The 275,332-nt window shown below is 43.8% G+C and overlaps 3 protein-coding genes, 1 long non-coding RNA gene and 3 pseudogenes across 11 annotated transcripts; 2 read left to right on the top strand and 5 right to left on the bottom strand.

Moving 5' to 3' along the window:
* The first annotated feature begins 21,815 nt into the window (after positions 1–21,815).
* On the top strand, positions 21,816–23,983 carry DDIT4 (DNA damage inducible transcript 4). The gene is made up of 3 exons (XM_079794057.1): positions 21,816–21,966; positions 22,098–22,360; positions 22,638–23,983. Exons 2-3 carry the CDS (start codon positions 22,159–22,161, stop codon positions 23,129–23,131), a joined length of 696 nt encoding a protein of 231 aa, XP_079650183.1. The 5' UTR covers positions 21,816–21,966; positions 22,098–22,158; the 3' UTR covers positions 23,132–23,983.
* Positions 23,984–27,073: 3,090 nt separating this feature from the next.
* LOC307112755 (large ribosomal subunit protein uL13-like) lies at positions 27,074–29,342 on the top strand (annotated as a pseudogene). Its single transcript has one exon. The product of its transcript is annotated as a large ribosomal subunit protein uL13-like (transcript).
* A 4,147-nt stretch (positions 29,343–33,489) lies between these two features.
* LOC307112674 lies at positions 33,490–39,774 on the bottom strand. The gene is made up of 3 exons (XR_013814738.1): positions 39,119–39,774; positions 37,593–37,695; positions 33,490–34,173 (listed from the first exon to the last, which is right to left on the bottom strand). It is a non-coding gene; the product is annotated as an uncharacterized lncRNA (long non-coding RNA).
* A 26,749-nt stretch (positions 39,775–66,523) lies between these two features.
* DNAJB12 (DnaJ heat shock protein family (Hsp40) member B12) lies at positions 66,524–82,334 on the bottom strand. Of its 3 annotated transcripts, none has more exons than XM_079793524.1 (9): positions 82,100–82,334; positions 74,979–75,162; positions 73,705–73,850; positions 72,374–72,559; positions 72,145–72,224; positions 71,123–71,232; positions 69,561–69,733; positions 68,898–69,049; positions 66,524–67,761 (listed from the first exon to the last, which is right to left on the bottom strand). In XM_079793524.1, exons 1-8 carry the CDS (start codon positions 82,230–82,232, stop codon positions 68,928–68,930), a joined length of 1,134 nt encoding a protein of 377 aa, XP_079649650.1. In that variant the 5' UTR covers positions 82,233–82,334; the 3' UTR covers positions 66,524–67,761; positions 68,898–68,927. The 3 variants fall into 3 exon arrangements, with proteins under 3 accessions (XP_079649650.1, XP_079649651.1, XP_079649649.1); XM_079793525.1 differs by having other exon boundaries at positions 68,904–69,049; XM_079793523.1 differs by having other exon boundaries at positions 68,952–69,049; positions 82,100–82,263.
* An 11,522-nt stretch (positions 82,335–93,856) lies between these two features.
* On the bottom strand, positions 93,857–273,014 carry MICU1 (mitochondrial calcium uptake 1). Of its 3 annotated transcripts, XM_079793297.1 has the most exons (13): positions 272,861–273,014; positions 229,814–229,975; positions 217,094–217,268; positions 211,742–211,904; positions 209,437–209,480; positions 208,698–208,859; positions 187,919–188,033; positions 170,857–170,939; positions 167,110–167,307; positions 142,317–142,454; positions 130,576–130,684; positions 103,271–103,360; positions 93,857–100,066 (listed from the first exon to the last, which is right to left on the bottom strand). In XM_079793297.1, the coding sequence occupies exons 2-13, from the start codon at positions 229,972–229,974 to the stop codon at positions 99,906–99,908; spliced, it is 1,599 nt and encodes a 532-aa protein (XP_079649423.1). In that variant the 5' UTR covers position 229,975; positions 272,861–273,014; the 3' UTR covers positions 93,857–99,905. The 3 variants fall into 3 exon arrangements, with proteins under 3 accessions (XP_079649423.1, XP_079649422.1, XP_079649421.1); XM_079793296.1 differs by lacking the exons at positions 208,698–208,859; positions 272,861–273,014 and adding an exon at positions 272,505–272,797 and having other exon boundaries at positions 93,858–100,066; XM_079793295.1 differs by lacking the exon at positions 208,698–208,859 and having other exon boundaries at positions 93,859–100,066.
* LOC307112481 (SPRY domain-containing protein 4-like) lies at positions 159,928–166,922 on the bottom strand (annotated as a pseudogene). Its single transcript has 2 exons — positions 166,908–166,922; positions 159,928–166,365 (listed from the first exon to the last, which is right to left on the bottom strand). The product of its transcript is annotated as an SPRY domain-containing protein 4-like (transcript).
* Positions 247,289–250,484, bottom strand: LOC307112523 (PC4 and SFRS1-interacting protein-like; annotated as a pseudogene). Its single transcript has 4 exons — positions 250,471–250,484; positions 249,239–249,410; positions 248,493–248,542; positions 247,289–248,283 (listed from the first exon to the last, which is right to left on the bottom strand). The product of its transcript is annotated as a PC4 and SFRS1-interacting protein-like (transcript).
* Positions 273,015–275,332: the final 2,318 nt, after the last annotated feature.

Here is a 275,332-nt window from a genome sequence, read left to right as displayed (position 1 = left end):
AGAAGGGTCAGACATTGACTGAGGGTCTAGTCATCTGTAGGGAAACAGAAATACAAGGCTTCCCAAACCTGGCTGTGCCTCCGAATCATAAACATACAGACTCCCTGGCCTCCTTCCTAGGGTTCAATAGGTCTCAGGTTGGGGGGCTCATAAGGAAAAAGGAGACAAGTAAACAGACAAGAGGACTATATACAGTGTCACAACCCCATGACTCTGGCCTATACAAGCTGCTGTGGCAGCCAAGAGGGCTTGGAGGTGGGAATATAGAGGGGGTGAAGGAAATGTTCCTAGACAAGGGGAACCTGTCCCCGAGTGACTGGTGAATCAGTTAGCTGAGCAAAGAGGGGAAGAAGCCAAATAAGCACTCCAAGTACAGGGAACAGCATGTGAAAGGCAGGGCTGCATTTGTGGAACTCCAAGTCATTTGGTGTGGCTGGAGCAAAGCGTGTAAACAGGGGAGTGGCGATCTCTCTCAGGAGAAGGAAGCAAGAACCAGATTGTTCTGAGCCTCATTCACCGTGCTCCACTTTCCATCAAAAGAGCATTTGTGTGACACAGCCAAGGGGCACCTAAGAGAGAGGCCAAGAATCCTGACTCTCACAGTAAATAACTTTGAAAGCAGGCTCCTCGGGCCTGGAAGGTTAGACCCGGAGGCTGGGACAATGCAGCAGATGTGATCTTTGCAGGCCACTAGATGGTGAACGGTATTTTTGTTCTGACTAGAAACTTAAGTGTTTACAGATTCGGATTTATTTACTTACTTTGAGGGAAAGGCAGATGTCCTAAGTTCAGACAGAACTATTGAAGGAGCCTCCCTTCTGGGCTCTGAGCCAAGAACCAGAATAAGAGGCAGCCTAGAATGATCCAATGTAAAGTATATGGGCATTGTGGGAAGATGTTTTCCCCTAAACGGTTTCTCCTCCTTTCCCTGGCCCTGAAAGCCTGAAGTAGACTCTCACGCTCTCTCTCCCCTCCTTATTCTCAGAAATCTTTAGGCATATATTTCAGGATAAACCACACAAGCACGGGCACTTCATTTGTTTAGCAAACCCAAAGGTCATGTTTTGGGGCTGTTCAAATCAGACTCTGCCCACTTAACCTTCTTCACAGTCTCTATAATATAGTCAATGTGGTGTATCCTGTGACGTCAGGGCAATTCAGCTCTCAAACAAACACACCCTGCCTGGAGGACAACCTAGCACTTTGCTGTCCTGGACCAGTGTCATCGCCCAGAGAAGACTCAAGGTTCATTCTGTGATCCCGCTTCAACAAACTCAAGGCCAGGGTGTTTTCTGAAAGCACTCCTGATAATGCAAAGGAAATTCGGACTCTCCTGGCCAGCCCGAGACTGCAGCTGGAGTACCAGGCGCTCTGACCTTCAGAGACCTATGGACTCAGGGAGTCAGGAAGAAAGCAGGACATGTTGTTCCCCATGCCATCTCTCAGTACAGAGGAGTATCGTTCAAAAGAAGCAGAGGGGGGTGGAGGACCAAGGAGGAAGGCAGCATTTTGCTGTCCAGAAGCACAAGCCCTGACCCCACCTGTAGTTAAGCTTTATCCAGAACGCTGCCAGTCAAGGGGTGTCCTCATTAGGCAAACAGGAAAGCAGAGGTTTAGCCTTAGAGTTCTGCAGCTCTGCATGACCCTGGGGATCATCGAGTCCAAGGACAGAGAACTAATCTTCCATTCTGAGCCTTTGCAGCCTCCTTTGAGTCCTACTGGCTCTGTGGCAAATAAGCTTTCCATTAAAAAGAATTAGGCTCCTGGAAGGTGCCACGTTAATACTCTTAGATTTAAAAGCTGCGAGGGGGGTGGGAAAGGCTTCAATAATGAAGGCCTGACTGATCACGAGGGCCTGGGCTTAGAACCCACACCTCTCATTTTGGCACAGAGGGTCTCAGGGTAGGTACAGGTTGGGTCTAGACAATGAGAACCCTAATAGTAATGTTTGTAATGGTTAATGGATAGTGAGAAGTTACCATATGTGGGGCATTGTGCTAAGCACTTTTCACACATGATGTCCTTTACTCAATGGGAGAGGGTAAGAGAAAGACCATGTGGGACTGAGGAAGCCACTAAGATGGCAGGAAAGAATCCTGTAGCCCAAGAGCTGAGGGGCCTTAGCAACTGTGCCAGTTTGGGCTAAGGCTGCTGTAACAGCCTACGGGAGCTGCCATAACAAAGTACCACAGCCTAAGTGGCTTAAACAACAGAAACATAATTGTCTTGCCGTCTAGAAGCTAGAAGTTCAAAATCAAGTTGTTGAGATGGTTGGTTCCTTCTGGAAGCCAAGGAAAGGGATCTGTTCCAGGCCTGTCTCCCTGGCCTGTAGATGACTATCTTCTCCCAATGTCTCTTGACATCATTTCTTCTCTATGTAGGTCTCTGTGTCCAAATTTCCCCTTTTTATAAGGACACCACCATATTGGATTAGGGCTCACTCTACTGAGCTCATTATAATGTGATTACCTCTGTCAAGATCTATCTCCAAATAAGGTCACATTCTAAGGTAGCAGGCATAGTTAGTACTTCAACATATGAACTTTGGGAAGGCACACAACTCCACTTACAACAGTGATGTCTACCAAACTTCCTCCTTTGAATAATGAGGATATCAGAGCCTCGAGTGAGAAAGTGACTTGCACAGGGTCATACAGCAAGTTGAAAAAACTAAGACTAGAATCCAAGTCCTTTGGGACCCCGAGCCTTGAGCAGACTTCCCCAGGCGTAGCAGCATTGCTTGCTTTTATAGGCCCTTCTCCAAAAAGGGAATCCCTAAACCTGGACCAGTCTGGGAGGCACCCATAGAATCTTTTTACTGGCCTGGGTGAGGACACCATAAAACTCTTACAAAACAATATTTGGAAAAAGACTCTAAAATGTCAGAGTGGACGGAGCCCTATTAATGGAGCTTAATAGAAGCACTGAGGTTCCTTTTCCATGGTCAGGCCCCTCATTAAGGAGGCAGATACGTAGTGTGTCACCCAGAACTTGGCTCCTTCCTTGCAGCCCTCCAACAGAGCAGTTAGCCAGAATATGGCTGGGTGGTGCTGGCTTCTTGCATGCTCTCTCCCACTGCTCACTCTCTTCTGCCCGCCTCTGCCTAGAGGCTGGCATCTGGCCTCCATACCTGCCCAGAAGGCTGGTGGGTCTCCATTTTGCAATCTGTTTTGAGAACTCACTAAAAGGTTGTTTTGAAAGCCTCATGCAACTTGCAGAGCAACACGGGTTTAAGAGCCTGGCTCTTGCTGCTTCAAAAACAAGGAGGCAAAAATTGAGATTGAATATAGCACAGAAGTGTGGGTGACACCAAACCACAGATGAATTGATAGGCTGAGGGGAAGGAAGTGAAAAGTTCACCTTGTCCTTCCCTGTAACAGAGGGCTGTTGGTTTTGCAGAGGTTTGCTTTTTTTTAAAAAAAAAATTTTTCATTCAATAAAAATAGCTTGGTGGGACAACGTATTCTAGCATTCGTGGAAATAAAAACTCGGAACCACATCATAGGATGTTCTGCTCCAAACTTGGCCCTGGTTCCCCAGGCAGCTCCCAGTTCCTTCTGATTTATGCAGCAGCAGTGCAGGCCCTCGCCCGGTCCCAGGTGGGGTCTGGCCTTCAGAGAGGAAGGGAGGAGATGGTTCAGCGGCATCAGCTGTTTCCCTTCTCTGAGCCAAGACCCTGGCCTCAGCCAGCAACTCAGCTTTGTCCCCTGAGTCTGCCTTCTGTACTGTGAAAAGTTTCCATCACAAAGGGTCGATTCAGGAAGCCAAGGTTAGAGGCAAATGGTCTTATTTGAAAATGGTTAAGGTCAGTGAGGCCTTGGGCTTCCTGCATTGATTGCTCTCCCAGGGCCTGGGACCAGCCCAGCGGGGTGGGACAGGCAGCCCTGCAGGTTACAGGATGTGAAAGTGGGGACTGAGGTTAGAAAAGAGAATAAAAGGCTGGGACCAGAACACACCCAGCAGAGGGCCATGTGCAGTTCTCCTCTTTAGGGTTTCCTGTGGGTACACTGAGAACATTGTGTTCTGGCTGGGAACTTACCCAGCTGAGCCGGCTCCAGACGCCGCCCCTGGGTCCTAGTGCTGCCTCTCTCACACGCTCAGCCTTAGCTGCCTGCACCTGCATGAAGGCCACTGTAGGACCCCGGGGGGCCATTTCCATTGTGTCCTCCCTACTGAGTGAGGCCCCCAGTGACCGGACTGTGAGCACTTACCTTCTGATTCAGCCTCCTTTCTGAAGCATCCTCATTGTGCTTGGCACTGTCACACAGTAGCATCTCATGTCCCCCCTGACAAAACATCCTGCAGATGACAAAACAGAAGCTCTGTATATTGGGAGGAACAACCAAGGTCAGTATCAAAGTTTTGGGACCCAGGTCTCCTGACGCTCTAGGGATAGCTGATTTTGAGAAGAGCCTTTGCCTTCAAAGTTTCTCTGCAGATCAATTTGAGAATTCTTAATGAATTCTCCATAACAGCTCGAAGCTCAGGCATGTGGTGCAGAACTGTGCAGAGGAGCCATGGCCCGAACTCCGCCCTGTCTAGAATCTGGAAAGTCCTCGCAATCATGTCTGTCCTGTGCATAAGCTCCCTGGAACTGCCCCCAGGAGCCTTTGTGCAGCACACTAGGCCCCAGGTTGTTCTGTGCCTGTAGAGGGTCCCGGGACTCAGGTATATGCTAGGCCCCAGTTCAAGTAGCCAAGAATCAATGAGCTACCAGTGAGGGAGGGGGGACTAGTAGGGAATGGAGGCTCTCTGATTAGAAGAGATTTTTGCAGTTTGTAAAGTTTTTAAATTTCCTCTACTAGATTGTAAACCTCTGTTTCTAAGTTATCTTTATATCCTGTTTGTGTGCTGGTCCTTGATAGACAGTTGTTGGATGACCTGAATCAAAGTCACTCACTTGAAGGCCTTGCCTTTAGCTATGGATCACAGGTTATTCAACAACTGCACATTGAACACCTTCTGTATACTAAGCATTGCCTGAGATAATGGCAACACAATTGCTAAAAACAAGTACACAAAGGAAAGGCAGTCTTGGTGACTGCCCCTCCTAGAGATCACGGTCCAGGAGAAACGCATTCAATAAGCAAGAGCACCCTAGCCAGTTTGGCTCAGTGGATAGAGCGTCGGCCTGCGGACTGAAAGGTCCCAGGTTCAATTCCAGCCAAGGGCACATGCCTGGGTTGCGGGCTCGATCCCCATTAGGGGGCGTGCAGGAGGCAGCTGATCAATGATTCATCATTGATGTTTCTATCTCTCTCTCCCTCCCCTTCCCTCTCTGAAATAAATAAAAATATATTTTAAAAAAAATAAGCAAAAGCAATCCCAAGGTCAACGGTCATCCTATGGAAAGTCCAAGGTGCTACGAAGGAGCATGGAGTGCTATGGGTGAGCAAAGTTATTGAGGAAGAGCCCTTTAAGCCGTGGCCCAATGGGAATTAGCCAGGTGAAGGAGGTTGGGAAACAGAGGTACATGCAGATTGAATGGTGCTCGTGAAGACCTGGAATTCAGCAAGCAGGTGGCTCATTGAAAGAATGAGAAAAGTCTTCTAAGTCTTCCTGAACGCCCCCTACAGGAAATCCAGTTCTCACTCCAGGGGAGAGCCCAGCCATTGTTACTATCAGTGAGAAAGGAATCCTACTATTTCTCTGTGGCCTCCCCCCAGCCCCAGACTCCATTCCTGGGGAAAACAGAGGAATCCTAAAAGATAACTGGGACCCATCTTGAGCAGGAAGGAGGAAGGCCATCTGTATGGCCAGAAAGAGCAAGTACTGGTCCAGTCACTGGGACCCTGGATTAAGAAACTGGGCAAATCACTTTTCTCCTCTCTCTAGACTTCATGTTTCATACTTACATAGTCTCAGTGTTAGCCTCACACTCAGACCTTCCTGAATTGATGAATGACAGCAGTTTCCATCTGTTCCTTCCAATGCTAAGATTCTGGGTCTAAGACCCACAGTCAGTCCTGCCCAGGATTCTTCTGGCAAAAGAAGTGTCAATAAGGAAGGAGCATGGTGCCCAGCACACCCACAAGTATCTGTTGAATAAATGAGTGAATGAACGAATGAATGCTCTCCCTGAAGTCACTCTGAAAGCTTTACAGATCTTTGCTTTGAGCTCCTATAGTCACTCCTATTCCTGTGCAGTGATCATCACCAGCCACTTCATACACAGACATCATAGTTAGTGGGGAAAGTGAACCTAGATCTTGCCTGGAGTGCTCCATCCTAGAGGAAGAAGTATAAGAGCTGAGGAGCAGAGTAAGGACAAAAAAGAAAGGACTAAAATGTGCAGAGTCTGGAAATTAGTGCACATTCTCATGCGGCGCTCCCTGCCTTATAAACCCCAAACCTGCCGATGCTCTTCCTCGCTCCTGTGAACATCTAGGCCTCTCCAGGGCTGGGAAAGGACAAGTGCTCCCTGAGCCACCATATTCCCTGCTTGCCCTGAATCAGGGACTGCAGTAAGGGCAACAGTTCCCAGCTTGGACACACCCTCAAATGCATTTTCCCTCTCCTGTGGGTTTCTAGGCTAGCCCGCAAAAGCCTGATTCATCCACAACCACACTGAAACATAGAATTAATTCTGGCTATACCCTGGGTGAGCGAGGCCATTATGGCAACCCAACCACCACTTACAGCATTATTTTGATGGGAAAATGTGTTCTGAGCTCCAAGCAACCAAATTATAAGTGGGACACGGGCACACCCAGGTTCAAATCCCAGCTTTAACACTTCCTAACCATGTGGTCATGGGCAAGGCACCATCCTCCCCAGCCTCAGTTTCCTGCCTTGTAAAAGAATACCGCCTTTGAGAAGGTTGCAGTGCAGACTAAACAGACACCTGTGAAAGTGCCCATGGCACATGGCAGGTGTTCACCTCCTTCCTTTCATCGGGGCTTTTGTGAAGAGACAAGACGTCAGGCACAATCCCTTCAAAGTGGGTTCTTTATCCAGCTTGCATGGGGGCAGTATTACCACTGGACTCCGGCTCAGAGCAAGTATTTATGAGATAAATGAGCTGCTGTCTAGAAATCACAGAACATTCCTCATCTTTGACCTTCTCCAGTCGTTTACTGGCTTATCTGAGCCAAGAAACTTCTGCCCCTACTCGGCTCCCTCTCCCCCAATCTCTCCATGCACAGCATTGTTCTGACTTCCTTTGCTCCTGGTCCTGCGAAGGGGCTTCGCCTCCAGAAGGGGCCAAAAGCCCTGGTCTTTCACCCCAGGCCTGGCTGAGAGCCCAGAAGAGCAAGCAGGAGGAGCACAGAGACCCAGGCTGGCACACCCAGCCAGGGGAAGGCAGACCTCCTCTGTTGGCTTAGGCTTTGGCCCCTCCTTGCTTCATTTGTTTCCCAGCTGCAGCCAGAACGGTCTGTACCCGAAGGATGGTGAACCGGCCAAGGCATCCGTGGGGTCCTAAAGGCCCACCTTATTCCTTTCTTTGCCCTTGTTCCTGTGAGTCAGGGTCCCTGGCCTTGGGTTTCTAGTCTCTTGCCCAGGGTCACCTGCACTGTGGTCAGTCACCTTGAATGAGTCGTTCTACACTGCACTGTGCTCCCACATCCCATCTCCACTCGATGCCCCTGTCTCCTTTTCCACATTTGGAACCACAGGGCCTTCTAAGACCCTTCCTCCATCTTTCCAGGCCCTGTCAGTGCCCCTCACCCTGCAGCATTTCTCATTGGGTCTCCACCTCTCTGGCCCCACCCACCTCTTTACCCATCCCCCAATCCTGCAATAACAAAAACACAAACTCTTGTGAAAGCAGTATGAGCTCATGGTGAAAACCCAACAGTGCAGAAGGTGAAAATGAAAAAGTGAAAGCTCCCCTCCCTCGATCCCTCAGAGATAACCTCTGTAAACAGTTGCCAGTATCCTCCTGGATGTTTTCTCTGCACACTTAAGTATGTGTCTGCAGGGCCGTGTTCTCTGCTTTTTCTTCAGAATGAGATTATAGCATACACATTATTCTGCAACTTGTTGTTTTCGCCTGACAATGTATCTTGGACATCTTTCCAAAATCTCCCTCACTCTTTTTAACACCCACATAATATTCCAGGATTTGGAATTTATTTCACTGTTCTCCTGGCATAGACACCCAGGTGGTTTTCAGTTTTTGCAATCGCTATTTACTTGGTTCTCAGCCTCAGGTCTCACACCTCCAGTCTGCCCTCCACACCACTGCTCAATGCTAGCACCCAGCTCAGCCACCTTCCTTGTGTTAGGGTTGTTCACTAGGTGTGTTATCTCCCCTCCTACATCTTAAGCTCCTCAAGACAGGGTGTTTGCCTAGGAGCTACTGGCAAGGAGCACGCTAGTCCTGTCAACTCTGCAACTTGTCAGCCAACCTCAGTGCCGCCCAAGGGAAACATAAGGAGGTTCTCAGGCCACATGAATACTCATTCTTGGTTTTCACATATATTTATTGGGATCTGTGAGCCTGACTTTGTGCAGGGTACTGGAGCTCCAGGATGAAACAGATACAGACCGTGGCCTCCTGGATCTTACAGTCAGTGGGAAAGGCAGACATTGGACACACACACAGATAAGCACAAGTATAATTACATATGGGATAAGTGCTTTGAAAGGAAATGACAGAGGAGGGATGGGGCCAGGGCAGGCCTCTATGAAGACGTGATGAGGTGCAATGGAGAAGGCCAGTGCAAGTCAACAGACCAGAGGATCTGTTCCCATTCCAGTCCACTCTGGACACTTCCCCCTGTCATTTTCTCATCTGACAAAAAGGGAAATCCCCTTCCCAGTTTTAACTTACTGTGACAATAATACATGCTATTAGAGTTCCCCATGGCCTGGGAGGGTCCGGAAGACTTCTTGCTGATTTACACTAACCTTGATTCACATGTGGGCTCTAATTCCATTCAATTCTGGGCCAAATATTTGTTGAGCATACACCATATGTATGAACATATAGCAGGTGTGTGTGAGAGTATGTGTAGATGTCGGGGGGAGTTGTGATGATGGTAGTGGTGGGTACTTAAAAGATTTAAAACATGTGATTCCTGGAGGAGTTTACAGTCTGAGGAGGCATCAGACCCAGAATAGGATCATTTCAATATACCATGTCAAGTGGGAAGAGAGCAACTCGTCATGGTTATGTGAACGAAGCACTGGCTTCAAAGCCAAGCAGGTCTGGGCTGGACTCCCTGCCCTGCACTACCTGGCAGGGGAACATGGAGTTTCCCAGGTGTGTTGGAAGAGGGCTCCGGGAGGGCTCTGAGCTTCAGACGAGCATGGAGTGTGAGTCAGAGCGAGAAGGGCATCTGAGGAAAGGAATCACTGTGAGGATGGGAGCGAGGGGAAAGAGAAGATCCTTAAGGCCATAGAGGAAAGGCACCCCACAGGTCGCGGGGACCCTGGGTAAAGTCAGTCATACCAGTGTTGAAAAAACATCCAAGCAAAAAAGAGCAGTTTAAGTAGTGCAAGCGTCCCCGATTCTCTTTCCCTGGGCCAAGTATTTCATGCCCCAGAGAGGGCACCAGATGGGAGAAGACAGAAATCTGCTCTTACCTGTACAGTCTCACTTCTGGGTCTATGTGTCTGTTTCTCTTTTATGTGATTAAAAATACTATAAATTATATGCTTATACTTTGTTGATGTCCTCTTTATGATCCCCTGTACATGGCTGTATATATTTTGCACATCTACATACATATTACTCTGCAAAGCCGTATACACAAAGCTATGTACACTGTACTTTATGGAAAATTTAAGAGCGTTTCAGAGGTAATTAGAACCATATGTGATTTCCCCCCTCCTGTGCTGTGGAAGGGAAATGACTCTAGGGATAGGCAAGGGTCTGCCCTGGAGGCGTGGTGGGCCAAAATAAGGAGCCAGATATGTATTAAAGACAACAGGGAGCTATTAAAAGGTTCACAGAAGTCCTAGAGAGGCTACACAGAAAGTTCCAGACTCTCCTTGTTTCTACTTAATCAGAGGAGTAAATCCCAAACCAGTTCTGTCCATAACTCCTCTCTGCCTCACTTTCTCCATGTGTAAAAGAAAGCCTGCCAGTGTGGGGCTGCAGGACCCAAGGTCAACTTTTGCAAGCAAGAAGCCCAGAGGCCCTGGGGGCTTCAGGTCGGCCCCAGCAAAACCCAGTGACCGTGTTATCAAGTCTGAATGGCAGTCCTTGCCTCCAGGGCTGGCCAGCTCTGGAGCTGGTGCATCAGGGCTAGGATCCTATTCTTTGGGAAAAGAGCTTGGTGAAGCTTCTGCTGGCCTATTGATGTCCTGCTTTCCAGGGCCAGACTCTTAAAACGTCCTGGGAGAGTGAGGCAACACGCCTCATTGTGCAGCCCTCAGCAAATGCAGCAGCTGCACCAAGTGCTCAAGAAAAGCTCCCATAATAACCATGTGTGATATTAAAAAGATAAAGAGGCAAATAGGTATGTAGGCCAACTCAAAAATAGCCACCCACCCATTCGGCCTGAGTAACCATTTGTGCCAGGTGGGTACAAAGGGTTTTCTTCCATCTCCTCTCAAGCTGATCTTCCCTGCATCTTTTTACGGTTGCCTTACATAAAAGTCCCTGCCTGCACTGGCTGGAGGTGGCCTGGGCAGTTCTGGCAGGCAGCCATACAGGGGTGGGCACTACTCCCTGCACTCCCTCCACCAAACAAATCCTGGGGTCAGAGGGCACAACGGCTTGGCCTCTCTGACGTGAGGTCTTGGGGCTAAATCGGGGCTTTAGAGTGGTGACTCATAGGCACTCCCCAGCCCACCCCTAAAAGGTTTTCCGTGCACCCAAGAGGCCTCCCCCACCCCTACAGAGACCGCTTTTGTTAGGAGACTAGGTCCCCGGACAGTTACAGCCTCAGGGCTGTGAGCCTCCTCAGCCTCTCCCCCCCTCCCCCGCGCCCCCTTCTTCGGTGCTCACCCGAAAGGCGCAGCCCCTCCGCCCTGCCCCCACCCAGCAGCCCCGGGTCCAAAGCGCTGAGCTCAGCATCTCTGCGCCGGCGCCTCCTTCCCCGACAGTGGGAGGAGTCTCCTTCCTCCCGTGTGGGCGGGGCCGGTAAGTCCCGCCCTTCTCCCCAGTTCCACTGTCCCTCCATCCTCCTCCCATCCCCCCAGATGTACGTTTTCCAAGTCACGTCCCAGCTCCCCACCCCCGCCAAACCCCGTAGGGGGTCCGCGGAGACCCCCCCCCCCAAGTCAGCTGCTCAGCATCTGTCACCTCCGAGGCCGGGCTCCCCACGGGCGCACCTCACAGCGGGTGGGGAAGGGCAGGGGGAGCGAGCAGGGGGCCTTCCCTTCCCCCACCCGGCTGGCCCGACTGCAGACCGCGGGGAAGTCGGGGAAGCTCTCTGTGCCCCTCTTCCCAGAGCAGACTCTAGAAACTTAGAATTGTTGTTCCTCTCTGCGTTTGTTTTTTAAGTCTGTACAAAGAAATTCAGCAGTAGCTCCTAGATTCCTATGCCGAAGTCTGCCTTTGTGGACACGGGGACAAGGAGAGGTCCCCCTTATGGAGCTCCCCAAATTAGCCTTCCTAGAGGAGACGAGAGCTCTCAGGAAGGGTACCTGGAGGGATGTGGTGACAGAACCACTGTCGCTTTTGGCCCGTGGGTGTCTAGCTAAAGGAAAACCTCTTGAGAGGAGGGGGAGGGGAGAGAGCAGTGGGCTGCTTAATTCGGCAGGGGGAGGAAGAGCCTGATCAGATAAAACAGGGGCCAGACCAGGAGAGAAAGTTTTTTGTCAACAACTCCAGATGTTCACTCTACCTCTCCCACACCACCACTCCCCGACATGTACTGGCCCCCTTCAGCCCCCACTCAGGCTCACAACTAAGAGTGTTAGTAACTTGGGATTAAGAAATGAGCCTATATCCAGAGACATGGCTCCAGCCTGCTGACTGGCAAGCCCCTGCTCCTAGCTGAGCCTCAGTTTTCTTTGCTTTTTTAACCCTCACCCCAGGATATGTTTTTTAAATTGATTTTGAGAGAGAAAGAAAGAAACATCGATGGGTTGCCTCTGGTACTTGCCCCACCCAAGATCCAACCTGAAACCTTTTGGTGTACCCGATGACACTCCAACCCACTGAGCCACCCAGCCAGGGCTGAGCCTCAGTTTTCTTACTTGCAAAATGACACTGATGGAGCCTGACCAGTCTACACTACACAAATGTTAGTAGTTATTTTTATAGACAGCGTTATGAAAATACTAAAGGATATGGACGTGTTTTTAAAACCATAAAGAGCTCCAGAAAGATTAAAGATCTTTGTGAGAGGTGGCACAGTTGCCAGGTGAAACTGGCAGCTTCCATCACCTGCCAGCAAGGAATTCCAGAAGAAGGCCTAGCTTGGAGACCCTGGGTGGCTGTTTTTTTTGCATAAACCTGAGTTTCCCAAGCCTTTGGCTTACTACGGGCACTGAAGATTTTTTTTAAACACAACAACAAAAAACACTTCTGAGTGAGGCTAGAGACTTGGCAGAGGGGCAAGGAAACAAACAGTTGGACGTCTGGGAAAAGAAAGTTCCTGGGGATTGAGTGAGACCTAACTGCCAGGAGAGTGAGAGATCACGGGCAGCTCACCTCCTGAGGCTCCTGGCCCTCCAGCAAGTTTCCTGTCCGAAAAGTAGAGGGGGAAGAGGGGGGGAGTGCTCTCCCAGGGCCCACAGGCTCTAACTTTCAAAGATTGTAAGGTTTATTCCACTGAATGAACAATTCTGACAAGTGAGAGGGCTGATTCCTCTCTCTGCCGAGCACTCTAATCCAGCCTCACTCACCTCGGCTCCTTGGGGCATCCAGAGGCTGGACAAAGCCCTCCGGTCTTCCTGCTCTGGAAGGACAAACAAAAAAATAGGCCTCACTTTGCTGTGCAGACAGGCAGTGAGCCTGGATTCAGGCTGTCCCCACTGTAGCAGTTCCTGATCCTCCTTGTCTCTCCCTCTTCCACTCCCCCCAGCTTGGTGAGCAAAGCCACCCTGACCCCACCTTCCCCTTTGATACATGGCAGTTGGAAACCCTCAAAGGTCAAGACCACTGAAAGGCTGGAACTGGAATGTCTGCTTCTACCTTCTCTGGCAGGCCTCCTCCAGATGGTCCACACCCTTACGGGCCTGGCCTGGGATTTTTAGCAAAGTAGCTCCGTGAAACTCATTTTTCTTTCCTTCGGTATGATCCCTATGGAAGTCGAAGAGGCCTTTGAGATTCTCTAGGTCTGCGTTTTCAAAACTGGAGCATGAAAATCCCAACACAGGATAATTGCAGTATATTTTTTCTCTATTAATTTTTTTTTAATCTTCACCTGAGGATATACATTTTTAGTGATTTTTTTTTTTTTTTTTTTTGAGAAAGAGAAACATCAATGTGCAAGAGAAACATCAATTGGCTGCCTCTCCTACACATCCTGACTGGGGATCAAACCCACAACCTTTTTTTTGGTGTACAGGATGACACTTAATCAACTGAGCCACCCAGCCTGCAGGGCTGAAAAAGTTTTTTTTTTAAATATTTTTATTGATTTCAGAGAGGATGGGAGAGGTAGAGAGAGACAGAAACATCAATGATAAGAGAAAATCATTGATCAGCTGCCTCCTGCACACTCCACACTAGAGATTGAGCCTGCAACCCAGGCATGTGTCCTGAGTGGGAATCAAAGTGTGTGTGACCTCCTAGTTCATAGGTCAACACTCCACCACTGAGCCATACCAGCTAGGCAGGGCTAAAATTTTTAAAGTAAGAAATGTTTACTTTAAAGTTAAGTAAAACTTAACTTTTACTAAGTTAAACTAAGTAATTTAACTAGTAAATAATTTTAAAAGTTGCCACTAAAATTTAACACAGACAGGATGTAAAGCTAGAATGTAAAGTTGCATTATTTGTAATAAAAGTATGGAACTTCAAAGATGTATTATATTTCCTACAGGCTGTTTCAGGCCACAGCCTAGAACCCTATTCATCCTTAGTGGCCAAATAGCTTGACCTCAGATCAGCTGACTCCTGGCCCTCACAGGCAGCTCAGCCATTGTGCTTAGGCTTCTGGTACGAACTGAAGCAGGATGTTGCCTCAGCCTCCCTCTACTTCTGCTTTCCTTTCTCAAAAGGGCTCAGAAGCCAAGGAAGACAGGGGCATCCTGGCTGAAAGCTGGCCCCGGCGCAGATGGGATTCCTTTCTGAGAGAAGTGGGGTGTGTTCGTGAGAAAAGAGATGGTGCCCGGGAGGGTGGCTGAGTCCCTCTGACAGCTAGCTCACTGGACCACGCTGGGTGTGCGGGAAACAAGGTGGAAAGCAGTGGAAGTCTGGTAGGCCTCGTGCCTCTCACCACAGTGCCTCGTGTTCATGGTGTTCTGTCAGTATCCTAAGACTATCCTGCTGGTTCTCAAAACCCCCATCCCTTTTCATGGTGGCTTATCAAGCCAACCCTCTGTGGGGTTCCCACTGCCCTTACACTGTCCCCAGGGGAAATAATTTCTTGTTGTCACCAGAGAGGGACCAGGATCATGTTAGGTCTGTCCCAGCACAATCTGGAATGTGTGGGTTCTTGACTTTGTGTAGGAAAAATTTCACGACACAAGTCTAGGTGATTCTTTAAGAGTACGTTATTAAAGCTGGGGACAGTGAAACAAAGGAAGAGGTTAAGATAGAAGGGGCAAGATCACAGCAACAGGAGTGAGCCCAGACTGGGCCGCCTGGATTCAGGGAAGGAAGTCACAGGAACAGAAGTGAGCCAAGCCGGGCTTTGTGGATTCAAAAAAGGAAGTTACAGAGGCACACGAGTCCTTAAAGTCAAGTTCAGAGGGTTAGCCCAGGACAAGCTGCTGCTGCCTGCAGCTCCCCTGGTTGAGAGTCTCGTGGGGACCTTTAGAGTTTAGGAGAAAGAAAGCAAAAGTGCACTCCTGAGGAAAAGTGAGCGGGGGGGGGGGGGGGGGGGGCACACAAGGGTGCTCAAGAGAGCGAGTGTGCACTGGGTCAGAGGGTTTTTTAAGTTATTTGTTTAGCCGAAACCGGTTTGGCTCAGTGGATAGAGCGTCAGCCTGCGGACTGAAAGGTCTCAGGTTCGATTCTGGTCAAGGGCATGTACCTTGGTTGTGGGCACATCCCCAGTGGGGGGGGTGCAGGAGGCAGCTGATCGATGTTTCTCTCTCATTGATGTTTCTAACTCTCTCTTTCCCTTCCTCTCTGTAAAACATCAATAAAATATATTAAAAAACAAAACAAAACAAAACAAAAACAGGAAAATGTTCCCATTTAAAAAAATAAAAAACACCCTGTGTCGAGGGCTGACTTTCAGTAGATCTCAGCGAGGGAGCTGCTCTGCTACATATGAAACCCGGACCCAGAAGCGGGTTATCTACAGGATAGTTAAACAAGGCCGACCTGCTTCTGGGTTGGGGTTTCATATGAAGCAGCCTCACAGCAATCTATTGAAAGTCAGCCTTCAACACAAGGGTTGGTAAATTAAAAAAACGTTGAAAGTTAGTTCAACGATGATTTAGCATCAGGTTCCCCGAAAACGTGCATTGCATGACAGTCAAGGGGTCAGCCCCCTTTCAGGGATGAGGGCTCTCCATACCAGGCCTTGGACCTCTGTCCAGACATGCAGAGGGGCACGCCACACCACCTGTCTTGAGGGTCTTTATCTGTTTTCTAAAGGTGGAAGTTTCAGGAGAGATCTCAAGGGAGGGTCTCAACAGAATATTCAACAGTTTTCCAGGTCTGTTCTTGAATATGCTGATACATCAAATGAGCCTGTAGGAGAGTTTGGGGTCATTCCCTAGTTAGCTTTCCTGCTTTCCTTTTATCTTGGATTTGTCTGGCTCTAATTGGGCTTTTTTGTTATTTATTCCCCTGACTTCATTCTCTGGAGTTTGGCTGGCACTTATGGCACCAACTGGGTCTCTGTTATCTCTCTCCCTGACCAGGGTGATTTAAGCTACTTACTTCCTGGTTGGGAAGGAGAGGTGTAAACCCTCCGCTCCTACGTGTCCTTGGTTAGGGAAGATAAGATCTTGTGATTTATTAGCAGGCTGTTAATTGCTCCGCCTTGTTTAACTATCTTGTCTTGGTTTCCCTCGGTCCACTTGCTGGGGAATTTTCCTAACTTCTTACTATCCTGCCTCATGTGAAACCTAGGAGCCCAGCAGAACTGTCTGGCTGTGAGCTCATCACTATCACCTGTGGGCCTAGTCTCCACAGGTGCATGCCATCTCACTAGCCCCTAACCCCATGGTTGGCAAACTGCGGTTCACGAGCCACATGCGGCTCTTTGGCCCCTTGAGTTTTTAGCAAAGGCCAGCTTAGGAGTACCCTAATTAAGTTAATAACAATGTACCTACCTATATGGTTTAAGTTTTAAAAATTTGGCTCTCAAAAGAAATTTCAATCGTTGTACTGTTGATATTTGGCTCTGTTGACTAGTGAGTTTGCCGACCACTGCCCTAACCCATCCCCAACCCACAGAGAGGCCCTCTGATAGACTGGGGAGCCAACCCAGTGTTCCTCCCAGGACCTATCTCTCTGGGAGGTCAGCAGACAACCCAACTAAAGTAGAGCATCAGGACGGCCTGGAGAGCTTGTGTACAAATCAGAATGGGGTTAGGGAGACGGAAATCTATGGTTTACAAGCTCCTCAGATGTTTCTGATTGTGCCAGTCAGGCTTGAAAGGCACTGGTTAATGAAGGATCACTCTGGGCCTCAGTTTCCTCGTCTGTAGAATGGCACTACATTCATTTCTCAGGGTGTAAACACATAATACATTTAGAAAAATATGGAATGCTTCACAAATTTGCGTGTCATCCTTGCACAGGGGCCATGTTAATCTTCTCTGTATCGTTCCAATTTTAGTATATGTGCTGCCAAAGCGAGCACCATAATACATTTTTAAAAAATATATTTTTATTGATTTCAGAGAGGAAGGGAGAGGGAGAGAGACAGAAACATCAATGATGAGAGAGAATCATTGATGGCTGCCTCCTGCACACCCCCTACTGGGGGTCAAGGCAGAATCAAACCTTTGACCCTTCAGTCCACAGGCTGATACTCTATTCACTGAGCCAAACCAGGTAGGGCAATACATAACACATTTTAAAAGCTTCTTTGAAGGGCTGCACAATACAATGTATTGTTACTATTTCCATTTCAAAAAGTAGCTTTGTTTGCAAAGGACTCCCCACTAAGTTTTTAATTCTCCCTCTAATAGCACTGTGAAAATCCAACCATGAAGCCCTGGGCTGTCAAAAGCTTAACAGCCCTCCAAGTAAGCCAGGTGCACTTATAATCTTGCTATTTTGACTAACCTGTTTGTTGTTTTTCAAGTAAAAAACTCACAGAAGTCCTGGGAACACTTTTGCTGGCTTCACTGTCCCACTTCCTACCACCATACTACCCTCCCCCGCCCACTGACCCCTGACCCACTGGCTCCTCCTACCACCTACACTCCCTTACTAAGAAGTTTCCAAAGGGCTGTAGGCCAGAGAGGTGCAGGCAAGCTGGCTGGCCTTCAGGGGTTCCCATCCTGAATTCTGGGGTTCCCAGGATCACACTCCCACCCCAAGATCTGGTTTAACTCCCCAAACCCGACTGGGGCAACTTGCCAGACGGAGGCCCTGGGAACCATGCGCAGGACAGAAACCGCCTGAACAGGGAGGGGCAGGTGGCCAGGCATGAGTGCTCATTGACTTTAAATTGCAGGCTGCAGTGGGTCTCACGGGAATGGAGCAGAGCCCAGGAAGAGACAATGTCTGTATGGTCAGGGCTCTGGCCACAGAGACTGGGATATGGGGCCTGGTTAACTCCATGGGCCTGAGTTACCGGGGACATTACACTAACCCATGACCAGTCTCCCCATCAGGGTTGTCTTGATGCAGATTCTCACTGCATGTTGTGTCTATGAGACCAGTGCTCTCAAGAAGACATATGTAAATGCAGAGACTAATGGGAATGGTGCCCTCTGGGAGTTATGCAAATGGCAGCCTTACTCTCTACAACAAGGGAATATAAACTTCAAAAGTATCTTGAGGAGAGTAACTGCTTGATGGGTTTGGTCTCCTTTGAAATGATAAAGATGTTTTATAATGAAATAGAGGTGGTGATTGCACAACATTGTGAATACACTAAATGCCAATGAATTGTTAGTTTTACTATATGTAAATTTCATCTCAATTTTTAAAAGTATTTTGAGGCATTTGAAGGTAAAGTACTAATTGCTTTTAAAGATTTTCCACAACAAGTCAGCCATCTGTACAATGTCACCTCTCTCCCCAGCTTCCGGGGGTTGCTGACAATATTCCAACCTGAAGAACTGGGTTACCTTAAAAGCCCCACTCCCAGACCTGAGCTGAAGAGGAAGGGAAATGTCCAGATACATCCAAGGCTCTTGGCAGCACTTGCCAGAAAGGGGATAGAAAGGTAGTAGCGCCCTAGCTGGTTTGGCTCAGTGGATAGAGCGTCTGGTTGGCGACGGCTGTTCCAAAGGTTTCCTTAAACCAGCAGTTGCCAACCTTTTGGACCTCATGGACCACCGGTTGGCGACCACTGGGCTTAAGGGTCCCAGGTTCGATTCCAGTCAAGGGCACATGCCCGGGTTGCGGGCTCGATCCCCAGTAGGGGGCGTGCAGGAGGCAGCCAATCAATGATTCTCTCTCATCATTGATGTTTCTACCTCTCTCTCTCCCTCTCCCTTCCTCTCTGAAATCAATAGAAATATATTAAAAAAAGAAAGAAAGAAAGGTAGTAGCATCAAAGACTGCTGAAGGGCCCACCTAGATGCTGAGAATCCAGATGGTCTGCAATTCTGGGAAAATCCACCACCTTGCTTAATCTAGCCATCCATCCATCCATTCATTCATTCATTCATTTTTTTTCACCCAAGGAACATTCACTGAGCCTCTTCAAGTGCTAGCCACTGGAAGTTAAGAAAAGTAGACTACCACCCTCAACAAGCTCATAGTCCAGTGGGAAGATGAAAGGGGAAACAATTATTAACAGAGATAAGCACAAAGTGTAAGGGTGCCCTAAGGGGAGGGGGGGCACCTAAGGGATGGAGGTTTGGAGTGGAGGCACTGGGGAAGGCTTCCTGGAGGAAAGGATGCCAGAACTGGGTCTCCAAGGCAACCTTGACCTGCAGCCAGCCTAGGCCCCAGGGGAATGTGGGGTGGGGAGAGAAGCACACCAAATGCAGGCTTTATAGGATCTTTGAGGGCCAACTAAAAGGCCAGAGGATGGAGATGCCTCCTCCCAGGAGTGACACATTTTTGGGTTTCCCCCCATCCCATCTGCTTCAATGCAGGGAAAGGTGTACAAAGCAGTAACAAAGTTTTTTCATCTCCAGGCAGGTGGAAGGGATCCTACCCTTCATTTCACAGGGATGAACCAAGACCCTTGACCCTGGCTCCTCAGAGGGACTAACAGGAAATTCCCCTTCCAGCTCCAAAGGTTCTCCTGGCAGACAAAGGTATGGGGATTTGCCCCCTCCGTCACAAGAGTGAGGAGTATCAGAGGGGAAGCCATGTAGAGTTCTTCTCCCTCCCTCCTTCCAGGTGGTTTTTCACTCTGTACCCTAGTTTCTTATACTCTGGGAAAATGCTCCAGGGATAAAGGACTGCCTGTCCTTTTTTTCATCACTTTGTGGAAACACAATGAGACAGCAACAAATGTATTTCTTTGGAAAAGAAACAAAATTACTTAGTGTCCATTAACATAGTCCTTCCCATTTGAGAAAGGGTGTTTAGTAACAGAATGAGACAGTGAATGAAAAAGGTGCTTAGCACACTGCTTCCATGAGGGTATTTACTGAGTGAATGAATGATTCCTAGTAAACTGACCTTACCAAACTGGCTCTGGATGGTTAGTTTGCTTATGAAGATCCACTTTTTAAACATTTCCATTTTTCTTAGTGTTCCACAGTTTTCTGAAATACACTCCCCCCCCCCACACACACACATTTATTTCCTGAGAGAGAGACAGAGAGAGACAGAGAGAGAGAGAGAGAGAGAGAGAGAGAGAGAGAAAGGAAGAAGAAGAAGAAGAAGAAGAACAACAACAACAACAACAACACCCTAAGTCTATCTCCTGCTCTCAGTCTGTCTGGTGAAAGGAGTGAATGGTCCTCTGATGAATTAATTTCCTGACCTTCTCTCCTGGGCAACAGAAAGACACAACCATACAGGTAACCCCCAACTCTCTTCTTCTCACTTCAAGAGGATGTTATCTACCCCCAGCCCTCCAAGCACTTCACATAACTACCCTGACCTGATATCTTTAATGTTCCCAGCAAGTGACAGGAGGACAGGAGACAAAGGGCAGAGTTCAGGCCTTGCAAGCCCCAGAGGCTAAGGAACTAACTACTCTGTTCTGCTGCAGTCTTGAAGATATCTCCTAATCTGAGTACCCTCATTTATTTTTTATCCATAAATTTGCTTCCAAGGGTGGCTTCCCATCTGGAAAATGGGGGTGGGGTGCAGGGATTGAATTCTGGTCCCTTCCAGTTCTAAGTCTTGATTTGTGCGGATGGACCACGGATCAGCCTTTTATTATTATTATTATTTTTTAATGGGGATGGCAGTGGCCTTACCTCTCCAGCAGGAGACGTCAGTCACGTGCAACCCTGCTTGGAGGCAAGGCCTACCTGTCAGGTTAGGCTCCGGTCTGCCCCGGGGCTGAAGCATCTGATGTAAGTTTGTTCCCCTCTTTAATCAGGATCCTCTTGTTTCAGACCGATAAACCTTTAAAGAAATTAAGGTCCAGGAAGTCCTAATCTACCCCCACCCTCAGCAATCACTTTGTCTCCCAGCACCGCTGCCTGGCCAGATTTCCTGTGGCCCCACCTGAATGATGAAACATGGGATGGCCATTGCACTCCCGGGCCTTCGGAGATAGAGATCCTTGGTCCTGATGCAACTCTTCGTGTCTTTTACACAAAGCTCTTTGGAAGCAGGGGCGCTAGGACCCGACGGACGCCCGAGGGCTCTGGGCCGCTGTGGGCCCGAGAGTCACTTTTGCACCGCGGACAACAGTAGGGACAAGGGTGGCTCAGTGCATCCATCTGATTTGGGTCCCAGTTCTCAGCCCCAGGACCAGGCGCTAGGAACCCCAGCCCATCAACACTCCTTTAACCACCCTCCCCCAACCCCTTCCTTGGGAGCAGTTGGGAGATGGATGCGGACACGGTATGGGGACTAGGCGCATATGGGAGGGGGGAGACGGACACCCCTCATTAAGCCATCCCCTGGGACTGTAGAGTAACTGGCGGGTGGGCAGGTGGGCAAGTGGGCTGCGGGGAAGGGGGAGCTCGGAGCCCGGAACGGCCCAGTTTGGGGACCCCATCCCCATATCATTCGCAGGGCAGGGTTAGCATGGGGTACGTGAGGGAGGGCCGGCCACGTTAAAGTCGGCTCCCCGCTCCGCCGTCCCCCGGGCATCCATCCGTGCGCCCAGTGGTACGCTTAGCTCCAAGTTCCCAGACTCGGGCAACCGTTTTCCCGGCCCACCGCCCCTTCAAGTTCCCCTGCCTCTCCCCCCGCGCGGTGACGGCTACCCCATCCCCCAGCAACACGACCCTATAATAAACAAGTCTTTCCTTGATCCACCCCTGCCGCGAGCGCCCTCGGGGACCTTGGCAGCTGCAGCCGCGGAGGAGCCTTTCTAGAAAGGGGGCGTGGCCACGGCTCGGGGTTCGGCCGCCGAAGTGCTGGGGCTCAGCAGGGGCGGGGCCAGGCCGCTGTCACCGGGCAGGAGAGAACGTTGCGAACGTGCGCCCGGAACCCATTGGCGGAGGCCGGCCACACTCCCGGGTCTGGATTGGGCTGCTGCTCCAACGGGGCGTGGCTTCTCCGGGCCAGTCCTTATAGCCTCTCGGCGCTGGTGCTAGGGACCGCGGCAGGCCGAGAGGGAGCTGAGCGTGGTCCGAGGGGACAAGTCCGGGCAGCGCTCGGGCATTGGCACCAGTTCGCGCACTCATTCAAGCGGCACTCGTCCCAGCCCTTCTCGCTGACCGCGCCAGCTGGTAAGTGTCCCGTCTGGATGTGCCGATCCCTGCGCGGGGAGGCCTCAGTCGTGCGGGTCCTAGCGTTCTCCGTCCCCCGGCGGGTGCAGCCCCCAGACTGACGCCAGGTCCGTGCCCCTCTTGCCTTACAGCGTCTTCGGCCGCTGCCGTATCCTGAGCTCATCTGCAAACGTCCTGGTGTCGGTCCTCACCATGCCTAGCCTTTGGGATCGCTTCTCGTCGTCCTCCTCCTCTTCGCCTTCGTCCTTGTCCCGGACGCCCACCCCAGGACAGCCGCCGCGCTCAGCCTGGGGGTCGGCGGCCCGAGAAGAGGGGCTCGGCCGCTGCGCGAGCCTGGAGAGCTCGGACTGCGAGTCTCTGGACAGCAGCAACAGCGGCTTTGGGCCGGAGGACGGTAAGCCACGGGCGGAGGCGGAGGCGGGGGCGGCCGCGACTCGGGGGCCGGGGAGGCGAGCGGAGCGCCGCGCCGGAAGGAGTCAGACCCACCTTGGCTTCCTATCCCACCAGAACCCAGATTGCGGAGGGATGGAGGAGCGGGGGAGGGGGGTTGGAGTGTAGGGCACGAGTGTGGGGTGGAAACTGAGGCACAGAGTGCTGGTTTCTTGGGGAAACATCATCGCCGCCGCGAGCGAGTTGCTCTGACACCCTCCCCTGTGTGCTCTCCCTTGCAGACTCGGCATACCTGGATGGGGTGTCCCTGCCTGACTTTGAGCTGCTCAGCGACCCCGAGGACGAGCACCTGTGTGCCAACCTGATGCAGCTGTTGCAGGAGAGCCTGGCCCAGGCACGACTGGGCTCGCGGCGCCCCGCGCGCCTGCTGATGCCCGGCCAGCTGGTGAGCCAGGTGGGCAAAGAACTGCTGCGTCTGGCCTACAGTGAGCCGTGCGGCCTGCGGGGGGCGCTGCTGGACGTCTGCGTCGAACAGGGCAAGAGCTGCCACAGCATAGGCCAGCTGGCCCTCGACCCCAGCCTGGTGCCCACCTTCCAGTTGACCCTAGTGCTGCGCCTGGACTCACGCCTCTGGCCCAAGATCCAGGGGCTGTTTAGCTCCGCCAACTCCCCCTTCGTCCCTGGCTTCAGCCAGTCCCTGACGCTGAGCACCGGCTTCCGGGTTATCAAGAAGAAGCTGTACAGCTCCGAACAGCTGCTCATTGAGGAATGTTGAACTTGGGGCCTGGGGGCCGACGCCGACCCCACAGCAGACAACTGAACTTTTGGGGTGGACATTGGCAGGCAGGAGCTGAGGAGCTGCTGCCTGTTAGTTAGAGAACTGACAACAGCCCCTTGAGGGGAGGAAGGGGAGGTGGGGGAGGAAGTGTCTCCCGGGAAGCTCACTGAGGTGTAGAGGTGGCTTCTCCTGGTGGGCACAGGCTTGCCCTCAGTACTGTAGCATGAAACAAAGGTTTAGGGGCCAACCAGGCTTCTGGCTGGATGTGTATGTAGCATGTACCTTCTTTTTATTGTTACCGACAGTGAAGACAACAGTGGTGTGACGGCCAGGAGAGCAGCTGGGCTGCACTGGCCTCTGCAATTGCAATCCGTGTGTGCTCAAGGGAGCTGGCCCTGGGGGGAGGGGAGGTCCTCGAGGTGTTTTGTGTATCTCATGGTCTGAAGGGGCCAAATGTGTGTGTGCTTTGTTTTTGCATCTTTTGTTTTTTTGACCGGAGCTTCACTACTGACCTGTTCTAGGCAGCTATCTTACAGACGCATGAATGTAAGAGTAGAAAAAGGTGGGTGTTGGGATCACTCGGGGGATCTTTGACACTTGAGAAAAAAATACACCTGGGAGCTGCGCTTGTAACCACCCCCGAAGTGTACTGAAGAGTTTATCTGTGCGTGGTGGGGCTGATGGGGGTGGGGGCTGGCACCCCTGCCCCAGAGGAGTGCCATCTGGGTCTTCCATCTAGAACTGTTTACATGAAGATACTCCCTGTTCATGAATACACTTGATGTTCAAGTATTAAGACCTATGCAATATTTTGTACTTTTCTAATAAAAAAAGTGTTTGTTAAAAGTTGGTTGAGCCTCTTATTAGTGCTAAGAAATGAAGGGAGTGGGATGGGAACTGTTAAAAGGTGGGTTCAATCAAAGTCAGGCCACCTGTGCGTTTCTCTGTCCCTTTCCGGGGCTGCCTGCCAGCCTGGTAATGGAGGTATGTGGGTTGTGTGCCATCTGTGCCAAGAACCTGGATCCCTGGCTCTGCTGACTGAGGCTGCCAGGGGGAATCACTGGAAGGTGAGGAGTGAGTCAGACCTCCCACAGAGCCAGTCAGTAGGCAGAGCTCACCTGGCTGCCCCCTGGGTTAGGCCCAGTTATAAGGGCCCCCTAAGCCCAAGTTCCTTACAGGCAATAAAAGGACTGCAAGAAACTGCTTCTGTTTAAAAAGCTCTATTTGTGCTGCAATCATGAAAATTACAAATTTTATCTTTGGATAGAAAAAGGCTATAGGGCAGGGATATCAATCCATGGATTTTGAAAAAGACTATTTCCTTCAAGGCTCTCACTAGACAAGGAAAACAGGGCTCAGAAAGGGACATGACCTCATGGGAGGTGTGGCCCAGGCAGGTGCAGAACACAAACACACACACATCCCCGTGCACATGAAGGTGAAGGAAGGACAAGTGAGGGCTTAGAGAGCAAGGGGATTGCAGACCTGTTTTCATGGATGACCTGGACTCCTTGTACTCTCTGGGCCCCAATTTCCTTATCAGTGAAATTGAGGTTGGGCCAGATGAAGGCCAAGGCCTTCTCCACTTCTCACTCCCTGGGACTGGCAGGCAGTCCTCCCACACTGGCCTTTGGAGACTTGTTATCTCCCTTGTTTCTCTTCCTGGTCCCAGATATGCCTTGTTTGCCCAACTGTAAGACGGTAGTTCTTCCACTCGAGTGTGTGGTCAAATCCCTTGGGCCCCCAGTTAACACACAGACCCCTGGGCACCGGGGGAGGCGCTGGCCAAGTGCCGCTGGAGAGGAGCCCCAGGAATTTTCACCAGGGATCTGACGCAGGGTCCTGCACTTTGGGATGGTTTCGAAAACTCGCATCTCCGTGGCAGAACTGAGTGACTTATTCCCCACAATGGATGAATTTGTGTTAGAACTAGATTTGAAAATGGTGTTAGCAAATGAGAGGGTACCCAGAGCAGTTTTAGGAGAGCCCTCACACTCATTTTCTGAGCACATCCTCCTAATAGCCACCCTGTGAAGTGTGGGTCTGGTGGGGGTTTGCAATGTTACAGATTAGTAATCAGAGGCCCAAGCCCTTGAACGGCCATCTTCTTCTGACCATGGCTGACCTGTCCACTGGGCCCCTCAGGGTAGGAACTGGGAGTGAAGCAGGCTCACCATCTGTGTGGTGTCACTTCCCCACGAATTCAGATCTGTGCCAACACTCACGGCTGTGCTTCCCTGGCCCCAAGAGAGGAGCGAGGAAAACAACTGTGGATAGCTCCGGAGCAGTCTTGTTGGTACATGGAGGCTGGAGGCAAGTAACCATTAACCCCTTTCCAGGACTAGGAGGCAGCAAGCACACCCAGCTTTTCTTAAATGGTTCGACTGAGGCCAGAGGAAAGCTTGGGTTCCCAAAAAAGCTCAGCTGAGACACCCTCTCCTGAAGCTAGACGGGCTTTTTTCACCGTCACAGGCTTGCAAATCTCCACAGGCAGGACAGAAGGGCTCCCCGGTGGGAGCTCTTGGGCCTCCTAAGATGCAACAGGAAGCCCTGCCCCAGACATTGGGCTTTTGAAGGGAAGATGGGGCTAAGACTTTGTGGTTTTATTACTCCTGTTGCCTAGTGTAGAGGAATGTTAAAGGCTGAGATCCTGGAAGAGAGGTAGTGTCCTTGTGGCTAAGACCGCCATGCAGTAAAGATAGTGAAGTGTGGGTTTGAATCCTGGCTCAGACATTTCTAAGCTGATGACCTTGAGCAAGTCTCTTTCTGTTTCCTCTGTAAAATGGGGGTAATAGTGAGGAAGCTAGTGGCTGGGCAAGAAATGAGAGGCCTGTGCTGGCTGAAGAGCAAGCACCCTGCACAATAGGGACCACCTTTGACTTCCTTCCCCTCTGGTCCTGCTTTTCTCTAACATCTTTTCAAAAGCCATTATTTTAACAACAGTCATGTCAACATATGACCTTAATACATTCTTGTGAAAAACATCATTTTGGAGTAATGTGCTCAGATAGCTGTTCTTCTAAGCCTGGCATATATTAAGCACCCTGTAAAAGATTCCTTTCGTAAGCCCTGGCCAGGTAACAAAGTTAGTTGGAGTGTTGTCCCAATACGCCAAGGTTGCTTGCTCCCTGGTCAGGGTACAAGGGGTGTGTATGTATGTATGTATGTGTGTGTGTGTGGGGGGGGGGTTCCTTTAATATTACCCCATGGTTCAGAAGAAAATGCAAAGGCCAAGAATGGCTCAGTGAGCAGGGCTGCAGGCCTAAGATGGGAAGTGTGGCTTCCTAATTCCTGGTCCTTCCATTCAGCTCCCCGAGCCCTCCTGCTTCCCCAGCTCAGGGTGTCTGGGTCAGCCACATCCTACTTTTGCTGGTAGAGATGACCAAGTGCTGGTGAGGCAGCCCAACTGAGGAAACATGAGGCACAGAAACCAGGCTCAATTAATAGATTATTACAGGACTCTGTCATTATCCTGAAAGGGGACGCTTTATGAAAGAATCACAAATTAGAATACAGCCCATTAAACCCAGACATATCCATGCAGGAGCCCAGTGAGGAGTCTTCATCCCCATTCCAACTGTGGCAATGACTGTGGTCATGTAGTACTAGTTGCTGAAAGCAGACACTGATGGACTGTCACTTGATTACTGCATTCATTCATTCAACCCATATATAATTAAATGGATCCCTGGGGCTGCAAGGGAAAGCCAAAGTAAGTGGGAACCCCTAAGAAAATGATTCTCTCTTTCTCTTTCTATCTCTCCCCCCACTAGGTAGTGACACACACACTAACTTCCCAGGAAAAAAAATCTGACAATATAGAATGACTAAAAGTATGTAAGATAAAACTAATTTAACTGTATACTTAAAATTGATCAATTTTATTGAATGTAAATTACACTTCACTATATGAATTTTTTACTTATTTTTAGAGAGGAAGAGAGAGAGTGAGGAGAAACAATGATGTGAGAGCAATACATCGATTGGCTGCTTTCCACACACCCACTACCGGGATAGAGCCCCAAACCTGGGCATGTGCCCTGACCTGAATCCTGACCTGGAATCCAACAGCAACCCTTTGGTGCACAGGGACAATGCCTAACCAACTGAGCCACATTGGCCAGGGCTTCAATGAATTGTTGAAAAAGGTATATGTACACAAAAATTAACTCAAAGTGGATCACAGACCTAAATGGAAGAGCTAAACTATAAAACTCTTAGAAGAAAATACAGGAATAAACCTTCATGATCTTGGATTAGATATGACACCAAAAGTACAAGCGATAAAACAGATGATCAACAAGTTGGACTTTATAAAATTTAAAAACATTTGTATTTCACAGGACACAATCAAGAGAGTTAAAAAAAAAAAAATCCCATAGACGGGGAGAAGATATGCTGCAAATCATATATTGATAAGTGATTTACATCTAGAATGTATAAAGAACTCTTATAACAATTAAAAATGAGCAAAGAATCTGAATAGGCATTTCTCCAAAGAAGATGTACAAATGACCTATAAGCCATTTATGAAAATATGTTTAACATTATTGGTCATTAAGAAAATGTAAATCAACTTTCAAGGACATGCCATTTCATACCACCAGAATGGCTATAATCAAGGAGACAGATAATGTCAAGTATTGACAAGGATATGGAGAAACTAGAACCCTCATACATTGTTGGAGGAATTGTAAAATGGTGTAGCTATTTTACAATTTCTCATAATGTTAAATATAGAGTTACCATCTGACCCAGCAATTTCACTTCTAGGTATATACCCAAGATAAATGAAAACATATACCCACATAAAACCTTATATATGAATGTTCATAGCAGCATTATTCAAAATAAAAAATAAAAAGAGAGAGAGAAAAAAAACTTATTGACACAGACAACAGAGTGGTGATTGCAGGGCAAGGGGGGCTGGAGGGAGGTGGAGGAGGGTATAGGAGGGATAAAGGTGATGAATGGAGACTTGACTTGGGGTGGTGAACATATAATACAGTGTACAGATGATGTGTTGTAAAATTGTGCACCTGAAACCTGTATAATTTTATTAACCACTGTCATTCAAATAAATTCCATAAAAAGTAAATCATTTAAAATGTTTTAATACACAAAATATATAAAATGAGCTCCAGTAGTTGTGTTTTTTTTTCTCTTAAAAAATTTTTTTTAAATTGATTTCAGAGTGGAAGGGAGAGGGTAAGAGAGATAGAAACACCAATGATGAGAGAGAATCATTGGTCTGCTGCCTCTTGCACACTCCCTACTGGGGATCCAGCCGTGACCTACTGTGACCTACTGGTCCATAGGTCTATGTTCAATCACTGAGCCATGATGGCCGGGGAGCTCCATAAGTTTTAAAAATAAATTATAGCTCCACAATTAAATATGGTAACTTATGAACCACATGTAAATAAATATGGTAAATTTTTCACTAAGAAAAGGAAAACGAAAGAAAAGCCATGAGTATTTTGGATCAAATTTATGTATCGTCTGTCTCTGCCAATAGAATGTCAGCCCACATTTTTTATGTCTAGAACAGAGCCTGGCCTATCGAAAAAACTAATGAGCCCAGGCAGATGCTGAAGGCGGCGGAGGGCCAGGTCCTGGTACTGAATGGCGAAGGCATCTCCTGGGCCGCCTGGCGGCCATTGGGGCCAAGCAGGTGCTGCTGGGTCGGAAGGTGGTGGACGTGCACTGTGAGGGTATAACATTTCTGGCAAATTCTACAGAAACAAAATGAAGTACCTGGCCTTCCTCTGCAAGCGGGTGAACACCAACCCCTCCGTCGGCTCTCACCACTTCCTAGCCCCACCCCCCACTGCATCTTTTGCAGACAGCGTGAGGCCAAGCAGGCCGGACCCCTTGGACCACCTCAAGGTGCTTGATGGGATCCCGCTGGCCTATGACATGAAAGAGCAATGGTTCCCGCGGCCCCCAAGGTTGTGCGCTGGAACCCTACACTGAGGTTGGCCGCCTACACGGAGGTTGGCCTACCTGGGACGCCTGGCTCATGAGGTTGGCTGGAAGTCCCAGGCAGTCACAGCCACTCGGGAGGGGAAGGGGAAGGAGAGGGCCAAGATCCATTACTGGAAGAAAAGGCAGCTCGTGAAGATGCAGAAACAGGCCAAAAAGAAGGTGGAGAAGAAAACAGACAGATACACAGAGGTCCTCAAGACTTAATGGTCTTCTGGTCTGAGCCCAACAAAACTGACTGTTAATTCCTAAAACAACAACAACAAAACACCAAGCTAATGAACATGTGTAGAAGAAAGGAGGGATCGAAGGACCATGACATCCCAAATCTTCCATCGCCTGGCCCCCCAAGGGGCCACTTCCAAACACTTTTTTAAAAAATGTGGTAAAGTGTACAACATAAAATCTACCATACTAACCATTTTAAGAGTACAGTCACTAGTGTTGAATATATTCTCATTGTTGTGCAACCTTTCTCTAAAACTTTTCATCTTGTAAAACTGAAACTTTGTACTCATTAAACAACAATTCCCCATTCCCCCTCCCCTCGGCCCCTGGCAACTGCCATCTTCCTTTGTGTCTCTATGGATTTCACGACTCTAGGTACCTGATGGAAGTGGAATCATATAGTATCTGCCTTATTGTGCCTGGCTTACCTGACTTAGCACAATGTGTTCAAGGTTCATCCATGTTGTAGCAACTGTTAGAATTTCCTTTCTTTTTAAGGCCGAATAATAGTCCATTGCATGTCTACACCACATTTTGCTTATCCAATAGATACGTGAGTTGCTTCCTTCTTTTGGCTATTGTGAACAATTCTGTTATAAATATGGGTGTACAAATACCTCTTCGAGACTTGCTTTTACTTCTTTTGGGTATATGCCCAGAAGTTGAATTGCTGGATCATGTAATAATCCTACTTTTAATTTTTTGGGGAACTACCAAACTGTTTTCCACAGCAGCTGCACCATTTTACATTCCCACCAACAATGCACAAATTCCAAGCACTTTTATGCCACTCCACATCCCATCCACGTTCAAATTAGCCCAGCAATCAAGTCCCACTGCACCCATCCCTACAAGGGGGTGAAGGGCTGGATGAGGGCTATGGATCTGCGGTACTCTACGTGCTCTAGGAAGTTGGAGGAGAGAGGGTGACAGAGTGAGGACAGGTTCCAAGAGGAGGAAGGATGAAACTTCAGCCCCAAAGATGTGAGGGCAGCTCTCCTCATTCTCTCACATGGACCTCCCCCAAGGCATTCCGATTCCCTGTCAGAGACCCTCTGGGGGAAGGCTGAGGCTGGGGAGAGTAGCAGAGCTGATCTGAGCCAGCACATCTTGGAGGACAGGAGAGGAGCCCAGGCCTCCCAGGGGAGAAGGGCTAAGGATTGAGGCACCTGTCCCAGTGGCCCCCAACCCATTCTGAACCTCCATTAGCTATCATTGATTGACTTAATATATGACAAACCTGTGCTCCAGTAACCATGTTAAGTGAATTTGTATTTTATTCACTGTAATTGTATCTGCATACATTTATAAAAGCAGCAGGACTAACATGGGCCAGACATGCTATGGGTACAATCTCCAGACAAGACAAGGCCTCATTGGAACCTGCCTGCCTCTGGTGATGACTCAAGCCCTCACTCAAGCCCTCCCCCTCTGCCCGCCCAAGAGATCAGCAGAATGCTAACAGCACACTCCAGCATGGGGCAAGCTCAGGACTCGAGAGGATATAGAGCTCATATCTATAAAATACTTTACATCGTTAACTCACTTAACATACCACCAATTCAATGAAGTGGGTACTATGATTATTATTCCCATTTTACAATGAGGAAACAGGTACATGGAGCAATGTAAGGAGGCTGGAGTGGGAGTGGAAAGACCTTCAGTCTAGTATGATTTTGCCACTGACCCGTGTTTCTTCATCTTTAAACTGAAGGGGTGGGACTAAAGGACATCGGGAGTGAGTCTCTGAGGCAGAGCAGAGCAGTCATCTGCTGCCTCTATGGCTTTGCCCCAGCCCCGCCCACTCATCACTGCTCCCTGGGTTCCAGCCTCGGGTGGGGGTGGAGGAGGAAGAACAGAGCTGCCTTGCAGGTCACTGGGCAAATGCTTGACTGCTCTCTGGGGTGAGTCCAAGTCTGGAAAGGGAACGTTAAGAAGAAATTTCCATGGCCCTTCCTTCAGCCAGGGATTTTCCATTCTGTCTGGGCAGACATGTCTCTCAGAGAAGGGATCTGGCAATCCATAGGAGTTATTGAACGGCTCAGCTCTGTGCTGGGGTGAGTGTAAGACCTGGTTCTGGTTCTGGTTCTGGTTCCTGCCCTAGAAAAGGGGGCAAGTGTGTTGGGAAGGCACAACTGCCCAGGAAGATGAAGGAGGGGGGTGGGGTGGGAACCAGGATGGTATAGAACAAAGTATTCAGCCTAGATTAAGAACCCAAGAGAGAGCCCAGCAGGGACAGGAACCATCAGGGGAAACTTCCTACAACAGGAGACCTGAGCTGGAGGGGCAATGGAGAAGGAGGCCTGCGAAGGGGACAGGAGCATGCAGAACAGAGGACAAGGGAGATAACGTGGACCCGCTTTGCAAAGGTTGCCATGAGCACGGGACAGTGTAGTGGCCAGGAGAGAGCTGGATGCAAGAAGTGGAAAATTTGGTGAAGCAATACAGCCAAGGCAGGGGCTTGCGCTCCGGCCTCTGCACTAGCTGTTCCCTCTGCTGGGAACATGCCTCCCTCACAGCCTCACCTGTTGGTCAGGTTTAGCTCAAAAGTCCCCTGCTCCACAGGGGAGCCTTCCCTGGCCACTCCTGCTAAAGCAGCCTTGAGCCACTCTCTAGCAATTACCCACGTTCATTTTCTCCCCAACACTTGCCACCACCTGCACTTACCCTGTTTCTTTTAGTGGCTGCCTCCCTCCCAGTGATAGGAGTTCCATGAGAGCAGAATGGCTTGTCTCCATCCAATCCCCAGAGCCCAGCACATAGCAGGCCCTCAATAAATATTGAGTTTAACTGAACTGCACTTGGAGTGTTACGATGAAAGGAAGCCCATAATGATGTTGTTTTTTCCCTGCGCACTATTATATGCCAGGTACTGTGGTAAGTGCTTTACAAACATTATCTCATTTATTCCCCTATGAGGGAGATGCTACTATTATCCCTAACAGGTGAGAAAACGGAGGTCCAGAGGGATTGGTTAGGTTGCTCAAGGACACACACAACTAGGATTTGAACTCACACTTTTAACCTCTAGGCTACCGCTGTCTGATAGAAATACAATATGAACCACATAAGTAACTGAAGATTTTTCTAGTAGCTACCTTAAAAAAAAATCAGGTGAGGTGCACTCCTCCTCTCCGGAGCAGGCCCGGCTCCCCTCTTCTTCCCCCAGGTGTGTCACCTTTGTCTTTCCCTCTCTTAAGCTCCAACGACCCGTCTTTTGCTTCTGTAACTTGTTTGCTGAGCCCGGGCAGCCCAGCTGGCTCACTTCTACTACCTCTGTAATTTTCTTTCTTTTGTTGTTAATCCTCACCCGAGGATATTTTTTCTGCTGATTTTTTTTTAGAGAGTAGAGGGGAGGGAGAGAGGGAGGGAGAGGGGGGAGATGGGTGGAGAGAGAGAGAAGTGGAAGAGAGAGAGAGAGAGAGAGAGAGAGAGAGAGAGAGAGAGAGAGGTGAAAGAAATACATTGATTGGTTGCCCCGAAGGAGCATGGCCCGGGGCTGGGACTGAACCTCCAGGTACGTGCCCTTGACCAGGAATCAAACCCGTGACTTGTCAGTGCGTGGGCTGATGCTTTAACCACTGAGCAACACCAGCCAGGGCTACCTCTGTAACTTGCTAAATAAACTTTCCCTTAAAAAGCAGATGGGCCCTAGCCAGTTTAGCTTAGTGGATAGAGTGTTGGCCTGCGGACTGAAGGGTCCCGGGTTCGATTCTGGTCAAAGGCACATGCCTGGGTTGCGGGCTCAATCCCCAGTGTGGAGCGTGCAGGAGGCAGCCAATCAGTGACTTTCTCTCATCGTTGATGTTTCTATCTCCCTCTCCCTTCCTCTCTGAAATCAATAAAAATACATTTTTAAAAAGCAGGTGAAATTAATTTTAACAATATATTTTGTTTAAAATGATATATTAAAAATATGATCATTTCAACATGAAATCAAAATATAAAAATATTAGGATACTTTTACATTTTATTTTACTAAGTGTTCAAAATCTGGTGCCTAGTTTTTACACTTACAGCACTTGCTAAGTTTTCATTAAAAAATTATCTATATTTAGATTTCATAAAATTTGCAGTTGAAAAAATGATTCACATACCCAAGTTGTTCCACACATATTTAAATGTTTTGCAATAACATTATCAATTTTAAAACTTAAATGAAAATTGATTAAAGTTAAATAAGATTTAAAATTCAGTTCCTCCGCTGCATTTGTTACATTTCAAGTGCTCAACAGCCACATATGGTTAGTGGCCACTGTATTGGGCAGCACAGCTCTAGGCTGCACAGGTTCATCTGCTGAGAAGGTAGTGTGGGTGGGAGAGGTCCAGCAGGAGGGAACCAGAGCAGACTGGAGACCAGGTGTGGGAGGGAAAACTGAGGTGGTAGGACTGGGCCCACATACTAGTAAAATGAGGTGGGATGACCAGCCAGGACTCCCACCAGCCAGCATAGGCTGGACCCACTCACAAGCGAGTGCCTCCTATGGGTGTTCTGTAGGTCTGGGCTTCCTTTCACCAAGGAAGTGGTGGCGGCCCTCAGAGCCCTGGGTGACTCCTCTCACAGTTGCTATTCCCTCTAACACCACCACAAGGGAACCTGGGGGTGCATGAGGCTGGTTCTAAGCAGGCTCAGGCTTGGTGGGTGGAATGATCTCCCTCTTCCCTTCCCTACCTGTGGGCAGCTGGCGGGGTCAGGTGTGTGGTTCTGGTTAAACAACTCTGGAGTCAAGTATGCCTGGGTTCCAATCCCAGCTCCACCAATTCCTTGCCGTGTGATTTTAGACCTTAGACAAGTCAAGTCCCCCTTTGAGCTTCGGTTTCCTCATCTTGAAAATGAAAACCAATAACGAAATGTTGTGAGACTCTGATAATGTCTATAGAGTGCTCATAGTAAACAATCAATTAACACAAGCTATTCTTCCTAGATAATATCCTTTTCTGTTAAGAACAAAAACGTAGGCTGAAAAACAAACAAACCAACAAACAAAAAACGTAGACTGGAGAATGTTCATGATCACTGGAAAGATTTCCAAAGTGAACTGTAGAGGTGGATGATGGTTCCTTCCTCAGCCACGCGTCACCCCTCATCCCCCCCACCCCACATCCCCTGCATAACACAGACCTGGTTTACTATCAGGAGTCTGGAGGGGGATGTGCCAAAGGCCCTGGGTGCCTGAACATGGGATTAAAATGGCCAAGAGACACCTTCTAGAAATGTGGAGAGTGAGTCAAACTGAATCAGGAGCAGGTGAGGTCACCCTGGGTCCCTAGAGTTCCTCAGAGTGACACTGGTATATGACTGGCAGGAATGACGGGTGAACTGGGCTCCAGGAAAGCAGGTGGGGCTGGAAACCACCCAAGACAAGGAAACTGTCGGCGTGGAAAACCCAGGCAGGCAGAGCACAGACTGAGAGGCAGCAGGCAGAGGCCAATGTTAGCTTGGACCGGGTATTTTTGAGGGCAGGGCAGCTCCAACTCCCTCTCCCGGTTAGCACCCCACACGAGCCTTCCCCCAATCTTCCCAACTTCAACTCCCCAGCCCCCAAACCTTTGCTCTGCTGGGTCCCCAGAAGTGCCAGGGCTGAGACAGCCCGGAGCAGACCTTTGTCCTCTGCCCTGCCAAATTAGCTCCTGTCACCTCATTCTGCCCACATTTCCAACATTTCCTGTCTTGTCTGTCAACCTCTACTGGAATTAGCGCTCCTAAAGGTAGGAGGGCTCTCTCTTGCTCACTTACATCGCCTGGGCACAGCTCAGACGCTGACATAGAGCCGAATGTCTCGTAGATACCTGTTGAGACAGTAGACTCAAGACCTACGTGGGTTCTCATTGCATTTCTCACCATCGTTATGTGGGTCAGCCTCTGAGCCTTGTTCCCACATCTACAGAGAGGGAAACATAATCTCTGAAGGTCCTGGAAAAGGACCAGGTCAGAAAGCAGGGAGGATGAAGCACCCAGCTGGTTCTACCAAGTGTCTGATGGATAATGTTTCAGACGCAGCTCATGCGCAGATGAACTTAGAGAAGAGGTAACTGAGGCACAAGGAAATCATGCTGAAAGACCACCTGGGTCACAGTGGTCGGCAAACTCATTAGTCAACAGAGCCAAATATCAACATTACAACAACTGAAATTTCTTTTGAGAGCCAAATTTTTTAAACTTAAACTTCTTCTAACGCCACTTCTTCAAAATAGACTCGCCCAGGCCGTGGTATTTTGTGGAAGAGCCACACTCAAGGGGCCAAAGAGCCGCATGTGGCTCACGAGCCGCAGTTTGCCGACCACGGACCCGGGAGAACAGAACAGCGCCTCTGCTTAGGTCACTCTGATTCAATTTCGCTGGGAGTTTCCATCCAGAGGTCTTCAAGTGTGCCAGCCTGTTCCTGCCTTGGAAGATAGCCTTCCCCCACTCAGCTTCCTTTGTGGGATGGGGCCTGGCTTCTGGTGGCAGGGAGGGTCTTGGAGACACTGAGATGGCTGCCTCTGGTGCTGGGTGAGCCAACACTCTGTGTGTGTGTGTGTGTGTGTGTGTGTGTGTGTTTGTGTGCATGTGTGTAGGGGGGTAGTCTTTACTCCATAAGCATCCACTGGTTCCCCACTACACCTCAACAGGGAGGCAGTCCAGCCCTGTGGTGAGATGCTTGGACTCTGGAGTCAGACTGGAATCACATTAAAGGAGTTAATGCACATAGCCCTTCCCAAGGCCCAGTCCCCTACCTGAAAGAGAGGCTATGAGGATGGTGCATGTTCAGCACTCAGCACAGCGCTCAGCTCACCATAAACACTTAAGAAATTTTTGTTATTAGTTAGTTTGTTAGACTATCAGCCCTGTGAGGACACAAGAGACACTTGTTTTGGCCATTGCTTACCCACAGCCAACATTCTTAGTGGGTGCTCAGGTGGCTGAATGAACAAGTGGAGGAAGGGAGGAAGGGGGGAATGGAGGAAGAAGGGAGAGGAAGGAGCAGATTGTTCTGGGAGCTCCTAGCTTCCATGCCCACCACACTTTCCCTCTGTCCCCAAGACACCAGAGTGAGCTGACTCAAGGCTTCTCTCACTGCAGGCTGTGCTCGGTCCAGGAGCACTGATCTCAGATGGGAGTAATGAGTCTAAATCCTGGAGCCACGCACCAGTTGACTAAACTTAGCCTCCTCAACATTCTCCTCTATGAAATGTGGATGATCATACCAATAACCTTGCTGAATTGTAGGGAGGTCCAAAGATGTATATAAATACACTGAGTACATTTGTAAACTGAGGAGTATTAGAGGTTATTTCGGTGGAGTGATAGGCAGTGTAGGCTCTGGAACCAGCCTTCACGCCATCAAATCCCACAGCTTGCAGACCCTGAGCCTCAGTTTCCTCATTTGTAAAAGAGGGGTAATTATAGTTCCCACCTGACAGAGTTGTGAGGATTAAATGAGATAATGCACGAAAAGCTTTTGAATCAGTGGCCACAGTAATCCTCAGTCAGGATTCTGTGAACTACTTCTCACTAAAGTGTGAATGAGTGATAAGACCTACTATGTCCCCTCTCCCAGGGGCATTTAAATATTAATGCAAGTTAATGAGTGAAATCCTATCTCATGATGGAATCTTAAAAGAAGGTATAAAGGGAGTAGAGAAGGCCTCCCTAGCGCCCTCAAAACCACAGTTGCTGCCCTAGCTTGTTTGGCTCAGTGGATAGAGCATCGGCCTTCAAACTGAAAGGTCCCAGGTTTGATTCCGGTCAAGAACACATGCCCAGGTTGTGGGCTTGATCCCCAGTGAAGGGCTTGTAGGAGGCAGCCAATCAATGATTCTCTCTCAGCATTGATGTTTCTCTCTCTCTCTCCCTCTTCCTTCCTCTCTGAAATCAATAAAAATATATTTTAAAAAAACACACCCATAGATGTTGCCTAATGAAATCCTGCCTGGTCCAGAGAGGGACCACCCACAGGGAAAGGGAGAACATAGTCCTAGTGTCTAATGAACCGCTCTTCTGCTTGGAGAAACAGGAAGCTACTAGGCCCAGGACAGCAGCACACCTCAGCCAAATGTGGAGCGCCTTCTGTGGCATGGCAGGCAACAGCCCGGACCCGGCGGTCAGAGAGGCTCCAGGACCCTCCGGGAACAGCAGCCTGGGCAGGAGGTGGGGATGGGCACCAGATGTGATGAGGACTGACCTGAGACCAGGAGGAAGGGGTGGGTTCTCTCCCACTGCAGGGGCTCACCTTCTCCATCTAGGTTTTCTCTAAGTGCTTACCAGGCTGCACCTGGAGTAAAAGTGCGGAGAATTTCAGAACGTGGGTTCTGGAGTCAGGCGACCAGGGCTCAATCCAGGCCTCATCTCTTCTCCGTTGTGTGACCTGTGATAACAAGGTGGAGTTAGCAACTGGCACCCACTCCCCATCTCTTCCGTTTCTCCTTTGAGAAAACATTCCTCCCTCCTTCCCTATCGGCCCATTGGTGAGGCCGCAGCTGTGGGGCCTGTGACCAGACCTGCCAATCAGCACTGAATCTTCCTGGGCAGATTTTATCCAGGTAGTCATTTGAGTAGTCATTTGACGCCCCCCCATGCCCCCGCCAACTGTACAATTAGAGTGAATCCTGGAACCAATTACTAAGAAGAGACTCGCTTTTCTACTGAACTAGAACTTGGAATGATATGAATGAACCCCTCACAGAGTTCAAATATGACACCAAGTTGGTGAAGGCCGAGCAGAGAGATTCACTCTTTATGACGCTTTTGAATCTCCAGATCAAGTCATGCCTGGATTTCTGTTTCCAAAGCCAGTAAACTCCCTGCTTAGCATAACCCAGTTTGAGTCAGGTTTTTGTCATTTGTATCAGAAAGAGTCTGCAATCCACATGGTGAACTTTCTTAACCTCTCTGTAAACTTCAGCTTCCTCATCTGCAAAATAAGGGATATTTCTCAGGAGAAAGGAAGGGTTGTTCTGGGATAATTAAAAGGGTTGATCAGGGTCCAACACTAACACAGAGCCTGACACACGTTAGACACTCAAAAAACATCAACTTGTAGGTGTTCCATAAGTGTCTGTCCATGACTCTGGCCCCTGGAGGTGAACTGCAAGGGCCACCTGTGGGGTCCCAGGAAACGCTGATGTGTGTGTGGGGTGGGGGTGAGGCCTGCCTGACCCATCCAGATGACAGGTGGCACCAAGAAATACTCTGGGGGGGGGGGGGGGTCATGATTATTGTTCCTCATTCTCAGTCTAATCAAGCCCATTTCACTGATGAGGGATGTGAGACCCAGAGCGGAGACCCAGGGTAATGCCAAATCCAGCGCCCACGCTGCTGGCTCGGCCCCTACCGTGCCCCGCTCCTTGCCAGGTCTCAGTCCCAGCCAGGCTACATTAAATGGTCTGTTACTGTCAAGTGAGGGCTTCCGTGAATAATGAAAGGGCAAAAAGATGTTACAAACCCCCCTCCCGCCTTCCGGAGCGGGCGGGCTCTGTCCTCTTTAACCCGCCGTCTCCTTCAAAGGGCCCTTTCCGGGGAAGTCTGGGTTCCCGTTCTGACCTCCTGCAGGCCGGGCGCTGTCACCGGTTGGCAGCGGTTTCCCCCCAGAGCGCGCCTGACGCAGTTCTGCTGGAGGAAACCACGCACGGCCCACCGCTGGGCACGACCCTTCCTTCCGCGCGGGGCGGGGCGCAGGGCGCGGGGGGCGGGGCGCCGGGGCGGGGGCGGGGTGGGAACGGCACCGCCCACTTCCCTTCCGACAACCAGCGACCGGCCAGGCGCTTCTCACGTCCAGGAACGGAGCTCACCTGGGGCTTTTCCCGGGCCGCCTCCTGGAGCCTCAGTTTCCTCATCTGTAAAGCGGCTCCCAGAGCCCCGGCCCGTGTGTCTCCGTTGGTTAGGGCGTGTCCCCTACCGAAGGATCGCGGGTTCCATTCCCGGCCAGGGCACCTAGCAAGGCTGCGGGTTCGATCCCCGTTTGGGGACGCAACCGATTGATGTTTCTCTCACACACCAATCTTTCTCTCCCTCTCCCTTTCTCTCTCTTTCGAATCAAGGAAAAATATATCCTCTGGTGAGAATTAAAAAAATAATAGTAATAAAGTGGCTCGTTTTGAGGGCATTATGGAGAGAATGACTCCTACGGTGTTCAGCACAGGGATGGACACAAAGGAACGGGGGTTAGACCCCCGCCAGCAAACAGAGAGGAAGGCACGCCGGATGCGGGCAGAGTGTGGATTCGAACCGGGGCCTTATTTTCCTGCAAGGCCACTCTACTTCCACCTCCAGGAGCTCCAGTCTTTTGTCAGCGGGATCCTTCCCACGCCCTTTCCTAACACTTTTACTCCTCAGCTTCCTCCTCCGCCCCGCAGAGCCTCCAAGGCCGCCTCCGCCGGGCGGCCCTCGGGGACCTGGCCGCAGCCCCACGGAGCCGGCCCTCGCGGCCTAAACGGCTTCCTCCCCGGACCATCCACCCAGCTCCGCTGAGAAAACGTCCTGGGATTATCTCCCCCGCCGCCCCCGCCGCCCCCGCCGCCCCCGCCGCCCCCGCCGCCCCCGCCGTCCGCTGACTCCTGGACACAGCACCGTGGCCTTGAGAGATGGGATCACGTGCCCGTGGGGCTCCCTGCTGGACGGGAATCGAGACGCAACACCCGCACGGACCCCGCAACCGGCTCTCAGCCAGTTGGCCTGTAATTGGTCTCGTCTGATGGCGGAGGCGGGATCTCGATCTCAGTGGCCAATGAAGAAGTTATTGGTTACCATGGCAACAGGGCGCTGCAGCACGCTTTCCCCACTGGGCGGAGCCCGCAATTCTGAGGATCACACTCCATTGCCCCAGTTCTACCTCTGGATAGAGTGGGGATCGGAAGTTGGGGGACCACCAGGACCCAAACCCTTCACAAATGCCAACAGTGTGGATGAGGCCCGGCTAGCCCAAGGTTGTTTAGAGTAGGCTGCCTAGAGGAGGGACATTCTGAATAGAGACAAAGAAACCCAACTTACTGCAATGGAGTAGACATAGCACTTGCAGGGCAAGGCACAGGGCTGGGCAAATTTAGGTAGGAATGAGTAGGGTAAGTGCTTAGCGTGCTTAGTAAGCAGATTAGAGCTTCCAAGACAAGATCCACCCAGAGCAGGGTGGGGGACCCAGATGAGCAGCCACAGCTGAATTGTGGGTCTCACATTGTCCTTCAGTCCCGCAGGAAGAGACAGCCAGTGGTAACCAAGGCCATTCCCTTGCCTCAAGGCAGCTTGCATGCAGTCTTAGGTATAGTTATATCCTGTCTTGGACACTCATTAACCTTGAACTCTTGTCAGGAAAGAGGAAGGTGACCAAGTTCATTGTCCCCATTTCACAGATTAGGAAATGGATGCCTGCCTGGTAAAGTATCCCACCCTTGGGCCCTGGGGCTCTCTTTTAATTCCCTGGTGTGGTGGCTTGTCTAAAAAAGCACTGTGCCACAGTTCTGATGCTGTCCACACTTGCTGATTGTGCAAGGGTGCTGGGGCCAACTGAACCCCATGTTTAACAAGGTAAGTGAGCCAGGACAGAGAACCCTGCCCCTTCCTCTGATGGCCCTGGGTGGGGGTGCAGCAAGACTCCCTCTTCAGTCACTCCCACCGTCTAATGGGGAGACAGACCTACAGAGACCACACAGTGTGATAAGTGGGAGCACAAGAGAAGAGCTGCCTGAGTCCACCCAGGGAAACCAGGGGAGACTTCACAGAGGTGGCAGCCTTTGAGAGAACACAAGACACGTAGGCCTTTGCTAGGCAGATAAGCAAGGGGAGTCCGGGCACCCAGGGAAGGGACATCTGCGAAGACCTAGAGGCCTGGCTGAGCATGGCACATTGGGGAAATGGCAAGTCTGGAGTGGGACTGTGGCAGGACCTACGCTGTGGTGTGAGCACCAGGACAGCACTGTGTGCCCTGCAGCCAGCTGCTTTCAACCCCCTTCTGAGCCGGCAGGCACCCACACCCCCTTCTGAGCCGGCAGGCACCCACACCCCCTTCTGAGCCGGCAGGCACCCACACCCCCTTCTGAGCCGGCAGGCACCCACATGCACTTTTCTCCAACTAGTAGATTCATGGAGCCCCAAGAACCATATCTGAGGATCAACTTCAGCTACTCGCCAACAACATGGATAAGCCTCATGGGCATAATGTTGAGCTAAAGGGGACAGGGACAGGGGATGTGACCCAGTTATATCAAGTTCAAAAACAGGCAAAACTGGTCTATGGTGGGAAGTCAGGATAGTGGTTACCTGTGGGGATATGGAAGGTCTTGAGGAGGGTCTCTGGGGTGAGGGGGACACTAATAATATTTGTTTCTTGATCTGCATGTTGGTTTCACAGATGTGTTCTCTTTGTGAAAATTTATCCGTCTATATATGTAAGGTTTGGGTGTTTTTCTGTATGTAGCTTCTACTTTAGTAAATTAAAACAAGTTAACTGCCTTTAAAAAAAATCCTTACCCAAGGATATGTTTTTATTATTTGAGAGAGAGAGAGAGAGAGAGAGAGAGAGAGAGAGAGAGAGAGAGAGAAACATCGATGCGTTGCCTCCTGCCTTGCCCCAACCCACATCAAACCTGCAACCTGGCTATGTGCCCTGACCGGGAATCGACCCCGAGATCCTTCCATGCACGGGTCGTGGCTCCAACCAACTGTGTCACACCAGCCACACCAGCCTCGGCCAAGTTAGCTGCTTTTCATAAACATCAGTGCAAAGATAGACACTAAAATTTTGGGATCACATAATAGGCTGTAAGCCAAGCATCCAGATGATGTAGAATATGTTTATGTTGATTTTTTCAGATTATTCCAAAACGACAACACAAACATTTTAAAGTCTTGTCGAGATCTCTCAGGCTCCAGAGAGCCCCTGCACAGACCCAGAGTTTGGGGAACCCTGACCCAAGAGGAAGCGTTACAGTGCTCAGTGCTGGGGCTCGGCATGGAGGTCAATGAGGGGCCTGGAGCCTCTGCCCGGGGCACAGGGAGGTGGAGTCCTCTTCCAGTAGAATGCCTGGTCCTGGGAGGCTTAGGCCCAGCTCCGCCATAGCTGAGAGGGGGTCTCCCTGGCTCCGCTGTGGGCTCCTGGAGGGCAGAGGTTGCTCACTCCCTCTGTGTCCCTGGGTCTGGCACACAGAGGGTCTCAGAGGACCTTTATGCCCCAGGGCCTCTTTGCCCAATCCCACGTTGGGAGTGGGCGGGCGGGGGGCTGTTTGGGCAGTTGTAAGTTCCCTGTCACTGACTGCCACTGCACAAGTTCACGAACCGCAAATGGGCAACGTTGCAGGAGGGGTTCAAGGTGGGGTTAGAGTTGTCCAGTTCCCCCTGGTAGGGGAGAGCTGGCTGCAGAGGGGGCTCTGAGCCCTGAGGACCACGAATATGGACAGGGAGTCCCAGCCCTGTCTGCCCACCGGGCTTGCTGGAGCTGCTAATAGCCCAGCTCTGGGGGAGACAGACTGTTCCAGTACCCAGAGAGGGCATCTGTGGGCAGGACCGGCAACAGCTGCTCAACAGCTGTCTCCTCCCGTCCTTTGGGACCTCAGTTCTCACCCGTCCTGACTCGGCCACTCTTGCCCTCTCTTAAGAGCCCTCCTCCTCTGTCCTTTGCCGTCTCCACTCAGCCAGCATTTCTAAACCACCTCGACGACTTCTACCCTGGCCTTGTGCTACCCGGAATATTATTTACTCACTATTTTTTCCTTCAAGCTATGTTAAGTTTCTGTTGTTGTTTTTAACATGCCTTTGTTCTAAGCAATAATACTTGTGAAACCCTGGATTTGTTGTGCTAGGTTTATTTTTTATGACGCACATTAAATTTTAATTTAGAATATTTATTCCTGTGTCGCCTAAAATTATCCCGTGTACCACCTCATTGGAAACGATCTTACACAATGGTTCCGCCAGAATGAGTGGATATTACTTATTAAAAATAACGATAGCCTCGTGTCAGCAGTGCGTTTTGCGTCTCCTCCTCACATTCACAGTCACAGTCTCCTTCGACAGTCTCAGTTCCTGCACTGCGGACATCACTGGACTCATTTTACGGGTGAAGCTGCAGGTCAACGGAAGCTCAGAGAGTAGTGATAATTTGTCTGGGGTCTGACAGCGAGTTAGGTCTTTGGTCCCGATTTAAGGCTCGGGTGGCTCCTGACCTAGGATGAAGGCAGGGAGGAAGGAGGCATTTCTGTCTCCAGCCAGACCCACAAGAGCCACAGCGTGGAAACTCAAAGCGCAGGGAACTGAATTAGACATAAGGAAGGACTTCCTGGCTAGAAATGTTTAGACACGAGAATGACTGACCACGGAAGGGTGTGGCGGGCCCGGCTCCCGCAGTCCTCACAACAAGATAAAGGCTCGCCCGCCGGGACAATTCCAGTGTGGCCTGGCGGCCTGGACCCGATGACCTCTCCCGTCTGTCCAGCCCTGAAGGCTGGGTGCACCCTGCCATCAAGGTGGCCATCCTTGCCATCCCCCCAAAGCATCTATCACACAGGGAGAGGCATGGGAAGGCCCACTTTGTAGGAACTGGGGAAACCTTGTCTTGGCCCCTGCCCCTGGGAGGGAGCACTCAGGGGCAGGCACTCTCCTTACCCCGTCCCCGTCCCACCGCTCTGGTATGCCAAGGCCTGGCTGCCCTCAGAAACACTGGGCTGCTCGGCCTCCGGGGCTGGGCCCCTGCCTGTCTTCAATCCTCTCCAGGGGATTCTTCTCCAAACTCCCTCAGCTAAGAAGTTCGATGCACACTGACTTGAGGTGTTGCCTCTCCAGGGGATGAGTTGTATTTTTTCTTTGGAAAGGGTATATTTATCAAAGCAGAAAGAGCATTACCTTCCTTTCTGATTATGTAAATAATAGATGCCCAGTTGTGTGTGTTTTTAAATCAAATAATATAGAGAAGTATAAGAATGAAAGTAAAATGGGGTGGGGGGGAGGGCGCAGGCAGAGGTTAACCAAAGAATTTATATGCTTATATGAATAATCCATGGACACAGACAATAGTGTGGTGAAGGCCTGGGGTGGGGTGGGAACCAGGTGGAGGGGGGCAGTGTGACATCTGTAAAATTTTCAACAATAAAAATTAAAAAAAAAAAGTAAAATTACCCAAATTTTTATATCTAGAAAAACAGTGCTATTGAAATCTTGGAGCACGTCCTTCCCCCGTTTTTTTTTTTTTTTTTTTTTTTTTCACGGTAAAATACACATAACCTAAAATGTATTGTTTAATCATTTTTAAGTGCACAGGAATTGTATTTTATAAGGCCTCCTGAAGACAGGGCTAACGTGCGAGTACAGACATGCCAATGGGCCAGGGGGGAAGGTGTTTTGGGGTAAGGTCCTGTGATGTTCAAACAGAAACACAGAGCAGCCAGCTCTGTGTCAGGTTGGTCCTGCTAAAATATTAAACTAAGAAGAACTCCGTTTGGGCGCGGAGGGCAGGTCTGTCCCCTGACAGGGCCTCGGGAGGGGAAGCATAGGGCGGGCATCCGTGTGCTGACCGTCTCAGCCAAGCAAGGCGCCAGGCCGGCCCTCCCCGGGGAAGGCATCTGTGCTTGTCCCAGTGGGAGGCTCCGCCCGAGGTGTTCCTCTCCGGCCCTGGCCTTTGGGCTGAGCAGGAGCTGAGAACTCTGGTGAGGACACAGAGGCAAGTTGGGAAAGTGGTGACCCTCCCTGGGGACTCCCGGGCCCCTGGCAGGAAGGCGACAGCAGCCGAACAGGGAGGAGCCGCGCCAGCCACTCCACCAGGCCAGCCAGGCCAGTGCTGCCTTCTAACCCCAGGCAGGGCAGGAGGGAAGGGGGAGCTTCCAGATGTCAGCCAAGGATTTCAGAGGGCGGTTGGAAATTTTCGGACACCCTGTGTGGCTTCAAAAGATCTCTGAACTTGAGGAGCTGAAACTGACTGAGCAGGGGCACCCCCTTGCCCCTCTGTGTTAACTGTCCCCTCCTTTCCAAACCCAGGTGCTCACTCTCCTCCCTGGTGTCCCACCACGTTTATTATGAATCCCCTCTCAGCCTTCATCACCCCCTCATTTGTGTGTTTGCCCTCTGTGCACCCCAACATAAGATCCTTGAGGGCGGCTACTGGTCTTCCGGGGTTTCTATAGCTCCCCATTTTGCTTAATTTACTGCCCTGCACAGACAGATGTTCATGGTGAGGCCCGTGTGAGGGCTCTGGCAACAAGAGGAGCTGACGTTCTGAAGGAGGCAGTGCTAAAGTCCTCCCAGGGCGGTTGGAAGGCTCCCAGGGGGTGGCGAGAGACACACAGGGTCTTAGCATGCAGTTCAGCTAATGGAGAGGGAGTGGGTAGAGGCGGCATTCTGGTGGGCAGACCCGCTGGGGGAGGAATGGGGCGGGGACTGAGCCCCAAGAAGTCTCCCGCAGGGTGACTCCCAGGTTGAGATATCCTTGCAGGCTTGCACCTGTGTCTGCCAAGAGGCGAGGGTGAGATGGAAGGGCTCTGATTACAGTCAGGAGCCGGGCAGGTCTCAGGGGTGCAGCTCTTCCAAGAAGCTGGCTTTTGAGGAATCTGCCTGGCCGTGGGAATCACGATTGTTTGCACTGGCTTCAGCTGTTGATTAAACTTCCATCCGTGCAGCTAGCACCCCAGGAAGAACACTGTCTTCCTCACAGTGTGTCCCGGCTCCTGTTTTTCATGTTCAGAGGCATCAGGTGGTTTGGAGAGTGATCCACGCCCAGGCATGCGCACCCAGTGAGGTCAGCTAAGGAAACAACAGCTGCCACCCTGCTGCCCCTCACTGTGGGAGCTGCAGCCCGTGGCCACCATCCACCCTGGGCATGCCCCTCCTTCCTGCCTGCCCCCGGCCCCCAGGGCTTCGCCTCTGTCCCTGCCCAGCCTCGCGCCTGCCCAAACTGTTGTTTATCAACACAGACCAGAACATTCTGCCGCCAGCAGAAACACACATGGCGATGGCGCTGCCACCCCACACCCTGCCGTCAACACACTCCCACGTGCTGTTTGCCACTGTCAAAGCTGGGCTCAATCACACTCCCCCGGGCTCCTGCCAACACAGCTGTTCCCCGCTGCTTGGAATCGGGCCCTCCTTCTCCCACGTGTTCCCTATAGGTTTTCCTACGTGTACATGTGTACTCATGGCAGAGGCTCACATTTGGGGACCAGGCCAGCACATGCTCTGTTCTCAGACCTGGGTTGTCAATCTCATACCTTGCAATTGTGTGACCTGGGGCAATCGACTTAACCCCTTTGGTCATTAGACGCCTTATCTATAGAATGGGAATGATAATGACCTTCTAGGGCCTCTCCCATAGGCTCAGGGGGTTAGGCAAGAGAACAAACAAACATCCAGTAAGGGCTCCTCGGGAGGAACTCTGATGGTATCATGATGAGGCTGTCGGATCCTCTCTGGAGTCTGGCCTTTGGTTTTCCTTCCCCAGGGCCTGGTGTTGTCCGAAGCTCGCATGCACACCTTCCTGGCTGTGTGACCTTAACCAAGGCAGTCCCCTGTTCGCGCCTCCTGTCCTCCCTGGTGACTGAGCCCACAGGCCTGTCCTCCCTGGTGGCTGAGCCTACAGGCCTGTCCTCCCTGGTGGCTGAGCCCACAGGCCTGTCCTCCCTGGTGACTGAGCCCACAGGCCTGTCCTCCCTGGTGGCTGAGCCCACAGGCCTGTCCTCACTGGTGGCTGAGCCTACAGGCCTGTCCTCCCTGGTGGCTGAGCCTACAGGCCTGTCCTCCCTGGTGGCTGAGCCCACAGGCCTGTCCTCCCTGGTGGCTGAGCCCACAGGCCTGTCCTCCCTGGTGACTGAGCCCACAGGCCTGTCCTCCCTGGTGGCTGAGCCTACAGGCCTGTCCTCCCTGGTGGCTGAGCCCACAGGCCTGCTGTGAAGGTCAAGGGGAGAGCTTACCGCGGTGCTTTCTTTGGAGGCCTATTGAAGGTGTTCAGAACAAGTCTTCCTGAAATGCGCCACTTTAGCATAAAGATTATTTTGAGCTAAAAGCAACCCAAACCCAGCAGATTCAGGAAAAGGTCTCCCCTTCAACTGTCTACATCTGCATTGGAAAGTGGCCTGTAGCAGGAACGGAACTGTTAGGTGGGACGTTAGACTGGAGTGGCTGGGGTGGGGCCTGCCCTGGTGTCCTGAACAGGGGTCGGACCAACATTATCTTCCAACTTACCACCCCTCTCTAGGCGGCCCAGCAGCTAGCAGACCTCCAACGGGCAGGTTCCAGGTTCGGAGCCAGCAGGTTCTTGGTGCAAACTCAGAGGAAAATGCAAATTTTATTATAATTAGTCCAGGACTCTTGTTTGCACCTGACGGCAATGCTACTTTACAAGAGTCCTGGACTAATTATAATAAAATTTGCATTTTAGTTTTGACCCCGCCCCCAATGGCTTTTTTTCTGTATGCATTATGGGTAAGGGCATGCCCAGAAGGAATACAGTTCCTGTCAATCATCCCTGAATGCAAATGAAAATCTCCACTCAGAAAATCCCTCTTTTAATCCTCACCCGAGGATTTTTTCCCATTGATTTTTAAAGAGAGTGGGAGGGAGAGGGAGAGACAGAGAGAAACACCAATGTGAGAGAGACACATCATTGGTTGCCTCTGGTGTGTCCTTGACGAGGGCCAGGAGCCTGCCACAGAGGTACATACGTGCCCTTGACCAGAATCGAACCCGGGACCCTTCAGTTCGCAGGCCGAGGCTCTATTCACTGAGCCAAACCAGCTAGGGCAGAAAATCCCTCTTTTAAACCCAGGAGTTCCAGGCCACCATTCTCTCTCCCTCTCTTCCTCTCTCTCCCCATATGAATGTGAAATTAAATTTGATTTTCTGTTTCAAGTCAATTTAATACTTAGCAGCCAGAAGAACCTAGAAGGGTAAGGGGGGATTTTCATCCTCCCCCCACCCCCGTCTGGGCCCCAACCGCAGGGCCTTATGAACAATGGGATGTGAATGACACCTGGGCATATTTAGCCACTTTCCACCTTCCCTCATGTCCTCAGTCAATCTTCAGCCATTGTCAGCGTTTCTGGTTCGTCCCTGTGGGGGGCTGCAGTCCCCCCCCTCCCCAGGCTGCACTGCCCTTCTCAGCTGCATCTGGGGGCCTTGCCCAGCCAGCCACCCCTTCCATCAGACACTGCAGCTCTTCCCACAGGACACCCTGCGGGTGCCCAGCTCTCTGGCTTCCGCACAGGCTCCTGCTCCCTCTCCTCCCTCCAGAGGCTGAGTCCCTACCCTTCTCCCGTGCTGCCCTCCACGGGGCCCCTTCACCAGGACCCTGCCCAGCCATCCCCCGTTCTGTCTTATCTCTTCAACCCTGTCTTCCCTTCTCCTTGGGCAGCCAACCTGCTGTAGCCTTTTCTATGCTGAGAGACAGGTGTACGCGGAAGAGAAAGAAAACAAGCGTAATTGGAGGACAGGACAATCTGGGCTGAGCGGTGGGTTAGGGTTACAGAGAAGCAGGTTCTGCAGCTGGTGGACCGTCAAGTCAGACCACCTGGGGGAGGGGACTTCTCCCCCCACTGTCACAGCGCACTTCCTGCCCCTTGATGGCAACATGTGAAAGTGCCGGAGGGCAGAGCTGGCCTGGTCCTTGCTGACAGATTGAGGCTGCTCCTTTCACTCCCGGCTTTCAGCTCTTTTTTTTTTTTTTTTTTTTTTTTCCCTGCTTTCAGCTCTTGCCACACTGGGAGGCCACTGGGAATCTGTTGGCTCAGGGAAACCAGGAATGGCCTGCCTCTAACCTTTGGGGCACTGGGCAGGAGCAGAAAGGAAACCCATATACCCCATGTTTGAATATTCAAAATGTATACATCAAGCTAATAAGCTGTCAAATAAGATGTTTTATTTTCCTACTTCCATAAATGTACCTTCAAAAATGACCCGGAAGCCAAGTTTGAATTTAGAATTTTTGAACTCTTCAGGGTCCCACCCCAGGACATGGGGACATGGGAGAGTGGGGCTGGTGGTATGATTCTGTGTGCAATGGGGTCTCCAGGGCAGTTGGCTGATTTGGCAAAAACATCTTTCAATCTGATCAATATCTTATGTTTTTTACTTTCTCCCAGGCCAGTGTGCCCAAAAGATATTGAAGGCGAGTATTACACGGTGGTTAAGACCTCCACCCCTGCATCTTCCAAGGCTGCCAAGACTGAGCCATCTCATTAATCTCGTTGAGGCTCCATTTCCACATCTGTCAAATGGGACTAATGATACCTCCCTGATAAAGTTACTTATTAAAAGAGATAATCCCTGTAAAGCTATTTGCATGGACCTGGAACATAATAATTGCTCAGTAAACTGTGAGCTATTACGTTGTTATAATTTCTCCACACATGGGCAGCGATAGCATCAGGGCAGGAAGTTGTGTGCCCGTCTCTTCCCTGCACCCATGATGACACGGGCCGCTCAGCTGAGCAGAGCAGATATGGAGCTAGGTCTTCCAGCCTTCCCATCGTCTCCCTGGGTTTGCCCCAGCTAAAGACAAAGCACAGCTGCACCATGTGAATGCACGTAACGTCAACGAACTATACACTTTAAAAATGATTAAAACAGTACATTTTACGGTATGTGTATTTCACTGCTGTGTTAATTTGCTTAGGGCTGCCATAACGACAGAAATGTATTGTCTCGGTTCTGGAGGTTAGGAGTCCAGAATCCAGGTGTCAGTAGGCTTGGTTCCTTCTGAGGGCTGTGAGGGAGAGTCTAGTTTGGCCTCTCTCCCCGCTTGCTGGTCTGCTGGCCATCTTTGGCATTCCTGCTTATAGAAGCAACTTTGGGTCTCTGCCTTTATCTTCACCTGGTGTTCTTCCGACATGTGAGTTTCTCTGTGTGCCGGAATTTCCCCTTTTTAGAAGTAACAACAGTCAGAGTGAATTAGGGTCCACCCTACTGACCCCATCTTAATTAGTTACATTGGCAACGACCCTATTCCCAATTCAGGTCACATTCTGAGGTGCTGGAGGTTAGGGCTTCAACATATGAGTCGGTGTGTGTGTGTGGGGGGAGGGGAGGAGGGTTACAATTCAACATAAAACAACCACAATAAAAGTAACTTGTGGCTGCCTTGCACTCAGTATCAGATTATAGGCAGGGGGAAGACACCTTCTGTGAAGTCTCAGGGCACTGCTCATAGTGGGTCTTAACAATGTGTTTCTTGACTTGTGTGAAATCTGGTTCCAAGCAGCTAAGAGGGCTGGCATCTCCCAGTGTCCACAATGAGTCCTCTCCTGGCCATGAACTAGAAAGATTAATGATTAGTATTGTTTCCAGACATGTATTTAATAAACTCTTTAAAAATGGTTCTTTGGTTGGCTGAACTCAGCAGCCCCGAGGCCACCTCGTTTCCATTATTCTGTCCTCAGAGAAGAGGGAGCTGGAGCTAGAGCAAGCTGCAGTCTGCACCGACTTGTTTTGCATGTGAACAGCTTGTTTTATTTAAATGTTTTCCCCTTACTGTTTCACTGAGAAAGTCTTCCAACATACCCAAAAGTTGCAAGAATGTCACAATGCACACTTAGATACCCTCTTCACCTGGCGTGTGTGTGTGTGTGTGTGTGTGTGTGTGTGTGTGTGTGAGAGAGAGAGAGAGAGAGAGAGAGAGAGAGAGAGAGAGAGAGAGAGAGAGAGAACCATTTGGAAAGAAGTTGCTGGCATTATGATGTTTCACCCCCGAATACTTCAACATGAATGTCCTAGGAACAGGCTGTTCTGCTACATAATCACATTGTGATTCTCACATCTGAGAAAGCCAACAACAGTTCCATAGTATTATTTCACACCCACTCAAAGTTGACCAGGCTGACTTTTCAAAAATTCTTAATCTAAGGACTCCCAAATCTGTGAGGCTTAGGGTCTTGACAATCTTACCTGTGCAAAGGGAGATTTTGGAGTTCTTAAACATGTAACCTAATGACTAAAGCTTTCTGGGCCACCACACATTGTTTCTTTTCCTTGTTTCCTTTCACCAGCTCTTCTGAATGCTCAAATGAGTGCTTGGGGTGGGGTGCTCCTGGAATGCCTTTTATTCTAAACAATGGCCTTTTGAGGGTACCTGTTTGGCCTGGGACCTGCTAGGTCCAGGACCTCCCTGTGGGAGTCACCAAAGGGAGCAGGGCAGGCTGGGAGACTCACCTGGATTGGGGCAGAGACTCCCAGACTGAGCAATGCTCCCTCCAAAGCTGGCCAGATCCCAATCTGGCCTGGCTGCCTGCTGCCATTGTCACGGGCATTTTCTGGGGAGTTCCAGACGGCGTCACCACACAGAGGATTGTCTTGGCCTTTAAAAAGGCTGCCACAGATCAACACCGATGGAAAAGAAAGAAAAGCTATGCAGTAAACTTGACTGAGTTTTGGGGGCATAGTCCTCTTTCTCTTCCTCCTCTGCAAATCCAGGGCTCAAGATTATGCTCAAGATTTTAAAAACCACTTCATAACTAGAAACAGCATTAATGGGTAGAATTGTACAAACAGAAAGGGCAGGGGGGCAAAAGGATGGAGGGTGTAGGGTGGGGAGACTATCTGGGCTGTGATGCAAGGCTGCCTTCCTCCTCCATCCCCCAGGCTTGTTCGAGCTTGGCTGCAAGTTCCAGCCGATGTATTTCTGGTTGGGACAGGAGCCAGGGGTCAGATAAAGTTCTAATGTATTTTGCAGCCGTCCTGACACTTTGCCCAGTGCTTTGGGCCCCTGGCAGCTGCCAGGGTGGTGTTGAGAAAGCCAGGCCAGACAGAGCTGGTTTAAATGGGTTTGGGGGAGCAGGCAGTTGACTAACCAGACAGCTCAGCAACATGCAGCACAGGAACACCTTCATGGTCCTGGGAGGCCCTGCGCTCCATTCCTCGGGAGCCACCAGCGGCCGCCATGCTAATCTCCCCCCATCTCAGGGACCAGGGGCCGCGCTCCCATACTATTATCGTTACCACGACAAGTAAACAGTCCACACAGCCGAGCACTGGGCATGCATTATCTAATTTAACCCTCACAACAGCCCGGTGAGGTAGGAACTGTTATTATCTCTCCCGGCCATGAACTAGATCATAGCTAACACATACAGCTAACAAATACACGCACGCACATCAGGCCTGCTCCTAATCACTCGCCCTGCATTAACTAACTTACTAGGGAAACCGAGGCACAGAGGGACAAAGGCAGTGGCCAGGGCCAGGGGCACGGCGGGTAGGTGTGGACCTGAGACCCCTGGAAACTGGGTGACTCTGGAAGGGAAGTCCACCCCTGCACCACCCCAGGATTTTCCAGATGGGGAACCTGTTCTGAGACACCGGGGAAGAGGGACCAGGGTGAGACTAAGGCGAGGGCGAAGGTTTGCATTCTTTCCTCTTCCCGACAAGCATAAGGAGAGGCACCCGTGGGAATGGAGGCTCAGACATCTGACCCTGAGCCCGCGGCCGCTCTTCCTTCCTCTCCCCTGGCCCAGTTGGTCTGAATTGTGTTGTTGCGGGTCTCGTGGGAGCTGTGGGACAGACAGCAAGTGGGCCGGCGGGCAGGAGGCCTTTTGCTTACTCCACGTTGCATCTGACCCTTCTCAACTCCAAGGCACCCCGAGGGCACAGAGGCGGCCTTGTGTGCCTCCCAGACGGGCCGAGGGTGAGTGTCCCGAGCCTGGCAGTGAGCCAGCCGGCCCGGCTTTGCACCAAGGCCAGGCTTCCTGCCGCCTTTTGGCTCTGCTGACAGCCCGAGGCCACCTGCAGGAATGTCACCTGGGGAGGGGGGGGCGGGCTGCCTGGGGTCAGTGCCTCGCTCATCATTGCTCCTCACTGTCCTCACCAGCTGTTTTCACCGGCCCGAGGGGGCAAACACACACCCAGAAGAGCTGCTGTCCTCCTCCGGGCTGCCCTCAGCTCCCACACTCAGCCTTTGGACTGGACTCTTGAGGGCACCGGGCTGCGTGCTCAGAGGCGGCGCCTCCAACACAGGGGCGGGGCAGAGGGGACTTCCGGAGGAGATGCTGTCTAATCCAGGTGCAGTTATGTAATGAGCATGGCACCGGCTGCATCCTCCTCCTCGGGGTGCTCAGGTTGGTGCACACCCTCCTGAGCTTTGCTCATGTTTACACACATATCGATGCCTTTATCTACATACATGCCCACCCCAGCTTCCCTGCTTCTTTAATTAGAAAGGGGCCAGCTTTCTCCCTTCACTTCTCGAGGCATCAAGAACACTTTTTTTTTTTTTTTAATCAAGGCCTAAAAGGAACTTGATCTAAGAACTTTATTACCATCATTGTTGAGAAAGAACACTTTTCCCTGTGCATGTTCTTGCGCTGGGTATATGGAGATGAAGAAAATGCACATGGCCTCTCCCTCGGGCCTTCCAATCTTCCTGGGAGAGACAAACTTCCCCCAAGGTGCAGGAAGAGCTGAAGAGGCAAGGAACAAGGAGCTCTGAGAAGGACTAATAGGGCTCCTGACTGGGTACCCCGAAAAGACCTCTCCTGACTGGGTACCCCGAAAAGACCTCTCCGATGAGAAGGAGCCATCCTTCGAGGGGTGTAGGGAAAAGCATTCTGGGAAGAGGGAACAGCCATGAGCAAGGACATGGAAGTATGAATATCGTGGGGTGTGTTTTGGAGAAGACTCCTCCTAAGGCTACAGTGTGAGGGTATGTTTCGGGGTAAGGCTGAAGAGGGAGGGTAGAATCAATGTTAGAAAGCCTCGAAGGCCAAGCCAAGGAATTTGGACTTGATTCTATAGGCAACAGTGAACCACTCATTACACTCAGCCTCTAATGGACACAGAACATGGTGGCTCCGGCCTGGAAAGACGCAGGAGAAAATGAATGTTCCGGAGGAAACTCTCTTTCAAAAAATGGAAGGTGTTTTCTTCTGCTTGCTAGCAGTTCTGAGCTTTAGGGTTAGTCCCAAAGCGGAGTTCCTTGTTACTGATTCCCCTGCAGAAATGCAGCCCCAGACGTCAGGGGATCAGCTCGAGGGAAACAGCAAGCTCATGCCAAAGGCAGAAGCTAAGGCCCCAAATGTCAGCCTTCAGCTCCAGCCCTGAACCCCCCAGACCCGGGAGACAGAGGCCAGTAAGAGCTAGAGGAGTGAATTAGTCGCCAGTCTCCTTAACTCCAGAAACCCCGCCCCCAGGGGTCCCCTCCCCAAGTCCCCTTAGCCCCCCTCCTGTCTCTCCCCTCCTCCCCAACCCCCCACAAGTTGCTGAAAAATCGTAAGGCAGTGGCCAGGAGTTTCCTGCCTTGCGAAGCTGGCTTACTCAATTTCCCTCATTTGTCTGCTCTGAGCGGAGGGAGCAAAGGGCAACCATCAAAGGTGTCTGGGCCGAGGCTCCGGCCCCCACCGGGTTAATGGGCCGTTGGGGACTCAGTCTGACCCGGGGCGGGAGAGAGGGCCGGGCTGGGGGCCAAGGCAGGGGGTAGCCTGGGCGGCCCCGCCCGCCGAGTGCGGTGTGTGCAACGTGCGGGGCTGCATGAGGCAATCGTGGGCGACGCGCTGCGGGCGGGGCAGTCTGCGGGCGCCGGGCGGGTGAGGGTGGGGGTGGGGAGCCCCGGCGGGACCGGCTCACAGCGGTGACCCCTCCCCCGGCTCTCCCGGCCCCTCGTGCTTGCACAGGCCGGCCCGTGGCTGTGCTCACAGCATACCAGAAGCTCCCCGTGCCCGAAAACCTCGGACGACCCAGGCTCCCTGGTTCACGTCCCCGGGCGATCGGTGTTCTGTTCTGCCCGCCCTCCGCCCCCGCGCCGCGCTCACAGACACGCGAGCGCCCGGTGCCAGCCCGCAGACACACCTGGCAGCCCACGTGGGGCCGCACGCGCCCGGGCCCATCGGCCCCGCTGGATCTGCAGCGCGATTCCAAGCAGGTCCCGGGGTTGGTCGCCCAGGTCTGTTGGGACAAGGGCTGAGCTGTGTGTCCCTGCAGGAAGTCCCTTAAACTCTCTGGGCCTCGGATAAGCCAGTCACGTGTCAAGCGGGGATGCTGGTCGCATATTCTGTCTTTGGTTTAAACCCGGGAGTGGCTGCCAAGTGTTAAGCCCCAGGGGTCACTAGGACTGACCCAGTAAGTGATAGCGTGGGGAGGACAGCGCTGCTCGCCCCAGCTGGGCCCGGGGAGTCTGTGACTGGGGCAAGATTGGGCTTCTGGTATTTTTTTCCTTCCCTCTATCATCCTCATCTTTTCTGCACCATCATCCCTTCTCTCTTCACTCAGAGCCTGCGACACGCATTCATTCCACACTAATCTTGATACCAGTGGCTGCTGTGTGGCATTAAAAACTCACCGAGTATGCGGCACCCCAGGAACATTGCCCAGGTGGTGCCAGCCCTACCTATACCCTGCCAGCCTGGGCCCCTGCCGGCTCTGGCCGCTGACTCATTGGAGTAAGTCGCTTCCTGCCTCAGTCTCCCCGTCTGTAGATGGGGATGAGAGGCCTCCTCTCCATCGCCTGGGACTGGCAGAGGCATGAGTCAGATAACGGTGGGGAAAGCCCGGAGAAGCAGAAAGAGGCTCTTACCAGAGCCAGGGCCTGCCTGGCTGATGCAAGGTTTGGGTTTTTCGTGTAACCCAGCCAGTGGGAGCGGGACGGCTCAGGGAGCGCGTGCTGAGCAGGGAGAGCACTGCCTATGCCCCACGCCTCCCCTCCACGGACACACCGGACAGCGGGGGGTGGGGACACAGTCTCAGCCGGGGAGTCTGCGAGGCCAGGGCTGGTCCGGGGTCTGCCGCCCCCAGCTCTGGGGCCACCAGCAGGCTTCCATCCCTTTGATCTGTCTGCCTTTTCTGTCAAGTGGGGGTCATGCCATTTCCCTCACTGGGCTGTTGTAACGTACCCCCGCCCCACTCCAAATCAGAGGGGCCATGACGGCTGGTAGGGGCTCAGGGCGAGAGGAGGCAGAAGGAAGGCAGCCCTCAGTCAAAGTCTTGGCATCTCCTCGGCACCCAGGCGAGTCTCCAAAGGCCCCTCCCGAGAGAGTCAGAGCTCAGTGTGCCCTCATCCAACTTCAGACGTAACAGCCACCACCGACACCCCACAGTTCACAGCGTTCCCTCAGACCTGGGTCCAAATCGGTCTCTACCACATGCTGGCTCTATGATGTTGAGCAAGTTACTTACTGTCTTTGGCCCCCATTTTTCCGCGTGTAAAAGGGGGATAGGGATGCCTCTGTGTAAGGCGGTTGTGAAGAGAAGAGAAGACGAGGTGAACATGAAGTGCTCCTAACAGTGGTCATTGTTGTAAAATGCAGCTCCTGCCCCCTCTGCCCTCACCTTTACCTGTCTCGGCGGGGAGGGGGGGGCGCAAGTAGAACATTATTGTCTTGGGTCTTTGGGACAGAAATGTACCGAAAGAAGAAAGAGATGCGTGCTGACATCTTCAGGGTCCTTTTGTTTGTTAAATGCTGACAGCCTAGCCTGGCCGGTGTGGCTCAGTGGTTGAGCGTCGACCTATGAACCAGGCGGTCACAGCTCGATTCCCAGTCAGGGCACATGCCCGGGATGTGGGCTTGATCCCCAGTAGGGGGCATGCAGGAGGCAGCCCATCAATGATTCTCTCTCATCATTGATGTTTCTATCTCTCTCTCCCTCTCCCTTCCTCTCAGAAATCAATGAAAAACACATTAAAAAATATTTTTTAAATTTTTTTAAATTCATTTTTTACAGAGAGGAAGGGAGAGGGATAGAGAGCTAGAAACATCGATGAGAGAGAATCATCGACCAGCTGCCTCCTGCACACCCCCTACCAGGGATGTGCCCGCAGCCAATGTACATGCCCTTGACTGGAATCGAACCTGGGACCTTTCAGTCCGCAGACCGACGCTCTATCCATTGAACCAAACCGGTTTCGGCTAAAAAATATTTTTTAAAAAGTTGATAGCCTCACACCATGAGCATTCAGGTAAAGAGCTCTGTTTGCTTTGGGAGATTATTGTCTTTGACATGTGATGAAAGACTTACATGATATCCATTCTATAGATGGGGAAACTGAGGCAGGGAGAGGCCAAATAACTTGTCTCAGGTCACATGGCAGGAAGTGGCCGTGCGGGTACTTAAACCTACGTCTGCCTGATTCCACACTGTCCCGCCGCACAGGGCCTTCCTGCCGCTAGAGTTTCTGGGTGTTGTCTTGTCCTTTCCTGAATGGGCCTCCGAAGACGTCCCCAAGGCCAGGGGCAGTCATGAGCATTGCTTCCTTGGCTTCCAGGGTGTGGCTCCAGCACACAGTAGGCCCTCAGTCTATGTTGCTGAGTAGGGAAATTGAGTCCCTCTGAGGAGGGAGATGAGTCCTATTAGGAGGAAGTGATTCACACAGGCAGGCTGAGTGTGAGGGCTGGGTCTGTGTGTCCCCAAGTGTGTCTGTATGGGGCTGGGGTGGGGAGTCAACAGGGTTCTGTGGAGATTATGTGGGAGGGGTCTAGCCCCTGTCCCTCTGCTAACCTCAATGAGGGTCAAGCCTTCAAACTACATACCCTCCTGCCCTGCCCAGGCCCTGCCTGCTGGAGGCCTCTCTTCTCTTCAAACTCCCACCCGACCCCAGCACTGCTCCTGTGTCTCAGCCTTCAAGATGCTTCGTCCAGATCTCAGCACCCGATGCTGAGCCCGGGAAGGGGAGGGGCAGGGGTCTCAGGTCATGCTCCTCCTGGGCTAGGGCAGGCGAGTGTCTGGGGGCTAGAGCTGGTATCAGCTTGGATGAGAAGCTGGCTCCTCCCTTGCCCAAGGAGAAGCTCTTTGGGTATCACTAAGTCTGGGCCCTGCTATTTTTAGATGTCACCCCCTCCCTTCCCCTCCCAGCTTCATACCAGCAGAGGAAGGAAATGACTCACCTCAAACTCAGACAGGTAGAGGCAGCCTCAGTGAGCCCCAGGCAGGCCCTGCCTGGCTTCAGCCTGAGGATTACCCCACCTGGGGTCACTCCAAAGAGGGGGAACAAGTTGGGTTGGGAGCAAGGCCCCGGATCTCACTAGGCCTCTCGCTTGGACTCTCTTGTATCTGCTATTTATCTCACAGGCCTAGGGTACAACCACAGCGCCTAGGGTACAACCACAGCGCCTAGGTACAACCACAGCGCCTAGGGTACAACCACAGCGCCTAGGTACAACCACAGCGCCTAGGTACAACCACAGCGCCTAGGGTACAACCACAGCGCCTAGGTACAACCACAGCGCCTAGGGTACAACCACAGCACTTAGGGTACAACCACAGCGCCTAGGGTACAACCACAGCACCTAGGTACAACCACAGCACCTAGGGTACAACCACAGCGCCTAGGTACAACCACAGCACCTAGGCACAACCACAGCGCCTAGGGTACAACCACAGCGCCTAGGTACAACCACAGCGCCTAGGGTACAACCACAGCGCCTAGGGTACAACCACAGCACCTAGGGTACAACCACAGCGCCTAGGTACAACCACAGCGCCTAGATACAACCACAGCGCCTAGGTACAACCACAGCACCTAGATACAACCACAGCGCCTAGGGTACAACCACAGCGCCTAGGGTACAACCACAGCGCCTAGGTACAACCACAGCGCCTAGATACAACCACAGCGCCTAGGTACAACCACAGCACCTAGATACAACCACAGCGCCTAGGTACAACCACAGCGCCTAGGGTACAACCACAGCGCCTAGATACAACCACAGCGCCTAGATACAACCACAGCGCCTAGGGTACAACCACAGCGCCTAGGTACAACCACAGCGCCTAGGTACAACCACAGCACCTAGATACAACCACAGCGCCTAGGTACAACCACAGCACCTAGATACAACCACAGCGCCTAGGTACAACCACAGCGCCTAGGTACAACCACAGCACCTAGATACAACCACAGCGCCTAGATACAACCACAGCGCCTAGGGTACAACCACAGCGCCTAGAGTACAACCACAGCGCCTAGGGTACAACCACAGCACCTAGGTACAACCACAGCGCCTAGGGTACAACCACAGCACCTAGGTACAACCACAGCGCCTAGGGTACAACCACAGCGCCTAGGGTACAACCACAGCACCTAGGTACAACCACAGCGCCTAGGGTACAACCACAGCGCCTAGGTACAACCACAGCACCTAGGGTACAACCACAGTGCCTAGGTACAACCACAGCGCCTAGGTACAACCTCAGTGCCTAGGTACAACCAGACCTCCAACAGGCTGTAGGCCCTTTGCTCACCTCTGAGCTGACTCAGGCCTCTGACTGCTATGGGCCTGTGGTAGGCCCCAATCCAGTCTGAGGGGGCCAGACAGGTCAAGAGGACTGAGTGTGGTCCTACTCATTAGTGGAGACCAGGGTTACAGAGAGAATGACCCTGTTCGGTGGGGGAAGGGAAGGGGTGATGACCCTGGGTATATGTGTCTTGGGACCTGGGACGTCCAGTGCTAACCAAGAGGGTCTGGGGCAAGCGACAACAGCTGGTCACCCTGGTGTTGAGTTGTAGGCTGTGTCCTAGTGCAAGGCCTAGTCCTGCTGCTCTGTGGTCAGGGGATAGTTGTGTTCACCTCCACAGGAGGGGGACCGGGCCCAGGCTATGCAAAAGGCCCGGAGCTCTGGGCTGGTTGAACGACCAGAGAAACACCTTGGCTGGGGCAGCGCTCTTTAGCATAGTGTTGGGTGCAAGGGCTGAGCTGGTGCTGGGGAGAGAGGGCAGCCACCCACCTTGGCGGGAGCTGGGGACAAACACTGGAATAGCAGGAAATAATGACGAGAGCACGGGGTTTGCACAGGGAAGCGTGGTTCAGGCTCACTAACTGCCAGTGCCTCAGTGTCTCCGGCTGTGAAATGGGAAGAGGGCCACCTGCCTGCCCGCTCAGACACTTGCAGTGAGAGATCTGAGAGAAGGCCTGGGCCAGTGGGTGGCAACTGGCCCGCTGGGGCTGGGTAGTTAGTTGGGGAGGCCTTGCTGGGGCTGCGCTCTTGGCTGGTCAGGGCAGTGGGAGGGGAGGCTTTGCCTTCCTGTCCACCCAGATCACCATCTGAGGCTGCCTTCCTTGGGACAATATAGCTCCTGGCCCTCAGGCCTCACCTCTGGGGTCCTGTGAGGGGAGCTGTGGCTGAGGCCCAGACCTAGATGGAGGCACCCCTTTCTTTTCCATTGTCCGACTCACCCTTAGGGTGTTGGCTCTTTTCCCACGGACCAGGGGTTAGTGGCCAGGCAGCAGCTCGGACACAACCGAATGGGGTGGCTTAGGCAAGCCATTGTCTTTCCTGGGCCTCAGTTTCCTCATTGGTAAAACTGTGGGGTTAGATTAGGTCTCTGGTTTTAAAATTATTATTTTAGTAGTGGCACCTCTTTTTCAGTCAAAGTTCTAATTACACTAAATGAAAGAGATAACTCTCACACCCCTGGGTACCCAAGGGCTGGAGGGAACACAGTTTGAGAACCCCTCTTCAGGGTGCCTGCCATCTCTAACGCTATTATTTGTGGCTCAAGGGCAAAGATGTCCTTGTTGCCTTTCCCAGGCAGCCCAGTAATTAGACCCCAAGCCCAGCACCTTCTACCAGGTATAGAAATCTTCAGATTCTTCACCTCCTGATTCCTGAGGACACTGACGTCTGCCTCAGCCCTTGTCACAGAGTTCAGTGGGGCCAGACTCTTGTCCCTCCTCAGGGAAGTTCCAGGACCAAAACACTCTGTGCGCCGGCTAACCTTGTGGGGCACTTCTGGGCTTGGCAAGGGCTCCACATACCTCACCTCGTGCCCCACCCACCCCGACCTCCCCACAGCCTGCTGGACAGGTCTGAGAACCCCAGTCCACAGATGAGGAAAAGGGGCTCCTGGACCTTAGGAGTCTGGCTCAAGATCCTCCCCCCCCCCCCCCCCCCCGCCTGTGGGTACAGAGCTGGGCACCTTGCCAGGAACCCTGGCCACGGCCCAGATTTTCCCTAGCTTGTCCCTGGGTGCTGTCATCCGCAGGCGCCAAGACAACAAGAAGAGGCGGGAGTCTCTGAGGAAGGCAGGGCAGAGGGAAACTTCCTTCCTCATCCTGGGGATCTGGCAGTCTTCTTCCCAGCTAACCAGAGAGGATTCTTCCCAACTAACCGCCCCACCCCCTCGCTTTCCTGGCTTCAGTTGGAGAGGGGCAGGGATGGGCGGGGAGGGCAGGCCGTCAGCAGCTGGGACCCCAGGAACAGGTAGGGGAGGATGCCACAGCCAGGCAGCTGACCCGGGTCATCCAAAGGCCCCGGAGTCTGCATTGACATCATCAGTGCCCGGCAGGGACGTGCTGTCTTCACACAGCCTTCCCGGGCTCTCACCACAACAGGCGAGGGGGTGGGAGGGGCCAGAGGCCTTGGCTCCCCATTCTCTGCGTCCCTCCCGGTCACTGGGCTGGAAACACGAGCTGAGCAGCGTCAACAGTTCCTCGAATTGTGTTACAGCCGTGCCTGCCAGCTCCGGAGCTAATAATATGAACAGATGTGGGTCACGCAACTCCATCCCCTGGCCTGAATCCTGCCTGACCCCATGACCCCAGGCCTGCAGAGGGGTGGGCTCCATCCAGTGCTGGGGTCCCGGGGTGAGGCTGGGTCCAGGAGGGACCTGTTTGTTCAAAGCCCACCGCAGTCAGGCTAAGAGCCCATCGACTCCACGGTTGACAGGGGCGACATTAAGGACTAAATTGAGTTCTGTAAGGATGATGGCAATTATAATAAAAAACGGTCAATGATACACATGAAAATTGCTTCTTTATGTATAATTTTAAAATCATAACAAAAAAAGGAAACAATGTCCTTTGCAGCTGAGGCTTGCAGCCTGATCTCAGGGTTTTGTGGCCGGTGCTTCGGTGCTGAAGGGACAGGGAGGCGGAGGCCTGGAGAGAATGGCCCTGAGCACTGCCTGTGACCTCTCCCAGCCGGCTCAGCCCGTGTGGCACCTGCAGTCAGGCTAGTGGTGGTTGTGGAAGGCTGGCTGACCTTCGGGGCCAGATGCCATCCTCGGCTTCCAGGGCCACAGGTAGCAAAGCCTGCCAGCGGTGACCCTGAGGCCCGAGGCCAGGGCAGCGCGGGGCAGCCAAGGGACAGAGCTGGCTGCGTCCAGGAGTGGGTGGTGCCACCTGGCAGAGGCCTGCGTGCTGGAGAGCATCCTCTTCTACTCATCAGGGCGGCGGCGGCTTCGGACCGGGATCAGAGGTCGCCTCGCGGGTGAGCACCGTTTATGGTTCTCACGCGGGGAGAGGGGACGGGCATTTTCAGCAGGACTCTGCCTCCCCCACGAGGTAGGGACAGGCCCCGCTCAGTGCTCACTTATCCCACAAGAGACTGTACCTCCTCCCACTGTCCAGCCGGATGCCCCTGATGGGCACACCTCACGTGAGCCCTCTCAGGTCTGGGAGGAGTGTCCCTGCCCCTTGTGCGAGTTTATGGCTGCAAAACCCTCTCCAGGGCTGCCGCGGGCAGGGTGGGTGAGGTGGAGAAAGCCGCGGAGGGACAGCCACGAGGGGCCATCACAAATGGGTGGGCACCTTCTTCCTTCAGCCGTGCTCATGGAGCGCCCCCCCCCCCCTTCCCTGCCCCCGTGTCCAGGCCCCGGGCTGCAGCACTGAACAAAGACAGGCGGCCCGACAGGCCTGCTTTCCAGGGCGTGCAGCCTTCCTCTAAGAGCTGCAGGGACATCTCCAGCAGGACACTGAGGGCGGGGCCATGGGAACTGGGCAGGCTCCCCGCGGAGGTGGGGGGGAGGAGCAGCAGGGAGGCTGCTGGCTGAAGGAACTGGGGCCACTGGGTGGAGGCGCTCCCGCAGGCAGCGGGGTCAGAGCAGGAGGCCCTGCCAGCCACCGGAACCAGGAAAAGGTCCTCGCCGTGTCCCTCTGGCCCCACGTTCCCCATCGGTGAAGAGAGGTCGCCAGCATCCTTCTGTGCTGCTCAGACCCTGTCTCTTGGGCCCCTCACTGTGTGCATGGGGGGGGGGGGGCGGGGGGATGGCAACAATCAGTTAAGGAAGTGGGGCTGCTGAGCACGTGCCCTGACCCGCACCAGCTCCACAGGGACCTCGCCCTGCCCTCCGCGGGCAGCCCTGAGCCCCGGGGCTCTGTTTAGACCATGTTGCCCAAGGGGAAGGGGAGGAAGGCGGACAAGGTGTGGCAGTCAGACCTCACACTCTCCTCCCAAGCAAACCCCAACTCCCGGGCTCTGGGAGGGCGGCTTGGCCACGGGGGTCCCAGAGAATGCGTCTCCCGTACCCCTTGTCTTGTCTGGTTCTGGACCTTTATTTCCTACTCAGATGGCTGTGGGGCTATGGAAGCAACAGGAGGCCCGGGCCCTGTTCCTGGAGCAACATCCCCCCGAGAACCCGGGGGAGGGTGACTGTGACTCTGCACCCAGGGCCCCAGCTTTGCCAGTCCCCTCGGCTCCACCCCCACGTGCCCACGCCCAGCCTCACAGGATTGCTCGTCCTGCCAGCCTCTCTGAGCACAGGGTTCCTTGTCCACTCCTTCCCGGTGAAGTTCTTGCTCTGCTCATGCCACTGGGTGTGACTGGCAAGGTGACAGCTATAGACTGGGGACCTGGCCTAGATCTTGTTCCTTCAATGCGGTCACTTCCATACTTCCCCAGCTCCAGGACGTGGCTCACATTGTCCCCTCCGGCCAGAGTACCCACCCACCCCCAGCCCTGTCCTCACTCCCACCTCCTTCCCAGATGCCAGTTCCTCTATCAAGAGTCCCCAGCCAGCCTGCCGGTGTGGCTCAGTGCTTGAGAGTAGACCCATGTGGTTGCGGACTAGATGCCCAGCAGGGGGCATGCAGGAGGCAGCCAATCAATGTTTCTCTCTCATCGATGTTTCTAGCTCTCTCCCTTCCTCTCTAAAATCAATACAAAGAAAAGAGTCCCCAGCCAGAGCTGCTGGCACCTGGCACCTGCTACCGGCCACACCCGGGTTGTTTATGTCAGTCCTCTGTGCCCTGGGGTCCGTTGAACTCTGGCTTCTTTCCCTCCTCATAACCCCTCCGGGGCCGGCCGGGTCGCAGAAACCTCTGGTTTCAGTGCTGGAATGGGACTTGACACCTAGCTGGTGGATCAGCTCATCTTTGTTGACTGAAGACAGTGAGCTTCCTCTGTACCAGACACCGAGTGGTAACCCTTCTTGTCCTCACAACCCGGGAAGGCACAGGTTTCATTCCTCCCATTTTGAAGACGAGGACACTGAGGCAGAGGGAGGTTGAGTGACAGGCCCAAGGCCAGCCAGGAGCGGGACCCGGCCCAGGCAGGGCGGCTGTGGGAGCCACAGGGACACCGGCCCACCTCCTGGGCTGCCTGTTGGAAGTTATGCCAACTCAGGGACGCTGTCCTGCACACCTGGGTGGGCACCTTTGCCATCACCGGGAGGGAGGGCGCCTGCTTCCGCTCACCCCCAGCCCACGCCCCCGGTTAAGTCCCATTTTCCTCAGCGTGCCCTTTCCCCCCTTTTGAACTCAGGGCTCCCACCACTCTACTTGGCACACATGGGGTTGAGCTGCTGGAGAACAGTGGGTTGTTCGGCGAATGTTTGCAGAATGATTGCTTTGCTAACACACCCCCAAAGACAAGCAGCGCAGCGTCATGGAGAGCCGCGGTCGTGGCCTCCCCCTCACCCCACACCTGCTTCCTGCTGTGGAGCAGCCTCGCCCAGGTCGCGTGGTGTGACATCTGTAAGCGGTCCGAGTTGCTCCAGAACTGACACCGTGTCCCAGTCTATTTGCCGAGCCTTGGCACTGCTGTTGGCGTGTCTGCCCTGGAAAGCCGGGTGACTTCGCCCAGGCACCTGGGTGGGAATGAGGTTACAGTGAGGCCGGGATGCCTGCTCCTGCAGACCCGGGGGCAGCCTGGGATGAGGAGATAAGCTGGCAGATCCCAGGAGCTTGGAGGGACGGGAGGCTTTGCCACCTGACAGTGGGTGGGGACACTTGTCAAAGGCTCTTTTTTGCAGCGAACAGTTGGAGTCTGTCCCGCCCTTCTGGCTGGCGGAGCTGCAGGCTGAGGGCAGGGGGATGGGCTGGGGAAATGGGGGCGGCAGGGCCCGCCCCTGCCAACTGCCGTTAACAAGTGGCAGCTCGCAGGCCGGGCAGGGCAGGCTGCGGTGACCCCGGGCGGGGCAGCCAATGAGCGCCCAGGCTGCGGTGGCACCACCGGGCGGCCGGCCTGTCTTTGGCTGAAGCAGCAGCGGGAGGGGCCTCGGGCCGCCAGTCAGGGTGCGGGGCCCTGTTTCTGGGAGGCCCGGGCAGATCTGCCGTTCGGTTCCATTCACGGGAAGCCCCACTGGAGCGGCCTCATTTTTAACTTTTCCAGCCTTCTGGGGGAGGAGGGCAGGTGTGGGGGCGGTGTGGGAAGGATGAGGACTGCGGCCAGAGAGGGAAAGGAACTGGGAGAGCCTTCCCTGGCCCTGCACCGGAGCGGGCTGGAGCTCCGGGCTGAGAAGGGAGATTCGGAACCGGTTTGCTCACAGGAGGCTGCTGGATTCGAAGGGCGGGAGGAAGCAAGGCCAGGGAGAAGCAGAGGCCGTGATCGTGTCCCAGTTGCCAGCCCAGGGACGTGGGAGACCCCAGGGTCCTGGCTTGAGTCCCTTACCCTTTGCCTGGATGGAGTCAGCCCTGGAACACTGATGACCCAAGTGGCTGTCAGCTGGGGCCAGGGGTGAGGGAGACCTTCAGGCTTGTCACCCAAACCTCCTTGTAGGATGTCAGTAGCAACAGGTGCTTGTGGAAACCCCCCCCCCAACATTAGCCCCCTTGCTCAATGAAGACCCACCACAGCCAATCACATAATAAACATATTTATAGATGTACAATTTCAGAATTCTAATTCAAGAAATACAGCTTCTCGGGGGATCCTTTAGGATCTATGTTCTTATTGCACATGGCTCAGCCCCGCTAGGGACGGCTACCAGGACCAGCCGCCGGGACGGTGGGCAGAGCACCAGGGCTGCGTCCGGCTCTTAACATCTCTCCGGGCCGGTGGCCGCTTCGTCACGGGCAGGATCTTGTTCAAAAATCAGACCTGACATTTCTTTACCAGCTTCCTTTCCCAGAAAGAATCCTGCTTGTTGGGGGACTTTATAAAAGGAGCCAGGAGGAACTCTGGGAGGGCGGTCATCGCCTCCTCGCTGGCAGCGTGGGGGAGTAAGGCTTTGGAAGATGGCAGGCTCAACGGTACACCCGGCGCCAGGACAATCCGGGAGGAAAACGGCAATTCCAAAAGACCCAGCTGAAACTGAGGGAATAAACAAACCCTCCCTCTCCCTGGCGGCAACTGCTGTTTGGAGAGAAAAATCCTCATTTGAAGGTGAGGACCAGGAACCCTTCTGTCTGGATGCGTCCTTTGTCCCAGGTGCAGAGGCTGGGTGGCATCCTGTCCGCGGAGGCGGAGCAGAGGTGCCACCGGCTCTGGCTTTCTTCAGGAGCCAGCTGCGGCCTGGGGGTCCTGGACCGGCTGGCTGACTCTTGGAGGAAGAGCCTTCCGGAGTCCTTGGTGTGCGACTCAGGAAAAACCAGTGGCAACATGGAGCTGTGCCGTGTGGCACCGATAAGGCAAGACTCACTCAGGGACGGGGGTGAGGGGGTGGCTAGGCAGAACCTGGTCCCTCTCCCAGCCCTGCTCTCTCTGAGGCCGGAGGTCAGGGGCTCCTGGGCACCAGGACAGAGCCCATCCGAGCCGGCCAAAGCCTGAGGTGGACGGTCTCACCCGAGGGCCACCTGGGGCCTCTCCCAGACTCCACACTGACCTGGCCCCGGCCCTCAGGGCACCTTCTCCCCTCCAGCTTAACCACAAGCCTGGCCTCTTCAAAAGCGTCCTAGGATTCACACGATCATGATCGCTGCTGCCATCCAAGCCAGGCTGGGGTGAGGGGAATGTTAGAAGCTCTGGCCGACTTTCCTTCCGCGTCAGCTGGGGCTAATGTCTAGCCTGCGAAGGACCAGGCTGCCTTCCCCAAACAGTCCGTTTTCTAAATCAGGGAAGAAATCAGCTAAATAATTCACCAAATCCCTGCAGTTTAAAAAGTAGACTATATATCTATATATATCTTTATATGTGCTATTTACATATAAATAGATATATATACATATACACGCATCTATAAGTTACATTTCTGGAAAGTTCTCTTTCCTCCTCCTCCTCTCTATCCTTGGCCTACGCCTCTGACTGGATTCCACTGAGGTGACTGGTGGTGGCTCCTGGGAGGGGGAGAAAGGCAGTGGGGTCCCCTCCCCCAGCCCTTCCCGGAGACAGTTGCTAAGTTTTACATTCTGCTTCTGTTGCCATGGTTTCTGTATCCTAGGAGAGAGCGACGTGGAGCCTCGGCCGGCTGGGAGGGAGGGAGCAGCCCTGGCTGGTTCCTGGCGGTCCTAGAGCTTTCTGCATTGACTGGGTGGGAGAGGACAGTTGTGTGGCGTTCGGCCTCCAATCCATTTTAATGTGTTTTTTTTCTCCTTTTTTATGTCTTTCCTGAAATATACAGTTCATCACCTTGGCTCAGTGCATGTCACCAAAAATTCTCCAGGGATTTCATGGTCTGGGGAGGAGAGTGGGACAGTTAGCGCGCAGTCACGTGTCCAGGGTCTCTAGCTTAGCCACACGGACAGGCAGCCTCCTTGCCACTGTCTTTCCCTCCTGAGCTGCCCCGATTGCCCTCCTGCAGTCTGTTCCCTCTCCTGGAGGCACAAGCCAACGGCCTCAGAGCAGAGAGTCTGTCCCTGGGTCTCTGCTGAGGGGACGCAGACCAAGGGATGCACAAGGCACCAACACGAAAAGGAGCTTCCCGGCCGGCCCACACTCCTCTGGGCCTGGCCCAAGCGTCCCCTCTGGCAAATGCTGGAAGCAGAGCCCACTGCCCACACACAGGGGCAAAGGAGGCAGGCAGTCTGACACCAGCAACGTTCATCCCCACCCCTGCTGTGTTGGGGGCTCTGCATTCGGCCCTGACCGCATGGCCTCCTGCTCCCCCTTTCAGACCACAGGTGAGCAGCCTGGGCGGCCGGACACCTGTGGCTTCCAGGCGGCAGGTGCAGTCGCATGAGAGACAGTGACAGACAAGAGAAAGACAGTGAGAGACCGACAGACGAGAGACAGACAGAGAGCCAGCCTCTGATCCTGCCGAGGGAGCGGTCGGGTGCATAGGCCTCTCCTGTCCCAGCCTGATGGCTCCTCCCCGCCCTTGGTTGGGCTCCCATCTTGTTCCACGTCCTACTGCCCGGAAGAGCAGAGGAAGAGGAAGGGCTCCCACATGGTTCTCCCTGTGTGGGGGCTCCCGTGGCCCAGAGGTATTTGGTGGCTCAAACACCAGGGTGCAGACAATGGTCTGCGCTCTTGGGGAAGGGCGTGGTGGCCAGATGGCTGGAGCAGACCAAGGAGGCACAAGTGGCTCTCAGCAGCAGCCTTGGGCTCCCCGTCTGCTTGGGTACCCCCCAGCTCCAGCTCCAGCCCCAGAGCCAGGGAGCAGGGGGAGGGGGTGAAGAGTACAGGCTGAAGCAGACCTCAGTTTCCAAGCACACCCCAGAGCTGCCCCAACTCTGCAGCTGGAGGTCAGGCTGGGGACAAGGAGTCTGTGCCATCACACGAGGCTCCCCACTCCCCCTCCCCCCTCCTCTGCCTCATGGCCAGGGCCAGAGCAGCTGGAAGTTGCAGGGCAGAGAAGGCCCTGGCTCATACTTGGACCTCGGTCGTGTGGCTGGCCCAGGACTATCCATGCAGGGAGGCCTGCACCTCTGACAGTCGGTTACAGCTTGGGGTGCTCATCCTCTGTGCTTTGTGGTACATGTCTGTGTCGCCGAAGTAGCGGGCCCGGTATAACAAGCCTTCCTCTGCAAAGCAATGGGCAGGGTTAGGGCGCAGCCAGCACCTCCTGGAGCCTGCTAGGGCACCTGTCTGGTCTGGGGACAGAGGGAAGGCTGTTACAGGCCCAGGATCTGGGACAGAGGACCTTTAGGGAGGACCCTGAAGGAGCAAAGACTGGTCCCAACTTGGCGCAGCGACAGTGGCCCCTTTCTATAGAGTGGGGGTGAGGCCAGCCAAGGTCAGAGCCTGTCCTCCTGGTCAGGCCTCCCCCAGGTCCACAGATAGAGCCGCCGTCCAATCAGTGGGTGCCCCGAGATCTGCTCCAATCTCTCGACACAGGCGCCTCTGGCAGCCCAACGACAGGCGGACCGCAGCGCCTCACAGGACCTGGAGGAAATCTCCAGGGAAACGGGGTGGAGCTAGCTCTGGGCTGGGTGGCTGGCACAGGGCAGTGCCAGGTGCTGGGCCCACACATCCCTGGGCGAGGAGGGCTGTCTCCTCTGTTCTCAAGCCCCGTGGCCCGACACGCGCACTCACTCTGCTGCTTCTCCTTCCAGCAGTTGTTCCGGAGGTTGGCGATGTAGTCATCTTCCACGTTCCGCTCCACCGTCTTCAGGCTGGAGCCCGTGTACTCCGCAGAGAAGGTGTCAGCCACGTAGTAGACGACGTTCAGGTGGTCAGTGACGCGCCTGTGAACGTGGCCCACCGACCTGGCAGAAATACACCGGGCACCATGTCGGCAGGGGTCCCAGGCCCAGGGCAGCTCTGGGGACGGCGAGGCCCCTGATGGGGGCACCCGGGCCACGGGAGTAGTTACCTCCCTCCCAAACTAGCGCAGGAACTTGCACACAAAGTGGGGTGTCCTTCTGCACGAATTGCCCAGCCCACGGCCAGCCCTCCCCAGGCCCCCTGTTTACCCCCTGTGGACTTGGGGGACACTGGGGAGAAGTCCCTTTCTGAGGGGCCCCCGTCAGGGAAGCAGGGAAGCTGGAGTGAGTCTGGGCTCCCTCTCTGACGAGCTGTGTGACTTGAGCAACTTGTGCCTCCAATTCTTGCTGAGGGCCTGCCTGCCTATCCAGGAGCTCCTAGCCTAGAGTTAAGAGGCTTAGAAGCAAAATGACAGGGAGGATTCCAAAGACTTGTATCTTTCCAGCTCTTGGGTTCTATATTCCAACTCCAAGTGCAGGCTCACAGGCTGTGGGAAGAGCCTCAATACAGACAGGAGTCGGTGCTCCGGGGAGGACGCCCCTGCCTGCCCACTGCGGCCTGGCATGGCTCCAGCTGCAGAGGAAAGCCTGCCATCGGCCAGAGGACTGTGCGGCTGGTGTGGGCCCAGTGGCCCGACGCTGCCCCCTGCTGGCCGAGAGGATGCTGCCAGGGCCAAGCCGCTAGATGGGAGCAGAGGGCTTCCACCAATCAAACCTAAGTACCCACTCGGTATCAGTACTGTCAGGTACCAGAAATACGTGAGGGGTGCTGACACCTTAAATGGTCAAATAAGTTGCCCAAGTTCACTACTGGCAGTTGGGACCATAAGTTTATTCAACAAATACTGTTGAGCATTTCCAACGAGCCCGGCATTTTATGTGTATTACTCATTTAATTTTCACAAGCAGGCAGATGTTGTTCCCATTTTACAGATGAGGAAACCAAGGCTGAGAGAAATTACTTAACTTGCCCATGGTCACACAACTGCTCAGTAGAGGAGCTGGAATTCAAAGCCACCCTTGCTCTGTCTGACTCTAAAGCCCCATCCTGAACATAAGAGCAGATTCTTATCTCAGGGTCAGCAGATAAGAGGGTGTGGGTGTGGGGGTGGGGAGTCATGAAGCCTGTGGAACGATATGCAAAACTGTGTATGTGAAGGTCCTAGGGGTAAGATCTGCAGTTTTCACTGCATTTTCTTAGGGGACCCTGATCCTAAAAAGATCAAGAACTTCTGCTCAACAGGGGAATGTATTTTCTTGATGTAAGCCAGCTTCCTGCTTTGTGATCAAGAGCCTGCAGGATGGGAAGGAAGGCCCCTGATGGTGACTGAAACTCCACAAAGTCCCCATCCGCCCACCACCCGGGCCTCCCCCGCAGTGACTGGTACTCACGGCCTTGGGCTCAGACTGTAGGGTGGACTGGAGACCATGAGCTGGCTGAGAGCCGACACGAGGATCAGGATGAGGATGGGCATCAGTTGGACAAATACCCCCAGTCCGCCCTGGAGGGAAGAGCCAATGGTCACCCCAGCCAGCCCTGGGTGGGGGTCCGGTGTCCGCCACCATCACCCCAGCTCCCCCAGCTCAGTGGAGCCCAGGTGGCGGGAGGCAGTTACTACCAAACAGGCCATGACACCACTCTCTCCCTCCCCTATAGTCCCCCCAATACAGAGGCCCCTCCACCTGCCGCCTTCCCCAGATAAAAACCAAACAGCCACTGGTGTCAAATACATTGGGGAAAGAATGCCAAAAAATGAGCAAAGTGGCTGCCTCCAGAAATGGGGGCAGAGCTGGAGGGAGACCTTCACGACACAGACCCTTCTGAATTTTAAACCAAACGGATATATTACCCATTTACAAACTTCCAGTTAAAAAACTATAAATAAAAATAAAGTTGTTCACTGTGTGATAATTTGTAATTTAAAAGCCCTTCTGTATGTTAAATATACACGAAATTAAAGTTTAAAGATAAATAAACAAAAACATAAGGCCACATTGTCATAATCTTAACTGCCCCGCAGCTGTCCAGTTTTAATTTTAGTTAGCTAGCTGTGCTGTGGCACCAAATCGTGCTGGAAGCACGGTCTTGCTATCGCTTTTCCATACATTTTTCAGTGCTGAAAAGACAAGGGTCAGCACCAACATGAACTGCACAAAGGCTGTTCACACTGGAACCTGCCTGTAGGTGGAAAACGTTCTGCATTACATTCTCTAAGAGGCCACGGCGTCCCCACTCCTCTGGGCGATGTGGACTGTGGCTCCCTCTGGTGTCGCTCAGAGGAATGGCAGGGGAGGCCCAAGATGGCTCCTCCGCTGCGGGCTGTGGGACCGCTGCCACCCAGAACAGACAGCTGAGCAGGCCATGGCCCCCCCAGGCCCCGCCTCCCCTGGGCTCCCAGCACCTCCCCACTCACGTCGCCCTGGTTCTCCCGGCGGTCCTGCCGCTGCTGGTAGTTGTAGCGCATCCGGCCATTGCTGTAGACGTGCACGTTACCTGCGGTCAGAGGGCTGAGTCAGGGGGGCTGAGTCAGGGGGTCAGAGGGCTGAGTCAGGGGGGCTGCGGGGAGAGGGAGGGGCTGGCATCCAGTCTCCCTCCAGCACCCTGGGGAGACCTGGCTGTGGGGAGGGCGGCGGGGGACTTACTAGACGGGAAGCCACCGCCGAAGAACATGTTGAAGAGGTCTTCCGGGGAGATGTCGGCCTCAAAGCCACGGTGGAAGTCCCCGTGCGCATGGCCATGCCGGGCCGCCTGGCTCTTGTCATCACCAAACTGGTCATACTGCTTCCTTTTCTCCGGGTTGCTGAGCACTGCATAAGCTGTGCCAATGGCTAGGAAGGAGGGCGGAGGGTCAGGTCTGGGGTGCTGGGGGGTGGGTGACACGGTACTAGAGCTGCAGAGGAAGCGGGGTCCTGGGCCCGAGTGGGGATTCACTCTGGGCAGCCTGGGGATTCACACTCAGGCTCGCCGCTCGCCACCTCCCGAGGGGAGTCCAACTTTGTCCGCACACCAGGCCCTTGGCGGGCCTTATCCCAGTGACTCCCAGCAGCAGCCCACCTCCTTTCCCAGCGGGCGAGCAGACCAGAGGCCGAGGGGCAGTCACCGACTCCAGTGCCGCAGAGCCGGGAGGCAAACCAGGGGTCTGGCTTCAAGTCCGCTCTGACTTTATGAAAACCGCCCCCCCCGTCCCCGCCCCCACTCCTCTCCCGAGGGGCCCGTGGGTGGGGCCTTTCTCTGGAGGTCCCAGTGCGACCTCAGGGCCGAGCAGATACAGGATGCCTGCTTGCAAACTGGGAGCCGCGGGAGCCGCAGGGAAAGGCTCAGGGCGGAGGAGTGTGGCGGGGCGAGGAGCCCTCTCTTCCCGGGGGTCCCGGTCCCAGCTGCCGCTCCTCTGCCTGGCACCGGGCCTCCCAGTGAGCTCCCCAGGCGGGAAGCCTGGGCTCCAAAGGGCCCAGCTCGGGCCCTCCTGAGTCTCTTGCTCGCGCTCAAGCGGCCACTCTCTCACAGGAGCAGGTCAGAGCTGCACCTGCTTCAGAACCTGAGCCCTGAGCATAAGGAGAATGCCGCCTCCTCCCAAGGCCGGGTGGGGTAGGCGGCAGGCAGAGGTGGGGCTGGAGAAACATGAACCACAGCCACCCCGCTCCCCTACTCCCCTTCGCCCTCTTCCTCTGGGCTGACTGACCGGCAGCAGGGGGTGCAGCCTGCAGACTGTTCCATGCAGGACTGACCCCAAGGAGCCGCTGGTCCTTTCACCTCGGCCCCCTCCGCTAACCCCAGGGAATGAGGAGGTGGGGAGGCAGGAGGGTGCCCTGAGCTCGGACAGGCTGTGGCTGGAGGTGGCTACTAGGACCTGCTTCCAGGAAGCAGCCCCTGAGCCGTGGGACTTGGGTCCAAGGCTGCCTCCTGGAAAGTCCCTTATTCTCTTCCAAGGATGAGACAAAAACACCGAAACGCCAGGACGCCGGGGCTGGCTTACCTTTGAAAGCCTCGGTGGCGCCAGGCGCGTGGTTCTTGTCTGGGTGGAACCTGAGGGCCAGTTTGCGGTAGGCCTTCTTCAGGTCCTCCTCAGAGGCCCCTCTGCTCACGCCCAGGATCTCATAGTAGTCTTTACACTGCTTGACCCTGGGGGAGGGACCAGGGCGTGGTGGGAGCCATGAGGGGAGGTGGGCTGAGCAGGCTCGGGGGCACACGCTGTCAGACTGTGGGGTTAAGGGAGTGCAGAAAGCACCGCCTGGGATGGGTGGGTTCTGGGCAGGGCCCAGAGAAACACCAAGAATACAGTTAGGGTTTAAGAGGGGCAGCTGCTGTGTTTGCCAGACCAGGAACCACTTCTCTTTGCTAACGCACCCTCCCTGCAGGCGACCTCATAAGGACTGTCCATCACGGGCCTCTGCCCAAGGGCAGGTGCGCCCCAAGCTTGGCCAGCTATCTCCGCTCCTTGCAGTCTGAGTCTTGAATGGGCAACACAAAGGCCATGGCAGGTCAGCTCACCCCATCTCAGGCCCCGAAGAGACCCCGATTCTTGCACTTTTCCAGGCGCTCGTAACTCCCCAATCAGTTTCTATTGCTACAACCAAGAGGCTTGTCTGGTCAAAACCCTGTTTGGTCAGAATAATGTAAATCTGGCATGTTTTTATGACAAACTACAATCGTGCTCCGGCACCGCAGGCTGAACCCAGTGCCGAGGTTGGCTGATGTCTTCACTGCAGCCAGGAGGTCCCCAGGCCAGCGGGTGGGGAGGCCGGAGGAAAGAGCCTGAGAAGCGTGGCTGGGCCAGCTCGGCCTGGAAGCGAGCTGTCCGAGGCCTGCCCCAGCCTTGGAGGGATCCCTGTCTCCTGTCTCGTCTCCCCCACCCCGGCTCTGGTCTGAAAGGGTCTTTGTTGGGGGTGGGGCTGTGGGTTGGGGGAGACCATGCGTCTCTGTCTGACAAACAGAGCTGTGTGAGGAGGCAGGCCCGCCCGGCCAGCAGCACAGGAAGCCCGCGGGTCAGCATTCCAGCCCCTGCTGTGGGCTGTCCGGCGGGAGGGGACAGCGGAGCTCGGATTCCCACGCTGGACTCCAGGGCCTTGTGGGCAATGAGGAGTGGGCCCGGTGAGCCTGACCACCTGGACCCGCTCCATCTTCAAGGCCGTCCCAGGGCCCACCCGGACCAGGCAGATGTGAGGTGCAGGACGCACATGCTGCAAGGCCGCTCTAGACCTGAAAACTCCCCCCTCCAGCCCGCCCTGCCCGCCAGGCCCCGCCTTCTACCTCTTCACGGCTGCCACCTGGTCCGCAGTGTAGCCTTTGGTGGGCTCTCCTCCTCCTCCAGCCTCGCCATTGGCCGAGGGGGCGTCGGACACACTTGCTTTCCTTCGGGTCGCGTGGGTCGTGTCTGTGGGTTGGGGCTGGTCACCGGCAGACGGTGGCTTCTGGTTGAGGGACTCGATCAGGCCTGTGCAAGGCAAGGCCACCAATCAGGGCTCCTGCTCCAGCAAGGCCACATGTCATGGCTGAGGGGCCACCTGACCCCGGGGGAGGCCAGGGTCCCGCACCCGCCGCCCGCTTATTCTCCCAGCAGAGCCGCTGGCTTCTTGCCTGACTTCGGCCTGTGGGGGGCCACTGCTCTCTCAGGGTCCAGTCCTCAGGAGCCAGCAGGGTATATATAGGTCACTTTAAACTCAGCATAAAAACAAACTATTTTTTCTTTTTTCCTGTTCCCAAAATAAACTATTAATACTTCAGATCTCTTAAATCCCAAAGCAGCGTGTTCTACAGCCATCCTCTGTTAAGGGCTGAGATGGTGACGTCCTTGGCCGTGGACCCTCCTGGAGGCCTGTGCTTACCCCTGAGGAGGAAGGAGTGGGGCAATGAGCGTGCCCGGGGGTCAGGATAAACATCTGCTGTTTTTCCATTTTCAAATGGCCGGCCATGTCAAATGTCCTATCAGTGTTCAGAGTCTATAGAGGGCACAACTGTCTCCCTCAACAGGGTCAAGGTTATTCACACTCAAGTCGGAAGTCCCCTGTGCCCATTTATTTCAGGCACAAAAACACTTCTGAACCCCCTGTGAAGCCGGGGGAGTGTCCTGGGAAACCAGGCATCGGCCACCGCAGGGGCCCAGGGCAGCTCTGTGCTGAGGAGGGACCCTCGCTGGGCTCAGGGCACCGTGCTGGCTGTCAGCACCTGGGTCTCACCCAGGGGCCGGAGCAGGACACCAGGACTCAGTGTGCCAGTGAGCCCTGAGCCACCGCTGCCTTAGTTGCGCAAATTCACAATCTCACCGAGTCAGCAGCTGCGAAATGCACACACAGGAGCTGACAGCCGAGCTTGCCCACAGGAGGGAGGCGCAGGGTTCCCGTGGCAAACCCTGAGTGCGCACTCCGAGAGGAGCGACGGGAACGAGTGCTCACTGGGTCAGGCAGGACCGGACGCGGTGCTCGGCATGTATTAGCTCACCTAGTCTTCACAACGGCCTTAACGGGAGGTCTGATTACCACCCCCCCGCCCGCCCCACTATAAGGAGGGGTGTGTATTTGATCAGCCTGCCGCTGGCTGCACAAGCTGGTAGGCAGCACTTGAAGCCCAGGATGTCCAGCTCATGGGACCTTGCTGTTCACATGCTGTTATCCCGGACCACACAGACCTGGCAGGGGCGCCCCTTCCAGAAGAGACGTCAAATTCGGAAAGACCCAGGTTTTGCCCTGGCTGGTAGCTCAGTTGGTTCGAGCATTGTCTCCATATGCCAACATTGTGGGTTCAATTCCCCGTCAGGGCACATACAAGAATCAACCAATGAGGGCAAATAAGTGGAACAACAACAGGCAGCTTTTAAAGAAGTTTCTCTCTCTAAAATCAATAAATTAAAACAACCAAAAAAGAAAGACCCAGGCTTCAAACCTCAGCTCAGCTAAATCCTAACAGTGTGACCGGTCCACCTGCGAGACCTTTCTGACTGTTTCCTCACAGTGGGGTGTGAGATGAGATGAGATCATGTGTGTAAGCACCGGCAGGGAGACTGACACAGAGTAACCGTTCAAAATGAGTAGCTGCTAATAGGACCTGGGCTGATGGGCTGGTTGGCCAGGAAGATGAGGGGCCCGAGGTGGTGGGGACTGGGGGTCCCAAGGCGTAGGAAGGCAGCTCAGCACTCAGCAGGCTTTGGACCAGACGTAACCAGGACATTTCAGGTTGTCCCAGATGCCAGGTCCACGCCAGGCATCAGGGGAATGGCCACGCAGAAAACCAACAGAGGAAGAGATGCTGATCAAGATGGATGGAGGGAGGAAGCTTGGTTCGCTAGGGATATTTTTTTTAGGGCTTTTAAAGAAGTTGCTTATTTCAATTTCTCTGGAAGCCCCAGTGGTCCAGGCTAATCAACTAGGAGATGGAACTCTCTCTAGTACTTCTCAGGGAAGATTCTGGAAGCTTTTCAGGGCAGTTACATGGAGTCAGCCACTCTAATTTCTCTATGCTGCGGAAAGAGAGCCCACAGGGAAGTAGATGTGCTCTGGGTCAGACAGAAGGTTCCTGCCTGAGTTGGCAAATGAAAGATTTCTGGTGGCTGACAAGCAGGCCTCTCGGTGGCCCGGACACCCCCTCAGGCCCGGGGGCTGTGACTGGCTCCTCCTGACTCGCTGTTACATCCCTCACTGGCACAGTGCTGACAGGAGAAGGTCACAAAAGAGTAGAGAGAGAACAAGCTTGATGTGAATCTGTAGTTAGACAGACATGGCTGGGTCCACATCCCGATTCTGCCCCTTCCCAGTAAAGCCAGCAGACATTTAAGAAGAAGGGAATTGGTAGAAGAAACCAATTGGGAGAGGGGGCAGCTGAGGCAGAGGTGAAAGCATTTCCATAGCCAAAGCCACCAGCAGTGGCCCCACCTCAACCCCAGACTGGAGAGTCAGGCTGCCTGGGTTCAAACCTGGCTCTGCCACTTGCTGGCAAGGTCATTGTGGACAAGTTAACTCAGCTTCCCCTTGTAAAACTGCATCTCCCTCGAGAGAGTTAATAGGGTAAATGAGTGAATGCATTTAAAGAGCTTTGCACAACTTCCAGCCAATAGTAAGTGTCACCTGTTACTTTTCTTTCCAGGCTCTATGCGCCTGTAGTGTTCAAAGTGCACTGGGAAAGGGCGGCCAGAGCAGGGAGAGTCTGGGGATGGAGCTAGGCAGTCTGGTTCTTTTGCTGATTACCATGTAGCCTTGCCAGGTTCTCTAATTCCTCAGTGAAGATAGGATCTCCACCTTCTCAGGGCTGCTCCGAGGGGTAAAAAGACTCAGTGAAATCAGGGGAATGGAAGCGCTGAGCACACAGTGAGGTTCATGATGGCTGACCGACTTGAATGGACAACGCCACCCTCGACCTCACCAGCATTAGGACATCTCTGTCCTAGGCCGAGTGCCAGTATCTCTCGACAACGAGTCCTCCCCTGTCCCCGCGTGGGCCTTCCCACCTGGCCCTCCTGACTTAGCCTGGACCCAGAGCCAGCCATCTCACAGAAGTCCAGGCAGCCTGAGCTGCAAGGTCATTCAGGCCCACCCTTGCTTTGCATGCTGGGGAAACTGAGGCCTACGGATGTTCTCATCAGCTTCCTGGAAAACCTGGTACCTTCTACCATGGTTGCTAAGCCTCAGGCAAAGCCAATGTCTCCGAGGGTGCCAGGCACTGAATAGAGAGCCCCAGAAAGGGACTGACTAGCCCTGCCCTGTGGCATCCCAGCTTAGGGCCTGGCTACTGCTCCTCAGTACGTGTCCAGCCCTTGGTGCCTCACCGTCCCACTTCCTGCAGCACGAGTTTCAAGTCCCCTCATATCTTTCTTTTCTTCTAAATCATTACCTGAGGATATGTTTTTACTGATTTTAGAGAGACAGGAAGGGAGAGGGAGAGAGAGAAACACTGATGGGTTGCGTTCTGCATATGCCCCAACTGAGAATCAAACCCCAAACCTGGGTACATGCCCTGACCGGGAATCAAACCCGAGACCTTTCGATGCATGGGGCGATGCTCCAACTAACTGAGCCTCACCGGCCAGGGCCCCTCATGGCTTTTCGCCGTGATGTTCTTTGACCCTTCAAGGTTGCTCTGAGCCTCCTCCCCCTAACCCTTCCCTCCTGTCCTTCCACTGCCCTTCCATGCTCCCGATCCTTCCCTTTCATTTCTCAACTTGTCCTTTTCCCACGTGGCCTCTGCAGCAACTGGCCGTGTTGCTCACCCCCTCCTCGCACACCGCTCCATGGCTACCTGGCAGTGCTCTCTCCTGGGACCGCCCCTCCTGTTGTTGCTCCATCTCACTCTGTGGCTCAGGGTGTGCCAGCAGCAACCTCCTCTACACGTCCCACACTTTCTCACAGACTTCAGCCAGCACAACCCCAACAAGCTCGGTCACACTGAGACCCGCCTTTCAGCTAGAACCTCAAGCTCTCTCTCCTGAGCTCCAAGCTCTAAGCTCCTTTGGAACGGCCCACCAGCAACAATCCACCAGCACCTCAGACTCTGCCCATCTCTTCCCACCCATGTTCCTTGGCCTTACTGTCTGTCCAGGTACAGAGGCATTCTGAGCGCCCATTTCTCCTTGGCATCCCTCTCTCACACAGGCTTGGTGGCTCCGCCCAATGACCTCCTCCTCCTCCAGACGGCGTTTATCTCAGGCCCTCGGAGCGCCTCACCTACTCAGTGCAACTCTCTTCCAACGAGTTTCTGCCGGAGTCTCTCCTTCCTCTTACCGACACTTCACCCTGTTCTCCCTTAAGAAAAATACCTGTATCGTCTTCCTGCCATCTAAAACGTCAATGGTTTCTTCACTAACTACAGAGTGAATACCCCAGGCAGCGCAGGACAGGATTCCCACAATCTGGCCCCATTCTATGTCCCAAACTTAATTCTCTCTATAATCAAATCACTACCCCCACAGCCTCCAAATCTTGCTACACGCAATCCCTTCCGCCAGCCCTTCCAACTTCTAGCCCCATGTCTTCCAGTGTGCTCTTCTCCAAGCCTCCTCCCCTCCTCCAAAGTACAGTTCAAACACTTAGGCCCTCAGCATCTGACACTGTGCTTAATTTTTGTTTAGTCACAATTATTGTTTTATGGCCTACAATATTATCTTTTCTATAATCTGTCTCCCTCACTAGATCGTAAGCTCCTTGAGGCAAAGGATCACTTCTTACCAATCCTGCTAAACCACTTAGTACGAAGCAGAAGACTTTGAAAACAAAACAAAAATGTCAGCTGCACTGAATGAGCATCTGGAATAAGTTCAAACCTCACATAGCGAGTGTGGACAATACTACCTAGTATTTTTCTAACCAAGATTTCCCCATCCCAGGCCAAAATTAACCCCAGGTTCTTGTCAGCTCAGTGTGCAGGGCCATAGAGGGCACAAGATGATGTTTACAGAGAAGCAGGAGGCATATACTCTTTCCAGAATATCACAAATATTACAAATATGCAGCTGGTGACTCTTCTGCCTGAGCAAATTCCAGTGCCAGAGCCTCAGGAAGGACATTCATCAAAGCCCCGACCTAGCCCAGGAGGCCTGCTGACAGGAAGATCTCCACAAGCTGTATTGTTACCCTCCATTCTTGGCTGCCTGCTCCTGAGCCCCCAGAGGCATCCGAGTCCGACAGAGTTCTGAGAGCTGGGGGGCCCTACCCCACCCCGCTCTCCTCTTATACAGCGTGATTTCCTAGAGAAGCTCCTGGAGCGGGTTATCTCAGGAGTCCTGGCAAATAGGGCAAAAGATCAACATGCAGTCAGGAGGCAGGAAAATGCAGGCATTCCAGGCCGCCTCGCTGCTAGCGTCCCCTTTCTCAATTTCATAAGGTGGGCAAGAAGGATTAGGAGGCTGACTGCTGCTCGCCAGTTTCACTTTGTTTCTTTAGTAAATATTTATAGGGTCACAGAACTTCCCAGTTTCTAGCTGTGTAATACTGGAGAAGTCCCTTACTTCTAAGATATGCCTTCATTTATAGAACAAAGATAATCTTTGCTCTGCCTCCCTGATAGGTCAAGCTCAAGTGAGAAAATGCATTCGAAAGAGCTTTCTAAACTGAAAAGCTCCATGGGTATCACTGTTATTCTTTTTTTTTTTTTTTAAATACATTTTATTGATTTTTTACAGAGAGGAAGGGAGAGGGATAGAGAGCTAGAAACATCTATTAGCCGCCTCCTACACACCCCCTACCGGGGATGTGCCTGCAACCAAGGTACATGCCCCTGACCGGAACCGAACCGGGACCCTTCAGTCTGTAGGCCGACGCTCTATCCACTGAGCCAAACCGGTCAGGGCACTGTTATTCTTACTATCTGTGCCAACCCTTTAATTTTCTAGGTAAGTAAACCCAAGCTCAGAAAAGTCACATGGTAGCAGTCGGGGTGAGACTCGGGTCTTCTGATTCTGAGTACCCGTTATATGCCAGGCGGTTTACTAAGTGGTAACTGCAGGCACTAATCTTTAACAGACTACCTCTTCTCTCTTCCACCTTGTACAGAGAAAAACTTCTTTGAAGACTTAGGGTAAAGAAGAAAGAGGGTTCCCGGCACAGCGACAGGCTGAGCAGTTGAGACAATTACTTTCCCCTCCCTGGTTTGGAAGACTTCCTTCAGCCCAGGGCCGTACAGCAGGACAGCCTGGTGCTGTGCAGCCGTCCCTGCGGCCAGCCACTGCGGGGCTCTTGGAGGCGAGGGTGGTGAGGGTGGGTGGGGGTGGCTGGGGCCAGCGTCTCCAACCAGACAGTCCGCTCCGGATGTCACCAACGAGTGAAGAGGTTCCACGAGCGAGTGAGAAGCCAGGTCTCAGGACAGACCGTCAAGGTGCCCGGGTGGGGCGTAGGGGCAGGGACGGAGGGGGCAGGCTCTAGTTTTGGGAAGGGAGTCCCTGGCATTCAACCGGAAACGTGCGAGAGAGCGAAGAGATGAAGACGCCTTTGCAGGCCTACGAAGATCGGAAGTCTTCTTCCCCTCTCTAGAACCCAGTCTCTCTGTCAGAGTAGTTATGTTTATTAAACTATAATGTTTCCCAGGCCGGCACCTGGCCCGGGGCCACCGAATGGCCCCTTGGGAAAAGTAGTTCGATTTCGACTTCAGGTAAGTTCCCTTCGCCCCGTCTGCCAGCGCCTCTCATTCTTGGGAACTCTACATTTCAGAGGGTTCGGCAAGCACCCGGAAAGCTGAGGTCGCCCGTAGCCCCTGTCAGCAGGTGTGCAGCATCCCGGGGAGGCGTGGGATCGAAAGACTACACCTCCCAGCAGCCACCGCGCGCCTCAGTGCGCAGGCGTAGCCGCGCCTCGCCACCCCTCCCCCTCCTCCAACTGCTCCCGTCTGTCCGTTCCCGTATTCCCCCCATTAGTCCTAATGTCCCCTCCGTCTCGCCGGCACCACACACTCACCGCGAACGCGCGGCGTCGGGTACAGCCGCTGTGCCTTCTCCAGGAAGCGGAGTGCCCGGTCGGGCTGGTTGCTCTGGATGGCCTTGAGGGCGATGCTAATACAGCGCTCGGCTTCATCCTTGTTGGATTCCATGGCGGAACCAGAGCGCGGAACCAGAGCGCGGAACCGGGGAGGGGGAGGCCGGGCGAGCGAAGGGCTGCGCCAGCCGCCGGCGCGTCGCTGGGCAGGCGGGCGCAGGGTGATGACATAAACCCGCCGCCCCTCCTTTTCCGAGAGTTGAGCGAGGGCGGAAGCGCTGCCGTACGTCTGGGAAGAGGGCGGCATTTGAGATAGGGTTGAGGGTGCAGGCCCACATTTCTGGAGGCCGAAGGGTCATAGTCAGTGGTCTTACTGTTGAGTATGCTTGTACCTTCTTGAAGTGGCTGTGCGTTTGAGACGAAGGTAACTTATTTATTCAACAGGTGTTCATTGAGAACCCACTGTTGGCCATGGCGGGTGTACAGAGGTGAACAAAGCAAAGCCCCTGCCCTCGTGGAGCTTACGTTCCAGTGTGTGTAGGGGAGTGGGGAGACGTCCCATAAATACATACATCCAGGAAGTGACAAATGCTGTGAAGAAAAATAAAGGGATAGAGAGTAGGAGGTACTATTTTAAATGGGCTGATAAGAGGCATTGTTTCTCCCAGAAGCTTTGATTTCTTTGTTTGTTTAGTGGCAGCTTACACTTCCTGGTGGCATAACCTCTGGGGGTACCACTCACATCAACTTGAGGCTAATGGCTCCCCCAGGGGGTGTATAGTATGGTGGAGCAATGGAAGTACATATGGGATGGTCAGAAAAGCTGAGGATGCTTTTGGAGGAATTGAGACTAGCCAGGTACAGCAATTGTTCAGATTCACAAATTCAAGCTAAAGCCTCCATTTCCTGGGCCACCAAGGTAAGATGGGTGTCAGTAAGAGATTGCCACCAAGCCAACTTGTCACTAGCCTTAGAGATGTTAGAACTAAAATGAAAATAAACAAAATTAAAAAACAATCAGTGGTCACATGGAAGAAGTAATGTGTGAAGTTAGTCACTGACAGCTAGTGATTATGTGGCAGAATATTGGAAACAGATCAGCAGCCCATCAACAGGAGACAGGGTCAGTAAATGATAGTACCCATTTATGGAGTACTATGCTTTATAGAGATGAAGAACTTGCTCTATGCACTGTAAGAAAAACATCTTCAAGTGACATTCAATTAAAAACCAAAAGCAAGCTGCAATAGTATACCTTCAGTGTAAGTATGGAGAAGAAGAATATTCATATTCATACTATGTTTATAAAAACCAACTCTGGAAGAATACACAAGAAACTAAAAATAGTTAATAAGGATAGGTAAGGAATCAGGTGGAAAGAATAAGGAGTAAGACTTTTTTCTGTAAACATGTTTATGTTACTCTGATTTTATTTCAACCGTATTACTTATTTGTGGTAGGCAGAAGGCTCCCTAAAGATGTCCACATCCTAATCCTTGGATCATGTGACTGTGCTGTATTATATAACAAAGGGAAATCGCCCTGGCCAGTTTGGATAAGTGGATAGAGCATTGTCGTTGGCCCGCCGAATGAAGGGTCACAGTTTGTGTGTAAGTGTGTGTGTGTGTGTGTGTGTGTGTGTGTGTGTGTGTGTGTGTGTTTAAACCAGAAGCTTTGTTTTAAATAGAAAGTTGAATTATGGAGAGAAAGGAAGTATTCCAGATGCGACTCTCTGGAGGAAGGAATGAAGGGTCACAGTTTGTGTGTAAGTGTGTGTGTGTGTGTGTGTGTGTGTGTGTGTGTGTGTGTGTTTAAACCAGAAGCTTTGTTTTAAATAGAAAGTTGAATTATGGAGAGAAAGGAAGTATTCCAGATGCGACTCTCTGGAGGAAGGGTGGTCCAGGCAAAAGGAAGAGCAAATGCAAAGGCTCTGAATCAGGAACTTTACTTGGTGAGTTATAGGAGCAACAAGGAGAATACCCTCGAGGGGACATGCAGGGTTTCACCATAGAGTGGAATTCAGGTCTATCTGGCTTTCATGCCTACCATTCCAGTGAAAGCAAGTTACCAATGACCCACATTGCCAAATCCATTGGTTGTTTCTCAGTCCTTATATTGTTTGGCCTCTCAAGCAGGATTTGGTAAGAGGCCACTAGAGGTGAGAGTTAGGAGGCTACTACTATAATCTAGGTGAAAATTAATGGTAACTTGGGTAGAGCGATGGTGGAGGTGGTAAGAAGTAGTCAAATTATAGACACAAAATAATTTTGCTGATAGATTGGAGGTGGGATATGAGGGAAATAAAGGAGTCAGGATGATTTCAAGATTTTTGGTCTGAATAAGTGGAAGAAAGAGTTTCCATTTACCAAAACTGAGGGAATGCTGAGTGAGAGCAGCACCTTTGTAGGGAGACTATTAAATGTTTGATTTAGTTTGTGGTGTCTTTTAGAATCAAGTGAAGATAAGAGTAGAGCTGCCCATAGGGGCGAAGGTGGGGCTGGAAGTATAATTTTGGAAATTATCAGTGTATATAAAATGGTATTTAAAGCGATGGGACTAAATGCACCAAGGAAGCGAGTGTAGATAGAGAAGAGGAGAAGTCTGGCTACTGAACCCTGCCACACCCACTGTTTAGAGGTCTAGAAGAAGAAGAGAATCCAGGAAAGGAGAATGAAGCAGCTCTGCCAGGTAAGAAAATTAGTTATTTCAGAAGCCAAGTGAAATAAATGTTTCCAGAGGGAGGGAGGGGTTGAAGTTTTGCAAACCATGCAGAGAGGCCAAGCAATATGAGGACTCAGAAATGACCATGGATTTGACAATGTGGAGGTCAGTGGTGAGCTGATCAATATTGCTGTTGTGCTTTCACATCTTTGTCTCTCTCTCTCTGTCTTTCCCTCTTCCTTCCTCTCTAAAAATCAATAAACAATATCCCTGGCTGGTATGGCTCGGTTGGATGTCATCCCGTGCACTGCAAGGTTGCTGGTTCAATCCCCGGTGGGGGCATGTGGGAGACAGCCAATCAATGTTTTGCTGTCACATCATTGTTTCTCCCTCTCTCTCTAAAATCAATAAAAACTCCTCCCCCCCAAAAAAAAACACACACAAAAAACCACTATTAAAAAACCCTATGGGAATGGATTCAAGAGAGTGAGGGAGAAATGGATTGGTAGTGGAGAGGAATGTGGGAAAGTTTTTTTTTTTAAGTGAGATATATTATAGTACTCTGTAATAGGAATTATTTGAGTGGGAAAGAAATTTTGGTAATGCAGAAAAGAAAGGAGACCATTACAGGAGTAGACAGAGAGGTGGGATCCAGGGGATAAGTGAGGGGTTGATCTTAGATAGCTTCATAAATAACTCATTGATTTTTCAGGAGGGTAGAGTGTGTGGGTTAGGTACGTACAGGCCAGCTGGTAAGTTTGGAAGTGGGAACATGAGGAAATTCTTTTCAGGTAATTTTTATTTTCTCAGTGTAATAAGAAGCAAGGCCATGGCCTCCTTGGCTACACATGCTATTCCTTAGACATTTCTTTACATCCAGCCTTCCTTTCTATTCCCTTCCCAATGCAAACTCACGACTCCAAGCTGGCCCAATACAGTATCCTGGTGGTGAAGAAATCTGCCCCCTTTACCAAGAGAGCCTTACACTTAGAGAAAGTTAAACTTTGCAAAACTTGATAGGTCCTTAATGAATAATCACTGGGGTTCATTTCAGCCTCTCTGAAGTTTGTTGACTTAGGATTGCAACGTTCATTTTTCTTTTTCTTGCTGTTGATGTAAGAAATGTCCAAAACTGTAGAGAATTTTTAAAAATATTTTTTAATTGATTTCAGAGTTAAAGGGAGAGGGAGAGAGAGAGAGAGAGAAACATCAATGATGAGAATCACTGATCAGCTGCTTCCTGCACGCCCTCTACTGGGGATCCAGTCTGCAACCTAGGCATGTGCCCTTGACCAGAATCGAACCCAGGACCCATCAGTCCCCAGGCGGACACTCTGTCCACTGAGCCAAACCTGCTAGGGCTATAGAGGGTTTTTATAAGAGGTTATTTGAGATAAACTGGTAACATTGCCAAGAAACAAAATCTCAAATGCTCTGGAGAATGATAGCTTTGCAGTTTCTTTTATGCATTTGAACGTAAGGAATATTATATGACAGTGGGAGAAAGCAAGCAGGAATTGGATTACAGTATAGTTAAGATTCTATGCTTTCTTGAGGGTGGTTAACTTCCTAGAGGTCTGAAAAAGGCATTTTATTTCTTTTTATTTTAGAGAGGGAAGAAGAGAGAGAAACATTGATGGGTTGCTGAAAAAGAGGTATTTTTATTTTTATTTATTTATTTATTTTATATACTAGAGGCCCAGTGCACGAAATTCGTGCACTGGGGGGTGGGTGGGTGCCCTCAGCCCAGCCTGTGCCCTCTCCAGTCTGGGACCCCTTGGGAGATGTCTGACTGCTGGGGATCGGGCCTAAACCAGCAGTTGGATATTCCTCTCACAATCCTGGACCGCTGGCTCCTAATTGCTCGCCTGCCTGCCTGCCTCGTTTCCCCTAACTGCCACCCCCTGCCGGCCTGATCACCTAACTGCCCCCACTGCCAGCCTGGTCGCTCCTAACTACCCCCCCCCCCCACCGGCCTGGTCACCCTTTACTGCCCCCCGGCTGGCCTCGTTGCCCCCAAGTGCCCCCCTGCTGTCCTGGTCGCCCCTCATGACCCTCCCCTGCTGGCCTGGTCACCCCTCACGGACCCCCTGCTGGCCGTGTCACCCCATGCAGTCTGCTTGTTTAGTTGTTTGGCCATTCCTTACTAACTCCCCTGCCGGCCTGGTCACCCCATGCAGCCTGCTTGTTCAGTCGTTTGGTCGTCCCTCACTAACCCCCTTGCCGACCTGGTCATAAGCAGCCATCTTGTGAGGGTGTGAGGGTCAATTTGCATATTACCGCTTTATTATATAGGATATTTATTGATTTCAGAGAGGAAGGGGGAGGGAGAGATAGAAACATCAATAATGAGAGAGCATCATTGATTGGTTGCCTCCTACATGCCCCACACTGGGGATCAAGCCCACAACCTGGGCATGTGCCCTGACTGGGAATCAAACCATGACCTCCTGGTTCCCTGGCCAATGCTCAACCACTGAGCCATGCCGGCTGGGCAAAAAGAGGTATTTTAAAAGTGTGTAAACCTAGGTACACAAAACAATGGACAGGGCTTTCTTAAAGCAAATAACATTTTTTATTATGGAAGTTTGAGGCCTGAGGTGTGACTACCCATCATGACCTGCTTCGTTAGGAATTTATGATCAGATCCCTCTGAGAGGTTTCTTCAGATAGATTTATTACAGTGACCCCTTTTTGTCCACACTGCTAAGTATCATGAGGTCACCTCTTCCATTTTCTGACTATTATGAGGTCCCTCTTCCCTGGCTGACTACAGGTACTTTGCTTTGTGAAGAAGGCACTCATGTAAAGAAGGCCTGTAATTTCGTTGTGTTAAGGAATTGGACTGTGATTGCCCAGCTACTGGCTGGAGAGCCTCCTTTCATTTCCCTCAATGCATGTAAATGACAAAGTCTTAATTAAATCTTGAGTGAGTGTGTGTGTGGTAGGACTTCTTTATGCCTATTTTTTCCTTCCATCCCCTCGGCTGCTGAGCTGGGTCTCAGAACTATTTCAATTCAGAAGGCTTTGTTGTTTTGGAAGGGATTATAAAGCTGGTCTGACCAACCTCAATTTATCATTCCCTACTTTTTTTTTTTTTATCCTCATGCAAGGTGTATTAATTTTAGAGAGAGAAGAAGTGGGAGAGAAAAAAGAGAGAGACAGACAGACATCCCATACATGCCCTGACCTGACCAGGCATTGAACCTGCAACCTAGGTATGTGCCCTGGCCAGAATAAAATCCACAACCTTTTGGTGTACAGGACAACACTCCAACCAACTGAGCCACCTGGCCAGGCGAGATGTCATGATTTTAATCTAAGGAAAAAGTTGGAAACTTCTAATTTGACTAGCTGGAGTCATGGTGGGAGGATGAGGCTCAAAAAGAGACAAAATCCTTAATTGCCCCCACAGGTACCCAGGAGAAGTCACTGGGAAAATGAATCTTCAAATGAAACAGCATCTCCTCATTTTGCTCCTACAGCTGCAACCACTCTTGTATTAGGTGACCACTAGCCTCCAGGTTTCTCTCTTCTGGAGACACCGAGAATTCAGTCTGACCTCGACATGCTTTAATCTGCTGGAGTTCCTTCCCCATCTCTACTAAGACATTTCACCCACCCCTGTCTGTCTGCCTGCCCTCCTTAATGATCTTTTCCATCTGTCCAAGTCGAACTTGTTCTTCAGGGCTCAGCTTTTTAAAAAAAAATATTTCTTTATTGATTTCAGAGAGAAAGGGAGAAAGAGAGAGAAATATCAGTGATGAGAAAGAATCATTGATTGGCTGGCTGCCTCCTGAATGTCCCCAGTGCCCCCTACTGGGGATCGAGCCCGCAACCCAGGCATGTGCCCTAGGTCGGAATCAAACCTGGGACCCTTCAGTCCGAAGACTGCTGCTCTATCCACTGAGCCTAGCCAGCTAGGACTCAGCTTGAACTCTTATTTTCCCTGTGATGAGGTAGAATCCATTCAATAGTCTGTCCTGAAAGCCAGGCCCTGTGCAGAGCTTTAGGGATTCAGCGATGCACCACAAAGGACAGATCCTGACATCAGGGAGCTCACAGTCTAGTAAGGGAGAGACATTGAGAGGATTAGAGGACAGTGTGGTGAGTACTACAGTGGGATTGTGTGTAACCAGAGGAGGCTCAGAAGAGGGGTGCTGGTTGTGCCAGTAGGACTATAAAAGCTCCGGGGATTTGACATCTGGGTCAGGGCCTGAGTCTGAGAAAGGGCCTCATCCTCCATGAGCTCTCCCAGCTTTGATTTCCCCCTAGCACTTAAGCCTGGCTCCCCACGGACACCCATCTTCGCTGCCCTGCACAGTGAAGGCAAGTGGAGATCTTGCCTTCATGTTCCCTGTGGCCTGAGCACAGGCCCTGATACCTAATATGGGCTCAGTACATATTTGTTAAATGAATCCCAGAGACAGGTTTCTCCCCAAACACTATCAGGAGTTTCCCTGGGCTAGCCCAAGGGGTAAATTCCTTTCTAAAGCTTGGAAGAATCTCCAAGACAAGGGCGTCTCCCCCACCACTTGTCTTTTGCTCCCTGGCTCCCCAGGGTCCCTTGTTGCCTCCAAATGTGACCCACCAATGTAGTGAACCCCTTTCACGTCCCACGTGGTTCAGGGTTCAGGTTCAGGGTTCGGGCTCTGGAGGAGGCCGCACGCAAATGAAAGAGACTAGAAAATATTAATTTGGAAATATTGGGGGCCAGGCCGGAGCCCAACTCAGGGGAAGGACTCCACCCCGCTCTGGCCTTGCTATCCCTTTTATTAAGACTATGGGATACACCCATAGCCTTTAGGCAGGCAATTCCAATAATAGCCAATCAGCAAGAATTTACATAAAACTAGAAGGTGGAAGTTGCTTTAGCTGCCATTGTCTCAACTAAACAGTGGGTGGTTGGCTCTGACCTTTCAGAGCTTCAAGGTTGACCAGCCTTCCAGGTTCCTTGCCCACACCTCTCTGCTAGTGAAGGCAATGGGAGGCTTCCAACACACCAAGGCCTTCCTTTTAAAGAGCTCCAGCCTCCAAAATCTCCCTGAAGAAACTACCCTTATTGATGAAACTATGTTCAACAACGGAATACTATGCAGCCTTGGGAATGGTTGGGAGGCTTTCCGATGTATGCCTTTTTATGTAAGCTTGATTTTGGAACCAATGTGAATGTTTACCTATTAAAAAACACACCCAAATCTCACAATGAAGATGAAAATTCACCCAAGAGTGTGAATGAATGATAGGTAATTCAGTTTTCAATTTGAGCTTCAATAAATGATTTATTGAATGAACACATGAATATTTCCCCATAGCATCTCTGAGTCTTCATTTTAGTCCTTTGCTCTCTTGTTCTCCCTAGAGAAGGGCCTCTCGACACCTAGGGAGGCCAGAGGCGAGAGACTGGAGAGATAAGGGCACAGGTTCTTGCAGCTCTTCCTACCAAATTTGTCTGTCTCACAGAGATCCCACCACGTACAGGTTCTTTGATTCAAAGTCCTTTCACTTTGATGGTCTCTGTTCTCGGCTTCCCTTGGGGAAGAGATGGAGCTGGTATTTTACAGTTGGGAAACTGACTCAGACTTTATGTGTCATGGTTAGTTGGCCTTGAAATTGGAGAACCCAGGTTTTCAGGAAATTTCCAAACTATATCTTCACCCTAAACCCGCTTCCTGGGTCCAGATTCTTATATCTACCTACTAGATGGTTCCACCAGGAGGTCTCTCAGGCAACTCAACATGTTAAAAAATGGCCTCCTCCTCCTCCACCCAAACATGGTTCACTCAGCTTGCCAATCCACTAAGAGTACTACCACGCACCCAGATACCTACACAGAAATCAGGGTTTCATCCTTCATTATTCCCAGTCCCTTATCACCCTTCCATTTATATGCCCCCATCCCTACCCCTAAGCCTGACCTAAACATTTCCCAAATCTGTTACTGACTCTCCAACTCTGCAGCCATTCCTGACCCAGGCTTCTAGCATCTCTTAACTAATTATTATAGCAGTCTCCAACCTTGATCCCACTTCACTGCAGGCCAAGTCTTCATTCCAAAATGCAATTATGTCACCTTCCTGCTTAAAACCTTTTAGTGGCTTCTAATTACCATTAAGATAAAAATCCAAACTCTTTATTGGGGCTTACAGGAACTTTTTTTTTTCCTTCAGATCAAGCCATCTAGGTTTGGTATACTTTTCGTGTAAGTAGATTTTAAACACTGATTCAATTTATTATAGTTATAGTCTATTCAGATTTTTTATTTTTTCCTGTGTCTGTTTGGCAAATTATATTTTCTAGGAAACTATTTCAAATTTATTGGTATAAGTTGTTGCCAATATTATTTTAAAACTGCTTTTGTATCTAGTTATGTGCATTTAAAATTTTATATTACTTATTTTTGCTCTTTTTTTTTTTTTTTTTGGTTTTAATCTGTTGTTCTTTTTCCAACTTCTTGAGGCAGATGCTTAGCTTATTAATTGTCAGCCCATCTTCTGTAAATAAGTATGGAACTTGTTAATAAATTTATAGGTTTCCCTTTATTTGTGTCCCACAAGTTTTAATATCTAGTATTTTCATTACTATATTCAGCTCTAAACATTTTAAAATTTCCATCATGATTTTTTTCTAACCTGTGAGTTTTAAGTATGTTTAAAATGTTCATATGTATTTTTTATCTTTTTTCTTGTGAATGACTACCATCTTAATTCTTTTTATGTTTATTGAGATAATATTTTAATATAGTAATAGTTGAGTATATCTTGATTTTTTGGGGTTTGTTTTATTAATCCTCACCCGAGGATATTTTTTCCATTGATTTTTAGAGTGGAAGGGAGGTAGGGAGGGAATGGGAGGAGAAGGAGAGAGAGAGAGAAACATTAATGTGAAATATTGGCCCTGACTGGGGTGGGATTAAACTGCAACCCAGGTATGGGCTCTTGACCAGGAATCAAATCCATGACCCTTTGGTGCTCAGGCAACGTTCTAACCACTGAGCATACCATCCAGGGCTGAGTATATCTTGATTTTTAAAGTATGTAATTATTAAGGTAGCACATGATGTAGCCAATGCTGGTTTTATTAATAAAACACATTCCTTGCATAGATGCATGGATCATACATATAGTCTCTTCTTTATATTTAATCTATTTCGATTCAACATTAAATTTTACATTCTAAAAACAAAAAGACAATAAATAAATGAATAAGTTTATTTACATAAATATACAGCTTTTGAAACTACAGTTTTCCAGTGAGGGTACTTTTGGATCCTAAGGACAGGTGTAGCCTTCAGAAAGGCACTGAAGACCAAAGAGAAAAGAATTTAAACACCAGAAATTTATCTTTTTCTCACATCTGCTCTTCTCTCCCTGTAAGGCTCCCTCTACTCTTGAAATCACAATGCAAATGGAATTTGGGTACTCTTTTTTTTTTTTTTTTTTTTTTTAGTATTCTAGTTTATTACTTTATTATATACTTGTGAATGCCATTAAGTTAACACAATAATGTGTTATACAAATGGTGTTTTATAAAATAAAAATGATTAAATAGTAAAAAAAAATGTATATAGTACTTGTAAAAGGTTTTTTTGCTTTTTTTTATTGTCTAAAGTTTTACACATGTCTCCTTTTCCCCAATTGACCCCTCCCCCCCAGCCATTCCCACCCCAGGCAAGCCCCTACTGTCCCAGTGTCTTTGTCCATTGGTTATGTTAATATGCATGCATACAAGTCCTTTGGTTGCTCTCTAACCACCGCCCCCCACCATTTGTCTCTAGATTGATCTATTCTTTTTTTTAAATTTAATAAATCTTTATTGTTCAGATTATTACAGTTGTTCCTCTTTTTCCCCCCATAGCTCCCGTCCACCTGGTTCCCATCCCACCCTCTTCCCTTACCTCCCCGCGACTGTCCTCATCCATAGGTGTACGATTTTTGTCGAGTCTCTTCCCGCACCCCCCACCCCCCTTTACCCCTGAGAGTTGTCAGTCCACTCCCTTTCTATGCCCCTGATTCTATTATATTCACCAGTTTATTCTGTTCATCAGATTTTTTATTCACTTGATTTTTAGATTCACTTGTTGATAGATATGTATTTGTTGTTCATAATTTTTATCTTTACCTTTTTCTTCTTCTTCCTCTTCTTAGAGAATATCTTTCAGCACTTCATATAATATTGGTTTGGTGGTGATGAACTCCTTTAGCTTTTTCTTATCTGTGTAGCTCTTTATCTGCCCTTCAATTCTGAATGATAGCTTTGCTGGGTAGAGTAATCTTGGTTGTAGGTTCTTGCTATTATTCATCACTTTGAATATTTCTTGCCACTCCCATCTGGCCTGCATAGTTTCTGTTGAGAAATCTGCTGACAGTTGTATGGGTGCTCCGTTGTAGGTAACTACCTATTTTTCTCTTGCTGCTTTTAATATTTTCTCTTTGTCTTTTGCCCTTGGCATTTTAATTATGATGTGTCTTGGTGTGGTCCTCTTTGGATTCCTTTTGTTTGGGGTTCTGTGTGCTTCCTGGACTTGTAAGTCTATTTCTTTCACCAGGTGGAGGAAGTTTTCGGTCATTATTTCTTCAAATAGGTTTTCAGTATCTTGCTCTCTCTCTTCTTCTGGCACCCCCATAATTCTGATGTTGGTACGCTTGAAGTTGTCCCAGAGGCTCCTTACACTATCTTTATATTTTTGGATTCTTTTTGCTTTCCCAGTTGAGTGTTATTTGCTTCTTTGTATTTCATATCTTTGACTTGATTCTTGTGATCCTCTAGTCTGCTGTTACATCTCTGTATAATATTTTTTATTTCAGTCAGTGTATGCTTAATTTCTAGTTGGTCCTTTTCCATATCCTCGAGGGTCTCTCTCATATCCTCGAGGGTCTCGCTAAATTTATCAGCCTTTTCTAGGAAATTCTTGAAAAACCTTATAACCGTGGTTTTGAACTCTATCTCCAGTCATTTGTTTCCCTCCATTTCTTATCTGTTTTTTATCTGTTTCTTTGTCTCTGCATTTTCGCTGCTTCCCTGAGTTGGTAGAGTAGCTTTGTGTGCTAGTTGTCCTATATGGGCCAGTGGCTCGGCCTCCCCAGTTACCTGAGGTGGACACTCTTGGTGCACCCCTTTGTGAACTGTGTGTACAGCCTTGTTGTAGTTAAGTCTTTATTGTTGTTGGTATCAGTGGGAGGAGTTGACTTCCAGGCCAATTGGCTGTGAGGATCAGCTGTGTCTACGCAGGGAGACAGCCTTATTCGACTAGACTTGCAAAATTGTAAAAGCCTCTGTGCTCAGCTTGGATGGGGCGGAGTTTCAGGGTGGAGCCAACAGCCTTGGCTTCCCGTCAGCCCCACCCTATGAGGTTCCTGGGTCTCAGTGTCCCTCAGTACTCACTGCAAGCACCTCTGAGAGAAAGGCGCCCTGGAGTTTCGCCCGCTGCCAAGCAGTCTAGTTTCTCCCCCAATGAATCTGGATTCCCAGATTCTCACCCGGAACTGGGGTTCAGCGCAGTCCGGAGCTTTTGTCTCCTTCCTGCTAGGGCAATTCAGCGGCACAGTCAATAGTCCGTCCTCTGCGCACATTCACGTGTGCGCCTCCGGAGCGCTGCCTTTCGCCGCTCCCCTGAGTTTCCGCCTTACAGCCCAGATTCCCCCAGTATGAGCCTGGGTCCCCAGGGTCTCGCCTGGAACTGGGGTTCAGTGCAGTCGGAGCTGGGGTTCAATGCAGTCTGAAGCTTTTATCTCCTTCCCGCTAGAGAACAGCAGCCAGGCACTCAGCCGCCCCGTCCTCTCTGGCTTCGTCCTCTCCGCAAGCACACGCACCCTTGTCTCCGTACCTCAGGCTTTTACAGCTCCTCTGATTTTCCTTGTGGTTTTCTCTTATTTTTGAAATTGTTGTGCGAGGCTGCAGTTTAGGTGTTTAACTATGCCGCCATCTTGGTTTCTCTCCTAGATTGATCTATTCTTGTTCATCAAATTATGTTGATCATTATATCCCACATGTGATATTTATCTTTTTCTGACTGGCTTATTTCGCTTAGCATAATGTTCTCCAGTTCCATCCATGTTGTTGCAATTGTTAAAAGTTCCTTCTTTTTTACAGCGGCATAATATTCCATTGTGTAGATGTACCACAGTTTTTTAATCCACTCACCTGCTGATGAGCACTTAGGCTGTTTCCAAATCATAGCTATTGTAAATTGCGCTGCTATGAACATAGGGGTGCATATGTCCTTTCTGATTGGTATTTCTGGTGTCTTGGGATATAGTCCTAGGAATGGGATTACTGGGTCAAATGGGAGTTCCATTTTTAACTTTTTGAGGAAACTCCATACTGTTCTCCACAGTGGCTGCACCAGTCTGCATTCCCACCAGCAGTGCAGGAGGGTTCCTTTTTCTCCACATCCTCGCCAGCACTTGTTGTTTGTTGATTTTGGGTACTCTTTTGCAATAATTGACTTGCATGTTCAAGAGACCAGCCAAAACGATCTAGAACCTATAAGTTTATATTTTCACTGATAGTTTGTTAGTCCTACCTGTGAAAATGTCTACTTTCTCCTTGTCCATTAGTGACCAAAGGAAAAGGCTGACCTATGCATGATCAGAACATCACTCTGGAAACATAGCTTAACAGAGATTTATTACCACCAGACGTTGTAATACTCTTGTTCAATACATAACAGAAACCCTATGTAAATAAGTAACTATAGGAAAACCCCACTTATAAAGCTTAAAAAGGTGTGAAAAATGATATAAACAGAACCACATAAAAATAAAATTGGAGCAATCACCAGAGGAACTGCCTTGCATGTCTTACTCCTCAAACCTTTGGAATGTTAGAACTGGGCAGAATAACCTCTGGACTGAGTCAAACCAACACTGTATTCCAGACAAGTTTGTTAAATAACAGAAATGCCAACTTAGTTCTTGGGTTCCAAAATCACCCCAATTAAACTGAACACTCCCTAGAATTTTCATTCCCAGAAACATGCTTTTTGGCCTTTGTTCTTTGTACAGTCATTACCCTCTGCCTGGACACTCCTTCTCCCGAGTGGTTAACTCCTGCTCAACGCTCAGGTCTCTCTTTTGTTTTTATATTAAAAGAAGTAATTTCCTCTGCAAGCCCGACAAATCTGATTGAATTCCTAAATTTGGATTACGTGGCCCTTCTGCTTCTCCATGTGATCTCATAGCAGCCTGTACTTAACCTTATTGCTTCTTTTCTCAGTTTCCCTCACTAGAATGCAAATTCCCTGAAGACCTTGCTGAGTGCCTAGTAAAGATGTAGAATTGAGTAACTCCTTTTCTAGAGTCACCAAGAACAATATGAGGCATCCCTCCTTTCTTCACCTCAGTATTAATGATACCTATAGAGTCTCTCTTCACAATTATGGTTCATCATGCCACCAGGCCCCTGGGAGGCCATTCTCAGGTGCAGAGCTGGGGCTAGGCTGCACTAAGCTGTGAGTCCCTGCACTAAGCCTTCTTGCCAGTAGGTGGCAACTGAAGCCTGAAAGCTGAACACTGTCTCTGCTCCCTCCCTTTTCTGAGCCGCTTGGAGAGGATGCTCTGGTGGGGATCTGGTTCTTGGCTTCCGGGCTGCTGTTCCTTCTTGCCTGTCTGGAAGCAGCCATTGCCTAGACTTCTCCTTTGTCTTAGATTCTAATTTGGTTCAAGTGCATATGTTCCAACTAGAGCCAAAAACTAGGTGGGCAATGAAACCTATTAAAATTATTTTTTTAAGAGCATGCATGTTTTTAGTAACTCTCCATAGTCTTCCCGTGTGTCCTTGTGGATGATGCTGAGTTCCAGGTCAAGGAGGTAGCCTGGGTCCCCTCTGAGTTCCCTCCCGAAGCCTAAAGGCTAGAACTGGAGAAAGTTATTTTTGTTTTTAAAGAAGTAGAGAACAACAACAGTAGAGAATGGCTGTGGGTGTGTGGGAGGAACTTATTGAGGCACTGCTAATATCACGTTAACATCGTCCGAGAGCTATTTTTAAATTAGCTTTGAGGCTGTTTGTTTGATCATGTTACCGCTCTGGGTCTGAACTTTGTGGTGCCAGTCTCACAAGAATGACATTGAATTGCAGCAGTGTTGCTGTGGGTGGGCAAGTGATCCTTGGGAGGCAAAGGAGAGGCTACCAGTCTTGTCTGGAAGAGGATGAAGGACGGTTTCTTAAGGAGGGGGCAGTTTGAGCTGTCTTGGAGGAGGGGAGAGTTATTCTGTCTAGGTGGAAGAAACAATTTGAATAAAAAGAGAAGCACAAATCAGCCTTTTGTATTTCCAAATGCATCTAGCCTACCCCCAAACTCTGCCTAAAATCCTCTCAGCCTGTTCATGCCACCTTGCCCAAGGACTTCCTGGGAACCCTGGCCCCTTCTGGGTGACTCACCTGCACATTTACCCTCTTGTGCCCAAGTGTGGCCGCTGTCTCCTTGAGCACCTGGACCTCCTCTGCTTCCTCAGGCACTGCTAGCAGCTAATGGAGTTCAGCTGGAATTCCATGTACCTGAGGTAGGTGCCTTCGACCGGGGTTTCAAGATGTTACAGGTGAGCTCCTTATCCTCACCTGCTATGCTCTGGCTTTCAGCTTCAGTGAACCAGGCCAATCAGCAGATCTCTTCTTGTAGGGGAATGAATGTCCCAGGAAGTGTGTGCATTGAACTTTTCTTCCAGGCTGGAACAACAAGAACCTGGGAAAAGAGTGATTTGGGATTCTGGGACAGTTTTAAGAAAAGCTCACATTTTGCTGATGCCTCAGCCCTGGGCAATGAGCAAGGCAAAGGCTACATGTGGGTATCAGGAATACGTACCCCAGGAAAGAAAAGAGTGGAAGATAGATGAAGTAGATGAGTGGCAAACTCCTTGGAGAGAGAAATTAATCTGCTCCCAGAAAGGATTAGACTGAGGTTGTTAAATTACTCTGGAGAAAATGCTTGGGTTGGGACTACCCTTGTGGAGCCACTGGCGAAGACCCAGGCTCTTTTCGGCCTGGTAAGCACTCCCTAGCAACTTCCAGGCCTTGGTGTGGTGGTTCTGTGACATTGGACTTGAAACACTGTCATGCCAGGAGGCACTAGCTGGAGGTTCTGAAAACGGCAGGAATTCTGGAGGAGAACTGAAGGAGAGGCTTTTAGACCTGGAAGAAACCTCAGAGCCCATCGAGTTCACCCCTATCTGTCTTTTCACAGTGGAGGAAACAGATGGAAAATTACTTGCTTCCTCAAGGCCACACTGAGTCAGTGGCAGAGTTGAGTCCATATAAAACACTGGTTGCTATGGTTCTTACAACTTTGGTCGTACCAGAGGATTTCTCATATACTCCACCACCCCATGTTAGTTCCTTATTGTGGGGTATGAGTAATCAAAGACTCTGTACATTTGCCCAGGATGAAAAGCTGTCCACACTATGCTGGAACAATGCCACTGTGGTAGGCAGTTAGACAAACAGAGCAAGGACGATAGGCCAGGTACAGAAGGTCACCAGGGTGGAATGGGCAAAACTGGGAAAATAAGGACTTCACCCCCACAGTAACCTTTCCTCCCCTAGCATATTGCTGGTCATATGAGTTAGACCTCCTTAGAGGGGGGATGAACAAGGGGGCTGGAGAATAGCCCTTAAGCATGAAGCCCTCAAGACAATGAGGTTCTGACCCGCATCAAGTATATCCAGGCCTCAGTTGTGTTTCAGTTCCAGGCCCAGAAAAGCAGCAAAACCAGACAAACCATGGCTGACGTCAGGACCAGCTGTATTGATTAACCCCTGCCCTGATGCTGACCAATCAGTGAAGACCATGACCCTGAAAGGACACACTGGAAAGCTGATGAATAGTCTATTGAGATCTTCCCCTCGAACTCCCCTAAAACCCCCACCCTGACAACCTGTAGGACAGCAGACACTGTCTGTGGAGCACGCCTGAGCCTGAGCCTTTCCCCACCCCTCACTCCATGTATGTCTTCCTTGCCTCTCTCTAAGTTCCTAGGGCCCTTCTTTTGCTTCTGTAACTTGTTTCCTGAGCCCATTCTTCTACGGCTCACTCCTACCTCTGTGACTTTCTAAATAAATGTTCTCTTAAAAGTTTGAGTCTTGGTTCTGCATTTTTTCTCAGCTAGAACTCAAGTACCGAGGTTGCTGAACCGAGATCTAATACCTGGTGCCGTTTTCACCACTGACACCACCACTGACCTCCAAATGCCCTCACCTCTTGTTTGTGCCTAAAGTTGCCTTTAACAGGAAGAACCAGACTCTGGTAGGAAGAACACAGGTCTGGCAGGATCTCAAACCCAGTGGGGAAATGAAATGAAAGGGCCCCAGAGGGTCCTAAAATAAAGGAGACAACAGCCTTTGAGGGTTTGTTGCAAACTGTTATAATTAAAGTGCGGAGGGCAGAGGGTTCTGAGCAGGCCTCAGCTTCAGAGGCACAGTCCTGGAGGGGGAATGGCACCTGCAGGGAACAGGAACTCCATCACTGCTGCTCGCTACACGGAGTTGCGGTGGAGTCTTCTTACGGAGCCTGAGAGCAAAAGAAGGGAGAGCCAGCAAGCAGCTGCTTTAGATTCCACATCTTGCTGCCTTCCCACTGTGACATCCCCTCCCTGGAGCAGGCCTCAGAGCCAAGCTGGGGATGGGCACAGACTCTTCCTCTGGCCCCGGCTGCCTGCCAGCTCAGGGCGGCCCAGGCATCCTCACTATCATTCATCATAGACTTCCTTTTCTGCCAGAGGTTTTCCCCAATTGTAGCTTAAAAGCACCAGCAGGAGAAAAAGCAAGGAATGTTCTTGTTAATATAATTCCACAGCAAAAATGAGTCAGGAACTGGGTGTTTCCCAGGGTTGGTGGATATCTGTGAATGTCCCCGCATTCTTTATGCTTGGATGGGTAGCGCTGTTGAAGGTGCCAAACGTCTGAGTGTTTAGGACTACTTCATGTTTTTGAGAAGCAATGGGGAGAGTCACTGGGCAGAATCGGAGCCTAGAGTCAGGGAAGGATGGAGAGGGGAAACGGGTTGAATCCCGAGGTCATTCCCAAAGGAAGGCAGCACTACTTCCAGGAGCAGCAGCAGGAAGGCCTGTGCCAAGGCTCTGCTTGAGCGGCCGGGTAGTGGGGTAAGGAGGTGGCCCCCTCTTGCTGCTTTGGGTTACTGTTTGGGCAAAGCGAAGTCCCAGGCAGTATCCTGTGCACATTTCCACATGGCCTGCACCAGGCGGGTGAAGCCCATGTCTTTGGGCTTCTCCAGGCCTCTCATCAACCGCTGCTTCATGATGGAAACAAATTCCTTATTGCTCAGCTCCCCGTTGCCTAGAGTAAGAGGCAAACACAACAGGTGTAAGAGGAGGCCTCGGAACAAAGACAGAAAATTCCATTGTTCACAATGTGAGTTGTAAAGCCCAGTACTCTCTCACAGCCCAATTCAATTCTCTTGACCTGAAATGAACTGGTTTGTTCTTGATGTTTCTGGCTGCATGCAACTGTGACAGGTTAGTGTGACCAAAGTTAAATGAGAATATATTCTATGTCAGGTCCTGTGCTAAGTGTTGTGAATAAGAAGACAAATAAACCTTTGTCCCTTGAAATACTCACAGGTTGTGGCAGAGACCAACATGATCTCAACAGCGTGGTAAATGCCATAATGGGGTAAAGGATGCTCTAGGGGCACAGAGGGAGGCTCTCTAACCCAAGCTGGAGGTGGTACAACTACAGGTCAGCAAAGCTTTCCTGGAGGAGATTCTTAAGTTGAATCCCAAAAGACTAACAGGAATTGGCCAAGTAAAGGAGAGTGAGATGGAAAGCATTCCAGGTACTGGTAGAAGCATCAGCAAAGGTACAGCAGGGAGCAGCAGGCTGATGGAGCTACTGGTAGGTATTGCTGGGGTAGGGTGGGGGGCGTGGCAAGTAAACTAAAGAGGCAGGCAGGAGACAGGTCCCCAAGGATCTTGTATTTTCATTAAAGGGTTTGCACTTTATCTTCTGGGTGGTAGAGTGCCAGGAAAGAACTGGAAGCAGGAGAGTGGAGTGCAATTAGATTTCCATTTGGAGAGATTTTTCTGGCTGAATATATGGGGATGGGACCAGAGAGGGGCACAACTGGAGTATGGGGTCATTTAGGAGATTGTTACAACAGTCCAGATGAGAGATGAGGGTTGTTCATGGTGAAAACCAAAATCACTATCTGGCTTTGGGTTGAGCCCATTTTCTCAAGGATTCCCATCCACCCTCTCCCATGGCAGACGCTCAGGTCTGGAAGAGAACTTGGAGAGCATCTGGTTTCACCAAAGGTCACCTCTCAAGTCACACGGAACAGTAACCACTCCAACAGTAGAAGGCAGTTAATCTTTGACTAGATGCCCAGGACTAAATGTCTGCCTTACTGGGGGTGATGAAGCAACAGGAAACCAGCAAACAGACCTCTTTACTAATGACCGGTCTGGGAAGAGAGTGCAAAGAGGGACTAGATGGTTTACTTTTGTACGGAGTACCTGAAAACCTGAACAGCCTGTTTCTGGCTGAAGAGAGCATGCGCAACCACAGAGATACCCCAGAGATACCTCACAGCAAGATTAAACAAACAAAAACAGGCAAACTAGTCTATGGTGCTGTCAGTCAGGAGAGTGGCTGCCCCTGGGAGTGGAAGTGACCGGAAGGCAGCAGCAGAGGTCCTCTGTGGTCCAAGTCATGTGCTGTATCTGGACAATGGTTGTTACATAGGTATGTTCAGCTTTTAAAAATTCATCAGTCTGCCCGGCAGGTGTGGCTCAGTGGTTGAGCATCAGTCTATGAACCAGATAGTCATGATTTGATTCCAAATCAGGACACATGCCCGGGTTTCAGGCTCCATCTCCAGTAGGGGGTGTGCAGGAGGCAGCCGATCAATGATTTTCTCTCATCATTGATATTTTTATCTCTCCCTCTCCTTTCCTCTCTGAGATCAATAAAAATATATTTTAAAAATTCATCAATCTATACATTTATGATATTTACACTTTTCTGTATGTATATTTCAATATTAAAAGTAGCCTGTCTGGGCTGAAGCAATCAATAATATGGCTTACTAAAAATGTAATTAAAAGAGCAAAAAGTCTAAACAAGATTCTTAATATTTTGTATATAAAATGAAGCTTCAGATGAAAAAATCTGAGGTCATTTCATTCAAATTACTGTGGGATTTGTTTCCTGCTTCCCTAAGGCCATAGCTCACTAGTCTGTATGGTTCTGTCACCTCTGAACCAGGTGTATGACTCGATGTCATTGTGTGTGTGTGTGTGACCTGTGAGTGCAACTCTAAATTCTTTGCTGAACAAGTCCTCGGTCCTCTGACATTTTAACCTAAGACCTTGCACTGGTAGAAATAACAATGTCTTCTTATTTTTTTTAATACAGTAATATTGATAATATTATTTTATATTAGTTTCAAGTGTATAGCATACTGTACACAGTTATATAATTTACAAAGTGATCCCCCTGATAATGCTAGTACCCAACTGGCACCATACATAGTTATTACAATATTATTGACTGTATTCCCTATTTCCTCCTCAAGCCTATTTTGTAACTACCAATTTGTAATGATAATGGCTTTTTAATTTAATATGTACTTCCTTTTTCTGTAGATTAAGAAAATAAGCCCCAGAGATGTTAAATGATTTTCTAAAGGTGACTCAAGTAGATATTGGCAGGGCCTACTTCTGAAAGGCTGGAAAATCAAATTAATTTCCCAGGCCCTCCTAGGAGTAGAGAACTGTGAGGCTGGTTGCCTTTATTCTCTGATTCACCTCACAGACCAGCTCTAGGATATCGGCTTCAAATATTACAAAAATAAATGTTTCTTAAAAAACAACAAGCCCCCTGAATGTGATTAGAGTAAAAATATCTGGGGAAGGGCCCTGGCCTGTTATGGCTCAGTTGGTTGGAGCACTGTCCCGTACACCAAAAGGTGGTGGGTTCGATTCCTGGTCAGAGCACATATCCAGATTGTGGGCTCGAGGGCACATGTGCGAGGCAACCAATGTTTCTGTTTCTCTCTCCATTTCTCTCTCTAAAAAAATCAATTAAAAATATCTTTGGAGCCCTAACTGGTTTGGCTCAGAGGACAGAGTGTCAGCCTGTGGACTGAAGAGTCCCAGGTTTGATTCCGGTCAAGGGCACATGCCTGGGTTGTGGGCTCAATCCTCAATAGGGGACATGCAGGAGGCAGCCAATCGATGATTTCCTTTCATCATTGATGTTTCTATCTCTTTCTCCCTCTTCCTTCCTATCTCTGAAATCAATAAAAATATATTATAAAAAAATCTTTGGACAGTAATGCTATTCTCTACAGTAATGCTATTCACTCGAACTCTCTTCAATGTCATGATGCTGAGGGCTGAACTACTGATGTGGGGAAGGAGTAGGCTAAAGAGGTGTGGGCTACTGCATGCAGCTGTCTGCCAGGCTCCATTCCAAACAGTGTCCCTTTCAAGGGCAGTCGCCGAGTCCTCCCGCCTGACTCCAGAGGGCCCCACTCACCATCACAGTCAAAGAGCGCAAACACCACATCACACACATGGTCTGAGAGCTCCACTTTAGCCACTGTCCTGGCCACCTGCTGCATGGTCACTGAAGAAGAAAGGAAGATGCTAAATTAGCATAGCAGAGGGACTTGCATTTTGCTTTCTCTAAATGAAGTGGATAAAACTACTCAGTCATAATAAAGAGTTTTCAACTGTATTTAAGAAAATGATAGTTTTTAATCCATAACCTACTGGAAAGAACATGATAACAAAAGTAAAGAAAATACCTGGTAGCAAAAGGAAGGGGAGGTGGGAAATGAGGAGGCTCCCCCTTCAGTTCCTGATTGACAGTAAGACCTGCATGGACGAGCTCCTGGCCCCTCCTCCCTACAGGTTTCCCACCAGCCGCCTCATCCTTTCTAACTCAGCCCCTGGGGATAAGGGGTGGCCCATCTTACTAGTTCAGAATGCAGCCTTTTTTGTTCGTCTTTTTCCGACCTCCAGAAAATCTTTTCTCTCATGCCATTTTCTCTTTTTCTGACATTTACTGTTAAACACTAGCAATCATGTGAGAAGTGTGTTCTCATGAAAAAATAAGCCAGGAAGGACTAGGCAGTTTCCACTGCCTTTTATCCCATTTATAGAGATCTACCTACATCTATAAATTTTATATATGCATTAATTATGCTATTGCTTCTAGACACACTTACTCTTAAGTGAGGTAAAACATGGAGGAAAGGAAAGAATTCATTTATACTTACCCAGAAGCAACGTGAACTTAAACTAGAGTTGTGTGCCTTCTCTGCCTATGTAATCCCTATAACTTCAGTTCTTTCTTGTCATTTTTTCCTACATTTGGTCTTTCACTTCACCTCTGTCACCTCCACTATTCAGTGCAGATACAAATGCCAGAGCAATGCAGGGGAGTGGGGTGATGCAGTGGGAAGGCTGGGCTTGAAGTCACAAGACCTGAGCTTCAGTCCTGGCTCCACCACCAACATTCTGTGTGAATGGAGTAGCTTAACCTTTTTAGATTTAATTTTCTCATTCAAATGAGGGAATGTCACAAGATAACTGCTGAGGTGGTTTAGTATGCAAAAAGAGTTTATTGGTGTTTTCTAGAATCTGAGGGTAGGGTTGGGGTGGAGGTATACAGATATAGCTGAGGATCTCTGTGGCAAAGGGTACAGGAAAGGTAATATTAGCCACAAGCTAGGCTACACCCTAGTGTTCAAAGCCTCTGGCTTGAGGGGCACTAGGCTGCTCAGGAGGGTGGGAAGAGCCAGCTTCCTCCTCCACGCAGCTTTGGGTTACTATTCAGACTGCCCTCTCTCTCAGATGTGAGTTAGGGTGGAGGAACCAATGCCCCTTGGAAATAAAAGATTTAAGCAAAAAATACTATTGTGGTGGATGCTCATGGGCTGTGGTTAACTGCTGAAAGGGGATCGGGCATCTCACGCCTGCACAAGTTACAGGGTTTAGAAACTTAGCCTCCTGGGTCTAGACACTCGATTTTGTCAGCTGGCCCAGGAAGAACGGATTCCTGGTAACTCAACTGCTCGGGGAAGGAACAGAAATCATAGGCCAATTGACAATGGGAATAGTAACTACATACAGAACTAAAATGGTAACAGCTGGTTATTATACTTCTCAGTTGGAAACTAGACTCAGGAAACTCAGTTCACCTCAGAAGACTGCTCAGTGAAAACATTGGATGCTCTCAAACTGTGATCGCCCCCATGGCTACAGAAATATGTTCTGAGAAGTAGATCAAGACTCCTGTATCCGTGTATTACATAAACACGAATGCTTTTTGTTAACCATCCCTTTTTTCTGCATTTCACATCAATCTCTCACTCTGTCATAACTGATAAGTATCCTCTCTGTCTCCTCCCCAGTTCCTCCATTCTCTCAGGGCACAGTGCCTACTGCCAATTCCTCTTGATATTCCGGGTGCCCATCCTTCTCCCCATGAAGATGGGCCCTTTCCTCTAAAAAACCATGAACTAAAACAGTATCTAAGGATGTCAGTGCAAGCTCTTGAGAACTGTGAGTGAAAGCTCATGAAAGTATTAAGTGGCTGTGGAAGAGGGACCTCTGGAGGCCACCAGCAGGAATGCCTCCTCACAAATGCCATCCTGTGACAGTGCAGCTACAGATTATTCTCCATCTCGTATGGCGGCTCCGACACCACTGTGCTACAGGAGGAACACCCAGGGCCGCTAAGGCATCACAACTCAAACCACTGGGATGTAACCAGTCAGCAAACAGCCTGGTGGGGCTGCCCTTCCATAGGCCCCAGGATATGAATCAGAGCAGAGGAGGAAACAAACATTTAACTAGCTGGTGAGCTGTCAAGCCGGGAGTGCTCGGGACAAGTGGGATGACAGCAGATTAGGAGCCAAGCACTCGACAGCCGGTCCTGAGAGTTGGCTCATTCATATTTGCTTCCACGTCCCTGAATAAATCACTAAGTCGTAATCAAATCACAGTAAGCAGAACTCCCCCCTTCCCCTGCAGAGGCCGACTTCCCCATGCAGACCAGCTGTTGGTAGAGGAGTTTGATTGATGGCTGAAATTCCAGTTGCCAATCTGAAAGATGGCTACATGGAGCATGAAATCACCCTGGAGAAAGCTTAGGTTTCCAAGGCCTATGTACTCCTTTTGTACAAATTTGGCCCAGCTGCCTGAATAATAGGTGGACACAAGATTGGGTGATTTCTACTAGATTGGGTTAGGGGAGAATTTGAAGAAGTGGGCTCAACTGGCACTAAAAAATGTGGTACCATCTGGCCTTCCAAAAAGTCCAAACAGAATCTGAGTTGTGCCAAGTTCCAAGTTTACTCTCTGGCATGTTCCACGGCTGGACAATTCAACAGTAGAGAGAAACACACGCTGAATTTATGTGACTATAATGTTAGAAGCAATCCTATATAATAAACCCTAATATGCAAATCGTCCAAACGGCGGAACAATCAGTCGCTATGATGCGTACTGACCATCAGGGGGCAGACGCTCAATGCAGGAACCGCCCCCCTGGTGGTTAGTGCGCTCCCACAAGGGGAGCGCCACTTAGCCAGAGGCCGGGCTCATGGCTGGAGAGCGCAGCAGTGGTGGCAGGAGCCTCTCCTGCCTCTGCTGCAGGCGGGTGGTAAGGAGTAAGGGGTCCCGGACTGCAAGAGGGTGCAGGCCAGGCTGAGGGACCCCCACCCTCCCAGTGCATGAAATTCTGTGCACTGGGCCTCTAGTATTACATAAAACTATTTACCACAGTAGCCAAACAGAAGAAAGGAGAGTTCTGAAGTGACAAGAGCCACATATCCACATGGAACCAGAGAATCTTAGAATTGGAAGAGACCTCAGAGGAAATGTGAAATCCAGAGGGGTTAAATGACTTGCCCAGGGTCACAAAGCTAGCTGGTAGCAGCTGGCTCTAGGATCTAGGTCTCCTGACCTCCAACCCAATGACCTTTCCCCTATACACACTGGGTCTACTTGATCCCTTATCTGGACAATACTATTCTCCTCAATGACTATTACTCTAAACAAAAGAAAGAGCTCAGAGGAGAGAAAAGCCAAATTGGGAAATCCTGAGTGCTAGTGAGGAGGGTTGATTAGCTGGGGGTTGTGAGGAGGCAGCTTTATAGTGTGACCACAGATATATCCAGTGGAAGACATAAGCATTCCCTTGTAACTTACTGACAATTTCACAGACAACTGAAAAGGTTTATTAAACTGCAACCCAATGAAAAGCATGTGAAATAAAGGTGGCCTGGGAGCATTTCCCACAGCTGCCTCTGAGGCACAGACACAGCTATGGGCAGCATGACCCAGTTAGGAGCTGCCCGCCTCCTCCTACGCAAAGGTGTTTGGAGAGGTGATATGCCAAGTTGGGCTGACAGTCTCTAGCTGTGTGGCCATGTGATTATTTCCGCAGTGGAGAGATCCAAGAGCTGGCTTGTGACTGCCAAGGTTACATGAGGGGAGGCACTGCTGCTTCAGCCCTGGAAAGGCTTATGATGCAGATGTCTTAGTTTCTTCAGCCCAAGATGGCTTTGGGGGGAGGTGTGGGGAGAGAAGGAAGGATTTTCACTTAAAGGGTATTTGCTTTTCTCTTTATTTTTTAACACATATATTTTTTTATTTCAGAGAGAGGAAGAGAGAGAGAGAGAGAGAGAGAGAGAGAGAGAGAGAGAGAGAGAGAGAAACATCAATGATGAGAGAGAATCATCAATCAGCTGACTTCTGCACGCTCCCTACCAGGGATCCAGCCTGCAACCGGGCATGTGCCCTGCCTGGGAATCGAACTGTGACCTTCTGATTCATAGGTCAATGCTCAACCACTGAGCCAAACTGGCCGGGTGGGCCTTTCTTTTTTTTATCTTCTTCTTCCAGGATACTTTGGCTAATATAACACACACCTGATTTGGGGGTGGGGTAGAAGATAGCATTTAGGAGAACTAGCAATTTAAGAAGCCAGGAGGAATACAGTATACTGATAATGACAATTATAACAGTCCTTGTTCTGCACGGTGCTTTCGAGCCACAGGCAGGTTGTCCCTCTGTGCTCAGGCTGCCAATGGTGAGAGAGGTCCTGGCTCCTAAACACTGTACATGCTGAGGAGAAAACCTGCAGTCAGGCTTCTGAACCTCAGAGCTGATGCTTCAGTGGGCTTACTTGCTTAGCACCATTTGGTAGTCAGTGATTCCAGCTGACACCAAGATCAAGAGGGCGATCCATTTTAGTGGAGAAATCATACATGCCATTAAGATTGAGAAATACACAGGAGAAATATCAGACATATTAACAACCCATCTGAGTTATAGTAGGATAGTCTGTATTGGGTAGGAGGTACATTTGGGATCTGAATCCTAAGGACTAAAAAGACTGCTCCAGATGTGGGCATGCATGGTAGTGGGTGATATGGGGTGGGGATGGGGGAATCAGCTTGAATAAAGTACTGAAAGCAGGAGGGGATGCTAATGCCTGGCTAGAGCTAGAGCAGGTACAGGAGACAGGATGGGGGGTGGAGAGAGGGCACACGAGACGGTTAGAATAGATTTTACAGAGGGCTAGTCAAGTCTCCTTGAAAGGACATCTTCATAATGAAGCCAGGTCTTGTTTGGAGACCAATTTCCCATATTAATTTGCTTTCCCTCTTAGACTCTTTAAAATTTCATTCTTTTTATTTTAAAAAGTTATTTTTCATTAAGCAATATATTCTCCTGTTTTAAAATTCAAATGGTATAAAAGGGTTAAAGTCTCCCTCCCCACCTTACACTCCAGTTGTCACCTGGTCATCCAGAGGCAACCAGTATCTCCAGTTTCCCCAGAAATAGTTTATGGATATAAAATGAAATATTTATTCATTTCTTCTCACAAAAAATGGTAGTATACCAAAATATGCAGCTTTGCTTTACTCATTTAATAACACATCTGAGAAATAATTTCATACAAGTTCATAAACAGTTCCATTAAGAAATATTTTTATTGATTTTTTTGGAGAGAGAGGAAGAGAGAGGGAGAGGAAGAGAGAGAGAGAGAGAGAAACATCAATGTGAGAGGGAAACATCCAATGGTTGTGATCAAACTTGCAACCTGGGTATGTGCCCTGACCAGGAATCGAACCTGTGACCTTTTGGTGCAAGGGATGATGCTCAACCAACTGAGCCACATGGGCTAGGGCAACAGTTCCTTTTTAACAGCTGCATAGTATTTTACCAACAGGATGTATTATTATTTATTTCACCAATTTTTAGTTTATTCTAACCTCAATCTTAAAGAGGAAGTACTTTTTATCTCCCCTTTTACAAAATTACTTTCTTCGTGGTCTATAATTGTCAACTTCAACAGAGTCTGAATCTCTGACAGCTAAAGTAAGAGCAACTGACATATTTAAAGTCAGTTTGCTGAAGTTATATGAAGGCTAAATACTCTTCACATTTATAAGTGTCTTATGAAAGCTTCAGAAGCTTTGAAGAGTAGTAAACCTTGAAATCCCCGAAGAAGCAGTAGTTGCAATAAATACTAAATCACTCTACTTCCCCACTTGGTGTAATTCCTTTCTGATCCTTTTCTCTGTAGGATGTAATGTTGGCAGATTTTGTCCCTGCTTATCTATTTATGTGGATGTTTTGACAGTTTATCCCACCCTCAGCCTCCTCTCTCTCCCACTGGTAATCACGAATCCCTGAAGCAGTTCACTCTCTCTCCCCAAGATCGTTTATAAAATTTTACTAAAACAATATATTCAAAGCAATATAGTTAAGTCAGAATCAATCTTTAGAATTGCTAAGCGACTTTAAATGTGAGGAAATAAACCAGGTCTCTACAGAGAAAATGCCTCATAAAGCAAACATTTCTTTCAGAATTGGAGCTTTCTTGTCTACATCATGAATAATTTTACTTTAAAGATGGATGACTTTGTCTTTTTTATAAAATCTTTTTTTAAATATATATATATTTTTTAAACACACACACTGATTTCAGAGAGAGGAAGGGAGAGGGAGAGACAGAAACATCAACGATGAAAGAGAAGCATTGATCAACTGCCTCCTGCACACCTACTGGGGATTGAGCCTGCAACCCAGGCATGTGCCCTGACCAGGAATTGAACTATGACCTTCTGGTTCATGGGTCGACGCTCAACCACTGATCTACATGGCCAGGCTGACTTTGTCATAAATGAATGGAATCCTGGCAAACATTCTTCTTCAGATATAAATGTTTTTACAAAATGAAATGATGAACTGAAGAACTGGGGCATGCCTCCCACAAACTTTAAAAGAATTTATAAAATGGAAACTCTTTCCCCCAAAACTTCTTCCCCACACATCCTTATGGCATTCCTGCCTCCTGCCTTTATGCTATGGCTGTCCTGGGGGGTACCCTCCCATAGTCTTACTGTGAATTTCCCCCTATTTCTGCCCTCACATATAAGCACTGCGTCCCCTATATCATCTTCTAGGTTCTTCTAGCAGTAGTGTACCATGTACCAAACAGTGGCATGGAAGGCAGTGAGCCTGAATCTCCAGTCTGTTTTGCATCACATTAGCTGTGATTTGAGCAAGTCATTTCCTTCATGTGTAAATGAAGAGGTTAAAAATAATAAAGTAGGGGTTTATGATTTCTAAGCTCCATTCCAGCCTTAAATTTTATGACTGCCATGTTGTTATTTTTATTTAAAATTTTATTTTTATTTTCTTATTGATTTTAGAGAGAGGAAGGGAGATGGAGAAACATCTATGAGAGAGAAACGTGGATCAGCTGCCTCCTGCAAGCCCTCTACTGGGGATCAAGCCTGCAACCCAGGCATGTGCTTTGACTGGGAATCAAACCAGCAATCTCTTGGTGTATGGGACGAGGCTCAATCAACTGAACCACACTGGCCAGGGTGCCATGTTGTTATTTTTAGACTAGAGGCCTGGTGCATGAGATTCGTGAACTGGGGGAGGGGGTAAGGGAATCCCTCTCGCAGTCTGGGACCCCTCGCTCCTTACTGCCTGCCTGCAGTGGAGGCAGGAGAGGCTCCCGCCACCGCTGCTGTGCTTGCTGTGAGCCCGGCTTCTGGCTGAGCGGCGCTCCCCCTATGGAAGTGCACTGACCACCAGGGGGCAGCTCCTGCGTTGAGCATCTGCCCCCTGGTGGGCAGTGCACGTCACAGCGACCAGTAGTTCCGCTGTTTGGTTAATTTGCATATTAGGGTTTTATTATATAGGATAACATGGCTTAAATCAGTTAAAATGTCCATATCTTGAGAAGTCCTCAATGAAAATCTAAAGGTGGGAATTTCTGAAATTCAGGTGTGGTGGGCAGAATTCTGAGATGGTCCCATTTCCACCCTCTGGTATACGCATCCTGTATCATCTCCTCTCCTTGAATCTGGACAGAACCTGTGAATCTGATGGGATACTACTCCTGTGATTTAGGTTACTTTATATGGAGAAAGTATGGGATAATCATTCCCAGGATTATCTGTAATAGTAGAAGCATAATATGCTAATTACACTGGATGGCCAAACAGTGAACAACCACCCAAACGACCTTCTGGACGACCTTCCGTACGAAGCCGGGGCTGCTGCGAGGGCTGAGGCAGCAGTTGGGGCGGCTGCGAGAGCCGAGCCCCTTGCACGAATTTTGTGCATCGGGCCTCTAGTGATTGTATAACGTAAGAATCCATCTCAGCACACTGGGGAAAGAGTTTCTCCTGCTGGCTTTGAAGAGGTGAGTTGCTATGTTGTGAGAGGGCCTGTGAGAATAACATGGTAAAGATTTGCGGTGACCTGCTGAGAGTGATCCCTAGTCTATGGCCAGCAATAGAAAGGGGACCTCAGTCCTATAACTGAAAGGAACAAAATTCTGCCAAGAACCCAAATAAGCTTGGAAGAGGATCCTAAACTCCAGATGAGTGTGCTGCCATTCTGACACCTTGGTTTCAGCCTTGTTAAGAGAACCCAGCTATGCTGTGCTTAGACTCTGACTTATAGAAACTGAGAAAATAAACTGCTAAATTTGTTTAATAAACTGTTTTAAGCTGCTAAATTTGTAATAATTTGTTATACAGTAAGAAAGCTAAGTGAGGAAGGTATTTATGGTTGGGATGTCCTTTGGAAGTTCCTCAAATCATACTTTATATGTAGATATTCCCACCTGAGGTACATTCAAAGAACGGTCACTCTTCTGCAACTACTAAACCAAGCTCCATTAATTAGATCTTATAGAGGCACTAATCAAGGTCTAATTAAATTTTAAATTTCTGAAAAAGAACATAAAAGTTCCATCCTTCTTTTGGGAATTCAACAGCTTTGCTCTGATTTCAAATGTATCTTATAATTATAAGTTAGCTCATTTTCACACAGATTTGGATATAACTTTAGGCTGTAACATGTCCCTTAAAACATTACTACATTACATAAAAAGCTGATTTAGTTATAGTCATAGAATTTCAAATATGGGAGAACCTTAGAGATATTTAATATAACTCTAACCCGAGGGTCAGAGAAGTGACTTGCTCTTGGTGTCAAGAAAATTAATGACCTGGGAAGGTATCATAGTCATATCATCTTCCCCTCACCCTAGGTCTTTATTAGAGCATTTCACCATATTCCCAGGATCAGATCATGTTTACATGTTTACTAACTTATTCAACATTAACTGAATATCACTGTATATGCTGAACGGTTCTAGGCTCAGAGTAGAATATAAAGATGTGGAACACATGGTTCATGTCCTCGAGAGTTTACAGTCTAGTTGAAAATTTCCCCTTCAATGCTGAGGATATTAGAGATAGTAAGAGGGGGGTTAGCTATTCCTAGGTACAGAGAACTTAAATAATGATGTTTTCTGAAAGCAATGATACCAAGAATTTTTTCAAAAGTTAATTCCTTATTCTTATTTTAATTTTTGTTACTTATTAAGATTTCTTTTTTTATTTCTTGGTTTTAGAGAGAGAGAGAGAGAGAGAGAGAGAGAGAGAGAGAGAGAGAAAGAAACATTGATTTGTTGTTCCACTTATTTATGCATTCATTGGTTGATTCCTGTATGTGCTCTGACTGGGATTGTACCCGAAACTTGGTGTATCAGGACGATGCTCTCATCAACTGAACTGCCCAACAAGGGCTCCAAGAATTTTTGGATGAATGAGGAAACTTAGGAAAGCTAAAAGCTCCAATCCTCCTCATTAATAAGTGCTAACAACTTAAAACTTCTAAAATCATTTGAATCTCAACAGTGAATGAAAAAAACAACAGTAGATACTACTACTTCCTAAGAGAACAAAAGTAAGTCTCATCAGCTTCTAGGGCATGCTTGCCTAACTCATGGCCTGTGGGCTCCATGCCTCATATATTTGGCCCGTGTTAGCCTTTGAGCTTGACATGCTTGACCCTAGGGTAATTAAAAAAAATTATATGACTTTTGCAGAGTTTTCACATTGGGATAGGTTGTTTCCAGCCTGCTGGCTCGTTAATAAGATAAACAGGCAGAGGAAAGGTCACAAAGCCAGTGAGTAGCAGGCACTGGAACTCTGGTCTGAGTTTAAAACAAAAATCTATACTTACCAATTCCTTGCATATAGTTAATGCTCAATAAATGCTAGATGTTAGAACAGTATTTAAAAGTATAACAAATCCTTGCCACTCCAATGAGTAGAGGTGGTGAAGAACACCCTGATTATTAGAAGCTGAGTAGTCCATATCTGTGTATTTCTTTTTTGAAAAAAATATTTTTATTGATTTCAGAGAATAAGGGAGAGGGAGAGAGAGATAGAAACATCAATGATGAGAGAGAATCATGGTTCGGCTGCCTACTGCATGCCCCACACTGGGGATGGAACCCACAACCCAGTCAAGTACCCCAACCGGGAATCAAACTGTGATTTCCTGGTTCATAGGTCGATGCTCAACCACTGAACCACACCGGCCGGGCTGTTCAGTAGTATCTTTTAAAGGGATACCAACTTTCCATGCTATACAACCTTATTTACATTTCTTTGGGATTTTGTGTACTGATTTCTTCACTGAAGAGTAATATGTTCAGAAAGGTGAAGAACACAGATGCGTCCACTGAGACGTTCAGATGTGGGATAAGACAGTAGATTAGACAACAGCTCCAAGAGTCTAAGTCGCAGTACAATGTGCACTACAGATGTCAGACATATTTTATACTTACGAGAAGAGTACTAACTTCAAAACACCATAATTTCCAAAAGGACTTTATTCTCCCCCTGCAAATGGTGAACGCTTAGCCAGAGGAAACAGCCTAGAGCAAGCATGTCAAACTCGTGGCCCGTGGGCTGCATGCCTTGTTTATTTGGCCCATGTTAGCCTTTGAGTTTGACATGCTTGACCTAGAGCCTGTCTTTCTTCAGATCCTGAGAAACATGGTTCAAAATGGCAAACCTGAGAGAGACAAAATGGCGGCGGAATAGACAGACGTGTCCCGAGCCTTGTCCCGGAGCAGATAGAAAGAACAGCTGAGGGTTGCACGGGGAGTGTTTGTTGGGGAGTAGAGGGACAGCTATACTCCAAGTGATGGTGGGGGACTGCTGGACAGGGCTCCCCTGATCAGGTAGCCCCCACTGCTGCTGGGTTCCCTCCTGGAGCGACCGGATCAGATGCAGAGACCGCACCATCTTGAAGGGGAAAGTGGATGTTATCATTTGCCTGAAAAGCCCAGGGAATCTACAACTACGGCACCCACTGAACAGCTGTGAACCCAAGAACACCGGTCCCTAAGTGGCGCAAGCACTTGGATTCAGAGGAGCTCTACACTCCACCACGGAAAGGTCAGATTTCGCCTGGGATGAGTTGAGGTCTCTGGTCCTGGCAGGAGAGAGAAACGCGCACACTGCGGGAGCTGGAGAACCTGGGGAAGTCTGCACCTAGGAAAATCCGTGGGGGCTGGCATGATCCCTGAATGTGGAAGGGGGTCCACAGAGCTGCTAACAGAAAGGAACTCTAAAAAGCAACCCATTTTGATCTGGGCGCAAAAGGACAGCCTAAAAATTTTAAAAGTGTCCCGGCTGCTTAGACCCAAGGGGAAAAAAGACTGCGCACACTTGCGCGCAGCCCTGGAGTTCACACACTTACTCTGGCTCTTTTTTATTTTTTTCTCTTTAAATCCTTGCTTCTGATTACTAAGCCCAATACATAGGATCACTCTAAGAGACTGCAGGGTAAAGTTGTTTTTCTGGAACCTGGGGATCAGAGCGGGTAATAACCATCAGAGAACCAGCTCTGGGGCAACCCACTCCACCAAACATTATTAAGTGCCACAGGGGAAACAAATCTAAACACTAGCTAGAGAGGACCTATAGACCTGGAGGTCAATCCAGAAACACTGCCACCCAGGGGTTGAATCACAAATTAACTCTTGTGTAAAAACAAATAAAGGAAAACAAGAAATAGAGAGTACTGCCTGATTAAAAATCAGGACTGGCTTACAACACTGAGGAGCAGCGGAACGCAGGGAACTTCAATACTGTCCTGACTAGGAAACAGGCATGCCAAACAGAATAGCAGAGGAAGTGAATTACCTTCACTACTGCACATTTAAAAAAAAATCTTTTACTTAAGAAACTAATTTTTTTTCTTTTTTCCTCACTTGATTTTACCTTTTTAATTATTACATTTTTATTTTCAATCAGTATTATTACTGCTACTATTTTACCTTTTTTTTTTAAAGTGTCATTTTATTTTCTCTTTATTTTACTTTGGGATTAGTGTTCTACATTCTATTTTCATCTTTCCTTTAGCATCATTTTACTCTATCTCAACTTTACCTTTATGCCAACACTCTCGCACTTTCCCCCTTTTGTTGTCCTGTTTCTCTTACCCTATTCATGCTTTAGATTTTTCCTATTCTTTCTTTTTACCCCCTATTAAAATTTCACCCTACTTATATATCGAATTTCCAATCCCCTGCTCCAAGTCCATACACACCTCTCCTCTTCACTATTCAAATTTTTCTCTCTCTGTCCTTTTGTTGTTGTTTGCTTGATTGTTGATTATATTGATTTTTTTAATGCTTGTTTGTGAGATTGTTTTTCTTTTTCTTTTTTTTGTTTTGTTTTGTGTTTGTTTGTTTTTTGCTTCTGTTTTCCCTTGCCTTGCTTGATATTAGTTGTTGTTTGTAGTTTGCATTCACCTCCAGGTACTTGTTGCTGGCATTTGTTGGGATTAGTGGCTGTTCTATTGGAGTTTTCTCACCATATATATAGTTTTTTCCCCTCTTCTTTCTTATTCTCTCTCACTTTTTTTTCCTTTTCCCAATTTAATTTTTGCACTCCTTTTTTTTTTTTCCTTTTTTCCTCTTCTTTCTCTCCTGTCCTCTAATTCACCTTTCTCTGGTGGTCACCTTTATTTGGGGTTATTAATATCGTGAATACATTTGTGTTCAGTGCCTTGTGTGTTGTACCTTGTTGTGTTGTATTTTGTGCCTTTAAATCAACACAGGAGAGAGAGAACTACATAACCAGACACCCAGAGAAGAGAGATCGTGGGGAGACAAAGAAATAGCCTGCATATGAAAGAAAAGCAGGCATCACCAGAAAAGGAAGTAAACAAAATGGAGGCAAGCAACCTGTCAGAGAAAGAATTCAGAGAAATGGTCATAAGGTGGATGAAAAGAATGGAAGACAAATTCGACAATATGTGTAAGAACCAAGAGGAAATGAAGAAGAACCAAGAAGAAATGAAAAATGACATTGCTGCTGTAAAGAACTCAATAGAAAGTATCAAGAGTAGACTAGAAGAAGCAGAGGACCCCATCAGTGAGCTAGAAGACAAGGTAGGAAAAAATACTCAAATAGAGCAGCTTCTAGAAAAAAAAAATTAAAAAGCAGGAGGGGAGCCTAAGGGAACTTTGGGACAACATGAAACAAAACAACATCCGCATAATAGGGGTTATAGAAGGAGAGGAAACTGAGCAAGGAATAGAAAACCTGTTTGAAGAAATAATGACAGAAAACTTCCCTGATATAGGGAAGAAAAAACCCACACAATCCAAGAAGCTCACAGAGTCCCAAGCAAAATGAACCCCAAAAGACCGATGCCAAGGCACATTATAGTTAAATTGGCAAACACCAACGACAAAGTAAGAATATTAAAAGCGGCCAGAGAGAGACAGAAAGTTACCTACAAAGGATCCCCCATCAGGCTAGCGACTGATTTCTCAACAGAAACACATCAGGCCAGAAGGGAATGTAAATAAATATACAAAGTCATGCAAAGGAAGGGTCTGAATCCAAGAATACTGTACCCAGCAAGGCTATCAATCAAAATTGAAGGTGAAATCAGGAGCTTCACAGACAAAAAAGGAGTTTAATACCAATGGAGTTTATTACCACCAAACCAGCAATGCAAGAAATGCTAAAGGGTCTGCTGTAAAAAAAACCAAACAGAAACAGGAAGCGAAGAAGGAACACAGGGGTAAAGAATAAAAATAGCGACAAACAAGTACCTATCAATAATAATTTTAAATGTAAGTGGTTTAAATGCCCCAATCAAAAGACGTAGGGTAATGGATTGGATAAGAAAACATGACCCATATATCTGCTGTCTACAAGAAACCCACCTCAGAAAAAAAGACACACACAGACTGAGGGTGAAGGGATGGAAAAAGGTTTTTCAGGCGAATGGAAATGAAAAAAAAGCTGGAGTAGCAATACTTATATCTGACAAATTAGATCTCAAAGTGAAGGACATAAAAAGAGATAAGGAAGGCCACTTCATAATACTAAAGGGAGCAATCCAACTAGAAGACATAACTCTGGTAAACATATACGCACCCAATACAGGAGCACCCAAATACATAAAAATACTCCTGGAAGATATCAAGGGAAAGATTGACAGCAATACAATCATAGTAGGAGACTTTAATACCCCACTATCACCAATGGACAAATCCACTAAACAAAAAATCAGCAAAGAAGCATATGAGCCTAACCAGCGGTTAAGGACAACAGGGGGGTGGGGGCATGTGTGGGGAGGGGTGTGGGATGGGAATGGGGGGATGAGGACAAATATGTGATACTTTAATCAATAAAGAAATTTTAAAAAATATAAAAAAATAAATTCTCATAAACAACAACAAAAAAAAATCAGCAAAGAAACATCAATCCTAAATGACTCACTAGACCAGATGGAATTAATTGACATCTTCAGATCATTTCACCCCAAAGCCACAGAATATACATTCTTCTCAAGTGCACATGGGTCATTTTCAAAGATAGACCATATATTGGGTCACAGGCAAAGTCTCTTCAAATTCAAGAAGATAGAAATCATATCAAGCATCTTCTCAGATCACAGTGGCATAAAACTGGAAATCAACTACAATAAAAACAATCCAAAAAATAAAACACATGGAGACTAAATAGAATACTATCAAACAATGACTGGGTTACCAGAGAGATCAAAGAAGAAATAAAAAACATCATGGCAACAAATGACAATGAAAACACAACAATCCAAAATCTATGGGACACAATGAAAGCAGTCTTGAGAGGGAAGTTCATAGCTCTACAAGCCTACTGCAAAAAACAAGAAACAATGGTAATAAATTACCTAACCCTACAACTCAAAGAGTTAGAAAGAGAGCAACAAGAAAAGCCCAGAGTAAGCAGAAGGAAGGAGATAATAAAGATCAGAGCGGAGATAAACGACATAGAGACCAAAAAGACAATACAAAAGATCAACAAAACCAAGAGCTGGTTCTTTGAAAGGATAAACAAGATTGATGAACCTCTAGTCAGGCTTACCAAGATGCAAAGAGAGAGGGCCCAAATAAACAAAATCAGAAATGAAAGAGGAGAAATAACAACAAACACCACTGAAATACAAAGGATTATTAAAAAATACTATGAACAACTCTATTCCAACAAACTGGACAACCTGGAGGAAATGGACATATTCCTAGAAAAATACAACCTTCCAAAACTCAACCAGAAAGAATCTAAACAGCTCAATAGGCCAATAACTACAGAAGAAATTGAAGCAGTCATCACAAAGCTTCCGGCAAACAAAAGCCTGGGGCCCGACAGCTTCACAGGGGAGTTTTACCAAACATTCAAGGAAGAACTAAAACCTATCCTCCTCAAACTATTCCAAAAAATCCAAGAGGAAGGAACACTTCCAAGCTCCTTCTATGAAGCCAGCATCACCCTAATACCAAATCCAGATAAAGATAACACAATGAAAGAGAATTACAGGCCAATATCCCTCATGAACATAGATGCCAAAATCCTCAACAAAATTCTAGCAAATCGGATCCAGCAGTACATCAGAAAGATCACACACCATGACCAAGTAGGATTTATCTCAGGGGTGCAAGGATGATACAATATCTGCAAATCAATAAATGTGATATATCACATAAACAAATTAAGAGCATAGTCATATCAATTGATGCAGAAAAAGCATTTGACAAAATCCAAAACCCTTTCTTGATAAAAACTCTCAGCAAGATGGAAATAGAAGGATCATACCTCAACATAATAAAAGCCATATATGATAAACCCACAGCCAACATCATACTCAATGGGCAAAAACTAAAACCATTTCCCTAAGAAAAGGAACAAGACAAGGATGCCCACTCTCACCACTCCTGTTCGACATAGTACTGGAAGTATTAGCCATTGCAATTAGACAAGAAGAAGAAATAAAGGCATCCAAATTGGAAAAGAAGAAGTAAAGCTGTCCTTATTTGCAGATGACATGATTTTGTACATAAAAAACCCAAAAGACTCCATCAAAAAACTAATAGACTTAATAAATGAATCCGGCAATGTAGCAGGATACAAAGTTAACGCCAATAAATCTATGGCATTTCTATACACCAATAGTGAACTTACAGAAAGAGAGACTAAAAAAGCAATCCCATTTACCATCGCACCAAAAAAATTAAGATACCTAGGAATAAACTTAACCAAGGAGGTAAAAGACCTATACGTGGAAAACTACAGAACAGTGAAAAAAGAGACAGAGGAAGACGTAAACTGATGGAAGAACATGCCATGTTCATGGATTGGTAGAATCAACATTATTAAAATGTCTATACTACCCAAAGCAATCTACAGATTCAATGCACTCCCCATCAAAATACCAACAGCATATTTCACAGACATAGAAAGAACTCTCCAAAAATTCATCTGGAATAAAAAAAGACCCCGAATAGCCACAGCAATCCTGAGAAAGAAGAACAAAGTAGGTGGGATCTCAATAGATTTCAAGCTGTATTACAAAGCCACTGTTCTCAAAACAGCCTGGTACTGGCACAAGAACAGATATATAGACCAATGGAATAGAATAGAGAACCCAGATATTGACCCAAACCCCTATGCTCAATTAATATTTGACAAAGGAGGCATGAACATACAAAGGAGTCAAGACAGTATCTTCAATAAATGGTGTTGGGAAAATTGGACAGATACACGCAAAAAAATGAAATTAGACAATCAACTTACACCATACACAAAAATAAACTCAAAATGGATAAAGGACTTAAACATAAGACGAGAAACCATAAAAATACTAGAGGAATCCACAGGCAGAGAAATCTCAGACATATGCTGAAGCAATTTCTTCACCGATACCACTCCTAGGGCAATGGAAGCTAAAGAGAAAATAAACAAATGGGACTACATAAAAATAAAAAGCTTTTTCACAGCAAAAGAAACCACCAATAAAACAACAAGAAAGCCCACTGTATGGGAGAACATATTTGCAAATGTTATCACTGATAAAGGTTTAATCTCCAACATCTACAGGGAACTTAAAAAACTTCATAAAAGGAAGATAAATGATCCAATAAAAAAAATGGGCAATGGACTTAAATAGAATCTTTTCGAAAGAAGACAGAAGGAAGGCCAAGAGACCTATGAAAACATGCTCAAAGTCACTAATTATCCGAGAAATGCAAATCAAAACGACAATGCGGTACCATCTCACACCTGTCAGAATGGCAATCATCAACAAATCAACAAACGACAAGTACTGGCGAGGATGTGGAGAAAAAGGAACCCTCGTGCACTGCTGGTGGGAATGCTGACTGGTGCAGCCATTGTGGAGAACAGTTTGGAGTTTCCACAAAAAACTAAAAATGGAACTCCCATTTGACCCAGTAATCCCACTTCTAGGAATATATCCAAAGAAACTAGAAGCACCAATCAGAAAGGATATATGCATCCCTATGTTCATAGCAGCACAATTCACCATAGCTAAGATTTGGAAACAGCTTAAATGCCCATCACCAGATGAATGGATTAGAAAACTATGGTACATCTACACAATGGAATACTACGCTGCTATAAAAAAGAAGGAATTTTTACCATTTGCAGCAGCATGGATGGACCTGGAGAGCATTATGTTAAGTGAAATAAGCCAGGCAATGAAAGAAAAATACCACATGATCTCACTCATTTATGGAAAATAAAGAACATTATAACCTGATGAATAAAAAGATAGATACAGAGGCAGTAAAGCACCGAACAGACTGTCAAATTACAGCGGGAAGGCTGGGGAGTGTTGGGGAGGAGGGAAATAGATCAACCAAAGGACTTGTATGCATGCATATAAGCACACCAATGGACACAAGATACTGGGGGGGTGGGATGAGGGCATACGACACGGGGTAGGGGAGGCTGGGGGAAGGTCAATGGGGGAAAAAAAGGAGATATATGTACTACTATATGTAATACTTTAAACAATAAATAAAAAACAAACAAAAATGAACACACACACAAAATGGCAAACCTGCATTTCCTCCTGGGTTATATTTCAGCAAACATTTTCAAATTTCAGCAGCATTTCAGGATATACTGCGAAGCAACGCAATGGTGTGGAAAGAATACAGCCTTTGGGGTTAGAGAGACCTGAGCTTGAATCCTGGCTCTACCACTGCATAGCTGGGTAACCAGGAGCCAGTTAGTTGCTTCATTTTATATTTCCTCATCCATAATCCAGGGGATAATACCTTAAAGTTTTAAGGATTAAGAGTGAGGATGTGCATTAAGCACCTAATGTTATGCCTGGTATATAGAAGCTCCTATGAAATAACAGTTGCTATTAGTGTTCCAGATGTGTGACAGCTTCACCACCTCCCAAGGGCAATGCTACAGGATTCCCAAGGCCCGGGAGAGAGTGGCAGCTTGTCTGTTAAAGATGAGTGATTGCTCAGAATACAGGAGTTTTTGTGTGCTAGAAATTACTCCATCACAGTTTCTGATTCCCCCAACAACCCAGAAGGGACTAAATACTAAAAGGCTGAAACTCCTTTACTCATTCATAATTATTAGACTCAAAGAATTTGAAAACCACAAAGGTTCTCAGAGGTCATCCACGACACTTCAGAGAAAAGGAAACTGGGATCATTTGAGGGTATGACTGATAACTTCAGAAAAATACTCGGGGCTGCAGAGAGCATCCTGTGGGAATTATGCTGCAGGTTTAACGATTTATTCTCTTGGTTTGTCTGACAATAAGGCAAACTGTACATATAGAATGACTATAAAGAATTAAACCAAAGCATGTTATAAATTACGATTTTCAATCTAAGCAGGCTGGTGCTGGGGCATGAGGACAAACGGCCTGATTTGGGTGGTTATTTTCCTGGATTATAGTTTAAAGTACAACTGGACCTTCGAGTTTACCAAATCTATAACAGCATTTTGTAATGGGGGCTTTACCATCCCTGCAAACCTTTCATTCTCTTGGCAGAGATGATAATACTCTAAGTTATACAGGCCATAGCTCGTTCCACAGCTCCAACTCAAATAATTTCTAACTTTTCCATCGTAGGATGCCATTGGGGAAGGAGTCATGTTCAACTTTGTATTGCCTTCTTCAGCAAACTAGGTGAATCACTCAGACAGCCCTTGGGGAGGCACATGTCTAATTTTATGCCAGTGTGTAAGCAGCAGAACCCATTTCTCTTAAGTGCTAAACAAGAGACAACCTAGAGTGGAAACACACAATATTTCATGGAAAAGGTTTTTTTCCAAATGGTCAAAATTCACCAGGACATTTTGTTCTTGCCTGAGAGTTGTCCTTCTCACCTGGGCCAAGCAGAACTAAAGAGCAAGCCCCAAGGAAATGTGGCTTTTTACTCTGGAGGGATTGCATTGTGCTGTAATATGGTAAATCCGCAGTTGCTACCTGCCTGGGTTCTCAAACTGTTCTGAGGAACATTAACTCTGTAAGTTGTTAAAAGACATTCAGGGCAATTCAAGTTTGGGGACTATATTGCTTCCCTGGAGATTAATAATGCACATTAGCATATTAAAACGTTGGCAGAAGTAGTGATGCAGAAAGAAATTCTGTATAACCTGGCATTTTCCAAACGTATTTGAATCATGGAACACTTTTTAAAAACCCACAGAACCATTAACATATTGCAGTATACAGTGTTCTTCACAATGCTGTTTGGGAAATTCTATGCTGAATTATGTCTATTTGCAAGTTTTAAAACAGCCAAGGAAGAAACAGTGCCAGGGCCATTAAAAAGGTGCCAATTTCTGAAGGTCCTAACCTTTTGGAAAAAAATAAAGACAGCTGAGACTGAGAGCAGAAGGCAGACAGAAGTATTCCTGTCTCTACCCCTGCCCCACTCTATCTCCATCCCACCCCCAATATGGGTCAGAGGCTCCACTTTTTTTTTTTTTTAAATCCTCACCTAAAGAGTAAAGATCTTTTTTTCCATTGATTAAAAAAATTAAAAAATATATACTTAATTGATTTCAGAGAGAGAGGGGGAGAGAGAGATAGAAACATCAATGATGAAAGAGAATCATTGATCGGCTGCCTCCTGCACGCCCCCTACTGGGGATCAAACCCACAACCTGGGCATGTGCCCTTGACCAGAATCAAACCTGGGATCCTTCAGTCCGCAGGTCGATGCTCTATCCACTGAGCCAAACTGGTTAGGGTCCATTAATTTTTAGAGAATGATAGGAAGGGGAAGGGAGGGAGGGAGGGAGAGAAAGGGAAACAGGGAGAGAGAGGGGGGGGAAGAGAGAGAGAGAAAGAGGAGGAGGAGGAGGAGGAGGAGGAGGAGGAGGAGGAGAAGAGAAGAGAGAAATATAAATGTGAGACAGACATGTTGATTGATTGCCTCCCACATGCGCACTAACCAGGGCCGGAATCAAACCTGCAACCGAGGTACATGCCCTCGACTGGGAATCGAACCCTCGACCCTCTGGTGTGCAGGCCGACACTCTAACCATTGAGCCATGCTGACTAGGGCAAGAGGCTCAACTTTTAATCTTCTTATTTAATTAGCACTTGACCAGCTTGTATACTGTGAGCGTCTATAGGGTAGAACCCTGTGCCCAGCTACTATAACAGTGCCTATACTGTTGGCTGAATAAATGGATGAATTGCACTAAATCTGGTTTATCAACATTTATTAAACATTCATAATGGAAGCAGCTGACATTTATTAAACATTCACCGAATGACAGGCACAAGGTTAATACTTTATGATGTGGGTATTATCCTGATTTTAAAAGCATAGAAACTAAATTAGAAGTTGCCCAAAGCTACTCAGCTAGTAAATGATGGAGCCAAGATTCAAATCCAGACAATACGACTTCAGAACCTGGATTCTTAACCAATACACTTTTCTTCCTCTCTTGTAAGATTCATCTCAGCAATAAAATTCCATAATTCTGTGGAGGGAGAATTTGTATAGGACTCAAACCAATGGAAAAATCACTAGCAGGACTTTCAGGATCAGGAGGGTTTTAAGAGCAAAGGGGAGAATGCAAGGAGAGCCTGCAGGAGACAGGCACATCTGGCAGAGCGAAGGACTTGGGAAGGACAGTGGAATGCACTAGAGGCCTCTCTGAGGAAGGGGCATTTGAATTGATACCTGAAGGATAAATAGAAATTACCAGGTAAAGAGTATAATTAAGTTTCTAAGAAAACTTTCTAAACAGACGATACAAATATCCTCACAGTACATTAAATTCACTTTTTTGGTGTTTGCTTTTGCCTTACTTTGTGGACTACATGTGAGGGATACTTAGTTCTTGTTTGCTACAGTGGGTTAAAGGGTGGCCCCAAAAGACATGTCACCATCTCAGCGCCTGGAACTTGTGAATGAGACTCTGTTTGGAAGAAGGGTCTTTGCAGATGTAATCAAGTTAAGGCTCTTGATATGAGATCTGGGTTAAAGATTACCCAGTTGGGCCCTAAATCCAACTGTTTCTGTTGTTTTAAATCAGCAAGTTTGTGTAATTTGTTATGGTAGCTCTGGGAAATGAATACACTTGGTTTCTCCCTGTAACTGAGCATGAATCTGGGCCACTTTCCCTAGATATCTACCCTTCTACACTCAGGGCATCCAAAGTTATACAGATATACATAACTAAGAAGTCAAAACAAATGTCAAACACATTTTTGGATATCAGATATGACTGTACATTTGTACCACTGCCTCTTTGGCAAGGGTAATGAGGCATGGATTATTTGGATACTAAACAACCCTGAAATGGCCTGAAGCTATTTGAAAAAAGCACTTTTTGTCTTCTTTTTTTTTTAACCCACCTGGTTGCACTTTCCTTTGCCACGACTACCCTGAGTCATTCTATTTTGTACATCCTATAATTTTAACACGGACAGTGATTCATCCTACATAACTGTTCTTTAAAGCAATTCTATTGTCTTTAGTTGGACTTTTCAAAAAAAGGTATGTATATATAAAGAGGAGCTTATTAATTTTACTTTTATAATAAGTGATTACTTAAATCTGGTATCTTTTGATCTGCAGAAGCTGTTAAATTTGTTTTGTGAAATAGAGCAATATAGCCTGACTGGTGTGGCTCAGTGGTTGAGCGTCGACCCATGAATCAAGAGGTCACCTGTTTGATTCCTGGTCAGGTCACATGTCCAGTTTGTAGGTTCCATCCCCAGTGCAGGAGGCAACTGATTGATGTTTCTATCTCATTGATGTTTCTATCTCTCTCTCCCTTTCCCTTTCCCTTTCTCTCTAAAAACCAATAAAACATATTTAAAAAATAGAGCAATATAACCAAAGCTATTCTGGAGAAAAGACCTTGCGGTACTACACACACATATATAACTTTCATGTCATCATCCAGTTTTTTCAAAAGATTCTACAAAGGTCAGAGGTGGTATTATTTTAAACAAATAAACAAGCAAACCAACTGCTACTTTTTTGATATTTTGATAAGCAAACCAACTGCTACTTTTTTGATATTTTGATGAGATATTTTAGTCTTAATAAGCTGTTATAAAATACATTGAATTACATTGACAAAATTGTGAAAAACTGTACCCAAAGTTACATTGCAGCATTGTTTATAATATTAACAATAGGAAAATGTAATTGTCAAAAAGAGAGCAATTGTTAAACTATGGTGCATCATACCTAGGGTAGAAATTATGAAATTATGTTTTGGAGATTTTTTTAAAAGATACTTAATAAAACACTTGGTGTATACTAGTACATATAGATGTAATAAAGATGTGCATGTAAAAGTATGAATACATATGATAGAGATATGTTATTGCTGAAACTTGGCTATAACTGAAAGGTTAATCCTTTACCCAAATTAAAAAGGGATAACTGAAAACTTTCCCAGATTCTCTGAAGTAGTTGGTTGGGGAAGTGGCTACACTGTACATCCTATGTAAATTGGATCTGCCATTCAGACCTGCCCTTAAAGAAAAGGCATAAGGAATTAAAGAATTTTTTCCCCTGCCTTCCCCACTAGACAGCAGACAGAGCATACCTACAACTTTGTATACATATATGTACTGAAAATGGTGTGAAGAGGTTCTGGACTGAAAACATAACCTGGTATTTCCTCCATATCCCAAGCTAATTTTAAAGTGGAAGCAAATCACCTTCCTAAAGTCATGGTTTTCTCATTCTTGACCAGAAAAACACCTCAAAATCACTTCAGAGTTAAAACAGGAAAATTAACTTGGAAACATTTCTTCCTATGTTCTAGGATGATAATAAGAAACCAGTTTATGGTAAACCCAAAACAAATCTAAAAGTCCTCATTTAATGAACAGACATAGTCCTCATGTCCTGACTATCTCTCTGTGACCAACTCTCAGGTATATAAACAACAGCAATCATATATAAATTATTCCTGAAAATAAGGAAGAAAATTCTTCCCAATGCAGTTTATGAGGATAGTATACTCATACAGAACATGAAGACATTACAAAAGAGAAAATTATATACCAATATCCCTCAATACTTAACAAAATGTTAGCAAATCATATCTACCAATATATAAAAAACCTAATACATCATTACAAAGTTGGGTTTCATTCAGGACGATAAGAGATAATATAATCTACCATATTAAGAAGATAAAGGAGATTTTATACAGATATATATAAAGTATTTGACAAAATTCAACACCATTTGATGATAAAAATCATTTTTAAATTAGGAAGAAAAAGATTTTCCTTAATTTGATAATGGGCATCTACTGCCGGAAGCCAATTCCAGCATGTCATAATTACAAGAGTTTCATCGAAAGGTTGATGGAACTTGGGGACTCAACAAGGGCTGAGTCACATATGTTATCACCTGCTGGGAATGGCTAAAGGCATTTCCCCAAACCTGAAAAGGATGATTGCTTGCTGCCAGACAGCTCAAGGCATCTTTTTTTTTTTTAATTACTTTATTGATTAAGGTATCACATATTTGTCATAGCTCAGGTCATCTTAATCTACATGTTATTGCCTCCTACTGGCCAAACACCTGAAGAGGTCATAGGCAATTCCCCATTCTGACAATGGATTCTGTACCTAACCCTACCCTTTGATGTATTTCCACCTTGCCTTAGGACAAATGGTGTTAATAAAAAGCAAGGGGTTCTGAGAAAAGGAGAACTTGGTTTCTTTAGCCAGGCTCCTCTGCCCCCCCACAAATGCCTTTCAAAATTATGTTTCGTCTCTGGACTCTTATTTAATTTATGCACAGCCCCTTCTTGAGGTTTCCTGAACCCTTCTAGATGCCGGATCAAGACTACTGGCGTTAATCTATGAACAGTCTAATCTAATATCCAACTTAAAGGTGACATATTGAATGCTTTACATCTAAAATCAGCCAGAAGCCAAGGATGACCACTCACACCACTTGTATTCAACATTTTACTGGTGATTGAAGCAAGTACAATAAGGCAAGAAAAGAAGGCATTAATATAAAAAAAGGAGAGGTGAAACTGTTTGCAGATGACATGATTTCTTACATAGAAAAACCTAAGGAATTCACAAAACAACTAGAAGAATAATCAAATTTAGCAAGCTGCAGAATACAAGCTCAATATAGAAAAATCAATTGTATTTTAATAGCAGCAGCAAACAGTTGGGAAATGAAATGAAAATTCCATTTATAATAGCATCAAAACATAAAATATTTATGTTTAAAAAATATGTGCAAGACTTGTGTATTTAAAAAACTGCTGAGAGAAGACCTAAAATAATGGATATAACATGCTCATGAAGGAAGACTCATGATCACTAAGATGTCAGTTCACTCCAAATTAATCTACATGTTAAATGTTATTGTAATCACAAGTCCTGCCTCTTTTTTTACATAGAAAGTGACAAGCTAATTCTAATATTTATATGGAAATACAAAGACTAAAATATGTAAAGTAATCTTGAAAAAGAAGAATCAAGTTGGGAGGATTTATAATACCTTCTGCTACTTTAAGACTTTCTATAAAGCTACAGTAATCAAGACAGTGAACCTGGGCATAAAGAGAGATATATATAGATAAGTAGAGAGCTATGCAACAGATTTATAGTTAAAAGGTCATTTGATTTTTGATAAAGGTGCCAAAGCAAACAGATGGAGGGCCTTTTTGACAAATGGTGCTGGTACAATTGGATATCTATATAAAAAAAAATCTTGACTTCTACTTCACACAGTATATAGAAATTAGAGACGGATCATATATAAAATATAAGAATTAAAACACTAAAGCTTCTAGGAGAAAAATATAGGAGAATCTTCATAGTTTGGTGGTAAAGGTTTATTAGGACCAGAAAATAATAATAAAAAAATTAAACTGGATGAATTACACTTTATCAAAGTAAAAAATAAAAAACTTCTGTTAATCAAAATACACCATTCAGAAGGTGAACAGGCAAGCCACAGGCTAGAAAAATATTCACAAAATATATATCTAATATAGGATTTGCATCTAAAATATATCAAGATTTTCCACAATTCAATAATAAGACAAGTAACCCAATAAAAATGGGCAAAAGATTTGAACAGACACTTCACCAAAAAAGATATATGAATACTAACACAAAAAGTTGCTTAACAGTAGAAGTCATCAGGGAAATACAAATTAAAAATACAATGAGACGCCTTTATATAAACTCGAAAATCACTTAAATTAAAAAAGACTGTTGTTAACCAATTATTAATAAGAACGTGGAACAACTTGAACTGCTGCACATTGCTGGCGAGACTGTAAACAGATACACTGTGAAAAAAAGTCTGATAGTTTTTTTATAAAGAAATATTCACTTCCCTTGGACCCAACAATTCTCTCCTTAGGTATGTATCCAAGAGAAATGAAAATACATATCCTCATAAAGACTAACAGAAGACTGTTTATAGCAGCTTTATTCAAGATAGCCAATAACTAGAAACAGCCAATGTGTCCAACAAAAGGTAAATTGTGGAGTATTCATAAAATGGATTACTATTTATAAAAAAGGAACAAACTATTATACATGCAACAATATGAATGGATCTCAAAAATAGGCTAAGAAAAACTTTAAAGAGTGTACACTATAATTCCGTTTTTATGAGGTTCTAGAACAAACAAAATTAAATTATGGTGGGGAAATGCACAGAATTAAGGTTGCTTCTTGGTGAGTGGAGGCAGAATTGACACTGAAGAAGCACAAGGGAACTTTAAACAAATACTGAACTTCAGTTAGTATTTATGGTGAAGTATTCAGGAGTGAATGCGCTTAAGTCTGTAACTTACTTTGAATGCACCGAAATAAATAAATAAATAAATAAATAAATAAATAAATAAATAAATAAATTAATTAAAAGATTGATAGAGGACTATCAGGAAAATACAGCAAAATGTTAATTGAGCCATATATATGGATGTTCTTTGGTTAATTATTTTAACTTTTCTAAATGTCTGAAAATTTTCATAATAAAATATTGGAGGAAAATTGTGTTTTCAATTCCTCCAGCTCTCTCTCTCTGCCTGTACAAACTGGAACTGAATTTGTATAAAGCCCATAGGGGGTGCTATTTTCAGAGTAATAATTTTACCTTAAAAAAAACCAAACCACAACAAACTTTAATACAAGACATAAACCAAGCCATTCCTTCTCACCAAAGAATGAATTAAAAAGAAGAATGATTTTAGCTTCACCTTATACATGTAATCTCTAGCTCTGATGGAGAAGTTCAGAAGTTTCATGCACTGTACCTTAGCTTAGATGACTACTTCTAAGGCTAATCATTTAAAGATGGGTACCTGTCTTGACTATAATTTAAAAAAAAAAAAAGTAACTTCACCCCACCCTATTTTTACTGAATTTATTGGGGTGACACTGGTTCACAAAATTATACAGGTTTCAGGTGCACAATTCCACAACACATCATCTGTACTCTGTATTGTGTGTTCACCACCTCAAGTCAGGTCTCCTTCCATCACCATTTATCTCCCTATACTGCCCTGACTTTAGTCTTTAGCACAAGAAAATATATTTTCTGAGCTTGGACTCTCAAGGCGAAACTCAGGGATATAATATCAACAAAACAGAAAAAAAACTTTTGGGTTTCATTACCTTTATCAAGAGATGCCCCAGCCATGTGGTAAAAGCTCAATGCAGTGTCCACATCATTAATATTCTTTAGGAAAGTAAAGAAGTTCTCCACTTCCTGAAATGTCAGACCCTGAAAGAAGAGAGAGAGAGCAGAGTAAGGCAGGAACCTCGAACAAAAAGCTGCATAAAATGCAGAAACTAGGCTGTTATTCATGTCTATCAACCAGAAATTTATGCTATGTCTAGAATAGAGACTGAATAAATTAGTCAAGGAATGTCAAATTTGTACACAACTGGGGAACAAAACTCCAGAATTTTACTCCAAGAAAGGAAAGCTGGCTAATTACTTTCCTCTCACATGTAAAATATGACATGATTGCTTTCACTGTTACAGTGGAGGCTGGATATCTTTAATGAAAGTATTTCAAACTGTGCCTTGCAATTAGTCACAATTATCTATTTTGATATTCCTAAATGAGCTGTAGCCACTTGATCTGTCATACATCTTAACAAGTAAGACCAGAGTCAGGACTTCGATTTAAATAATCTACTTACAGGCTAACTAAGCTCTTTGAAGCTTCAGCTAATTAAAGAATCACCCAAAATCAGTGATTCACATTGGAACAGTTTCAGAATGTAGAACCCAAGGATGTGGGAAGCTGTTCAATATCTCAATTTAAAAGCTACGGATAAAGCAATTTGCCATTTAATTTTAATCTGATGAAATTCTGTGAATGAAGAAATTCTTTTCAAAAGCTAGTCAAAGGTTTGCTGATCTCAAATTCTATTTTCTATGAAAGCTCAAGAGAGAGTAGTTACATAAATAGGGGCTACAGGGAATTCCCTCACAGGGAGGAATATTTGTCCTATTAGCCATTTCCCACTTCTCACACATCATGCTGTGATGGAATGAATACAATTTCTAAGAAGTAAATAACACTGAAGAGACACTGAGATCAACGCTTTTTAATGAAAAATCAGGTCCTTAATGGATTGCAAATGTTAGTACTGCTGCTCTTCCAATTTCCATTTCCCCAAACCACAGAGCCCAGGAGTCCACCATGTTCTCAGTAATAAGGAAACCTTAAGATAGACAATCCATAGTACTTTCCTGGTATTCTCCAAACTGGGTCAATGTTATCTTTCTTATTTTATCAACCAAACTAAGAACTAAATTACTGAATATATAATTATATCACATGATCTTTTATAGTTTACTAGAGGCCTGGTGTGTGAAATTTGTGCATGGGGGGGGGGGTTGTTCCTCAGCCTGGCCTGCACCCTCTCCAATCTGGGACCCTTAGGGGAATGTCCGACTGCCAGTTTAGGGGCATTAACTCCAGCCATTAGGAAAATTACACAGAATGTCCTTGACATACAAACAGTGTGGTTTTATGAGTTGTTTTAATAATAATGGCCATTCCTTTAAATAATATCTGCTTACATACAATATAGCTGGTACTATGTGAATTCAGAATGTTAATATCACAAAATCATAGAAGGCTGTAGTAGAAATAACCTTGAATTGTCTAGTCCAAACTTTTATAAATACTGGAATTCCCTTTTCAAAGATTTTGAATGCTTTTTGTCCTAAGAAGCTTAACCAACTTTTGAGGTAACCCATTTTCTGTGAAAGGACTGGGGGACTCCGGTGGGGCTAGGGGACTGGGCGCCGAAATCTTTGTGACGGTGTGATGGCCAATTTGCATATTCCCTCTTTATTAGATAGGATTTCCCAAGAATCAAAGAATTTAAACTTTTCTTGTGGAATATGATGACCATATAGAAAGGCACAGCCCTGGCCAATATGGTTCAGTTGGTTGAACATTGTCCCATGCACTGAAAGGTCACCAGTTTAATTCCTGGTCAGGGCACATACCCAGGTTTTGGGTTTGATCCCAGGTCAGGATGTGTGTGGGAGGCAACCAATCGATGTTTCTTTCTTTCTCCCTTCCTCTCTCTCTAAAAAATCAATAAAAACGTATCTTAAGCCCTAACCCAGTGATGGGCAACCTTTTGAGCTTGGTGTGTCAAACTTCGCCCAAAAACTGAGCATAACTCGGGTAGTGTGTCACTTTGAGGAAAAAACATTATTTCGCAAATGTTTCATCCTCAGGAGCAGCAAATGTTTCATCCTCGGCATGCGGCCGCCTCAGCGGCCGCGTGTCATCAGAAATGGCTACGCATGTCAGTGCTGACATGTGTGTCATAGGTTCGCCATCACTGCCCTAACCGGTTTGGCTCAGTGGATAGAGCGTCGGCCTGAAGACTGAAGGGTCCCAGGTTCGGTTCCAGTCAAGGGCATGTACCTTGGTTGCGGGCACAATCCCAGTCGGGGGTGTGTAGGAGGCAGCTGATCGATGTTTCTCTCTCATCAATGTTTCTTTCTCATCTATGTTTCTAACTCTCTATCCCTCTCCCTTCCTCTCTGTAAAAAAAAATCAGTAAAATATATTTTTAAAAAAGTATCTTAAAAAAAAAGGAAGGCCCAGAAAAAAATGTACAACTTAACAACCTGTTGTAAAATGAACATCCATAAAACCTCCATTCAGGTCAAGGAACAGACTGATCAGCATCCCAGAAGAAGCCTCTCTCTGTCTCACCAACATGGCCCTTCCCAACCATAAGCCTCTTCTCTTCTCAGTGGTTATCACTTTTCTGATTTTTAGGGGCTACATTTCAATGTCTTTAAAAAAAAAAAAAGCACTATATATTATCCATAATGCATCTTAACAGAAACAAGAGTTTAGTTATGCCTGTTTTTGAACTTTATAAATGAATCATGAAGTACGTATTCTACAGTCATGGACCGCATAATGATGTTTCAGTCAACAATGACTGCATATGTGACAATGGTCCCATAACATTACAATGGAGCTGAAAAATCCCTATCCCATGTAGCCTTGGTAACATCATAGTGCTATGCATTACTCACATGTTTGTGTTGATACTGGTGTAAACAAACCTATTGGGCTGCCAGCTGTCAGTTGTATGAAAGCATAGCATAGCACATACTATGTGTTTCTGTGGTTAGATATATTTTGATACACAAATACTTACCATTGTACTACAGTTGCCTACAGTATTCAGTACATAACAGTAACCTGTGTTAGGCTAGGAGCAACAGACTATGTACCAGATAGCCTACCTGTGCAGTAGGCTATAAGTCTGTGTAAGTACACTCTATAATGTTCGCACAATGATGAATCGCCTAACTACTCGTTTCTCAGAACATATCCCTGTTGTTTAGCGGCACATGACTATAGTATATATGGCTTTTCTCTTTAAGATTTGTCCATATTTTTGTGTACATATGTAGTTCATTAATTTTTACTGCTATAACTATTCCATTGTGTAAATATACCAAAATTTATTTATCCATTCTATTTGGGCTGTTTCTAGTTTTGGGCAATTATGAACAATAGTGCCTCTGTATTTAAGCATTAATTCAAACATGTATGGACTACCTACTATGTACCAAGCTCCATAATATTTGGCAGTGAAATGGAAGGCCTACACTAAATAATTTTTCCATAACTTGAGGTCATTTTCTTGGCCTTGATTTAGAGGAGCAGTCGCCAACCGGTTTGTGCAAGGGGCTCGGCTCTCTCAGCCACAGGTTTTGTCCGGAAGGAAGGTCGTCTGGAAGGTTGTTCAGTTGTCTGGTCTAATTAGCATATTATGCTTTTATTATTATAGATGAGTACAGAGTTTCAGTCTGAGAAGATAAAAAGAGTTCTGGAGATGGATGGTGGTGATGGTTGTACAACAGTGTGAATGTACTTACTGCCACTGAATTGTACACTTAATGGTAAATTTTGTTATGTATATTTAAAAAAAGGCTTGCTAAAGCTTTTTACTTTTCTTATTAAGGTGTGGGTTTCTATGACAGGGGGGCACTAGGGACCTGAGTTACTGAAAGGGTTTTATAAGGCCAATAGGTTAACATAAAATTCTAAGAAGAGAAAAGGCATGGCAGTGAAAATGCTCCCTACTCTGACAACCTTTAATGTTTGTTAATTTATTTATCACGAAACATTAAAAAATACAGCTCAAGACCAGAGTACTTATGCTGAGAATCATTTGGGGACAGACAGCTAGAACAATCTGAATTGAGTGACTATTCATTTGATAATTTAGAAAAAAACGGTGTCCTACAAATCACATTACAGTCAAACCTTGAATGTCTCCCATCTCGAACAGTGTGGTTATCAGCCAAGGTATTTACAGAACAAATGTCTGACACCCCTTTCAAGCTAACACCTCAGTATGACAAAAAGCATCTCTCATGCAACAAAGGACAGATGCTTTTGTTGCTGGCAAAATCAACAATTAGCACAGTTTTAAAACAAGAGTGCTAAGGTTTCTAAGGGTGTGAAAGAAACAATGATTACAGACAATTAAAGAGGTAGAAAAATTGTTGATTTGGATAAACGAAAAGCAGTTAGCTAGTGACAGTCATTTGGGAGGCAGTGATATGTGAACAAGCAAAGATGCTGCATGCTGGCCTGAAAGGCACCCCTGGACCGAATGCTGAAAGTGATTCGCCTGCCTGGCTGGTGTTGCTCAGTGGTTGAGTATCGACCCATAACCAGGAGGGCATGGTTTGATTCCCAGTCAGGGCACAGGCCTGGGTTTTGGGCTCAATCCCCAGTAGGGGACATTCTCTATTATTGATGTTTCTATATATATATATATCTCTCTCCCTTCCTCTCTGTGATATCAATAAAAATATATTAAAACAACAACCACCAAAAAACGTTGTGATTCAAAATACTGAGAAAAGAGACAAATCATAGACCAGGAGAAAATATTTAAAAATCATATATCTGATAAAGGACTTGTATCCAGAATTATGTAAAGAACTGTTACAACCCAATGGATGGTAATAATAACCCAATTAAAAAAAAAGATTTGAATAGACTTCTTACCAAAAAGATATATGAATGTCTAATAAGCACATGAAATGATGTTCAGAATCATCAGTCATTAGGGAAATGCAAATTAAAACACAATGAGACACCACCACACATCCATTAAAAAGACAGTAATGACCCTGGCCAGGTAGCTCAGTTGATCAGAGCATCACCCTGATATGCCAAGGTTTCAGGTTTGATCCCGAGTCAGGGCACATACAAGAATCAACCAATGAATGCATCCATAAGTGGAACAACAAACTGATGTTTCTTTCTCTCTCTCTCTCTAAAAATCAATTAATAAAAAAAAATTAAGAAAAATCTTTTAAAAAAAAAGACAGTAACAACTTTTTGTGAGGATGTGGACAAACTGGAACTCTCACACATTGCTGTGGAAATGTAACATGGTACAGCTACTTTGAACAACAGTTTGACAATTTCTTAAAAAAAAAAAAGTTAAATATAATTTTACCATACAACCCACCATTCCACTCCTAGGAATCTCCTTAAGAGAAATAAAAACACAGGTTTACATAAAGACTTGTATGCAAATGTTCATAGAGGTATTACTTATTTGTTTTTAATATATTTTATTGATTTTTTACAGAGAGGAAGGGAGAGGGATAGAGAGTTAGAAACATCGATGAGAGAGAAACATCGATTAGCTGCCTCCTGCACACCCCTTACTGGGGATGTGCCCGCAACCAAGGTACATGCCCCTGACCGGAATCGAACCTGGGACCTTTCAGTCCACAGGCCAACGCTCTATCCACTGAGCCCCAAACTGGAAACAATTTAAATGTTCATAAACTGGTGAATGGATAAACAAAGTGTAGTACACTAGTATACATACAATAGAATGCTATTTACTATTCAGCAATAAAAAAGTAACAAACTATTAATATAAGCAACAACATGAATAAACCTCAAAAATGTAAGTAAAAGAAGCCAGACACAAAAAACTACATTATTATATGAAAACATTTATATGAAATGTCCAGAAAAGTCAAATCTATAAAGATAAAAAACAGATTTATGGTTGTCAGTGGCTAGAGTGGAAATAGGGATTGACTGTAAACTGGCATGAGAGATATTTTTTGGAGTGATGGGAATGTTCTAAAACTGAGTTGCAGTGACGATTGCATATATCTGTAAATTTACTAAAAATCATTGAACTGTACACTTAAAATGGGTTAATTTTTTTGGTGTATAAATTGTACATCAATAAATCTTTTAAAGAAATAAAAAGTAGTTGTAATAGATGAGAAGCTGGGTAAGGAAAATTTGACTTCATCTGGAGTCAGCTATAAAGGCACATATTTAGTGCTGATAGGCCATGGATGAGTATAAACACACTGTAATGGATGGATTCCTTCGCCTTGTCTTTTAACTGGTCATAGCAAATTCATCTGCCAGGAATTAATTAATCCATCACCTGAGGGTTTTTTTAAAGGGCTTTGCAAGCAATGTGTTTAGAATCTGATGACCACATGTGGCTCAATCCTCAAACATCTGCAAGAATAAGTGAATATTTGCCCTAACTCGTTTGGGTTAGTGAATAGATCGTTGGTCTGCCGGACTGAAGGGTCCCAGGTTCGATTCCGGTCAAGGGCATGTACCTTGGTTGCGGGCACATCCCCAGTAGGGGGTGTGCAGGAGACAGCTAATTGATGTTTCTCTCTCATTGATGTTTCTAACTCTCTATCCCTCTTCCCTTCCTCTCTGTAAAAAAAAAACCACCAATAAAATATTATTTAAAAAAAGAATAAATGAATAGGAGAGCCCATGTGAATATTATCCACAGATAGCATGAAATTAATAATTTAAGTTTTATTATAATCCTATATAATAAAAGCCTAATATGCTAAGTGTCTGGTCATCTGGTCTTCCATTCAACCAATCAAAGCATAATATGCTAATGATATGCTAAGGCCACTCACAGCTCGCTATGACGTGCACTGATCACCAGGGGGCAGACAGTCAACCGGTAGGTTAGCTTGCTGCTGGGGTGTGGCCCATTGGTACTGAGTGAGACAGGCTAGACACGCCCTGGAGCCTTCCCCCGGTCCCTCTCTGGCTGGCCAACCTCCCGCCGTCCCTCCCCGACCCTGATTGTGCACCGGTGGGGTCCCTTGGCCTGGCCTGCGCCCTCTTGCAATCTGGGACCCCTCGGGGGATGTCGGAGAGCCGGTTTCAGACCAAGCCTGCTCAATGCAGGAGCTGCCCCCTGGTGGTCAGTGAGCTCCCACAGAGGGAGCACTACTCAGCCAGAAGCCAGGCTCACGTCTGGTTTGGTTCCCAGTCAGGGCACAGGCCTGCGTTTCTAAAAGAGAGTAGGTCTTTTTTAAAAACACATTTTTTATTGTTTTTTTAGAAGAGAGAGACAGGAAGGGAGAAGGAGAGAGAGAAACACTGATTGGTTTTGCACACCCCCCTATGGGGGATTGAGCCCGCAACTTGGGTATGTGCCCCGACCAGGAATCGAACTGGTGACCCTTTAGTGCATGGGACAATGCTCAATCAACTGAGTCACACTGGCCAGGGCAATTAGCTAAATTATTAAAGTTTGCAGCTTCTGCACTCTTGAGCATAGAAAAACCAAATTTATAAAGTCTCAGAAGCTGTTTTGTAATGAGGAGAATACAACAATTTAGAGGACAAAAAGGAAATTTTAGAGCTGTCAGATTTGGCCTAGAAGCATTCACAGGAAAAAGAATATTGAGGGGAATAGGGAAAATCTAGTAGAGGATAGGGAGTAATCTTTAAAATAAAACCCAAACAAAACATGTTTTCCCATTAAAAATAGAAAAGAAAACTCTGTTAAATAAGAAACACGGTGGTTACTCAGGGTATGAACACAGTAAATTTCCCAGGAAAGGCAGCTTCCCAGTTCTTCAAGCTATTACCCAGGGACAAAACAGCTAGAGCCACCGATGAAGCATGGCCCCTTTAGAGCAGCGGCTCATAAGCCTAATTTCATTTCAGAATCACTTGAGAACCCTTTTAAGAAACTCTCATGCCTGGAACCATTGAGCTTCTGATTTAATTGGTTTGAATCGGGCCTCAAAAATCGCATTTCTTAAAAATTCCCCAAGTGATCCTACTGGGCAACCAGGGTGGAGAAGCATTGCTTTAGAGGAAGAGTATGGAGAAATAGAGCTGCCACAGATCTGGAATAGGAAGTGTTGGTTTCCAGTTGACTCTGGGTGGGTCATCAATTTCTCTTTTTCTATGTTTCTATATTTTCAAAGGCAAAATGAGAGCTACCAAGGCTGCTAGAAACACAGAAAAAGAAAAATGGCTGTGAAGCACTGCACGGTCAGGCAGTATGATACAGATATTTATTTAATACACCACTAGGACCTTCAATCTTTTGGGTCTGGTTTGATATTTTGTACAGAACTCCCCCCACACAAAAATTAACATGAGCCAAATGAAAACTCACATTTTCATGCTAACAATTTATCTAAAGTAAAATAAAAAAGCAATTAGAAAAGATGGTTATTCCCCTCTAATGGGAAATGGTCCCAGAGAGATGGACTGGTCACTACAGGAGCAAAGGTCCTTCATTCACTCTCATTTTACCTATTACTATGTTCTCAACTGTTTAACCAACATGAAAGGACATTAAATCTCATTCTTCTTGCTAGAGCAGGCTGGAATTCTGGGCCAGAAGTAATTTGGCACCCCAAATTTTTACCATCTGACAAAATGTGTCCTCTCACTTCAGAGCTCTTTTGAAAGGTCTTCAGGTCCTAAATTAACTTATCCTGCCAAAGCTAAATACTCCATTCCTTCAAGGGAGATGTCTCCAGCACCCAATTTATTGTTCTTAAATATAAATTTATAATAAAATATGAATTAGCTTATCCCGATAATTATAAGGCCAAGTCAATGTCTGAACAAATTTAAAAATAAGTCTGGTTAAAAGAAAGGAGTGTTTCCTAATGCAAACACTATGCTTCCAGGACCAGCACTAAAAAATCCACCTAAACATTTGCAATCAATTTTCTGAAATTTTAATTTCCAGCAGATCTGAGTGGTATATGTACTGTCATCTGTCACTTTCCACTAATGATGAGTCTTTCCCTCCAGCCAAGGGAACACCTGCTCTGGGGACAGGCTGGACTGAGTTCAGAGAGGCTGACACTCTCTCAGAGCCCAGCTGCTCTCGGTTGCAGCTCAAAGCCTGGTTCAGAGGTCCTTTCAGCTTCCTGCCATCCAAGACAAGGAGGAAAAAGTCTGGGTGACGAGAATTGCTTTCTACCAAGTTGGGGCAATGCTACTCAGGCAATATTTCCTGCACAAAAACTAATAACTAAGAAATCAGACAAGTATAGCACTAGCCATCCTATTTCTTATTTTCAGTTATTCAGCCTTTAAAGCCACAGCGCCCTTATAATGCACATCTAGGACAAGCTTCTCAGTTCATGAGGCCAATGAGGTTAAATAATTTGTCTAATGGCCATGGAAACCTCTGAGGCAGGGCCTAAATTCAAGTCTTCTAGCTCCATGTCTCCCATACTGCACTACCTTGGCAATCTCTCATGGGACATTTTTAGTGCTAGGTCAGCTTCCTGGTCATGGCCAAACTGGGAATCATTGTCCAGTGAAATGAGCATTGGGCTGAGAATGAGAAGACATGGGTGTGCTGGCATTGCTCTGCGTGTGTGTCTGAGATCTTGAAGAGGTCTGACCTCTTCACTAATTTCTGCTTCAATGTGTCCTTCCCACTCCCTGGCAAATAAATCCCCAGATGCTGACTCAGTTCTACCATCTGCCTCTTCTTGCTCTAGGCGTAGCCAGTGTTGAAAGGCATTAGAGTGGGGTTGATGAGTGCCACTAGAAATCCATTGTCTCCATTCTCAATGCTGCTCAAAAGATGCTCAATCATCTCTTCCTGAATTCTCTAATAATCTTAGTATCAGTCTTTTTGCTTCTATGCTTGCTTCCTTCCAAACTATTTTTCATAAAGCAGTCAGAATCATCTCTTTAAATATACATACAACCATACCATTTCACTGCTCACAACCCTTTAATAGCTTCCCATTGCACTGTGAATAAAATCCAAACTCATCCCATGCCTGGAAGGTCCGGCATGTTCTGGTCCTCATCTCCCTCTCTGACTGCATTGCAGTCCATTCTCCTTGCTAGTAGGTTCCAATCACAACAGTCCTCTTCAGTTCCTTACACATGCCAGATTTGCCTTTCCTTCCTGTTATGGAATGAATGTTTGTATCTCCCACAAACTTATACATTGAAGCCCTACCCCTCAGTGTGGTTTTATTAGGAGATGGGCCTCTAAGTAAATAATTAAGGTTAAATAAGGTCCTAGGAGTGGAGCCCTGGTCTGAAATGATTAGTGTTCTCATAAGACACATCAGAGAGCTAGTGTGAGCACTCCCCTGCTCCTTGCCTCTCTGTGCAAACACCAGGGAAAGGCCATGTGAGGACACAGCAGGAAGAAGTGTCTACAGGCCGGGAAAGAGAGCCCTCGTTAGAAACCCAATTTTCCAGCGTCTTGATCATGGACTTCTAGCCTCCAGACTGTGAGAAAAGTTAATTTCTGTTGTTTAAGCCACCTAGTCTGTGGTATTTTGTTATAGCAGCCCAAGCAGACTTCTGTACTGCCTGAGTTTTTAACATATGCTGTTTCCTTTTAGGAGCTTCCATTCCCCTCTTCTTCCTTTCCTTCTTCTCTTTCTCTACTTCCTAACTTCCCATTCTAATATGTCCTCTAACAGACCACTCTAATGAAACAGCTCCCCCAAAGGTCACCAATTATTACTATTTTACCAAAACCAATGGACTTTTAAAAATATGTTATTTGTTTTAGAGAGAAGTGGAGGGAGAAAGAGATAGAAACAGTGATCAGCTGCCTCCTACATGATCCCTGGTGGGAGTCCACAACCCAGGCACGTGCCCTGACCAGGAATTGAACTGGTGACCTCTTGGTGCATGGGTTGATGCTCAACCACTGAACCACACTGGCTGGGCCCAATGGATGTTTATCATCTTATATTACTGGGCCATCTCCATCACATCCTCTATTTCCTTGGCTTTGATTTCATTACTTTCTCCAGGTATTTCTCTAAATATTTCCTCAAGATTTCCTTTCTGAGCTACTTAAATGTTAGTGTTTCACTGGATTTTGTTCTTGGCCCACAGTTCTTTTCTATATTATACTTTCCTTGGGTAATCTCATCTGTTCTCCTTGCTTTCACTCTTATTGTGTACTAGTAGCCCTGCGCACGAATCCATGTGCCAGTAGGTCACTGCTGCCCTCCTATAGTTTCCCCTTGACCCCCCCCCCCTCATAGCTTGCTGCCCTGCCCCCTCCTGTAGCTCTCCGCCTCCCACTTGCTTGCTGCCCTGCCCCCTCCTGTAGCTCTCCACCACCCACTTGTAGTTCGCTGCCCCACCCTCCTGCAGATCTGTGATCAGGTTGTTACGCCTCACGGCGTAACGGATAATTAGCATATTCCTCTCTTATTATATAGGATTGATGATTCCCAAATCTAGCTCATCCTCTAAAACAGATTTCAATATCCAACTGCCTGCTAAACAACTCTACTTGGATGTCTATAGGCATCTTACACTCAAGATAGCTACAACTGAACTCTTTATCTTCCCTATAAACCAGCCTCTCTTTTAAATTCTATCTCAGTTCATGGTGTCACCCTTTGTCCAAATAATAAACCTACTGTCATTCTGGGCTCTCCCCTTCTCCTCATCCACTGCTCATTTTTTCAGGTACTAGAGACTAATTAGTTGTAACCTTTGGTCCATGATACCGTATGTTTCCATGGTTTGGCTCTTTTTCTTCCTCTAGGCAAAGATACCTACCTTTCCCTCTTTGAAGTGCTTCTTGAGCTGCTTCTGCATGGCAGTCAGCTTCTTGGACTGCACCCCACTGTAGGCCAGCAGCATGCCACCGAACTGCCTCTCAGTAATCCTCCCATCCACAGGGTCATGGCGTTCAAACTGAGCGGGAAACAGAAAGAGTGTTCTTGGGGTCAAATGGAAAGTATTTTGATGTGGAATGTGGGATGATCATCTGTGCTAGATGGCAGAAAATAGTTGATGGCCAGGATTGTATTTCTGAACTACAATTCTCACTGAGATTTGAAAAAATTAATCAGAAAGAGAAGATCTAGTTTCTTCTCCAACTCTGCCACTGAATATTTATGTAATCAGGAGAGTAACCCAGCCACTCTGGGCCTCAATTTCCTCATAGATAAAGCACAGCTGCTGTGACATCTCATATACCTTACAGGTCAGGAGCATGTTTGCAGAGATCAAAACAATGTTAAAACTCTATTCTAATTCATGAGTAATATCATTGGTAATAAGTAATCTTTGGTCCATCTATATCCTTGCTACTCAGAGAAGACTTAAAATATAATTATTATATATTTGATTTATTATACATACGTAAAGTCATATCAGTTCTTTAGTCTGTATTCAGGCCTTTAAGAATTTCAAGTTTTCCCCCAAATGGCAATCAAATGCTAGGGCATCAATAGAACTTGAAAAAAAAATGTATAGAGTATAGAATATCTTAGTTAGACATGCTTACTTACAATAAAGCTACTGAAATTTTATTAAATGTATTTAAATATTCAGCTGGAAAGGTTAAGTATAAAGGACCTCCAGCTAATCTAAGTAATATCACAAATCTAAGATTTTAATATAAAAACAGAGACCAGAAAGTTATCTCAATGCCAGCTGCAGTGTTAATGATACTTATAAATGCACAGATAATAAATTGGCTAAAGGTGGGCCCAGAAACAAATTAGAAAGCAAATGATTTGAAGATGGTAAAATTTCCCCATGGATTTATTGGAAAATAACAGTTACTAGGAAACTTTCAGATTCCTATGTGGTGAGACATAATCCTGTTTTCATAAGAGGGGTATATATACACAGAGACATTGCTAAGTAAGGTCATATCAACAAACATTCAAACATTTCCCAAGTGTCTACTAGTTGTCTAGCATTGTGTTAGCCTTGTGGGGTAAGGAAAGATGATTCATTTCTGTGCTTAGGGATTTCCCCATCTAGTAGGGAGATAAGATTTACAGACGAGTCACAAAATAAGGAAGTATACAGTCAAGAGTGAAATTCTCTTTTGGTCCTCATTTCCTCAGTTAGCTTGTAAGTTGATAGACACCTTAATTAGTTTCCTCACTGGTGAGACATTCAGTGAGCAATATACAAGAACTGCATTTTAACAATTGCAACCATTTACTGAGCATGTACTATGGGCCAGGTTCTTTACCCATATATTCTTTCACTTAGTCATTATAACACCCTATGGAGTAGATATTATCAGCTCCATTTTACAGATGAGAAAACTGAGGCAACATGAAGGCCTGGGATTCAAACTCAGCTCTGTCTGGACCAAAGACTGTATCTCAATATCATACTGTTTCATCCTTCTAAGCAGTAATACATATTCATCCTACAGAACAGCACCATGTTGTTTTGGAAAAACTTATGCAACCAGGGAGCTAAGTCATATTTAAAGTGAGAGGCAAAACAATTTCCAAGGAAATCAACACCATCAATATTAAGTGAAAGTCTCTTTTTTAACTCAGCCACTCAATATTTCAAGTTTGTCATAGCATCACTTCTGCAGAGCTGATTAATTTTTGACACCACCAAAAGTTTTTAGGATTCAATTTAAGTCTGATTTATGATTCAATTTACCATCTTGAAACAAAATGGAGGACTAATTTTGCTAATGGGCATACTTTCTACAAAGTCTAAATCAGATTTTAGTGAAATGTGATACCCGGGCAAAAGTTGGAGATGCATAGTCTTGTATGGGCTTCTTTTAGGTAAGTGGAGCCAGGCTGTGGTCCCGCCCTCCAGACTGGGCTCTAACAATTTAGGGCACTCATTTCACCCTTATCTGGAGATGTCACAGCAGAGGAGAAATCCCATATATCTGAATTAGATGCGTTTTAAGCTTTATTCCACAAGATAGATTCAAGGTTGAAATGTTTCTTGTTTATAACATTGGCAGCAGCAGCAGCTTGCTCAAGGCTTATGGAAATAAAGGCCTGAATTCTTCTGTTCTCCAAAGGGGCATAACATTGCACCTCTATTATGTTTCAAAGACAAAAGACCATTTGCAGTGGAGATGCTCATGTAACAATACCATACTCAAGTTAGCATGTTTACTAATGTTCTTTGAAAACTCAGACATGTCTTTTTCTCTTAGGGTTAGTTGTTACTATTTTGATGTAGTTGGAACCTGAAAGGGCTTAAAGACTATAAAATTCAGCTCTGGTCAGTTAGTTCATTTAGAGCATTGTCTTGATATGCTAAGGTTGTGGGTTCAATTCCCAGTTAGGGCACGTACAAGAATCAACCAATGAATAATTAAGTGGAACAACAAATCAATGTTCTCTCTCTCTAAAAAAGTCAATGGGAAAAAAAACCCTCTAAAGTTCAGCTCCATGCAGTGTGGGTCACTGCAAAGTTGACTACCTCCCCAGTAATTTGATTTGGGGCAGCACCTCTCCTCTTAGGTTTTCAGGCTCTTTTGAGGCAAGACTGCCTTATTTCTGAGGTCTTCAAAATGGCTGGGGATGGCAGGGAGAGCTCTTTCTCTTTATCCGCAAAACTGCTCATGAAAAATGATCTAATGTGCTATTCATTCAACATTTATTAACTGAGGACTTACTACACTAAGGCTAGGGAGCTTCAAGGACCTTCATTAGGGCAAAATTTTCAAGGGTGGCTCGAGATGAAGTGTGTACCGTAAGCCTGTGGGTGTATTCCTGGAGCACAGTATGCATGTGATCCCCAAGGTCATGAGAGGGTCTTTGGGGAAAGACATGCTATTACAAAATTATCACAATGCAGAAAGCTTCTAAATATATTTGGAAGCAATTCAAATGACTGGTTTGTATTCTAAGTAGTTGAACACTGACAAAGCCTCTTTATGTTCCACTGCAATGGCAATGAAGGAGACTCTATCCCATTCGACACTATGGCACAGCAACTCCCCCTTCCAGTGCACCACTAACCATTTGCACTGCTTTTCTGTGTCTAGGAGAAGCCTAGCATTTTCTCTTCTGCAGCCCTGCCACTTTCTCAAATGGATACAAGCTGTTGTTCCCCAGGGAGCTGCAGGGCAGGCACAGGGGGCCAGGGAAGAGGAGCCAAAAAACTGTCTGCAAGATTTTTCCTGGCTTTCTGTCCATATTGTGCTTCTTGTTCCCACCCCTGCCCCTTGCTGAGAGAAGACATTGCCTTTTGGAAGGACAGATGGTCCACATATATCTAGATCAGCATTTTTTTTTACTGGTATGTCGCAAGAATTTTTAAAACATGCAATACCTGACTATTTAGTCAGGGCACTGACCTCTTTTCCCTTAGATTGTCAAATTTAAAAAATGACAACAGCCAACACAACAATAGTCACTCGGTGTGAATGAGTCAAAATCATACCTAAGTTTTTGGTCAGATCGGCAAAAAAATATAACATTTTTTGGTATGCTGCAGAATTTTAGTAATCAGTTTATGTGTGCCATGAGATGAAAAAGGTGAAAATCACTAATCTAGATGAAATGATTTAAGGAAGATGGGAAACCAGGAAGAGAAAAAAACATGAATTATAAAAAAAAGTCAAAACAAGATTAGAAAAGTAGTAAAAGAAAAAAAATCAATGTCTGCAAGTGCATCTTGATTTATTAAAGACTTTTGAGGTTAATATATTCCAACAAATGTATTCTCTTTTATACAATTTCTTTTCTGGAGACTGTCTATCCCTCTGAGTAAATCCTGCCCTTATACAAGTATTTCAGAATGATAATTTTCTTTTTTTTTGTTTACTTTTAAAAAAATAAATCTTTATTGTTCAGATTATTACAATTGTTCCTCCCCCCCCCCCCCCCGCATAGCTCCCCTCCACCCGGTTCCCACCCCACCCTCTGCCCTTACCCCCACCCACCACTGTCCTCATCCATAGGTGTATAATTTTTGTCCAGTCTCTTCCCGCACCCCCATACCCCTTTCCCCCAGAGGATTGTCAGTCCACTCCCTTTCTATGCCCCTGATTCTATTATATTCACCAGTTTATTCTGTTCATCAGATTTTTTATTCACTTGATTTTTAGATTCACTTGTTGATAGATATGTATTTGTTGTTCATAATTTTTATCTTTACCTTTTTCTTCTTCTTCCTCTCCTTAGAGAATACTTTTCAGCATTTCATATAATACTGGTTTGGCGGTGATGAACTCCTTTAGCTTTTTCTTATCTGTGAAGCTCTTTATCTGACCTTCAATTCTGAATGATAGCTTTGCTGGGTAGAGTAATCTTGGTTGTAGGTTCTTGCTATTCATCACTTTGAATATTTCTTGCCACTCCCTTCTGGCCTGCATAGTTTCTGTTGAGAAATCAGCTGACAATCATATGGGTGCTCCCTTGTAGGTAACTAACTGTTTTTCTCTTGCTGCTTTTAATATTCTCTCTTTGTCTTTTGCCCTTGGCATTTTAATTATGATGTGTCTTGGTATGGTCCTCTTTGGATTCCTTTCGTTTGGGGTTCTCTGCGCTTCCTGGACTTGTAAGTCTATTTCTTTCACCAGGTGGGGGAAGTTTTCAGTCATTATTTCTTCAAATAGGTTTTCAGTATCTTGCTCTCTCTCTTCTTTCTGGCACTCCTATAATTCGAATATTGGTACGCTTGAAGTTGTCCCAGAGGCTCCTTACACTATCTTCATATTTTTGGATTCTTTTTTTTTTTTTGCTTCTTTGTATTCCAAATCTTTGACTTGATTCTTGGGATCCTTTAGTCTGCTGTTGGATCTCTGTATATTATTTTTTATTTCAGTCAGTGTATGCTTAATTTCTAGTTGGTACTTTTTCATATGCTCGAGGGTCTCACTAAATTTATCGGCGGTTTCTAGAAAATTCTTGAAAAACCTTATAACCGTGGTTTTGAACTCTATATCCAGTAGTTTGCTTTCCTCCATTTCTGTCATTTGTGACCTGTTTCTTTGTCTCCGCATTTTGGCTGCTTCCCTTAGTTCGCAGAGTGGCTTTGTGTGCTAGGTGTGTTCTATAGGGCCCAGTGGCTCAGCCTCCCCAGTTACCTGAGGTGGACACTCTTGGTGCGCCCCTTTGTGGGCTGTGTGCACAGTCTTATTGTAGTTAAGCCTTGATGGTTGTTGGTATCATTGGAGGAATTGACCTCCAGGCCAATTGGCTGTGAGGATCAACTGTGTCTACGATGGGAGAACGTCTGTGCTGGAGACACCCTTATGAGGCAAGACTTGCTTCAGTGGAACTTTGGTGCTCACTTAGTCTGCCCCCTGAGTGTGTCCCTTATGGATCTGAGGAGTTGTAATCTGGATGATCCTACTCTGTCCCCTGGGTACACTGGCTCTTGGATCTTCAAGGAGGTGCTAATTTAGCTTCTGCCTTAGGCCACCAAGCAGAAGCTATGGAGAGATCTGCACATAATGGAAATCAACTGAAGCTAACTTCAGCAAAAGAGAAATTTAGGGATCCCAGGAGATGAAGGCAGCTCATGGTGGGGAAGGACTGAGAGCCAGGGCTGAAAGTTGGCAGTGCTCTCATTTCTGTGTAGCTGTTTCGGTCCTTGTTTTCTGTCAGCCTTTCTTCCTCCACGCTATATGGGTCTACACGGTGGGCACACATAGTTACCCTGGAGTTCTGGAGTGTACATGTTAAATAATTTAACTACCAGAAGAGACCAACTGTCCCTAGTCCAAATTTCAAATTTTCTATGGCAAAATTCTGATTGGTCAATCATGGTCCACTCCTGATCCAATTAGCTAATGGAGGGGTAGGGAAAGGTGATGTGAGGGAAAGCAAGGGAGAAGCATAAAGTATAAACATGGCTTCCAGGCGCCACACATGTGTTTGAGAGGTAGAGTGGGACAAATCCTGGAGAAGAGGGAATGGTTGGAAGTTGAGTAGATATGCCACCAGGTGCCTAACACACTAACCCATAATGATGCCAGAGAGAGAGGGTGTATGCATGTGTGTGCCTTTATCAGGCTTTTGTCTACAGCTGATGAAGTAGTTACTAATTCAACACTATTTCCTGAGCATCTGTTTTGTGTCAGGTACTGTGCCAGGCACTAAGAAAAAAATGATGAGCCCAACATACTCTCTCAAACGTTCTCAAGGAGTGTTTGGAAACAGCCATTAAATAAACAACTCCATAGCTATATAATTAAGTGATCTGAAGAAAAATTACATAGTACTTTGGAAATCTGTAACATTAAAATGTGGTCTAATTTGTGGTGGGGAGATGGTGAGGCAGAGAAGGCTTCTTGGATTAAGTGAGGTTAAGTGAGCTCTGAGGGGTAAGAAGGAGGTCAATAGAGGAAGAGAAAGGAAGAAGTGTTCCAGGCAAATGATCAGTAGTGCAAGGGCTCTTAGGCATGAGATGAATCTGAAGGAAGAGGCGGAGGTGAAATTATACAGAGCCTATTGGTATGGGTTTAGTTCTTTATCTAAGAACAATATGAGGAAGGCAAGAGTGGTTATAGTAAGATTAGTTAGGAGGCAAGTAAAGTAATCTAGGCAAAAGATAACTAGTTTAGACTAGAGTGACGGTAGAGATGGCAGAAGTGGTCAGAGGAGATGTTACTGACAACGACAATTGTGGAATGGGTGTGAGGAAGATATCTGTGCCTAACAGGTTCTTTTCTGCTTCACATACATTTCTCTGAATGTGACTCTAGCTGCTTGTAAAGCCTGTGGATGATAGGCTTTCTCACTACTAACCCTAAGCCTTTACTGAAATGCAAGTCATTTTTGCCTAGCAGGTCTTTGTTTTGCTGGGGCCAGCAAAATGTGTTTATGTTTGAAATTATACTTCCTTAAATCTTTAAATTGCTTTTAATATCTTCACTTCTTGGGGTCCTGGGAGACGTGCAACACTGGCTATATCAATATGAATGGCCAATACAAGGTAACACGGCAGGGCAACTATTAGAAAAGCTGCTCCCATAATCTCCTGCAGCTCCCAAAGACGAACAGGTAGATCCTCTACTTTTACAGAATTTGATTTAAAGAACTAGATGTAACATCGAAGACAAAGGCATTAATATTAGTTGTTCATTTTCATTTCTATCTCTTTATTACAATTCAAATACCCATCTCTTCCCCTCTGGCTATAATGCAGCTCAGAGGCAACAATAACCTCAAATTATCTAGGGAGATTATATGCTGTCGATGCCTTTGCAATACCAGGGAAGTCTGCCACATAAACACAAGGTCATATTACCAGTTTCCATCATGGAGGCAAAGATAAGTTAATCAGTATTTTAGATCACAGCCAACACTAGAATTATGCCACCATGGTTAACATAGTGAGGAATATTGCACATACTTCTGTCACATATTTACCAGCAAATATTGGCAGGTAGAGGAAGGTATTTCAAGTAGTTGAAGCTATCTAGTTACTAGGGTTGACATACACAAATTACAGCCTAGCAATAATAATTTGTTAAAATCACATTGCTTTTACTTTGCTCTGATGATCTGCTCTGCCGAGCCCTTTGGCAGACAGATGTGGTGACTTCTGAAACACCTGAGTGAGAAGGGGAGTCTTTTTGGATGCCCTTTATAACTAGGTTTAGAAAGGAATGGAAGGTGATGCCCCATTGTGTCAGTTTGAAATTAATTATGTTCACTAGGCAGAACAGGCTCCTGGGCACAGTTGACAAAGTGTTTATAAAGTCTGATTAGCTTTGGTGAGCTAATGATTACATGTTCAAATAAATGGACTTATTCATACTCACAAGTGAGGAAAACCAAAAAGATTGTTCCCCAAGCTACCATAACCCTGTCAGAGAATAAAGATACATATTAAAAGTAAGCAATAAATCAAATCCAGTTAGCACAAGAATATATGACAATAACCTTAAAGACAATCTGTGGAGATCTTATATCAGGAAAGTTTAATTAACCTTTCCTGGTAAGAGAGAGAAGAGAAAAAGCCCTCTTTGAAGTCAAAATAAGATGAAAATCAGTAAACCAACTTATATAAGGAATGATTTAGATGCAACTTTAAAAACTAGTCTCAATCATATTCAGCCTGACACACATTTACTTAACAAGAAATACTAGTAGTGCCCCACCAGTGTGGCTCAGTGGTTAAGTGTCAACCCATGAACCAGGAGGTCACAGTTGGATTCCTGGTCAGGGCACATGCCTGGGTTTTGGGCTCAATCCATAGTAGGGGGTGTGCAGGAGGCGGCTGATCAATGGTTCTCTCTCATTGATGTTTTTATCTCTCTCTCCCTCTCCCTTCCTCTTTCTGTGAAATCAATCAAAACATTAAAAAAAGAAAAAAGAAAAAATTTCAAAAAAAGAAATGCTAGGAGTTCTCTAGAAAGCCTATTTAATTTAAGCTGACAGGGGAATTCCTGATGTACAACAGTTTGTTCCCATTTCTTTAGTTAATATCACAGATGGGTATGGTAAGAGTTCACATCTAAGTGAAAAATTGGAAATTATGTAAGCGGATAACCAAATAGTAGCTACTTTCTGCTTAAAAGTTCAAAGTTCATTAGACTAAAGAAATTAAAATTTTCAAACACCAAGAAGGCATCACTAAGTGATACACTATCCAAGTGTTTATAGTCAATGCATCTGTGAGAGTGAAGTCCATAAATCTTGAATAAAAAAGGAACCTGTTACATTTTTTAACACATTATTGTTATGTCACAGTGGGAATTTGCCAAGTTGATTACAAAATATCACAGGAAAAAACCTACAAACTCATTTCATAATGGGTACTGAATTTCAAAGTGATCTTAACATTTTCCTTAAATTGATAGAACAAATTGTAAGTTTGGAAACTAAGACATACCATATTGTTTTGGATGTAACATGACACCTGTTTAAAATGTCCAATACTTCTGTCACTACTGGGAGCAATAAACCATGATACATCACAGAAAAGGAACTAAGGCCCACCCATTGGAAAAAAATAAACGATATCCTAGAGATTTAGAAGAGTCTTCCTCATTCAGTTCAAAAGTGGCAGAGTTGGCACATTCTCTGGGGATGAAACGGACTGCAGAGTTTGAATCACAAGAGCGCACAGATGGGTGTCTGGGAAGGCAGAGAGAAGCTACTGACACACGGTGCCTTGAATCCTAGTAGGAAGCAAGTGTCTTCTGGGAAGAAGGGAAGGAGGCTGCAACTGTCTAATCACTAGGTTAGAAGCTAATGAAACATGTGGGGAGGGCTGTGGTGACTCTAGCAATGCCAGGTGACACAGAAAGGCAATGAGGCATCTGAAATAAAATCACCACAGGGCAGAAAGATAAAGTGGTGGGACGTCTTCTATAGTGAGACAATGTCTGGGAAAGGGAGAGATGGTGCTGGTCCATGAGACAGCATTAACAGGAGATAGCAAGTCACTGGAACTATTCTTGACACAGCCCTCCAAAGATTCCTCTTACACCAGGTGAAGGTGGTGAGAATCCTTATACAGACGGCCTCCAATATTCCCAATCTCCCAATATTCACACTCTCGTGCAGTCCCTCCCACAGTGGGCCAGGACTGGCCTGTGTGGCCAGAAGAATATGGCAGAAGTGATGGCGTATCACTTCTTAGGTTAGGTTATAAAAGACAGTGTGGCTTCCACAGTGGTCATACTTTCTCTCTTGGATCACTTGCTGCACAGGAAGGCAGTTGGTGTCTCATGAGAGTCCTGTGAAGAGGTGTACAGGTGAGATCAACCCCTCCTGCCCACAGCCACATGAGTGAGTGGTGCAGAGGATCCGCAGCTCGTCCAGGCTTTGAGGACTGCGGCGCTGGCTGACCTCGTGACTACAGCCTCACGAGAGAGCCAGCACCACCCAGCTAGGCTGCTCCTGGATTCCTGTCCTTTAGGAACTGTGTGCTATAATAAGTGCTTGTTGTTTTAAGCTGCTAAGTTTTGGGGTAATTTCTTATGCAATAACTAGAGGCCCGATGCACAAAATTTGTACAAGGGGCTTGGCCCTAGCTGCTGTAGGTCATCCAGAAGGGTGTCCGGAAGGTCGTTTGGCTGTCCGGTCTAATTAGTATATTACGCTTTTATTATTATAGATAGCTAACAAATACAGAGTTGCAATGCTCCATGGAGGGAATGGTTAGAAACTATCCTCCTACTTTGCAGAACCACTAGCTTCAAAGAGCTGGGATCTTTCTAGCAGTGGTAACAACACCAATAGCAGAGCTGGAGGCACAGCAGAAGACACATTAACTTGGACAGGAGCAACTGTTAAATTAACCCTATTAACATTGATTTATCCCAAGTGTCATTTTGTTAGACAGAGAGAGAAACAATTACCACCACCATAATAAAAACCACCAGAGGGTAAGGTAATTCCACTACAGCAAATGAGATGCTTCCAGAATTTCTGTTTGCACTCTGCCAACCTTAATAGCACAGAAAGGTGTTTTTACATTAGAAGGAAAAGAATAGTATATTAATATTCTTAGCAATTATGATAGCAGTAACTTTTTATCAAAAAGTTCTGTATATGATGTCGAATAGAGAGAAAGTGGCCAATCTTATTGTCAAGGAACTACTTCAGTTCCTTAATATCTGGTAACACGCTTCACAAATATACCTACATGGAAATCTGAAAAATATTATCAAACATTTCACTGAGCAACATCTTCTAGCACAATAAATTCAGCACACCTCCCTTATTTTTCTAGTTGGATATACTAGAAATCACTGATTTGGGATTGAAAAGTTAATCAACATAATGACTGTAAGGTTGGCAATATTCTGGAACCCCTTCAAACATTAAAGTCTTCAAAGCTGCCAAAAACATCAAGATGGGTCTCTGGACAGAGATGTCAGGAAGTACAGGTCCCTGATTCTCCCCTTGCTTCCTCTTCTGATAATGAAACAAGTTTGGGCGACACAGACCCCTCTGGGAAGGTGCTCTGTGCAGCAGTCCAATGCGGAGCATCGAAACCACAAATGGATGATCATGAATGAACAAAGGAACAAACCCTCCTGGAGTGCATGACGGGTGCCAGGCACTGCGCTTTCTTACCTTAGAAAGTCCTCCTTGTAAGTCTGTGAGGTAGCTATTGTCTCAATTGTTCATACGAGGAGATTAAGGCTCCCAGGGCCAAAGAAGAAAAATTAAAATTCAGAAAAAAATTTAAAATTTAAATAACAGTATTGCATACTGATTATTCTTTGAACAAATATTTATTGTGTACCCGTTCTGTGCACACCTCCAGCACTGCACTTTTCTTTCTGTACTGTAATAACTGTCCTACTTCCCAGTCTGACCATCACGCCTTAAGTCCAGGAGCCAGGGTCTACTTGCTTTTGTATATTCAGTATCTAACACAGGCTTGGCACATACCTAAACCTCAATAATTTTAATTTATCAGTCAAAAAAGTGACTAAGTTTTACATTTTTGGCTTTTATTTTTCTGCTAGGTAGATAGGCTATCAGATCTTAAGGAAAGACTGATGAAGAAAAGGGGCACCCCCCAAATTTTTTGGCATCACTTTATTTAAAGTCTTTTTTAATGGAAAAAATTTATTGAAGTGGTTTATATTTCATTAATGCAAATAGCTTAAATAAGAAAAAACATTTATGCTAATGTTGAGGCAGACTAATACAAAACGAATAGTGAGAATGTGGGTGGGAAGAGAGAAAAGGCATTCTATTTTTATAAGAAAAATAACGAGTAATGAGAGACTTGACAAAAAATCATTATTGTGTTGTTAACTGAATTCATAGAATAATAACTTGATATATGACCCTCTAAAGTACATCTGCCCAGAGTCTGAATTCTACAGGCTATAATGCATTATTTATTCACAAATTAGTGCAAAGCTGGCTCTGATTCCTACAACATTGTCTAGACTTCCTAGACTCCTAAGGCTGTATGCAGGCTAGATGCTAAAGATATTTTTAAAGTCTTTTTTTTTCTAAGAAAGAAAAAGAAAAAATAGATCTACCAGAGTTAGTTGAGGCTAAATCACTTAAAAGAAGGAAGAAAAAAAAAAGGACAAACAAGCTTCTTTTCACTCATTAGCACAATTGTCATTCTTTAAAGCCCCCTTTCTTTATTGTAAAATGTCCATTAATTCCACAGACCATAATTCTGAAAGGCATCTGTAGCTAAAAGTGGCTATAAGAGGGATAAAAGTGAAAAGTAGGCTCAGAGATCCTAGATATAATTTATTTATTAACCTTTTTTCTAAGTCTGACTGAGAGGCCAAATTTTATCTGCCTATAGGCACAGCTAACTATTAAGAGAAATCTAAGGAGTTTCTCTTCTCTTATCCTGCCCTCTACTCTTCAGGTTCAAAATTGAGAACAACATGAAAACACCTAGGAGACACATTAACTTAAGCCTGGTGTGGGACATACACACTTGAGAACAAAGGTCATTTTCTCTGTCACCCTCTCTTGGCTCTAGTCCCAGTGTTACTCACGGCCTCCCTGTCCCTTCTCATCTGCTCTACAACCAGAACAAAGAGCGAAGGAAAATTAACCACCCCATTCATCAGATAGAGTGAATGTCAGAGTTAGAGCTGACCCAAATATTGCTATCTCTGGGAAAACTCCTCTGAGCAGTCTCTTGCCCTCTACTTTGCAGACTGATTTATTCTTATTGCACTATCTGAATATCTCTAGTAATCTATATATATAAAAGCCTAAGCGACTGTTTGACCCGTAGCTATGATGCGCACTGACCACCAGGGGGCAGACACTCAATGCACAGGCATGGAACAGACTGATGAATCTCAGAGGGAAGGGGGAGGGTGGGAAGAGATTAACCAAAGATCTTATATGCATACTAGAGGCCCGGTGCATGGATTTGTGCACCAGTACGGTCCCTCGGCCTGGCTTGTGGGGATCGGGCCAAAACTGGCAGTCCGACATCCCCCAAAGGGTCCTGGATTGCGAGAGGGCACAGGCCAGGCCAAGGGACCCCATTGGTGCATGAATCCGTGCACCGTGCCTCTCGTGTACTTATAACACTGTACAAGAATTTCTGGTTTGTTCAGCTCACTTTCATAAGCTTCTTGGAAGCAGGGGCAATGTTTTGTTCATATTTATACCTTGAGTATTTAGCACAACTCCTAGAAAGCTAGTGTAAGTTAATAGTTAAGAGTAGAATCTAGAGGCAGCCTGCCTAGAATCACAGCTCAGCTCCTCCTTTACTATGTGTGAGAGCACAGGCAAGTTACTTAACCTCTCTGTGCCTCAGTTCTCCCATTTGTTAAATGTGGATAATTATAATACCAACCCCTAGCATTGTGAAGATTAAATGAAATAATGTACATAAAGCACTTAGAATAGTGTCTGGCTCATGGTAAACTCACAAGAATGTTGACTAGTATTTTTTATTATGTATTATGAACTCAAACATTAAAACACTTGATGCTACTAGAGGTCTACATTCACAGACTGCTTGCAGCTATTAGAGTAGGTATACAGTAAACACTGAACTACAAATCCACAATCATCTTCGCCAACAATACTTTTCACTTTACTGTATTGCATTAAACTATATTCTATGTTAAATATTCTGGTGTGTGTTCAAGTAAAAAATTATTGCTGCATTCTGAATTCCAAATGAACTTTTGATACATTGGTACACAGCACATTTATAAGTTGAGAAGCACTTGTGTTTGACTAAAGAATGGTTGATAAGACTATCTGAATGATAGATTGAGGAAAAATTTCCACTGGAGAAAGATAAAATCTTCATGACTTATTCATGATTTCCTTTTTCTTGTGGCCAATTTAAATTTAACTTAGAATGTAAAGTTAAAGATATTTGATGATAGGAAAATCCTGGAGAAGGCAAAGTATTTCAAAGGAATCACTAACATATCATTGATTTTGGAATTGCAAAGTCATATGGAAATCAAAGAAAAATATCAATGTCTAACAGTTTTCTGTGCTTTCATTATCAATCTGAAAGGTCAGATTCAGAAGTGCTGATTGACACCTTTTAAAAACCATGCCCAGGCCTGGCTGGTATGGCTCAGTTGGCTGGGTGTCATCTGTGTACTGCAAGGTTGCTGGTTCAATTCCCAGTCAGGGGCTTGCAGGAAGCAGCCAATAGATGTTGTGCTCTCACAGTTATGTTTCTCTCTTCTCCCTTCCTCTCTAAAAATCAATAAACTATTCTTTAAAAAAATAAAATAAAAACCATGCCAACATCAATATTTTGAGTAACAATGTATCACTCAAAACTTTTTCCTTCATTCTTCAAAAGATATGAAACAAAAAAGCACTGTTTTGTATATTTTTTACAGAATCATTACCAAGGTTGCATTGACAACATCAAAAGAGCTTTCTATCACCATGTAAATTCTACCCTACACAGTATTTTCAGTCACATTCTACAGTCAGAGACCCTCTAAGCCACAAACAATAGCAAACTTGAGCTAAAGGACATAAAGGGATTTGTAAGAAATTAAATCAGAGTTTGTCTTTGGATTTTACATATCTCCTTGTTAAACTAACTCATCTTGAGAGCTAACTTGTTCTCATCAGGGCAAGATATTAGACTTAACTCACAATGTGTGGTACAGAGAGAAAATATAATTAGCTGTAAAAATACTGACATCAAGTCATTGGTGACTGACATAAAGACTTGTTGAAGAAATTAAAAATTTTATTCTATTAAACAACTCCAAAACCATGTGGATTCCTGTAACGGAGAGGAATTGACAGGACTACCCCAGCCATGAAGACAGAAGAGAAACAGTCCAGAGATGGAAGACACTGACGACTCCTTGCCATACTAGCAGTCAGCAGCTGTGCGTCACTGCAGGTTGGCCAGGACCAAACCAGAGAGGGTCGGACCTGCATTACCACCATTTGTCCACCATCCAGAAGTGAAATATCATTGCTGACATGTACACATAAGGAACTGTTTGACATTGAAATTGGGACTCAAAAGAACTGTTGGCCCAGAAAGAAACTCACTACAGACTGATTCATTTGCCTCTCAACATAACCATTATTGCTTGTCTCATTTTTGGTTCTTATAAGTGTATTTCTAGTAGCACATGATCTCACTCATCTAGGGGAAATGATGAACAACATAGAGTGATGAACAAGAACAGACCCGGAGACAAGGAAGCATAGATCAGACTGTCAGAACTCAGAGGGAAGGTAGGGGAGGGTGGGGATAAGGGGGAGAGATCAACCAAAGGACTTGTAGGCAAGCATATGAGCCTAACCAGTGGTTAAGGGCAACAGGGGGGTGGGAGCATGTGTGGGAGGGGTGTGGGATGGGAATGGGGGGATGAGGACAAATATGTGATACCTTAATCGATAAAGAAATTTTAAAATTTTTTATTCTATTATTTTTATATATTTCTATTTATTTTTAAAATATATTTTTATTGATTTCAGAGCAGAAGAAAGAAGGAGAGAGGAACAGAAACATCAATGATTAAAAAGGTGGTTTTTTTTACAGCTTTAAATATATATACTTGGCTCCTTAAAGTTATAAATACTTAAAAGAGACAAGAATTCTTTGGTACCCTTTTTATTTATTTATTTATTTATTTATTTATTTATTTATTTATTTATTGAGGTATTATATGTGTACATATCTTACCATTACCCCCCCCACCCAACACCCATACATGCCCTCACCCCCCAGAGTTGGTACCCTTTTTTTTAATGACTTTTGGAAATTCAAGCTGAAAACATCTAAAGGTGGAATAAAACACTATAGATTTATCACTATACATATTCTGCTTTGTAGAGACAAAAGTGGAAGAATAAATAAAAGGAAACCCCATTGAACATTTTCAGTTTTGCTTTGTAGATTTAATTAAATCAAGAATCAACTGTCTTCTTTGAGTTTACATATAAATCAGTTTCCCAGTTCAAAAAAATCAAATTGGCTATTAAAAAGTAAAAAGAAATCTGTTTTGCCAAGAGTGTTCTAGTTCCAGAAAGTGATAGAAAGCTTTTTTGTCGTCTGGCCTCCTTTCCCACAATCTTTTAGCCAGAAAAAGTGCTGAGGTTGTTTCTCAATATGGTCCTTTGCATCAGGACAAAATTTAATTCTATTTTAAGGACTTCAAAGAGACGAGCACAAAAATGTCAGCTTAATGATGTAAAGAGTAGGTGATTCTGGAATACCCATAGGCACTTTTGAATATATATTTTTGTTGATTTAGGAGAGGAAGGGAGAGAGAAATATCAATGATGATAGAGAATCATCGATTGCCTGCCTCCTGCTTGCCCCCTCCTGGGGAACGAGTGGTAACTAGGGCATGTGCCCTGATCAGGAATCGAACTGTGACCTGCTGGTTCACAGGTTGAAGCTCAACCACTGTGTCACACTGGCCCAGCCTCCATAGGCACTTTAATCAGCTACACTAATAAAAGGGAAATATGCAAAAAATAACCGTACCTCCATGACACCCACCAGCCAATCAGGAGTGAGTATGCAAATTAACCCAACAAATATGGTGGGTTAATTTGCATATGCAGGCGTGGAGTGGCCGGGCAGGTCGGGACGCCTGCTGTGAGGGGGAGGGCGGAAGGCAGAGGGAGCTACAGGAGCGGCACTCTGGCAGGGAGCAAAGACTTGCAGGCTCCTGGGTGGCTGAGAGTGAGGACTTGCAGGCTCTCGGGCAGCCAGGAGTGAAGCCAGGGGAAGGAAGGCCTATTCTTGCACAAATCTTTGTGCAACGGGCCTCTAGTGTAGTTATAATATGGCCCAGTGTCTCAGCCTCCCCAGTTACCTGAGGTGGACGCTCTTGGTGTACCCCTTTGTGGGCTGTTTGCACAGCCTTCTTGTAGTTAACCCTTGATTTCTGTTGGTATCACTGGGAGGAATTGACCTCCAGGACAATTGGCTGAGATGACCAGCTGTGTCTACACTGGAAGATCTGTTGCGCAGGAGCCACCCTTATGGGGTAGGACTTGCTTCAGTAGGGCTTTGGTTCTCACCGAGTCTGCCCCTTGATTGTGTCTCTTATGGATGTGAAGAGATGTAATCCAATATGGTCTCACTCTGACCACTGGGTACACTGGCTCTTGGATCTCCAAGGAGGTGCAAGGTCAGCCACTGTCTGGGGCTGCCCAGCAGGAGCTACTGAGACATCTGCAGATTCCTCCTCTTTGTATGGGGTTTGGAAGTGCCCAGATGAGGCCCAGCTGTGAAGCAAGGCTGCTGCTGCTGCCAAGTAGTGGGCCTTCTTTTGGAATTTCTGGGGCTCTCTGACCCAGCTGCAGTTTGTTTATGCGAAAGAACAGGCCATTCATATGCAAAAGTCGCTGCTCACAGCTTGGGAGTGGTTGGAAATTGGGTGGGGAGGGGTCTCTGGGAATCACCAGGGCAGAGCAAACAGCAATGGTTGCCCTGAACCAGAGAAGTCCCTGGTTCTCCACGTCCCGCCCCCTCCCCAACGCCCCCCCCCACCCCCCGTGCAGGAACAATGATCGCAGAGAGCACCTCTAATTGTAAGCCACCCTCGCATTCCTGTCCCGATGCCAGACAGTCTGTTTCTCCCCATATGTGTCTGGGTCCCCCAGAGTCTCGCCCGGAACTGGAGTTCAGAGCAAGTGGGAGCTTGTATCTCCCTCCCGGTTTAAAAAGCAGCACATCCAGGTGCAGCACTTTCCGCGCCTCCGCATCTCTTACCGGTCTCAGTGAGCTTTCTTCACCTCTCTAGTTGTGGAATTTTCACTCAGCCAGCTTTCCTGCGTTCCTGCAGTTCTGGGTGGTAGTTGTCTGCAGTTTAGTTGTGGTTGTGAGAGGCAGCAAGTATAGGTGATTACTTATGCCGCCATCTTGGTTTCTCTAGCATAGTTCTTTATGTCTCCCTTTTACCTTTCTTCCTGATTGAACAAATCTATTTAACTTAATATTTTTTTCTTGAAGACTGGACAACTATCACTGTTATTCTTTGAATTATATCTAATTTGCCTTCAGATAATTGATAGTCACACCTTTTTAAAATGTGATAATCTGGTTATGCAATAAGCATATGAATCCCAAAACTTATTTAAAAAATCATGCTGCAGACTAGAATTCTGTTAGCTGATACTATTTCAGTTTCCTTGTTTTGTATTCTAGAGTTGGCTTCTTCATTCTTGTATAAATTAGTTTTTGCTTTTCTTTGACATAATGACATTTTTGTCATTTCCCCTTTCCCCCAAATTAAAATTAATCATAATCTTTCAAAGAGTTCTCAATTACCTTTCATTTTTGACTGACATCTTACTGTGGTAGTCCTCAGGAAACCAATGAATATATTAACTAGAATTAGACATGGCACCTGTCTCCAAGGAACTCAAGTTCTTGTAGCCTTAGATGGAGTTTTTAATAACTTCAAAATATATTTTCTAGAAAACAACTGTGTATTCTTAAGTTATTCCTTCAAACTTACGTTTTCTGAGTTCCCAAATAGAGAATTAAGGGTGGAATTAAACAAATCTGACCAGAATTAAGAGCATTAAAACATTAAAAAAAAATCTAACAAGCTAATGATTCTTATGAAAAGAAATGGCTGGTTTAGGTATCTTCTAAACACAAAAGAATAGTTTATTTCTTCTTAGTCATAACACTCAAGTTGAGGAGCAAACAAATTAGAAACAATGATGCTGAAGAAGTCTATTGATATTCAAGAAATTTGGTCTTTTCCTGTTCCTAAATTTCAGGACATTTTGTTTTTCTTTAGAGTTCCAAATAAGTCACACACAGAAATCTCATCTCAAACTAAAAGTAATAATCTATATATATACTAGATGCCCGATGCACAAAGATTCATGCACAATGGGCCTTCCTTACCCTGGCTGCCAGCATAGCCTTTGCTCTGGCCTGGAGCCACCTTTCCCCCTTCCCATGCTGCCCAGAGGCCCGGAGCAGCTGGGGAGGTGCGAAAAGCCTGTGTCGCCATGGCGACAACGCAAGCGTTCTGCCTCCTGCCACTGGGCGCCTGTGTACGCAAATTAACCTGCCATATTTGTTGGGTTAATTTGCATACTCACTCCTGATTGGCTGGTGGGTGTCACGAAGGTACGGTCAATTTGGATCTTTCTCTTTTATTAGTGTAGATAAGCTAATATGCTAAGTGTCTCTCCTACCGTCCAACCGGTTGCTATGACACTCACTGACCACCAGGGAGCTGATGCTCAATACAGGAGCTGCCAAGCTGCAGTGACTTGGCAGCGGAGGTTCTCAGGTGACACACCCTGAAAGCAGAGAGGAGTGAGCCCGATTCACAGAGCTGTGTGATTCCACCTTCAGCCATCACTATGTTGTTGCTGGGGCACTGTTGCCCCGAATCTGGTTTACTGCACACTTGCGTTTGCGTTCCACATACTGTACAACAATAACTTTGCAGAGTGCCCTCTCCCACTCCAGGACCCCTCAGGGGATGTCAGAGAGCCAATTTCAGCCTGATCCCCACAGGCCAGGCCGAGGGACCACACCTGCTGGAGGGACCCTGTTCACTCTGCAGATGCCGGGGAGGGATTGCAGGAGGTTGGCTCCAGGGCGTGTCGGTCTGTCTCACCCAATCCCACCCCACCGGCTACCTTCTAATTAATTTCCTTTCAACATGCATGAATCCATGCACTGGGTCACTAGTAATTAGATAAAGAATAGAAAATAATTCATTCTGAAAGATTTAAGTTGGAATCCTGACTCAACCATTTAATAGCTCTGTGACTTTATCTTTCTGAGTTTCAGTTTCTACAGTTGTGACATGGGTATAAAACCAACAGGGTTGGCTGGAATTAAAACAAAGAAGGAATATAATATATGTAAATTGCCTGGCTCGTAGTAGGCATTCAATAAATGTTGATGGACATTTCCCTCTTTCCTGACTCCTCTGGAAATTAAATTTGACAGATAAACGGTATTTTTTTCACTCTCAAAGCTACTGTGGTGAGAAAAGAAAAGAAATAATTAAATAAACTATAAATCTCCTCGATCTAAAATTTTAAAGTAGGTAAGTAAAGAAATAAAACCAATAAGAAATAGAAAGAATGAGGAAATGATAAAACCCATATGAAAGCTAATAGTAATCATTTCTAATTTCCTTTTAGCTGTGATGATGACATACTTCATACTTAATGAGGAGAGAAATTACCTAAACTTTGAATAGTAAAATTAAAAGTGTTTCATAAAAACAAAAATTGCCCCATTTTCCAGATGTCTTATGAGAAAACTATTTTCAAAATGAAAGTAAGGCCTTTTGGTCATTTATCTGAAAAGACCTGTTTAAGTGCCCACTATATGCCAACTACCACACTAAATGGCAGAGGGTATACAAAAAAAGGTGAATGAATATTTATTAAAGGCATAGTATATGCCCGGTGGTATATTAGTTTGCTAGGGCTGCCTACCACCAAATGGGTAACTTCACAGAAATTTGGTTTTTTTTCCACAGAAATTTGGTTTTTTTCACAGTTCTGGAGCTGGAAGTGTAAGGTGCCAGCAGGGTTGGTTTTCTCTGAGGCCTCTCTTCTTGGCTTGCAGTTGGCTGCCCTCTTGCTGTCTTTTCACATGGTTCTCCCTCTGTACATGCTCACCCCCAGTGTCTCCCTGTGTGAGTCTAAATTTTCTCTTCCAGTAGGATTGGATTAGGGCCTAGCCTAAAGGCCTCATTTTAACTTAACCACTTCTTTAAAGGCCTGTCTCCAAGTATAGTCACATTCTGAGGTACTGGGGTTAAGGGCTTCAACATAGGAATTCTGGGGGAACGTAATCCAGCCAGTAAGAAACATCATCTCACTTAAACGTTGTCCTGAGGAGCTAGGCTCTAAGAGAATAAATAACTCATCAAATGTCACATAGCCATTAAGTGGTGGAAATAAAATTTTAATCAAGGTCTCATTATGAGAACATCAAAATCTATGCTCTTTTTGCTAGTCACAGTTTCTCGAAAAATTACAAATCTAGTTGGGAAGACATAATGGGTTTTATTGATAAGGAGCCAGTTATTCACTGGACTTGTGCTATTATAGAATTAATTCAGGATTAATAAACATTTATAGAATATTTATTACATGTTAGGCTGCGTTCTTTCACAAAAGAGTCAATTGACTCCCCTTACATGGGGGAATTGCTGACTGGCAAACAATAACAGTCCCAGTACATCTTGGCCCAAAGCCTACAGTGAGGCTAAGCCAATAGCTTTCTAGAATAAGTATTTTAGATAAGGCTGTCTAGTAGATCAGATCTCTTTTCTTCTGCATTTGGGTGTAGGCTATGTGTCAGTACATATGTTTGAAATCCCGGATCTGCTTTATAATATTCTACCTAATTGGCAATCTATACAATCTATAGTGGGCTTTCAGCTGGATAGCATCTCAGGGTGAAAGACAAAAGCCTCATGCTCTGTCTCTTGAGACTCCCACTTGAATGTCTAGGAATGAATGTTAGGCTAGATTGTAGCACCTGCTCCATGCTTTGAATGACGCCGTATTGTTGTTTAAAGTACTATTTAGTTTGTGCTTTATTCTCTAACTACATTTTATGGATCTATACTCTGTGTTAAATTGTAATTACATAATCAATAAATTAAATAATTTACATTCCCAGATTATGTTATAACGTTTCCACAGAAGACCACTCCAGGTATGCATGCCAGGGGCCAAGGCATATGTCTAGAATTCTAATACATACCAACTCTGCCTATAACTGTGCTATCTCTTATCACAACTAGAGAATCAGTAGTGAAAATTGTGAAATTTTAAAAATTATCCTGAGATATTAAAGGTATTACAGTGAGGTTGATGATTATTCATTGTGAGAGAAGTTTTGAGCCTCATAACAACTCAAAATTGAAAGCAGAGTAAAATTCCTGTGTGAAAGATGTCCTCCCTCTACCAGCAGGAAAGAAACAAAAAATGGCAACTGTAGAAAAATAGCTAACATATATGGGGAGACTAAAGGAAGAATTATTTTAACAAGGTCCGTTTTACAGATTTCTCTCAACTTAGACTCACCTTCTCTGGTGATAAGAATGCAAACTTCACTAAGGCAGGTCGCCCTTCTTTGTTTAACCCAGCATATAAACACTTAGGCCTAGCTACTTCTCTGGGTCTTTCATTATCCTGTGGGGGTTCTCATGCACATCTAAAATCTGATTTTTGTATATATGTATATCACTTATTATAGGTGCTCAAGGAGGCTGAATTGTAGAAATCCATTACTTTTTTTGTGTATGCTCAAATAAACTTTAATTACACAAATAATTATTTTTGCTAAACCCAGTCCTCTTTCTCCCTTAGAGGCATTCAGTTGCATCACCATCATAAAGATAGAATAAGATGGAGCCACAGGGTCAAACAGAGAAATACATATTTCACATACATGCTCATCCCACCAGGTTTTCCTCAACCCCTAATACTGCTTTAGGTTCAGAGTATTCTGCTGTCAAGGTTGGGGTGGGAGGGTGAGGGTTTGGATCTAAGCAGGCCCAAAAATGTATTGTGTAAGACCTCAGGTCTCTCTCCTCCCTCTGGAAGTTCCAACTGTAGAAGAAATGAAGCTAGAACTTCTCAAGAATAAAGTTTCCAGCACGAATGCCCTTGGTATCCCCCAAGTGTCTCTTTCCCTTTGGTAGTGGTTGTAACTGGCCCGATGATTACTAGGGATTGACCAGGTGTCAGAGGTATGCAGATTAAGGCAGGTGAGGATAGCTGCAGTTGTGTGGGGCTGAGAGTCCAGCTTTGAGGTACTGAGGAAGGAGGGCTCTGTTCTCACTCTGACAGTCAGTAAAGCATTTCCTGAGGGAGCCAGAGCCCAGGCTCTGTATGAGCTTTAGAGAAAGGGCCAAGTCACTGAACCACTCCTCCAGCCGGAGGTGGAAAGGATTTACTGTGGAGAGACTCACTAGAACACCAAGAACAAACAGAAGTTACACATGGGCAAAAGGAGAGAAAGGTATCATAGTGATGATAAATCCAAACAAAGCTGAAAGGAAAGACCCCAGGACTGAATACAGTCTGAGAAAGGCCTGGGCACAGGAAGACAGAGGGACCCAAGGAAGCAAGTCAAGGAAAATACATTCATGGTAGCCTAGGAAAATTGGCAGTAGCCTAGCTTTCACAGGTAGGGGAGAGAAAATGACTAAGATATTGCACAGAGGACCTGAATTGGGGGAGCTAGAGGTTGCTTGAGGCAAAGTTAAAAGGTTCCAGGCACTTTCAGAAGGAGGCTGGCCAAGAGTGTTATTGGGAACTCCCGTGATGGACACACTAGAGGCCCTTAGGCACCTCAAGCCCTGAATGGGTCAGCAATTCTCCATCCCAAAGGGCAAAGGCAGGTACCGCTGGATCTTGGAAATCTGTCTGTAGCATGTGGACCACAGCAACCCAGCTCACATCCACCAAGCTCAGCTTCTGGGCCTCATACTCCAGCAGCAGCCCCACCTTCTCTGGATGCCTGATGCCCTCAATAGGGGCTTTCTTGTTGGCCAACTTGGTTTGCCACTTGCACTGGGCATAGGTTAACACCCAAGAACGGTCATCAGCACCGATGCAGCTATCCCGAGAAATGTCCACGTCTGCCACTCCTACCTGGAACTGCTGGGAGCGCTTCACTGTCACCTCCCAGTAGTGCCTGCCACTGGTGACCGCTGTGTCTGCCAGCACCACTGCCCACTCCCAGAAACGCTCCACATTCAGGGCCAGTTGGGTGGGCTCCAATCCCATCATGCCATATTTGACACCTGTGTCATCTTTGAAGAGTGCCAGGCTGCTGTGGGCAGTTTTCTCTTCCAGTTTGAAACGGACGCCTCTGTGGGCTTCTGCGGCAGCAACCCCCAATCGTTTGGCTCCCCAGTGGCACAGGCAAGGCGAACGTGCAAAGGGTACTTTTTTTTTAGGTAAATTCTTTGAATATCAATTATACCATTCTAGAAAACATGTACACAGACACATTTCAAAGTTTGATCTGATTTTTAGAAGTATTATTCTACTTCTACTTCTCTTCTACAGCATGAATATTTAAGAGTGTTCTTTTTTAAAAATGTATTTTTAAAACATGTATTATTAATGCCCTGGTTGGCATGGCTTAGAGTGTGGGGAGGCAACCAATCGATGTGTCTCTCTCACATTGATGTTTCTCTCTCCCCTTCTGCCCCTCCCTTCCACTCTCTCTAAAAATGAATAGAAAAAATACCCTCAGTTAAGTATTAATAACAACAAAATAATAATAAACTAACATGTATTAATAATGGGAATTCAGTTGTGATTTTTCAAACTGTCTCAACTGAGTTAAATGGGATGCTCCCTCATCTCCACTACCTGTTGCCTTCTACACAATAATATAAAAGTGGGGACACATGCTCAGGTTGAGAGCACCTCTGACTCCTGCATTTCTTTTTCCTCAAGCTGAGTATCCAAAGACAACTGAGATGTTCAATTTAGACACTTTTGCTTTCAGGCCCAGAACCACCTGACTCCAAGACATTTCACAGAACACATGATTTCCAACCTGCTGTCAGACAGTAAATCACTGATACGGTTCAAAGCAATCAGTTCTCACAGCTGGAGATAGAAGGAAAGAATGCCAATAATGCAGGCCCTCCCACCTCAGCGGCTCTCTGTGTACATGGGATGGACAGTGCCTGATCCCCTGAAGACCAGGAAATACCTACCTCTAGCTTCAGAACATCATGCTGAAGTTTACGCTGAAATTCGAGGAAGTTTTTGATGGTCAGCTTCCCTTTGAGATCAGCTCCAAAAAAGTAGGTTGTGAGGGCTGAACACAAGCCAGACTTGAGGGTGTTACCAGTAGTAGGACGATCTCTGTGACGCATACCCATACTGGTTTGGGAGCGAATGATGCTCTGAACCTAAAGAGATGCAAACCCCCATCCAGAAAAACATTACAAAGCGAAAAATTAGAGAAAAATAACTGCCTATTGATTGTTTATTCTTTGCCTTCACTGTGCTACAATTCTTTCTTTTGTTTTACTTTACTTAAAAAAGTCTTTATTGCTGAAAGTATTATAGATGTCTCCCCCCCCCCACCCCATTGACCTCTTCTAGCCCATACCAGCTCTCCACCCCGTGCTCACAACAATCCTATGAGAGAAGTCCTATGAGTATCCTTATTTCACAGATGAGAAATTTGGGGCACAGAGTTAAACAATTTGCTCAAAGTCAAGTAGCAGCACCAGGATTCTAACACAGATGCCTGATACTTTTATAATTGGGACCCTCCTAAAAATCTCTCTTCAGAAAAGAGTATATGTTTGTTTTGAGGCTCAAAACCTCTCTCACAATAAATAATCATCAACCTCACAGTAATACCTTCCTTTTCTCAGGAAAAATTTTAAAATCCCACAATTTTCACTACTGATTCTCTAGTTGTGAAGAGTGACAGCACAGTTATAGGCAAATAAATACTTAACATCTAAGAGCGATAACATTTATTAGAATGATATATGAAAATGAAAAATTGGTATGAAATAACTCTCCAAGAAAACATGGGGGATTAGTTCAATCTCTGAGAAGTTTTAAAAGAGCTTTTTGAGAAAGGATAACTTTTGGGACTACAACTATGCCTTAATGATACATATAAAGAGTTTTTTGAGGTAAGTTGGTAATTGCTATAGCTTTTTTGCCCCCACTAGTTCCTGCCATTTTTTCTACCTCTTTACAAGCTAAAAAACACAGCTATTCAGAATAACTAAAATTGGATACATAAGGGTAAATAATAAAGTATGTTACAGAAATAAACAATATATGTAGCCTTGATGTTTAAATAGCCAAATTAGAAAAGCATAATACTTAAACTTAAGATTTGTAACAACAAATTTACCTTAGTTAAATGTTTATTATTTTACTTGTTATCTATGACCATAAAAATATTTATTTAAGACAACTTAAAAGTCTCAGGCTCTATAAAGGGTGGAAGAGTATAATGGAAAGACTAGTCAGGAGACATGGGGTCTGGTTCTGTTAATCTGTAGTGAGAGTAGAATTTATGCAAATCATTTAACCTCTTTAAGCCTTATTTTTCTCATTGTTCGCAGAGCACATTATCGCTGTTTTCTTCTAACTCTAGGTTACTATCATAAATGGTTTTGATTATGATTTTTTCTGGGTTCATATTTTATTTATGTAAATATGATTGGTTGGCATTTTTATTCATTGACTGATTTTAGATAGAGAGGAAGGGAGAGATAGATAAACATCAATTTATTGTCCCACTTATTTATGCATTCATAGGCAGATTCTCGCATGTGCCCTCATCCCTTTGTCCAGAAGGGGGCATTAAACCCACAACCTTGTTGTATTGGAATGACGCTCTAACCAACTGAGCTACCTGGCCAGGGCCCAGATTGGTTGACATGTGTTTCTCAGGCACATGGAGACTTAAAAGCCAGGTATGTAATAGATTTTAAAATTATTTAAATTGGAGTTTTTTAGACTTTCTTATTTTTTAAAAATGTTTTTTATTGACTTCACAGAGAGAGGAAGGGAAAGAGAAACATCAATGTTGAGAGTGAGACACTGACTGGCTGCCTCTTGCGCATCCCCGCCTGGGGATCGAGTCCACAACTGGGACATGTGCCCTGACCAGAAATTGAACCAGTGAATCAGTGGATGGGTTGATGCTCAACCACTGAGCAACTGGCTGGGCATAGTTTTTTAGACTTTAAATTGAAATACAGGATAATCAGAAAGTGCTTCTTCTATTTGAAGGCAATATATATTCATTTTATCTAAGTGAGAACTTTTCCAATAGCAGTGAACCAGTATTGAGTCAGTGTTAGGACCTACCATGATTTAAATTTTGTTGTGGCTATAAATATTATAGCTTATAGCTCTGCTATTGTGGAAACTGTATGTTAGCTTCAAAAGTGGTGCTCAGAGTATTTGTATAAGTGACTGGGGGAAAAAGTGTGTTTAGGGAAAATTAACTAATACTATAGCATCTTTTTTTTTATAGCATCTTTATTAATGATTAACAATAACACAGTCCAAATACTGTCACACTTATGTGTAAACTATTAATAACTATAAGTATTCTTTCGTTAAAAACTTTATTGAAAAGTACATATCACTAGATTTCGTGTGTGTGTGTGTGTGTGTGTGTGTGTGTGTGTGAGAGAGAGAGAGAGAGAGAGAGAGAGAGAGAGAGAGAGAGAGAGAGAGGAGAGAGAGGAGAGAGAGATATTAAGTGAAAAATATCCAGAAATAAGCAATTCATAAGTTTTAAATTGCATGCCATTCTGGGCAGTGTGATGAAATCTCTCGCCGTCCTGCTCCATCCCACTTGGATGTGAACCATCCCTTTGTCCAGCATATCTATGCTATATCTGATACCCACCCATTAGTCACTTAGTAGCCATCTCAGTTATCAGATCTATTGTCACGGTATTACAATGCCTGTGTTCAAGTAGTCCTTATTTTACTTAATAATAGTCCCAAAGCACAAGAGTATGGTGTGGACAATTTGGATATGCCAAAGAGAAGCCACAAAGTGTACGTATGTTTAGGAAAAATCACAATATGTATAGAGTTTGGTACTATCCAAAGTAGCAGGCATCCACTGGGGTCTTGGAACACTTCTCCCTCGGATAAGGGAGGACTATTCTATGCAGATATAATACATAGGACAACTATGGCAGAAAGAATGGAGAAGGGGTAAATGGTACATGGTTGCAAAATTTCTACATTTTATGTGCCATAGTAAAATACGAATTCTAAGTAGACTGTGTATATTTAAGAGTGTAGGACTGCTCTGCTGGTGTGGCTCAGTGGTTGAGCACTGACCCAGGAACCAAGATGTCACAGGTTCGATTCCTAGTCAGAGCATATGCCTGGACTGGGGGCTCGATCCAGAAGGGGGTGTGCAGGAGGCAGCCAATCTATGTTTCTCTTTCATTGATGTTTCTATCTCTCTATCCCTCTCCCTTCCTCTCTCTCTAAAAAAATCAATAAAAACATATTTTTAAAAATGTATGATGGACATAGGGTGCAAATTTGAATACATGTCTCTAGGTATTTTAAAATATTTGTCTCTGTGGATTTCTTACTTGCCATTCATCCTTGTATTCTGAAACTGCCTAGCAAAGAGTAGCTGTTTGATAAATGTGGCCTGAATATATGATTGAATATCCATAACTTAGACTCTAAGCATTATAGTTGAATTCATATTGGGAAATCAGAGCAATCTTGACCTTAATCGTATATTCAAATAATCCCTTATGTTTAGAGTTAAAAGAAGAAAACCCACATGTTAAAAGTTAGTAATTTTGAAAAATGATACATTAGGTACTTCAAAAATTGGGTAGCATCTCAGTCTACTGACCAAGGCCAAAATAACTCCAAAGCACATGAAACTGGGTTAAATATGAATGTATTTAAAGGAACTTTCCAAGACAACTTGCCTGTTCAAACTCCTCCATGTCTACTTCTCCATCTCCATTCAAGTCAAACATCTTGAAAGCAATTTCAAAATTTCTCTGAGGAGCTGCAAGTAGAAAGGAAGAAAGGAAGGAAGAAAAGAGAGGGAGGAAAAAAACCCAATATTTAGATGGCATTGACAAAAAAAAAAGTCATTTAAGAAAAGCAGATGAACACTAAAAAATATCAAGTCATAGAATACCAACGTTATTTATCTAGATCAACCTTTTTGTGATACTCCTTAAGACCAAAAGAGAATTTTAGCATAGCCAGTAAAGACAGCACTTGTCTATCTTTGTGTTTCAATATTCTCTTAATTACTTCTGCTTTGCTTCCTTAGACACAATCCTCTTAGCTGTGTAATACTAATGTTGTTGCTCTGTTACTTTAGTATCATTTGCCTGGGCATGAAAGTCTGTCTGGGTGAGACATACTGCTGCAAAGAAGCTGAAATGCTCTTTGTCTTGCTTTCTAGCCTCTCCATTTTAAGTACAAGAAGTTCAGTGGATGTCATTCTGCAACAGGTTATTGTCTGTACTACTTTACTCATTATCACGATAGCTCTGTGGAAAGGCAGAAAAGTATACTGTTAGCTGTTCAGCCCCCTATTTCAACCATGTAAGCTGGGTATACAAATTACTGAGTAAAACATACTTAAATGTTAAATTTATGCTAAACTTTAGAGCCTGAAAAGATGGTGTATTTTCTTTCCCTTAAGTGAATGATGAAAGCTCTTGAAGACTTTCTTATTGTCCCTAGATCAATGAAAACATAATGTACTTAAGCATTAGAATAATATGTAAATACAACAGCCCTCTTTCCTCACCATGCTAAATGTTCTGATAGCCCTAGCCAGGGTGCTAAATGGTTAGAGCATTGGCCTGCTGACTGAAGAGTCAAGAGTTCGATTCTGGTCAAGGGTACGTAACTTGGTTGCAGGCTTAATACCCAACCATTTAAGGAGGCAACCAAACCATGTATCTCTCGTATATGGATGTTTCCCTCTCTCTGTCTCTTCCCCTCCCTTCCATTCACTCTAAAAAAAAAATAAAAATTAATGGAAAATATATCCTTGGGTGAAGATTAACAACAACAAAAAAGGTTCTTATAAAGAAAACTTCCTTTGGTACTTCAAATTTATACAGCTGTAGAGAACAAACCAAAATAAAACATCCTCATGTTATTGAAGTAAATTTTTAGCTAGTATAACTTTCACTAAAAAATTGAAAGATTATATGTAGACAAGAAAAGTGAAAAAGAGCTTAAGACATTATGCATAGTTGTAGAAAGTCCACATCCCCATCTTGGTTAGGAATTTGTCAACAGAAAACTGAACTACTAGTCTTAAATTCCAGTTTCAGCAAGCTCCTGGTTTTAGTTCCATGGGTAAATGATGTGTCTGTCTGCTTCCAATTGCCTGCCTCACCTGATAATGACCTGCAACTGGTTTGCTCTTCTTTAGGCCACAAGTACAATTACTAAGAAGGATCTAGCCAGGGGAATTAGATTTCTATATTATTCACTGCTGCCTCTTAAATTTTCTCTACCTGTCTAGATGCTATCCTTTACTGAAGAGTTACTATGTGCCAAACACTGAGCTGGAAAATTTAAAGCGGTTGAGAATCTGATACTGCACTCTCAATCCTGCAAGGCTTTATTTCTTTATATTTTAACTAGAGGAGGAAATTGGTGCTCCAAGCCATTAAATGACTAGCTCAAAGTCATACAGCAAATATGTGACGGAATTGGCAAGTGAACCTAGGTCAAGGCTGACTCCAAAGGCCATAGACTTTTCATTATGCTCCCCGGCTTCCAATATGAAGGAAGACAGTGGTACTTATAATAACAAACACACTCTTTATTCTGATATGTTCTGACCTAGAAAAAAACAACAAACGTGACTCACTGGTTACATCAGTCTCTGCAACAGCTGAGAGTTCCAAGTTGTTCATCTCAAAGATATACCTGGTATCAAAGAAACACTGCATATGCCATGCTCAGCAGATTAGACTTGGCTGCACTAACTGGAGACCTATAGGCAACATTAGATTCTCAGACAGGATTGTCAAACGTTTTAAAAAATTCTGAATATGAATTTCTTTAGAGAGGAATACACTCTCCTATTCTCCCCTACTGTCTCACATTTGGCCCACTTCACTCACACACATTATCTGCTTAATCCTTGCAGATACCCGAGACTATAACAACTGCAAACAATATGAAGCCACTGAAAGTTTTAAGCAGAGGCATGCACAATCAAGCAGGCATTTTTGAAGGACTTCCCTGGCTACAGTGAAGGATGAGTTGGAAAACAAGAGCCATCTGCAGAGAAGACCACTGAAAGTCTTATAAGTGTTAAAAATAGTCCTGCGCTGATGGCAATGGTAGTAGAGAGGAGAAAACAAATTTGAAATAGCAAGGCAGGAATTATACAACTTGATTATAATCAGTTATGATGAGTTGAGAGTGAAAAAGGATGAGGGCGTGACTGGCCTAGGCTACTGGCCTAGGCACATCATTAACCAAGAGATACAAGAGATGTAAAAGGTTTGAGAAATAAAATGAGTTCAGATCAGACCTGGTGAATTCAAGGGGTCAATAGCATATTCAGATGAAAATGTTCAGGAGGTAGTTGGAAGAGAGGGATTAAAGCTGCGAGTCATTAGCATAAGTGTGGTGAACTGCAAAGAGCCTGAAGTGGAGTTGCCCAAGGAGGACTGAAGGTTGAGGAGGATAAAGAAAGGGTAGAACGCAGTTGAAAGAAAACAGAAAGGAAGGAGTGACAGAGGAGGTGGCATCACAACATTGGGAAGAATACAGTCCAAATGAATAGAAATGGAAAAAATTTGGCAAGAGCCAGTCAGTATGTTGCTACCTATGAATTAAAGCAGCATTTTCATTCCTATCTCCACTGATTACAGAGGTTACACAGAGTACTTAAAATTTTAGCTTTATCATAATTGTCCTATTAGTTCTGTGAAGGCATGTGCCCGTATCATTTAAATGGCTGAATGAGTTACTCTAGCAAATCATAGTTCATATATCCTCTTATAATTATATACAATTCAGTTTACAAAAAAAAAAGCACACCCTGTATTGCTTTAGGTTTCTTTATCTTTTTGTCCTGGCTTAACTACTTTCAAACAGAGTATTTGCTTTATGTGGAGCTACTCAGAGTGTTTAGTAAAGTATATGTGCTGACATTCTAGAGGCTGAGCCCCTATGCACTGGTCACTGATAAGGCAAGTCAAGGCAGCAGCTTGCACCTTCTTATTTAGGCTTTACCCAGCCATCAGGGAACACCCTTCTTCCCAATGTAGTTCTCTCAGCCTATTCAGTCTTCATCTGCTGATCATGTCAACGTATTTTAAGATAAACAAGCAAAAAACCAGCTTGCTTTAAGTGAAATATGCTGCACAGGAATATCCCGTTAGGCAATTCTCTTGAACTTCCCAATCTCCTCTTTAGGATAATTCTGAAATCCCTTCTTGGTTAGGAATATTTCAGAATAACTCTGAAATCCAGCTGTTCTGGAGAGCTTTCAGTGTCTTGTGTTTACACTAACAACCTATTTCCAAAGAAAGGTACTGAGAAAGAAATCCTGTTGAATCCCAGGCTACTTACAGAGAGAACAGTGAAGCTTTCCCCTCCCTGTGTTAACAACATATCTACCTCTATGCAGTGATCCCAAAATGATCGTAACCTATGTAAGAACTGATTAAAACAGTAAGATTCCATGCAAAGTTCATTACTATACAGCTTTTACTCAGAATTCCACAACCATCTTTGCTATAGGAAATGGAGATACAGTAGGGTCTGTTCTAGTTAAGTGTCATTTTTTTATTACTCTATGTTAACAACAGTAACAACTCTAGACTGTTTTTTGAAGCACAGATTTTTCTACTTTGCTCTTTAATAGAAAATGCAGAGTAGGACTCTAATTTTGGCTCTTCCAACAATATAATGAGTCATTATGTCTTAAATTCTTTTTTGGTAGTACTGATAGAATGAATAGGTTAGCCCTGGCCAGGGTGGCTCAGTTGGCAGGAGCGTCGTCTGTACAACAAAAGGTCAAGGTTCAATTCCTTGTCAGGGCACATACCTAGGTTGCTGATTAAATCCCCAGTCCTGGCAAGTGTGGGAGACAGTTGATTGATGTTTCTCTCTCACATCTATCACTCTCTCCCCCTCCCCCTTCTCTCTAAAAATCAATGAAAATGTCGTCAGGTGAGGATTAAAAAAAAAAAAAAAAAGAATAGGTTAGATTCTTAATTTTCTGTTGGTTAGATGCTCCCAATGATTGGGGGTCGGGGGGAGACTTATAATCTGATAGAGCATCTGAATTAATCTGAAAGATAGTCATATTATTTTGAAATTCTGAAATACATATATGTATAGGAATAGAGGGTTAAGTTTCATATATGGGAACAGAGGGTTAAGTTTTTCTCTTTTCTAAGTTTCATTTCTCAGGCTGGTGCACTTGCATACTCCCTTTAATCACGAGCAAAGTGATTGAGGAGGTGATTCATTTCTGGACAATGTACACTGTACCCAGCAAGGAAGCAGAACTGTTAAGCATGGTCAGGCCAACCCCACAGGAGCCAAGACATCATCTCATTGCCTGACAACTAAGAACAATAGTTGAATTCTGCTAGCCCCCAGGACTGAATGTAATTGCATTCTGTTCCCAATCTCACCCCAGTCCATTTCCCCTATATAATCTTGTCCCCTGCACCTTGCTGTAAGACAGACTTTGGATGCTTGTAATCTCCCTGTCTTCTTGGTTGGCTGGCCCTCTCAATAAATACTTTATATGAGTTAACCCTGCCTCCATTATTGGACATTGCGAAGGCAGCCCGAGCCCACCTGGGGGTTTCCCGGTAACACCATCACAGAATTCCTACCTGCACCATTCCTGTTTTAAAATGATGCTATAGGACAAATGAGGTAATTAATATGCAATATTAGAGAACTCTGAATTAGGAAAATACTTTAGAACATAATGAACTTCTAGCCAATGATCAACCTCAATACTGAATTTCTAAGGATGATCACATAGCCTTTGATTATTTATGAGAGGAAGGTCATCACTTCTGAAGTCTAACCATGGTTGGGATTATTAATTGAGCTTTTTATCTCATGTAGAGCCCAAATCTAAACTTGTGCAGCTCTTACACATCTCATAGTTTAATTTTTTAGAGAAGTAAAAAAAATACATCTGCTTCCTCACTTATTTGATAGCTCTCTAAATACATAAAAACATATTCTCATGTGTCTATTAAGTTTCTTAGAGCTTATTTTCAGGCTTCAACATCCTAATAGCCCTCCTTTGGGGTACTTCAGATAACTAATGACTCCCCTAAGCACAGTATCCTAAATATAGTTAATTGTGGAATGAGTTATCCTTTCTACAAATAACAGGACACATACACTTTTTCTTTTCCCAAAATGAAATAAGACATGTATGTTTTGACTCATCAATACATGTGAACATTTCCCTACGCTAATGAATCTCTGCATTATATACATTAAATGCTACACTGCATTTCATTGCAAAATTTATTGTAATTTGTTTAGCCATCTGTTTGATATTTGAGTTATTTCCAATTTATTTTTTAATCATCAGCATCATTATACACACAATAATTTTATTAGCCTAAACTTATAGAAATGGAATTGCTGGGCCAGAGTAAACACTTACAAAAGTGTTTGATAATCTAAAAAGGTATGCTCTCACCAATACTATCTAGGCAATTAAATTTGTGTTACTCCAATAGTTAATTCTTTAAAAAATATGTTTTTATTGATTTCAGAGAGGAAAGGAGAGGGGGAGAGAGAGACAGAAACATCAATGGTGAGAGAGAATCATTGATCGGCTGCCTCCTACATGCCCTGCGACTGGGGATCGAGCCTGCAACCCAGGCATGTGCCCTGACTGGGAATCGAAACGTGACCTCCTGGTTCATAGGTCGACACTCAACCACTGAGCCACGCCAGCTAGGCTCCAATAGTTAATTCTGATGCACAAATGGTTTTAGATACAATATGGATTTGGTCGTCAAATGAGAGAAGAAAAAGCTAATTGTCCCTTTAAAAGAAGTCATCGATTCTAATCTTTATCCCAGTTTCTTGGAGTCCTTTAAGACCTCTGAAAGTGATCTAAATTTAGGAAAGACTTTGATCACCTCATGTAGTTTTGAGCCCAAGTTTAACTGTAGCTAAGCTAGCATAACTGTAGGGCAGACCTAGTAGGTAAAGCTGCCTATAATGCAAGGTACAGCCATGATGCCTACACTCTGCATTGCTCCTAGACAAACCCATAACCTGTGATTTCCTGGTCAGTCAGAGGGTAGCCAGGACCCCATTAGACCAGGTGTGGGTGGGGAATAAGGAGTTCAGCTGCTATTCCTAACAGCACTTACTGGAAGGATCTGGTTAGAAGACCCCTGTCTCTACTCTGACAAATCTTACCATAAGAAAAAAGCACAGAGAAATTAAATGTATTTTCTTAGAACACTTTTAAAATTCAGAGTTACTTAGTCTTGTTTTTACTTGAAAATCTTAAGCCAATGAAAGAAACCATATGAGACAGGTACTATGAGCTAATTATCATTACATATAGACTCTACAATGGCTACAAAGAGGGCTCCATTCTTTATTGCCTGTCAGTGTGATTTATTTACTTAATGTCAGTTGGCAAAGTTTTCTAAATAATATAGAATACTAAATGTCAAGAACCTGAGTTTAAATACTTCATAAGAAAACTGAAATTTTTCTGAATTCGTTTAGCAAGGTTTTCACGGAACACTATTCCTTCTAAGTACTGCTGTACTTAGAAGGAAATTTCAGCCCTGAGTCTCAAAAGATTTATAATTTAACACCTGAAGAAAAGAAATAGAAATAGCTGATGTTTCTAGTCTATAGTGCATAACTCATCTTTGAGCTGTATCTCATCCTCAGTTACTGATGACCTTCTGAGAGCCGCCAGAAACAGTCTTTCATTTAAATTGCTCTTCCTTACACTGCTGACAGTTGTGCTAAGGAAGAGTATTCAATGCCAGAGATGTCAAAAAGCTTAGATTCCCCAAGAGTTCCCAGGAGAGCAATTCTAAAAGGAATGCCAGCGCTTTACCCTTGCGTTAAGGTCATGTTCTACTTTAGGATTTATTTTCTTCAAATGAATGTTACTATTTTTATGGCCAATTGACATATACCTTTGTGACAGACCCCCACCTCTGTCTTCACAGATCTGAAACCATAATCATCTGCTTTCATTTCATTCTATGTAGCTTCATTCCATTCCATGTGCTCAATACTAGCCAAAGTGACAGCTTATGCCAAGATACAACTTACTGTATAGATACTTTAATAAAGAACTTGGATATTTATTTAATCTACATTAAATTGAAGGCACCTCTTTACATGTGACTAGGTTTGGCATTCACCCAAAATCTGTTTTTCAGTTTAGTGTTCAAATAGAAAAATGTAGGTATTGTCATAATTTTCTACCTTTCATCATGTCTATATACATAGAGAATACTACTTCAAAACCGTTTTAAGTGCAAGGCAGGAGGCAAAGGATATTTGGAGCAATATAAAATTTTAGTATGCATACTAAAATCATTATTCAGAAAAATTATTGGATATTTACTTAGCAAACAAATATATACATGGAATACTTATTAAGTGCCAGATACTGCGCTGAATATCTTCTCTAGAAGGGGCAGCGATTAGGCAAACCATTCCATCAAAAATCACTATTTTTTGCCTTAACTTCCTTTTTGTAACCTCAAATTCCCTAGGACAACACATAAGAATTTTCTAACGTTGTTCCAGGAATAGGTAAGCAACACATAATGAAGCCTAAGCATAAGCAAACATTATTAAGTTTTGGTTTTTAGGGAAAGGTAAGCTATATACTAGTAGATGGACCAATACATTTGATGTAAAAAATGGGGCTTGTAGACCATAAGCAAAGGTCTTGAAACATCATCAATTACTGAGGCCTGAATTCCTACCAGCTATCTCAATCATCAACAGAACAAAAACAGGACAGGACAGAAGCAAAAAGAATTGTAGGAGGCTGGAATCTGGGAAAGTTTCTATCACCTGTTCTAGGGAAATGAAGGAAAGACTGTGGCAGCAAGCAAACTGAGGCTCTTTTGACACTGCAGTCAAGGATATGGAGATGAACTAGGTTCCTTTCTAACTAGAAGAAACTCAGGGAAGCCACATCACAAATATTCTTTCTTTCAAATACTTTAAAAATGACTATTAGTAGGATATGGTGTCAGATACTTTGGGGATACAAAACCACACGATAAAATTCCTACTTCAAGGTAGTTTATAGCCTAGCCAGTGTGGGTCAGTGATTGAACATCCACTCAGGAACCAAGAGGTCACCAGTTTGATTCCCAGTCAGGGCACATGCCGAGGTTATGGGCTCGATCCTCAGTAGGGGGCATGCAGGAGGCAGACAACTGAAGTTTCTCTCTCATCGATGTTTCTATCTTTTTATCCCTCTCCCTTCCTCTCTCCTTAAAAATCAATACAAAGCATATTTTTAAAAAGATATTCTTTATAGGGAATCCAAGATATCAGTGAATAAGTGGAATCTACCCTCACCTCCTCCCAGGACCAAACTAGAATTACAACTAAATTACAGAACAATCATCCTGAATAACCAACTGAAGACCAGCTGAAGAGAAGTCTAATAACCAAGGATTTACAGAATAAGCCACACTGAGACTGGAGGGTGGAGACTCGAAAAGGGCGGGCCCCATTCCCACAGGCGGCGGCTAAGATCCTGGAGGGATATCTCAGCTGCAAAAAGGTTCCCTCTAAGAAGAGTGGGTCTCATCTCCAAGCTGGGCTCCACAGTCCAGAGCACCAGAGCCGGGAAGAGGTGCCCAGTTAACATCTGGCTGTGAAAATAGGCAGGGAGTCTGTCTACTAGAAAGAGACCAGAGTCAGCTAGAGATAGGTTCCCTCTTAAAGGGCCAATACAAGACCACATTCACAGCCACTGCCCCCTGGGCTCCAGTGTAGGGAAGGCTGAGCAGACTAGAATCACACCAGGAGAACTGGTGTTTGTGGTTCTGGGGAGAGAGTTGAAGGAACAACCGCCAGGATCCCAGTGCCGAGCCCTCTCCAACACTTCAGATGCCACCTTTCTTGGGTAGAACTCTCTGCCAGCCTGGAGGATCAATAGCTCCACCCTCTGGACTCCCCGTCACCCCACCCTGTGGAGCTTGTACCCTGCTGAGGAGTGAGTTGCCTAGGCTGGGGTGTAGAGACCTGGGCAGACTCAGGGAGTGTTAGTAACTGAGTTGTGTGGATTTGGGGCAGGGGCAATTCCTCTTACTTTCCTTGCACACCTGACTGGCATTTCCCCCTCATGGGAGATCCGCTTCCTTCCTGACTCCTGGTGGCTCCATCCTGCCAAGGTCTGGGCAGAATCTGGGACAATTTGAGTTGTGTGGTTCAGGGACAAGGGACAGAAGCCATTCATCCCACATTCGCCTAAGTCTGACCAGCACCTACCCCTCACGGAAGAGCCACTAGTGCCCTCTCAACTCCCAGAGGCCCTGCCTTACTGAGATTTGGCTCCTGGCAGAATCTGAGACAGACTGAATTGTGTGGCTCTAGGATGGGGCCATTTTTTCCTTGTACGCCTGACTGGAGCAGAGCCCTCCATTCACATGGCCAAATCTTGCTCTATTTGGGCCTGATAAACTCTGCTGGCCTCACCTGATGAACTGAGAACCTGCCCCAATAGTGACTCCCTGAGAACCTGCCCCAATATAAAGATGTGCGAGTACCCAGAGGGTGTCAGCTAGAATTGGTCAACCTAGTGACTTTTGCTAAGTGGACTCCCACCCTGCACTGGCACTGAGTGTGAACCTGTGTCAATCTGGTGAACACCATTCGCCCTTACCTGGTGACTCACTGAGAAGCTACCTCATGAACTCCAGGACTGCAGAGGCCTTTTCACTAATTAAGCCTAATAGGCAGCCTGCAGGCAGAGGCAGAGGGAGGCAGATCGGGGATGCCTTGGGTCTTTAGCTGACCTGCTCCCAGGCCCAGTGCTGATAAAAGCTGGCCTTGGTATACAGCTTGGTCCTTCCCATGCACACCCAGGCCCAGAGCAGATAAGACTAGAATCAAACCAGCAGGGGCAGCCACAAACTGTGGATAGCTTTGTAGCTCCAAACAGGGCCAGTCACAGGCAGTGTGTAACATTGGCCTGCACCAGAGTTCCTCCCAAGAGGCTCAGAAACAACATACCCAGTGGCCAGCTTCAGATAACATCAGAGCAGAATCCATGCTATAGCATTTTTTTGCTTTAGATTTTTCTAACAGCTTTTCAAAGATTAATAGTAAATAGTAAGGAAGATGTTTAATATTCATCTATTATGAATATTATTCTCTCTAGGATTGTTTTTATGTTATTAGCCCACAGGGTTAATAACATTAGTTAGGACACATATGAAGACAAAGAGCACAACATAAATATTTCATAATTGTCAATGGCCAAAATCCAGAGTCTAAATTATATTATCATTATCTAGTAAAACTTAGCATTAGCAAAGAGATGCAAATCAATAAATAATATGTAGCATCCTAGATAAATCTTGATGACCCTTTTCTGTACCACGTTATAGAGAAAAATCTCTGACTTCTATTATTAGATTTAAGACCATCAGCTAATGTTGCAGTCAGTAAGTGCTGAGAATTAAGCCATTAATAACCATTCTTCTATATTCTCAGTCAAATCCTATAAAATTACTTTAAGGATTAGAGACTATATTAACAGTTTCTTTACCTTGCCTAGAATGAATCTGAATTTATTTTATTAATGAGTATTTATTTAGTAAATACTTAATATTCTATTTGATACAAATGCTATGGCCAATGTTGAAAATTCTTCAAGTTATTCCATCAAACTTGATCAGGGAGATGAGGTATAAAGCAATATAATTTATGACTTAAGAATAAGGGGGGATACAAATATATAAATTCTGAATTATAAGAAACCAAGCTTGTTTGAAAATATATTAATTAAAAAACACATTCTTTCTCTCCACTGGTACTGGCTGCAGATTGAAAACATCAAATTTGGCCTGCAACAGAGTCCCTCCCAAGAGGCCCCAGAACCAACATACCCAGTGGCAGCTTCAGACACAACAACTTATATCTCAATTTGGGATATAAACAGCAAAGTCAAGTCTTATGTTTGCTAAAGTTTCTTTTGGAGAAAATTGAAAAAAAAAATTATAGTCTTGCTTTGTTACCTGGCCACAATGCTTTATATATCCCAGATACGTTTGTAGTGAATATTGTCACAAACCTGTGATCAGTGTCATGCAGTTTACATTCTAGGTAATAAACAAGGTCAATCAATCAGTGATATAGAATGTTGAACAGTGATAATTGCCAAGGAGAAAAAACAAAGCAGGAAAGGGAATTAGGAGGTATGTATGTATAAGTGTGTGTGTGTGTGACGGTGTTTAAAATTTTAGGTTCAAAGAAGGCCCTCATTATCCCAAGCACATACAGAGAAGAGTGATATGATATGCCACTGCTTATTATAAGCACAAGACATTGTTGCCAAATTGATTGTTCTTCTTAATGTGTGTCCAAGAAATTCTTGTTTAGCTAAAAATCAAACTTCTAAAAAGTTTAAATGAGAAGAATGAGCTCTATTTAATGGGGGAAATTATATTATACTAGAGGCCTGGTGCACGAAATTTGTGCACAGGTAGGGTCCCTAGACCTGGCCGGCGATCAGAGCTAATCGAGGCCTTCCAGCTGCTGGCCAGGGCCTCCCTTCCCTGGCTGCTGGCTGCCAGCCAAGGCCTCCCTTCCCCAGCTGCCAGCCAGGGCCTTCCTTCATTCCACACTGTCCCCTGGTGGTCTACGCATATCATAGCGAGCAATTGAACTCCCGGTCTCCTGGTCAAACTCCCGAGGGGACAATTTGCATATTAGGCTCATATATATATAATGTTTCAGAGAAGCAGCTTTGTTAATTTTATTTTCAGGAGAGGTAGTTATAAGTCAAGAAAGGAATTTAATGATTTACTCTATATATGTGTGTGTATATGCATGTATATATATTCCTCAAATTTTATTTTTGACAATATAGTGTAGTTTTGAAAGTACTTTGAGTTTCCAAATGTCAATCCAGTTGGGCAGAATGTTCATATTCTTCAACATGATGGCAATTTCTTGAACACTGAGTCCATTAATTTTGCAAAAAAAACAGCTAATCAGAAATATGACAATCCTGCTTGGCTGATGTGGCTCAGTTGGTTGGAATGTCGTCCCGTATACCAAAAGGTAGTGAGTTTGATTCCTGGTCAAGGCAAAAACCCACATTGCAGGTTCCATCCCCAGCCAGGCATGTGAGGGAGGCAACCGATCGATGTTTCTCTCTCACATCTATCTTTCTCTTCCTCTCTCTAAAATCAATTAAAAAATAAAGTAAATTAAGAAGAAATATGACAGTCCTGCATTATCAGGGTTATGCCATTCACATTGCTCTGGCTGGTTGTCTGTTGGAAATCTCAAGGACAGACCCTGTTGTCCACCATGACAAGAGATTAATGAAGACACAAATGCACCTCTACCAGTCTCAAGCGACTCCTTAACAACGCTTTTGGTGTTTAAAGAATTGCATTCTCTCTTGCAGGATGACCTGGGAATCATTTAGTGCATCTAGACTGTAATGATCCCTTGTTATTCACAGGAAGTTGATCCACTGAGTACCTCACTTCCTATCATCCTAGCAGCAATTTGGACATGGGAAGGAACTGACCTCAGTGTAATTTCTGTGGTACATTTCCCCCTGTGGCTTATTAGAGAAAGTGGACAATGCAGTGTGTAACATTCAACATGCCCATTATCTACAGAAGAGTTAATGCCTAGTCTCTTCACAGTCCAACCTTAGAGGCACTATGCTAATTTATGGCTTATCATTGCTGAAAATGTGACCACAGCAGTAAAACAAAGCAACAGGAGCCCAGATACTGTGGTTGGCCTGGGTTCAAACCCTGCATCACCTATTTACTGTGGGACTCAGGGCAAGTTTTTTATATGTAAACCTCTGTTATGTCTCCATTTCCTCATTTGTAAAATGAAGGTAATAATAGTGTAAGCGTTATCAGGTTGATGTAAGGAAAATATATTATAATGGAATCACCAAAGGAGGGGACAGAAAAGCAAAGAAGTATTTGAAGACAATGGCTGAAATGTTTAAAAATTAGATGGAAACTATAAACCTACAGATACAAAATGTTCAAACCACTTCACGACAAAAAACATGAAGAACACTACATCAAGGCACATAGTAAAACAAGACAAAAAAAAACAATGTGCCAAAAACTACATCACTGGTTGTGTACCGAGAATGATTCCTCCCCCCCCCCCCCCCGGGGCACATTTGGCAAATCCTGAAGACACATCTGGTTGCCGCATCTGGGAGAAGGGAGAGGGTATGCTACTGGCATCTACTGCGCAGAGGCCAGGAATGTTGCTAAACATGCTACAATGCACATGACAGCTCTCACAAGAATGAACTGCCCTGCCCAAACGTTAGTAGTACTAACGTTGAGAAACACTAAAGGCACATAATAATTAAAATGCTTAAAACCAGTGATAAAAAGAAAATCTTAAAATCATATCCTTATTATATTTTCTCATTCCTGACAAAAACAGAAAGTATTTGACATAATACTAAGCACTTTTATAAACCACTATGTTTATAAAACATGTTTAAGATAGGACCCAAGAACCAAAAAGTAAGGCTTCCAGAACTCACAGGCCAATGTGACTTTTTTAAACCTGCTTTTAAATGGTTCATTTAAGGGAACTATAATACATGTCAGATTTTCTGAAGGTTCTGCTTTGTAATCCTTCTGTATAAGTTAAAATCTCATTTCAGCTCAACAAACATTTACCAGGACTACTTCCACAGTACATATCATACAGCAATGCAATTTTCCAAGTTAGTCGCTTTCTGCCACATCATGCCTATTTAATTTTAATTCTATCTTAAGTCACAAAAATGATTTAAAAATCCCTACCAATTCTGCTAGGTTTTGTTGTTGTTTTTTAAAAGAAACTCAACTGAGGATATGCTTTTATTGACTTGAGAGGGAGAAGGAGAGGGAGAGGGAGAGAGAAACATTGACTTGGGAATGAAACATCAATCTGTTGCCTCCTATAGTGCCCAGATCAGGGTTCAGACCAGGGATTGAACCCACAATCTGGGTATGTGCCCTGGAAGGAATTGAACCCATGACCCTTTGGTGTATGGGATGATGTTCCAACCAACTGAGCCACACTGGCCAGGGCTCTGTTAGGTTTTTTTAATGACAAGATTTTTGGATCTTTTAAAGCTGAGGTACATTTACACAATGGAATAGTACTTGGCCATAATAAAAAAGGAAATCTTACCCTTTGCAACAGCATGGATGAACCTGGAGAGCATTATGCTAAGTGAAATAAGCCAGCCAGAAAAAGACAAGTACCATATGATTTCACTCATATATGGAATCTAGTGAACTAAAAAGCAAAGACAGATTCATAGAAAGAGAACAGGCTGAGAGCTGTTTAGGTTTCTTAGGGGGAAATGAGTGGAGGGAGTTGGAGGTATTGAACAATAAAGAAAAAAAAAGAGAGAGAAAAGCCCAGCTGGTGTGGCTCAGTGGTTGAATGTTGACCAATGAACCAAGAGGTCACTGGTTCAATTCCCAGTTAGGGCACATGTAGGGGGTATGCAGGAGGCAGCCCATTGATGTTTATCTCTCATCAATGTTTCTATCTCTCTATCCTTCTCCCTTCCTCTCTCTCTAAAAACAATAAAAACATATTTTTAAAAAGAGAGAGAGAAAAAAACCCTCATGGACACAAACTACAGTTTGATTGTTGGGGGAAAAGAGGTATGGGGAGGTGGAGAGGGTATAGTTAGGATAAATAGTGATGGAAGGAGACTTGACTTAGGGTGGTGAACACACAATAAGTGTACAGATGATGTGTTGTGGAATTGTGCACTTGAGACCTTTATAATTTTGTTAACCAGTGTCACTCCAATAAATTCAATAAAAAAGGGAAAAATAAAATTAGATATGAAATAACATGTTGTGACATGATATCAAGAATAAAAATCCAGACAAACTGCAAACATACCAAATACTATGAACTAGGCACTACTTTTTGCTGGTGTTTTTTGTTAATCTTCACCCGAGGATATTTTTTCCATTGATTTTTTAGAGAGTGGAAGGGAGGAAGAGAGGTAGAGAGAGAGAGGGAAAAAAAACAAAAAACCACCGATGCGAGAGACACATCAATTGGTTGCCTCCTGCACATATCCCCATTGAGGTGGGGATCGAAACCTGCAACCCAGGACGTGCCCTTGACTGGGCATCAATCCCGAGACCCTTTGGTGCATGGGCTGATGCTATAACCATTGAGCAATACCAGCCAGGGCTGAACTAGGTACTATTTCTATTCATGATCCCCAAATCCTCAAATAAATAATTTGGGTTTGGTATTACTGCTCTCTTCATTTTACAGACAAAACAGATGAACAAGTTCACTGACTTGCTCCTAATCACAAAGCTAAGAACTGGTGAGGCCAGGATCTGAACTGAAAACCCTTTGAAAACCCATGCCCTTAAAATAATAACTAACACTACATATTTAAGATCACAATGCATTTTTAGTGGGTTTACTATTTTGAATCTTCATAACAAATCAATATATATTTACATTGCTAGAGCACTGGTCTACCACATGAATTTATTCAGACACTTTGGTACCCCACAGATAGATGGGGTAAGGCATCCTAGTCTATATTTCTTCATTTTCCTGTCAATCAGAGGGAAAAAGGATAAAAGTAGTCACAGGCATGACAAGAACTATATAAGTCATTTATTAAAAACTGTCTTATAGTTTCATATTTATAGATGACTAGCTTAGAGAAGGGAAGGAAGGGGTAGTTATTTTTGTTTGATATGTCCCAGATGGAAAAAAACTGGGAATCCCCTCTTTTAAACATGCAAACCAGATCTCTTTGGTTCAATTTAGGTTTGTTTGTTTGTTTGTTTCAACACTGGCTTAATATGAACATTGGGAAGTAATTTCAATTTTAGGTAAATTTTATTAGAGTGTACACAAAGAGCTAGAAACATACATTTTGTTTAGTTTTTCTTAATAGTTAAAAAAAAATCACACTAAAGGGAAGTAAAATTAAGAAATGCATAGAGCCTGGCCAGTGTGACTCAGTGGTTGAGCGCCAACCCATGAACCAGGAGGTCATGGTTTGATTCCCCATTAGAGCACATGCCCAGGTTGCAGTCTCGATCCTCAGTGAGGGGGCATGCAGGAGGCAGCAGGATGATGATTCTCTCTCATCATTGATGTTTCTATCTCCCTCTCTCTGAAATAAAAATACATATATATATATATATATATATATATATATATACACACACACACACATATATATATTACATAGAGCATACTGATAAACAAAATTGTTTAGCTTAAAAAAATCTGAAATTTATCAATGCTCTAAATGAGTCAAATTTGAGTTTTGTGTCTTAAATAGTAATCCTCCAAGATTAAAAAAGAATATTAAACACAATTAGAACAACTGAACCAATTTTCTTCTTTAGTGGGAGAAATAATGGATCAATATGTGTTTTATTGGGGAAGTTGAAACATTAACAAAGGTTATATCGGAGCAGACAACAGAATACAGAGCTTCAAACAGTTAAAGGTAGCTATAATTTCATAATTGCCTTTTTTTAAAACTTTACCTGAATACTTTAGTTTTTTTCTTTTTCGAGTGGTTCTATATACAAGTTACAGAGAATTCCAGATAAGTGAAATTTTATGTAACATAATCAATTAACTTTATGAACATGTCTTGTTCTGCCCTCCAATCAATCTAATTCTTTTTAGAGTCCTGGTGCTCCCTATAAACAAAACACACACACACAAACACACACACACACAAAAGGAAAAGTTTATACTTACTAGAAAGAACAGTTGTAAGGAAAATGTAGTCTGAAAAGGATATGAGTCCACATTCTCCAAGGGTGTAAAATATACTGCCTTCATCAGCAAATTTTTCTCGTTCCTGGGCAATTTTCTATTAAATATATGGGTTCCAGCAAAAGATAAAAAGAAGATACAGTAGAATGAGAACATAAATAATTAAAGATGAATCATCATTTATCTGACAATTTTATGGTATTTATCATAAGCATATTTCTGATGGCCATTCCAAATTAATGGATCCTTTACAGTTTTCAAGATGATGAAAATTATAAGACAAAAGATAATTTTGTTGTTTCAATACTGGCTCAATATGAACATTGCAAAATAATTTCAATTTTATGAACTTTTGCCATTTAGCATATACAGACCCAGTTCAGGGCTAATTTTGTTTCTTAGTTTTAAAAACAATCCATCTTCTTCTATAGAAGTATATGAAAAAAAAATCAAAACAAATTAAAAAACTAAAGTGAAGTCAGTTTCAATTTACTAAGAAACTATACTATTAGTGATTAAAAATGAAGAGGTAAGCAACCAAGCCTGACATAAATGTTCAGAAAATTAATTTCTGAAATATTAATTTTAATTTTTCCTTATGACCGCCAAGAATCTTAGTTTCGGAATGTAGATGAGCTTGCAGAGTAAACAGCATCTCTAAAATACATGCACGCCAAGCTTTAGACATCAGTTTATTTCATTATATTTATTGTTACCTTGGTAGAAGCTCTTAATTTCAGCTATTTGATGAAACTCTCCTAAAACGCAGCTATTATTCAAAGAGAGTTAATTACCAGCTTCAGTAATAATCTGTCTGGCAAGTGGTCTCTTCCTGGATGCTTAAGCAAACCTACTCCGTTTTCTGAATTCCTAGCTGAATTATAAACTTAGTAGTAACATTGGAGATATTTTCAAAAACTGAAAAGGATCCAATAAAGTGTTAAGTCTTGAAACTCATTTCCATAAGTTCTGGGCCAACCAAAGATATTTAAGGAATTATTCTGGTGCCAAAAAAAAAAAAAAGTAAGACGAGGTTTCAAGAACTCAAAGCAACAAAGTACGATCAAAGTAATAATGTCATGCAAGTGCAAAATGATAAGCAGCATTGCAAACATAACCTTGGGAGAAAAATCATGAAAACTAAACCAACAAGCACCACCACACCAGCATCCAGGTACACACTATCCGATAGGTTACCTCTGTCTAGTGAAGATCCCATCATATACCACAAAGGAAAGAAAACTAGTTAACCAATTGAAAACACAAGTACCAAGTGAATTACCATGATCTTCTTAGTAAACCCACTGATAGCTTTTACTGAATATTTGTTTGTTGATATGAAACAGTAACCAAAGAAAGGTTAAAATCCATAGTTAAATGTCAACAAAGCAGTACCAGGTTTTGATGGCAGATCCCACTTAGGAAAGGGCTTCTTTGACTCATTTATGATGGACAGAAAGTATGGTCCTGCTTGATAGCATTTAGAGATTATTTCTTTGAGTCAACAACAAAATGAGCACATAGCCCAATCTGCTCAAATTAAGGTTAGATCTCATACCATACTGGACCTTCTACCAAGAGATTAAACACAAATTACAGTAAAAAAAAAATACTGCTGGATGAAAACAGGACCAGCAAAGCCTTTCACCGGGAAGGTAATATTTTAATTTCTCAAAATAAAGGAAGTAATTTTTTTTACAATATTCAAGATACTGCAAAAACAAAGCATATGAATAAGCAAAATATACATAATGAGAATAGTATTCCAAAGTTATACCATTACTAGGCAGACCAATAAGTGTACAGAAGTTGAGTACTTCGTATTATGTAATAATCTTATGGAGAGAATGCTATAAGCAAACAAAAATAAATAACATATTGGGATCCAGAAGTTGAGAAACAAAGACAAAAATCGAAGGGCAGAGGCAGCTAAGTCACAGAAGCATATCTAACATTATTTTTCTAAAAATCATCTAGACAATGCTGCTACTCAGAAGATACAGAAAGACAAATCTAGTTTTGTTGGTAACTTTCAATTCTGATACAATTTCAACTCAGAAAAGTGGAAAGACCCATATAGGAACTCTGTATCCTTTTTACTCAGATTCACCTATAGCTTACACATTACCCTATTTGTTTTATCATTTTATATAGACATATTTTTTGCACTATTTTGAAAGTTGAAGTTATATTACACTTAACACTTAAATACTTCAGTATATATTTCCAACAAAGACATTCTCTTACATACCACAGTATAAATTTAATAAAACCAGGATACTTAATACATACTATTACCTAATCCGCAGTCTACTTTCAAATTTAGTCAACTCTCCCAATTAATTTCCTTTATAGCTATTTCCCCCAGTCCAGGATGTAATACACTATTATGAATGGCATTTAGTTGTCATGTCTTCTTAATATCCATTAATCCAGAACAGCTTTCTTTTCCTTTCTTTCTTTTCCCCTTTGGAGGCTTATTTTTTATTGTGATAAATTCACTATTTTAACCATATAAGATGGTGTGGCTTCTTTCAAATAACATGTTTTCTAGGTTCATCCATGTTGTAGCATCAATCAGTATTTCTCTTTATTGCCAAATAGTGTGTTGGCAATATATATATAATCCCAAATTTGTTTATCCATTCATCCAACGAAGGATATTTGGGTTGTTTTCACCTAGGACTACAATGCACATTGTACAAATATTTGTTTGACTATCAGCTTTCAATTATTTGGTGTATATGCCTTAGAAATGAATCTTGCACTCTCAGGCAGGCTAAATGACTAAAGTCCTAGCCAACATTTCACTGCAACCTCATATAAAAACCTGAGCCAGAACCATCAAGCCAAACTCCTTATTCACAGAAAGCACAAGAGACAAGTAATGATTATTGCTGTTTTAAGCCACTAAACTTCGGATTTTCTTTTAGAAGACTTATAGTTATAGATTTTACATTTAGGCCTGTAATCCATTTCAAGTCAATTTTGTGTATAGTGACATAGAGGTAAGGTTTATTTTTAAAAAAATATGGACATACAGTCGTTTCTAAACCATTTGCTGAAAATCAATTGACCGGTTAAGTATGGATCTACTCTTCAATGATGTTCTCTGATTTGAGTGGCCCATTTTCTTTGGAAGGTCTTATGATTATTAGCAAAGTATATAATTATTTTTCAAAGTATAAATAAACATGGAATTATGTAAATGGTTTTTTTCCCCCTTTGGTATAGATGGTTTACTTTATTCTTGAAGGATTTTTCTTTTTTTTTTTTATTGAGGTATTATATCTGTACATATCTTACCATTACCCCCCACCCCACACCCATACATGCCCTCACCCCCAGAGTTTTGCGTCCATTGTTTATGCTTATATGCATGCATACAAGTCCTTCGTTTGATTTCTTATCTCCCCCACCTCTCACTAACTTTCCCCCTGTAATTTGAAAGTCTGTTTGTTGCTTTACTGTCTCTGTATCTATCTTTTTGTTCATCAGTTTATAATGTTCTTTATTATGTAAATGTTTTTAAAAGGCAGCTTGAGAGACTGCATGAGATCCATTTGGGGTCATGGTTTAGGCCTAGTCATCCCTACCACTAGGACCATTATAAAGTTTGCAGAGATGATAAAGATGTCATGGAACAGACCTTCAATTGTATGTTAATTGAGAACTGCTATAGGAATGTATCTCCAGGGGCTATATTATAATGACACTTTACAATGCTGAGTCAATTAGTGTGATATTCCCCAGGAAGGCACCCCCTCCTCTACTGCATTAAATGAGATATGTCCATATTTGCAACCCTCAGACCTCTAAAGGATAAAATATTCTGTTTGTGTGGTTACATATGAGACCTCTGCTGTACTAAGAATGATAGGGAGCAAGAGAGACCAAGAGAATGCCAAATTGATGTATGTAAAAAAATATTAAAGAAGATAGCTAGAAGGAAAGAAATAGAAGAAAAAAGGCCCATAGGAAGCTGAACAAAAAAGGAGAAAGAGCTGTGACCAGAGAGGAATAAAAAGTATCAAAGTTAGGAAAAACTGAGGAAAGAGAAAACATGTGTGCATGTGTATGCACAAGTGTTTGAGAGAAAGAACAGAGAATGTGTGTGTTCTGCAGTAGCTCCTTAAAAATGAGAAAGATGTTTAAAGAGAATTTTAAAATTTGTCATGCTTTGCGACGTGCCCTGTGCAATACCATCTTGTAAGTCTTTAGAGTAAAGGTCTATATTGTTCTTTCATGCTTTTGGAGTTGGGATTGGGGTACAAGGAAAGAGAGAGAGAGAGAAAAGTTACATATATGCTTTCCAAGATATCCACTTGTCAAAGAGTGGTTCAGATATAGTCAAATTTATACAGGGGTGACCAAAAATAGGTTAATATTAATAAAAATAATACAATAATAAATAATAATACAAGAATGAACTGATTTGCGTACTCACGACTATAAACCTACTTTTGCCAACTTCTGTACATCTAATTTATTAACTCTAAGAATTTATAAGTGAATTGTTGAGTATCCAAAATTCCAAAGACAATTCTTATAAAATTCATAACATATATTAATTACAAACACCAAAATTGTTACAAAACCAGCTGAATTATATAAATGGTATTGGCTGAACAAGAATGATATTAGAGCCCAGCTAGTATGGCTCAGTGGTTGAGTGTCGAACTATGAACCAGGAGGTCATGATTCGATTCCCAGTCTGAACACATGCCCAGGTTGTAGGCTCAGTCCCCAGTAGGGGACCTGCAGGAGGCAGCTGATCAGTGATTCTCTCTCATCATTGATGTTTGTCTCTCTCTCTCCCTCTCCCTTTCCCCTCCTTTCTGAAATCAATAAAAAAATGATTTAAAAAAAACTGTCACAAAACCATAAAATTCAATCCCTCAAATTATTTAAAGCTAGGAGGACAATCAAATAAATATGTCAAAATTTGGGAGGAAATGGGAGTTACTAGAAAACTAATTTTTAGACTATTTTATGTTTTACGGCTGCTTCTTAGCTGGTCTTTTTAAATCAAAGGCCTGGCTGTACCATAAATTTTACCGTTAGATCAACTACCCATGGTACATAGGGAATCTGAAAATATTGATATTTGAGTTTGATAATGAATAAAGCTCCAAAGAATGGTAAAAATGGGAAATCAAGATTCAAGGAAGGAAAAGCGGAGGGAAGGTTTTTGGTTTTCTTACTCCAAAGTCTCATCAATGTTTAATTTTGCAAATTGACAATGTCAAGTAAAATGTTCCTTCACTTAATTTTTGGGTAATGTTTAAACTTTGACTAAATTTTAAGTCATTTCTTCCCTAAACCAATATCATTTATATACTTCAGAGGTGATATGGAGGCACAGTCCAAAGAAAACAATGCTCCTTAACAGATTGGTAATAATGTTCATCTTCTCTGTCTTAGAAGTGATTATTTATATAATTTTGTTATTAATGAACATTTATATTAATATGTATTTTTACTAGGAAAATCTAACATAAGAATTTAAATTTAATCCAATATACATAACAAATTCAATATAAATAACAAATAGACAAATGAAAAGGAACAAGTTTATATAAAAGTAAAAGAAACTATATTCCAATTCTATTGTAAGGGCACATAATGTGAGATTAAGTAATATATTAAGATATCAGTTCAGTAAAAAAAAAAAAATAGTTGTAATAAGGGTCTATGAGAAACTTGTTTCATAATGAAGTTCCTGAGGTAAGATTCTAATATTACACCAGTATACCAGGTATATGCTGAAAATTAAACAGAACTAGGCATTTTAAAAAGAGATTGTAATAAGTTACAGAGGTACTTTTAAATGCACTTTATAAGTTACATATCAAACTTTATTCCAATCGCCTGAATCTCTGAAATTAAGGCTGTGAAAGCAGAATGCAGGTTAACTGAACAGAATAATATTTCTATTCAATTTACTGACAAGTGTTACCCCCTTTTGGAGAACAAAGTTATGCAAAATATTTCAAAGCAATATGCTCACTGACTTAAATAAATTGAAGTTAAACTATTTTACTATCCATTTACATAACTTAGTCTTTGATCGATTTGTTTCAAATTTGAAATATACCTATAACACTAAAACATTCCAATAACTGACCTCAAGTAAAGGCAAATGAATAAATAATCTCATAAGAGTATTGGTATTGATCTTAACTGCACCCTGTTCTGAATCTTTTTATTTTTTAGAAAAGCAGAAAGACAAGAGTAAACTAGAGCAAATCATAACCTATACATGTGTAATTGCTACACCTCTCAGTGAGTCTATAATCTGAACTGTTTTACCAGATGGCTTTGTTGCTAAAGCATTCACTCTCTCATTTCTGACCAATCACATAAACTTATTAAACATCTGCTTAAAGTTGCAGATGCCTTTAGGAGCTCTGGGAGCGGGATTTCCAGATATGATTCAAACTCCTGAATACTGTGCTCAAACAGTAAATCCTATTACAGGGTTGATCAAAATAGGGGCAATAATTTTGCCTTCTGGGATTCAACTGGATGAAGCCAAAGAGAAAAAAATCTTATCTAGGAGTTTAATGTCATATTTATTCTAGATAAGACCCACTTTTCAAGTTCTATAGTCCAAAATAAACTTTTTCAATCAAATAGAAGTTGATAGACTATGATAGTAAAATTGGTGCTACTGCCTGGCCAGTGTTCTCAGTGGTTGAGCATTAACCCTTGCACCAAGAAGTCTCTGGTTTGATTCCCAGCCAGGGTACATGCCCAGGTTGTGGGCTTGATCCCCAGGGGGCATGTAGGAAGCAGCCAATTGATGATGTTTCTCTCTCATAGACATTTCTATCTTTCTCTCCCTCTCCCTTCCTCTCTCTCTAAAATCAATAAAAACATACTTTAAAATAGGTGCCACCATATAATCTAGAACCTTAAAATATTCCTAGTACACAGAAAACCTGATAAAGAACACACTTTTATAATTTAATTAAGAGGTCATCCTTTATGAGACTGAAATAATTGGACTATTTTAATATTAACATTTCTCTATATTGCTGAAATACATTCCAAAGTCTCTCTAAATCCTTCAAGAAATATTTGAAGTTGTACTTCAAAGACAAATTAATGAGAATAATATACTTCTTCCAGAAAATACAATTTTGGCATATCATTTCCAAATAATAAATAGTTGGGGCAGGGAGGGCTAGAATATTAGAAAGAGGAAATTCAACAGTTTTCCCATGCAATTAATGCTCATACATCATTATTTAGTTGGTACATAGACAGATGCCAAAGCCTTAGTAAGCGACTGATCTTAAACAATCACACTATTCCAAATAAAAAATAAAATGTTGCACAGTTAATATGTGTTATTCTTCTTCCCCATCACATATATGAATTAGCAAGAAGGTAGATTTGGGGATATGTCATATAAAAATTAAAGCAAGACATTTATAATTTGGAATAGTTTATGATTTCTTCTTCTCCTAACTCAGAGTTTCCAATCTTTTCAGAGATAATATTGCTTTTGCAACAAACATAAATTACTGTGCAACAAAATGTGGAAGGTGAATGCTTAAGATACTGTAAGCCTCACTCTGCCAGAAAGCCATTCTCTTTTCAGTCCCAATTATAACCACTCTAATAGCTCTGAGCACTATTCCAAATGCCTAGAATGCAAATGCTTTTCTATTTCATTACCTACATGGCTATAGAAAAAAATGAATACAAATGAAGATGCTTAAAAAAAACAGTGGAAGAAGATTTGATTAAAGCTATGATAATAATTCGAGAGTCCACTGGAACAGCATTAACTTCAAGGGAATTATACAACTTTATTGAAGTGATTTATTCCAGGTCTCAGTATCTGATGAGGTGTTATTAAAGCCCTAGACAGAGAAAGTCATCAATTCTACCCATTAAGCCTGCACACTTGCTTCAAAGTGTGCACATTCTTTCTCTGGATGAAAGAATTGATGTTTTACCATTATTTATCGTCTGTTACCGGATCTAAAAATTAATTTTGAACTTTGGTCACTCAGATCAATCAGTGCTGAAAAGAACTGTCCTGAACTCAGCAGCAGTCATGGTTTTAGTCACATGGCTTACAAAAGGCTTCCCTATCACTTCATGAAAACACAATCTCAGACCAGTTTTGAAAAATATGTTAATATAGTATTTCATCTTCTCCCATTTGGAAAAAATATTATAAAAATGCATCATAAGAATAAAAAAAAAAAAGTTTCACTCTGAGGATCACCGTTCACACCCTTGATTCACACTGTTCTAGAACTACTGTCCCCCAGGAAACCCTTTATTTGAAGATTTCTAAATCATTTTGAAATCGAACGTTTATAGATATCCCTTGAACACCACTGACCTTTAAGATATACCAAGAATTAAAAAATTATGGTTTGCATTTCTATGTCCGGCACTGTGCTAAGCACTTGCATGAGCTTTTTCAGTCCTCACTGCAATTCTATGAGGTAGGAGACACGATCAGCACTTTACAGATTAGAAAAGTGAGGCTTAGAGAAGTTAAATAAGTAGCTCAAGGTGACAAATGCTATGAAGTGGCAGGACAGATCATGGTCTGACTCCTGAGCCTATGCCATGAAACATTAGATGTTATAGTGTATCAAATACACAGAAATGGACCAGGTTTCTACATTGTTTGCAATTTCTGAAATTGTTAATGGGCACTGAATATTTTTGGAGCAAAACACTGTTCACTATTGTAAAATATTAACTTTGGGGCTTACCTTGTATCAGCTCAGTTATCTTAAAAACAAAGTTTAGTTAATGATGTAGGTACACATCATATTTTTATGCCTTGACTTGTTCAAATGTATATTCTAATCATTTTCACAATGAGTATCAGTTTAAGAATGTAATGGCTTTTTATACTCTTCTTCATTAACAAATCTTAGATTAACCTGTAATTGGAGAAGCTTTTGATTTAAATTTAAAACTTTTAAAAATGCATTATGGCAAAGACAAATATGCAAAGCAAGAATTCTCCTCACACATTCTCTGCAACCAAAGCACATCAGTAGATATTTAGGCTGAGAACCCATTTTTACCAGAATAGGATAAATTGCTTTGAGAAGCTTTCATAGAACTTCATTTGTGTAACTTTAAAACATGCTACAGTGTTTCTGCTAAAATAAGAAAAAGGAAGTTAGCTTGGAACCAAGTCCTCTCATGTCAAAGTGAATTTCAAATCTTGTTTCATGACAAATAACAAAATATGAAGGTGTTAGAAATGCAATGGTTAGTCATGTTCATGTTTTCAAATCAATAATGATAAGTCAAATGGGTTAAGCTGACCCCAAATTCAAACACAATAGAATATAAAATTAAAATGTAATAAAAAACATCATAAAAGAAGTCTGAATATTTGGGGCAACCAAGTAAATTATACCCTTCTTGGGAGCCCTTAATGGTCATATTGTTTCTTTTTTCAACCTGAATAATCAAACACATGGGTTAAACAACAGACTTAAGTTAGTGGTAGAACTCAGAGACTGGAAAGAGACATTATGCATACTCCTTGCAGCAATACAGGAAGTATTTGATACTATTCATAAGCTGCATCTGAAGAGGCACTCTATGCTAACAGGAAAACAAAATGAATCCAGCCTTCCCACAGGCAATCAGAACTTAGCATGCAAAGGACAAATCCCTGTAAGGAAGCAAGCAAGAAAGCCCTCTGCTATGAAGTGGCTGCTCATTATCTTTGGAAGCTTAAAGGATTTATACCAATGTCACCAAAATGAGTGATATTTATAGAACCCAACAGAGATAAACAATTCCCCCACTACCAATTCTAAGAAAAATGTTCATTATTTTTAATACATAAAGCTTACTAATAAGATATCCTTAAGAATATACAGTAACACTTGATTTTGAATCCTTGATCAACAAAGAATATTACTTTCAATAGTCAAAGTTTAAAGAAGACTGGTGCTCTTTTGTCATCTATGGTGGCTGACTACTTAGTAATGCTATAGATTCCAGACTTCCAAGCAGGTATCTCTTCCCTCTTCTAACTTTCTAGGCAAGACACCTATCTGAATCAAGTCATTTTAAATCTTAAAGCCTTAAACCATACAATTGTCAAGTTTTTAGCTGCTCCTACAAACTGTGGTGCTGAATTAGAGTTTGGAAGAAACAGGAAGTCAATTTCCTCAATCACAGGTGTTAGCATTCCATCTGATTTATGCTCCATAGCACTATGGTTTGGCTATAGCTATTCTAAAATAGAACCTCTGGGGTTACTAATACATTTTTTGACATAATTATGTAAGTATTTGCTGGTTTGTTTCACAATGCAGTTAAAGGCAAAAAGATAAGACAATCTATGCATTAATGATAGGATGATTGGTTTGGTGTTTGGTAATGGGACTATTAAAAATATATCCCATTTTAAAAACAAGAAAGCACATAAAAATGTTCTATAAAAATAAAGAGCACCCTATGATCTTCATTAATTATATCATTGTTTTAAACCAAAAGATATTCTAATTCGGTTTAGTTTATATTTTTATTAAGAAATGCAAAAGTAATGTTTTTTTTAATGAATAAATTTTAATAATTTATAAGCTATAATTAAAGAGTCTAAACCTTCAAAGATCAATTTAAAAAGTACTTCTTACACATGTCCTTGAAATTCTCTTTTATCAGCCTATATATATTCTTTTTTTCATGGTTTTCTCCATATATTTTCTAGCTTTTACAAAGTTAAAGTTGTTGATTAGCTTAAAAAAACAAAATAATAAAGTCTTTCTAAATGTTGTTTCCCCTGAAGCCATTTTGAGCAAAGTGCAACTAAGCAACAGCTTATCTATATTTGTTATGTAAGAAATTTTAAAAGAAAAAAACTATTAATTTTTCACTTGAAGTTACTATTACAGTTCAATTAGGAGCATGGCATCCCAACTAAGATTATTTAAATGATCAAATATACTGAATAACCCTCATATAATATAATGATTAAAATAGTTTATTGACCTTTTGTGTGACACATAATGTTAAAACTTCCTTTTAAAATGGACTAGCCAAATTTTCCTGTCTTAGTTTTTTTTTAATGATTTTATGAAGTTGTGATTATTTTGAGTGATGTTATAGTTTTTATAGTTGTAAGTACACACTGTGGAATGAACCTCATAAAGTTTATTACAATAAATGTAAATAATCTTATAAATATAAAGGAGAAAACCACTTCCTTTTAAATTATAGTAGGTACTATAGTCTCAAGGACTTATGCAGTGTTTGAACTGTCATATTAAAGAAAAAGTACATAAATTTAAAGTGAGAGCAATGAATCATTCTCTGAAGGGAGTAGGGAAAGGACATGAGCATGCACCGAACTGAACCTTTGTCCCTGAAGCGTTACTATGGGTTTGGAACATTAACTAAGTTAAAGCACATGCTGTCAGTACCTGCCAGAAATCCTGATCAGAAGATGAGAAAAAGAAAAAAAATTGACATTGCTTGATTATATGAGCAAACTCCCATTTTGATTATATATATAAACATCACAAACTATAACATATAAAGGACCAATTAAGATCTGCAATAAAATCACTGAACACCTGGAAATAGAAAATGAGGACCAATTTGCTAGGTACAATAAAACAAAAAGCAAAAACCCCAATAACTTAATCTAACCTCCTAAAAGTGAAACATACAATTGTAGAAAAACTTCATATTACTATAAAAAGGAAACACACAAATAATTACCTGTATCTTAAAAAAAAGGGAAAGCAAACACTTCTTTTTTTCATGGATAGTCAAACCATTTCTTTAAGGTTTTCCATTTGGATGTCTCACTATCACCTTATAGATATAATATTTTTGAACTTCATGGCAAATTCGTTGCTTTACCATTCATATTAACATATAGGCAATCAAACTCAAGTAAGTTCAGAGAATTAGTAATTACCCTAAGGATCAGTTCAGATCTCCTGCAAATTATGTTGCATTAAATAAAGTACTATTCACATGCCACCTTGAAGATTTGATGAAGCAGTTTATGTTTGCTAATTTAGCTGAGTACCACTCTAAAATATCTTCAAATATCAAATAATTTTTAAGATTTTTTTTTCAATACATAAACTTCACTGGCTGTGAAATAAAATTTGACCTAAACTTATCATACTTCTTAAACCAAGCTTAGTAGCATGAAAAAAATTCTTGACTAAAAAAACATTGGCTTTTAGCAATTTACAAGCTTAAGGCTAGGTTTGGTATGACAGGGGGTGAGATGAATCACTGTAAACACAGGACAGTTCAGATATGAGAAATCAAACTAGAGGTCTCTCTTCAGTTCATGGACTAACTACTTAATCCCAGCCAACTGGTCATTACAGAGATAGCACAAGTAGATTTTTTATACCCGATCTAACTGGGAAGGAAAGAACCACGGAGAGAGTAATTATGCACAGGGTATGCTATTCTGCAGCATTTCATACAAACCAAGAAAGAAGATTTTATATATATATAAATAAATATAAATATATATAATAGCCAATTCCATTCATAGATTGAATAAAATGCTCAAAGTCGTGCAAAGTAGCTATAATTTGTAGAGCCAGGTACTTTACTCATTGTCCTGATTTCAGTGAGAAGGTAACTGGCACTGAGAGAGGGTGAGTAGTAAATGGTCTCCTGCCGAAGGTAACCCATCAATTATATGGCAGAGTCCATATTTGAACACAGGATGGTCCATATCCAAAGTCACACTGTTTTCACCCTGTGCTATTTACTATCCACTGAGTTCAGCATTCCATAATGTATTTTTTCATCCTCAATTCAGCATACTGTAACATCTCTCAACCATTTACATTTAGTAAATACTGAGATTCTCAAAATGGAAATCCCTTAAAAAATATTTCAGACACTAAAGCCAGATTTTCTTAGGGCTGTGGTGTGTACAAAAGAACTAAAATTGCTAATTTGTAAGAAGAGAGAAAAATGAGAAACTGTTTTAAAATAATTTAAAGACCTTGAATGATAAAGAGGAAGAGGAAAAAATCTGAGACTAAAAATAAAATAGAAAATTGCAGCAGGTTTCAAAGGATTTCTTGAAATGCTGAGTCAGTTTCTGCATTTACTGTTAATGTAATTACTTTCTAAACTTCTGCTTGTCTAAACACCGACTCTAATGAGTAGCACCATTCAAATGGTGCTACATCTGACACACAACTAATCAATATTTGAAAGAGCAAATAGTTTAGCTCTTAGCTAAATCATTATTCTCTCTACCATCTTGATTACAATGAGCTTAGACCCAATTTTTCAAATACATATGACAGTGTTACTTAAGAGAGATGGCTTTAGTAATAAAAAAAATAAAAATTAAAAAAGAACGAAAAGCATTTTTCAAAATGCCAATTGGTGTTTGTGGCATATGAGAAAATAATGGAGCAAATAACAGAATAACAGTAAAGTTGAAATTCTGATTTCTACATTTAGCTATTAAAAATTGTATACCTCGAGAGAAACCAAGATGGCGGCATAAGGTAAACACCTAATTGTTGCCTGCCACAACAATTTTGAAACTACAACTGGAAAACAGAGCGCACACCGTCCAGAACCACCGGAAAACTGGCAGAGTGGAAAACCTACAACTAGAGAAAAACAGAGAGGGAGACGCTGAGCCTCGGGAGCTGTGGAGGTGCGGAGATCCGTGAGCTCGGAAAGGGCGGGCGGCTGAATACGCGGCAGGCTTGCTCGCAGCATGCGGAGAGGGAGGGCAGCAGACGCTGCGTGGCTAGCTTTCTCGTTTGGGAGAAAAACAAAACCTCCCGACTGCACTGAAATCCACCTGGTCTGTTTGGCAGCGGGCGAGGCTCGAAAGCTGCCTTCTCTCAGAGGCACTCAGCCATTGATTAGGGCACGGAGAAACCTGCCCTCTTAGGGCAGCGGGGTCGGAAACCAAGTTTGTCTGCGCCACCCTGAGACTCCGCCCCATCCAAGCTGAGCACAGCCCTCCCAGTGACTGGATTTCTCATTCGGGAGAAAAACAAAACCTCTGGTCTGCACTGAAATCCAGCCCCAGCTGGGGAGAAACTGGTCTCTTAGGCAGCAGGAGAGGCTCGAAAGCTACCTTCTCTCAGAGGCACGCAGCCATTAATTCGGGCACGGAGAAACCGCACCTCTTAGGGCGGAGCAGACGGGAAACCAAAGCTTGTCTGCGCCACCCTGAGACGCCGCCCCATCCAAGCTGAGCACAGAAGCTCTCCCAGCGGAGACACTGCTGATCCTCACAGCCAACTGGCTTGGAGATCAACTCCCGCCAGTGATACCAACAATCCCAACCACTCTGAACTCCAGTTTCTGGGGACACACGGGGGACCCAGACGCCTACGGGACTCTCGGCCATCGGTCGGAGAGTGAGAGTGACTTTTCTGTCGGTGTGGACGACACCAGATTTCAACCACTCTCATAAGGGACACATTCAAGAGGCAGACTCAGTGAGCACCAAAGCCCTACTGTGTCTCCAGCACAGCAATTCTTCTGTTATAGACACAGCAGGCCTTCACAACCAATTGGACCGGAGGTCAATTCCTCCCAGTGTACCAACAGCAATCAGGGCTTTGAACTACACCAAGACTTTCCACTCAGCCCACAAAGGGGAGTACCAAGAGCGACCACCTAGGGTGATTGGGGAAGCTGAGCTACTGGCCCCTATAGGTCACCGACCACACAAAGCCACTCCATTAACACAGGGAGGCAGCCAAAATGTGGAGACATCGAAGTATGTCACAAGTAGGAGAGATAGATGAAAGCAAACTAATGGACGACACAGTGTTCAGAACCATATTTAAAAGGTTACTCAAGAATCTTCTAAAAACTGCTGAGAAACTTGAAGAGACCTTCAAGGACCTAAATGAGAATACCAAAAAAATGGAAAAGGACCAGTCAGAAATTATGCATACACTGTCTGAAATAAAGAATATACAAAGTAGACCACCGCACCCGAAGAGTCAAACCAAAGATCTGGAATATGAGGAAGAAAAAAACACCCAACCAGAGAAGCAGAAAGAAAGAAGAATCCAAAAGTGTGAGGATAGCATAAGGAGCCTCCGGGATGGCTTTAAGCGTACCAATATCCGAATTTTTGGGGTGCCAGAAGAGAGAGAGCAAGATACTGAAAACCTATTTGAAGAAATAATGACAGAAAACTTCCCCCACCTGGTGAAAGAAATAGACTTACAGGTTCAGGAAGCACACAGAACCCCAAACAAGAGGAATCCAAAGAGGACCACACCAAGACACATCATAATTAAAATGCCAAGGGCAAAAGACAAGGAGAGAATCTTACAAGCAGCAAGAGAAAAACAGTTAGTTACCTACAAGGGAGCACCCATACGACTGTCAACTGATTTCTCAACAGAAACTATGCAGGCCAGACGGGAATGGCAAGAAATATTCAAAGTGATGAATAGCAAGAACCTACAACCAAGACTACTCTACCCAGCAAAGTTATCATTCAGAATTGAAGGGCAGATAAAGAGCTTCACAGATAAGAAAAAGCTAAAGGAGTTCACCACCACCAAACCAGTATTATATGAAATGCTGAAAGGTATTCTTTAAAAAGAGGAAAAAGAAGAAAAAAGTAAAGATAAAAATTATGAACAACAAATACATATCTATCAACAAGTGATTCTAAAAATTAAGTTAATTAAAAATCTGAGGAACAGAATAAACTGGTGAACATAATAGAATCAGAGGCATAGAATGGGAGTGGATTAATAATTCTCAGGGGGAAAGGGGTTTCTGTGTGGGGGGTATGGGAAGAGACTGAACAAAAATCATACACCTATGGATAAGGACAACGGGGGGAGGGAACCGGGTGATGGGGAGATATGGGGGAGAAAAAGGAGAAACAATTGTAATAATCTGAACAATAAAGATTTATTTTAAAAAATTGTATACCTCTTATTTTCTTTCATTAAAATGAAACATTATGTGATTTTTCAGAGTAATTATGGGTTCCAACTGTACTTTATCACAGCAGAAAAATTAATTTTAGCAGTCTTAGCAAAAAGAAGGTAAAAGAATAAGTTTTATTTTTTGCCCAAACAGCATTAAGGTAGTAAAGTGATTATCTGACAAGAGAAATTTCTATTTACGAATAGATTATATAAACAAATAGCTTAGATGTATGAAAGATGGCATAGCATAGTGCTTAAGATTGTGAATTTTGGAGCCAGACTACTAGTTTGAAATTCTGGCTCTACCACTTACTAGCTGTATGATCTTATTTTTTTTAAAAAAAGGTTAAGTTACTTTTTTTTAACTTTTCTGTACTTTTTTTATTTGTAAAATGATAATAAAAATAGTAAGCTACCTAAAAGAATAGTTGTGTAGATTAAACGAGTTATTACATGTAAGCACTTAGAACAGTGCATGGCACATACTAAGCATTCAAAAAGCCATAACTATTCTTTTTCATATTATTATTGGTAATAATCACCTCAAGAGACAAATAGAGTCAAGCATTTGTCATTTAGAGATTACTTTAAACTGGCAAAATAAAACACTGACAGCAATGAGTGAAGAGGTTAATGGTGTTTTTTAAAAAGGCTAAATCAGTGGTCGGCAAACTCATTATTCAACAGAGCCAAATATCAACAGTACAACGATTGAAATTTCTTTTGAGAGCCAAATTTTTTAAACTTAAACTTCTTCTAACACCACTTCTTCAAAATAGACTCGCCCAGGCCGTGGTATTTTGTGGAAGAGCCACACTCAAGGGGCCAAAGAGCCGCATGTGGCTCGCGAGCCGCAGTTTGCCGACCACCTGGGTAAATCATTACCCCTAAAATAATACGTGACTATGAAATAATTGTGGAGAACTTCAGTCTTCAAGGAACTGAAGTACTTTATCCATTCTCTTGAAATCTGTTACAGTTTTTTTTAAAGCAAGAATGTCCCTATTATAAAAGAAAGAGAACATAAGTAGAATGGGATTAATGGGCAAATGAAAAAATGGGAGCAAAAACAATAAAATTCTGCCTAGATATCCAGAATGAGCAATAGGAAAACCAGAAAAAATATATCAATTCATCTAGAATTTAGAGTTGACTGATTTAAAGTCTCTGTAAGCTAAAGGAGAGAGAGAGAGAGAGCTAATTAACACTTCAGAATTCATAAGAACATCATAACCTCCTATATAAAGTTGAGCAGCAGTTCAAATAAATGTAAAGATTTATCGAATTTTGTCTCATGAGAATTTCAGTCTACTCTCTCCTAATTTACATTTTCTTGATCTGCACTAGTTTTCACTCTTAGAAGACAGGAAATCCCTTATATAACTTACTATATGTGTCAAGGAGTAAGTAATACTATACTTTACCTTATTCCAGACTCATATTTTATCTGTGATATGAAGCAAATAATCACAACTTGAATAACAAACTAAGAGGAAAATGTGTGCCCACACTCCCCTCCGGGAATCAAGACTTACCCCTAAAGGGAACAGCATTTTAAAGTTCATTTATTAACATTTCAAAAATAACCTTTACCTAGTAAGCAATTAAAAGCATTCAGTTATATTAAAACTTTGATTTTTAACTATGGCTCCCATCTTTTTTTCTGCTGATTATCTTTTCTGTTATAAACACTATAATCAGTATTTCCCTTTGTAGCCTTTAACCATACTTTTATTTCTTTTACCTAAATGTGGACAATTTTTATTTTAATTTGATGTAAAGAGTTTTCCTGTTCCATGTGAACAAATAATTTAGTATATATCACAAAGAAGATAAAAATAAAACACTAGTTAATTCTTCCAAATTAGAGAGATTCTAAGGAGGCTGTAATTACAAATATTAAATAATCTCAATCTGGAGGCATCATTTCTGGAATGTTCAGGAGAGCTGAGGTAAAAAGGGAACTTGATAAGGAGGAAAGAATAAAAAATATACTTTCTGAAAAAGAAATACAAGGTGGAATGATAATGGGCAATTAGTTTCAATGAGCAATTACTTGTTACCTGAAAAGAGGGTAAACTTTAATGTTTTTAGATGAGAGGATTACAGTAAAACCCTGGAATATTGGTATTCTTAGCTAAAGAAACCATTTTTCCTAGATGGTGAAGTTTCCTACTGTAACTTAAAACAACAACAACAACAAACCATCGTGGTATCTGATATGGAGAGTTGTCTTTTACATGCAATAGAAATAGAAAATACAAAACATAATTTCCATATTTGGTATGCTGAGGAAAAAAAGGAGAGGTAAGAGAACCTGGAAAAGGGAGGGTATAAACCACACGAATAAAAGACGGCTACTAAATGATTAAATGAGAGAAATATTTGACAATTACATAATATAAAGGCTCCATTTAGAAATATACTTTGTTTCACAGGCCAATTATTAGATGATAAAAATTAAACCCAGAAAAAATAGTTATCATTAAAGAAATAATTCAAAATTCATGAAATAACTGCATTAACAAAAGTAAAATGTACGAACATTGTGCATTGCTGGGGGAGAAGGGTTTTTTGTTTTTTTTTTAAATCTAAACAAAACAAAAGCCAGACCATATTTTATAGTATGCCATCTGCATAATGGTGTTGATATGCTATTTATAATAATTTTAAAATATCCTTTAATAAAATATGAACTCTTTCCAGGTTTGAGATTTTTAACCTTTTAAATCTAGTCTGAATATTTTAAAAATATCACTTGTCTACAAAATATATTCTTAAAACTAAAGGCCATTGACTATAGCTTCTTTATACATAGCCTGTGTTAGTAGATAGTTTTGAAAAGCATAAATGATGCAACTGCCAATAATAATGTATTTCATGACTTTTGTACAAAGGAAATTGCCAGTATCCTTAGAGTAAGGGTACATTAACATAAGGTAGCGATGGGCTCTGGAAAATAATCCTCCCCAAAATTCAAAAGCCACTTTATCAAATTCACTTTCAATGGCTATCAGTTGAAACCAGAATGTTTTATTTACATCTTAAGGGAATTCTATTTACTTCTCGTCAAACAGAATAGGAGAAAAGAGGACAGGTATTAAAGAAATAACTCTCCAATTATTTGTCCACATCAGTTGGACTATTCTTTTCTACTTTGCTTTTGGAGACTGTACGAAATGCAAGTATAAATGAGAAGAGACCCCAGGAAAATAATACTATTTCTACATTTGCCTGCTTTCAATGACAAAAAGGCTAAAGTGCAATTCAATTAGAAGCTAGTGCTTCTTACTGGTCAAAAGTTAAAACAAAGGGGAATAAGAGAATGAGAGTTAATATTCTTTCTCTAAGCAGTTCATAACTAGTTTATCTTCCAAGTTAAAAAATAAAAAAAGAGAAAATGATCCATTTAAAAATCAAAGCAAGTTTAAAAGGAAATTCCTCTAGGACAGTGGTCGGCAAACTCACTAGTCAACAGAGCCAAATATCAACAGTACAACGATTGAAATTTCTTTTGAGAGCCCAATTTTTTAAACTTAAACTTCTTCTAACGCCACTTCTTCAAAATAGACTCGCCCAGGCCGTGGTATTTTGTGGAAGAGCCACACTCAAGGGGCCAAAGAGCCGCATGTGGCTCGCGAGCCGCAGTTTGCCGACCATGGCTCTAGAATGTTAGATTTCTACTAAATTTCTGGCTATCATGTATGAAATTTACTAAAACTACCACACAAATCTGTTTGTGTGTTGTTGTTGTTTTTTCAAAAATTCAATTATTGTTTTAGGATTTATATACTCTAGAAACTGCTACTTAAGAATTAAGATTTCCTGATTGAGACAACAAAAGAGTCATGAAGATGCTAAGGAAAATAAATAAGAAGACTGATAGTTAAATAAGTGTCGAACCCTTATAGTTATTAAGCAAAGGCTTTTATGCATGGCAAAAATCCCTGGAAAAACCTCTAAAGTGATTAAACAATAAATTTTGCACTCTTCATTATAATTAAGACTTGAAAACAGTACCAAAGCTACTTTCTTAGCTTCATCTGAAATAAAAGATAATTCATAAATTTACTGTTCAAGTTGCACATATTCAACTCTTTGCATGTTTTCAGGTTTACGTATATACAACAGAGAATTGAATTCTCATACTACTCTGGATTCTTTCAGTGACCAAAACAGTGATTTGTTAAATTGATTTTGCTTTAAGATATCACTGACTTAGTGAGTCATACCTCCAAGAAATATGCATTGACCAGTTGATTTTTCCCAAGTCATCAAACATTTACAGGTCACCTCCTGTGTGCCATGCATATGTTGGACTCTCAGTGACACAAAAACAGAAAAGCCAGGGGCCCAACTTGCCAGAGACTCTGAAATCAGACCATGACATCAGTGTCTGCAAATAATCGCTAACATGGATATAGTACTTTGTCATACATAAAACAGACACCAAGGATCAGAGGGAAGATGTGGCTGTCACAAAGCAGAGCTAGACTCTGAACCTAGGTCTCCTAACAAAAAGTTCAATGCCTTTTCTTTTTTAAAATCACTGTTTCTCTTAGATTATGTGACTTTAAAAAGAAGATACAGATGGAGGCACTGTGCCACCTGAATAAGAAAGGTAATTTTTAGGCTGGAAGCCTTGGCTGAGATCTCTCAATTCTTAAGTCAGCCACTCATCATTTCCACTTGTACAAAAGACCTTAGCACTTATATCTTCACCTTACCAGTATGTGGAGTTTACATAATGAAGCAGGATGGACACCTTCCTGCAAGATCAGTTGCTACTAACCCTGACCTCTACCCATCTAGACCCTCTTTTGTGATCCTGCCTTTTCCAGCCACTGCATGATTTTCCTCCTGATTTCCTTCACTTTAGGCTTTGTAGAACCACTCCTGGCTCTTTCTTCTTTCTTCCTCCTCTTTAAAATTGACCTTTTACTTTTCTTTCTGACCCTGTGTAATACGTTCTTTCTCTTTTTGGAGAATTCAGCCTGAAAGGGAAAAACATGTTTAACTAACTGCTTTGAGATAATAAAATTAAAAGTTTCATTTTCTATACTAAAGAATGATTTATTATAAATGATTTATTCCAGGCATAAAATAAAGAATTGAAAGTAAGTATAATGCAAACATATGTAAATTTGGGGTCTTCATAACTATTATAAAAGCACTAGGAAGGACTTCCCTAATTTTCTTAATATTACTGCTATATACTATCATAGTTTGAGGAAGGTCAAATCAGATAGGTGTTTCTAAAACAAATGCAATATTGGGGGCTTAACTTTTGTGGCTTTTGAACTAAAGCTCAAATCTCAATATACACTGAATTAGGCCTTAATATAAACAGCAGGCAGTCCACGGGTGTTACCTTGTGTGGATAAAGATAGAAGAAACTTCTGCTTGGCTCTTCCTGTAGAAGCATCTGAAGGCACTTACAGGCCTCCCAACCTAAGCAACACTCTTTTTTGATAAGATAAGCATGTATTCAGAAATCCCTCACAAATAATACTGGAGGAACTTTAAAATATTCTTAGTAAACAGGATATACACATGCCATAGTTTTCTCACCTTTCCATCAAAGCGTTTTATTATATATTGATCCAGGCCCAAGTCTGTGAAAGAGAAAAAAACAATTCAATCAACTCAAATGAAACATGAAATGACAGCTCTCCGTTTTGTTTCCAATCATTCAATTAAATGTACTAGATGGTTTAGCTACAATATTATTCCAAGGTAACAAGAATGAAAATTTTGTCCCACTTTCAGACTCAAAGTGTAACTGCTATAAGATACCAACGTTTTACTTTACATATGAGAAGTGAGGGTCTGAGAGGATAAAGAGGGTAAAGGTTCATGTGCAAACCTATTCAACAGCAGAGCCAAACTAGAATCCAGGACTCTTCCCAGGGTGATGCTCTTTTCATTACATCAAAGAACTAATTACCTCTAAATAAACTGAGGGACATTAGATTAATCTGAATACATAATACTTTTTTTGGATCAAATTAAAGAAAGGTCAGTTTAATATCAAAAGGAATTTGTGTAACACATATAAGCAGATACAAACAGACCATCTTAATATTACCTTTTAAAATTGGGTTAAATAATAAATATTTACCCTGGGAATACCTAATGTTGAGTTCTAAGCACTGTGAAAGATATAAGTAAATATATTAAGTGCCCTTGAGGGCAGGTATTTTTTTGTCTTTGCCTACTTCTTTATCTCAGGAATAGTGCTTGATCAATAAATGTCTATTAACAAATGAATAAAAAAAATTTAGAAAGACATATGCATATAATAACATTACAAGGGAACATACAATTAGCTCAATAAGAGGGTGCTGTGGAAGTTTTTAGAGGGGAGAAATCGGTTCCCAATTATGCTTACTTTTTCTTGCATAATTACTTAGTTCTTTTCTTTCAGTTCTTACCGCATTCATTCTAGCTAAGGTCTTATCTCCCTATGCCCAGAGTACAACAATGATTTGATTATCATCCCTCCCAGAGGAAACTTTTTGTACTTCTGCTTCCACACATTTGGTTATACATTCTCTTTATCTAAAACTAGAGGCCCGATGCACGAAATTCATGCAAGGGGCTCGGCCCCACTGCTACAGTGGCTGCCTCTGCCCACCCACCCGCCACAGCGGCCACCTCTGCCTTGGCCCCCCGCAGTTTCGTCCAGAAGGACGGCTGATCTAATTAGCATATTACGCTTTTATTATTATAGATGTGCTTCACTTTCTAGACACCCACCATAACAAAATGAACCACTGACTGCAAAAGAAAGGATAAGTCAGGAAACATTTAAAAACAAATCTAATCTGAAACCTCGCAGATGTTCAAAAAGATATCACAGTCACAACGAACATGCTTCATTATCTTTTCATAGTCTGCCTGCTGCTTGCCCATCTGCCCTCTCTTAGCCTGGGAGCTGCAGGTAGTATATGTATTAAATTTTTTCAGTGGATGACAAGTGGGAAACACCACTCCAGCTTGAGGTGAGTGAAAGAAAGGGCAAGCCTTTGCACTGGTCCCTCAGGGAGCAAAAGGCCACAACACTTTTTTACCAAAATTTAGCAGCCTCTTTCTTCATTAAGCACTCCCTGGTTGCTGTACGTTTTTTATTAGATTCCAGAGGTCCACTATAGTTACTTCTGTCCATTTTGGCAGCTTAATGGTTGCATCAGTGGAATTCTTAGAGCTCTCAACTCTCATTTTCCCCACCATGTTTCCCAAATATATTTGTAAATTGTTACATTTAACTTAAAGTGTTAAGCCACTTATTTTCTTTCATCACACCTTGTTTGTTCAGGCTGTTACCTCTATATGAGACATCCTTTCCACTACTCGTTGAGCATATTTAAGATAGTTGATTTAATGTCTCTGTGAAGTAAGTACAATGCTTAGATAGGCTTTTATCCAAACTCAGATGCATTCTCTAGAAATCATTCTCCCACCTTTTAGATTTAACTAAGTGCTCCTTGTTATATTGCCACAGCACCATCCTTCTTTAACAGATCACTACATTCTTGAAATTTCTCATTACTGTCTCTATCTCCCTCACTAACGAGCAACTTGATAGCAGTCACATTGTAATGCATTGCCTTCAGGAACATTCTCATTATAGGCAATGAACCTCAGCCGGAGGAGTACACTTTCCTCAATCCTTTAACCTGGCTGAGGATTGCCACATTAGACTGTAGGCTCCTCTTCTGTACTCCCAAAGCCTAGCATGATGCCAGACATATAGTAGCTACATAGATATAATTATTGCATGGACCTATAAAGTTTAGGCAATACACAGAAAGAAACAAAGTAGCATATAACAAAAAGAAATATCACAATCTCATTTTTCACATTAACAACTTACGTTCTGGTTGTTTTTCATTGGGTGTTATGGATCGCACAAAATCTTGTGGAGTCATAAACACTTCAGATTCACCATGCTCACTGATTACTTTCAAGGTGGCAAAATATCGGAAGATTTTGTCTGGTGTAGAATATGCTCTAATCCTATTCTCATATTCCATTACCTAAAATTAGAAATCCAGGGTGTTATTATTAAGCAGTTTTCATTTTCATACATTTTATATCTTATTTTTAGGGAACTTTAAATTATATCACTTTTTTCTATTACTAGATTTTTAAAAATATATATTTTATTGATTTTTTACAGAGAGGAAGGGAGAGGGATAGAGAGCTAGAAACATCGATGAGAGAGAAACATCGACCAGTTGCCTCCTGCACACCCCCTACTGGGGATGTGCCCGCAACCAATGTACATGCCCTTGACCGGAATCGAACCTGGGACCTTCCAGTCCGCAGACCTACGCTCTATCCACTGAACCAAACTGGTTTCGGCATATTACTAGATTTTTAAAATGTTAGAAATAAACTTGAATTTCAAAAACTTTTGAACCACTTTCTTCCAATATACCTTTCATACTTCATTTGAGGCAATACTTGTGTAATGTCTGTTTAGAAATTTTTGAAGAATTTTCTTATTTTTTTAAATCATTGAACGCTAGCAAAATGTCATACAAGAACCTGGTAATTAAGAACCTGTAGGCTACCATATATATGGCATTATACCCTGTAGGCTACCATACAAGAACCTTGGCTACCATATATATGGCATATAGGCTACCATATATATGGCATTAGAACCTGTAGGCTACCATACAAGAACCTTGGTAATTAAGGAACTGTAGGCTACCATATATATGGCATTATATATGGTAATTAAGAACCTTGGTAATTAAGAACCTTGGCTACCATATATATAGCATATAGGCTACCATATATATGGCATTAGAACCTGTAGGCTACCATACAAGAACCTTGGTAATTAAGAACCTGTAGGCTACCATATATATGGCATTATACCCTGTTACTGAGATATGCCTCAGTAACAGGGTATAATGCCATATATCTCAGTAACAGGGTATAATTCCATATATATGGTAGCCTACAGGTTCTTAATTACCAAGTCTTTAAAAAGGAATAGATTTCCCGTTTTTAGTTCTATAAAATTTCCTGAATCCTAAAAAAAAACAGACTTGGGACTTCATAGGTTTGAACAGCTAATAGTCTTTCAAATACAAAGTACATAAAATGATAGCATCAAAAAATAGTAAAGTTACATACCATGGAAACTCAATTATTAACAGGTCTCAAACAATAAGACTTCTACTTTTTCTATAAAATTAAGCAAACTGCCAGTGGTCCTCTATTTATAGCATATTTAGAAAAGAGCAGAAGAGCACAAGCAAATATTTGAAAAGGAACAGAATCACAAAAGATCAGAATGTTAACATGAAAACTCATTTCCTTGTCTGGGATCCCAATCCCCATTCTGTGCATGGGACATACAAAATCTTCTGCATAGCATTCTTTTACAAATTCTGGTATGAGAGAAATCTTTTCCATCAAAATACCAAATACATAGTACTTTGGTAAAGAGATTTCTCTCAGACCTAATTTTATATGTTGAGATAGTTAACAATAAATAGTATCTTATAAATAATTGGTTAGAAAATGTGTCAAGGCGATACGATCTAAAATCCCATCAGTTCAATGTCTAAAAAGCAAGACATAATATTAAGAAAAACACTGTTAATGTTTTTAATTTGCCATATTTACACAGCCATTACTATAACTGTCAGTCCTGGCTAGATGGCCACTTTGAGGTCACTGACAGCAGCTGTTTAACGATGGTTTTAATTCCACTACCAGATGTGCTTTCAGCAACTATGAAAGGACTGCTAATTTGTAACTATACATGACAAGAGTCTTCCTAATGCTAATTTTCATAAAAATCTGAATACTAATTTCAGAGATTTTATAAAAAGATTTGGCATGTGGCAAACACACTAAGGAGCTTTTCGACCCCTTAGTGACCTTAAGACTTAGCCAAAAGTCTTAAATCAAAGGCATTTTATATTATACTACAACTATCTGCTGGCTAATACTAGCTACAGAATGAACTACTTTCTTTAGGCCCTCTATATGTTTGTTCTTCTGAGTAACAACAACACAATAATCAGTTTGTAACATTTAAGATATAAGTTGTAGCTACCGCTAAAGATGGCTTTGTGAACCAAAAACAGTTGAGTCAATCATACACAAAGGTAGAAAGAGAACTTAAAAGTTAATGATTTTCAGATTCCTTGGTTGTTACAATATTACTAAATTATGCTGCTTAATGTTATTAATGTTTTAGTTTGAAACAACAGGTCAAGGAAAGTAATACACTTTTTGCATTCCTGTATTGGTAGAGTTTCATATAGACATACTATATAGTATGTATTTTGTTTTTTTTTTCCACTTAGCAGTGTTATCTTGGAGATCATTCCATATCAGTTTAGATGGAACTGCCTCCTTTTAAGTGGTCATGTTAAAAGGAGCACTAACAATAAAGGGGTCAGAATACAGCATTCACTCTTTCTAAAAATCAATGGAAAAAGTATCCTTGGGTGCAGATTAACAACAACAAAAAAACAAAACAAAACAAAAATAAAATTACCATATGATCCAGCAGTTTTATTTTTGGGTACATATACTAGTACAAAAGAATGGGAAATGGAATATCAAAGAGATATCTATATACTCATGTTCATAGCAGCATTGTTGACAAGAGCTAAAATGTGGAAGCAACCCAAGTATCCATGAATGGATAACTGGATGAGCAATGTGTAGTATACATATACAACAGAATATTATTCAGCCCTAAAAAAGGAAGAAAAATCAGATATATGCTACAACATGAACAACCTTAAAAACATTATACTAAGCGCAATAAGCCAGTCCCCCAAAAATGAAAATACTGTATGCTTCCATTTGTATGACATTCTTTTAGTATTCAAAATCATAGTGACAGGAAGTAAAATGGTGGTTTCCAAGGCTGGGAGAAAGGGATAGTAGGGAGTTATTATTTAATAGGTGTATATTTTCAGTTTTATAATATGAAAACAGCTATGGAGATGAATGATGGTGATGGTTGTACATTGCTATATACTCTTTTCAATATGTATTGAATACCACTAACCCGTACACTTAAGAATGGTTTAGATGATAAATATTATGTTATATGTATTTTATCACAATAAAAAAAATTGAAAGAAAAGAGAGACCCTGGAGGAGTGGGAAAACAACTAATGAGAAAAATATAAAAGAGCAGTTAAAAGATACAAAGGATAGGTTCTTTTAAATCCAAGTGGAGTTCCAAAAGAAAGAAATGACAGTGAAGCAATATTGAGGCGATGTCTGAGAATTTTTCAGAATTGAGGACTTGAGGTTTCAGAAGGGACAAAAAATTTTAAAAATTAAAAATAAAACAAAACAAAATGAGAGAAGCATGCACAAACCAACAAAAACTGCATCCACAAATTAAGTGATATGATTTTCCTAACTCTTTGCACCTGTGAATTTTTTAAAATTAAAATAAAACCTACGTTGTGGGTTTGAGTCCCAGTTGGGTGTGTGCAGGAGGCCACCGAATGATGTTTCTCTCTCATCAATGTTTTTTCTCTCTCTCGAAAATCAATAAAAACACTTCCTTAGGTGAGGATTAAAAACAACAACTGAAGTAAATATAGAAGAATGTTAAAATGACAAAACAAGTGTTGGGTACATGTATGTTCATTCTAGTAGTCTTTATTTTCTTGGATATTTGAAGTATTACATGAAAATCAAGAAAACATAAAGGAACAAAAGTAAAAAGTTTAAAAGAAAACTGAGGATGTCAAAAACAGCATGTAGATACTGGAGCAATTTGATATTACAGGGAAAGAATGTAAATGGGACGTAGCTAGAAAAAAACTGATCATAAGTGCAGTTTATTATTTAATTAAAGATAGAAGAATCTTGAATATGACTATGTAGATAGACTATGTAAAAACACACACACACAAAGAGTAACTGGGGAAAAAAACAGCATAAAGAAAGAATAAGTGTTGACAAAAGTTCTTGGTGAGACAGGATAACATGTGGAATGATTATGCTTGAACAGAAAAAAATAGCTCTTTCACTGAGACTTCAGTGAAAGAAAACAGAATTATTTCAAACAGAGACAAGAAAGGTTTTTATAGGTATGGAGTTAAAAATTAATTACATCGATAGCTTTCACTTTTTCTGACTTATGAGATATGGTCATTTGTTGAACAGACAGCGGGAGTAGAAAGTGGAAGGTTCAAAATAAATGCTTATATGGGTCATTTTAGCTCTACTTTGTAAAGTTTAACTCTAAATGAAACTACCGGAGTGAGAAAAATTTGAACTTTCCTTGAATTCACTCAGGGCAAAAGATTTAAATAAATGTATCATGGAAACACTAGGATAGTTGACAATTAACTTGTGATACATAGCTTTTGTTCAAATTCACCTCAGTAAGAAATGAATTTAGGAAATGAGAAGACTTATTTAATAACTTCATCCAAACAGACAAACAGAAAATCCAAATTTCTAAAAGAAATTCCTCTTGCAAATATGTACCACACACACACACACACACACACACACACACACACACACGCACACACACAAAATACATAAATAAGTCAAATTATCTTCTTGCATTGATTAGGTATATTTTAGCAAGTGAAGGCAATTTCCTGTATTTTAATGTTAACATGCAAAATATCTAATAAATTCACCCTTTTGACTCTTCATCACTCATGTCTGCTGAATTCAAATGCCCAATATCATAGGCATTATTATAGTGAAACTGAAACTTTTCTGAGAAAAGGCATAGAATAGCAGGTTGTGTTAAACATATAGAATGTTGAAGTCATTTGAAGTTTATGCTGTCCTCAAATTTATTTGATTTTCTGGAAATATCTGTTTATTTCCCAAGATATTTTATTCTACCTTTACAACTTGACATCATAAATCTGTATTACCACAAGGACTCAATTAACATATATGAGAACGTACAACATCAGAAAGATCCAGAAAGCAAGATCAATGTTAGGTAGCTAAATTGAAAGAATGAAGAAAATATATTCTAATCCTGATTAGTAATCTTAGGTCCTTTTCCTAACTCCATTAACTTTACATTCCAAGAGTATGTTTGCCTTAGAACATGATGGAAAATAGTGAAGAGGTGAATAACTTCAAAGTAAATATGAACCATCTGAAATATATCATAAAAGAGACTCAACTGCATTATTCGAATCTTGGATTAATTATAGCTCTGATTCATTTATATAATTGTGTTTCATACTTTTCTGTCTCTGAATCCAGAGCGTTTCTTCTTTTTCTCTTCCGGTTGAGGCTCAGGACAAGTATCTTCAGCCTTTTTTTCATGGTTACAAACTTCCCCTTCATCTTTATTCTTTCCTTTATCACCAACTTCATTCTTTAGGTTGTTTACAGATGGTGGAGATTCTGCAAGGGCTCTAGATTAAATAAATAAATAAATAAATAAATAAATAAACACACACACACACACACACACACACACACACACACACACACACACATTAATCATGAAGGTCCATCATATTAGCCAAATAAAGATTTACAGATACAGCTCAGGAGGAGCAACAGCAATGAAATTTGTAAAAAGTTTACATGAAGAAATTCCTCAAAAAATTAAAAATAGAACTACCATATGATCCAGAAATCTCAATCTGGTTATATATCCAAAAGAAGTGAAAGCAGTGTAATAAGGAAATTTTTTCACACTCATGTTAATAGCAGCATAACTCACAATATCTAAAATGTGAAAGCAACCCAAATGTTTACTGACAGATGAATGGATAAAGAAAATGTGGTATATACATAGAATATTCAGCCTTAAAAGTAAAGGATATGACACCAAAAGCACAGGCAACACCTGGAATGGAAGCAAAAATAGACAAGCAGGGCTACGTGAAACTAAAACGCTTCAGCACAGCAGAGGAAACAATCAACAAAATGAAAAGGCAATACCCGAAATGGAAGAAAGTATTTGCAAACCATATACTTTATAATAAAAGGTTAATATTAAATATTTATAGGGAGCTTTTACAACAACAACAACAAAAAGCAAATAACTCATTAAAAAATGAGCAAAGGAACTAACAGACATTTCTCAAAAGAAGATGCACAATTGGCTGACATATACATGAAGAGGTGCTCAACATTAATAATCATCAGAGAAATACAAAGCAAAACTGCAACAAGATATTATCTCACTTTATAGGGTAGTTTTATAAATGAACCACAGATAACAAGTGTAGGTGAAAATGTAGAGAAAAGGATTCTTGATTTACTGTAGGTAGAATGTAAATTAATACAAATACTATGGAAAACAGTATGTTGGATCCACAAAAAGCTAACAATAGAACAACCATATGATTCGGCAATCTCACTTCTAGGTATATAGCCAAATAAATTGAAATCAGGATCACAAAGAGATCTACATTCTCATGATCATTGCATCATTATTCACAGTAGCCAAGACATGTCTATCAACCGACAAATAAAGAAAATGTGGTACGTATATACAATGGAATATTATTCCATATTAAAAAAAAGAAGAAACTCTTGTCATTTGTGACAACATAGACGAATCTAGAGAACACTATGCTAAGCAAAATAAGCCAGACACAGAAGGACAAATACTACATTATACCACTTATACCTATAATGAATATAAAACAACCAATCTTAGAGGCAGAGAGTGAAATGATGGTTTCCAAGGAATGGGGAAGGGGAGATTTGCAAGCCATGGGAGATTTTTATAACATACTAGTAGAGTGTGGTGATGGGTCACAGATGTATACTTATCTCCAACTCATCAAGTTGTAAGAATTAATTATATAAAAATTTTAATATAAAATTTTTAAAAAGGAAAATCTGAAAAATATAAAAAAGGAAAGGAAATCCTGTTATTCTATATAATAAAGAGCTAACATGCAAATGGTCATCACGCCCTCACGCCGTCACGCCTTAACAGCTCAGACACTCAACACTGGGGAGAGAGGAATAGGGACCAGCCAGGCACAAATGAGCTTGTGAGAGAGGAATGGGGACCAGCCAGGCTGCAGCCCAGAAGAGGGACAAGCTGCCCGCCCCACAGTCCAAGGTGCCAGCAGCTGTGCCTGTGGCCCCGGAGAGGGACAAGCCGCATGCCCCACGGTCCCAGACACCAGCGGCTGCACCTGCGCCTGCAGCCTGGCCTGGGAGAGGGACAAGCCGCATGCCCCGCGGTCCCAGGCACCAGCAGCTGGAGCTGGGGCCTGGGAGAGGGACAAGCCGCCTGCCCCACAGTTCCAGGTGCCAGCAGCTGTGCCTGCGGCCCGGGAGAGGGACAAGCTGCATGCCCTGTGGTCTCGAGTGCCAGCGGCTGCGCCTGGGCATGCAGCCCGGAAGAGGGACAAGCCACCCACCCCATGGTCCTGGGCACCAGTGCCTGCACCTGCGGCCCGGGAGAGGGACAAGCTGCCGCAGTCCTGGGCGCCTATGGTTGCACCTGCGGCCTGGGAGAGGGACAAGCCGTCCTCCTCACAGTTTCGGGCGCCTGTGGCTGTGGCCCGGGAGAAGACGCCTGCCCACGGTTCCCTGTGGCTGCGGGTGGCCCTGGCAAAGCCGGATGGGGTCCTGGGTGCCTGCGGTTAGCTAGAGGGAGGGAAGCCTGGGTCGCAGGTGTCTGCGACCAGCCAGAGGAGGGAATCCTGGGTCCCGGGTACAGAGCAAGGCAGAGGCAATTAGGGGTGATCAGGCCAGCAGGGAGCAGTTAGGGGCAATCAGGCTGGTAGGGGAGCAGTTAGGGGCGATCAGGCAGGCAGGCAAGTGGTTAGGAGCCAGCGGTCCCGGATTGCGAGAGGCAGTTGGACATTCCCAGAGGGATCCCGGATTGGAGAGGCTGCAGGCCGGGCTGTGGGATTCCCCACCCCCCGCCCGTGCACGAATTTCGTGCACCAGGCCTCTAGTATACTATAACATGGATCAACGTTGAGGACATTATGCTAAGTGAATTGAGCCAGTCAAAAAAGACAAATACTGTAACATTCCAACCACAACGGAGTAACTGCAATAGGCTTGCCTTTCTGCAGAGGGAAAAAATACAGAAAATTGAACAAAATATTTGGAACAAATGTCTTCAAATATTAAACAATAAATAGCAACTCTCTGAGAAAAGTGAGGCATACAATTGCCATGAAGGTTGTTTAGAGACATTTTCTAGATTATAAGCAGGATCCCAAGCAAAATATAGTAATTATTCTAAGTTGAGAAGACAGATAAAAGTTTGAAGAGTCCAAGGTGATTGGAATTGGTAGGGAATAGAGGACCAGAGAGAGAAAGTTAACAAAGAAAAAGTTCCATAAGTCTACATGGGGTCTCCTTGAGTTAACATTAAGTAAGTGCATTCTTAGGATTAAACTATACAAAATTGGGCAAATAATAAGGAGTTGTAGGCCAAATAATTTCTAGCACTCAAAAGTGGGAAATGTTCAAGTTATGACAAATTATTGAACACTCAAGATATTTAGTAAACACTGTAGGAGGATCATTTTTTTCCCTCCTCACTGGATATATGCTTTTCATAGATATTAGAGAGAGGGAGGGAGAGGAAAAGAGAGAGGGAAAGAGACAGGCAGAGAGGAACATCGATATGAGAGAGAAACGTCAATGGGCTGCTAAGGACCAAACCCACAACATGGGTACGTGCCTGATCAGGATTCAAACCAACAACCTTTCAGTATATGGGACAATGCTCCAACCAACTAAGTCACACCAGCCAGAGCAGATCATGTTTTATTAATGGGGCTAAATTAGTCCTAGAGAAAAAGATACCCTAAACAATGCTTAAAAAAAAATAGCTTACAAAAAATCTTTGGAAGATCAAGCAGGTTTTGCAATAAATTAACTGCCTGCCAACAAGAAAATCAATACTTTTAAAGAAAAACAACAAAATTCAGACACTCAACAATGTAACATTCACAATGTAAAATATCCAATAAAATAGTAATTATACAGATATCAACAAGATGGTAGACTAGAAAATTCCAATCTTTGTCACTCATAGAAACATAGGTTTAACATTGATATACATGATCAAAATACATTTATGAAATTTCCTAAATCCAGTTGCTGTACACCATGAAAGAATAATACCAAGAACGGAAATACTGAAATGAGTAAGAGGAGCAATTGCACTTTACTTATGTGAGCCTCTCCTACAAGCAAGACACAGCTGAGCACTAAGAGTAAACAGCCCAGCTAGCAACTTCTCCCATAGGGAGGAAAGAAAATGGAATGTATGTCCAACATTCTGTCTACTCAGAGGCTACCCAAGGGGCTGGTTTCTGCTCACCTCACTTAGAGTTCTGATAGAATTGGTACAGTTTGCATCCCTGGGGGCCACTGAGAACAAAGAAGAGCAGGAGGTAGCTTGCTGCAGCTGTCATATCTGGGAGTAACTGGGAAAAGGCACACCACTTGAGGTTTCTCCCTCAAATGGGAGGGAAAGAAGTGGAATGTGTGTCTTGCTTCTAGCTCTTCAGAGTACTCCATGAAAAACTGATATGTATTCCCCCTGACTTTGGGTGCTGATGGGAAACTGGCATATTTTGAATGCCTCATGGCTAATGAGAAGACAGAGAGTAGGATGGCTTCTGCTACAGACCAGAGAGAGCAAGAGATTACAAACTCCTGAAAAATAAAGTGGCAAGCCTCTGTAATTGAGAAATTGCCCACCCAAACCCAGAGAAGCTGTATTTTCCCCAAAAAAGTTTCAGGAGTACCCAGAATCTATAGTTGGGTTGATTGCTGAGGGTTTTTAAACACTGTAATATGTGGTTGATTATTCAAAAACACAGACCTCACGATAAAGTTACTTATTCTTGACACACAAACAAACAAAAAAACCCCAAAGAAATAAAGCCTAAATAGAGGAACAAAATAAATCTCCAGAAATGGATCCCCCCAAAAAAGGAATATTAATTACCTGAAAAATAAGCATCATAAAGATGCTCTATAAGTTCAAGAAAACAATGCATTAAAAAATGAGTATTAACAGAGATAAAAATGTAAAAAAGCATACAGAAATTCTGGCATTGAAGAATACAATTACTGGCCTGAAAATTTCACTAGAGAGTTTCAATAGCAGACTTGATCAAGCAGAAGAAAGAATTGATGAAACTAAAAAGAGATCACTTGATATTATCCATTCAGAGGAAAAAATACAAAAGAAAATGAAGGAAGCCTGAGAAGTTTATGGCACAAAGTAAAGAAGGGCAATGTATATACTGTGGGACTTCCAGGGAAAAAAAAAAGGTAGAGAGATAAAGGGGTATAAAGTTTATTTAAAGAAATTATATTTCTGAATTTGGGGAAGTTTACAGACATCCAGACTGAAGAAGCCCAACAGACTCCCAATAGCAGAAACCCAAAGAAATCCACATGAAGACACATTATAACCAAATTGTCAAAAATCAAATACAAAGGGAGAATTTTTAAAACAGCAGTAATAAAGTAAATCGTCATGTACAAAAGGACTCCATAAGACTATAATCAGATTTCTCAGTTGAAACCTTGATGTCCAATAAAAGATAGTATGATATATAGAAAGTGCTCAGAGAAAAAAAAACTGCCAACCAAGGATACTATACCTGGTAAAAACTATTCTTTAAAAATCAAGGAGAAATAAAGACATTCCCAGATAAATAAAAGCTGGAGGAGTTCATCACCACTAAATATGCATTACAAAAAATGCTAAACAAACAAATAAACAAAGAAAAAACTACACTGTTATATGAGAAGAGATGAAAGTTTATAAAGCGTACTGGTGAAAGTAAATAAACAGACAAATACAGGATACTGTTACAGTATAATGGTGATATGTAAATCACTTTAAATTCTATAACAGAAGTTAAAAGACCAAGTATAAAAGAAACTTAAAGACCTAGCTAATTTGGCTCAGTGGACACAGCATAGGCCTGCGGACTGAAGGGTCCTGGGTTCAATTCTGATTAAGGGCACATGTCCAGGTTGCAGGCTCAATTCCCAGTAGGGGGCATGCAGGAGGCAGCTGATCAATGATTCTCTCTCCTCATTGATGTTTCTATCTCTCTCCCTCTCCCTTCCTCTCTGAAATCAATAAAAATATATTTTTTAAAAAGAACTTATAAAAATAAGTTATTGGATACACAATATAAAAAGAAAATTCTGACATATGCCATAACATGGATGAACCTTGAAGACATTTTACTAAGTGAAATCAGCAAAATAGAAAAGGATAATATATGATTGCACTTATATGAGGAATAGAGAGTAGTCAAATTCATAGAGACACAAAATAGATGGTGGCCAGAGACAAGGAGGAGGGAGGAATGGGGAAGTTTATTTTAATGGGTATAGAATTTAAATTTGGAAAGATGAAAAAGTTCTGGAGATGGATGGTGGTGATTGTGGCACAATCATGTGAATGTATTTAATATCACAGAACTTAAAAATGTTTAAAATGGTATGTTTTATGGTATGTATATTTTACCACCATAAAGGGGATACTTGGATATAAGGAGGCTACTAACTTAAAAAAAGTAAAATCAAAGATAAAGCTAAAAGCAATGGAATATATACTTAAAGTGCCCGAATGAAAGAAGTCAACCTAGAATTCTATATCCAATGAAAATAACCTTCAAAAATGAAGGCAAAATTAAGCATTTCTAGACAAAAGCTGACAGGATCCATCCCAAATGAAGTACTTTAGGCTGAACAAGAATGATATTAAGAGTCCAACCGGTGTGGCTCAGTGGTTGAGTGTCAATCTATGAAACACTAGGTCACAGTTCGATTTCTGGTCAGGGCTTATGCCTGTGTTACCGGCTCCATCCCCAGCAGGGGATGTGTAGGAGGCAAACGATCAATGATTCTCTCTCATCATTGATGTTTCTCTCTCTCCCTCTCCCTTCCTCTCTGAAATTGACTAAAAAAAACCAAAAAACAAAAAACAAAAAAAGAATATTAGATTTAACCAATTTGACCCCATATATTCAGATTCCAAACTCTAAATCCTTACTACTATATCTCTGTATCTTTTTGAGATTGAGAAAATAAAAACAAAGTAAAAATGTCACAAATGATCTCTAAAAGTACTCTAATATGGTTTCTAAGGATTATATTTAAGTCAATTCATGTTAGTGAATTTAGGTAGTATATCTGGTCTTTACATATATTTAACTGTATATCCTAGAACACATTCATTTTTGTTTGCCAGCAAACATTTCAAATTATATACTCTGTTATTGACCTACATATTTCAAAAGTATCTATCACAACATACACTAAATATATAATATTTATTTTATGTTAAGGAAAAGAGATTGGGGCTGAAAAAAGAGATTTTTATTCTTTACTTCTGTGTTTGACTTTATTTTAAACCAAATATGTTGTTCTTTTGTAATTTAAATTTATGAATTTTAAAGTTTGAAAATTTTAAAGTGAACAATTATATAGTACCTTTGTCTTTAAACCACATATAAATTATTTTATTGTTTCACATATTCTTCCAGGTCTAAAGGACACTAACATTCCCCCATATCTGGGAGCAAGCTATCAATACGAGGGACTCTTTCCCATATGGACAGCCACTCTAGAACACAGCCAGTATCTTCCACTTTCTCAAAGTCATAGGACGAAGTTTGTACAGCAAGAGCAAGGAAAATGACAAAGTAAATTGGTCCTTCTACTTGGCATTAAAATTATTTTCTGGCCTACAGTCTCATTACTTTTGTTGTTGTTATTAATCCTCACCTGAGGATATGTTTCCATGGATTTTTTTAGAGAGAGTGGGAGGGAGAGAAACATCAATGAGAGAGAGACACATCGATTGGTTGCCTCCCACACGTGCTTGAGCAGGGCCAGGGATCAATCTGCAACTGAGGTACATGCCCTTGACTGGAATCAAACCCAGGACCCTTTAGTCCATAGGCTGATGCTCTACCCACTGAACCAAACCAGCTAGGGCCTAATTATTTTTAAAGTCTATGTTCCCATGAACATTTCTTTCTTTCTTTTTTTAAAATTATTTTTTATTTTTCATTTATAGTTGATGTAAAATATTATATTAATTTCAGGTGTACAACCCAGGGATTAGACATTATATAACTTACAAAGTGGTCACCCCAATAAATCTAACATCCATCTGACACCATACACAGTTATTACAATATTACTGACTATATTCCCTATGCTGTACTTTAATCCCCATGATTATTCCATAACTACCAATTTGTACTTCTTAATCCTTCCACCTTTTTCACTCATCCCACCATGCCCCTTTCCATCAGGCAACTGTCAAAATGTACTTGGTATCTGTTTCCGTTCTACCTGTTAGTTCATTTTGTGTTTTTTTTTTTAGATTCCACATATAAGTGAAATCATCTGGCATTTTTCTTTCCCTGACTGACCCACTTCACTCAGCACAATACCTTCTAGGTCCATCCATGTTGTTGCAGATGGCAAGATTTCATTTCCTAATGTCTGAATGACATTCCATTGTATATATCTACCACTTCTTTATCCATTCATCTATTGATGGGCACCTAGGTTGCTTCCATATCTTGGCTATCCTATATAATAAAAGGCTAATATGCAAATACATTGAACAGACAAACTACCAGTCACTATGATGTGCACTGACCACCAGGGGGCAGATGCTCAACCCAAGAGCTGCCACCTAGTGGTCAGTGCTCTCTCACAGAGGGAGAACCGCTCAGCCAAAAGCCTTGAGCCGGGCTCATGGCTGGCGAGCGCAGCAGCGGTGGCGGGAGCCTCTCCCGCCTCCATGGCAGTCAGACATCCCCCGAGGGCTCCCAGACTGCAAGAGGGTGCAGGCCGGGCTGAGGGACCCTCCCCCTGAGCACAAATTTTGTGCACCGGGCCTCTAGTCTTACTAATAAAAGCCTAGGTGGTCCTTACGCCCTCATGCTGTCACAAGATGGCTGCACGCACAGCAGGTGGGCAGGGCTGGGCTTGATGCTGCGAGCATGAGGGTGCTGGAGGGAAGTTGACCAGGAGATGCAACAGGGCAGTCCCGTGGGCCACCGGCCATGGGGCGGGACTCTGGGACTCTGGGACTCGGGGGAGTCCCGTAGCCCCATGGGGGCTAAACATCAGGGCAAAGGGCACCACCCCCACTCCACCTCCACCCGGGAGAAATGAGATTCAGCTCCAGTGTCGGGATAAACCTGGGGTAGCGGGAGCTGCCCACACTCCACGTCCACCACCCAGCCTTGACCTGGGGTATGAACATGACAGAAAACCTCCCTGGTCACTGCCTGGTTCCCTACCCTGAGCTTCTCCCCACACAAGAGCAGTGATTTCATTTCCTGACAAGAACAGTGACCTCACTTCTTGACGATGGAGCCCAACAGAACGTGGAACCCTGGTGCCAAGCAGCCACGTTCTAAAACAGCCCCTACCCAGCTCATTTGATAGAGACATTTCCACCAAGGCCTGTTCTGCTGTTTGCCACAGTCCCGCCGCCATGATAGGCAAAGAGCCAGCCATGACTACTTCTTCCACCGCTGCCACTGCTGACTCTGCAATCAGCCTCAACACCTCTGGCCCTTTTCACCGGGGAACCCAGAGGTAACCCAGGGAGGCCCAGGGCGGTTTTCTTAGAGCCAGGCCACCACTCTCATCCCCCTCACCAGCCCCGTGTACCCTGGGGCACTGGCCCCGCAGGGCTGCAGGGCTGCGGGGCTGCGGGACTCTGGGACTTGGGGGGTGTCCTGCAGCCCCACGGGGCACCAACTTTGATGCTGCGTACCCATGGGCGCCCTCACAGACTCTGACAGGAGGGAGGAGGGAGCTGGATACCTGCCCCAGGACTTGGCAAATAGTGATATTAAAATATTTCTTCTAATTAATTCCCTTTCAATGTGCACGAATTCATGCACTGGGCCACTAGTTATACATAATGCTGCAATTAACATATGAATGTATGCATACATTTTTTAAAATTTTGTGTTTTGGATTTCTTCATATAAATAGCCAGAAGTGGAATTGTTAGGTCCTTCTTTGTCTCTTGTTATAACCTTTGTTTTAAAGTCTATTTTATCTGGTATAAATATTGCTCCCCCTGTTTTTGCTTATATTTCCATTTTCATGAAATATCTTTACTTCCATTCTGTGTGTCTTTCAATCTGAAGGATCTTGTTTTCTTACCCATTCAGCCACCATATTTGTTTTGATTGGAGTACTTAATCCATTTTACTTTTCACTTATAATTAATGTACAACATCATATTAGTTTCAGGTGTATAACCCAGTGATTAGACATTTATATAATGTAATTATTGATTACTTGACTTGGGGTAGTAAATATACAACACAACATATAGATAAGGTATTGTAGAATTAAATACCTCAAACCTATATAATTTTATTAACCAACTAGAAGCCCGGTGCACGAAATTCATGCACGGCGGGGGGTTGTCCCTCAGCCCAGCCTGTACCCTCTCCAATCTGGGACTCCTGGAGGGATGTCCGACTGCCTGATCGACTGCCTGGTGGGATCGGGCCTAAACGGGCAGTCGGACATCCCTCTCACAATCCAGGACTGCTGGCTCCCAACTGCTTGCCTGCCTGCCTTCCTGATTGCCCCTAACCGCTTCTGCCTGCCAGCCTGATCACCCCCTAACCACTCCGCTGCCAGCCTGGTTGATGCTTAACTGCTCCCCTGCCAGCCTATTTGCCCCCAACTTCCCTCCTCTGCCAGCCTGGTCACCCCTAACTGCCCTCTCCTGCAGGGTTGATTACCTCCAACTGCCCTCCCTTGCAAACCTGTCCCTCTCAACTGCCCTCCCTTGCAGGCCTGGTCCCTCACAACTGCCCTCCCTTGCAGGCCTGGTCCCTCACAACTGCCCTCCCTTGCAGGCCGGGTGCCTCCCAACTGCCCTCTCCTGCTGGCCATCTTGTAGTGGCCATCCATCTTGTGTCCACATGGGGGCAGGATCTTTGACCACATGGGGGCAGCTATATTGTGTGTTGCAGTGATGATCAATCTGTATATTACTCTTTTATTAGATAGGATAGAGGCCTGATGCACGGGTGGGGGCCAGCTGGTTTGCCCTGAAGGGTGTCACAGATAAGGGTGGGGGTTCCCTTGGGGTGTGGGGCGGCCTGAGCGAGGGGCCTGTGGTGGTTTGCAGGCTGGCCACGCCCCCTGGCAACCCAAGCGGAGGCCCTGGTATCTGGAATTTATTTTCCTTCTACAATTGAAACTTTGTAGCCTGGGGCGGAACCAAGCCTGCTGCTCCCTCTGGGGTGGCAGCCATTTCTGTGGCAGTTAATTCACCTTCTACAATTGAAACTTTGTAGCCTTAAGCGGGTGAGCCCGGCCAGGGTGTGCGGAAAGCTTTGCTTCCCCTGTTGCCGCCGGCAACCCTGGCCTGCTCTCTCAAGCTCCATTCTGCTGCCATTTGTTTGAATTTGTTTACCTTCTATAATTGAAACTTTGTAGCTTGAGTGAAGGGTTAGGCCTGCAACGGCTATGGAAAGGTTGGTTTCCTCTGTTGCCTAGGAAACCTTGCTCTCTGTGGCTGTAGCCATCTTGGATTGGGGTTAATTTGCATAATCGCCCTGATTGACTGGTGGGCGTGGCTTGGTTGGTGGGCGTGGCTTATGTAGCAGAGTGATGGTTAATTTGCATATTACCATTTTATTATAGAGGATGTCACCCCAATAAACTCAATAAAAAATTAATTGTTGATAGATATGTATTTATTGTTTTCTTATTATTCTTATTTTTCATTTTCTTCTTAAAGAGGACCCTTTAACATTTCTTGTAATACTGGTTTGATAGTGATAAACTCCCTTAGGTTTTTCTGTCTGAGAAGTTCTTTATTTGTTCTTTAATTCTAAATAATAGCTTTGCTGGTTAGAGTAATCTTGGTTGTAGATCACTTTGAATATTTCATGCCAATCCCTCTGGCCTAAAATGCTTCTGTTGAGAAATCAGCTGACAGCCTTATGGGAGCTATAGGTAACTAACTACTTTTCTCTTGCTGCTTTTAAGATTCTGTCTTAACATTTGGCATTTTAATTATGATGTGGTTTGGTGTAGGCCTCTTAAGTTCATCGTTTTGGGACTCTGTGCTTCCTGGACTTGTATGTCTACTTCCTTCACTAGGTTATCCCCATTTTACATACAAGGAAATCTAAGCACATACATGCACATTCACTAGTGCACACACTCATGCATCACTAGTGAGACTAGAAAAAAGTCCATCAGTTCCTCAAATAGCTAAAAACCAGAAACAACCTAAACAGCAACCAATAGGGAAGTGAATAAATAAAAGGTGGTGTATACTCCATACAACAGAATATGATTTGACCATAAAAAGAAATGAAGTAGTGATTCATGGTACCACAAAGGTGAACCTTGAAACCATTACGCTAAGTGAATGAAGCCTATCACAAAAGACCACAGATGATAAGATTGCATTCATATGAAATGTCCAGAATAGGCAAATCTATAGGCAGAAAGTAGGTTAGTGGTTGCGTGGGCCAGAGAATATGAAGAAAGTGGAAGGTGACTGCTAAATGGTATGGAGTTTCTTATGAAGTGATGAAAATTTTTGGGAATTAGATAGTGGTGATGGCTGCACAACTTTGGGAATATACTTAAAACCATTTACATGTTAAATTGTTAGATTATTAAATTTATTATATTAATTATTATAAGTGTATTAAAGTTATTAAATTGGTAAATTAGTTAAAAATGTTCAGCAAAGGAGACAGGCAGATACTGAAACAGAATGCTTCTTATTGGTTGCTTTGAAATGATAGCAGAATTCTCTGAAACATCTTATTTCATAGACAAATAATATCAATGCCAAATTATTTGTGCAAGAAGTTTTGATATAAAGGTAAGCCAGAAATCAATTCTTTTTAGAATTGGAAGAATGAAAGTACATGTAAGAACAGGATGCTCAGCTAACACTCACCTCTTCCATAAAAGACCAGTACTTGCAGTTACTGCAGATGCTCCCAGAAAAGCCACTACCATTAGTCGCCGCCTGACCTGGGTGGGCTGTGATCCTCCATGGTACCATCGAGAGCCCAGGGCTAGTCCTGCCAATGCAGAAAGTGACTTAAGACGAAACATCCTGTGAACAAAAAGTAGAAATGTTACTCCTAACTAGTGGTAGTGATGGTGATGATGATTACATCAATTCCACAAACAAAAATACTAGTAAGCACTTAGTGGTAGACACCATTCTAAACACTTTGCAATACCATGCATTATCTCATTTAATCCTCAGAACAATTGTATAGAAAAGTACGACTTATAAACCTGATATATCAGTCAAGGTACAATTAGAAGACAAGAAACCACATGGTAATTGGAACAGAAAATTTAATATAAAGCATTATTAATTACAATAGGAGACTAGGTAGTAAAGGGAAAAAAGACAGCAGATAAAGAGGGCAGCCACTACTTCAAGGGCCAATGCAGACCAACAAGAAAATCTATATATATAAAAGCCTAAGCAACCATTCGACTGTTTGACCTTTCGACCAGTAACTATGACACGCACTGACCAGCAGAGGGCAGATGCTCAATGCACAGGCATGGTAACATGGAACAGACTGATGAATCTCAGAGGGGAAGAGGGAGAGGGAGGGTGGAAGAGATTAACCAAAAACCTTATATGCATACTAGAGGACCGGTGCACAGACCGGTGGGGTCCCTCGGCCTGGCCTGTGGGACTGGGCCAAAACCGGCAGTCCTACATCCCCCATGATTGCAAGAGGGCACAGGCCAGGCCGAGGGACCCCATTGTGCACGAATCCATGCACTGGGCCTCTAGTCTTCTCTAATAAAATGGTAATATGCAAATTAACCATCACTCTGCTACATAAGCCACGCCCACCAGCCAAGCCACGCCCACCAGCCAATCAGGGCAAGTATGCAAATTAACCCCAATCCAAGATGGCTACAGCCACAGTGAGCAAGGTTTCCCAGGTAACAGAGCAAGCCAAGCTTTCCATAGCCGTTGCAGGCCTAAGCCTCCACTCAAGCTACAAAGTTTCAATTATAGAAGGTAAACAAATTCAAACAAATGGCAACAGAATGGAGCTTGAGAGAGCAGGCCAGGGTTGCCGGCGGCAACAGGGGAAGCAAAGCTTTAAAGCACACCCTGGCCGGGCCCACCCGCTTAAGGCAACGAAGTTTCAACTGTAGAAGGTGAATTAACTGCCACAGAGATGGCTGCCGCCCAGGAGGGAACAGCAGGCTTGGCTCTGCTCCAGGCTACAAAGTTTCAATTGTAGAAGGAAAATAAATCCCAGATACCAGGGCCTCCGCTTAGGTTGCCAGGGGGTGTGGCCCGCCTGCAAACCAGCACAGGCCCCTCGCTCAGGCCACCCCACGCCCCAAGAGAACCCCACCCTGATCCGGGACACCCTTCAGGGCAAACCAGCTGGCCCCCACCCGTGCACCAGGCCTCTATCTTATCTAATAAAAGAGTAATATACAGATTGATCATCACTGCAACACACAATATAGCTGCCCCCATGTGGTCAAAGATCCTGCCCCCATGTGGACACAAGATGGCCACTACAAGATGGCCAGCAGGGGAGGGCAATTGGGAGGCACCCGGCCTGCAAGGGAGGGCAGTTGTGAGGGACCAGGCTTGCAAGGGAGGGCAATTGGAGGTGATCAACCCTGCAGGAGAGGGCAGTTAGGGGTGACCAGGCTGGCAGAGGAGGGAAGTTGGGGGCAAACAGGCTGGCAGGGGAGCAGTTAAGCATCAACCAGGCTGGCAGCGGAGTGGTTAGGGGGTGATCAGGCTGGCAGGCAGAAGCGGTTAGGGGCAATCAGGAAGGCAGGCAGGCAAGCAGTTGGGAGCCAGCAGTCCTGGATTGTGAGAGGGATGTCCGACTGCCCGTTTAGGCCCGATCCTGGTGGGATCGGGCCTAAACGGGCAGTCGGACATCCCTCCAGGAGTCCCAGATTGGAGAGGGTACAGGCTGGGTTGAGGGACAACCCCCCGCCGTGCACGAATTTCGTGCACCGGGCTTCTAGTAAATATATAAAAAGGCTACTCCTAACAGGGTAAATTTCCAGACCTGTGGTGAGGACACAGCCACAGATGTCCGAGAAATTTACTAAAGTGTGACATCAACAGAACTCACAGTAAAGCCATCTACTAGGAAAGCTCAGGTCAGTAGAACTCGAGAAAGTGTCCATGGGAAGGAGATGCCATAGTATGAAACTCATTTGGAAACTGCATATAGAAGTGTTGCCACTAAAAGTCCCTAGGAGCTGAGTGCCACTGGGTGTCCCACATGCTGCTGGCCACTGCAGCATACAAGGAGCACACTAGAATCAGGAAATAGCACCCCTTCCTTCTCCAGTCTCCCTCTAGTTCCTCTACTGACAAAGCTTAACAAAAGCTGGAAAGGAAGAAATTTCCAATATCACAAATAAGATAATGGGAGATGGGTTTAGAGCTGAAAATCAACAGTTTGATAAGTAGCACATCCATTTTACAGATGTGAATACTGAGATACAGTGACTTGCTGAAGACTAGTCACTATAGCTAGAAGTGGTAGATCCAGAATCTGAACCAAGAGTGGACTGACTCCAGAGCCCGGATTTTAACTAGGACACTTTGCTGCCCCTACCTGTAATGTTAATATTACTTTTGTTAAAGTAATTTAAGTTTTAATTACAGTAAATCTTTTCTCACTCCTAGGGCCTTGGAAGCCCTCTCCCCAACTAAGTTCTTTTGTTTCATACTTATAACTTCACCTGTTCCTTTAACTTTTTGTTTTAATTCAGAAATATCTATATTAGGTCATATTATTCAAAAAAACATTCACTCTTCCATCTGGTGGGCAAATAATACTTCCCCATTCTTTTCGTTTGGGGTGTGTACCTTGCCAAATGCCTTGCTATGACCAACGAAATGTGGCCCAGTTCCATGAAGTTCTTTTAAGAGCTATTTCTGTTAGCCTTCTTGTGCCCTTCACTCTACCCAAGAGATCATGCCCCAGGAAGACATTAATCCTTCAACCTGGGTTTCATAATGAACAGATCTCAGCAGAGAGGCAGGCACCATCAGGACGAGCTGAGCCAGCTGAGCATAGCCAACCTACCAAATGCTGGTGAGAAATAAATGTTATTGTAAGCCCTGAAAATTTTGGGGTTGCCTGCTACCATAGCAAAAGCTGACTAATTGAGCATTTAAGAGAAGTACTGGGAAGTTCTAACACAACAAAATTAAGTTCATACTATTCAGCCCTATATGATACCTAAAAGGCCTCCAAATTTTTACATTTTATTTTATTGTTTTTTTAATATATTTTATTGATTTTTTACAGAGAGGAAGAGAGAGGGATAGAGAGCTAGAAACATCGATGAGAGAGAATCATCGATCAGCTGCCTCTTGCACACCCCCCACTGGGGATGTGCCCGCAACCAAGGTACATGCCCTTGACCGGAATCGAACCCGGGACCCTTCAGTCCTCAGGCTGACGCTCTATCCACTGAGCCAAACCGGTTTTGGCGAAATTTTTACATTTTAATTGGACAAGATTCACATTAAACATTTCTGAAATGGTACATTTCCATCCTGAATACATATAAATATATTGAGTATAGATGTTAGAGAATTAAAAATAAATTAAGACCAGCATAAGACTGGGTCAGTCAGCAAAGGCTTTTGTTTAGTGTTGAGCCTCAGAATGGTGTAGAATTTTGATCAGTGATAGAAATGTCAGGGGCATACCAAAAGACTTAGGATCATCTCCGGTATCTCAGTCCAGAGAATTAATAGAAGGATATTGAGGCCAAAGTCCCTAATTCTCTTATTCCACCAGGCAGACTGAAGGAGAAAGAGGCATTTTTTTCTGGTTACATGACTTTCAAATCAAAGTATCCATGCTCCTCCCATTTGATTTTCTCAAAGCATAATTCATTGCTTTCTAATTTAAATTATTTTGCACTTAGTAGGGATCTTTATGGTAATTAACATATTTGTTTACATATAAGTTTTCCTCCCCTACTTGGCTCTGAGCTTCCTTTAAGGTTAAAAGTATGTTTTTTTCTTCTTTTTAAACACATAGTCTAGCACAGGGCCTGTTACATTCCATTATACATGTCATTTCTTCAATTGTTCTAATCTCATTCCCCCAAAGTACACATTAAAAGCTATTTCTATTCGCCTTCTTTAGTGCCATTTTTATAGATGCCAAGTAAACAGAGAGAAAAACCCCACTGAGAACAGGTTCTATTATAATTTAACTAGAGGCCCAGTGCATGAAATTCGTGCACGGAGTGGGGGCATGCCCCTCAGCCTGTACTCTCTCCAATCTGGGACCCCTCAAGGGATGTCCGACTGCCCGTTTAGGCCTGATCCCGGATCAGGCCTAAACGGGCAGTTGGACATCCCTCTCACAATCCAGGACTGCTGGTTCCCAACTGATCACCTGCCTGCCTTCCTGATTGCCCCTAACCGCTTCTACCTGCCAGCCTGATCACCCCCTAACCACTCCGCTGCCAGCCTGATTGATACCTAACTGCTCCCCAGCCAGCCTGTTTGCCCCCAACTTCCCTCCTCTGCCGGCCTGGTCACCCCTAACTGCCCTCCCCTGCAGGGTTGATCACCTCCAACTGCCCTCCCTTGCAGGCCTGGTGCCTCCCAACTGCCCTCCCCTGCTTGCCATCTTGTAGTGGCCATCTTGTGTCCACATGGGGGCAGGATCTTGACCACATGGGGGCAGCTATATTGTGTGTTGCAGTGATGGTCAATCTGCATATTACTCTTTTATTAGATAGGAAAGAGGCCTGGTGCATGGGTGGGGGCTGACTGGTTTGCCCTGAAGGGTGGGGGTTTCCTTGGGGCGTGGGGCAGCCTGAGCAAGGGGCCTGTGGTGGTTTGCAGGCCGGCCACGCCCCCTGGCGACCCAAGAGGAGGCCCTGGTATCTGGAATTTATTTACCTTCTACAATTGAAACCTTGTAGCCTGGTGCAAAGCCAAGCCTGCTGCTCGCTCCCCGGCCAGCAGCAATTTCTGTTGGAGTTAATTCACCTTCTATAATTGAAACTTTGTAGCCTTGAGTGGAGGCTTAGGCCGGCAACAGGATGGCTTCTTTTGTTACCGTGGAAACCCAAGCCTCCCTCCTGCTCTCGGTGGCTGTAGCCATCTTGGTTGGGTTTATTTGCATATTTGCTCCTGATTGGCTGGTGGGTATGGCTTGGCTGGTGGGCATGGCTTAAGCGTAGCAAAGGTGCGGTCAATTTGCATATCACTCTATTATTAGGTAGGATCCCTAGCTTTGTAGTGAAGAAATAGTGTAAGTAGTTGAATGTGTTAATTTTTTATGAGAAACCACTTAAACAGATTTATGATCAGCTTTCCAACTGAATCTAGAAAATTGAATGGGTGAATTGGCAGCAGTTATGCAATAATGAAGATTAACATGCAAATTTATGACGTAGATGAAATTAAATCAAAAGCAGTGTATTTTTCTTCCCTAACAGTACACACACACACACACATGCCTCTAAAACATAGCTTAGATGTGAGCTGAAAATGATGAAGAGGTATTTCTAACCAACAAATGTCAAGGAGGCAAGTGAAAGATAGTTTTGTTACTAAAGCAGAGCATTATCTATAATAAGTTTTTTAAAACCTGCAATAGTATATTACTACCCTGTTTCTGTATCTATTATTTTAGGGCTATTAAACTTGATGTATTGCTTTTGGTAAATTTCAAAGGGTCACAGAAATAGGAAATCATTTAATTCAATATCCTTATTTTACAGATGAAGGAACTGAGATCCAGATAAGTTATGTGGTTTACTCATAGCTAATTAATTCAAAAATGTACAATCAATCTTAGAATTCCTGATTTCCAAAGAAATAACCTAAAGGGGAAACATTTTAATAATCTTCTCAGCAAAATAAATGTAATAGGCACACTCCAAAAGATGAAATGCCCAATTACAGAAAGATAAAGAATGGTATAATAATATAATCCAATGTGAGATAAATATAAAAAATGATAATCTTAAAATACTATTAAAATATTATTTCACAAACAGAAAGTTGGCACAAAGATATAAAAAAGTTGAAAAAATAAGGATGGCTCTAAAAACTATGAAAAGATACTTAATCTCACTCATAATAAGAAAATACAAATTAAAACTATACTGAGATACTGCCTTCCACTCATCAAGCTGGCAAAAATCCTAAAGTTTGAAAACATACTTGTTGGCAATGCTGTAGAAATGCCACTGCTGAGGAATGTGTAAATTGGTACACTCGATGGGAGATAAGTTGGCAACATCCACCAAAAGCACCCATACAAACTGCATACATTGACCCAGCAATTCCACTTCTGATAAAATAGCCTGCTGATATACTTGCACACCTGTGAAATTATACACACGCCACAGTTATTCATTGCATCATGGTTTGGAACAGCAAAAAACTAAGAAAAAACCCAATTCCAATGTTCATCAAGAGAGGACTGGTTAAATGATAAATATATACAAGGCAATACCATGTAGCAATAGCATGAATAGATTTGAAAAGAATTCAAGAGATACTATTATCTAAATATAGCAAGGTGTGGCCCTAACTGGTTTGGCCCAGTGGATAGAGCGTCAGCCTGTGGACTGAAACGTCCCAGGTTCGATTCCAGTCAAGGGCATGTACCTTGGTTGTGGGCACATCCCCAGTGGGGAGGGGGCAGGAGGCGGCTGATTGATGTTTCTCTCTCATCGATGTTTCTAACTCTCTATCCCTCTCCCTTCCTCTCTGTAAAAAATCAATAAAATATGTTTTTTAAAAATAATAAATATAGCAAGGTGTGGAATAGCATATATAGTGTGCTACCCTATGTAAAAAGGAGAAATAAGAATGCACATTTGTATGTTCTTATTAAGTAACTGAGCTCTATCTGGGTTGACTAAGAAGAGTTTTGTTTTGTTTTTTATCCAATGTTTTACTTTCTAATGACTTGAATAGATTATTCATTCATTATATTACTGAAAAGAATGATTTAATCTAAAAAGCAACAAAGTTCTCAAAAATATCCCAGAAGTGTTTCATCTTCATACACTACTGGAAAACAAGATTACATGTCATTCTGCCATCATATTTACCCTTCTGAAAACAGAAAAAACAACAACAACAACAACACACACACAAAAAAAAAACCACCAAAAACCTTGACATTCTGAATGAATTATAATGGTAATCATGTCAAAAATCCATACGAAAAATCACAGTATGCCCAATTAAACTGCAGTTTAGTGACCTAATTATGTCAGTGTTTCACAACACAGATGAATATACTTTTTTCTTAATCTATTTTACCAAGGCTACAACCTAGAACTACTTATTAAGTACATAGTAGGCAGTAATACAAACATAAACAAGTGTGTTTATTTCATGATATTTGCAATGCTTTTTTTTGCAAAGGATGTGATTTGTCCCCCAAATGTGTGCAATGTATGAAAACAATAGTTTTCAGAACATAGGAGAATAGAAAAAAATGAGCACCTGCTATTGCTGTATTTAAGATATATGGACTTCTGAGAGCAGGTTTAAGTAGCTATAGATTAGCTGGCCAAGTTATTCCTTGTGCAGACTATAAGAATTATTATAATTAACACATTGGCATAATTCATATTCATAGTTTATAAACCCCATAGAGTTCACTAAACTGGGCTTAGGTGCTAGTATCTGCCTGAAAGCTGAAACATGAGTACTGAGTCTAATACAATATACAAAGCCTAACACAATACTTTGGGCATTAAACACATTCAAATGTTTATTGATTTAAATAGTATATCATAAGTTGAATAATGCTAAATAATTATAAATAAATGACTATATAATAGATAGGTTATTACACTAGAAATAAATACAGTAAAGTTTCTCTCTTGGTTTTATCATTGTTTTGAAGTGTCTTAGCATAATATACTGTAGTATTCCTCAAATTGACCCTTCCTTAAGGCTCAAATGAAATTCCAACTCATCCGTATGAGTTAGATAAAGTCATCAGCACTCTTAATTTCTTCCTCGGAATTCCTATAGAATTAGCATTCTGAGCCACTACTATGGTACTTTTTTATTAAATCATTTTAATGTATACCTGTCAACTTGCCAAGGAGATCACAAATAAAAAAATAAGAAGTATGCTTTAGGCTTTTTAGTCTCAGTGCCAATTAATGAATTTGAAATTATTATTAACAGCAATAACAAATATTACTGTTCAATTACACTAGAGCAGATACAAAAAAAACTTAGGTTCTCTTTCTAGCTCCACTACTAGCCAACTATGTAACCAGTAAAAGCCTTACCTAAGACTATTCTGGCAGATACAAAACACAAGTGGTACTTATGTCTAAGTCCTTTCTGGCTTTAAGAGTTCATTTCAGAAAAACAAAATGTAAAAATATTTTGCAGCCGAAGCCGGTTTGGCTCAGTGGATAGAGCGTCGGTCTGTGGACTGAAGGGTCCCAGGTTCGATTCCGGTCAGGGGCATGTACATTGGTTGCGGGCACATCCCCGGTGGGGGGTGTGCAGGAGGCAGCTGGTCGATGTTTCTCTCTCATCGATGATGTTTCTAGCTCTCTATCCCTCTCCCTTCCTCTCTGTAAAAAATCAATAAAATATATTTTTTTAAAAAATAAAAAATAAAAAAAAATAAAAAATATATTTTGCATTTTTTGTTAGAAGACAGTCATCCTGAATGCTTCTAATGAGATAGCATGCTACACTGGCCTCACTAGTTTAAGAAAATTGCACATAATCCAAAATGTACAACTGCCATTATTTCATTCAAGTCATTAATTAGCTATTTATTGAGCAAGGTATTGTGAGGACACTGCAAGAGGCACAAATATGAGCAAAACAGAGACCTACAAACACCTTATAATTTGATCATGAACACAAAACAACTACTCAAATAACAATAAGGCAAGGCAGGGGAAAAGATAAGAACTACAAGAACGTATTAACAGGAATTCAAAGAAAGGAACTATTACATTAGGTTAGAAAGTTGGAAAGGGCTCAAGAAAAACACCAAGGAAGAAGATTTACTTAGGATAGGAAAAAGCTAAGCATTCTTCACAAACGAGTCTGGCTGAACACATTATCTTAGAAGAGTTTGTCATTTTTTTTGCTTTGTCATTTTTTTCTGAGGAATGAAGCTACTGGAAAAATCTTAAGCTTTAATTATGCCAAATAATTTTTAAAACACCCTATACATTTCTTTTAGATGAAATTAATCAGATTGAAAGTTCTGCATTGAAGACACCAGGATGACTGCCAAAATACAGCAAAGATTAATGTTCACATCTAGAAAAGATGCATTTTCATACTTCAAAGTGACATTACTGATGGAACAAATGAGGAAAACTCACACTTTAGCTAACTCTGTTCAGAACTTTTTAAAATAATCTGGGTGAGAATGTAAATTTAAGTTATATAAGTCTTTAACAGTAAAAAACAATTACTATAGGAACAAGAATCATCTCATAGAAATGTTGGGCTTGACACAGAACTTTTGTACATATTTGTGCTAAATGAATAGGCTATGGGAAATGTCAGTATCCTATAGGACTCAACTTTCTGATACCTTCATGGTTCAACTTCTCAAAACACACACACACACACACACACACACACACACACACACACACACACACACACACACACACCATAGAGCCTTTTTACTGCAATAATAAAACCTGAAACTTATGGCTGGTGAAGGAAGAAATGAAGAGTGGCAATTTCCTTTCCCGAATACTGCACTGAAAAACAAAGTGAGGCGAAGGAGCGGGAGAGGGGAGGAATCAACGAAAGAAACAGTCTATTTAAAACAAAAAAACAAAATACAAACTGCCCAGGAAACTACAGAAACAATGATGACTAATATAAATTTTCTAAAACCTCTAGGATGAGTTAATGCATTGAGATCAGCAATTTCACTTCTGGGGATTTATCCAAAAGAAACAAAATCACTATCTCAAAGAGATATTGGCACCTGCATTTTCACTGCAGCATTATTTACAACTAGAAGCCCGATGCACAAAAATTTGTGCAAGAGTAGACCTTCCTTTCCCTGGCTGCTGGCACCGGCTTCTCTCCGGCACCTAGGACCCAGGCTTCTCTCCTCTGGCCGCCAGCAGGCACCTGAGACCGGGCTGGCTTCCCTCGGGCCGCCTGCAGGCACCCGGGACCCCGGCTAACTTCCCTCTGGCCCGGCTTCGTCAGGAAGGATATCCGTAATGATGTCTGGAAGACATCGGTCTAATTAGCATATTATACTTTTATTATTATAGAAGATAATCAATTCCTGTCAATACCCTACATGTCTACCAATAGATGAATGGATAAGAAAATTTGGTATATTTTTATTGGTAGATACAATGGAATGTTATTTGGCCATAAAAAAGAAAGGGAACTTGTCATTTGCAACAACATGGATGGGCCTTGAGGTCTTTATGCTAACTGAATTAATTCACAGAGAGACAAATATCATAAATATCACTTCTATGTAAAATCAAAAATAGAAAAAAAAAAAAAAGCTCAAGAAAACAGATTGATAGTTGCCAGAGGTGGGAGATGAGGTGTGGGCAAATAGGTGAAGGTGACCAAAAGGTGCAAATTTTCAGTCTTAAAATAAGCAAATCCTGGGGATGTAATGTGCAACATCTACCTAATAAAAGAGCAACATGCTAATTGACCGTACCTTTGCAACACCCACCAGCCAATCAGGAGTGAGTATGCAAATTAACCCAACAAAGATGGTGGGTTAATTTGCATGTGTGGCTGCTCCTGTCCTCTGAGCAGCGTGGGAAGGCGGAAAGGCGGCTCTGGCCAGAGCGAAGGCGGTGCCGGCAGCCAGGGAAAGGAAGGCCCATTCTGGCACGAATCTTCGTGCATCGGGCTTCTAGTAGTTAATAATACTATATTGTATATTTGAAAGTTGCTAAGAGAGTCGACCTTTTTTTCTTTTTAATCATCACGTGAGGATATTTTTCCATTAATTTTTAAAGAGAGTGGAAGGGAGGAAGAGAGACACAGAGAGAGAAATATTGATGTGAGAGAGTCTCATCGATTGGTTGTCTCTTGCATGCACCCCCACCAGGGCTGGTATTGAGTCTGCAACTCAGGTACATGTCCTTAACCAGAATCAAACTCAGAACCCTTCAGTTCACTGGCCAATGCCCTATCCACTGAGCAAATCCGGCAAGGGCAAGAGAGTCAATCCAAAAAGTTCTCATCACAAGAAAAAAGTTAGTAACCATGTGTGCTGATGAATGTTAACTAGACTTACTATGATCATTTTGCAATATATACAAATATCAAATCATCACGCTGTGAACATAAGATGAATATAATGTTATGTCAATTATATCTCAATTTTAAAAAGAATTTACTTTAATAATAATAATGAATACACTATCAGGATCCACTTGATATATGTAAAACAATGGTCTGAAAAAATGCAAAAACTTAATATTTTTATCAGTTAGAACTGAAAGAAAATAAATGAATTAATTGCAAAGCTAAAAAAACATATAAAGAACAATAAAAAAGGCAAAAGATGAATAAAAAAGAAATAAAGATAAAAGCCCACATAAGTGAGGTAAATAGGAGAAAAGCAGTAATTCTGGTTAACAAACTGCCATGTTTAAAAAATAATAAAATAAATAATTAGCTAGCTTAAGAAAAAGTGGGGAGACACAAATATACAAATAGGGAAATAACCTCTGAAACAAAAGAAATTTTAAATATCATGACACTACTTTGCAGATCTCTCTGCTGCACATAAATTTGAAGACCTTGGTAAAGTAGAAATTACCTAGGGAAAACAAAGATGAACAAAATTGACATCATTAGGATAATAAAGCTTAAACAGGCAAATTTACATAGAGAAAGTCATTACTGAACTACCCCATTTAAAAAAGCACCATCACCCCCGGGCCAGTTGGGCTCAGCGGTTAGGGCGTGGGCTCTCAGACTGAAGTGTTACAGGTTAGGTTCCAGTCAAGGGCACCTGTACCTCAGTTGATTAAAAAACAAAACAAACAACAACAAACAAAAAACACACCAAAAGAGAATAGAAATTGTCACTCCTTTAATAATAAAATAAAATATATATGCTTCAGTCCTAAAGCTAGCATCTTCTCTAATGGGAAAATACCAGAGGCATTTTCACCAAGAATGGGAACAATCCTCTCTAATAAAATGGTAATATGCAAATTAACCATCACTCTGCTACATAAGCCACGCCCACCAGCCAAGCCCACCATCCAATCAGGGCAACTATGCAAATTAACCCCAGCCAAGATGGCTACAGCCACAGAGAGCCATCACTGGTAACAGAGCAAGCCAAGGTAACAGAGCAAGCCAAGCTTTCCAATAGCCGTTGCAGGCCTAAGCCTCCACTCAAGCTACAAAGTTTCAATTATAGAAGGTAAACAAATTCAAACAGAAATGGGGCAGAACGGAGCTTGAGAGAGCAAGCCAGGGTTGCCGGCAGCAACAGGGGAAGCAAAGCTTTCCGCACACCCTGGCCGGGCCCACCCGCTTAAGGCTACAAAGTTTCAATTGTAGAAGGTGAATTAACTGCCACAGAAATGGCTGCCGCCCCGGATGGAGCAGGAGGCTTGGCTCCGCTCCAGGCTACAAAGTTTCAATTGTAGAAGGAAAATAAATTCCAGATACCAGGGCCTCCGCTTAGGTTGCCAGGGTGCGTGGCCAGCCTGCAAACCACCACAGGCCCCTCGCTCAGGCCACCCCACGCCCCAAGGGAACCCCCACCCTGATCCGGGACACCCTTCAGGGCAAACCAGCTGGCCCCACCCCTGTACCAGGCCTTATCCTATCTAATAAAAGAGTAATATGCAGATTGATCATCACTGCAACACACAATATAGCTGCCCCCATGTGGTCAAAGATCCTGCCCCCATGTGGACACAAGATGGCCACTACAAGATGGCCAACAGGAGAGGGCAGTTGGGAGGCACCCGGCCTGCAAGGGAGGGCAGTTGAAAAGGACCAGGCTTGCAAGGGAGGGCAGTTGGAGGTGATCAACCCTGCAGGAGAGGGCAGTTAGGGGTGACCAGGCCGGCAAAGGAGGGAAGTTGGGGGCAAACAGGCTGGCAGGGGAGCAGTTAAGCATCAACCAGGCTGGCAGCGGAGTGGTTAGGGGGTGATCAGGCTGGCAGGCAGAAGCGGTTAGGGGCAATCAGGAAGGCAGGCAGGCAGGCAAGCAGTTGGGAGCCAACAGTCCTGCCTGGATTGTGAGAGGGATGTCCGACTGCCCGTTTAGGCCCAATCCTGGTGGGATCGAGCCTAAATGGGCAGTCGGACATCCCTCCAGGAGTCCCAGATTGGAGAGGGTACAGGCTGGGCTGAGGGACAACCCCCCTCCGTGCACAAATTTCGTGCACCGGGCTTCTAGTGTAAGAATATCCATACTATTCAATACAGTGCAGTAGAAATTGGTTAGTGCAATTAGATAAGAAAATGCAACTACACAAAAGAATTGGTAGAGAAGTAAAATTATTAGTATTTGAAAATGATATGATAGAATACCTGGAAAGAGCATAGTTTCCCAAATCAAGGCTCTATTGACATTTGGGGGACATAATTCTTGGTTTGGGGAGGCTGTCCCATGCATTGTAAGATGTTTTAACAGCATCTCTGGCTTTTACGCTCTAGATGCCAGTAGCACATTCCTCACACAGTTATGACAACCTAAAGTTTAGGTCCTAAACTGTCTTCAGACATTACAAATTTGCATAGAGGATACAATGAGCTAGGTTGAAAACCAATGCCTTAAATAATCTATAATAATAGAAGCATAATATGCTAATTAGACCAGACGTCCTTCCAGACCACCTTCTGGACGAAGCTGAGGCTGCAGGGAAGCCCGGGCCCTGGGTGCCAGATGGAAGCCGGTGCTGGCAGCCAGGGAAAGGAAGGCCTACTCTTGCATGAATTTCGTGCATCGGGCCTCTAATTAATGATAAAACTAATTCAAACACTTATATTTGCTGTTGTTACCTTTGCTTTTAGAGTCAGATTTAAAAAAATTATTACCAAGAAATACATCAAATAGCTTACTCCCTATGTTTTTCTTTTAGGAGTTTCAGTTGCCTCCCGAACACCCCCGACCTGGAGGCTGAGATGAATCCTGCAACCCAGGTATGCGCCCTTGACCTGGGATGGAACCCACAACCCTTCAGTGTGTGGATGTTGCTCCAACCACTGAGAAACACCTACCAGGGCTTTAATCCATTTGTAAGTTATTTTTTGTGTATGGTGTCAGATAGTGGCCCAATTTCATTCTTTTGCATATGGCTATCCAGTTTCCCCAACACAATTTACTAAAGAGACTGTTCTTTCCTCCTTTATGTATTCATGGCTCCTTAGTCATAAATTAATTGACCATATATGGATGGGTTGATTTCTGGGCTCTCTATTCTGTTCCATTCATCTATGTCTGCTTGTTTTTTAAAATATATTTTTATTGATTTTGTACAGAGAGGAAGGGAGAAGGATAGAGTTAGAAACATTGATGAGAAACATCGATCAGCTGCCTCCTGCACACTCCCTACTGGGTATGTGCCCGCAACCAAGGTACATGCCCTTGACCGGAATCAAACCTGGGACCCTTGAGTCCACAGGCCAATGCTCTACCCACTGAACCAAACCAGTTAGGGCAATCTATGTCTGTTTTTATAGCAATACCACACTGTTTGAGTACTAGAGCTTTGTAATATAGTATAAAATCAGAAAGCATGATGCCTCCAGATTCTTTTTTCTTTCTCAGGATTGCTTTGTCTTTCAAGGTCTTTTATGGTTTTATTAGAGGGCCCGGCGCATGAAAATTCATGCACTGGAGAGAGGTCCCTCAGACCAGCCTGCCCCCTCTCAGTCTGGGAGCCCTCAGGGTCAGGAGGCGACCCGGCGATCAGGGGAAGGCGACGCCCCCATCACACCTCTGCTGCTTCCATTGCCGACAGCACAAGCCTCGGCCGGCCCTGGGCAGCTGGGTGGCTGGGCAGCTGCCATCTGAGGCTTGCCTGTGCCTCAGGCCTGCCCTGGGAGGCTGGGGGGCTGAGGAGACTGGGGGACTCCGGAGGCAGGCGCGTGGCAAGGCCAGGCCTGCCTGGGGGTGGGCCTGGCCTTGCCGTATGCCTGTCACCCCAGCGGGGTTAAGGGGACTGGGCGCCACCATATTGTGGCTGTGGACACCACCATCTTTGAGAGCGGGGCAGTCAATTAGCATATTCCCTCCTTATTGGCTGTGGGCACCACCATCTTTGAGGGCAGGGCAGTCAATTAGCATATTCCCTCCTTATTGGCTATGGGCGCTGCCATCTTTGCGATGGTGTGAGGGTCAATTAGCATATTACCTTTTTATTAGATAGGATATAAATTTTAGGACTATTTGTTCTATCTAAGTGAAAAATGCCATTGAACTTCTGATAAAGATTGCATTGAATCTGCTATATTCGGGTAATATAGACATTTTAATAATATTAATTCTTCCAAACCATGAGCACAAAATATCTTTCCATTTATTTGTGTCTTCCTCAATTACTTTCATCAATGTCTTACAGTTTTTAGTGTACAGGTCTTTCACCCCCTTGGTTAAATTTAACCCTAGCTATTCTATTATTTTTGATGCAACTGTAAATTACATTATTTTCTAATTTCTCTTTATCATACTTTGTTAGTGTAGAGAAATGCAACAGATTTCGTATATTGATTTTATATCCTGAAACTTTACTGAATTTATTAGTTCTGTTTACTGGTGGTCTTTAGAGTTTTCTATATATAATATGCCATTTGCAAACAGTGGTAGTTTTACTTCTTGATTTCCAATTTGGATGCCTTTTATTCCTTTTTCTTGCCTAATTGCTCTGGCTAGGACTTGCAATACTATGTTGAATAAAGTGGCAAGATGGGCATCCTTGTCTTGTTCCTGATCTTGGATGAAAAGTTTTCAGCTTTTCACCACTGAGTATGATGTTAGCTATGGCCTTCTTGTCATATATGGCCTTACATTATGTTAAGGTACACTCCCTGCATACCCACTTTGTTGAGTGTATAAGCATTCTTCTTCAAGCTGAGATTCTATATTCTCCCATGTGTCAAAACCAAAAATAGGGAGCTAGCTGGAGACATGGATCATGCCTATAACTCTAATTTCATAAAACCATATAATTAAGATAAGAGCAGTATTTGGAGGAATAATGCCATAATGATCAACAAAAATATAGGCAGAATGTAGACAAATGGCTATAATAATGTTATCTGATCCATACCAATTTAAACAACCACTTCTTCCACATTCCAAGCACTACCATCACAAAAACAAAGCTCTGCTCCTGCTATCAGAGAGATTAAACTTTTTGCTTATCTTTATCTATACTCATGGAGTGCCACACAGGCCTGGTCCAGCTCAAGAAAGATGTTCCATTTTCTGGAAAAGATGATCTCCCATACTACCACTGGTCAGCTCTTACCTTTTTTAAAAAAGCTTTATTTTAAAATTTTGGTTATAGTTTCATTTTTGTTTTCTTAACAAGGCTATGTCTCTCAGGATTAAAAAGAATAAAATTCTGCCGAAACCGGTTTGGCTCAGTGGCTAGAGCGTCGGCCTGTGGACTCGAGGGTCCCAGGTTCGATTCCGGTCAAGGGCATGTACCTTGGTTGCGGGCGCATGACCAGTGGGGAGTGTGCAGGAGGCAGCTGATAGATGTTTCTAACTCTCTATCCCTCTCCCTTCTTCTCTGTAGAAAATCAATAAAATGTATTAAAAAAAATGAATAGAATTCTAAAGACTTAAACAACAAAGCAATGTCAAGGGAAGGGCACAACTGCCCCATTTTCTAGGACAGGCGTCCTCAAACTACGGCCCGCGGGCCACATGCGGGTGTTTTTTGCGATTTTGTTTTTTTACTTCAAAATAAGATATGTGCATTGTGCATAGGAATTTGTTCATAGTTTTTTTTAAACTATAGTCTGGCCCTCCAACGGTCTGAGGGACAGTGAACTGGCCCCCTGTTTAAAAAGTTTGAGGACTCCTGCTCTAGGATATAATAGCTATTCCAGTTTAATACCTAACTTGAAAACAAAATTAATTTTTTATATTTTCTAAATGAAACAATGTACAATCATCATCTTAATCTGTGCTTATGCTAATTTTCAAACACAAAACTTAATTTTAAGCTTGGAAAAAAACTTTCAACAGGAATAGTGACTAACCTTAGGATATAGTGTGTACCTTACAGGAAATTTCAATCAAAACACAGTAATACCCTTGGACGGTTTGGCTCAATGGATAGAGCGTCAGCCTGTGGACTGAAGAGTCCCAGGTTCGATTCCCATCAAGGGCATATGCCCAGGTTGTGACTGAGCAAGGGCACATGCTCGATCCTCAGTAGGGAGCATGCAAGAGGCAGCCGATCAATGATCCTCTGTCATCATTGATGTTTCTATCTCTCTTTCCCTCTCCCTCCCTCTCTGAAAAGAATACATATTTAAAAACAAACAAAGAAAATCACACACAGTAATAATGCCATTAATGAAGCACTCAATTTAGAATCTGGAACATTCTTTCATCAAAGGAGGAATGATATTCAGCCCGAGTGTGTCTCAAGATCTTCATCTCTTATTGGCTCTACTTGTATTTTCTATTCAGTAGCTGGATTAATGCTTTGAACATTAATATTTTTCATTGCTGTAGATTATATGCTGTTTGGAGCTCAGTTTCCACTTGTTACTCTTGCTTGCGTTTTCTATCTGCTGCTTCTTTCTCATGTTGGACTTTCAGCACATTCCTTCCCCGAGCAGTCTGCAAGTTTCTTCCACCTTTTCTCTTCTCCCCTCCTTGATCATTTCCTTCCTCTTCAGAATCAGAGGTTGATGTAACCCATTTTAGCTAAAGTTTTCACTTTTGACTCAACTTTTCCTTCCCTTCTTTATTTGTCTGGCTCTTTCCTTCGTTAATCTTCCTTCAGGTGCTCTTCATCCTTTTTAAGCTGCATTTTAGGTTGTTTTTTCTTCTTGCCCCTTTTTACTGTTATCTTCTTCAGTCACTGTATCGCTCTCTGAAGGACAGGTCTGTTTTACCATTTTGGGTCTGCCCCTTGGTTTTGGAATCTTGACCTCTGTAGCAGCAGGTCGTCCTCTTTTAGGACTCACTTTTAGATTAATAGATGCTGTTGCTGCAGTCACTGCTCCTGCCTCCTTGGTTTCTATTGCTTCTCTGCCTTTCTCTTTGTTCCTCTTCTGGTAGATTTAGGAATGGTTATGTCAATTGCTTTACTCACATCCTCATTGCTGCCTTTTACTTCATGGTCATTATCATTCTTTGAAACACTAGTTTCTTTTTAAACTTCAACATCAGATGACACATTTGATCCGTCAGCAAACCGCAGCTCACGAGCCACATGTGGCTCTTTGGCCCCTTGAGTGTGGCTCTTCCACAAAATACCACGGCCTGGGTGAGTCTATTTTGAAGAAGTGGTGTTAGAAGAAGTTTAAGTTTAAAAAATTTGGCTCTCAAAAGAAATTTCAATCGTTGTACTGTTGATATTTGGCTCTGTTGACTAATGAGTTTGCTGACCACTGCTTTAGCTGATGCCTGTTGACTTGAAAATTTCACTTTCGGATTGTTATCTTAAAGCATGGTGGTCCCTCCTTTGGAAAACTGCTGTTTGAACTACTCTGTTATTTTTAGATAATCTCTTTTTTTAATATATTTTATTGATTTTTTACAGAGAGGAAGGGAGAGGGATGAGAGTTAGAAACATCGATGAGAGAGAAACATGGATCAGTGCCTCCTGCACACCCCCTATTGGGGATGTGCCCGCAACCAAGGTACATGCCCTTGACCAGAATTGAACCTGGGACCCTTCAGTCCGCAGGCCGACTCTCTATCCACTGAGCCAAACAGGTTAGGGCTAGATAGTCTCTTATTCTATAAAATATAACTTTGTTTTTTAGCTTGAATAATAGAAAAGATAAACTTAACTGGTTGACCTTGCAAGCTAGCCATCTAAAGGGGCTGATACACTATATTAATTCCCATATTCTGCCAAGTGTTTGTTCATCCAAGGTTACAGGTGTTTGATTAGATATAATATGTACTCAAAGTTGCAGGTTGTCTGTATAGGTATTACAGGTGTTGATTAGATATAATATGTATTCAAGGTTACAAGCTGTCTTACAGAAGGATATAAAAAAGGAAATACTCCCTCCTGTGTTAGTTCAGAATTTGACAGAGGTAATATGCTCTGAACGTGCGCGCAATAAAGATGACTCCTAACTAATTGGCTCATTAGGCGTCTTGTCTAGCTCGCCAACTTGCGATACAACAATCTATCTCCCATAAACCTTCATTAAAACCTTTTATTTATCTGGTTTTCCATATTTTTCCATATTTTCTGAATAAGGGAATATATCCTTTGGTCCTAAAAAAGAAGTCTCGTGAGTTCCAAAAAAGAAAATGAACAGTTTGTCTGTGGGAAGTCTGTTTCTTTTTAAACTTCAACATCAGATAACACATATGCTTGAGCTGACCAAATGAAGATAACCTTTCATCTTGAAGATAAGGTCTCCAGGTTTGAAATTAAGTCATGTTTCTCGAGGGGTGATTCCAGGGGTTCAAAGTCCCAAAGGTCAAAACCCGGGGTTGCCTCTAGGCTCCCAGGCAAGCCGCTGGCCAGCTCTTTCTTACAGAGGCTTTTTCTTTTTCTTTCTTTCTTTTTTTTATATATATTTTATTGATTTATTACAGTGAGGAAGAGAGAGGGATAGAGAGTTAGAAACATCGATGAGAGAGAAACATCGATCAGCTGCCTCCTGCACACCCCCCACTGGGGATGTGCCCGCAACCAAGGTACATGCCCTTGACGGGAATCGAACCTGGGACCCCTCAGTCCGCAGGCCGACGCTCTATCCACTGAGCCAAACCGGTTTCGGCTACAGGCTTTTTCTTTTAATGTTATTGAAAGTTTGAAAAATGAAAAGGAAATAAACCCATAATTTTACCAGCCTCATATATATTACACCTGTGATACATTTTTAAAAGTTATTTCTGATAAAGTGTTCTAAAGATTTGTTATACAACAATGTGAATATATTTAACACTACTGAATTTAAGATGATAAATTTAATGTTCTGTGTTTTCCACCACAATAAAAAACAACTATAGAATGTACAACACTAAGCGTGAACCCTAATGTAAACTATGTACTTTACTTAATAATATATCAATATTGGCTCATCAGTTGTAACAAATGTGTCCCACTAAAGCAAGATGTTAAAAAAGGGGAAATGGGGAAAGAATGAAGGGGTATACAGAACTCTGAATTTTTCACTCAATTTTTTTCTTTGAACCTAAAACTCCTTAAAAAAGAGTCGAGTTTAAAACAGTATTTCCTACTATAAGGCATTTTCCATTTGTAAATATCATTTGCCTACATTCAATCACAATGACTACATGTTTCATATTCCTTGAGGAAATACTCAATTACATATATGACTGCTCACAATATTTCTCCAAACAGTATAAAACAGATAAAAATCCCTGCTGTCTTTCTTACTTGCACTCTTTCATCAGTTACAACTTGCTCTTTCCCTATGTAGCAACTGTGGGGAGTTAAGGACAAAACAGTTACTGAACTCTTGCAGCCTTTCTCAACAGGTGTTCCATGAGAGAACAAAGACATCTACTGGGCAATGAACTAACTGTTCTCCTGCATGTCTAGAATGGTAGTAGTTTTGTGCCAAATAGGAGGAAAATTGAGAAAGTAATCACTGAAATATATATATAATTCTGTGGTTCAGATGAGAAACCCTGGTTGAGAAAGATGTTAGAGATATGGAAAACTAACCAAAACTAACTTATAACATTAAGAGTAGCTAATACTCACTAATCTCATTCCTATTTTGTACAGACAAGAGAAGCTAACAAAACAAAAACATATATGTAACATTGGGTAAGACCTGTAAAGAAACTACTTTAACTTAATCTTTCAAAATATATTCTTAAGCTGCCTCTGCTAAACTCTACAGATCAAATGCATCATAACCATTAATAGTTTCCTGATAAGTATATAATCCTCACATGAGAAAATGAGTATACTCAAATCCTGAGGGAAATATAAGACCAGAATTATTCTGACCAGAATTGAAAACAGGAAGCTCTTAAAAAATAAAATCTATAATTATAAAAGGGTAATATGCTAATTAGACCGGACGTCTTCCAGGCGTCCTTCCTGACGAAACCGGGGCCAGGGGGAAGCCAGCCTGGATTCCGGGTGCCTGTGGGCGGCTGGAGGGAAGCCAACCCGGGTCCCGGGTGCCAGAGGAAAGCCGGTGTCGGCAGCCTAGGTCCTGGGTGCCAGAGGGAAGCCTGTGCTGGAAGCCGGGGGAAGGAAGGCCTACTCTTGCATGAATTTTCGTGCATTGGGCCTCTAGTATTAAAATAATACCACTTTAAAATTTATTTACAAACTAGAGGCCCGGCGCACGAAATTCGTGCACGGAGGGGGGTTGTCCCTCAGCCCAGCCTGTACCCTCTCCAATATGGGACCCCTCGAGGGATGTCCAACTGCCTGTTTAGGCCCGATCCCGGTGGGCAGTCGGATCCCTAAACGGGCAGTCGGACATCCCTCTCACAATCCAGGACCGCTGGCTCCCAACTGCTTGCCTGCCTGCCTTCCTGATTGCCCCTAACCGCTTCTGCCTGCCAGCCTGATCACCCCCTAACCACTCTGCTGTCAGCCTGTTTGCCCCCAACTTCCCTCCTCTGCCAGCCTAGTCACCCCTAACTGCCCTCTCCTGCAGGGTTGATCACCTCCAACTGCCCTCCCTTGCAGCCTTGGTCCCTCTCAACTGCCCTCCCTTGCAGGCCGGGTGCCTCCCAACTGCCCTCTCCTGCTGGCCATCTTGTGGTGGCCATCTTGTGTCCACATGGGGGCAGCTATATTGTGTGTTGCAGTGATGATCAATCTGCATATTACTCTTTTATTAGATAGGATAGAGGCCTGGTACAGGGGTGGGGGCCAGCTGGTTTGCCCTGAAGGGCATCCCGGATCAGGTGGGGGATGTGGGGCGGCCTGAGCGAGGGGCCTGTGGTGGTTTGCAGGCCGGCCATGCCCCCTGGCAACCCAAGCAGAGGCCCTGGTATCTGGAATTTATTTTCCTTCTACAATTGAAATTTTGTAGCCTGGAGCGGAGCCAAGCCTGGGGCTCCCTCCGAGGCCGGCAGCCATTTGTGTTGGGGTTATAATTGAAACTTTGTTGTCTTAAGCGGGTGAGCCCAGCCAGGGTGTGCGGAAAGCTTTGCTTCCCCTGTTGCGGGTGGCAACCCTGGCCTGCTCTCTCAAGCTCCATTCTGTCGCCATTTGTTTGAATTTGTTTACCTTCTATTATTGAAACTTTGTAGCTTGAGTGGAGGCTTAGGCCTGGCAAGGGCAGGCAGAAAGCTTGGCTTCCTCTGTTACCTAGGAAACCTTGCTCTCTGTGGCTGTAGCCATCTTGGTTTGGGTTAATTTGCATACTCGCCCTGATTGGATGGTGGGTGTGGTTTGTGGGCGTGGCTTGTGGGTGTGTCAGAGGTATGGTCAATTTGCCTATTTGTCTATTATTAGATAGGATAGGTTAGGATCTGAAACAATGGTTTCAGAGCATTCTGCCAGCTTCATGAAATGCAACCTTATTTCTTTTCCCTGTTTCTTTTCTCTTTATTGCTTTCCTTATATTTTTTCTCTTCTTCTATCCATACCTTAAATTTGCAAGTCATCCCAAGGCGCTTTTAGCCTGACAGTTCTCAAGACCAAAGAGAGCTATTAACAAGAATTGGGTTTCCTGTTCCATCATCCATGGTCAAGTTTCTAAGTCAGAGAAAACACAAATGCCCAGTCTTTATCCCCATACAGAACTTCTGCTTAACAGTAAGTCAACACAGATGGTAATCTAAATGCCTTCTTTTGTCTTTCCCTAGTATTCAGCCCTCACCAGCCCTTCCTGTAAAGAGAAAGTATTTCTTAACACAAAAAGAGAGAAGGGAACAATGCTGTGTAAAAAAGCAAAGTACACTGGACTTAGAAGTCTTTTCTTTTTCTTTCTTTCTTTTTTTTTAATTCCAGAGAGGAAGGGAGACGAAGAGAAAAATAAAAAACATCAATGATGAGAGAGAATCATTAATTGGCTGCTTCCTGCATGTCCCCTACAAGGAATAGAGCTAGCAACCCAGGCATGTGCCCTGACGGGGAATTGAACCAGCAACCTCTTGGTACACAGGATGATGCTCAACTAACTAAGCCACACCAGCCAGAGCTAGAAAGAGTAAATTAAAACACACACACACACACACACACACACACACACACACACACACTTCAGGGTAAAAGGAAAAAAATGTAAAATACTGATCAATAATAATGCATTATATGCACTGTAGAACACGGAATACTTTATGGGCTTCCCTATTAAATTAAAACCTCTAAATCCTACTGTGATATAGAAATGATATGTGAAAACAGAATGAAGGAATCAATATTTAATAAGATGCCACCTTGCATTTGCCGAGAATTCTATATTTTATAAGTGCTCCAATGTTCATTTGCATTATATTCAATTTCCAGATATAGAAAATTGGGCACTTGTATTAAAATATAACAATTCCATGTCAGAACTCTAGCATAGGTATATGACATGTTATTCAGTCTCCTTCAACAGCAAAGAATTGAGTGTACTATGGGCCAATCTGTAAGAATAACATATATTTCTGGCAAATGAAGTCTCTTTCTGCCTTAATAACAATTTCAGTGGAATTTTTTTTTTTTAGCATTCACAGCAACGTACATCTTTATAGATACTCTTTTATAACAACCTGTCTATATTTATGTTTTCTCTAAAAACAAACCTACTAGGTTGACAGCAAGAGTAGATATTTCATAGAATGTTTTACTTCCTTTTAAACCTTTATTCCAACTTATTTATCCAGGTACTTTTATTTCTTTATTTTTATTTTTTATTGAATTTATTGGAGTGACAGTGGTTAATAAAATTATATAGGTTTCAGGTGTACAATTCTATAATACACCATTTGTACATTGAATTGTGTGTTCACCACTCTAATTCAAATCTCCTTTCATCACCATTTATCCTCTCTATATCCTCTTCTAATCTGCCCCCACCCCCCTATCCCTCTGGTAATCACCACACTATTGTCTGTGCCTGTGAATTTGTTGTGTGTATTTTTGTGAGGTTTTTTTTTTTTTTTTTTTGCTTAATCCCTTCACCTTTTCACTCAGCCCCCACAAACCCCTTCACCTCTGACAGCTGTCAGTCTGTTCTCTATTTTTCTAGGTACTTCTAAAAAAGATTTCCCTTGCTTACATAAAGATATTTTAAACTTTAGGATTTAATTAAAGCCAAAATTAGAACACCACAAATTAAAGTGGTACTAAACATGTAGCTAAGTTTATATTGTTGTACATTTTGTTTTGTTTTATTAAACTGAGGCCCAGAAAGTTAAGTGTCTTACTCAAGGTAATCTAGTTAATTAATCTAGATACCAGATCTTACTAACTTGACTTTAGTGGCTATTAATTTTGAAGTCAGTCAAACCTGTGATTCCAGACTTGGCAACTTAGAGCTTCCATAAAACAGGAATAATAACACTGCAAATGACTACGAAGAGAATTAAATAAGAAAATGCTTGTAAAATGCTGAGCACAGTGCCTACACACAATAAATTATGAATAAATGTTTGTTGGGTAGGTAATATAAGAGGTTTCTGGTGATGGTGATAATTCAAATAAAAACTGTACAATATAATATAAATTTCACTAAAATATTACATAAATATAAAATGTTTAAATGCTTCCCTTTAATGCAAACATTTCATTAAAATGCAAAGTAATACTCTAATCATAAACATATCTATTATCTATCCTTGCTATTCTAATCAAGGAAATGGACATTTTTGTTCCTTTTCTTCTAACCTAAATAGCATTTCAAATCCATGGAATCAATTTGCCATTTTTAAGAAATCTTATGTTTTGATTTAAAAGCTATCTAGTCCAACAACAACAACAAAAATCCAATTAAAAATGGGCAAAAGACTTGATTAGACATTTCTCCAAGGAAGATATACAAATAAATACAAGATGCTCAACTTTAGAGGAATGCAAATCAAAACCACAATGAGATACCACTTCACACCCATTAGGATGGCTTTTTTTTTAAGCAGAAAATAACAACTGTTGGAGAAAATGTGGGACCCTTGTGCACAGCTGGTGGGAATGTAAAATAGTGCAGCTGCTATGGAAAACAGTTAAACATAGAATTACAATAGGATTCAGCATTCCACTCCTAGATATATATCCAAAAGAATTAAAAGCAGGGCCAAAACCGGTTTGGCTCAGTGGATAGAGCGTCGGCCTGCGGACTCAAGGGTCCCAGGTTCGATTCCGGTCAAGGGCATGTACCTTGGTTGCGGGCATATCCCCAGTAGGGGGTGTGCAGGAGGCAGCTGATCGATGGTTCTCTCTCATCGATGTTTCTAACTCTCTATCTCTCTCTCTTCCTCTCTGTAAAAAATCAATAAAAATAAAAAAAGAATTAAAAGCAGGGACTCAAGTAGATACTTGTATACCAGTGTTCATAGCAGCATTATTCACAATAGCCATAGGTAGAATAGCTGAAATGTCCATCAACAGAAAAGTGGATAAAAAAAATGTGTGCATGCATACATAATGGAATATTATTCAGCCTTAAAAAGGAAATTCACTGCTGGTGGGAATGTAAACTGATGAAAACTGTATGGCAATTCCTAAAAAAATTAAGAATAGTTACCTACCATATGACCCAGCAACCCCTCTTCTGGGTACCTACCCCCAAAAATGGAAAGCATTTATTCACAAAGATATATGTACCTTTATTTCATTGCAGCATTATTCGTGGTGTCCAAGACATAACAATGAGTGCCCTTTGATAGATGATTGGATAAAGAAGATGTGGTACCTATATTCAATGGCATACTATTCGGCCATAAAAAAAGATGAAATACTGCCATTTTCGACAACATGGATTTACCTTGAGAATATCATGCTAAGTGAAATAAGTCAGTCAGAAAAGGTTAAGAACCATATGATTTCACTCATATTGGGATATAAAACTGAAAGTAACAAATGAACAAACAAGAAAAACAAAAACTAATAGACACAGACAACAGTATGGTACTTACCACAGGGAAGGGGGGTTAGGGCTAGAGAAGCATAAAGGGGGCCAAATATATGGTGACAGAAGATTTAACTTTGGGTGGTGGGCACACCATGCAATATACAAATTATATATCATAGAAACATACACTTAAAACCTATATAATTTTATTAACCAATGTCACCTACATAGATTTAATAAAAATAAAAAATACTAAAAATAAGGTGCCCAGATTTTAAAAGGAATGAAATTCTGATACATCTTATAACAAGGATGAAGCTTGAAGACATTATGTTAAGTGAAATAAACCAGATACAACAAAACAAAATTGTATGATTCTACTTATAGGAGGTGTTTAAAATAGGCAAAGTTTTTGAGATAGAAAATAGAATAGAGGTTAACAGGGAACCAGGGACTGAAGAGAGGAGAGAATAAAATTGTTTGCCCTGGCCAGTGTGGCTTAGTTGGTTGAAGCATCCTCCCTTACACCAAAAAGTGGCGGGTTCAATTCTGGTCAGACACACACCCAGATTTCAGGTTTGATCCTCAGTCAGAGCATATGTAGGAGGTAACCGATTAATGTTTCTCTCTCACATCGATGTTTCTCCCCGCTCCTTCCTCTCTTTAAAAACAAATTTAAAAATGCACAGTTGTTGGGGAGAAACCAAGATGGCGGCATAGGTAAACACCTGAACTTGCTGCCACGCACAACCACTTCAAAATTACAACTAAAAGACAAAACGGACATTATCCAGAACCACAGAAAGGCTGGCTGAGTGGAAATTCTACAACTAGAAGGAAAGAGAAAAGCACACCGAGACTCACAGGAGGTGCAGAAGTAAAGTGCCAAGGTACGGAGGCGCGCACATGGAAAGGGCTGGCAGCTGAGTACGCAGTTGTCTTTTTCAATCTGGAGGGAGACACAAGCTCCTGACTGCTCTGAACTCCAGTTCCGGGTGAGACTCTGGGGACCCAGACTCATACAGGGAGAAACTGCACTGTCTGGCAGCAGGCGGAACTCGAGGGTGGCTTTCTCTCAGAGGTACTTGCAGTAATTACTGAGGGTCACTGAGACCAGGGGGCCTTTTAGGACAGGGCTGAGGATCAGCCAAGGCTGTTTGCTCCACCCTGTTAATTCCCGGAGACCCCGCCCCACCCAAGCTGTGTGCAGAGGCCTTTGCATATGAATGACCTGGCCCTTTGCACTCTAAAATTACCTAACAAACTGCAGCTGAGTCAGAGAGACCCAGAACTTCCAAAAGAAGGCCCCAGGCCCCACAGCAGCTTGCATTGCTTCACAGCTGGGCCTCATCTGGGCACCTCCAAAACCCAAACAAAGTCGTGGAATCTGAAGATCTCTCTTTATCTCCTGCTGGGTGGCCTCGGGCAGAGGCTACATTAGCACCACCTTAGAGATCCAAGAGCCAGTGTAAACAGTGGTCAGAGTGGGAACATTCAGATCACAACTACTCCGATCCATAAGGGAAGCACTCAGGGGCAGATTCAGTGAGCACCAAAGCCCCACTGAAGCAAGTCTTGCCCCATAAGGGTGTCTCCAGAACAGAAGTTCTCCCATCATAGACACAGCTGATTCTCACAGCCAACTGGCCTGGAGGCCAATTCCTCCCAGTGATACCAACAACAATCAAGGCTTAACTACTGGGCCACTGGGCCCTATAGGACACATAGCACACAAAGCCACTCTATCAACACAGGGAAGCAGCCAAAATGTGGAGACAAAGAAACAGGTCACAAATGACAGAAATGGAGGAAAGCAAACTACTAGATATAGAGTTCAAAACCACAGTTATAAGGTTTTTCAAGAATTTTCTAGAATAATAGGGTCGATAAATTTTCTGCCGATAAATTAAGACCCTAGAGGATATGAAAAAGGACCAACTAGAAATTAAGCATACACTAACTAAAATAAAAAATAATATACAGAGATCCAACAGCAGATTAGAGGATCACAAGAATCAAGTCAAAGATTTGAAATACAAAGAAGCAAAAAACACTCAACTAGAAAAGCAAAAAGAATCGAAAAATATGAAGATAGTGTAAGGGGCCTCTGGGACAACTTCAAGTGTACCAACATCAGAGTTATGGGGGTGCCAGAAGAAGAGAGCAAGATATTGAAAACCTATTTGAAGAAATAATGACAGAAAACTTCCCCTACCTGGTGAAAGAAATAGACTTACAAGTTCAGGAAGCGCACAGAACCCCAACTAAAGGAATCCAAAGAGACCACACCAAGACACATCATAATTAAAATGCCAAGAGCAAAAGACAAAGAGAATATTAAAAGCAGCAAGAGAAAAACAGTTAATTACCTACAAGGGAGTACCCATACCATTGTCAGCTGATTTCTCAACAGAAACTATGCAGGCCAGAAGGGAGTGCAAGAAATATTCAGAGTGATGAATAGCAAGAACCTACAACCAAGATTACTTTACCCAGCAAAGCTATCATTCAGAACTGAAGGTCAGATAAAGAGCTTCACAGATAAGAAAAAGCTAAAGGAGTTCATCACCTCCAAACCAGTATTATATGAAATGCTGAAAGGTATCCTTTAAGAAGAGGAAGAAGAAGAAAAAGGTAAAGATAAAAATTATGCACAACAAATACATATCTATCAACAAGTGAATATAAAAATCCAGTGAATAAAAAATCTGATGAACAGAATAAACTGGGAATAGAATAGAATCAGGGGAATAAAAAGGGAGTGGACTGACAATTCTCGGGGGGAAAGGGGTGTGGGGGGCGCGGGAAGAGACTGGACAAAAATCGTACACCTATGGATGAGGACAGTGGGGAGGGGGGTAAACGCAGAGGGTGGGGTGGGAACCGGGTGGAGGGGAGCTATGGGGGGAAAACAGAGGAACAACTGTAATAATCTGAACAATAAAGATTTATTTTAAATAATGCATAGTTGTTGATCCAAACCAAACATTTTTTTTTTTAAAAAAGAAGTATTGTTTAATGGGTACAGAGTTTCTGTTTGGCATGATGAAAAAGTTCTGGAAATGGTTGCACAACAATGGGAATGTATTTAATGCCATGGAATGGTACACTAAAAAGTAATTAAAATGGCAAAATTTGTTATGTGTATTTTACTATAATTAAAAAAACTAGTCCAAAAAGCTTAACTAGCAAACATATTTTAAAACACCCATGCTCATAGCAGTGTTATTCACAATAGCCAAAAGGTGGAAGCAACCCAAGTGTCTGTCAACAGATTAATGAATTTAAAAAATGTGGTTTATATGCAAAGAAATATTACCCAGCTATAAATAGGAAAGAAATTCTGAGACATGCTACACCATGGATTAATCTTGAGGACAATATGCTAAGTGAAATAAGTCAATCACAAAAAGGCAAATTGTATGATTCTACATTATATGAGGTGCCTAGAGCACCTCAAAATCATAGAGACAGAAAGTAGAATAGCAGATGCCAGGAACTGGTGGAAAAGAGTAATGGAGAGTTGTTGTTTAATGGATGTAGAATTTCACTTCTGCATAATAAAAAGAGTTCTAGAGATGAATGATGGTGATGACTTTACAAGAATTTGAATGTACTTAATACCACTGAACTATACACTTTAAATGGTTAGGATGTTAAGTTTTATATTTGTATTCTAGCATAATAAAAATTTGAAAAAAAATTCTGATATATCCTACAACATGGATGAACCTTAAAGACATATGTTAAGTAAAATAAGCCAGGCACAAAGACAAATATTTTATGATTGGACTCATATGAGGTACTTACAGGAATAAAATTCATAGAAACTGAAAGTAAGATTGGGAGGAGGAATTATTGTTTCATGGGTATAGAATTTTCTGTTTGAAAAGGAAATAAAAGTTCTGAAAATGAATGGTGGTAATGTTTGTACAACAACACAGATGTACTTAATGCCTCCTAAGTGCATACTTAAAAATGGTTATTTTTTTAAATTGTTAATATACATAAAATTTACCATTTTAACCATCTTTAAGCATACAAGTCAGTTACATTTAGTCTATTCACCATGTTGTATAATCACAGCACAACCCTAATTTTTTAAAAGAACAGAGCAACAATGTATTATAGCATTTCTTAAATTCTAAATTTATCTAATTGCTTCCTTATAGCATGGTTTAAATTGTTTCTCTAATCCGTTCATTTCCTGTAATCTGGAAGTTATATTTAAAAGCTTGATTGGAGTCAAATTAAGTACTTTTAGCAAGAACTCTTCATAGATTATTTCACGAGCCTTGATTAGTCTTATTCTTCAATGTTTAATTTGCTAATAATCTCATCAATGTTTTGCTTTTGTTTTTTTAAGACTCAGACATTGTAGTTTCCATCTCTGGAGGTTCCGTTCAATTTGGGTCTTTTTTTTTTTTTTTTAGATCTTCCGTGTTTCTATTTAACATATTCAATCTTCTAGTTTCTGAGCATATGGAATATAATTATAAAAAATTTTAAATATATTTTTATTTATCTCAGAGAGGGAGAGATAGAAATATCAATGATGAGAGAGAATCATTGATTGGCTGCCTCCTACACACCCCCTACGGGGGATTGAGCCCACAACCCAGGCATGTACCCTTGACCAGAATTGAACCTGGGACCCTTCAGTCCTCAGGCCAACACTCTACCCACTGAGCCAAACCAGAGGGCTATAAAAATGTTTAAACATATCTTTCTACTAATTCTATTCTGTTTCAGTTTTTATTGATTTTTTCCCTCATGATTATGGATCATATTTTACAGCTCCTTTGCATGTCTAGTAATTTCTGATGGGATGCCAGACACTGTGAATTTTACTTTGTTGAGTGCTGAATGTTTTTGTATTCCTGTAACTATTCTTGAGCTTAGTTCTAGGACACAATTCAGTAACCTGGACACAGTTTGACACTTTCAGGTCTTGCTTTTAAGCTTTTCAGGCTGGGCCAGAGCAGCATATAGTTTAAGGTTAATTTATGGCACTACTAAAGAAAACCCTTCTGAAGACTCGACATCTACATGATGACCTGTTAAGACATTTCTACTCCGGTTGATTGGAAAAAAACACTATTCCTGCCTCTACAAGAACTCTGAGTATAGTTATCTCTTATCTTTTCAACTGGTTACTTTTCTAGCCTTGGGTAGTTTCCTCACATCAATGATCAGATGTGAATATTTGAGGGGAAGCCTTTGCAGATCTCAGGAGTTCTCCCTCCTTTCAGCTCTCTAATGTCGAGGATTCTGCATTGAAAACTCCAGCTGCCTTGGCCTCCCTTTTATTCCTCTTTCTCTTTGTGAATTATTTTAAAGCAACCCTCAGACATCAAATCATTTCACAGCTATATATTTTAGTATTTAGTATGTCTCTAAAAATCTGGACTTTCTTTCTGCATAATCATGTCACTGTTACACTAAACAAATCCTATCTAATAAAGAGGGAATATGCTAATTGACCATCATGCCCTCACAAAGATGAAGGCGCCTACAGCCAATAAGGAGGGAATATGCTAATTGACTGTCACGCCCTCAAAATGGTGGTGCCCACAACCACAAGATGGTGGCGCCCATTCCCCTCAGCCCCGCCAGGGTGGCAGGTGTGCAGCATGGCCGAACCCGGACACTCCATGCACCTGCCTCTGGAGTCCCCCAGTCCCTTCAGCCCCCCAGCTGCCCAGGGCCAGCCCAAGGCACAGGCAAGCCTCAGAGGCGGCTGCCCAGCCACCCAGAGCCACCCGAGGCTCAGGTAACCAGGGCCGGTGGAGGCTCACGCTGCTGGCAGTGGCAGCAGCAGAGGTGTGATGGGGCGTCGCTTTCTCCTGATCGCCAGGTTGCCTCCCACCCCTGAGGGCTCCCAGACTGTGAGAGGGGGCAGGCCAGGCTGAGTGACCCCCCTTCCAGTGCATGAATGTTCATGCACCGGTCCTCTAGTTTAATAATATTTCTTTTTTTTTAAAATATATTTTATTGATTTTTTACAGAGAGGAAGGGAGAGGGATAGAGAGTTAGAAACATCGATGAGAGAGAAACATCGATTAGCTGCCTCTTGCACACCCCCTACTGGGGATGTGCCCGCAACCAAGGTACATGCCCTTGACCGGAATCGAACCTGGGACCTTTCAGTCCGCAGGCTGATGCTCTATCCACTGAGCCAAACCGGTTTCGGCAATAATATTTCTTAATATGATCTAATATGCAGTCCATATTCCAATCTTCCCAACTTTCTAAAAAGTGTTTTTTCATTTATACAACTGGTTGTTCGAGTTCCCTTTAATACTAGCATTTAATGAACACTAATCTGTGAGGGGTACTATGCCAAGGGCCTGATATCCATTATCTTTTTTTATCATCAATGATCCTTGAGGTATTATTATTACTCCAATATAACTGAGAAGGACACCAAAGCTCAATGCTTCTAAGAAATCTGCAGATGGCAGAGGAAAATTTCTACAATCCCAAAGTCATTGCTCTAACCATTATGTTTCATTACCATCTTGGGAATTATTAGGATGGAAAGTTAGATGATATCAATACTGAAGTTGAAAATCAAATTCTAAAACCACTTAATTTAAATGCTATTACAAATCAAAGACCTGAAAAAATTAGCAATGCTACTTTATTTGAATTGCAATATAATCTACTTGATAATTTCCAAATCTAAAAGCAAGTTTTATTTTAACAAGAAAGGAATGTGGTTGAAATTCTCTAGTATCATGTGAAACTAGAGAATATAGACTCAAGTCTATTTATAATGTTCTACAACACTTCTGTCAAGTAGAATGTGCTACAATGACAGAAGGTTTTATATCTGCACTGTTCAATACAGTGACCACTAGCCATATGTGGTTACTGAGCACCTAGAATATGTCTAGTGAAACTGATAAACTTAATTTAAAATTTTACTTAGCATAAATTTAATTGTAATTACCAATTCATTGGTCTGTTTCCACCATTAGACTATGAGCTCCTTGAGGGATGAAATATGATTTTCCTCTCTCTCTCCAGTGCTTTTGTACAGATAAAACATGTTTATTGATGTGTGGTAGAATGTGTAGATGGAATTTTCTAGATGTGTCCAAATAAGTTATATGAATGTCTCAGATTGATAAAGGTTACAGAATGCAATCTTAATCTACTGGATTATATCCTGTTTCTACTCTGATTTTTAAAGCAGATGAAATATCTTATTTACGCATTTGTTCACCAAACATGTATTGAGCTTGTCTGTATGACAGATGTTCAGGATATGATGGTGAAAAAGACTCAGTTCCTGGCATCAAGAAACACTCAGTCTCATAGAAAATACATACAATTGCTCCACAAAAGAAAAAGAATAGTTTTTAAAGGTAAAAATAATTATTATGGGAACCACAAAGGAAAATAACCACTATCAAGTGGAGGGAAGTTTTATGAATTGGAGAACTCATTAACCTAGTTTAAAGATGAATAGTATCTCACCACTTGGAGGATGTCAGGATGGTGGAGAGGCTTTCAAAGTACAACAAACAACCTATGAAAGGCATAAAGACACAAAAAGACGTGGCTTGTAGGGGGAGCAAAAAGTAGTTCACTGTGACTAGAACGTGGGGGAAGGAATAGGAAGGGAAGGTAGAGACATAAGAGCTACATTAGAAAGATGTATTACAGCTTAAATTCTAAAGCCCGCTCTATGCTATGGTATAAAATCTCACTTAATCCTAATAGGATAGTAGACAATCAAAATAATGTTTATTTTTTAAAGGAAAAAAAATAGCTTGCTGATTTAATTCCAATACTCAAGATACAAACTTTAAAAAGCAAAACTTAAATTATACTTGAAAACTTGGGGATTAGAAATAGACATCAAGTAACTGTTTAAGTCTGAATAAGCAATGCTATTAGGATAGGCATTTTAAGTTTAATAACCACCATTAAATCACTTTGAAGAAAAATGCAACTATTATTTGTGTAGCTAACATGAATGATGAGGATCTATTTCTCAAAGATTATACTAAAGTTTCAATTTTCTCATAATCAGTAAAACCCACCTTGAAGTTAGCATTAAAATGTTTACAATTTGAAAAAACAAACAAACAAAAAACCTGATTACTCTTAGTTTGGGGAAATAAAGATGAACCCATTTCTAGTTGTTTCTTTTCTCATAAATAGGGCTAAAACACCTCTCATCCTAATGCAGCAATATTTAATTTCCCAATGCCAGATCATTAATTGTATTTAATGTCAATCACTTCTCACAAGTTTTTCAATTACACAGTTGCTTTTTTTTTGTTTTTCAAGAAACATTCTAAACTGTTCTCTCTTCCACCTGCAGGTATCTAACATATCATATTCTCAAAGCATTACTTCTTCACAGGAGTTCAACACTGAACTTATCCTTCAAAATAAAAACAAATCCATTTTTATAATTTCTATTACCAAAAGTCACCATAAATTCTAATCTGAATTCCTGAGATGTCCAACACCTAGTTATCCTCGTATAGTGTATCTTCCACTTAATACTAAACTATACTGAGCTCAGAGTTTATGTAAAATCCTCTCAATACATTCCCTTAGCATGAAAGTTACCGTACTTAAATTAGGCAATCTGCAAATACTTTGGCAGTACACTAATAAATATTTTGTTTAAACAAAGTTTTCTAGTTTATTGCTATACTAGAGGCCCAGTGCATGAAATTCATGCATGGGGGTGTGTGTCCCTCAGCCCAGCCTGCACCCTCTCCAATCTGGGGTCCCTCGGTGGGATCGGGCCTAAACGGGCAGTCAGACATCCCTCTCACAATCCAGGACTGCTGACTTCCAACTGCTCACCTGCCTGCCTGCCTAATTGCCCCTAACCACTTCTGCCTGCCAGCCTGACCCCCCCCCCCCCAACCACTCCCCTGCTAGCCTGATCCACGCCTAACTGCTCCCCTGCTGGCTCGCTTGCCCCAAACTGCTCTCCCCTGCCAGCCTGGTCACCCCTAACTGCCTTCCCCTACAGGCCTGGTCACCTCCAACTGCCCTCCCCTGCAGGCCTGGTCTCCCCCAACTGCCCTCCCCTGCAGGTCTGGTCCCTCACAACTGCCCTCCCCTGCTGGCCTGATCACCCACAACTGCCCTCCCCTGCCGGCCATTTTGTAGCAGCCATCTTTGACCACATGGGGGTGGCCATCTTGTGTGTTGGAGGGATAGTCAATTTGCATATTAGCTCTTTATTATATAGATATGCAATATGTAATGTAAACACCTGCCAATATCAAGAAGGACTGAATGAAGGACAATATAGTTGGAGAAACCAAGATGGCGGCATAGGTAAACACCTAAACTGCTGCCTCGCACAAAAATTTCAAAACTACAACTAAAAGACAAAATGGACATCATCCAGAACCACAGGAAGGCTGGCTGAGTGGAAATTCTACAACTAGAAGGAAAGAGAAAAGCACACTGAGACTCACAGGAGCTGCGGAAGGCAGAGGTACAGAGGTGCGCACGCGCAGAGAGGGCTGCCAACTGAGTACGCGGCTGGCTTTTTCAAGCGGGAGGGAGACACAAGCTCCTGACTGCTCTGAACTCCAGTTCTGGGTGAGACTCTGGGGACCCAGACTCATATGGGGAGAAATTGGACTGTCTGGCAGCCGGCAGAACTCGAGGGCGGCTTTCTCTCAGAGGTGCTTGCAGCGATTACCAAGGGACACTGAGACCCAGGGGCCTATTAGGGCAGGGCTGACGGGAAGCCATTGCTGTTTGCTCCGCCCTGAGACTCCGCCCCATTCAAGCTAAGTGCAGAGGCTTTTGCATATGAATGGCCTGGTCCTTTGAATTCTAAACTTACCTAACAAACTGCAGCTGGGTCAGAGAGACCCAGAACATCCAAAATAAGGCCAAAGGCCCCACAGCAGCTTGCATTGCTTCACAGCTGGGACTCATCTGGGCACCTCCAAAACCCAAACAAAGAAGAGGAATCTGCAGATCTCTCCATAGCTCCTGCTGGGTGGCCTCAGGCAGAGGCTAAATTAGCACCTCTTTGGAAATCCAAGAGCTAGTGACATCCCGGCAGTCGGACATCCCTCTCACAATCTGGGACCGCTGGCTCCTAACTGCTCACCTGCTTGCCTGCCTTATCGCCCCTAACTGCTTCAGCCTGCCTGCCTGATTGCCTCTAACCCCTCTGCCTGCCTGCCTGCCTGCCTGATCTCTCCCCCACTGCCCTCTCCTGCTGGCCTGATCTCGCCCCCAACTGCCCTCCTCTGCCGGCCAATTTGGTTCTGATTGGTCAATTTCTATGCCAGTCAGCGTCTCTGGGCCTATCAATGGGGCCTGATCAGAAAGTCGGGGCTGATCAGAAGCCCCGGTGGAGGCCTGGAGAGAAATAGAGGCGCAGCTGCTGGCCAGACTGGGAGAGAGAGAGTCAAGTGCTAATCAAAAGCTGCCACAGCAGCAATGGATCAGTCCCTGCTTCTCTCTTCAGGCCTCTCTCTGACCCTGATTCACAGCTCCTCAGCAGTCAGTGCTGGAGCACCACACCTGCAGTGGAAGCAGTAAGCGCTGACTGCAGGACTGACTTCCGGTTGGTCGAGCCTTGGTCATTACTGGTCGTTACAACCCAGGGTTTTTATATATTAGGATATTTAATGAGAACCTACTATATCCAAGACACTTGGCATACATTAAGTTAATCCTCGCAAGAACCCCAAAGATAGGTATTATTTCAATTTTTCAAATGGAGTAAACTCAAGTTCAGAGAAATTAAGTAATTTTCACAACACCCAGAAATGATGGAGTTGGGTTTTAGAATACAGATCTGTCTAAACTAAAGCATGTGCCACCAATGTTAGCAATTAAAGTTCCAATGTTCATTGAAATGAACTGTTAACATTTCTTTCCAAAGACAAGACAGTGGAGTAAACAATGTTGCTTCAATTATATTTTCTCTAAAAATACAATGAATCATCAGAATAATACATAAAGATACAAAACCAGACATTAATGTTAACTACAGTTTTTTTAAAAAATTGATTTGAGAGAGAGAGAGAGAGAGAGAGAGAAATGTGGCAGAGAAATATCAATTGGTTGCCTCCCGCACATGCCCTGACCAGAGATCCAACATACAATCTGGGTATGTATCCTGACTGGAACCAAAAGGACAATGATACAACCAACCCAGCCACCCGGCCAGGGCTTAACTACAGTTTTAAAGTTAATACCCAGTGACAGCAATTAGTGACAATTATAGTGATATATTTTTCATATAATACACAAGTGAAGTGGTTTCTACACTTTTTAAAACATGAAATAATTGCCCTAGCCCAGTGGTAGGCAAATTCATTAGTCAACAGAGCCAAATATCAACAGTGCAACGATTGAAATTTCTTTTGAGAGCCCAATTTTTTAAACTTAAACTTCTTCTAACGCCACTTCTTCAAAATAGACTCGCCCAGGCCGTGGTATTTTGTGGAAGAGCCACACTCAAGGGGCCAAAGAGCCACATGTGGCTCGCGAGCCACAGTTTGTCGACCACGGCCCCAGCCAGTTTGGCTCAGTGTATAGAGCGTCGGCCTGTAGACTGAAGAGTCCCAGGTTCGATTCTGGTCAAGGGCACATGCCCAGGTTGTGGGCTTGATCCCCAGTAGGGGGTGTGCAGGAGGCAGCCGGTCAATGATTCTCTCTCATCATCGATGTTTCTATCTCTCTCTCCCTCTTCCTTCCTCTTTGAAATAAGTGAAAATATATTTAAAACAAATAAACACATGAAATAATTGAAGAGAATCAAGCATTTAACCATACTACCTACATATACTTAAATACTTAGAACATATTAATTTACTATTTATAAGTTGTAGTTTGTTAATCAAATTAATCCACTGTAGTAAAAATATTTATAAAAAATCAATTTTAACAAACTGCCAAATAAGCATAATATTAAAGTTAGAAAATTTGAATCCTCCAGAGTTAAAGATACAGTAAGAGTAAAAATACATGCACTTGAAGAGTTTACTTGTTTATTTATTTTTAAATATATTTTATTGATTTTTTACAGAGAGGAAGAGAGAGGGATAGAGAGTTAGAAACATTGATGAGAGAGAAACATCGATCAGCTGCCTCCTACACACTCCCTACTGGGTATGTGCCCGCAACCAAGATACATGCCCTTGACTGGAATCAAACCTGACCCTTGAGTCCGAAGGCCGACACTCTATTCACTGAGCCAAACCGGTTAGGGCTTACTTGTTTATTTTTTAAATATGTTTTTATTGATTTCAGAGAGAAAGGGAGCGGGAGATAGAGATAGAAACATCAATGATGAGAGAATCATCTATCACCATGCCTCACACTGGGGATTGAGCACCCAACCCAGGCACTTGAAGAGTTTAAGTTCTATAAATTAATAAAATAACAGATATTAAAAACGAAAAAATCATCCTGGCCATGTGGCTCAGTCAGCTGGAGGAGGGTTTGATCCCCAGTCGGGGCACACACAGGAGACAACTGATCTATGTTTCTCTCTCACATTAATGTTCATCTTCCCTTCCTCTTTCTAAAAATCAATAAAAACATATCCTTGGGTAAGGATTTAAAAAGGGGGGGGGAGGGGAGCCCTGCTGATTTGGCTCAGTGAATAGAGCGTCGGCCTGCAGATTGAAGGGTCCCAGGTTCGATTCCAGTCAAGGGCACATGCCCGGGTTGTAGGCTCGATCCCCAGTGGAGTGTGTGCAGGAGGCAGCCGATCAGTGATTCTCTCTCATCATTGATGTTTCTATCTCTCTCTCCCTCTCCCTCCCTCTCTGAAATCAATAAAAATATATTTTAAAAAAGGGTGGGGGGAATCAACATATACACTGTAAAGTATAATTTAATTTATACTGGGAAAGGAAAGCAAGTTCTCTTAATTAAAAAACAAATACATAAAAATTATTTTAGTGAACATCTGTTATTTTTGCCTTTCCAGCAACTCTCCCATCTCTGAGAAATAACACCTCAATTTTCCTTTAGCAATTATATGCCTCCTACCCTTAATTCATGTGGTTTGAAACTGTATACCCCCTACAATCCACTCTAGGGTAGGAACAAGAGCCAAGCCTGGCCACACAAAGCATTCTATCACTCTAGCTACAGAGATTGCCTCTAGGATGGACAATGACCCGTCAAGCCAATGAGACTCCCTCCCATACAGTAGAAAAAAGAAAGTTCTTTCTCTTCTGGGGTTTCTAAGGTTAGAGGAAGTAAGGCTAGTGCTATTAGTACCATCTTTCCCACAGAGTCTGACTTTAGACTCTTTGCTTTTTCACACTGATTCCCAAACATGCAAGGAAACTAATGGTTAGCTGTGGCAGAGGAAAAGATAAATTACGATTTTTTACTTTCAATGTTATATTTTCTATAACTTCTATTTTCCAAAATAAACACCTATTACTTTTATAACAGGAAATATGGAACATGGGAAATATGCCCATGTGTCTTCCTCTCCTATATGCTCAGAAATCAATATTTAATACCTTAAAAGCATTAACAATTTTCTCATAACTTACCAAAGTGTGTAGAAAATCTATTTTAAAAGAATTAACTTTTCCTCTAGGCACAAAAGCAAACTATTTTTATTCTGAGAGGGGAAAAAGTTGTGAGTAAACTTTTAAAAAACTGATTCTCTTTTAAAAAGGGATATATTAAACAATTCTATATGGGGAAGAAATGGCTAATGTTCAGCAAGTGCTATAGCCATTGTAAAAATTGCTCAAAAGGAAAAAATAAACAAATGGGACTACATAAAAATAAAAAGCTTCCACACAGCAAAAGAAACCATCAACAATGAAAAGGGAGCCCACTGTATGGGAGAACATATTTGCCAATGATACATCTGATGAGGGGTTAATATCCAAAATATATAAGGAACTCATACAACTTAACAAAAGAAAGACAATCCAATTAAAAATAGGCAAAGGACCTAAATAGACATTTCTCCAAAGGGGACATACAGATGGTTAAGACATGAAAAAATGCTCAAAGTCACTAATCAAATCTGTCAGAATGGCTACCATCAACAAATCAACACATGGCAAGTGATGGTGAAGATGTGGAAAAAGGGAACCCTAGTACACTGATAGTGGGAATGCAGACTGGTGCAGCCACTATGGAAAACACTATGGAGTTTCCTCAAAAAATTAAAGAATTATATGCCTCAAACACCAATCAGAAACCTGAAACACCAATCAGAAAAAAATATATGCACTCCTATGTTCATAACAGCGTTATTTACAATAGCTAAGATCTGGAAACAGCCTAAGTGCCCATCAGTAGGTGAGTGGATAAAAAAAGCTGTGGTACATTTACACCATGGAATACTATGCAACGATAAAAAAGAAGGATCTCTTACCCTTCAGACAGCACGGAGGGACCTGGAGAGTATTATGCTAAGTTAAATAGGCCAGTCAGAGAAAGACAAGTATCACATGATCTCACTCATATGTGGAATCTAATGAAAAAAATAAACTGATGAACAAAATACATCTAGAGCCATAGAAGCATGAAATAGACTGATGAATCTCAGAGGGAAGGCAGGCGGGAATAGAGATTAACCAAAGAACTGATAGAATATATGCATAACCCATGGACACAGATAATAGTGTGATGAAGGCCTGGAGGATGGGGGACAGGTGCAGGGTGGAGGGGGCTAATCGAGGGGGGGGGGGACATCTGTAATACTTGCAACAATAAAGATAATTTTTTTAAAAAAGAGGTAAAACGAAAGATTAAAAGTGGCCACATTAGGTTTAATAACTATCAATTACTTTAGTCCTATAATGTTAAATAATATAAGGTCTGGAGGGTCAAATCTTTCAGTTACAATTATTTTGCATAATATTGCATTATGGGAGACATTACATACTATTGTTTTATTCTTAAACTAGAGGCCCAGTGCACAAAATTTGTGCACTTGGCAGGGGATCCCTCAGCCTGACCTGCACTCTCTCGCAGTCTGGGAGCCCTCAGGGGATGTCCTGGGAGTGGGCCTAAGCTGGCAGTTGGACATCCTTAGTGCTGCCACGGAGACAGGAGAGGCTCCCACCACCGCCGCTCGCCAGCGGTGAGCCTGGCTTCTGGCTGAGCAGTGCTCCCCCTGTGGGTGCACACTGACCACCAGGGGGCAGCTCCTGCATTGAGCGTCTGACCCCCGGTGGTCAGTACACATCATAGCAACTGGTCATTCGCCGTTAGGTGGATTTGCGTATTAGCCTTTTATTATATAGGATACCATAGGAAAGTCAGTCTCAAGATGAACCCCTTGAGAATGTAAAAAGTCTACTTACTAAATATAGTAAATATTCTATAGATTATAAAGACAGCAATACACACTTTTTTACTCTTGCTTATTGGTTTTTATTAACTAATTCTTTCCCCAAGACATACAACCCACTCCTGAACCTATGCTTATTGCCAGTATTACTCTGTTTTATAATCCTCAGTAATTAAGGACACTTAGAAGGTGTTAATGACACTTTCTTGCCATAATTAGCTAGCCAGAGTGATGTTCTTAAGTGGAAGAGATAATCAGGGACCTATGAAGGGTGACAATAAAGAGCAGCTGGAGGCCAGAGCCACCTTCCCTCACACAAGAGGTAGAAGGTTCTTAAAAGTTCTTAAGATAAGGTGATAATCAACAAGCTCATCACCTTGTCCAACACCAGTAAGACAGCAGGTTGATCATCCTGGTCAACATCTATGCTTTTAAGATGCTGACATTTTACTAATTGGTCATATGGTTTTAATGAAATCTAAAGTCTCCTACTGCTCTCAACTCAAAACAGTTTCACTTTACCTGCACACTCCTTTCTTCCACGGTAAGGTCACTTGCACACATGACCCAAAGGGATGCTTTAACATAAACAAAAGGTATATCCAAGAACCCACCCAAAAACACTGTGATAGTCACATCTATTTATAACATAATGGAAAGAAAATGGGTCTTTACAGGTACCACGGGGAGAATAACACATTTTACTTTAGCCCGTTAGCTATACAATGGCTATTCTACTAATATTTCAAATGCCTACAACATATTTGAGGCACCTGAAAGAGAAGGCAAAGAAACCATAAACATTAAGATCACAGAGACAGCAGCTTAACAGTCCGTTTTAAACTCTCTGCCCACATTCACACAGAGTCAGTAACACCTGGCTCATTCTCGCAACATCGTGTGGTGGGTGAGGATAGGATGGCGAGCAGGAAACCTGGGAGAGAACGGGACCGGGAAGGCACTGGAGAAAACAAAAACTCAACAGTCCAAGAAGCCGGCACTTGGTGTTGCTCCTTCGGGTCCCCACTGACTTTCCACTTGTTTCCTTTCAATGACTGATACTTCCCCCCACCCGAGATCTAACTGTAAGCTCCCCACCCTCTTCCAACCACACCCACACACACCCATGGACCCGACCCAGTCTACCTGCGCCTCCGGGCCGCCCGTGGGGAGACGGACGCCGGCGCCCGAGTGGACCCAGCGGCCGGGAGGGAACTCGGCACCCGGAGAACTTCTCCCGGGACGGAGGAGGAGGGACGGGCGAAATCGAGAGAAGCGGCCGACGCGAAGCAGGGAAGACTAGGGACTCCTCTCCAGCCCCCGAACGGGCGCCTCGGGGAGAGACAGCGACCCCCGCCCGATCAGAGAAGTCGCCTAGAGCCCAGAGCAGACAAACGGCCGGCCCCGGAGACCAGGTCCCCAAAGCCGTTTTGCACCCCCTTCCATTTTGCCTCCCATAAATAATGTCTGTCTCCTCACACCCGTCAGAGTTCAGCACTCACCCGTCCACGCTGAAGCGCCAGTTGCTTCTGCGTCAAATCCTCCCACCTCAGAGAACCATAGAGACGAAGAAGCAGCCGAGACGAGCCTCCACCACCGCCCACCTCCAGGTGACTCCCCTAGCCGCTGGGCCTGTCGGGATAGCGGCGAAATGCGTGTGGGCGGGGCACGGAGGAAAGGAGTGGGAGGCGGGGAACGCGGAAACGACCCGCCTCGACCCGGCCTCGGCCCGGCCCCGCCCCGCCCTCAGGCCCCGTCCCAGCCTTGGCCCCGCCCCGCTCTCTGGCCCCGCCCCTGTCTCGGCCCCGGCCCCGCCCCCTCAGTGTTTAGGCGGGAAAGACACACACACACTCAAACACACACACACACAGAGTTTATAGAAATCTAAGAGTTGTACTGTGTCCTCTGTCACCTCGTTGGTGCCGTTTGACTAAGGGAAAAGGAGTCCGTGAAAAGAAAACTGACCACAGTGAGTTGAGAATTGTTCCTTTTGAACTACATTTAGGTTTTAGGCTTCGGGTAGAAATTTCATTTCCTGACCTTGAAACTTTTTTCAATTTAGAAACCTCATCATTTCCTCTACTGTACGGTTTTTTCAAGTGTTCTCTTTGCAAACTAGTATATTGGAGCGCTTAGTCCCTGCGCACCCCCCAGGCATGTGCCCCGACTGAGAATAGAACTGTGACTCCTGGGTCACAGGCCGATGCTCAACCACTGAGTCATGCTGGCCAGGCCCTAAGCTAATATGTTTTTCTCTATTGTTGCTGTGAGAAGTGAGGATAGAGAAGGATCCTCTGGCTATGGAAACAGAAGGAAAATATTTTTATTATGATAGGAGAGAACTTTCAAATTTAAAAAATCCTGAAGAATTTCTTAAGCAGAGCTGCAGAAAAGGCTACAAGGTTGGAAACAAAAGAAGGCAACAGAACTATAACTGAATTAAATTGTGAAGTAAGCAAAACAACTATTTTCTCCATTTCTTCTCAGGTGACCGTCCCTCCCCAATAATAGAACAAATGATTGTGTTCACTGTGCTAGCCCTTTACATCCAACCCAATGTTTGCTTACAACTAACTACCCTATGAATGGAGACTGTTTTTATTTATTTGCAGGTGGGGAAGCAGGCTCAGACCCCAATAATGCGTAAATGCTGTATGTGGCTGGGACACAGACCTGGTCCCTACCCTTAAGCAGTATTCTTTGATCTGTTGTCCTCTGGATCTACCTGCCTCAGGAGTTAAACATCTCTCCTGACTTGCTTCTTAGCTATCAAAATGTAAAAGACACATTTTTTCATGTGTCTTTCCATTAGAGCCTGTTCTCTATTAAATGAGAAATGGGTTAAAGAAATCCTTCCCCATTTATTAGTAGGCACTTGGCATGGTATCCTTCCCAGGCAGCATGCTTATTAACGATGGGAATTTCAAATTGTGTCCTAGATTACTATGGAACATTTTGGAGACTCATGAAACCTTAAGTAGTTGTTGAGTCAACTGTTTCTCAGAACAAGGAAAAAAGAAATGATCAATATATAAGTTTTGAAAAAAAATCAATTTTTAAGAATTGTTGCAATTCAATCCTGACTTTAGGCAATATTTGTCTATATAAAACTAAATAACCATTTGAGCAAATTATTTAATAATATGTAAAAACATAAATCAGTGTTTCTCATACTTTTTGTTTTCAGTAGCCCTTTAAAAATTATTGAGGCACTGGCTGGGTAGCTTGGTGGTTAGCGCATCAGCTCACAGACTGAAGGGTCATGAGTTCAATTCCCAGTCAAGGGCACATATCTCGGTTGCAGGTTCGATCCCCAGCTCCGGTCAAGGCTCGTGGGGGAGGCAACCAATCAATGTGTGTCTCACGTTTCTCTCCCCCCTTACCCCCTTCACTTCCACTCTGTCTGAAAATCAATGGAAAAATATCCTCAGGTGAAGGTTAAAAAAAATTATTGAGGACTACTCCAAACAACTTTTGTTTATGTGTGCTATACATAAAAATACCTATTATATTAGAAATTACAACATTTTTCATTCAATAAAATTTTATTGTCATTAAAAATAATAATACAAATAACATATTTTTATGAATAATAACTATATTTTAAAAAATAGAAGAACAGCATGGTTTTACATTCTTATAAATTTCTTTAATATCTATTCATAGAAAACAGCTGATTCTTATATCTTTTCTTAGTTTGTTTCAATATCACACATCAGATAGCCTTGGAAAATTCCACTGTACACGCAAAGAATGGGAGTGATAAAGGCAAATAACAGCTTATTTTTAGTAGGAAAAAAGGCTTGATCTATGGATCACTAGAAAGGGTTTCAGGAACCCCCAGGAGTCCTTAGACCACACGTTAAGAACCACTGCCTTAAACCATACAAATGTTACCTACTATGGGATTCTTTGTCTAACCATTTTGGCATCAAATAGAACATTTAGTAGAAAGTGGAACAAGACAATGACAA

The sequence above is a fragment of the Cnephaeus nilssonii genome, assembly GCF_951640355.1.
Source record: "Cnephaeus nilssonii genome assembly, chromosome: 16".
In the NCBI taxonomy this organism is placed as follows: Eukaryota; Metazoa; Chordata; class Mammalia; order Chiroptera; family Vespertilionidae; genus Cnephaeus; species Cnephaeus nilssonii.
Note: the sequence above shows the minus strand (reverse complement) of the source record. Positions and strands in the feature narration are given on the sequence as shown.

Excerpts from the sequence above, each read along its gene's own strand:
- DDIT4 (XM_079794057.1), top strand. The coding sequence starts at position 22,159 with ATGCCTAGCCTTTGGGATCGCTTCTCGTCGTCCTCCTCCTCTTCGCCT. Across the intron at positions 22,361-22,637 it reads CGGCTTTGGGCCGGAGGACG|ACTCGGCATACCTGGATGGG; the intron begins GTAAGCCACGGG and ends TCTCCCTTGCAG.
- DNAJB12 (XM_079793523.1), bottom strand. The coding sequence starts at position 82,232 with ATGGAATCCAACAAGGATGAAGCCGAGCGCTGTATTAGCATCGCCCTC. Across the intron at positions 75,163-82,099 it reads CCCGACGCCGCGCGTTCGCG|GCCTGATCGAGTCCCTCAAC; the intron begins GTGAGTGTGTGG and ends TGCCTTGCACAG. Across the intron at positions 69,050-69,560 it reads CTGGAAGGAGAAGCAGCAGA|AGGAAGGCTTGTTATACCGG; the intron begins GTGAGTGCGCGT and ends ATTGCTTTGCAG.
- MICU1 (XM_079793297.1), bottom strand. The coding sequence starts at position 229,974 with ATGTTTCGTCTTAAGTCACTTTCTGCATTGGCAGGACTAGCCCTGGGC. Across the intron at positions 217,269-229,813 it reads ACTGGTCTTTTATGGAAGAG|AGCCCTTGCAGAATCTCCAC; the intron begins GTGAGTGTTAGC and ends TATTTAATCTAG. Across the intron at positions 170,940-187,918 it reads CCTTACAACTGTTCTTTCTA|CTCCTCAGAGAAATTTTGAA; the intron begins GTAAGTATAAAC and ends TTCTACTTGCAG.